Source organism: Globicephala melas, chromosome 9 (genome assembly GCF_963455315.2).
Source record: "Globicephala melas chromosome 9, mGloMel1.2, whole genome shotgun sequence".
In the NCBI taxonomy this organism is placed as follows: Eukaryota; Metazoa; Chordata; class Mammalia; order Artiodactyla; family Delphinidae; genus Globicephala; species Globicephala melas.
Window position 1 is genome coordinate 58,114,263 of NC_083322.1, and position 288,358 is coordinate 58,402,620.

The 288,358-nt window shown below is 38.9% G+C and overlaps 4 protein-coding genes, 1 long non-coding RNA gene and 1 pseudogene across 8 annotated transcripts; 2 read left to right on the plus strand and 4 right to left on the minus strand.

Moving 5' to 3' along the window:
- Positions 1-267: 267 nt before the first annotated feature.
- On the minus strand, positions 268-33,157 carry PON3 (paraoxonase 3). Its single transcript, XM_030857243.3, has 9 exons — positions 33,084-33,157; positions 31,217-31,287; positions 18,479-18,534; positions 14,158-14,323; positions 9,381-9,507; positions 4,375-4,575; positions 3,309-3,390; positions 2,936-3,064; positions 268-495 (listed from the first exon to the last, which is right to left on the minus strand). The coding sequence occupies exons 1-9, from the start codon at positions 33,155-33,157 to the stop codon at positions 337-339; spliced, it is 1,065 nt and encodes a 354-aa protein (XP_030713103.2). The 3' UTR covers positions 268-336.
- Positions 33,158-43,182: 10,025 nt separating this feature from the next.
- On the minus strand, positions 43,183-69,039 carry PON2 (paraoxonase 2). 2 transcript variants are annotated; one of them, XM_060304622.1, is made up of 9 exons: positions 68,879-69,039; positions 60,857-60,927; positions 53,992-54,047; positions 50,190-50,355; positions 49,527-49,617; positions 47,876-48,076; positions 45,219-45,300; positions 44,368-44,496; positions 43,183-43,795 (listed from the first exon to the last, which is right to left on the minus strand). In XM_060304622.1, the coding sequence occupies exons 1-9, from the start codon at positions 68,950-68,952 to the stop codon at positions 43,637-43,639; spliced, it is 1,029 nt and encodes a 342-aa protein (XP_060160605.1). In that variant the 5' UTR covers positions 68,953-69,039; the 3' UTR covers positions 43,183-43,636. The 2 variants fall into 2 exon arrangements, with proteins under 2 accessions (XP_060160605.1, XP_030713101.1); XM_030857241.2 differs by having other exon boundaries at positions 49,527-49,653; positions 68,879-69,038.
- A 26-nt stretch (positions 69,040-69,065) lies between these two features.
- Positions 69,066-190,861, plus strand: ASB4 (ankyrin repeat and SOCS box containing 4). 3 transcript variants are annotated; one of them, XM_060304619.1, is made up of 9 exons: positions 69,066-69,317; positions 73,256-73,401; positions 74,093-74,232; positions 106,840-106,883; positions 108,134-108,276; positions 136,267-136,566; positions 171,282-171,772; positions 187,680-187,793; positions 188,699-190,861. In XM_060304619.1, exons 3-9 carry the CDS (start codon positions 74,182-74,184, stop codon positions 188,885-188,887), a joined length of 1,332 nt encoding a protein of 443 aa, XP_060160602.1. In that variant the 5' UTR covers positions 69,066-69,317; positions 73,256-73,401; positions 74,093-74,181; the 3' UTR covers positions 188,888-190,861. The 3 variants fall into 3 exon arrangements, with proteins under 3 accessions (XP_060160602.1, XP_060160603.1, XP_060160604.1); XM_060304620.1 differs by lacking the exon at positions 74,093-74,232; XM_060304621.1 differs by lacking the exons at positions 69,066-69,317; positions 73,256-73,401; positions 74,093-74,232; positions 106,840-106,883; positions 108,134-108,276 and adding an exon at positions 125,650-125,836.
- On the minus strand, positions 117,246-155,390 carry LOC132597782 (uncharacterized). The gene is made up of 4 exons (XR_009565080.1): positions 155,058-155,390; positions 144,416-144,678; positions 143,607-143,644; positions 117,246-120,301 (listed from the first exon to the last, which is right to left on the minus strand). It is a non-coding gene; the product is annotated as an uncharacterized lncRNA (long non-coding RNA).
- A 43,653-nt stretch (positions 190,862-234,514) lies between the features above and the next one.
- Positions 234,515-246,797, minus strand: PDK4 (pyruvate dehydrogenase kinase 4). Its single transcript, XM_030857239.3, has 11 exons — positions 246,444-246,797; positions 245,278-245,419; positions 244,024-244,095; positions 243,090-243,274; positions 242,835-242,921; positions 242,305-242,382; positions 240,696-240,772; positions 238,585-238,683; positions 238,278-238,388; positions 237,978-238,091; positions 234,515-236,789 (listed from the first exon to the last, which is right to left on the minus strand). Exons 1-11 carry the CDS (start codon positions 246,556-246,558, stop codon positions 236,646-236,648), a joined length of 1,224 nt encoding a protein of 407 aa, XP_030713099.1. The 5' UTR covers positions 246,559-246,797; the 3' UTR covers positions 234,515-236,645.
- A 25,236-nt stretch (positions 246,798-272,033) lies between these two features.
- On the plus strand, positions 272,034-272,134 carry LOC115853968 (U6 spliceosomal RNA; annotated as a pseudogene).
- Positions 272,135-288,358: the final 16,224 nt, after the last annotated feature.

Below are 288,358 nucleotides of genomic sequence, written 5' to 3' on the forward strand. Positions count from 1 at the left end.
GTTACCAAGGAGTCGTAGGTGAGCTGGACACCTCACTTACCACAGCTCACTCATCTTATTGTAGAAAGAATATTGGGGGTGGTAGATAAAAAGAATTAAAGAGGTTTAGTTTCTTGTTGGACTGTCACTATCTTGACTTGCAATTAGGTGGATATTACATAATCTCTCTGCTTCTTTACTTCTATCCATGAGAAAAGTCGGACACATTTTTATTGGTGTGTCCAATAAAAATTTATTATTTAGTTATTTTTATTGTCATTTACTTACAGTTCCAGTCATTATATAATTAAGGGTTTACTTTTACCAAATATGTAGACTTTTTGGAATATCTGGACTCTAGAGCACACAGTACAGAGCTTTGTGAAATACGGTGCCTATGAGAAGCTTCCCCTGGTACACAGAAGCCACAGAGCTGCCCTGAAGCACTGAGCCATTGTTGGCATACTCAGTGCTTATCCTGGGCTTCTCAGACAAAGCATTCTGGATGCGAAGTACCTGTCAAGAAAGATCATTCATTAGTAGACTATGAACAAACAGCCATCAGAGATATTTTCCTTCCCAAATACTCCAGGAGTAATATGTTTCTCAGAAATCAATAAGCTAAAATCCATACATCTTCAATCTTTTCTTTTTCTTCTTCTGATGAAAGTATCAGTGTCCTAACGATATCTAGTCAGTCAAGTGGACTAGTGATCTCACATTAGCCAAATTCCTCAGCAGATGGTTTACACAATTTTGATAGTTCAGACTTCTCTATAGAGAGAGGTAAGAACTGTGAATGCTCTTATCTAATCTTCAGTGAACAGTGTTGCTCCCTCTGTGGAAAGGTTCTTGCCTTTGACTGGGCATTCAGGATGAGGAGGGAAACATGGGACAAGAAAATGAAGGGACAGCCAGTTAGCCAGCCAACCCAACCCAGAACCAGTAGATGGTAGTTTTCACAGCTGGACCCCTCCCTCAAGGAAGCATAAAGAATGCTTACTTTGGAATTCAATCTGACATATCACTGCCTAGTACTGTTATTGATCCACAGGATTTACACAGTTTAGTTTGCTAATCAGTAAATACATAAGTGCTCAGGTTTCCAAATAGCCTGGATGAAGTTCACTCAAATAGGGCATGACGTGAATTAAATTAGGATTTAATTGAGGATTAGGATTTCATGAGTCATGAGTCTATATCAACATCTCTTATTAAAATAGAATTTAGGGTTTTTTGTTTTTGTTTTATCTTGAGAAAGATCCTACAACTTTATCTCAGGTTTGTTACATGGAAATACTCAAGCTGGAACTCATGTAGAAAACATTAGCCTCCACCAAAAATAAAGGGTGTCAGTAATTATGAAGAAAGAAGTCTTATCTAAAATAAACAAATGATTAAACTTGAAAATGGAGACAAGAAAAAGAGTCTAAACAATTTTCTTATCATTCTGTGGATCGTATTTTCATTCTCTTAAAGCAGATGTTGTTGGGCATTTGTAGAAAAGTTATGTGTATCACTTTGGGGGGCATATATCTGAGGCCAGGGTAGCTTAGGGTAACAATTCTTCAGGTTCTAGTCTCAGGCTGGACTTTTGTTTCTTTTTATATTTTTTGATGTTTTGGGGTGTTTTGTTTGTTTGTTTTTGGTTGTTGTTGGTTTTTGTCAAGAAAATGTTGACTAGGGAATTCTCTGGCAGTCCAGTGGTTAGGACTCCGGGCTTTCACTGGCGAGGGCACGGGTTCAATCCCTGGTCAGGGAACTAAGATCCCACAAGCCATGTGGCAGAGCCAAAAACAAAACAAAAAAAGTTGTGACTAATATGTTAATAAAAGAAACAAATCTTTTTAAAACAATTTTTTTAGACTAAAGAATAGTAATATTGGAAGCAGAATAACTGTATGTTCTACTTTACCCACTGGGCCAATTACCAGGGTGGGATTTGAGTCTCAATTTCCCAACTCCCCAAACCTAGATTCAAACATTCTCCTCTTTGTTCAAACTTTACCTTCTCAATGAGTCATAGCCTAGTCTCCATATTTAATAAGACCTGCCATCCCTCTGTTCACAGTAATCCTGATCCCTTTTACTGTTATGCTTTTTCTTCCCATAGAACTTACCACTTGCAAACTTACTATCTAATTTACTTATTTCTTATGCTTATTGTTCATTGTCTTTCTCCCTCCCTAACAGCAGGGATCTTTGTATGTTTTGTTTTCTGATTATTTTCTAAGCATTAGAATAAAGACTAGTACATTATAAGTGCTCAGTAAATTTTTGTGAAAAAATCTCTCCTAGTATGTGTGCCAAGAATTTATATCTGTATTTAAATTCACTAGAGATTTTTTTATTCTTAAGCTCAATGCTATAGAAATTGCAATGCTTTATTTCTAATGCCATATAAAATTCAATGGCATATGATATTATTTTAGAAGAGATTTAAAAGAACATCTATAAAATGAGACATTCTTCAACACTATCATATATAATAGAACCTGCGGGCAAAATCTAATTTTGTTATGAGACTACAGTCGTTTAAACCCTTTCATGGGAGCTTCCTGTTGGGCAGTATGAAAGATGTTTCCATATATTACTCTCCCTTTGCCTAACTTTAGGGCCTGCTCAGAGCCTACATCCTGATTGGAACTACGATATGGGAATCTGGGTCAATTTGAATAATCAAGCTCATATTTTCCCATGATTCCCAATAGCAAGTACAGCCTTTGCAAGGATGGGATATGCTGTTTAGCACTGATGTTAAACAGTCACCAGGTGACTTGAAGGGGTTAATGGGCTGTATCTCCCCATCCTGCCCCAAATCTTTACTCTTCCCATATGCAGAATTTGTTCAGTTCTGGAACATCACATATGACCTGCTAAATTCTCCCAAGTCACCTCAACAAATTGATTGTTCTTGCCGCTTTTCCCATGAGCGTAGAGAAGTATAAGAACTTACTTCTGACCCTGGAGGATCCTCAGTATTATACATCAGCAGCTTGATGGCATTAGGATGGCATCCTGCCAAAATATCTCCCGTGTCAGGATCAACAGTTAAGTTATCCACTAAGGTGTCCAACTGGATTACCTTCCAACAAAGAGGAAGTAGTGAAGACATTGTTTTGACTTTCTTCCCTACCTCCTTCCTCCCACCAGCTCCTTCTGGCTCCTGAAATTAGATTTTTGCTACTGAATTTTAGAAGTGCAAGCATAATCTCACCAACATTCTTCTAAAACAGTCTCGTTTCCTTCATTCAGGGAGCGCATTCCCAGGTCAAGCTTGGGAACTAATGTAATAGAACACGTTGTGTGGGAAGACAGGGTACTTTTACCTTAAGTTGAGTTAAATCCCAGTTGTCATGTTTTTTCATTACATGAATGTTCTCATCCAGTACATCAGCTACATAGATATACCTTTGAAGTAAGTAACATTTACATTTAAGCAAGTAGTAATGAGAGATGATACTAACTTTTATTTTGGAGAAGAAGCATACAAATTCACAATAGCTCAAAGTGCCACTACAGTGCCGTTCTAAACTACAGTAAAATATAATGGACTGGTATTTTTAATACTCTTGAAGTGCTTTAAGTAAGCGTTGAATACGAGATATGACCATAAGGTAATGGAATTGTGTTTCTAGCTGACATATAGGCTCAGTCTCATCAGTTATGAATCACACTTTATTCTTTACATTGAATGGAGGTAAGTGGACCTCTCATAAGTCCAATAGAGCCTATACTTCCAGAAACTCGTGCTTGAAAAGAAGTAGCAGATGATCATGAAACTCAGTCACAATTATTTTTAAAAAGAGGAAGAATACTTAGTGTAGTTTTCCACAGGGATCATCTCTATTTATTATGTCACCTTTACATTTAATATTCATGGTACTCTTCTTTTTAAATAACCTTCCATTTTAAAAACACTTTAAAAGAGTTTCTCATAAAATTTTATGCTGCATAAAATAATGTCTTCTCATAGAAAATTCTGTTGTAGTATAACAGTAAGTCTGAAACTTATACAATCCCAATGCCCAATCTAAGTTGGGTCTCCCTCTCCAATAAGAACTTTTGGGTAACTGAACTTAGCATAAGTGATTAAAGACCTTCTAGCTTCATAAGGGGCAGAGGTATCCTGCATTTATACTCTTTTCTAGTCACATAAGAGTCTGGAACAAGGACCTCATATCCTTGAGTCAAAATCCCTCATTTTGTTGGGGGACCCTAAAGTGCAAGAGGGCATGGTTGGCTTAAGATCACACATTTATTGTGAACCCTGGCCACGCTGGATCCCTCCACACATGTATTGACTACTTAAGCCTCAGGAAGTAAGCACTTCTTCAGGGAAGGAATCCATGAAAATGTCAAGGGTAAAGGGTTGGAATTTATAAAAGAGCTTACTTCTTGTCTGGTGAGATGGTGATCCCATTGGCAGAAATAAATCCTTTGGCCACCACTTTAACCTCTCTTGGACTGTAGAAAAGAATGTAAGTCCAGCGAAGATCCATGACCATCTCTAATAGTACCAAGAAGAAGTTGGTAAAATAGTGGTCTCTGGTGGCATAGAACTGTTCTGCTCCGAGAACCACAATGTCGTTCACACTAAAATGAAAAAGAAAAAAAAAAAAGAAAGAGACAGAGAGAGGAAAAGAAAAAAAACCATGGGCTATTTAAAATCACTAAATCTCAAAGACCAATAAATTCATCAGTTTGAAAAAGTATACATGAACTAGTATGGATTAAAGGATTCCACAGAAAGTACATGACTTTTCATTGCCCTGATGGATTTTCTTTTAGCCATTTGTTATTTTCTCACTCCTCCCTTCCACAGAAATCAGCAAAAACAGACAAGTATACAAATAAACCTCAAATCTATATCTGTTGACTTGCGACTGTTTTTGTTTTTGTTTTTTACAGGTGAAAGAGGGATTCTATAATTCCCAACACACTCTGAACCTGATAGAACAAATCTAGGTTTTTTTTTAATTATTATTATTTTTCTTTAAACAATTGCCAAGACTGGAATCAAAGATAAATAGAAGGCACAACAGTTTTGCTCTGGTTTTATGTTATTCAGATTTTTAAAATATTTTTGTTTTCTTTTTTTTACAAATACAAATTAAACATGAAAAAACTCTACTTCAAAAAAAAGTCTAACAGTTCAAGAAAAGCTTATCAGTTGCATTCTAGACATTTAAAACCTATCTCACAATTTAAATTTCAGTGGCAAAAACAGTAGGTTTTGGAACTGTTTGGTGATCGCGTATCCAAAGAAAAACTCCAGTAACACCTTTTATTCAGTTTTTAACCATACCAGAGAGAATCTAAATTGTCAATTTTTCCAACGGCAATTTTTCTGCACCAGAAGGTAGTCCTGACTCTCAAAGAAGAGACAATTTGGGTTTTTCCTGCCTTCAAAATGTTTATCAAATCCTGTAATTCTCCCAGGATTTTGAAACATGTAGAAAATAAGTAAGAAAGATTCTAATGAATGAAACATACCAAATGTCAGTAATAAGGAAGAAACATTCCTTTGGGGAAACTGTTAAAAAAAAATCCAGTCTGTATATGCAAGTAAAGCAGGGAAATGCAGTCTTTTTTTTCTTCTTTAAAAATCCATTTTTCCTAAAATATCATTCCACAAAATTGGAAGTGAAGGACTAAAATGGGGGGGGGGCGCTAAGGAGCACACACCATTAACACAAAAAGTAAAATTTTACAAACTTAAGCAGTTTATGATAGACTAGGATCAGATTCCAAGATACCAAAGGTTGGCTGAAGAAATTTACCGTTTTGTGGGAGCTAGGGTTTGTACTGCTGCCTGAAGATCGGTGAAGAGCAATTCACTGCCTTGGAGCACTGCCCCTTCCCACTGCAAATCCTGGTTTCTGCACCATGCCTCCGCAGGGTGGGCCTCTCATCCCACCACCCAGCCCACCTCGAGGGCCTCCAGGTCCCTGCAGGTGGTTATCTCGGCGGTCCCCTTCCTGGGCAGCTTGAGTCTTCTTTTCTTCCACATTCAGATGGACCTCACCTCTGAACATGATGGGCCTGTTGCTAAGCACCTTCTCAACACAACGAACCCAAAATTGGGTAATTTCCCACTGTTGTTAATATGCAGCTCCACCATATTCCCCTAATTTTGAAAAAAATCTTTAAGCTCTGATCTGTCCACCTCATGATCAGGTTGCCGATAAAGAGCTGGTCAGGCAGATCAGCTCAGTGCTTTGTGTCCTCCTAGAGGGGTGGGAGGGAGACGCAAGAGAGAGGAGATATGGGGATATACGTATATGTATAGCTGATTCACTTTGTTATAAAGCAGAAACTAACACACCATTGTAAAGCAATTATACTCCAATGAAGATGTTAAAAAAAAAAGAGTTAAAAAAAAAATGAAGTAATGTATGTAGCTTCCGAGATGGGAGACTTTAAGAGGCAGTACAAGATCCATCATGCTTCACTCACTCTTCCACAGTAACCAGCAACTTTTCTGATAAATGAGAGTGTGGTCCTCTCTTAAGGTTCTAAATGAGGACACCATAAAACTGACTCCCTGAATCACCTACATTGGATATGTAGCATGCGTATGAAAACAAGACAAAACTTTGTGGGTTTGAGCCATTAAAGATGCTAGGGTTTTTCTTTTCTATTATTGTAGCAAGACCCAGTTCATCCTGACCTTTATATTTTCTCTGCATAGGTGGGATTATGAGTGTTATTCTTTCTTATTTATGTTCTTCAATACCATTGAAATTTTTAAATGAACCAAGTCTCATTCTCACAACAATTAAAACAAAATCATTTCTATTTTGGAAAAGAAAAAAAGAGATGATGACTAGAAAAAAATGTAAAAAAAAAAAAAAGATTGAACCTGTGTGTGTGTGTGTGTGTGTGTGTGTGTGTGTGAAGCTTCTTTACTCAGCAACTTTGTAAAATACACAATATTGGCAATAAAGTTAATGTGTCACCCTTTCTAATGGCATTTATGATTTAAAAAAATTTTTATTTTATATTGGAGTATAGTTAACAATGATGTGTTAGTTACAGGTGTACAGCAAAGTGATTCAGTTATATCCATACAAGTTTACATTAAATTTAGGAAAGAAAAATTTGGATGAATCAGGAAATACTTTGAGGTTTTGTTGTACAATGACTCTCCCAATGTTATTGGGCTACTTGTCTTTTAGGTCTCAGCTTACGCAGTCCTTCTTCCAAAAAGTATTATCACCATAGCTTAAGTTAAATTCCCGCATAATTTGTTCCATAGCACTTTGTTCTACCCTTTGAAATGCTTGGGTATGTGTTTATCAGGGTACCTCCCAAGGTCCTCTTTAGATCCTCAAAGCCACGCCTGCCCTATTCCAGCTGGCACTATTTCAACCAGCTCTGCATAGGATCTGACAGACTTTCCACAGTGTACCCTTATAGCGCCTTACCTCATGTCTGTTATAGGCCTCTTACTCCCATTTCCAGGCTTCCGTGTCAAATTCAAAGCACAGGATATCACCAGACTTGCCTTGCACATGGGTAAAAAGGTATGTGCAGGAATTAACACCCCTTGAGGCAAACCTCTGACTACTGAGAGATGGGGGGCGGGGGTGGATAAACTCCTCTTCCTTTCTTATCTTGGCCAGATTGTCTTGAAATGAGGTTTATGTTGCTTACTGGAGGGCAATCCCATGGTTTCAAGCAGTCAGTTGCACTTAGCAGTAGCTGGCTTAACAATGCATTTGCTATAGACTCTCTCCCATATGAGTTTCCTGGTGCTGCTGTAACAAAGTACCACAAACTGGGTGGCTTAAGACAACACACATTTACTGTCTCATAGTTCTGGAGGCCAGAAGTCTGCAACCAAATTGTTGACAGAGCCATGCTCCCTCTGAAGGTTCTACCGGTGGATCCTTCCTTGCCTCTTCTAGCTTCTGGTAGCCTCAGGCATTCCTTGGCTTGTAGACACATCACTCCAATCTCACTTTCCATCTTCACACGCATTCTCCCTGTGTGTCCGTCTGTCTTCTTATAAGGGCATCAATCATATTGGATTAAGGGCGCACTCAGCTCTAATACAGCCTCATCTTAACTAATTACATCTGTAAGGATCCTATTTCCACATAAGGTCAGGTTCTGGGGTATCAGGGGTTAAAATGTCAACTTATCATTTTGAGGAGACACAATTCAACCCCTAACACTCCGCTTTCCCTGCCTCAGGCTGGTCTCTGACTTCTGCATCCTGGGCTGGCACTCCCTAACGAAGGAGCTGTGTCTTGAGTTTTCCCTCAGGCTGTGCTTTCTGAGGCACTCTTCCCACAAGGGGATGTTATAGCATTTGACCCTCACAATCACCAGGTAGGTAAGTCAGGCCTTTGAGGGAAACCCCATTTTGCTGAAGCACAGGTGAAGTGACTTGTTCACAGTTTCTCAGTCACCCAGCAGTGGCAGTCCTGGTCCCCACTGAGCCTCAGAACCCAGCACAGTGCATCATGGGAAAAGTCAACAACTTCAAGTTCTCTTACTTCTTCTGCCTCTCCTTTTGTTGCCCCTAAATTCTATGGGGAGAAATTCAAATGTGTTGTTGAAAAAGAGAGCAAAGGAGAGAAGATGAACTTCCTTCCTTTTCTTTCCTTACTCTTCTACCTCATGGAAAGATTAACCTCTACTGTTTTAGAACCAGTCTTTCAGCGTTGAATCCATTTTATAAAAGATTCTTCACTGTTCGTTACAGGCTTGAAACAGGCAACCTAGCCAGTAAAAAACTTACAATTTTTCTCAAAGCTGTTTGCCACAGTGATTAAGAGCCCAGCTTTGAATTCAGATGGGTCAAGGTTTACACCCTAGTTCTACCACTTACAAGTTATGTAATTTGGGTAAGTAACTTAACCCAAACTGCTCTAAGTCTCTGTTTACTCATGCCTATTACTAAAGGCAGTTGTGAGAGTGAAAGGAAATTAGGGATTTTGGCACAGTGCCTGGCACATAGTCAATGCTTAATAAAAGGCCTACAGGCCTTTTTTCAAATGTTACTTTAAAACTTTGATTGAACAAAGGAATGGTCCTTCTGGAGGCTGGTTATAACACCCAATGGGTATGGCTTTCAGAATACAACCTACCAGGACAACTAAAGGGTGTGGGTGTTTAAAGAGCCCAATAGCAGGTTCTGCGCTGTTGTGTTATGGAGGATGGAATTAGAGCAACTTTATAGGGTTAAAATGCTTTCAGAAAGTTGGAGAATATAAAGATATTTAATACCGAATACAGCAATTTCTAGTGAGGTGCTGGGCAGTGTCACCATAAGAACCTCTAGAAAGCTTTAGAAGAAAAAGCTTCAAAACAAAAGTTTAACAAAGGCTGTGAACTAAAGAAAACAAAGCACACAGCAGAGGCGCAAATGAAATACTTTAATTCCATACCTTTTGAGAAGTTCGTGTTTTATAGTTTTCAGGTGTACCAAAGAACGTTGTTGTTCCTCAAATTTAAATATCTCCACAGTGGACTCCATGTGGGGATGGTTCACAACATAAAGATAAACAATTTGGTCTAAAGTGGAAAAAAGACATAATTTCCAAGAAGTTTGCTTCTGTTGCAACTATTATTACACCTAGTGTAGAACTTGGTCATGTCCAAGGATTTTTCTTATACATCTTGCATTTGATCCTTGCAACCCATCTGATAGGTAAGTCAAACAAATGCCAGAATCCTCATTTTATTGAAGAAACTGACACTCAGAAGGTTAATAACTCGTCAGCAATTTCATCACCACCCAGTGGCAAAGCCAAGCCCACATGTTTCTGCAATGCTCCCTTCAGCCTCACCTGCACACACCCTCTCTAACAGGAAGATGCAGAACTACAGTGGTGTATAAACACGGATGCGGTTTCCCAAGGTGGCCCCTCAACAAGAGAAGTGGGTACAGCAAGCAAAGCTTTGCCGAGAATTCTTTTCTGTGAGAACTGCCTACATTGCAACACACGTTCAAGAAGTGTCAGGCCTGTGTAAATATTTTAAAATGAACATTTCCCAGGTAGAGAATGAACTCCTGACACAAGTCACCTACCTGAGGTTGCAGTAACGATATTTAGTTATTCACGAACCCAGTAGACGTGGAATGTAAATACGAATGTAGAAGAAAATAGATTAGCCAATTTTAGGTATAACCAACCTCAGGAATGTTCACCTATCTGTTCTCATACTGGAATGTGAACTGCTGTGAACAGGATTGGGGGCAGTACTCTAGCTTCTCAGAGTACTGTTTTCTGACTTATCAAGAGTTCTAAGTCAGATGCACTCTGGAGTTTGAAAGAGCCTGGGCCCATGCTCCCATTCAGGATTTGATCTGCGTTCATCTCCCCAGTTCCTTTCTTGATGGGGTTTCCAATCATGCAGCGGGGCAAGCCAGAGCCCTGAGATGTGGGGCTTATACTCAGGGCCCCTGAACCACATGGGCACCTTTACCTGAATTAAGGAAAAGTGCTCCCTCGCAGATGAATCTTTCTTTTGGTCTGACCCAACTCTGTTCCAGGGCATGGCAACTCTGTTCCAGGGACTTGGCAAGCAGAACCTGAGTAGCATTTAGCCCTCACATGGCCCTTCGACAAGACATTCTTGCTGGACACAGCATGAAAAATACATTGCTGCCCTGGCTTTACCCCCCTTCTTAAGGCCTCTTTTCATATAAGAGATGCTTGGTGAGAAGACTTTTGTTTTCTGTCTTCTCATTCATGCCAATTTATGTGTAATGTTTTGGCCTTATGAATTAAATACATAATTAAGGGAGGTCACTAACAAATAAAATAAGTTGTCAATCATAACATACTTAACTTCTGAAAGCCTGATTATATGCCTGAGGATTAATCTGTAAACTGGTCCCATCTTAAAAAAAAAAAGAAAAAACAAACCAAAACCAACTCTCACCTCCCCTTCCCCACCCCCCTTACAAAAAACACAAAAAACCCAACTCTAACACTATCCCATGGAATAAAATAGCTCCAGCCTAATCTGATCACTCATGACACCTTCTCCAATGAAGCATCATATGTCTAGTCGGGTGTCAGGCAAAAAAGTGATGACTCTCAAATTATTTAAATAGAGCCAGGAGCCCAAATTTCACCTGAATTAAGGACATAGGATTAGAAGTAAGACCATCTGGGTTCTACTTCTGGCATTGCCATTTACTAATGACAGAAGTGAAGTCACACTTTACTGCATGTCTCTAAACTCCATTTCTCCATCTATAAAACTATCAGTATCTGCGCCCTGCCTGACTCATAGGGTTCATTCATTTATTCATTTAACACATGTTCACAGAGCACCTAACATGCTGCAGACACTGTTCTAGACTCTGGGAATCCAGCAATGAACAAGTCACGTATGCTTTTATGATGGTTACATTCTAGAGAAGAAAACAAGAAGGAAATAATTAGTAAATAAAAGAATATGGGAGTGGGGAGATACGCCTTCTTCATACAGTTGCACCCACTTGAAAAGTGACAGTTAAGCTTGGATCTAGAGATGAGAAGGAGCCCACTATAGAGCAATAGTGGGAGAGGGAAAGAATGTTGTTATCTTTTAACATTAATAAAAAGCATTAATTACCATTTTGATGAGTGCTAAAAGAGGAAGTTCATTGAGAAGAAATATAGCAAGGTTCACAGCCTGAAATAAGATGATGGGAAGGCTTCCCTGAGAAGGTGACATTTAAGCTGAGACCTGAATGATGAAAAAGAATAAGCCAGAAATAAATGGAAAGACATTCCAGGCAGAGGGAATTACAGATGCAAAGTCCCTGAGGCATGCAGCATTCTGCAGGACTAAAGGAAATCCAGTGTGACTAGTCCAGAGAGTCAGGGAGACAGTGGTGTCCACTGAGGCTGGAGAGAGCATCCAGATGCCAGAATATGTAGGTGTAGCACCTAGGAAACCATTCTGGAGATTTGGGGTTTATCTTCAGAGTGACAGGAACAATATGGTGAATTTTCAGAAGGGAGTGACATGATCAGATTTGTATAAAAAATAATGCTTGCTTATAAAAATGGCTTGAGTTGGCACAAGAGGGAAAGTGCAATCAGGGACCACTGCAGAATCTAGGATAGACATGTTGGGGACTTGGACTGGGATGGTGCAGTGAGGATGGGGAGAGGTCAGCAGCTTGGAGAGATATTTGAGGGTTAAATTGGACAGAACTTTGTAACTAGCTGACTGAATGCGACAGGGAGAGGGGAAGAGTCAAGGTTGGGCCCAGGGTTTTATTTTGAGGAATAAAATATATATAAAGTGCTTTATAAACTGTAAAGCAATATAAAATTGTTAGGTACAATTATCTTTTAAAGAAGGGCTTGCTAGGCAAGTAAACATCATATATTAGATTTCAGGGGAATATTTAACCTACTTAGTAAAATAGTATTTCAAGCATTTTAAAAGGTACCCATTTGTTTAAAAATGAACAAGTCTGTTGGTGCAGAGGAAAGAATGAAACATTGATCGGTGGGATAAGTGGATTGAGATAATTATTAGTCATTTTTTATTCATTTAAATCACTCTAGCAAATTTAACTTCACAATTAACAATGCCTTGTAACTTCAGTATGTATTTGGAAGAATTAAAACACCATTTATTTAAAAATTTTGATTTGCAACATTTCCATTTGTCCTTCCCTTCACGTATTAATAGTTACTACTAGTGAGGCTTCATTCTTATCTTCTACATGATCTGTGGACCCACAAATATCTAAAAATTAAGTTAGTCTGGAATTATAAACTATAAAGTAAAAACTAATATTGGAAATTATTGTTTTAAAGCATATACAGTGTATTCATAACTATGCTTTGTTTTCTACAATAGCTTTTTTGAGATATAATTCACTTGCCATTAAACTCACACTTTCAAAATGTATAGTTTAGTGGTTTTTAGTGTACTCACAGAGTTGTGCAACCATAACCACTATCTAGTTCCAGAATATTTTCATCACCCTAAAAAGAAACCCCATATCCATTGGCTGTCACTCCCCATTCCCCACCCCCCCCCAAGTCCCTGCCAACCACTAATCTACTTTTTGTCTCTATAAATTTGCCTATTCTGCACATTTAATATAAATGGAATCATACAATATGTGGCATTTAGTCATTGAATTCTTTCACTTAGGATAATGTTTACAAGGTTCATCCATGTTGTAGCATTCATCAATACTTCATTTCTTTTTATCGCCGAATAATATTCCATTGTATAACATACCACCTTTTGGTTATGCATTCAGCATTTCATGGGAATTTGGATTATTTTCACCTTTTGAGTATTAGGAGTAATGTTGCTATGAATATATGTGTGTAAGTTTTTGTATAGACCTATGTTTTCAGTTCTCTTAGGTATGTGCCAAGGAGTAGAGTTTCTGCATCATATGGTAGATCTACCTTTAACATTTTGGGGAACTGTCAAACTGCATTCAAAAATGACTGCACTCAATCCCACCAGCAAAGTGTGAGGATGCCAGTTTCCCTACATCCTTGCCAATGTTTGTTACTGTCTGTCATTTTAAATAATTATCACCCTATGGGTGTGAAGTGGTATCTCATCATGGTTTTGATTTGCATTTCCCTAATGACTAAGGATACTGAGTATCTTTTCATGTGTTTATTGGCCATTTGTGTATCTCTTTGGAAAGATATACTGAGATCCTTTGTCCATTTTTTGACTGGGTATTTGTCTTTTTGTTGTTGAGATGTAAAAATTATATATTCTGGATATAAGCCTCATCAGATATCTGATTTGCACATCTTTTTCTCTTATGCTTTAGGTTGTTTTTTCACTTCCTTGATGGTGTCTTTTGAAGTTTTTAATTTTAACAATGTCTAATTCATCCATTGTTTCCTTTTATGTTGCTTTATAAATGTCACGAGATTATTTTCAAAGGGCCTTTAGTTTATATGTTAGATTTCTGAGAACAATATCCCAACTGGTTTTGATGGTCAGATGAGAAGAAAAGGGAGTAGGAGAAAGAGGGTGTGACCACAGTCTAGTCTCCCCCTCTTTAACATGATGTTAAAAAATGTTTTGATACATATTTATTATCTTATAAATATACATCTTCATGGTAAAATAGCATCTTCCCTCCTTTCACATACATGTTGAAGAGTTGAGGATGAGTGGTTTGTATTTCCCTCATTTTCCCCTTATTCTTAAGCATTCAAGCTTTACCTTTGTCGATGAAAGTACTGATCCCATGTGGATTAAATGATGCTTTGTCAAAACCATCACTGATGTTTAGTGCCTGGACCCTTGGGTTTTGCTCATTTAAATCCATCAAGAAGATTTGTCCTGGCTCATCTGATGCAAAGTTTGGCATGCCTGGATATTTTAATCCCTTTAAAATATGGAGAATAAGTATGCAAATATACACATATCAAAGCAACGTTTTCACATGGAAGCGAAAATCTCAAGGCCTAACAAAAATGTTCAAAGCTCTAAATTTCTTTTAGATTTCTGGGATTTTTTACACTGTCAGGTATTGCCATTATCTGATCTGAGGAATTACCAATGTCATCTAAGCCACTGCAAATGGGAATATGGGAAGAACCTATGTTCAATTTTTAATATATAGAGAAGGAATGAGACCCAAAAGCATAATGCAAGAGACTAAGCTGTATTACTTTGTTTGAGTCCCTTGATCTGCCTGTACTACAGGTTTCTCATTTATAAAATGTGGAAATTAAAATATTTAATTGAGAAGGTTCTTTCTAGTCCTATTCTATATATGATGAACGCTCCTCAAAGCAGAGAGAGGGATGTATGGGTCTATTGCACTGCTCCCATCCTACATCCATTATATTACGTCATGACAAAGAGAATAATCAGCCAAGAATTAACAGAGGGTAACCAGTTTCATACAGTTCACTATTTCTGACCTATTTTGTTCCTACAGATATGTCCAAAGATTTGGATGTGAATCCTTTTCTCCAAATATTGTAAAAAGTTCATTCCAGTAACTTGAACAGTGGCTCTTTCTCCTGGAAGAACCAGGTGTTTATCAACCAATAATAGGCATCCTGAATGTATTGGGCCTTTGCTGCATCCCAGGTCATTGTGTCAAAACTTGGGGTTGGTTTATTCTATATCAATTACAAAACTCAGCCCACTTCCTCCCTGTATCCTTCCCCCATCACTCTGATGTATATCAACATCAACAATATTGTATCTATCTTTCCTTGTACCCTCATTTCCACTTATAATCAGTTTAAATTCTTTCCTTCTCTCTCTCTCTCCCTCCTTCTTCCTTCTTCCTACTCTACTTTCTCCTTTGCTCTCCCTCTCCCCTTCCTTTCTTACACACACACACACACACACACACACACACACACACACACTCTTACTTACAATTATACTATTCTTGGCCCTTCCACTGTCCCTCCCTTCCCTGCCCCCAACCCCTGGGGTAGTCAATCTTCAGTTTCAAACAACCCCACCTATATCTTCAAGCTTTTCTTAGAACAGTTCTTCTATGCTTAAATCTTATGGGAAATCTAGCTTTCCCCAGACAATACTGGCCACTGAAGCCCATCAGTGGAAGGTCTATTCCCTCTATCATTCCCTCTCCTTAAGTCACCACACCTAGAGGAGAGATCGGCATGTCCCTAGCCACAAACTTCTGCTTCCAGAGCTCGAATCTGCCATCGTCAGTCAAGAGCCCATCTCCTAAGGAAGACTCACTTTTTGCTTACTGCTTCCTTATCAAATTCTTTGCCAAGTCCCTTTGCCCTGTTCTAGCTCTTATACTGTATAGGGCTAGTCTAAATTCTTTTCCTGCCCTTTCCTCCTCTGTCCTCATCCATCCCTCTTTCCTTCTCATTCTACACTCTTCCCTTGTAGCTCTTATTTATAAGGTTACAGGTATTTCTTCTATACCAGTGATTTTCAAATATGCACATTTCCCTGGAACCCCTCTTTGGAGCCCTAGCTTGCATCCCAACTTCTTCCTAAGGGCAGCTCAAAATCAAATGGTCAAAACCAGAATCATCTCTCCTAGAATCCTTGATCTCATTTGTATCTATTCTCCTCTGTTAAGGGAATCACTGCTGTCCCCAACATCAGGCCAGAAAATTGAGTCTCCAAGTCTACCCTTCCCTCCATAGTCAATTTGTCACCAAGTCCAGTAACACTGGGGGAAAAAAGTCAGAGACATCTAATTCTTCCCTTTTTCACCTAAGGAAAATTAAGCCCAGAGAAGTGAATTGCCTAAATCACTCAGATCATTAGTTGTACAGCCTCTTTCTGCCACACCGTAAAGAAAGGTTTGACAGTAGAGAATATTGCTCAGGAAGGCAGCTCAAGGTGGAACACCACAGCAAGTACTGTGGGAGCTTGGGGGAATGTGAAGGCACTGACAGCTAGTAGAAGGACTGGGTGGTCTGGAAATGGAAATGATTTGATTGGGGAATAAGGATAGGGCATGGCAAACAAACTTGGCCTACATTAAGCATCATGATGAATGAAACTCTTCTAAGAAATGGCTTCACACTTGCCTTGTTTTCTGTTTAAGGCAGTTGGGTAAGAATCTGTGGCAAGTGATTGCAAGCAATTCTTTTGATACCATTCACTACTGAAAATGGTGAAAATCACCTGGATGTGCAGACATCTTATTTCCACCAACAGACTACAGGTACATGTGGACAGGCATGGAACTCCTCCACTGCCCTCATTCACCAGTACCTACATTCAGTAAGTAGTCAAGCACCTGTGTATGCCAGGTAGTATGTTAGGTGCTAGTGTTGCAATGTACATTCCAAAGTCCTGGTCTCAAAAGGATTGAAATCCAGGGAGGCAGCACCAAGCAAGTGTATCAGATATGGTGTGGCATCTAAGACCCTAACCACAGGGAACATGTAGGACCATCAAAGAGCCTCCTTGCCCAGAAAGAGAGTGTTAGGGATTTTCCTGAGGAATTAAAGTGCCACCACGATGAGCCCTCATAGAGAACTAGGAGTTAGTCAATAACATTGAAGAAGGGAGTAATCTTGCAGGCAAAGAGCATGCCAAGTTCCAAGGTAAGGAAGCAATAGCCTGCTTGGCACCTCTAAATACACTAAAGATATCTATCGCACAGAATTACTCTCTAAATCAGCATCTTCCAAACGTGTTCTAGGATGGCAAGAAAGGGCAGTAGGAGGTAACCAAGAACAAGGACTTCAATTTATTGCAGTACAGAAAGATTAAAAATAAGCAAAGAACATTATCCTTATCCTATAAGAATGAGTTGTTTGTTATTTTGCAAAAAGAGCTAACATTTCTCATGGAATTATTTGTGATGAAAATCTCTACTTTCTGAATAGCAAGAATTTAGTACACTTAGTTCTAGTGAAAATAGAAAAGAAACATATAGTAGGAACTACAAATATTATTTCCTAATAGCAAAGAAATCTCCTAGCTGTAAAGTAATTATTTTTAAAGGTCTATTTGGCATAACATTGAAAATCTAAATTGACAATAGGTAATTTAAGTCAACAAAGAAAAAGCTTTTCTAGACAGCTTTGTTTTATTTTTGGTTTTGGAGGAAAACTGAAGAAATAAAATCCCTCCCACCCACCCTCCCACCCTCACATGTACCACCAGCAGCAGCAATTTAAAATCCAAATGAGAGCCTGACTATACTTAAGAATTTAGAAATTGGGGCCATTAAGGAATATTATATTATATTATATGCCCTGTTTCTGGCCAAAAAGATATAAATTTAAAAATTTTATGTTATTTGGTAGTATTTTATCGGCCAAAATGGAATATTAGAGCATGCAATTCCAGCAATCAGAATTCACATTGGAAATGTAGTCAATCTACTTTTTTCAAAATCCTAGGTCCCGTTCCAAATGCAACTGATTTAATAAGTACATGATAATTTTCAACATCTTCACAACATATACATTTTAATTTATTGAAATTCAGCCCTTCACATAGCTTCCTCATCATCCCAAACCTGTGAAGGTTGTATTGAGAATAAAATGCAGGTTTTTCCCTACTCCTCTTTGAAAGAGCTTCTCTTTGAAAGGCAAGGTATCCAAGATGGAAAATGCTCAGGATTTTGAATTGAGTAACATGGTTAACGTTCAATCCACAAACATTTACTGAGCTCCAAACATAGGAAGGCATGATGAGAGGAATACTAATTAGTGAGAAGATGATTTCCAGAAGCTGAGGCCCAGCAAATAGGGTGATGATGAGGATGAACAACAGCTGAGCAAATCTGGTGCCTAGTCTAGGAATCTAATGGAATTCAATACACATTTATTGAGACACTACTGGGTATATAACTGCCCACAGGGAGCTGCCCACCAAGGGTTAGGCAAGCCTGGCATTTCCGTGGTATCTTAATTAGCCTTCTGGAATCCCATTTTGGCTTTTTTAGTTGACTAGTTTACCCGTGGGCAGGATGAATATGTAGGGATCTATCTGGCAGCTGTAGTCGGCAACATTAATGTACTGTCCATGCAGCTATTGACATGAGCATCTGAGGGACATGGAAAATACTCACACTGGAGATAAAAGCCAGCCCCCTAGGAAGTATGTCGATATCTTCAGAGCCATTTTCTGCAAAAGAAGCAGAGGATCAGAAAGATGCATGTACAAAGGCTTAAAAAGTAAATCTCACACATAGTCAAGACTTTGAACTTCTTCTGGAAACTACCTTAACTTTTTTAACTATTTACTTGGGAAACTATATTAACTTTCAGGACGGCCACAGGCATGATACACTCCACTAAAACCTGAGCCAGACTCTTGAAATACTAAATTCTTTTTTGTTTAGAAGTCCATTTTCAGGAGAAAAAAAGCAAATAACTATAAAATAAATTCATATCCTAGATTTATTCTTTAAATAAAAACTCTCAGGGTATGTCCTAAGAGATTCAGCTTTATTCCCCACAGAATACTTATCTACAGACCAAGTGATAACATTTGGAAAGTCCTCACTGCGAAGCTCTCTTAAAGGCCTGAAAAATCTATCCTTCTCCTATCATACTGGGAAATTACTGAGTAACTGTCCTCTGTTATAAAACCAATAGATCTTAGGGTGAACTATTGGAAATAATTGAATTTGAAAGATTTTAGTCAGATCTTTTTCTCACTGAGAGCTGGTCATGAGCATTTTTCTATGGAAAGAGGCATACAATAAGTAAGATATGACTAAGAACAGGATGAAAAAGGGGCTCTCGTAGCTTCTAGTAGAGAGATAGACCCACATATAATGTGAACCCAAGCAGGCAGCATTGAGTGTGAAATGAAGGCAATGGTTATTGAGTGTGGTAAACTGTAATTTACAAATATGGTAGAAACAGGATGTATCAAAGCCACATGCTCTTTTTTTTAATTTGAATTTTATTTTATTTATTTTTATACAGCAGGTTCTTATTAGATATCTATTTTATACATATTAGTGTATATATGTCAATCCCAATCTCCCAATTCATCCCACCACCACCACCCCCCCACCCCACTTTACCCCTGTGGTGTCCAAATGTTTGTTCTCTACATCTGTGTCTCTATTTCTGCCTTGCAAACCTGTTCATCTGTACCATTTTTCTAGATTCCACATATACACAATAATATACGATATATGACTTACTTCACTCTGTATGACAGTCTCTAGGTCCATCCACGTCTCTACAAATGACCCAATTTCATTCCTTTTTATGGCTGAGTAATATTCCTTTGTACATATGTACCATATCTTCTTTATCCATTCGTCTGTCGATGGGCGTTTAGGTTGCTTCCATGACCTGGCTACTGTAAACAGTGCTGCAATGAACATTGGGGTGCATGTGTCTTTTTGAATTATGGTTTTCTTTGGGTATATGCCCAATAGTGGGATTGCTGGGTCATAAGGTAATTCTATTTTTAGTTTTTTAAGGAACCTCCATACTGTTCTCCATAGTGGCTGTATCAATTTACATTCTCACTAATAGTGCAAGAGGGTTCCCTTTTCTCCACACCCTCTCCAGCATTTGTTGTTTGTAGATTTTCTGATGATGCCCATTCTAACCAGTGTGAGGTGATACCTCATCGTAGTTTTGATTTGCATTTCTCTAATAATTAGTGATGTTGAGTAGCTTTTCATGTGCCTCTTGGCCATCTGTATGTCTTCTTTGGAGAAATGTCTATTTAGGTCTTCTGCCCATTTTTAGATTGGGTTGCTTGTTTTTTTAATATTGAGTTGCATGAGCTGTTTATATATTTTGGAGAGTAATCCTTTGTCCATTGAATCGTTTGCAAATATTTTCTCCCATTCTGAGGGTTGTTTTTCCGTCTTGTTTATAGTTTCCTTTGCTGTGCAAAAGCTTTTATGTTTCATTAGGTCCCATTTGTTTGTTTTTGTTTTTATTTCCATTACTCTAGGAAGTGGGTCAAAAAAGATCTTGCTGTGATTTATGTCAAAGAGTGTTCTTCCTATGTTTTCCTCTAAGAGTTTTATAGTGTCTGGTCTTATATTTAGGTCTTTAATCCATTTTGAGTTTATTTTTGTGTATGGTGTTAGGTAGTGTTCTAATTTCATTCTTTTACATGTAGCTGTCCAGTTTTCCCAGCACTGCTTATTGAAGAGACTGTCTTTTCTCCATTGTATAACCTTGCCTCCTTTGTCATAGATTAGTTGACCATAGGTGTGTGGGTTTATCTCTGGGCTTCTATCCTGTTCCATTGATCTATATTTCTATTTTTGTGCCAGTACCGTATTGTCTTGATTACTTTAGCTTTGTAGTATAGTCTGAAGTCAGGGAGTCTGATTCCTCCAGCTCCATTTTTTTCCCTCAAGATTGCTTTGGCTATTAGGGGTCTTTTGTTTGTTGATACAAATTTTAAGATTTTTTGTTCTAATTCTGTAAAAATGCCATTGGTAATTTGATAGGGATTGCATTGAATCTGTAGATTGCTTTGGGTAGTATAGTCATTTTCACAATGTTGATTCTTCCAATCCAAGAACATGGTATATCTCTCCATCTGTTTGTGTCATCTTTTCCAATTTGTATTCCTTTTATTTCTTTTTCTTCTCTGCTTGCTGTGGCTAGGACTTCCAAAACTATGTTGAATAATAGTGGTGAGAGTGGACATTCTTGTCTTGTTCCTGATCTTAGAGGAAATGCTTTCAGTTTTTCACCATTGAGAATGATGTTTGCTGTGGGTTTGTCATATATGGCCTTGATTATGTTAAGGTAGGTTCCCTCTATGCTCACTTTCTGGAGAGCTTTTTTATCATAAATCGGTGTTGAATTTTTTCAAAAGCTTTTTCTGCATCTATTGAGATGATCATATGGTTTTTATTCTTTAATTTGTTAATATGGTGTGTCACACTGGTTGATTTGAGTATATTGAAGAATCCTTGCATCCCTGGGATAAATCCCACTTAATCATGGTGTATGATCATTTTAATGTGTTGTTTGATTCTGTTTGCTAGTATTTTGTTGAGGATTTTTGCATCTATATTCATCAGTGATATTGGTCTGTAATTTTCTTTTTTTGTAGTATCTTTGTCTGATTTTGGTATCAGGGTGATGGTGGCCTCATACAATGAGTTTGGGAGTGTTTCTGCCTCTGCAATTTTCTGGAAGATTTTGAGAAAGATGGGTGTTAGCTATTCTCTAAATGTCTGACAGAATTCACCTGTGAAGCCATCTGGTCCTGGAGTTTTGTTTGTTGGAAGACTTTTTTTTTTTTTTGTGGTACGTGGGTCTCTCACTGTTATGGCCTCTCCCGTTGCGGAGCACAGGCTCCGGACACTCAGGCTCAGCAGCCATGGCTCAGGGGCCCAGCCACTCCGTGGCATGTGGGATCTTCCTGGACCGGGGCACGAACCTGTGTCCCCTGCATCGGCAGGCGGACTGTCAACCACTGCGCCACCAGGGAAGCCCTGTTGGAAGATTTTTAATCACAGTTTCAATTTCACTACTTGTGACTGGTGTGTTCATATTTTCTATTTCTTCCTGGTTCAGTCTTGGAAGGTTATACCTTCTTAAGAATTTGTCCATTTCTTCCAGGTTGTCCATTTTATTGGCATAGTGTTGCTTGTAGTAGTCTCTTATGATGCTTTGTATTTCTGCGGTGTCTGTTGTAACTTCTCCTTTTTAATTTCTAATTTTATTGATTTGAGTCCTCTCCCTCTTTTTCTTGATGAGTCTGGCTAAAGGTTTATCAATTTTGTTTATCTTCTCAGAGAACCAGCTTTTAGTTTTATTGATCTTTGCTATTGTTTTGTTTGTTTCTATTTCATTTATTTCTGCTCTGATATTTATGATTTCTTTCCTTCTACTATTTGGGTTTTGCTTGTTCTTTCTCTAGTTCCTTTAGGTGTAAGTTTAGATTGTTTATTTGAGATTTTTCTTGTTTCTTGAGGTAGGATTGTATTGCTATAAACTTCCCTCTTAGAACTGATTTTGCTGCATCCCATGGGGTTTGGATTGTTGTGTTTTCATTGTCATTTGTCTGTAGGTATTTTTTGATTTCTTCTTTGATTTCTTCAGTGATCTCTTGGTTATTTAGTAATGTAGTGTTTAACCTCCATGTGTTTGTGTTTTTTACATTTTTTTCCCCTGTAATTGATTTCTAATCTTTCAAGCATTGTGGTTGGAAAAGATGCTTGATATGGTTTACATTTTCTTAAATTTACCGACTCTTGATTTGTGACCCAAGATGTGATCTATCCTGGAGAATGTTCCATGTGCACTTGAGAAGAAAGTGTAATCTGCTGTTTTCAGATGGAATGTCCTATAAATATCAATTAAATCTATCTGGTGTATTGTGTCATTTAAAGCTTGTGTTTCCTTAATTTTGTGTCTGTATGATCTGTCCATTAGTGTAACTGAGGTGTTAAAAGTCCCCCACTATTATTGTGTTACTGTCGATTTCCTCTTTTATAGCTGTTAGCATTTGCCTTATGTATTGTGGTGCTCCTATGTTGGGTGCATAAATATTTACAATTGTTATATTGTCTTCTTGGATTGATCCCTTGATCATTATGTAGTGCCCTTCTTTGTCTCCTGTAATAGTCTTTATTTTAAAGTCTATTTTTTCTGATACGAGAATTGCTACTCCAGCTTTCTTTTGGTTTCCATTTGCATGGAATATCTTTTTCCATCCCCTCACTTTCAGTCTGTATGTGTCCCTAGGTCTCAAGTGGGTCTCTTGTAGACAGCATATATATGGGTCTTGTTTTTTTACCCATTCAGCAAGCCTGTGCCTTTTGGTTGGAGCATTTAATCCATTCATGTTTAAGGTAATGATTGATATGTATGTTCCTATTACCATTCTCTTAATTGTTTTGGGTTTGTTTTTGTAGCTCCTTTTCTTCTCTTGTGTTTCCCACTTAGAGAAGTTCCTTTAGCATCTGCTATAGAGCTGGTTTGGTGGTGCTGAATTCTCTTAACTTTTGCTTGTCTGTAAAGCTTTTGATTTCTCCATTAAATCTGAATGAGATCCTTGCCAGGTAGAGTAATCCTGGTTGCAGTTTCTTCCCTTTCATCACTTTAAATATATCATGCCACTTCCTTCTGGTTTGTAAAGTTTCTGCTGAGAAATCAGCTGTTAACGTTATGGGCGTTCCATTGTATGTTGTCATTTTCCCCTTGTTGCTTTGAATAATTTTTCTTTGTCTTTAATTTTTGTCAATTTGATTACTATGTGTCTCAGTGTGTTTCTCCTTGGGTTTATCCTGCCTGGAACTCTCTGCACTTCCTGGACTTGGGTGGCTATTTCCTTTCCCATGTTAGGGACGTTTTGGACTATAATCTCTTCAAATATTTTCTGGGGTCCTTTCTGTCTCTCTTCTCCTTTGGGACCCCTATAATGTGAATGTTGGTGCATTTAATGCTGTTTCAGAGGTCTCTTAGGCTGTCTTCATTTCTTTTCATTCTTTTTTCTTTATTTTGTTTCATGGTAGTGATTTCCACCATTCTGTCTTCCAGGTCACTTCTCCGTTCTTCTGCCTCAGTTATTCTGCTATTGATTCCTTCTAGGGTATTTTTCATTTCAGTTATTGTATTGTTCATCTCTGTTTGTTTGTTCTTTAATTCTTCTAGGTCTTTGTTAAACATTTCTTGTATCTTCTTGACCTTTGCCTCCATTCTTTCCCGAGATCCTGGATAATGTTCACTATCATTATTCTGAATTCTTTTTCTGGAAGTTTGCCTATCTCTGCTTCATTTAGTTGTTTTTCTGGGGTTTTATCTTGTTCCTTCATGTGGTACATAGTCCTCTCCTTTTCATTTTTTCTATCTTTCTGTGAATGTGGTTTTTGTTCCACAGGTTGCAGGATTGTAGTTCTTGCTTCTGCTGTCTGCCCTCTGGTGGATTAGGCTATCTAAGAGGCTTGTGGAAGTTTCCTGATGGGAGGGACTGGTGGTGGGTAGAGCTGGGTGTTGCTCTGGTTGGCAGAGCTCAGTAAAACTTTAATCCGCTTGTCTGCTGATGGGTGGGGCTGAGTTCCCTCCCTGTTGGTTGTTTGGCCTCAGGCGACCCAGCAGTGGAGCCTACAGGCTCTTTGGTGGGGCTAATGGTGGACTCTGGGAGGCCTCACACCAAAGAGTACTTCCCAGAACTTCTGCTGCCAGGGTCCTTGTCCCCGTGGTGAGCCACAGCCACCCCAACCTCTGTAGGAGACCCTCCAACACTAGCAGGTAGGTCTGGTTCAGTCTCCTATGGGGTCACTATTCCTTCCTCCTGGGCGCTGATGCACACACTACTTTGTGTGTGCCTTCTAAGAGTGGAGTCTCTATTTCCCCCAGTCCTGTCAAAGTCCTTCAATCAAATCCTGCTAGCCTTCAAAGTCTGATTCTCTGGGAATTCCTCCTCCCATTGCCGGAGCTCCAGGTTGGGAAGCCTGATGTGGGGCTTAGAACCTTCACTCCAGTGGGTGGATTTCTGTGGTATAAGTGTTCTCCAGTTTGTGAGTCACCCACCCATCAGTTATGGGATTTGATTTTACTGTGATTGCGCCCCTCCTACCATCTCACTGTGGCTTCTCCTTTGTCTTTGGATGTGGGGTATCTTTTTTGGTGAGTTCCCATGTCTTCCTGTGGATGATTGCTCAGCAGTTAGTTGTGATTCCTGTGCTCTTGCAGGAGGGAGTGCGCACACGTCCTTCTACTCTGCCATCTTGAACCACTCCCCACATGCTCGTCTTAAAATGTGATGTTCATACTCTTCCATTAAGAGGCTACATCTGTATCCTCTCTGCTTGAACCTGGGTAGACCTTCCTAACTGCTTTGACAAACAGAATGAAGAGGAAGTGATGCCACCTGACATACAAGGTAAAGTCATAACCAAACCTGCCACTGCTTTCTCTCTCTCTCAAGGCATGTACTTTGGGACCCCTGAACCTAAAAATAAGAAGTCTGGTATTTTAAAGCTACAGAAGAGAGACTGTGGAGAGACCACACAGTGCAGAGAGAGGTCTGGAGGAGTCTCAGATGACTTCAGTTCCCAGCCTTTCAGTCACCGTAGCTGACGCAAATGGAACAGAGATGAGCTGTCTCCACTAAGCCCTGCCCAAACTGCAAACTCAGAAGCAAAATAACTATTGCCTTTTTATTTTTTAAAAAAACAGGGTATTTATTTATTTTGGCTGCGTTGGGTCTTGTCGCTGTGCATGGGCTTTCTCTAGTTGCAGCTAGCGGGGGCTACTCTTCGTTGTGGTGCATGGGCTTCTCATTGCAGAGGCTTCTCTTATTGCAGAGCACGGGCTCTAGGCGCGAGGGCTTCGGTACTTGCAGCACGTGGGCTCAGTAGTTGTGGCACGCTGGCTCTAGAGAGCAGGATCTGTAGTTGTGGTGCACAGGCTTAGTTGCTCTGCAGCATGTGGGATCTTCCCGGACCAGGGATCGAACCCATGTCCCCTGCAAGGAGATTCTTAACCACTGTGCCACCAGGGAAGTCCTATTGTCCTTTCAAGTCCCTAAGTTTTGGGGTAGTTTGTTGCACAGTAAATGGAATACATGGGAAAATGGTTACCTAAGGTAATGGGTTATTAGTGTGTCAAAAGGCAATTGAGAGAGGATAGAGGAGAACAGGGGAAAGAAAAGTGGAACAAAGCCAAAGAAAATGCACATTTGAATCAACAGAATAATAAACAATAGGCACTGAAAATTGGAGGACAGAGATTTAATTATATTGATTATGCTGAAGGTTGAAACTAATCCCCAACCAGTAACCTAATAATTACATTAATCAGAGCTTTCCATTTTCTAAGCAGTCCAGTTAATCAAGATTTACCTATATATGGTATTTTGATGGCCTGAAAGATTTAGTGCTTTTTCTACATGGAGTAAAATAGACTTTGGGAGAATCCAGCAAAATGAATAAAGCAATTTTAAAAATCATGTTGAATATGGGTGGGTTAGTTTTTGAACAAACTTTTTTCTCTCACTTTTTTTTTCTCTAAACAATCACTTCTTGGTTTCCTTTTGCCCGAGCTCCTTCCCACCTCCATCCTGGATGTGGATACTCCCCAGGCTCTACCTGCCCTTGGCTGTTTCTAGGGGCAGAGTACTCATCCTACCTGCATCATTGACTCTAGCCCCATGGCTTCAGCTTCCACTCACATGCTCTTGATTCTCCAATCTCTAAATCAAGCCCAATTTCCAGGCCTCTGTATTCACCTGTATATTAGACATTTCTACCTGGCCTTTTCATTTCTCATACTCAACATGTCTCAAACTGACCTGGAAATTTCCCTCTTGAATCTGCTCCATTTTCTACATTTCAATTTCCGTGGATGACACTTCTATCCCCCAAGTACACAAAGTAGGAACCTTGGGGTTATCTTTGATGCTTTCCTTTTCCTTACTCCCCCAATCTAACTAATCACAAGGCTTTCAAGCTCTAGAACTCCCTCCTGGATTTCTATAATAGCTTCCAAATGGGTCAGCTTTGCTCCCCTACAACCGTTCTCTGCACTGTTGACAGTCATCTTTTTAAATTGCAAAGTTGACCTTGTTATGCCCCTGCTTAAAACCCACCAATGGTCCACTAGGGCTGGCAGTATACATCCCCAATTCTCCACAGAATTGAGGCTCTGGTCTCAATTCTTGTGGCTCCCACTCTTCACTCTCCATTCCAGGTGTGCTGCAGTACTTCTGTCGGCAGTTCCTAAAATGTGCCAGACTTACTCACCTACATGCCTGAGCACATGCTGCTTCGTGCTTCTTGGCAACCCACACCTTTCCCACACCACCCTCACCTCCACTGGGCTGAGTATCACGGGCTCTTAAAGATGAGTTGGATGCTACCTTCTCGGGCTTTTCAACCTCTCTTGGCTTCAGCATCCATTTTATGTACTAATACAGTCACCTGTGACTGCATCCACCATGACAGTTTCCACACTTGGGCTGCGACCTCCTGCATGTGTTAATGTCCTACTAGAAAGTAAGCTTCCTGGAAACAAGGACCAGGTTTTATTCAGTACGGTATGCTTGCACCCAATATAATACCTGCCTTTTCACTGTAAAAGCTTTCAGTAAAAGCTGGTATGCTGACTAAAAATTATACACTGCTTTAGTTTCTTGAACTTTGTCTTGTCTTGAGGTTAAATTATTGACAAGTGTGTGTTAAGTTCTGAGTAGAAGATGTCCTGAGTTGTATACTCTCTGGTTTGGTCTTTTTATCTTCCATACACCATGTCGCATATCTCCCATGATAGCATTAACCACTTCAGTAACTCACCTGCAATAGGAGTGGGCATTTTCCAAAGGGACTATGCTTGTCTTTACTTGCTCTACCCAGAGGATAGGGAAGCTGGTGCTTTGCACTCAGATGTGGAAAAGAATTAGTAGCTGACTGTACTTTACTCCTGACCCTCCTTTGCCCTCCTCCCCCACCTACACTGCATCTGCATGATGGCCGAATGCATCTCAGAAACAGTGGCACCTGTGGGAGTAAGAGTCCCCAGGAACCCGCCCGAGTCCCCTCCACATACTCATTAACCTATGCACAACTAATCTTACTTAAAACCCCACTGCCAAGTCTAAAACAAGGCTTACAAATAGGCATCTACTGCCTTTTAATCTGTCAACCCTATTAGTTGGCATAACTTCATTTCTTTGGCCTCCAATAGTTCTCTACAGACATCCTGAAAGAATGTCACACCAAATTACTATCAAGTAATATTATCCTCATTTCACATCTTGGAGAGAAGGTTCTGAAAGCCAGCTAAGAAAACAAATGGAACCTACCGTGGAGTAGAAACATATCTTGGAGAAGCTGGAAGCTATAGGAGGGAAAAGAGATGAAGGGGAAGATAGGAAGACACCACATACAATGGCTGTCTGTCTACTTGATAATCCTGCCAAGGGCAAGCTGATAAAGCTATTCATATTTCAAGTGTAGCTTTGATTAACCAAAGGACTTCCTAGTTAGGACAATCCTTGAGCCTCAAAGCCTTGGAAAAAGGATGAACTTAACACAAAAAGATCTTTGAGGTATGGTTTTTGGAGGTTAGAATTATTTCACCTTTCAACCTTTCTTCCCAGAAAGAATACTGGGGAAGGAAAACAAAAAAAGGAAAAGTTTGTTCACCAATAAAATTAACCACAAAACTCTAGGTCTTGAAGAAAACACAAATCAGAATTTTTCCCCAGCTCTGTTACTGCCTACCTACCACACCCTGCCTTCAATCCTTTAGTGTTTTCCATTGTTTCATAAAGCTTTCACTCTGGAATAGTTGGGTCTTGCGAGTATTATCTTATTAGTGAGGTTTATTTCAATATCTAGCCTGCCTTGTCTCGGTCAGCTCTATTTATTAATATTTCACCTTTTTGCACCTCAGATTTTCTGTTTTCTGCTGCTATCATACTTCCCTGAACCTTCATAATAAAAATGTGCTGTCAGTAGATAAGAAAGGCAGTGTTACACAACAGAGAGTACAAAGGCATAGAAGAAAACTGCTCTGACTCATAATCTAGGCCTGTCACCCTCTAGTTCTGGACCACTGGGCAAGTAACTTCATTCTTCTGGGTGTCAGTTTCCTAATCTACAAAGACAGATGGCAGCACCCACCTTATAGGGTGGTTGTGAGGATGATGTAAACGTTTCCAAAGGACTCAGCAGAAAGCTCATAGACACTAGGCCTTTGATAAGGCAGTATTATTATTTTTAGATATAAAGCAATATTGTCCTACTGACAAATGACCGATGATCATTCTCACTTGTTTAGTTCTACAAATATAAAATGTACACATGCCAACAGACATGAGAAGTGAAATGACAGTTTTTTCTTCTGCTCTAGTTTTAACTTCTCAAGTCTGTTTGAATCATGCAATCTGAGAGTTGGACTAGATATTAGAAATGATCTAGTCTAATTACCCCTCTAAATTACTTGGCAGGGCTCTTATCTTTTGAGAGATATATGTGTAGTCAATATGAATATTACTCCACAAGACAGTGAACAAATGATTAAATGTTATATTTCCTTATTTTTTAAATAAAATTAAATCTGACCCTGAGCCCACGTTCCACTAAATTGTAGGGAAATTCAACCTGAGTCTCTCTGCCAGGGTTGTGCTGATACCATAGGTGGTGAATTTTAAAACGAAGCTGAATATTTGGGAAAGTCCATCTGGCCTTTATTCTACGCTAGTCACCACTGAATTACTCACTGCCAAGCCCATGTGGTCCCTTTAACTTAGACAATTTTGCCACTTCCACGTCCTGCGTGTGTGCGCATATAACCTTTGCTCGGGCTGTGACACACGGTATAAAGGATCCAGCCTCCCTAAAGATACTTTCTAACCATTCCTTCCTAGGTCTTGATCTTCCCCCAGAATGGGGCAAAGGTCCCTGTTATTCAGAAAACCCACATATTCTTCTCCCATCTCCATCAGAATCCCTTGAAGGAGCTCAGGTTTTTAAAAACCAAACTCAGGAAGTAGTTTGTCATCAGTTCATTCTGCTTTCTAGCTGGCAGCACAGACCTCATCTAAGACCAGTGAGCACAAGGACCAGGCTACTTCTCTTCCTTTTTTAGAATTTGAGAGGGAAAAAAGAAAACTAAAATCAAAAGGGCTCTTATTTTTTCTGATATATATATATGTATATCAGAAAAAATATATACATATATATATATTAGTAACATATCTTGGAGAGCTATATAATATATAATATATATATATATCTCTTATGTCACAATAAACTATGCTTTCATCCTGTCACATACTGAAATAAATCACAGTCCCTGACCCTAGGAGGTTTACAGTCTGATTGTGAGAGAAAGAAAGAACACTGCTGGCTCTAAAATAAAGCATTTAGTAGGTGTCACAAGTGAATCAGAGTTTCAGAGTGCTGTGAGAGTTCAGAGGTACGAGAGGAGTTTCCAGCTGATTTCAGCCAGCAGAGATGAAGAAATCATTGGGGGTAATTTCATGAGCAAAGGTGAGAAAATGAAAGAACACATTCCCAGAACGGTGAACAGAATCTAGCTAGAATTTTGTTTTTCTAGTAGTATTGTCAGGGACAGTGAAAGACTTGGAGCCAGAAGAAGCAGTTGAGGCAGTAAGGAGTAAATGAGATCAGCTCTGTGTGGCGGCCCAGGAGAGGCCAACATATCTCACGTGAAACAGTGAGCGATGAGGGGACAACAAATGGTTGCTAAATTTTGAACTGAGTCTCTTTGACAATGCGGGTACCATGCTTAGGAGAAGTCTAGAGAAGAGCTGGTTATAGGTGGGGGCATGAGGGAGGAAATGACAGAAAGGTAAAGTAGATTTCAGACGGGAAAAGAAGGCCTGCAGTTTGAGTGATTAGGGATCCAGCTATGGATTTTCAATCAATTAAAAAAAAACTCAGTCGGTTGTGAGGTTCTTGAGAATAAGGGCTAAGTCATATTCCTCTTAGTACTTGCAGATAAATTTTGAAGGAAGTGACACTTGAAGTTAGGAATATCATCAAGGAGAGGGGAGAAGAAAAAAAAGAAGTGAGAAAGGCAACAGAAGAAGACAGAGAAGGAAGTGAAATTTCACAGAAGGGACAGGAGCACAGTTCAGCGAGGGACCAACCAAAGAGTAGTCAATAACATTTTTCAAATGACTGAGAGATATCAGTAAGAAAGAGGACTGAGAAAAAGCCACAGATTTTGACATTTAGGAGACCTCTTGGAGATGTGGGATGAGGTAGCTTGGGTACAGCTGATGAGGCTGAAGGCTCAATAGGAGGGTTTAAGTAGTAGCAGCAAATTAAATTAGCTGGCAGCCTTTGTCAGGTGGATGGTACCAAGAAATTGTACTGTCACATACATACCAAGTCCCTCAATAAGGTGGCAGTTCTGGGGTTCTACTGGCTCCACTTCTCGATATGCATTAGTTCTTTCTCTGTAGAAGATAAAAACATTGGAGGTCAATGCACAACATCCAAAATCAATGTCTAAACATGGTCTTTAATCACCTTCATATGCATTAACTCTCTTTCTCATCATTTATGGATGATATCACAAATAAGTAAACATCTCCTTTTATTTATTTATATAATGTGGACATTATCTGGGTAATGTGCCTATATTACTTATTTAATAGTAAATAAATATTAATTTAAATGCACAAAATAATATTATTTAATGTGCTAAAGTATTGCCTATTATAAATCTGCACTTTGGTTCCCTTAACCCCCTATAGTTTTGCCTTTTGATCCCTGTGCCCCCTACTGTTTTCCCAAATTCAACAGGGTATTTTAATAGCTAAACCCTGTAACTTTTGCTTTAACTTTATTACTTTTAAATTTTTACGCTAATTTACTTTGCAAGTATTTAAATTCATTAAACTGACCACAGTTTAATGGTCAAACTATTTCTGAATAGTGTTTTTGTTTCCACAGGGAAACATTCTTCTAAACACCAGGAATAATTTTACATTTTTATTAAATTGTATTCAAGAAGACTCTACACTTAGACTTATCCTACTGTCACTTTAAAAAAAATACTCCTTAGATCAGCTTTATAATTTTTTTTTTTTTTATGATTCTGTCACTTGGGTGCATTGGGAGCAAATGTAACAATAAACTCTTTCAAGCTGAACTAGAAAGTATTATCAAAAGGCATTAGGCTCGGGAATTCCCTGGTGGCGCAGTGGTTAAGAATCCGCCTGCCAATGCAGGGCACGGGGGTTCGAGCCCTGGTCAGGGAAGATCCCACATGCCGCAGAGCAACTAAGACCCTGCGCCACAGCTACTGAGCCTGCGCTCTAGAGCCCGTGAGCCACAACTACTGAGCCTGCGTGCCATAACTACTGAAGCTGGCGTGCCTAGAGCCCGTTGCTCTGCAACAAGAGAAGCCACCACAAGGAGAAGCCTGCACACAGCAACAAACAGTAGTCCCTGCTCTCCGCAACTAGAGAAAGCCCGCGCAGCAGCGCGAAGACCCAACGCAGCCAAAAATAAATAAATAAATAAGTAAATTAAGAGGGGAAAAAAAAGGCATTAGGCTCCTCAGTAGATTCTAGACGTGAACCTCTGAGGAGACAACCAGTTTCTACTTAAAGAAATAAATAAAAACAACCCAAAGACAATTGAAGGCAAGTAGAGGCTAATAGATCCACTCAGAAATGCACATCATCACCTAACGTTTCTTCTTACCAGCCCAGTATTAACTTTTCCTGAGATATTTCTGGGATGGCTATCACCAGGAGATCTTCCAACTCAAAAGGTCAGATACCTACAAAATGCCAGGCTCCCCCTGCAGGTTTTGGCTCATTTCCCTGCCGTCCACCTAGCTCTTTTAGTCTGGGATGAGTTGGTAACCCAGTACTCCTCAGTGTGGAACTTGCCTTGGGCAACCTCTGAGTCAGCCAAAAAACATCCAGCTTATAGCCTGGCTCCCTACCCCAAGTTCAGCGCTTCCAAAAGAGTTAGTTTGTTCAGGAGCTGAATGCTAAAGGCGACCTGGGAAAGGGGCGGGTGCGGGGCGGCATTTCTGCCCCACCATCTTAGGAAAGGCAAGAAGTCAGCTCACTCTATGTGCGCTTCTCAAGGGACAGTTTGCTAGGTGGGATTGAGGAATGGGGTCCCAAACTGCTCATTCTTACCCGCTATAGGAAGGCGGCACCGGGCAGCCCTTAACCTAACTTGGAAGAAGAGAATAGGAGCCGAGGATGTTCCCACCAAGATGCCAACTCACCTAAGCGTCATTAACCTCTCCCCGATTAGGGCCAGGCCGGCGCCCAGCAGGGTAAGCGCCACCAGCTTCCCCATGGTCTTGGGGCGCGACGCGCGAGCGCAGGCGCTGCGGAGGCGCTGCGGGCTGGCGCCTGCCCCGCCCCTGGTGGTGCCCACCCCGCCCGTCGTTTACTCCCGGGCTGGTGCGCTGCCCGGGCGTTGGGCTAAGGTCACGTTGTCCCGCGCCGCCCCGCCGTGCCGCCCCTAAAGGTTCAAGGCCATCTTTATCCGCGTGAATCAAAGCTACCTTTATGCTCGAGGTTCAAGGAAACATTTACTCGCGGGATTCTTTTATTCTTCAAAGCTCAAAGTACAGAGACGGGAGCCGTAGCCCTGGGTTGAGGTCTGGTGTTCTCTTGGCAGCTTTGGCAAGATCCCACCGGTTGCTGGGACGATAGAGGAGGCGATTTGCTGCCCAAAGCTGCGGAGTTCTACCTTATCTCCTCGTGTGGCCTGAAGTGGAAACCGGAGGGGCGGGGGAGCGCGGGGAGCTAGAGTTCAGAGCTCGAAACTTTGCGTTTGTGGAAGGCAAGGAGTAATATGAGACGGCGAATTGACCCCTCGACACAGGGAGCAGTGATAAACGGAAGGATGACGACCAGGTTGGAGGGAGAGGGGCGGAAGGTGAGGAAGACTTGAGTTTGGGCAGAGCAAAGTAGCATCTTCAAGCATGATCTGTTTTTATTTACCAACAGAAAGAAATAGTACTAGATCTGTTGAGTTTAACTGAGTAAATGTGTTTGAGAGAATACAGAACTGGAGATATTAAGGAAAGAAAAGGAGGTTTCTGACCTGTGGGATACATGAATATAGTCTGAATACATAATTACTGTAGGATAATAAAGCCTTCCATTTATGCAGCACCCACTATGTGCCTGGGATTGTGCTTAGAACTTTGCCTACTTTTGATTCTCGGTACTTCTCTGAGGTAGGTAACATCCCAATTTTATAGGTGAGAAAACCAAGGCACAGGGTAGCTGTGTAACTTGCCCTAGGTCACACACCTGGAGAGTGGCAGAGTCAGGCAGTCCGGCTCCAGACCCTGTGCCCTTCCTTAACTGTGCTGTGGAAGAAGGGCTACTAGAGGAACACTGTAACATCTGGAGTTGTATTGATAAGATCATTATTTCTAAGATTAATTTTAAAAGAGTTCAAGCAGAGGAGGAATTGAATGCTGTTTTCATGAGGACATAGGAGGAGAGAGATGAAGAAGAGAGGAGTGCTCCCAAAGCTGAGGGGCCAGGAGGCGTGGTGCAGGCGTGCATCCAGAGTTTAAGGCTCAGGCTACCTGGGTTATATCCAGCTTGGATAAGGTGCTCAACTTTCCTGCCCCGCAGATTCCTATTTTGTAAAAGAATGTCTGCCTTATACGTGACTTAAAATCAAATGTTATGATGAGAGCAAAGTGCTCACCACTGTGCTTGGTACATTGTAAGAAGCCAGTAAGCATTAACCATCATTTAAATCTGAACCTCCTCCACCTGAGAGTGTAGGTTAATTGTAGGGAGAGACCCCCATCCCATTGATCACTGAGTCTTCCAGAGCCAGCCACAGGACTTTGCACTTAATAGTTAGCCTCTAAAAATTGATTAGATGGGTGGATGCAATATATGGACTTGGGAGAAGTAAATATTGGGAGAATAAAAAGAAAGGATGATGAAATAGTAGTAATTGTTCCTATGTACTAAGCATTTTGCATGCTTTATCATATTACTTCTTATTATCCTCATTTTACAGATAAGGAAAGTGAGGCTTAGAGAGGTTACATGATAACTTACATAAGGTTACATAACTAAGAAGTGTCAGAAATTCCATTTGGATTGAGACCTACTGACCCTAGAGTACTTGTTCCTATTTCGCTGTGTTTGCTTGCTCCCAGCATAGCATGAAGAAGAGGGTAAGAAAAGAGATATATTCTTGGGCAATTGATTGCAGGTGCTGTGTCATCTGTAATTTGTTTTAAATTTCTTCACGTTAGGCAGAGGAGTGTGTGTGTGTGTGTGTGTGTGTGTGTGTGTGTGTGTATTGACTTTAAACCTTAAACGTGGATAGTTATCTGAATACCATAATCAGTGATTCAAACCCCTAGCCTGGTTAGTTAGCATTAAAGAAGTCCAAACTTTGGAGATCACCATATCATGTATCACCATCAAAATCTGCACCTGGAGAGTTCACTCATTAACTCAAGAGATATTAGAGATAATTATTCAAGGTAAAGCTAGTTTTGTCCAAAATATGTGGATTAGCAAGACATATTGTGTCAATCTAAGCAGCTCCAGCTCTGCCTAGAGTAAGAACAAGAACAAGGAAACCAGCATACTCAAACCAGTGAAGTGGGTTCTTGGCTGTCTTAGTCCATTCAGGCTGCTATAACAAAAAACCTGTAAACTGAGTGGTTTAGAAACAAGAAACATTTATTTCTCACATTCTGGAGGCTGGGCAGTCCAAGATCAAGTTGCCGGCAGATTCAGTGTCAAGTGAGAAACTGCTTCCTAGACTGCTGTCTTTTTGCTGTGTCTTAACATAGTGGAAGAAACAAGGGAGTTCTGTAGGGTCTCTTAAAAGGGCACTAGTGGGCTTCCCTGGTGGCGCAGTGGTTGAGAATCTGCCTGCCAATGCAGGGGACACGGGTTCGAACCCTGGTCTGGGAGGATCCCACATGCCGCGGAGCAACTAGGCCTGTGAGCCACAGCTACTGAGCCTGCACGTCTGGAGCCTGTGCTCCACAATAAGAGAGGCCGCGATAGTGAGAGGCCCACCCACCGCGATGAAGAGTGGCCCCCGCTCGCTGCAACTAGAGAAAGCCCTCACACAGAAACGAAGACCCAACACAGCCAAAAATAATAAATAAATAAATTTTTTTAAAAAAAAGGCACTAGTGCCGCTCATGAGCGCTCCACCCTCATAAGCTAATCACCTCCGAAGGTCCCACCTCCTAATACCATCACCTTGGAGGTTAGGACTTCAACATATGAATCTGGGGTGGGACAAAATGTTCAGACCATAGCACCAGCTCTAGAACACTGTTGTATGCTGTGTCCACACTATTGACCAAGGAAGATTCTGCTTTCTGATCTGAAGTGAGCTGAATCCTCCCTTCAGAACTTAGTCTCAGACTGAAACTTTCTGTCATGTGCTTATTGAAATACACAGGACAGAGCTGGGACTTCACTGACTTTACAGAACAACGGATCACAGGATGATTTTCATGCCTCCTTGGTAATAAACATTTGTGTGTGACAGATTTGAGTTTGAGCTTTGTGTTTATTGAAACATACTGCCTGGCAGTGAGATTGTGGGGAAAGGGACCCATAGCCCCTCATCCGTATCTAATCTTTGAAGGCTAATCTTTGAGTGTAATGGTCACTCAAACCCTGTCAAGAGGCCAGATTGGCTTGGTGCAGAGACCACTGAGTACATCAGTGTCATAAAAAGGGACTTACTGTCATTGAAAGAGCAGGACAAATGAATTCAAAAGTCCTGAGGTCAAGTCCCAGTTCTGTGTGGAAGTGACTCTTTAGTCTTTAGAAATCACCTATTCCCTCTGGGCCTTTCTTACGTATACAGTGGGGCTCCTCAAAGAACTAATAGGACCGAATGGAAGCATGTATGTCTAAACAATAAGTGCAGTACATAAATCTAGTTAATCCAACACCATGGTCAATCAAAGTACCATTCAGGGGGATGCCGAATGTACATACATATCATCCTATGGTGGAAAAATTAGAGGAATTCTATGTTTTGCATGTGTACGATATGCATAGAAACAGTCTATGACACAAACTGAAGAGTCGATACATGAGATTGGGGTCATGGAGATTGGGGAGGTCAGTGATCATGGAAGGAGACTTTGCTTTTGTTTTGTAAGGCTTATGATGTCTGAACATTTTAAACCATGTATTTTCATCATGTTTATTATCATACAATTTTTAATTTAAAAAGATCATTCATATTAGTGAATCTTGACCAGGAGTGATAGAGGGAGAGAGCAACACATCACAAAAGAGAATGTGGTTATATCTCAATAAAGCTGTTTCAGAAAAAAGAGAATATGGATTTTAGAACATTTAAAAAAAAGAAATGTGCAGAACGGTGTATAGTCTGCTACCTTTTGTGAAGTAAAGGGGAAAAACAAGAATATGTATTTGTATCTGCCTGTATTTATATAAAAATATTTGAAAGATACACTTCATTTTGGAGTAATCCAAATTACTTTACATACAGGCGGTATGTAAACCCATTGGAATGAAAGGGAGAGAGGAAAGAGGAAAGCACCCAATTTTGGCCCTCAAGAACCATTACATTTCTATTTGGATGAGGTACAGGAAACAGCAAAGGAGTCAAAAAAGGGATAATGAGGGAAGAAAGAGGAGAATAGTATTGCAAAAGCCAAGGCAGAAGCGTGTTTCAAGAAGGAAGGAAGAGGAGAACATGCCAAATGCTGCTAAGAGCTCAAGTGAGATGAGAGTGGGGAGAGATGTGATTGGATTTGGCAACACAAAGATCTCTGATGATCTTGATGAGGGCAGTTTCTGTGTGGCAAGAACAGAAGCCAGACTGTAGTTGGTTGAGAAGTGAATGGGTAATGAGTAAGAGGAGACAGTGTGTATCTCGAATAATTTACTTATCATGGCTGTATTAATTATGTGTTATGATGCACTAAACTATCCCCAAACAAGGTAGCTTAAAATACATTATCTCAGCATTGTTGTAGGTCAGAAACTGGAAGCAGCTTAGTGAAGTGCTTCTGGCTCATGGTCACTCGTGAGGTTGCAGTCATCTGAAGGCATTTCCACCATGACTCACTTGCATGGCTGTTGGCAGGATTTAGTTCCTTGCCACGTGGACCTTGCCACAGGGCTGCCTGAGAAATGTCCTCACAATAAGGCAGCTGGCTTTCCCCAGTGAGTGAGTGTCCTGAGTGAGGGAGCAAGGAGGAAGCCTCTGCCTTTTATGACCGAGTCACATGTCACTTCTGTCTTATTCTGTTTATTAGAAGTCAGCCACTAAATCCAACCTACTCTTAAGGAGCAGTGCATTAGGCTCCTCTTTTGGGGGGGGAATGTCAAATTTGTCGATAAATATATATATATATATTTATTATTTTTTTATTTTATTTTATTTTATTTTTTTTGCGGTACGCGGGCCTCTCACTGTTGTGGCCTCTCCCGTTGCGGAGCCCAGGCTCCGGATGCGCAGGCTCAGCGGCCATGGCTCACGGGCCCAGCCGCTCCACGGCATGGGGGATCTTCCCAGACCGGGGCACGAAATTGCGTCCCCTGCTTCGGCAGGCGGACTCTCAACCACTGCGCCACCAGGGAAACCCCTGTGGACATATTTTAAGCCACCACAGTGGAGTTCAGAGAAATGATGTGGTGGTTAGAAATGTAGGGTCAAGGGAGTGTTGTTTTTAAAGTGGGAGATGCAATTAGTATGTCTTGGTGCTGATGAAATCAGTAGGGGAAGATGAATCAGTAGGGAAAGAGTTTGATGAAGCAGAAGAGAGAAGGGATAATAGAAGAAGTGAAATCCTAAGGACAGCTGGAAGACACCTTCTCCACTTTAACAGTAGAGATAGGAGGAGATGGATGTAGCTATAGTGAGAGGTGTAGATTTGGTGGGGAAACGTGAGGGGACTCGTGTCTGGTTGCTTCCATTTTCTCAATGAATTATAAGGCAAGGCCTTCAAACCGAAGTGTGAGTAGATGAGGGATGGTGGGAAGTTTGAGGAAAAGGAGGAGGTATAAAATTATTAACTTAAAAGGAGAAAAGCTAATCTGCTAAAGAAATTGAGGATTGCTTGACATTTTGAGTACCGAATATGAGTTTTGACATTCACGCAAGAGAAAGCATTCAGCTGTTTTGTGATTTTCCCAAATAACATATAGCTGCTCAGGTGCGTATGTGAAGTAAAGAAATGGTTTGAGTTTTGCCCCACAAGACATTAGAAGAGAAGTACAAAGGGGTTGAGAGTATATTCAAGGAAGTGATTAAAGGATGGGAGCTAGATTGGACAAGGAGAGATGTTACGCAGAGTGGGGACAGTTGGAAAGGGAGAAAGTTCTGAGGCAGGCGTTGTCAATGGATTTGAAGTTGGAACAATTTCAAAAATTTTAGAACAATAGCGCTACCCGAGCAAATGACTTGGAAATGCAGGAGGTGGTTGTTGGAGAGTCTGAGACTTGAAATAAAGGTTTTACAGTGAGAACGTTTCTGATACAGAATATGGCCATGGGAGTGGATAGCTGAGGTAGTGGAAGAAAAGGGTGTTGGGAGTGAAGAATCAAGGCACTAAGAAGGTATGAGTTGGAGGATTTATCCATGTAGAGTTTTAAATCACTGGGAAAGAAAATGGGATAGAGACTTTCTGTTTTATTAGATCATTGTACTAATTTCCTACAAAATAAATATTATCCTGATTTTGGAGATAGAAATTAAGGTAGAAATCTGTAAAAAGGTAAGGAATGGCTCTCTATAAACTGATAGAAAATAATTTCCAGAAAAAAAAAGAGAGAGAATGTAGAACAGGGAGATGGGGAGCTCAATAACAGAGAATTTTTTAAGAAATAGAATACTGCCTATCGATATTAATGCTAGAAATAGTAGAAGTAAAATCACCATTTGCAACTCCAATATAATGATAATTGGGCAAGAATCATCAATGGGTGCTAAAACCAAACAGACGAAAAGTTTTAGGGAGCAGAATATTCGCTTGGATCTATAAAAAGAAAGGACAAATTAACGCTGTTTATCTGGTGGTCACCAGCTTAATCAGTTACTCAGATTTGGCATCACAAAGAGTGGAACAACCTGTGTTTATATTCCGATGCAATGCAATGTGAAGTACATGTCACTTATTCGTATTCTTGTCAAAATTGTTTAACCTGAATCTAATCAAGCCTCAAGTAACTTCTAATTTACAGGAAAGTGCTACTGAATTAAGGACTCCAGGAAGAAATAAATTTAGAACGTAGGTTGCTTGCACTGAAAAAAAGTGTCATGAAAAACAAAAAAACAAGGATAGAAAGGCTGTTTTACATGAAGAAGGATTTTTTTGTAAGACATGAGTAAATGTGAATTCTGATTCTTGATTGGATCTTGGATTGGGGGTGGGGTGGGAGATGGGAGGGTTAGCAACTATTAAAGGAATCTGGAGACCACTGAGAACATTTGAATCTGGGTCAGGTATTAGATGGCACCACTGATGCTGGTGGGTGTTATGATAACATTGTGGTTATGTAGAAGAATGCCCTCATATTTAGAAGATGCAAGCTGAAGTATGCAGAGGTGAAGTTTTATGATATCTCCAACTTACTTTCAAATGGTGCAGAAAAATAAAAGCATCTTTACTTGGAAAGGTAAAGCAGAAGTGGCAAAATGGTAACTGGTGATTGGTGAATACAAGTGAAGGGTATATGGGCAGTCACTGAACTACCCTTTCAATTTTTCTCTGAGTTTAAACATGTCAAAAGTGGTACGGGTGGGGAAATTAGGTTTCTCTAAATTATTCTCTAATTTTTTAAAATTAATTAATTTTATTTATTTTATTTTTGGCTGTGTTGGGTCTTCGTTGCTGCACGGGCTTTCTCTCGTTGCGGCAAGCAGGGGCTACTCTTCATTGCGGTGCGCGGGCTTCTCACTGCGGTGGCTTCCCTTGTTGCGGAGCACGGGCTCTAGGAGCACAGGCTTCAGCAGTTGTGGCGCGCGGGCTTAGTTGCTCCGCGGCATGCGGGACCTTTCGGGACCAGGGCTTGAACCCGTGTCTCCTGCATTGGCAGGCGGATTCTTAACCACTGCGCCACCAGGGAAGCCCTAAATTATTCTCTAATTATATTTCTATGTTTAGTTCCTTTTAATCACCCTATCTGCCTATCTATCCATCTATCTATCGTCTATCATCTATTTTCTCATTTGTTGAATCTCCTACTAGAATATAGGCATTGTATCTGGTTCATTGTTGTATATTAATACCAAGCTCAGGGCTGGTTACAGAAAAGTCATTCAGTGTATTAAAAACTTTTTAAAATGAACTGAAAGTTATTCTTTGCAATTATAAAAATTAGACTAGGCTCTTTTTCCTTCTTCTCTGCCTTCTGCTTTATGGAATAAAAATCTCGAAAACCAGAAGCAGAAAGCTAATAGAGCACTACTGGGATTCTTCCAGCCCTCCTCTCACACCCAAAAATGTTTTGTAGAAAGCCGAGGGAGTAAGGAAAACTACAGGTGGCCAGAGAAAGGAGGATGCGGGTGGTGTGCTGGTAGCTGCTGTTAATTCTTCATTGTTTTGCCAAGTAAGTATTCATCAGCCTGGATAAGCTGTGTCTCTGAGAGAGCATTCAAACTGAGCAAATCTGGTCCAGAAAAAGGATCAGCCTTAGATTAGTTGTCAATAATAATTAATCCATACACAAAATGAGAAAAAGAAATAGTATAGCTTATATTTAATTTTCCTTGCTCCCCGTGTTAGGTATCCATGTTCACATTCAGCTGTTGTAAAAGAGCTGAGGTTTTGTTTAAAAAAAAAAAAAAGATACTTATTGTCACTTAACAGGATCTCAGATTTAAAAGAATTAAAATATACACACACACCCCCACCTGAGACCTAAATCCACCTAGTGGTGGCCTATCCCAATTGCAGTTTCAGTCCTTTTGAATGATTTGACCTCTTAATAACCAACCAAATTGTTAAACTCAGTGTATGATCCCAGTAAGATCACCATAAATAGGTGCACAATATACTTATGAATCCCTCATGGCCCATAGAGGCCAAAAACCAGAGTTTATTTTTTTTAAACTTTTTTAAAATTCTAAGATAAATAATACATGTGCCTATTAACTTTTATTTACTTTTGTCCAAATAAAGTTTCTAATAAATACAATGGAAAAAAGTCCATCTTATGCCTACTGTATTCTGGTACTTTTCATGAATGTAGCTTTTTAGATAGGCATTGCTCATAGTCTAAAATCTAAAACATATGCTTCTTGGTTTTGGATCCCTAATGAATAATATTTAATATTGCTTTATTCACCTGTGACTTAATGTTTTCTCCATGAATAATGCAAACAGAGAAAATGATGATTTTAGCATGAAATACATCCAATATACATTAGTAACAGACTAGTTAAAAATGTAAATAAGAACACAGGCCAAATGGACAGGGGCCAAGATTAAGAATACTTATGCAATTTACATTTAAGTCTTTAAATGATCCATCGAAAAGCAGGACTTAAGTTGATAACTATAAAAACAGAATAAACTATATATTAGGAAGAAGAGTAAATAACGAGATCCTCATTAGTTCCATGGCAGAAGCATCATGCAGCGGATAATGGTACAGCCTCTGACATCAGAAATAGATCAGAGCCACCCCTTACCAGGTGTGACCTGGAACATCTGTGAAATGTTAACAGTGATATAATATCAATGCGTACTCCCTCAGGGCTGTAATTAGGATTAAATGAGATAATGAATGTACCACTTTTAATGCGTTGTCTTTCACTTTATAAGTAAATGACAAATATTTTGATTATAATGATGCTAAAGATGGGGGAGCGTATGAGAAGTGAAGTGCTTTGATAAGTTACAATGGAAAGAGACATGTGAAAGTCTCTCTTCAGGGTTTAAGATGAATTTACAGGAGGTACAGTGAGTGGAAAGAACGCTTCTCTATGAGGCAGACCCTGATGCTGTCATTGCTGGGATTAACCATGTGGGCCTGGATAGCTGACTTCATCTCACCTGATGAAGTTCACGGCTGTGTTCAATAAGAAGGTGGCATGATTGACCTTCCAGCTCCAACCTGTTATCTCCTCTTTGTATGCAAGTTGGGCTCCCATTAAGAAATAGAGCTGATGGAATACTCCGTATTAATTGAGAATTCCAGTTGCCATATTTAGTTATTCTTTGTTTTATTTTATTCAAATAGTTTAGTTTTTCAACTGAGAAAAATTAGTATTGCCATGCCTGCACATCCCAAGGTAACCCCACAAAGAAGTGGCCACTTTCTCATTCCCCCGCTGAGGATATGCCTTGAGAATTAAGCACAGACAAAACATGGATTTTAGTTAGTCTTTAATATAACTCCAACTCTTTAATAGTAAACAAAGATGTAAGTACAAAACATCAAAACATGTTACCTATCAGTAGTTTTGAGTCACAGTGGTCACACTGGTGGAGCTGAGGTCACTTACATTTTAAGGAAATATAATCTACCCTGTTTCGGTGAAATTCATGCTCTGGCAGTTGGAAAGCAGGCTTATTTTATGCAAAGTGTATTCACTTTACTGAAAGCAGCTCTCTTCTCTCACCTTTACTTGGCAATTTTAAAAACTGTTCACTTTCCTTTTGCGTTAAAAGTGCTATGTGAACTGAAGGGGGGCTTTCATTACTGAAATAAATTTACTATACATGTCATACATTTCTGGGTCAACGTTGCTGGTTAAACTCCCCCAGAATTAGCAATTCATAGAAAATTGTTAAGAGAAGATAGCATGCCTGCATAGCAAAAGGACCATTTAGAGTTGACAATACAGGGCTCTGTGGTATAAAGTGCCTATAAGCAGCTTCCTATCATACACCGAGGCCACAGAACTTCCCTGGAGAACAGACCCGTTGTTGGCATAAACTGTAGTCACTGTAGGCTTCTCAGATAGAATATTCTGGATGCGGAGAACCTATTCAGGAGATACAAACGATTAATATAGAACCACCATCCACCCAGGCACTCAGTCACCAATAATCTTCCACAAAGACCCAATGATTAAGAGGACATGCTGTTGAAAATAGCAGTTACCAATTTTTTTAATGTTTAAATTACTTTGTTAAACCTTCTAAGAAAGTACTTTCTTAAACCATCTAGTTATTGCATGCCAACACAGGATTGAGTGTTATTATAGTAATTGAGCATTAATAGAAATACTTCCACACTAATGTGCCTACTTTCTCACTGCTTTAGCACGAACAAAAGTAGTGACATGTGGAGAGCTGACAGTAAGCCAGGTATTTAAAAAATTGCCAGTATACCACACAAGGAGGGCACATGTCTTTATAAAAAGGTCTTTTGACTAGTTTCCACCATAATTTAATACATCAAAAGACTACCTTTCTAAATGTATTTGAACAATGTGAAATTCTGCCAATTATTGGCTTAAAGCAATTACAAAACCAACCACCACATAAGTTTATTGTATTATTAGTTTAAAAGGACTTGAATAATTAAGGTTGAAAAACTAAAAAATATAAACACCTCTGATGAGGGAGGATTGTTCGGGTCATAAACGAAGAGCTTCTGGCCATTAGGATGACAGCCTACCAAGATGTCCCCCGAGGAAGGATCAATAGATAAATTATCCACCAGTGTATCCAACTTGAGTACCTTCCAAATGAAAAAATGTCAATATCTAAATGCCATGAGAAATTTGATTAAATAATTTAGGGCTAAACTTTCTTGCCCCTATGCATATGGGGAAGTTTCACCCATCTCCTGCTTCCACCCTTTAACACCAATATTGCTTAAAATAAATTTAATACACTGGTTTAGAGTCACTTTTCATTTTTCCTAAAATTAAGAAAGCTGGGGCAATAATCAATCTCTCTAAAAAATGAATTCCTTTCCCCTTAAAAGATGCACAGTGATCAGTTAGCTCAAGGAATTCATTCAAAGCAAAATAGGAAATTCTTAATCAATCTAAAATATGTGTTTTCAAGCAGGAAGAAAATAATAATGGTGTGGAACCCAATTTCTACCTTCATTTATTATTGAAAGAACTGACAACTTGTATAAATCTTCATTTCAGAATTCATCTATTAGTCTTTTCAATTGTGAAAATTCTTATTGGAATTCATCAGGTGCCGTCAGTACTTCATGGAATGGGCTCTAAATCTGATGCAAATATCCCTCCCAACACACTGCTGCATGTAATCAGTCAGTTCTTGTGATTGTGGGGAAACAAGAGACTTGGCCAGTTACAGAGAGGAAGCAGTGAAAAACCCAGAATAGTAACACTGGCTATTCTGTTCTAAGTGAGGAATTGTTACAGTATAAGTATGTAATTTCAAGATTAATGTCTACTTTAGATATAGAAAGAAATATTTTACCTTCAACTGAGTTAAATTCATATTAGGGTGTTTTTCCAAAACGTGAATTTCATGAGCCAATATATCAGCAACATAGATGTACCTTTGCAGGAAGGACATACTGGTTAGAGCCCCAGGCTAATATAAAGCTTCATTAACACAGTATGACGAATAAGTCTTAATAACCTGCCAAGAAGTTAATCAATGATGGGCTCTCAAGGAATGCTTGATAAAGGTCAATTTTTATTTAAAAAGTAAGCTTTCAAAATCAATTCAGTGTTACTACAACAATCATGGAACTGTTAAATTATTTTTCAAAAAGTTTGTAAGGAAAAATAATATAGGACATCATTTAAAATATAAAGTCTGTGATATTTGCCATTGAAAGGACAGTAAAACAAATATTTGGTTTCAAAAAAAGAGCTTTTACATTCTACAATATAATTTGATATTTCAAGGGATCATTTACATGTAGAAACATATGGTATAAAACAGAACACATTTTATTAGAATAGTAATACTTAATATTTAATAAATATTTATTAACATATCGAGAAATGTAAGAGTTAGAAATAAGTATCTATTCAGAACAGTCTGGCTATATCTAAGGAGGGTGAATTAATGGACTGCTTCACGGTAATTCTTCTCATTGAATTGCCTGTTCCATGGCAACTGTTCTATTGAGCAATTATAGTGTGTAAAGCCATGAACTCAGTATTGTGACAGATATAAACATGAAGAAGACACAGCCTTTTCTCCTGAAAAGTTTGTAGTGTGTTGGGGGTGATCAGATAGTTTAGACATATTAAACAAATAATACAGCATGATTGGTACCATAAGACATATTTCAGGTCTAGAAACTGAAGAAATCTCTAACTCCTAAAAAAACACAAGGGCTTACAAAGGAAGGGGGCATCTGCAGTGGACATGGAAAGAGAGACTGGATTTGAGGATATGAGGACAAAGCACCTTTTAGGCAAAAGAAAACGTGAACAAAGGCACAGGGGCAAGAATAAGAGAGGCAGTTTTGCAAAATAATGAGTTCTTGTCTAAAGCATAGTAAGTGTGGAAACAGTAGAAGAGGGAGGTTGGAACTAGCTTATTAAAGAAAGTCCAACCCATTAGCCTGCCTTGATTTGATAAGCAACTGGGGTCCACTGAATTTCTGGAATAACAGAGTGGCATGATAACAAATGGTCAGTTCAACAATTACTAACCATGTGCTTTGTGACTGGCTGTGCTCAGTATGAGGATTCAAAGATGAAGCAGACTGAGGTCCCTCTTTTGGAGATCTTGAAAGGGCAGGGGAATATAAAAGACAAAGTTGGCAACAGTGCGAAAAATGGAAGTGGACTGAAAACAAGTGGGAAGAAAGTGTAATACTCCAGCCAGAGAGGGTGAGAACCTGAACCAAGCAGGTGTCAATGGGAAGGAAGAGGGGGTGAGGGTCAGGGACGGAAGCACAGATAGAACCAGTGTGACCTGCTCAATGGCTGAATAGGAATGGTGAGAGAGATGGAGTTAAAGCTGGATGCCCTGTTGTTATTATTTTTAGCTTGGGTGACTGGAAAATTTGACTGTCATAACTGAAAGATGAGAGTTGAGGAGAAAAACAGATTTGGTGGGAGAAGTTGGATTGGGTCAGTTATAGACAATTTAAATTAAATGATTCTCTATTCATTTTTCTGTAATCAACAAGAAAGAAGAAATTGTCATGAAAATAGACATTTAGTTGTCACAGAATGCCAGATTTATTTCATGTTATATTTGTAGTAGTTTAAATTGTTCAGTGTGCTAAGGTAGTAAAAGGGAAAGTTAATAAAGACTTTAATATCCTTCCTATAGGTTACAGTTGGACATATAAAAATAGTGAGATAATTTGGGGGGCGCAATTTGGCAGTATCTATTAAAGTTAACATTTGAAAGGAGCACCCTTTAAGTGAGTAGTTCTATTTTGAGGGGTTTATTCTACAGAAACACTTGCACAAATGTGCAAAGAGGAGGCGCTCATAGCCCCACATTTAGCCAGTGCCCAGTGGGCATCTGAACCTAGGTCTATATGACTCCAAAATCTGAAGATTTAACCACTATGCTGTATGTAATTCTCCCTTGGGGGGGTTTTCCTTAAAAATATTTGGAAAAGTTTCAGTGGTAAATGAGAAATAAAAAATGGTTTTTATACAGAAAAAAAAAACCCCTACATATCCATTTATAGAGAATTGGTTAAATTAGTTTACAATCATCCTGAAAATGGAATAATATGCAGCCAATAAAACAATGATATATCTATTTAAAAGGAAAACACCTACCTAATACTTTAATATGTATATATAAATATGAACCCATTTTATAAAAATTTACATTTATAAAATTAAACTCTACAAGGATATATACCAAATTTATATACTGTATATAAATATATATTTATATATTACATGTAAATATATAGTACATATATATATTTTATATAAAACATTATTTAATAATATATTACATATATGTATTCTATATTGTAGTATTATAGTAATATTTGTAAATATTATATATAGTATATTTATCATAGACCAAAAATATCAAGTAAGCTATTTCTGCATTGAAAAAAAAAAAAAGCAAAGTAAAGAATTTGGCCCAGCACCTTGACTGAGAAGAAATGAATATACTTCTATAAGAGAGCATACTTTTTATCAGGTGAAATATTGATCCCATTTGCTGAATCAAATCCTTCCGCTACCACTTTAACTTCATCTGGACTGTAGTAAATGACATTTGTCCAGTGTAAGTTCAAATATGTTTCCAAATACTTTAAGAAAGGATCAGAGAAATAGTGGTCATTGGTAGCATAGAAATGTGCTGGTCCAACAGCTATGATATCATTCACACTGGAAGAGAAAAATAACATGTGAGAGAATGTAAAAAGCCAGTTGGTCTCAGTATTAAAGATTAAGTCTCCAGAAGGTTTACATAATATGTGCTTTAAATTTTTGGTGAGAGGTTTCCCAGGAAAAACTCAGCTAAAATCACATGGCTATAGTCATATGTAATCTACTATAATATCATTTGCCAGAGAACAATTTTTTATGGTACCAGGTAATTTGAAGACAGGTCATTTAGCAATTATGGCAGGTTATTATAAAACGAGAAAGAACTTGGTGCCAACAGAGTGTGTTTTTTGACAGCAAGAAATGTAGGGTTTAACAACAATACGAAAAGACAGAGCTGTCCAAGGGAGAGAGCTCGGTGGAGCCTCATTGGCTGGTGAGCTGATTGGGCTGTCAATAACATTTACGTAGCTTCCATATTCTCAGTTGCTGGATTTTCCTGAGTTCCTTTGCTTAGTTATTAGTCAAACTAAGGTTGACTGTTCAATTTCTACCTGACTCACAAAGGCGACCTGCCAAGAACGAACAGGCGCTCAATAAACACTTGCGGAGAGATGAATGATGAAATTGCCATAGTGAAATGCTTCAGGTGAGAGATTTATATGCGAAAAACAATTACATTTTTAAAACCAATTAGGTAAGGGTGTTATTAAATTTAAATTCCAATTACCCTATGCAAAAATGTCTGAAAGAGCGGCTTTCTCCTTTGTTAAAGGAAAAACGGAGCTACAGGGAAGGTGGGTCCCCTCTCTGAAACAGCGCCCTAACGCAAAGGCTGCCTGGATGGTACTCATGCTCCTGTTTATTATGAATTGAATTTTTGGGAGAATGGTTGGCAGTTACACACTGAAGTCCTAGATAGGGAAGTAACAGAAATTAAAAATATTCATCAAGTTCAAACTTAAAAGATGTAGCTGAGCCGGGGAGGGGCACATAATTCTTTTTTAGTCACATTATCAACGAGCTCTATGTTCTTGAAATAGCAGTGACCCACTTCCAATTCTGCAGGACCATTGGCCCACAGCTACCTTGTGAAAACAGTTCTTGTTAGTCCCATACTGAGCATACAAACTCCATATAAAGCAGACTACGCTTCCTTGGCAGGACAGGTGTTATTACTATTTGGATGATGAGTCATCTGAAATGGGAGGTGACAGAAGGAAAAATGGTGAGGTTTGTCTTCTACTCTCAAGATGTCCCTGAAGAGCAAATCCTCGGTAGTCCAGCATTTCCTTATTTCTCAAGGGAGCCCACATAGAACACTGATATCGACTTTCCCTGCTCTGCAAGGAAACTATGTATACACACATACACATATAAATACATGTACTTGTTTATGTGTATATATATATATGTGTATTTCAGCTCTTACAAAAGGTGAAAGGACCATCATAGGGAATATTTGAAAATGCTACAGATAAATCAGAGAATGAACAAAAGGACTAATTACCTTGGAAGAAGCTCATGTTTGATTGTTTTTAGATGCAAAAGAGAATTCTCTTCCTCCTCAAATTTAAAAATTTCTACTGTATTCTTGAATTCTGGGTGGTTTACAACAAAGAGATAAACTGTGTTATCTAAAGAATTGAAAGAACAGAGTTAATTTACAAGACATAACCATAGGACCTCTGGGCAGACACTGACATTTAAATACCACGAGCAAGGAAAGGTTGAATGTATAAGCTGTTAGACGACCTAACAGATCATTCTTCTTCCCCGTCTTTCCCATCACTGTCTGTCTGGTGTTATTTCTGATCATTGGTCCCCTGACCTTTAAGAAAGAGTGTTTCTCACTCCATATACAGAATTCATGAATAATCTGTTAATAGTTTAATTCACAAATATAGCTCTTTTTCAATGTAATGATAATAGATATTTGAAAAGGTTATGAAATCTAAACATTCTTCCAGGTGTTAACCGTTAGAAATTTCTAAATGTAGTATAACTTACTGCCAGCTGAAGAGGCAAATAATGGACTTATTTGTATGAAGAATACAGAAGTAATTCATGAGTTAATTGTTCTCTTACTACAGATATGATCCAAATCGATTTTCCACAGTCACTTGCAAACCATTGTAAGTTTTTTTAATGTTGGTAGCTCATCAGCTCTTACCATTGTCTATGAAAGTGCTGATACCATGTGGATTAAATGAAGCCAAATTAAATCCACGGCTGATTCTTAATTCCAGTGCCCTTGGGTTTTCTTCTTTTAGATCCATCATTAGTATTCCTCCAGGCTTATCTGGTGCAAAACTGTGGAGGCCTGGACATTTTAGACCCTTTTTAAAACAGAGGAAAAAGTTAAGTATAAAGGCTTAAGTATTTTTATAGACTAAAGTGGCAACTAAAAATAAATGATAGAGACTTTGGCTAAAGGTGGTGGCATAAACCTGCAAACACAAAGAGAGCAGAGAGGAAACAATATAAAAAAATAATAATTGGAAGCTGGGAGGCTGAAAGCTGAACAATAACTGATATTTCTGAGTTGAGGCAGAAGACTAAGGGTTTAGTCTCTTCAGAGGGTAACCAGAAGGTTGGTGGACTGGGAGATAACACAGAGTTGAGGGCGGGGATAAGCCACTATCTGACACACATTCATTCTCTCCCCATTGTAACATGAGGTGGGACTTTGTCTCATTTGTTCACTGCTAGACCCCAAGGCCTGGATCAGTGCTTGGCGTGTAGTCAGTCTGTCCTTTTCCTACTGTTTCCAAATGTTGCTTTTATCATGTACTAGATCCCTATTTACATTTTGGTCTGTTTGGACTCATGTCTAAATCCTGTGATAATATGCCACTTTTTAATTACTATAGCTTTATTTATAAGATACAATATGTATATATATATGGCAAGTCCTCACATCCCACACCACATTGCTTTACCTTTCCAAAATAGTCTTAAATATTTCTGCTCATTTATTTTTCTGTATAAATTTCGGAAATTAAGTTGCTGTTCAAATGGAACCTTATTAATTACTGGTAGTAGTAGTAGTAGTACATTTTCTGTTTGTTTTTTCCTAGTGCATGGGAAAGCCATTGAGTTTTATATGTTCATTTTGAATACAACCCTATCACTCAACTCTCCTATTAGGTTTAAGAGTATGTTAGGTGAATCTCTTAGACTGTTTAAAAAACAGGTAATCACACTATCTGAAAATAACGTCAGTTTTGTCTTTTTTTCTACCTCAAATTTCTTTTTCTTGTTTTCTTGGGTTATTAAGAACTCTAGTAGATTACTGATGGTTACAGTATTTTAGGGCATTTTCTTCCTTTTCTAAACATTAATGAGAAGGCAGTTAATGTTGCACCACTGAGAATGGTATTTGCTGTAGGTTTCTGGAAGGTTTCCTTCTACTTCTAGTTTTTTTGGAGCTTTTAATCAGGAATGAGAGTTGAATTTCATTTAATGCTTTTTCAGCCCTCACTAAAATAATCGAGGTCTTTTCTCTTTTAAATCTTTCAAGTCATACTTTATGCAAATTTAAAAGAGTACCCAAAAAATCTCACTTTATGCACAAATTGTATTTAATAGAAATTTTCTCCAATTAAAAAATATCTATCAAAATTACACAACTTCAAGGCCCAACAAGTAGAATAAACTGCAATTATGCTATTGCTACATGGCAGTGCCAATTCAGTGGTTAATAATCTCTATTCTTTATTAATGTCCCATAAATGATAGGGTTTCAATGCTCAGGAAGCTCTACCAGGGATGTAATAACTCTCCAGAGTTATTGTAATACTCCCTATCATTTTAATCTGTTTTTTCTCTTTTTCAAATTTTATTTTATTTCCACCTGTGGTAAAATATACATAACAGAGAATTTACCATTTTCACTATTTTTAAGTGTACAGTTCACTAGTGTTAAGTACATTCACACTGTCATTTAAATCTTTTTTCTATTCTATGTCATCTAATTCCTCATTAAGTGTGATGTTAGTTTTGAGATGCCCCTCAAGCCTGTAACTGTGGAATAGGATGGGCTAATTGGCTACAATGCTTGGAAGAATAAAATGCTATGATGTAGGAGGTATTCATTTAGAAAGGAGTGCATTCTGGGAAATATTAGAGACAAGGCTGAGTAAATTAAAAAAAAATCAGTAAAATGAGATTGTTTCTAAATTTGAAAAAAAGAAAAGTCATATAACCAAGGAAGGATAAGAGAAAAACAAGCAGAAGAAATTCTGTTGACTTGGCTACAAGATCACTGTGACTATATTAAGCCTCTCAGCTAAAATGGCTGTAGATGTCTTGTGCTTGGAGACCTCACCCCTCCTAATTCAGATTTATTCCTGTGGGGAGAAAATCTTGAAATAGGTGACTTCTGGATTACGCAAATCTCTGAAAACAGCTTCTTTGCAAAAACAAAAAAAGCAACTGCCTTCTACTCTACTCTGGATATTTGCATTTTAGTTATGAATAATGTTGACTAGGAGTCTCAGTGCTTTTTCCTAAGAATATAAGATATGTGTGCAAGCATGTGCTTCTACACAAACCCAGAGCCCTCCTAGAAATGTCATTTTACTCATTGTGTGTAGGTAATTAACTAAAACTTTTTTTTTTTTTTTTTTGCGTTATGCGGGCCTCTCACTGCTGTGGCCTCTCCCGCTGCGGAGCACAGGCTCCGGACGCGCAGGCTCAGCGGCCATGGCCCACGGGCCCAGACGCTCTGCGGCATGTGGGATCCTCCTGGACCGGGGCATGAACCTGTGCCCCCTGCATCGGCAGGCGGACTCTCAACCACTGTGCCACCAGGGAAGCCCCTTAACTAAAACTTTTAAAGCCATAGTTTTAAAATTTAATATTAGGCTGGCCAAAAAGTTCGTTCGGGTTTTCCCATAAGATGTGATAAAAACTCGAACAAACTTTTTGGCCAATCCATATAAATATCAATGTTTCTGCTAAAGTCTACAGTATTTCTTTTCTCCCTCTGTGGTAAATAACCAGCCACTCACAGCCTTTCATATAAAAACCATCAGGAACCTGAAGAGTGTTCTAACCCTCATTCTCATCTCAGCTGAGTTCTCTCACCTTTCTCATAAGTCTGACAACTATTTTATTAGTGTTGTGACTCTCTTCTGAAGCATCTCCAAGTTTTTCACATCTTTCCTGAGTCTCAGTGCCTGAAAATAATGGCTGCTGAGAGGGAACAGAATAACTACAGGCTGCCTTCAAAGCTGGATACTTCTTTCTCAAGAAAAACTGAATCCATGAAGATGCCAAGGTCCCTCACCTTGGCCCACGCCAGGGAGGAGAGAGAGGTGGTCAGAACTTCCTCCTTGGCCCACATATACAATTTTCTAATTAGAATGCATATTGGTGTAGCCTAGCATCACTCAGGCCAATCAATTTTAAAGTCTTTGTAATGTATGCCTGAAAAGGTTGTTATTTTTCAGCTTATAAAAATTAAGGCAAAAGTGAAGGGTATAAATAAGCTCAGTCAATGACATTCCACTTACGTTAGGCTATTTGGGGAAAAAGAAAGAAAGCAAAAGCATTGGCCTTTGTCTAGGAAAGTTGGTATATTGTTTGAAAATAAATAATAACAGCAAGAATACTAGTTTCAAATTGAATATCTAATGGAAAGGTAGATGCTGTATTTAAAATAGCATAATGTAGTATCAAATATCCACAATAATGCCCCAAATATCCTTTTTAATAACAAACTTTTAGAACACAGATTGCATTGGAATATTTTAGTGCAAGCCAGTGGGAACATAAAGAGCAATAAATCAATTGGCAAAGACTTTTTCATCCCTACATTCAGAGGAGCTGGAGGAAAATTTCCAAGATCCTGTTTGACCTGTCTTTTTGTTTTTGAGACTGAGGAACTTTAAAAACAAGTTACTGCTCTGAAGGCCTCATCAAACTCCCTTGTACCTCCTCCACTGAGACTGGGGAAGGAAGATACTTACCACGCTAAAGAAAGCCAGACCATTGGGAAGTATGTCAATATCTTCAGAGCCGGCTTCTGTTAAGTTCAAGAAATAGATAAATGTCATGTTCGAATTCTGTGACTTGTTAGGTAGAGCTTTGTTTACTTTATCAGTATCTGTATCTTTCGGAATGGTTCCGATTTTTACTTCCAAGGAACCACTCTCTTTAATAAACGTCAGTCTAAATCCTTTCCTGCAGTGAACTTCTGACTTTAAATGTTAGAGATTTTATGTCTACTCAAATCAAAGTCAAGTAATCACCACATTTCCAGCTATAATACCGAAAAAGTTGACATCTGTACACTCTTATGATAAACATCCAGATGTCTGTACAAAAGTAATTGACATCAGGGGAATATTACTTTCAGAATGAAGGGCTCATCTTCATTTAACCATGCAAATATTCTTGTCCCTTTCTCGGCTCACTCAATCGGAAGCAAACACAGACTTTCTCTCATTAACAGAGATAAAACACCTGGGATTATACAGTCCCTCTTTAAAAAACAATGCCTGCTTGTTCTCATAAGCAAAGAAAGCTTTCTGTTTAATCTTTAAATTTAGGCTTTAAATTACAGGAAAAAAACTAGCAAAAGACGATTAATGAAAAATACCATGCACCTAAGCCAGGTGAAACTTCTAACAGTGTCTCTGAAACAGGCTACAATTACTATTGATTGTTTATCGATTGTCTGCAGTACACTCCACACAGCACAGCAAATAATTAGACATGAGACCTTGCCAGTGGTCTCACTGTGTAAATTCCACAGACAGATAATAGACCCAAACACAAGAAAAGAGGAATAAAAATGGCTTAGATTAAGCCAAATCATGACACATGCTCTGAGTCCACAAAATCCAACCTTCCACTTTAAGCCCTCTCCAAAGGATTTCTCCACGATTATTTCTAGGTTGTCAAAAACAAACAGCATCTATCCAGCTATATGGACTTTGATTCCTGAGTTTGCATTTGGCTGGCCGCCTCCAGTGTTGCTGGCTCCATCATAGTGGAGAAAAGCAAAAAAAAAAAAAAAAAGCCCAAAACTTCACTTCATAAAGATGACCCATATGCTTGCTTCTCAGAAAGAAGAGAGATAAAAGTTTAAGTATTGTATGCTTGAGTTCTTAACCTGAGGTCTGTGGATCCCTAAGTAACCACACATGGGTTTCAAAGAGTTTATGAACCCTCTGAAATTCTATGCAATGCAAAGTGTCTTGTGTATGTACAGATAAGAACATTTTCTGTGAACAAGGTTCTTGGCTTTCAGCAGATTCAAAAAAAGGGTCTGTGATACTCCCCAAAGTTAAAAACCTCTAGATTCTAGTACCATGGTGTTTCTCAACTGATAAAGAGCAAGGACCAAGGAACGCTTCACCATGTATACATACACAAACACACGAACACACACACACACCTGCACACAGAATTCTAGTCTAAGTTCTGCCTTCTAGATCCATTGAGTAGGAGCTCAGTTAATTAAAATTTGTTGTTCCTGAAAAATCATTTAAGACAATTTAACTTCAACGTGCGCATGCTTACACACATAGACAAAGAAAAGATATGTAGAAAAAAAATAACAATGTTTTTTTGGGTGGTGGGATTATGAGTGATTTTCATTTTCTTCTTTATACTTTGTTTTAAAAATTTCTACAAATAATCATATTCTTTTAATAAGCAAGAAAAGAACAATGTTTTTTAAAAGATATATTCATGTCAACCACATTGCTGCTTCTTTCTGTTTAATCCCATTGCCTAATTCCAAGGAAAAAAAGTCATATCTGTAGCTTTCTTTAGAATATTTTCCAGATCTACTCCCCAATCTTTATTTCTATAGCCGTTATGACAGTAGGCTTTTATCATCTCATAACACCTAATTTTTTCTCCTCTAATTCAATAATAGAAATAGTAGTAGTGTGAGTAGTAACAGTAATAACTACTAACATATATTAAGTGTTTACCAAGAACCAGGCTCCTTATAAGTACTTTACATATGTTAATTCGTATAATTTTTGTAACTCTAAGAAGCAATATTATTATCTCTAATTTTAGACTAGAGAATATGGAGCCGTTGAAAGGTTAAGTAAATTGTTCAAGGTCACAAACTGGGAAGCTGGGATTCAAGTCTTTTGTTCTGACTTAAAAGTGCATAGAAAAAACACAACCTAGCATTTAATGAAATTTCTCTGTCAGAACCATCCCCTGGTTCCTCTCTGAAGACACTTTACTTTGTAAATCCAACTGTGGTCAGTTACATATGTTGGCTTCTCCCCCAAAATGTTTGCTTCCATGCCTTTCACCAAGATCTTCATCAATTCATATCCTGTACTTTTCTTTCAAACACTCTTTCTCTGGAAAGTCTTCTAACTTAGCATATCTGATTTTGATCCCTTCTTAATCCTTTAGCAATTATCTATCTGTGTCAGAGATGGCCAGCTGCTCCCCAATATCCATACTCCCCTTCTTTTTTTTTCAGCTACAGGTACACGGCAACATAGCTACAGACATTTTCTACCCCTTCTTGCTGATAGAGGTGGCCATTCATCTGAGTTCAGGTTAATGGACATGAGAGTACAAGGTAAACTACTTGCAACTACTGGGTAAAATAAAATAAAAATATCCATGTAAATTTTCTTTCTACCCCTTCCTGCTGGGAAATGGCAACAACTGGAGCTCTAGTCTTGTACCAAGATGGAAGCAGTATGTTGAAGATAGCTGTGTTGCTTCATCAGCCTTTGTTCCAGAATGACCACATGGAGTAGAATCATCTAATCACCCTAGGTCATTTGCTTATCTTTGGACTGTCACATAAAAGAGAACCAATTTCTCTCTTCTCTAAGTTACTTATTGTAACTTTATAACAGCAAATCAGCCGTTGCCATACCCAACAGAGTATCCAAAATGTAATGTAGCCTATTATTTTCCACGTTTTTGGTTCATTAATCAGATGTGTGTATTAATCACTCTGGGAGAAAATACTATATTGGGAAAAAAATTGCAAAAGTTATTTAACCTCTCTGAGCCTTAGGTCCTTATCTGCTATAAAAAGAAAAAATATGTCTATATCTCACATAGTGGGTTTTTCTGTTTTCCTTTTCATAGGTAGATTGTAAAGTACTTGACAACAAGGGCTATAAACTTTAATGCTTTTTAAAAAAAAAACTCTCAAGCATCAGTTATTATAAAGATCTTGACTGCCAAGTGTATAAAATCATTTATTAACTCAAGAGAAATAATCCATTCAAAATTTTGTTTTAGTCCAGACTCTGAATGCCAGCATTTTCAAAGACATTTTAAAATGTTTTAAACTTTTAAGCCTCAAATAGAGTTAAATAGCTCTTTAATTATAATTTTTATTATTTAGATGTCGATATTATACCAAATGTTAGTTTCTGTCTGTTAGATACATTGGAAAGGAATACAAAAAAATAGAATAAATAGTGAGCTTACTTTCTGACCCCCTGAAGGCAGACATCCTGTATGATATGTGGTAGTGATTATTACATATTAAAACAGAAAGACATGAGATGATATGATATTTATAAAGCACCTAAGAATTGCAAAGAGTTCATTTCTAGTCATGGTGAATGTAGCCTTATTTTATGTGTGTGTGTGTGTGTGTGTGTGTGTGTATGTTTGTCTTGATGGGGACTCGGGGGACAGGGGATGTACCTGTCCCCTTACCTCTTGGAGGGATTAGTTGGCCTCAACTGCATGGCTGCTACTGTTTCCAAAGTGGAAACTAAAAAAGAGAACCCCTCTACTCCTGCTGCCTACCAGGAGACACTGCTTTTGCCTATGGGAAAGTATGCCCTGTTTTCCTTTGTAGTCAAAGACCACTGAATAAGCAACTGTTGTTAAAAACATATAACCACAAGCTATTATTAACCATTATGCATCGCTGACATAGCATTCAACGAATGTTCATATAGTGTATGCTAACCACAGAGCAGAAGCAAAGAAGGGGGAGAGAAAAAGCACAGTTCTAATGAGATCTAAAAATGTATCCCAAATGTGCTTCTAATCACTCATCGTCTTCGCTCTGTTGCCTTTTGAAGTGCCTCAGAGGCATTAAACACTTCACAAGAGGGGCCATAGGTGACATATTTCCTCATTCTTCCCAATTCCAGACAGCAGCTCACACACATCACAACATAAAGGTCACAAACACAGACAGACGCCTGTTCAGAATACAAATGTTGTTGGACTTGTTTTTCTCTGAGGTGCCCTCCATTCCAGTGAGTTGTAGCAGCAATACACTTGGCAGTTTGTCCAGTAATGTGTCTGGCTGTGCCCTATTGTCTACTCTGAGACTTGAATTCGCAGAAGGTGGACTTCACAGGGCCAAGGGCTGTTTAATAATTTGACATTTATTAACTCAGTAGCAAAAGTAACCTGCGAGATCACTGACTCAGCCTCCCAACCTGTACAATGTCCCTCCCAGACGCCATCTGGCTTCTGCTTAGTGACCAGTTCCAAGGCGGCTCTTCGTGATTGCGGCCAGAAGGCAGGATGCAGTTGCTGGGTTTTTTTGGGACTCCAGACAACCTTAATTCTACGATGCTCTGCATTATCCAGCACAGACCTTTCCAATCTGGACAATCTGGTATTTGACACTGAGTTTGTATCCTCCTGCTAAGTGTTTGGGCAATAAACAAAGAGGGGAAACCCCAGGAGAAAGAAGTCAAGGAGTCTTGTGAAGGGAGATAGGACTGGGAAAAAGTACAGAAGTAGCAATGGGAAAAGGGGACAAGAGCACAGAGGAAACAGATGTGTACAGGAGGCGCAGTGCGCAGAAAGAAGCTCTGAAGTAGAAAAGGCTTCTCTGAAAACACATAGTTTCCATGAAATGGAAGCCTTCTTTGTGTGATCCAGAAAAGGCTCACTACTTTGTTTTTGATAAAAGAGCATAATGAATCCTGTCTGGAGTGAATGTGGTTATAAACATGGGGTATTGAGTTTATTAGCGTTGCCAACGCGAGAGCAATTTAGCAAAGACCATCAAAACTTTAAACATATGTGCTAACTGAACAATAATCCCGCTATTAAAGATTTATCCTTCAGATAAACAAACGGAAGAGCTATATGTACAATGAAGTTCACTGACTTGCTTGTAGTTGCAAAAAACTATACCCACTCAAATGTGCATTAAGGAACTAGGTAAATAATCATGGTACGTGCAAATATTAAAAAGAATGAGGTAGATCTACATGTGCTGATGTGGAAATCTGTTCACACTATGTTCAGAATAAAGCAAGTTACAGAATATAATCTTATACTAAGATGCCATTTGTGAAAACCATAGATATAAATGTATATGCATATATTTGTTTGCATTTGCACTGGAAATACCAGAAAGGATAAAACAGAAACTCTATCTCTGAGGTTATTTTTGTGGGAGGTAGAGATTTTTATTTATTTATTTATTTATTTATATTTTATTGAAGTATAGTTGACAATGTTGTGTTAGTTTCAGGTGTACAGCATAGTGATTCAGTTATATATGTGTTCTTTTCCAGATTCTTTTCCATTATAAGTTATTACAAAATATTGACTATAGTTCCCTGTGCTATACAGTAGGAACTTGTTGTTTATTTTTTAAAAGTTTATTTTAACTAATTAATTTATTTTGGGCTGTATTGGGTCTTCATTGCTGCGCACGGGCTTTCTCTAGATGTGGCGAGTTGGGGCTACTCTTCATTGTGGTGTGCAGGCTTCTCATTGTCATGGCTTCTCTTATTGCAGAGCACAGGCTCTAGATGTGCGGGCTTCAGTAGTTGTGGCTTGCAGGCTCAACTGTTGTGACGCATGGGCTTAGTTGTTCCGCGGCACGTGGGATCTTCCTGGACCAGGGCTCTAACCCGTGTACCCTGCATTGGCAGGCGTATTCTTAACCACTGCGCTACCAGGGAAGCCCCTATCTATTTTATATATAGTAGTGTGTATATGTTAATCCCAAACTCCTAATTTATTCCCTCCCTCCCTTTCCCCTTTGGTAACCATAAGTTTGTTTTCTATATCTGTGAGTCTATTTCTGTTTTGTACATAAGTTCACTTGTATAATTTTTTTAGATTCCACATAGAAGTGATATCATATGATATTTGTCTTTCTCTGTCTGGCTTACTTCACTTAGTATGATAATCTCTAGGTCCATCCATGTTGCTGTAAATGGCATTATTTCATTCTTTTTCATGGGTGGAGATTATGTTGGGAGATTTTTGTGTGTGTGTGTGGTACGCGGGCCTCTCACTGTTATAGCCTCTCCCGTTGCGGAGCACAGGCTCCGGACGTGCAGGCTCAGCGGCCGTGGCTCACGGACCCAGCCGCTCCACGGCATGTGGGATCTTCCCGGACCGGGGCACGAACCTGTGTCCCCTGCATCGGCAGGCGGACTCTCAACCACTGCGCCACCAGGGAAGCCCTGTTGGGAGATTTTTACTTTCTGTTTTATAACTTCTCTTCCTTCTGACTTACCTTCACCAGCTGATTCCTGGGCTAATGGTACACAGAATTCAGTGGCCACACATAATCCAGACCTGACAAAAATACAGACTTGACAAAATACAGAACACAGATGACAAAACGAGTTCAGCAAAGTCACTAAGCAAGCAAGAAGTCTAAAACATAGGATTGTACAAATAATTTTAATAAATCACAGTGAGAGTAAGAGAGAAGAAGAAATACAGGGTGCATGAGATCAAAAGAGATTGACTGAAAAGGTTTTTGCTGATTTAATGTGACTTTTCCTCTGATAAACAGTAATTATGTGCCAAAATACCGTTAATGAGTTTTCTAGTGTTGTGGGCCAAGGAATGTAAGCTGTGTAACAAGCATTTTCTCAGACTTACCGATTCCTTTAATCAGGTGGCAGTTTGGAAGGTCTACAGATTCTACTTCTCGGGAGGCTTTAAGTCGATTCCTGTTAAAAAAAAAATCTATCTGTTTACATATTCCCTGCTTTGTAGCAGAAAGGGTTTAAAGAGGCTTAGAGCAATACATAAAACACAGCATAAATCTAAAGCAGATAAAAGAGAAGACAGAAAACAAGGGTAGGAACATAAAATAGCACCAGAAATGAAGTTAAAATAAAAATGCAAATCACAAAGTTCTATATGTGAACATGGGTCGTAAAAGGAAGCCAATAATTCAACAAATACAACTTGGAATGCAAGTTCCTATGCAAATGTAAACACGGCACCAGGTCCCATTTCTCACAGCTCTTGTGTTGTGGGAAGAGCTTCAGATGTAGAACCAGAAGCCCTGTCTTCCTTCTGAGGACCCAGAGGGGCTATAAAATGCCCAGACCCTCTGCAAAATGACACAGTGACTGAAAGCAGGCCGAGAGAAAATGGCATTGTTCAGAGCCTGGCTCACAGAAGACACCTCATAAATAGTTATTAAGAAACAAGTGGAGAAAGTCCCATCCCCATGACTGTTTATTAGGGTGAGAAGGTTGAAGAGCACCAACTACTGTAGCCAAACTACTTGCTGTTGTAATTTCATAAAAACGGAAGTGAAGGAATAATGAGAAAATGTTGAATTCTAATAAAGCATCTTCCCTCTTCCTTCCCACCCTGGAGTACAGGGCCACCAAGCAGTGTGGGCAAACACATCTGGGCTCTATTGTTTGAAGGCTTTCCCTCCTCTCACTGGCTCACCTTCTCTTTCTGTTCTCCACATCCACAAAGAATGACAAGCGTGCCTGCAGAGTAGCTTACATGTTTCAAAGTGGTTCACAGGTACCACACGTTTAAGAGACATGACAATTTGCCAGTTGTCTCTCTCCTATTCATATCCTTGCCAGCTTCGGACTTCTAGACACCGAATATGGGGAAGGCTACTGGTTTCTTGGCGAGATGGAAGAAGCCGAGGCCTGGACAACCCAGAATTACCAACAGGTGGTGGCAACTATATATTTTGGCAATTCATATATATATATATATATATATCCATATACATATGAAAGTTTCCAATTAAACTGTTAATCAGTATGTATTTGGAATCATATAACTCAAATACTGTTAAACTTCTTGAAACAACATAGCAATAAAGCAATAAAATAAAAATAAATGAATAAAATAAAGATATAGGGCTTCCCTGGTGGCGCAGTGGTTGAGAGTCCACCTGCCGATGCAGGGAACACGGGTTCGTGCCCCGGTCCGGGAAGATCCCACATGTCGTGGAGCGGCTGGGCCCGTGAGCCATGGCCGCTGAGCCTGCGCGTCCGGAGCCTGTGCTCCGCAACGGGAGAGGCCACAACAGTCAGAGGCCCGCGTACCGCAAAAAAAAAAAAAAAAAAAAAGATATAAAATATATTAATGTAATAGAAAAAATAAAGCAAATAACATATAAAAAATTTAAATAAAGCAGTAAAAAAAAATACAAAAAAATCTCAAGTCTACGAGTCCCAGCAGTGATTTAAAGGCGAGAACAAGTACACTTAGCCTAACATAAGTTGTAGCAGTAACACTAGTGAGGAGGATGCTGCTGATAATCATGGGTGGTAAAAGGAAATAAATACTAAGAAGGGAGAACATGTATTGAGCCTACCACTGTTCTATGTGATTTACCTGAATGAATTCATTTAATTCTTAAAACAATCCGAAGAAGTAGGTACCATTATCCCTATTTTAGAGATGAGAAAAATGACTTCCCTGAAGTTCAGCACCCAGCCAGGAAGTTCCACCCAGAGGCTCTAATCTGCTGTTGTATTTTTCTCAGAAAGGGGAGAAGAGACCACGTTTCTGTCATAGCAGCAAGACTGCATGACCTTCGGCAGGTCAATTAATCTCTGCAGGCCTTAGTCTTCTTTATGTATAAAAATAAGGATGAGACTAAATGACCTCCAAGGTTTATTGACATTGTGTGATTCCAGAAACAGATGTAAATTTAAGCCAGTAGGTCACAGCTGAAGTTTCATCAAGTTTCTGTATCATGTGCTGGTTTGGGTGTCGATTTTATACAACTTACTTTTATGCCCATTTGACTAAACAAAGATGGGGTAATGTTGATTACCATCTAACTTTCTCAAAAAATTCTATGGATAAAATAAAATTCATATGTGTTTGGACACTTTGGTGTGGGGTATTTTTCAGAGTCAACTTAGGTTTGCATCAATGACTGATGATTACACTTTGTTAACAGGGCGATCTTCATCAGCTAGTTCAGTTGTACAATATCATCTCTAGATATGCAGACTGCCCGCTATTAAAACTGAAGAGTAACACAAGGACTGTTACTAGTTAATCAAGTCATTTTTTCTTGTGTTTCCTTTATGATTAAAGAGAGAGGATTTTGCTTCCATCCTTTGTGGCCCATCAAGACTTTCAAAGACTTTCAGTAGAAAACTGCTAGGCTTTTTGCCTGGCAGAACTATCAGTTCCCTACTCATTAGTGGACTTCTGTACTCCAGAGTGGCAGACCCTATTAGCTAACAAACCTAAAGCCATTCACACACCTTTCTTCCTTGCTCTTTCTCACTGCAGAAGCAGGCAAGCCAAATGTTTGCTTCCAGCCCCCTTTGTACTTTAGGGGTAATCATATGACCCAGCCTTTTGGGAAAGATAAATTTATTACTGGTAGAAAAGGCAGACATAGGAAGAGAGCTAACTGGCAACACTCCTCCATTCTTCATGATTTGACCATATATGTGGTACTTGGGACTACAGCAGTCATTCAGCATCCTTAACACAAGTATGAGGACACAAAGCCAACAGTGGAGGATCAAAGAACAAAAACATCAGAACCTAATTTCTTGATGTGATCACTGACTCAATGGACAAGCTCTAGGATGAATGACTCACGGAGTTTGTATCAAGTGAGAAAAGCAAGCTTCAATACGTATAAGCTACCATTAATTTGATGTATGCTACTTGCAGCTAAAAGCACTCCTAAATGAGAACAGATTTAAGAAGTTTGGAGAATATACAAATGAAAGCTATACAAACTCTTTGGACTAGCAGATCAATAAGCCTACATATATTAATGCCAAAAACAGATAAATAAATAAGAGATACAAACACAAATAAGTCATATTTTTGCAGCAGCCTATTTGCTCACTAACACTTTATGTCCACAGCATGCTTATGAACGTACTAGATCAGAGATGGTGTGGCAGTTGCCACTCTGTTGTCATGCAGACATTGCTAATCAATTACAGCACTCTTTCTCTTTAACTCAGCTCCAGCTTAGACACAATGTTCCAGGCCACCACTACTAGTCTATTAAAATGGACACTCTAGATGAAAGCTATTTGCTTTCTTTGTTCTAGGTTCCTTTTGTTTTTCTCACTTTCCTTTTCCTTTTCATTAGAACTTGGTTATTTTCCTTTTAGTTACGAGTATATGATAGGTATAATACAGGAAAGAATGCATACTGCCTTCCTTCAACTGAGCCAGTAATCATTCCTCCAATGACCCCCATCAGAAACAGGTACATCATGATTCTTAATCTGGGGTCCAGTGACCCTCAAAGAGTCCATGGGTAAAATTCAGGGGTTTCTGAATTCTGATGGGGGGGAAAAAACACATCTTTAGTTAAACCTCTGACTGAAACTGAGTATTTCTTTTGATGATGAGTGTAGGCAACAAACCACTGAGCTTTCTACTAGCAGTACCTGTGACTCTGTCACTAACAGAAATTACATTGTTTCATCACATTTTAGTTGTTGTAGAGATCTCAAAATACCATTTATACTCATCTCTGCTTCACAGTATCTACTGTTTGGTATTCAACTACTTCTAGATCTACTTAATGCTTTAATAAAGAAGGCCATGTTATTACATTAGTACATTAGATCTTTTAAATAGTTTGGCAATAGAATTTAAGTATTTAAATTAGTATTAACTTAGATAGTATTTCAGTTTGGTTTGTAATCCTATGTATTTTATTTTATGCATTTAGAAACATGATGCTTGCTGAGAAGGAGTCAAGGCTTCACCAGACTACCAAAGGGATCTATGGCACAAAAAAGTCTAAGAACCCCTGCTCCAACGTCATTGTCATCATAGGTAACTTTATTGAGCACTTACTACATGTCTGACATTGTTCTAGCACTTTACAAGAATGAACTCATTTATTTTTTACAGCTCCTATATGGAGCATATAGTACTATTATACCCATCCTACAGATTAGGACACTGAGGCACAGAAAGGTGAAATAAAAGCCAAGGTCTCATGTAAATAGTGGAGAATTCAGGCGACCTGGCTACAAAGCATGAACCCTTAACCAACAGTCATTACCATGAAATGAATCTCTATTTCCTTCACTCAGGAAAAGGCATTACCCATCCAAAGTGGAATGGGTCACGGGCGGTTACTGATTATCTTGCCTCATCGTGTGGTAGCAGTAAGGATGCACCAGTCTGGTGTGCCAATATACTTTGAGCAAACTGGGAACACAGTGTTACTACCAGGTCTGTTCCATATCTCACTGCCTTTGAACCTACAAACCACTGATGGGGCTTTATCTTTTACGTACAGACTTAAATTCAGACAAACTGGGGCTTTATCTTTCACAAAGAGACTTGTAAAACCCCTTGAAATTCACCCCTTGGTCCCCTGTAACGCTCTTACTTAATTAAGAATGTGTGCTTAGGCTTGTAAAGCTGGGGAAAGTTTGCTCCAATGGCAGAGAAGAGAGGAGGCCATGGTGGAGCTGGGACAAACTGTATTTGGAATCAGAAGACCTGGCTTAGAGCACAGGTTTGGCACTAACTTCTGAATTAACTAGGCAGCCTCTCCAAGCCTCAGTTAATATTATGTATAATATAGGAAGGAAGACATATATGAAAACTGGAAGAAGGCAGGAAGGTAAAAGGGCTTTCTTTCCAAATGTCAGTAAAGGTAAGTTTTAGTTTAATATAATGAACTGCTGACACTTTCAACACAAAGACCAGCACACAGTAGTCATACAATAAATAAGGAGGATGGTGGCTGGAAACAAGTCTGCCCCTTCAGAAGTGTTCAGAAGCTGACTGGATAGCTAGCTTCTTGGTGGAGCTGTCATAAAAGGTGTCAAGCAACAAGCAAAAAGTTCAGACGCTTGTATTTGGAGTTCCTGCTCAGGCATAGGTCTCTGATATACTCAAGTCTCATGATTCATTCAAGGGTGTGTGCTTTGCAACAGGGAGCACTGGCCTGGGGACATGTTTGTATTTCTACTTTTTCCTTTACTGCTCCATGAGGGAGGAGTGGAAAAGTTGGGTATGACATGCCATCCTCCCCTGGGAACCTTAGCCAGTTATAGTTCAGAAGGAAGGAGACAACCTTGATTCCATTTATCCATGCAGGACATACTTATACTAAAAATCATTCACTGTTTACCTGAAATCCAAGTTGAAATTTAAGTGGGCACCCTGGGGGAGAGAAATAACCTGAGTGCCAAAGTGCCATCTCTAAAAATAGAATAATGAAATAGAAGGCAGCAGATGAGAGAAAAAAACAAACCAAAAACCTGTTTTTGAAGAGCCTTTCTTTATGTGGAGGTGGGAACATGCTGCTTTTCAAAATACTCTAAGGGTCTGAAAGGAGAAATGTTATGCATTTAAGCACTCCACCGAACTTTGTAAGTAGCAGGCACTTGATGCTCTGCGCTCATAGGGTTGCCAGATAAAATGCAAGATGCCCAGTTAAATTTGAATTTCAGATAAATAACGAATAGTATTTTAGTCTAATTACATCCCAAATATTGCATGGGATAGGCATATACTAAAAAATGATTTGTTGTTTATCTGACATACAAATTTAACTGGGTGTCCTACATTTTTATTTGCTAGATCTAGCCACCCATCATTCACCCCAACATTCTCACATCAGCCACTATAAGGCCTCAACTGTCCAATGAGGTTACAACCCTATGAAGTCACTGCTCAATAAAGTTTATTATAGTCAAGTCTTTATAAAGAAAAGATACATTCAAATTTAAATCATCTAGCAGGTGCGTTCTATGTAAATTAAATAAGCTTTATTTACTTTTTCTTAGGTTTGCATCTACATTTATCATTTAAAGGGATTTAAATTTAAAACCTTAAGGTTAGTAAGAAGAAAAAGTTGACTAATTGAGAAAACTTCAACTTATGGAAACACTGGTAGTTTGAAGTTTAGGGATAATTTAATGAGCTTGAGAACTTTAGTGGTCCTGCCTTTGAAACCAAGAGCTGGACAGATCATACAAAATCACCCAACTCAATAACGTTCTGCAGAGCAGGATGGTCATTTATATAATGTGAAAATTAAGCTCAACATGTCCATTTCTTACCAGTAAATGTTCCTCCTCCAACTCTGATGCTTCCTGTTGCATAGACACTGTTCCTCCTCCTGGCATCCCTTTATGAGCAGATGAAGCTGCAGCTAAGACAGCAGAGCTGGAAACTGTAGTATCACCTTGGCCTTACCCCTCATCCCTGGGGTTCCAGAGTTTGGGCCAAACTACTGCAAGACTTTAACTAGTTTCCCCAGGTCTATTTGCTCTCTATTCTGGTACTTGTCAACTCTAACTGCATGTTAGAATTATCAGGAGAATTTTTTAAAATAAAAAATACTCATGCCTGGGCCCCACCCAGAGCAACAGAATTGGAACTGCTGGGGGTGCAGCCCAGACAGCAGGTCTCCAGTAGATCCCTAAGGCTCAGCCAGGACTGAGAACCACTGCTCTACTCCAATCCAGCCTCCCAGGTCATCTCTACACAGCCCAACTGGTTATGCTTTAGATGGTTTAAACAGGTTCCTGTTTAAAAAAATAAAACACATACAACAAACATTGCTAGTTCCCCTTGGCCTATCTATGCAGGCCCCAATTTTTCAACGTAGGTTTAACCATCTCAAAACCCTACTCCTACTGTTCTCATCCCTTAACTTTATGCTCCGCTCAAATCTAAACTTCCCCCGCCATTCCCTTTCTTCACGCGGCACTCTCCATCTGGGACTGCCTCCTTCATCCCCACTTGTGTTTCACCCATCCCTCAAGGCTAGTGTCAGATGTCTCTTCCTCCTGAACTCCACCTTCAGGCGTTGTAACTTCTCCTCCTTAAGCCAACAGGGGTTGGTTTGTACCTGTCCTGAACATCCTAATTTATCTATTTGATTTATTTCTCTCTTTCCCTTTAATAGGGTAAACTCTTTAAAGGTAAGGACGGTGCCTTACTCTATTACAGGAGGCTAAGAGTGCACAGCGTACAGAGAAGGTGCTCAACATTCTGGAATTCTTTCACGTGAGGCTTAACATAATTTGAGTTGATAATTTAGAGACTATGACGTCTGATCACCCACGTTTTTTCCTTATAACTAAAACATGAGATAGACTAGGCGTGTCCTGTTTGGCATTCTGGCTTCGGTGTTCCCAGACGAAGAGATAAATAAGGAAGTGATGTAAGAACAATAGCTGAATATCTCAAGTATCTTTGATCAACCGTGCCAAGATTAGAGAGCAGAGGAAGAGTTTCTCAAACTCTGCAGGGAAGAGACGGAAAACAACTTTATTAAAGACGGAGGCTGGTTCGGGCAACAAAGAGAAGCAGCACCAATGACCTGAAATAAATCTTTATAATTAAAGTTTCAGTGAATGAGTAATAGTTTTGTTTTCAAGTTAAAGCACTAGGTTCGCCCCTGGGTAAATCGCAAAGTACTCGCTTGTCAACTTAGGTAAGAAAGACCTGGGTGCGCAGCAAAAGCTTACAAACTCGCTATGAAGTCTCGCGATTCAGCCCAAACTGTGCCGGGTTTTGGTGGCGCCTGGGGGTTGGGGTGGAGGAGCTCCGCCGGCCGAGGAGCAGAGCGATGCAGAGGTCCTACGTGGCCGCTGGCTCCGGGGTCCCCGCTCGCGCGCAGCCCCTGCCACCCTGAGCCTGGGGACCCGAGAGGCCCCCACCTACCTGAGCGCCAGGAGCCTCTCGCCCAGGAGCGCCAGCGCTATCCCCAGCAAGCTCAGAGTCAGCAACCGTCCCATGGCGCGGAAGCCGCGCCGCCTAGCTCGGCCGGGCCCGGGAGCACTGTGGGCGGTGCCCGCGGTCCGGCTCTTGCGCGCGGGCCGCGCTCCGCCCCGAGGTCGGCGAGCCCGGTTCCTGCTCACAGGCCGCGGCGGCTCCGCCCTCGGCGCGGCCCTTGGCCTTTGTCACCGCAAACCTGCCTCTTGAGACACCTTCCCGGCAGTGGGAACCGTCCTATCCCGCCCCTGGTTAGGCCAAGGGAGTGACACTTTGAATTCCTTCACCTCCCTTCACTAACAGACAACCCCACGGGAATCTCAAGCAGGCTGCAGGCCTTTCTCAGTTCTCGATTAATCTTCGAAGACATTCCTTCCGTCCTAGTCCGGTAAGAAACTTCTGGAGGACAGTTTTAAATATATATATTTTTTAATTACAGTAAAAGATACTGGGCCATGTCTTGTAAATACGTCATGTTGGAATCACTACTTTTTATAACAGGATGTAGATGGGAGGAAGGAAACATTCTATTACGTAATGCTTCATCTAGACTAGAGACCTCAAAACCTGGACACTATTTTATTTATTTTATTTTATTATTATTTTTTTGTCACTGCCCTGCGGCACGCGGAATCCCGACCGGGGATTGAACCCGTGCCCCCTGCATTGGGAGCACCAGGGAAGTTCACCTGGACACTATTTTTGCTCCAAACTCAGTTTATGGGAATAAGACAAGAAAAAAAAAACCCACCAAAAGCAAACCCCATTTTAAAACTTAACAATCATAACGTGAATAAAGAAAGAAAAAAGTATAAAAGAGAACCTTCCCCATTAAGATTGAGACAGTTATAATATGAGTATGGCTGAAACAAGCTTCTCATGGTTGCCAGTACTTAATTGCCACCCTGTAGTATGTAGGCAGAAATGATCACAATTGCCAATTTTCAACAAACATCGGTTTTATTAACAACCAGTAAATAAAAGCAAATGCCAATTTCTCACCTGTTCTGCACCAAGAAAAAAAAGAGACCCCTCAGTTTCTGTATGTCTCTGATTCAGTCCTAAAGGATATTAGGTTATATTGCATGGTAGATAGCAACATAGTTGTACTTTGAAAGTCCTGGAGGCTTACCTTTTTTTATGTCATGAACCCCTCTGGCAGTAGTGAAATTATAGATGCCTTCGCAGAATAACATAAATGCATACAATAAAAGGTGTGGGGCTTCCCTAGTGGTGCAGTGGTTAAGAATCCGCCTGCCAGTGCAGGGGACACGGGTTTGAGCCCTAGTCCAGGAAGATCCCACATGCCGCGGAGCAACTAAGCCCCTGTGCCGCAATTACTGAGCCTGCACTCTAGAGCCCGCGAGCCGCAGCTACTGAAGCCCACGCGCCCTAGAGTCCGCGTTCTGCAGCAAGAGAAGCCACTGCAATGAGAAGCCCACGCACCACAACAGAGTAACCCCCCCTTGCCGCAACTAGAAAGAGCCCACATGCAGCAACGAAGACCCAATGCAGCCAAAAATAAATAAATAATTTAAAAAATTATTTTAAAAAGGTGCAGATTGCAAAGGAGACCAATTACATTCAAATGCAATTATCAAAGTAGTCTTTTAAAAGTTTGTGCTATAGTAATAATAGTGTAATGTGTGCTACATTATTAACACGTTAAATAACAAGATCTAGCAACATTCTTTCAAATAGCGATGAGCATAAATGTTTTTTCAAGATGTCTGCAGCACTATAATGAAATAATGAACATAACTCTTATTTACATTAGTAACAAAGTCACAAGTATTGCTAATGCTTCTGAGATTTGATTTGTTTTCTACTTTCATAATTGAAGGAAATGTTAAATTCCTTTAGAAATCAAGATTTTTTCCCCTTCATTCAAGGTCATGAAGCCCCCAGATTCTATCCGTGGACCATTTTGGTTAAGAATTTCACCATAGTTACCCTATGACTGGATACGTGTGGGTGGGATCTCTTCTCTAGGGACGTTTTTAATGTCAATCTTTGGGGACAGAGAAGAATCTCATATATGAAATCAGAATTTAGAATGAGGACCTAAAGAAGAAGGCCTGGGACTGTGGCCAGGGCTTCTGTATTAGTTCTGAGAGTCTTGTTCCAAGGTTTCTGGTTAGTGACTAGTATATAAAACTATTCCTCTTGGACTCTGGGTCAAGAGCTAGGCTCCTGTGTCTTCCAAATGTATCACAAAATGAGGAAACCATAAATTGTAAATAAGATTACCTTGTTGTGTGCTGTTCCCCTTTTGCTATTCCCAGGCTTTTAAAAAAGTCATGTGCTTAATAATTCATCCTGGTTTCAGCTGAAATTAAAGGGCCAAAGGTCTGTTTCTTTCAGGGTGTACTCAGGGTAGCGAAATACAGCTTTTATGCTTACTTTCCCTTCTTGCCCGTGGCACTAATTGATTCTACCAATGTTACTCACTAAGCCTAGACTTGTCCTCACATCTTTTCAAACAACGACAGAAGAAAAATTAAAATCTCTGAGGTAGCCGCTAACAGATTTCAATTCAGGATGAAGCCTACTCACCGTCCTGGGCCACCACAATGCCCTGGGGTTTAGGATAGAGGCATTTGTGGTAAAGAACCAGGCTTTCAAGTCCAGCAAAACCTGCCAAACCTCATTCTCAGAGAATCTTAGAGAATCCTCAGTTTAATTTTATTAACTCGACCAGTGAGTTCCCTCAAACTTGATCTCCTAATTCCTCCATTCTCTGTGTGAAGAGTACTATAGCTCCATTACTCTTCCTCTGAGTTGCTCTTGAAGCAACTTCTGCAAAAGTAACTCCATCCTTATCCCTATCCCTACCACCCTGCCAGAGCTAAGAATCACCTTTTCTCATGGCTGGGTGGGGAAGAGGGATGTTTTCTGATTTGGAAATCAGTAGCCTAATTTCTTCATCGTAAGAGGGTGGAGAAGCCTGGTCATTAAATTTTATAGTATAGGGTTTCCCTGGTGGCGCAGTGGTTGAGAGTCTGCCTGCCGATGCAGGGGACACGGGTTCGTGCCCCGGTCCGGGAAGATCCCACGTGCCGCAGAGTGGCTGGGCCCATGAGCCATGGCCGCTGGGCCTGTGCGTCCGGAGCCTGTTGCTCCGCAACGGGAGAGGCCACAACAGTGAGAGGCCCAAGTACCGCGAAAAAAAAAATTTACAGTATATATGGTTGATCACATTTTATTGTATAGCTTACCCATCTTTTGAGATAACTGGGATTGATAGGCTACACCAAGAACCTAACCCTCGGCTAATGTTATTTCATAGGAAAAATGGTGTCTGACTCCCAAATAACCATGTTATCCAATACAAAACAAACTTGTTTTGGAACTTGTTTGTATGCTGGCAACTCCTTACACTTGGTTTGAGAGGGTATTTCTCAAATAATGACATATAACTAGTTTGTAATTAGAAATTAATGGTTGTTAAGCAAAATTTCAGAAATAATAATAGCTTTTATCGATGCTTCTCAAACTATGTGTGGTGAAGGACAGGGTTTCTTTGCCTTTGTAAAGTAAAATGAAAGTGAATTACTAGAAAATGAAGTAAAAATTCAGACATACAAAATACAAGCCCAAATCTTTTATTATTTGATTCAACAGATGTAAAATGACTTTGTCAAATTCATATAACAGTTTCTAAATGCTTACTCTCAAATTTTCATACTTACGTCACCATGGACCAGAAATAAAGCATTCACAGACCAAAAATGTTTCTTCAAACACATAAGTGGACTGCCTTTCATGATTGTACTTTTAATTCTTTAAAGTTCTTCGCAGTATATTATCACGTGTAATATTCCCAGTAATTTGTGAAATAGGTTTCTTGTGATTATTGTCATTTTATATAATATATGATGGGGCGTTGGTCCCTCCACATCCTTTTTATTTCCTTCCTCTCCTTACCTCTTTTTTTTTTTTAAGGAGTCATATTTTTAGATCTTTTAACACAAAAATACATGGAAAAGGTGTTATAAAAGATAAGTATTATCAGTAAAAGAAAGATTTACTTTGTAGAGGCTTCACACTAGGGCTTCTTGGAGGGTAAAGGAGACTTCCCCACCACCAAGTCATTTTCTGAGAATTCCAATATACTAAAAAGTGAAGAAATGCCATAAGAGAAACTTGTTGTATATATTTTAAAATATTTATAGTCAAGAAATTAACATTCTTCAAATATTAGGTTGAACAATATGAACTTGCTGTTTCTAGAGGTCAAAAACACACAAACGTAAAATAAAATTTTATGTGCTAGTCACAAGATAATTATGCATTTTGTTAAAAAATATGCCTGGTTTATTACAGGAGGAGTGGCCCAGTAAAATGAATGAGTTTTTAAAATTCTGGATAAGAACAAGAAAGAGGAAGTGGAACCTGTGTTAAATCATCCTAATGTTCTTGTATGTGTGGGAAGAGAGCAGAGATACTGGATAACTTTAAACTTTCTTAAGGTAAGATGCTAAAAGGAAAAGAGCAGTGTGTAAGTTCAAAAGCAAAAAAAAAAAAAAAAAAAAAAGAATGAGTTTTTTCAATTGTGTCAATGTATCTCTAGAACAGATGAATAAACAATTTTGAGTTAAAGTTGAAAGTTAACCAGATGGTCCACTAGACCCAAGCCTCTTTTCTACAGAGGGCTGTCAGATTTGCTGCCTCTCTTCCAGGAGCAGTTGGACCCCAGATGGAGAGGTCAGAGGGTAGAAAATGTTGGGAGAGAGAAAAGCTGGGGAGACCAGAAACAAAAACTCCCAATCTCCTTCAGAGGCTGACTCAGTATGGCCTGAACTCTATGGAAAAAGTTAAGATATGTTCTGTTCATTCCAGGAAATACCTGCATGTTTCCCATTGTCTAATAGCAATAATGTTTCTAGTTATCTATAAATAAACCATATGTGCAACCTCTTTCAGAGTAACTACCACAGCTGTTACTTATTGAACATTTCCCATTCCAACAGGCTTTTCATATACTACCTCATTTAATTCCTATAACAACCATTTGGATTAGTTACTGTTATTATCTCCAATTTGTGAGTTATGAAACTGAGGCCAAGGGTTAAGTATCTTGCCCAGGGTTACCCACCTAGAAAATGGTGGAACCAGAATCCAGTATAAGAAAATACATATTAAAAATTCCTTCTTTCTCAGGGGACATCAGTCTTCGTTTTATTAAGGGCTTCAAACTAATAGGATGATGCCCACCCACATTATGGAGAGTAATCTTCTTCACAGAAATAATGCCATTTGCAGTGACATGGATGGACCTAGAGATTGTCATACTGAGTGAAGTAAGTCAGAGAAAGAGAAATATTGTTTGATATCACTTATGTGTGGAATCTAAAAAGAAATGAAAATGAACGTACTTACGAAACAGAAACAGACTCAGAAAATTTACTTATGGTTACCGGGGGCGGGGGGAAGGGTGGAGGGAAGGGATAGTTAGGGAGCTTGGGAATGACATATACACGCTGCTATATTTAAAAAGGATAACCACCTGTGGCGTTGCGGGTTTGAGGAGCTGGCTCGTGGGGGTGAGGTGTTTAGGAGCGTGGCCTCCCCACTCTAGTTGGGTGACATAACACAGACCTTGGGGCCAGATTTGCTGGGTTTGTGCCCCCACCCCAACATTTACACGCTCTGTGGCTTTGCGCAACTCAAGTAGCATGAATCTCACTAGCACAGAGAGAAAGCTTCACTGAAAACTCACTACAGGGTGAGTGGGGGGGAAGCCGGATTCCACGACAGCAGCAGCGGGGCTCGTGGCAAGAATGGCTTGCAGGCCACCCCGGGCAGTCTCGTCTTCCTGCAGCTTGTAGACCCTGAGGCTTAGGAGCTGTTGCAAGCACACAACCTTGAGAGAGTAAGGTGTTCTTCAGAGACCATCTGTACTGAATCCGAGACTGAACCCAGTGAAGACCTCTATATAAACGTTTAAGATTCTCGCAGCACATGCGGAGACCTACTCTTTCAGACACGAGCTGCTGGAGACAGCCTCATAGACAAATTGCTCCCAAGTCAGCCTGTTCTAGCTGAACAGCTATTGTAGACCCTCATAATCTGACTTCATAATGGAGACTGCCACATTCACTGCCGTGGGGCTGAAATGGTCTTGGTGCTCCAGCTGTGTGTCAGGCTTGAGTCTCGTAGGTGGGCGAGCCAAATTCAGGACATTGGTCTGCCAGAGACTTCCCAGCCCCACGTAATATCAATCATCGAGAGCTCTCCCAGAGATCTCCATCTCAACGCTAAGACCCAGCTCCACTCAACGACCAGCAAGCTCCAGGGTTGGACATCCTATGCCAAACAACTAGCAAGACAGGAACACAACCCCACCCATTAGCAGAGAGGCTGCCTAAAATCATACTAAGTTCACAGACACACTAAAACGCACCACCGGATGTGGTCCTGCCCACCAGAAAGACAAGATCCAGCCTCATCCACCAGAACACAGGCACCAGTCCACTCCACCAGGAAGCCTGCACAACCTACAGAACCAACCTTACCCACTGGAGGCAGACAGCAAAAAAAAACAGGATCTACGAACCTGCAGCCTGCAAAAAGGAGACCCCAAACACAATAAGTTAAGCAAAATGAGAAGACAAAGAAATACACAGCAGATGAAGGAACAAGGTAAAAACCCACCAGACGAAACAGATGAAGAGGAAATAGGCAGTCCACCTGAAAAACAATTCAGAGTAGTGATAGTAAAGATGATCCCAAATTGTGGAAATAGAATGGAGAAAATATAAGAAACGTTTAACAAGGACCCAGAAGAACTAAAGAGCAAGCAAACAATGATGAACAACACAATAAATGAAATTAAAAATTCTCTAGAAGGAATCAACAGCAGAATAACTGAAGCAGAAGAATGGATAAGTGACCTGGAAGATAAAATAGAGGAAATAACTACTGCAGAGCAGAATAAAGAAAAAAGAATGAAAAGAATTGAGGGCAGTCTCAGAGACCTCTGGGACAACATTAAATGCACCACCATTCGAACTATAGGGGTCCCAGAAGAAGAAGAGAAAAAGAGAGGGACTGAAAAACTATTTGAAGAGATTATAGTTGAAAACTTCCCTAATATGGGAAAGGAAATAGTCAATCAAGTCCAGGAAGCGCAGAGAGTCTCATAGAGGATAAATCCAAGGAGAAACACGCCAAGACACATATAACTCAAACTATCAAAAATTAAATACAAAGAAAAAATATTAAAAGTAGCAAAGGAAAAGCAAAAAATAACATACAAGGGAATCCCCATAAGGTTAACAGCAGATCTTTCAGCAGAAACTCTACAAACCAGAAGGGAATGGCAGGACATATTTAAAGTGATGAAAGGGAAAAACCTACAACCAACCAATGATCTCATTCAGATTTGATGGAGAAATTAAAACCTTTACAGACAAGCAAAAGCTAAGAAAATTCAGCACCACCAAACCAGCTTTACAACAAATGCTAAAGGAACTTCTCTAGGCAGGAAACACAAGAGAAGGAAAAGACCTACATTAACAAACCCAAAACAATTAAGAAAATGGTAATAGGAACATACATATCTATAATTACCTTAAATGTAAATGAATTAAATGCTCCAACCAAAAGACATAGCCTGGCTGAATGGATACAAAAACAAGACCCATATATATGCTGTCTACAAGAGACCCACTTCAGACCTAGGGACACATACAGACTGAAAGTGAGGGGATAGAAAAAGATATTCCATGCAAATGGAACTTATTCCATCCAAATAAATGAATTTGGTAAAGTAGCAGGATACAAAGTTAATGCACAGAAATCTCTTGCATTCCTATACGCTAATGATGGAAAATCTGAAAGAGGAATTAAGGGAACACTCCCATTTACCATTGCAAAAAGGATAAAATACCTAGGGATAAACTTACCTAAGGAGACAAAAGACCTGTATGCAGAAAACTGTAAGACCCTGAGGAAGAAATTGAAGATGATACAAACAGATGGAGAGATATACCATGTCCTTGGATTGGAAGAATTAACATTGTGAAAATGACTATACTCCCCAAAGCAATCTACAGATTCAATGCAATCCCTATCAAAATACCAATGGCATTTTTCACAGAACTAGAACAAAAAATGTCACAATTTGTATGGAAACACAAAAGACCCCAAATAGCCAAAGGAATCTTTTTTTTTTTTACCTCTTTATTGGAGTATAATTGCTTTACAATCGTGTGTTAGTTTCTGCTTTATAACGAAGTGAATCAGTTATACATATACATATGTTCCCATATCTCTTCCCTCTTGTATCTCCCTCCCTCCCACCCTCCTTATCCCACCACTCTAGGTGGTCACAAAGCACCAAGCTGATCTCCCTGTGCTATGTGGCTGCTTCCCATTAGCTATCTACTTTACGTTTGATAGTGTATGTGTGTCCATGCCACTCTCTTGCTTTGTCACAGCTTCCCCTTCCCCTTCCCCATATCCTCAAGTCCATTCTCTAGTAGGTCTGTGTCTTTATTCCTGTCTTACCCCTAGGTTCTTCATGACATTTTTTTTTCTTAAATTCCATATATATGTGTTAGCATACAGTAGTTGTCTTTTTCTTTCTGACTTACTTCACTGTATGACAGACTCTAGGTCCATCCACCTCATAACAAATAGCTGAATTTCGTTTATTTTTATGGCTGAGTAATATTCCATTGTATATATGTGCCACATCTTTATCCATTGATCTGTCAATGGACACTTAGGTTGCTTCCATGTCCTGGCTATTGTAAATAGAGCTGCAATGAACATTTTGGTACATGACTCTTTTTGAATTATGGTTTTCTCAGGGTATACGCCCAGTAGTGGGATTGCTGGGTCATATGGTAGTTCTATTTGTAGTTTTTTAAGGAACCTCCATACTGTTCTCCATAGTGGCTCTACCTATTCACATTCGCACCAGAAGTGCAAGAGTGTTCCCTTTTCTCCACACCCTCTCCAGCATTTATTGTTTCTAGATTTTTTGATGATGGCCATTCTGACCAGTGTGAGATGATATCTCATTGTAGTTTTGATTTGCATTTCTCTAATGATTAATGATATTGAGCATTCTTTTATGTGTTTGTTGGCAGTCTGTATATCTTCTCTGGAGAAATGTCTATTTAGGTCTTCTGTCCATTTCTGGATTGGGTTGTTTGTTTTTTTGTTATTGAGCTGCATGAGCTGCTTATAAATTTTGGAGATTAATCCTTTGTCAGTTGCTTCATTTGCAAATATTTTCTCCCATTCTGAGGGTTGTCTTTTGGTCTTGTTTATGGTTTCATTTGCTGTGCAAAAGCTTTGAACTTTCATTAGGTCCCATTTGTTTTTATTTCCATTTCTCTAGGAGGTGGGTCAAAAAGGATCTTGCTGTGATTTATGTCATAGAGTGTTCTGCCTATGTTTTCCTCTAAGAGTTTGATAGTTTCTGGCCTTACATTTAGGTCTTTAATCCATTTTGAGCTTACTTTTGTGTATGGTGTTAGGGAGTGCTCTAATCTCATACTTTTACATGTACCTGTCCAGCTTTCCCAGCACCACTTATTGAAGAGGCTGTCCTTTCTCCACTGTACATTCCTGCCTCCTTTAACAAAGATAAGGTGACCGTATGTGCGTGGGTTTATCTCTGGGCTTTCTATCCTGTTCCATTGATCTCTCTTTCTGTTTTTGTGCCAGTACCATACTGTCTTGATTACTGTAGCTTTGTAGTATAGTCTGAAGTCAGGGAGCCTGATTCCTCCAGCTCCGCTTTTAGTTCTCAAGATTGCTTTGGCTATTCGGGGTCTTTTGTGTTTCCATACAAATTGTGACATTTTTTGTTCTAGTTCTATGGAAAATGCCAGTGGTAGTTTGATAGGGATTGCATTGAATCTGTAGATTGCTTTGGGTAGTATAGTCATTTTCACAATGTTGATTCTTCCAATCCAAGAACATGGTATATCTCTCCATCTATTTGTATCATCTTTAATTTCTTTCATCAGTGTCTTCTAATTTTCTGCATACAGGTCTTTTGTCTCCTTAAGTAGGTTTATTCCTAGATATTTTATTCTTTTTATTGCAATGGTAAATGGCAGTGTTTTCTTGATTTCACTTTCAGATTTTTCGTCATTAGTGTATAGGAATGCCAGAGATTTCTGTGCATTAATTTTGTATCCTGCTACTTTACCAAATTCATTGATTAGCTCTAGTAGTTTTCTGGTAGCATCTTTAGGATTCTCTATGTATAGTATCATGTCATCTGCAAATAGTGACAGCTTTACTTCATCTTTTCCAATTTGGATTCCTTTTATTTCCTTTTCTTCTCTGGTTGCTGTGGCTAAAACTTCCAGAACTATGTTGAATAAGAGTGGTGAGGGCTTCCCTCGTGGTGCGGTGGTTGAGAGTCCGCCTGCCGATGCAGGGGACATGGGTTCGTGCCCCAGTCTGGGAGGATCCCATATGCCACGGATCAGCTGGTCCCGTGACACATGGCCGCTGAGCCTGCGCGTCTGGAGCCTGTGCTCCGCAGTGGAAGAGGCCACCACAGTGAGAGGCCCATGTACCAAAAAAAAAAAAAGAGTGGTGAGAGTGGGCAACCTTGTCTTGTTCCTGATCTTAGTGGAAATGCTGTCAGTTTGTCACCATTGAGGACGATGTTGGCTGTGGGTTTGTCATATATGGCCTTTATTATGTTGAGGAAAGTTCCCTCTATGCCTACTTTCTGCAGGGTTTTTATCATAAATGGGTGTTGAATTTTGTCAAAAGCTTTCTCTGCATCTATTGAGATGATCATATGGTATTCCTCCTTCAATTTGTTAATATGGTGTATCACGTTGATTGATTTGCATATATTGAAGAATCCTTGCATTCCTGGAATAAACCCCACTTGATCATGGTGTATGATCCTTTTAATGTGCTGTTGGATTCTGTTTGCTAGTATTTTGTTGAGGATTGTTGCATCTGTGTTCATCAGTGATATTGGCCTGTAGTTTTCTTTCTGTGTGACATCCTTGTCTGGTTTTGGTATCAGGGTGATGGTGGCCTTTTAGGAAGAGTTTGGGAGTGTTCCTCCCTCTGCTATATTTTGGAAGAGTTTGAGAAGGATAGGTATTAGCTCTTCTCTGAATGTTTGATAGAATTCGCCTGTGAAGCCATCTGGTCCTGGGCTTTTGTTTATTGGAAGATTTTTAATCACAGTTTCAATTTCAGTGCTTGTGATTGGTCTGTTCACATTTTCTATTTCTTCCTGATTCAGTCTTGGCAGGTTGTGCCTTTCTAAGAGTTTGTCCATTTCTTCCAGGTTGTCCATTTTATTGGCATAGAGTTGCTTGTAGTAATCTCTCATGATCTTTTGTATTTCTGCAGTGTCAGTTGTTACTTCTCCTTTTCATTTCTAATTCTATTGACTTGAGTCTTCTCCCTTTTTTTCTTGATGAGTCTGGCTAATGGTTTATCAATTTTGTTTATCTTCTCAAAGAACCAGCTTTTAGTCAAAGGAATCTTGAGAAATAAAAATGAAGCTGGAGGAATCAGGCTCCCTGACTTCAGACTATACTACAAAGCTACAGTAATCAAGACAGTGTAGTACTGGCACAAAAACAGAAATATAGGTAAATGGAACAGGATAGAAAGCCCAGAGATAAACCCATGTACATATGGTCACCTTATCTTTGATAAAGGAGGCAAGAATATACAATGGAGAAAAGACAGCCTCTTCAATAAGTGGTGCTGGAAAAAATGGACAGCTACATGCAAATGAATGAAATTAGAACACTCCCTAACACCATACACAAAAGTAAACTCAAAATGGATTAAAGACCTTAATATAAGACCAGACACTATAAAACTCTTAGAGGAAAACATAGGCAGACACTCTATGACATAAATCACAGCAAGATCCTTTTTGACCAACCTCCTAGAGAAATGGAAATAAAAAGAAAAGTAAACCAATGGGACCTAATGAAACTTAAAAGCTTTTGCACAGCAAAGAAAACCATAAACAAGATGAAAAAACAACCCTCAGAATGGGAGAAAATATTTGCAAACAAAGCTACTGACAAATGATTAATCTCCAAAATATACAAGCAGCTCATGCAGTTCAATATCAAAAACACAAACAACCCAATCCAAAAATGGGCAGAAGACCTAAATAGACATTTCTCCAAAGAAGATATACAGATTGCCAACAAACACATGAAAGGATGTTCAACATCACTAATCATTAGAGAAATGCAAATCAAAACTACAATGAGATATCACCTCATACCGGTCAGAATAGCCATCATCAAAAAATCTAGAAACAATAAATGCTGGAGAGGGTGTGGAGAAAAGGGAACCTTCTTGCACTGTTGGTGGGAATGTAAATTGATACAGCCACTATGGAGAACAGTATGGAGGTTCCTTAAAAAACTAAAAATAGAATTACCCTATGACCGAGCAGTCCCACTACTGGGCATATACCCTGAGTAAACCATAATTCAAAAAGAGTCATGTACGATGATGTTCATTGCAGCACTATTTACAATAGGCAGGACATGGAAGCAACCTAAGTGTCCATTGACAGATGAATGGATAAAGAAGATGTGGCACATATATACAATGGAATATTACTCAACCATGAAAATAAGCAAAATTGAGTTATTTGTAGTGAGGTGGATGGATCTAGAGTCTGTCATACAGAATGAAGTAAGTCAGAAAGAGGAAAACAAATACCATATGCTAACACATATATATGGAATCTAAAAAAAAAAAAAAATGTTTCTGAAGAAGCTAGGGGCAGGACAGGAATAAAAACATAGACGTAGAGAATGGAGTTGAGGGCCCCGGGGTGGAATGATAAGCTGAGACGAAGTGAGAGAGTGGCATTGACATATATACACTACCAAATGTAAAATAGATAGCTAGTGGGAAGCAGCCGCATAGCACAGGGAGATCAGCTCGGTGATTTGTGACCACCTAGAGGGGTGGGATAGGGAGATTGGGAGGGAGATGCAAGAGGGAGGGGATATGGGGATATATGTATATGTATAGCTGATTCACTTTTTTATTAGCAGCAACTAACACAGCAATGTAAAGCAATTATACTCTAGTAAAGATGTTTTAAAAAATAAAAACAATAATAAAAATTATAACCATCAAGGACTTGCTTTATAGCACAGGGAACTCTGCTCAATGTTATGCGGCAGGCTAGATGGGAGGGGAGTCTGCAGGAGAATGGATACGTGTATATGTATGGCTGAGTCACTTTGCTGTGCATCTGAAGCTGTCACAACATTGTTAATTGGCTATATTCCAATATAAAATAAAAAGTTAAACAAAAACAAATGAACAAAAAACACCTCATTTCCAAAACACAAAAGAAAAAAACCCCCTTATTTCCACCCTGTTATATTTTTTGTTAATTGTCAAATTAAAAGATTTTTCTTGCTTTGCTATTTATGGTAAGCAGAGGTGAATTAGCTATAGTGAGAGTTATAGAAAATGTGCTCGTGTCAACTCTCATGAAAGAGCATCTTTAAAATTGGGTTACTTTTTATACTTTTCCTCTGCCTGCTTGTACTACTTCACTTCACATTTATTGAGTATGTTCTGCATCTCTAAGCAGTTACTGGGAACTCAAAATAAAGGAGGCATACCTTCCTGCCTTGGTGGAGATCATAATCTAGTGGGAGAGGAGGCACCTGAACAAACATGTACAATGTTATCTGTCAAGAGCTAAGAACTTTGATTTTTATCCTGTATATGCTGCAAAGCCACTAAAGCTGTCATGGTTGGAGCGCAGGTTGGAAAAGAATTTCCAGACACAAGGCAGAATGTAAGGAAGACAGAGTTTATTAAAGAGAAGGGTCGCTGCAAGAATAGCGGGCCGACTTCCTGGTAGCCAGGGAAAGTCGACAATGAGCATGGGTTCCTTGTCTGTTTTTATAGCCAGGGAATGTGCAAGTCATTTGCTGACTGGGCAGAGTATGTATACATTCAGTGTGCTGAGAGGGAGAAAAACGGGGCAAATATCTTTCCTTATAATGGGATGGGAAAGGGAGCGGGCATGCTGCTTGCGAGGGCCCTGGGACACTGCAGTGGTCACATTGTGACAGAGTGGTAGGAGTCCTGTAACTCTTTGTTCTGGCAATATTGGCCCTTTGAGTTTATCTTCTTCTTTGTCTTTGGAGCACACTACAAAAGCCTTTTAAGGAAGGGAGAAACAGTGTTTCACAGAGGTCACTGTGATGGCTGTTGGAAGGTGAGTTGGGTAGAGTCTCCTTCCTAAGTCTCCTTGAGAGAAGATGTGAACAAGGCTGAGGCCATGGGGAGGGAGCACAAGGAGCAGATTTAAGGAATTTCAGAAATTGAAGGGGTGGAAATAGGTGACTGATAAGACGTGGGGGAGAAGGAGGAATTGAAGGTGACTTGGGTTGTTCAGATGTGTAAATGGGGATACACTAACTGGGATGGAAGAGGAACAGATTGGGGTGGCATGGACAGGGGAAGATTGATGAGCACCTTTGATGTGCTCCAAGCCCAGGAGAAGATTGCAGACAAGTTTTTAGTGCTTAGGAATGAGGTCTTGTCTGGATATGGAAACGTGGGGTTCGTTAGCAGAGAGCACAGCAAGTTGTGTAGAGGATCTTCAGGAAGGGTTGAGGTTGTAGCCTGAAGCAGAGTGACATATGTAAAAGTCCTAAGTGGCTAGGAGGCAGGTTGAAAAGTAGGAAGTAGGATGGAGAATTAGACACTGAACTGAGCTTTAGGGATCACCTTAAGCTAGGGAAGGCAGATACTGGCATAGAGGTGATCATTTTCCTTTTCTCCTGAATCTGAATGTGGCCTTGAAGTTCTTTATACCACAGTGCTCCAGGCAGTCCTTCCCTGACCATAGAGAATGCAACCTATTTGCTATCTGGCCCTTTATACGGACTGGGAACAATGTGGACGGTGGAGGTGATAGAGGATTGGAAAGAAATTTCCAGAGTTATCTGTGCTTGGCATAATACGGCCCCTCTCCTGGCCTCTGTACCTCCATGGACAAGAGTGACAAGAGAGCCCTGGAACAACTCACCTCCTCACCTCCAATATCTGTTTCATCTCATTAGGCCCTTTATCCCTATGTTATGTGGTCACGTGGAGAAGCCCAGGCTTCCTAGTCAGCCTTCGTCCTGCAGACTCTTCCCATATAGCAGGGTACTTTCTCTCATCTCCCTATCCTCCCCCACCCCCATCTTCCAAAACACTTTTGTTGTGTCCTCTGAAACCCATAGTCAGTCATTAACAAAATCCCCTATGTTCTGAAACATCGTCTCTAAATACCTTTTCAACTTTCTGTGTTATCTACTGATCCCCCAACCCCAGGATACTTCCTCATCTGTCCTCGATGGTTCTGCCCCCGCTCACAATCACTCCCTTTTATACTATACTGCCAAAATGCTCGATGATTTTAACATCCTTGTGTGTAACCTTTCCACACTTACATTTTCAGTTCCACAATTGCCTTTCCTCCAGTGACCTTGTCTCTACACTACTTCGCTGCCTACTTCTATGGTTATACTTTAAGATTTTGCTATTACCACTAATCACAACAATTCTAAAATCTTACTTTTAAGATCTCATTTTCCAGCTACCATCTTTTATCTTTTAGCTCATTCCTTCTGGTACTCCACTTTTTGAAAAATTCTTTGACCTTGTTTGATATCTGACTGTTTTTAAAAATGGTTGCCTTTCACCCCAAACACTCCACTTTGCATAGTGCTGATTCTCTGTAGTGTGCTTTTTCACTGAAATAGCTGTATATAAATCCAGTGTAGTAGACTGTAAGTATATATGTTTTTCCTAAGTTCTGAGGGCTACCATATACTTGTATCTAGTAAGAACTACTGAAAAACAATTTGGATAATTTCGTCAAGTTGGTAAGTTTTCTGAAAAATTCATGATTTCTTCCTTTGAGTACCTTTTCCTGCCATTTATTCTTTGTTCTGGTGAACAGCTTTGTCATGCAGGCTGACAAAAAGGGGTGCAAGTGATAGAACTGGGCCTGCCACAGGAAACAGGAAGAGCGTCACAGTTTTAGGCGAGAGACTCAAAGCCCATTCAAGGAGACATCTGAGGAACAGAAGTAAAGATTAGCAGATACTGAGATTCTGGGGCCAGCCCTTGACATTGTAGGGGACATCATGAACCTAACTGCAGCTTGGGAAGACAGGCCAGCATTTTAACAAGTGGAAGTTGAAAGCACCCATTTCTAGGGTCAGAGAAGGGACAGTGATGGGTGGTGGGAGAGGTCAAGAACTTTCTCCCTAGAGGCAACGCTAGAAAGACCAAGGCACTGCTCACTCGGTTGATGCTTCCATTTCCAGGGACCCCATCCCCTTTGCTAATGGACTATGTGTGTACAGCACAGGCAAGCAGGAGGAATTTAGATTTTATTTGGTATGTTTTATTTTAGGAGAATTGACACAAGAGTCTTAAGGAATTACTTTTGGAGACCTATTTCATTTTCTGCCTTTCATTTATTTTTCCTGCAAGCAGTGCTTTATTATTATCATCATTATTTTTTTTTAAGCCTGTGCATTTTCTTTTCATTATTTTATATTTCACAGAAGCTCTGGAGCTTGAATTTGCCTGGCTGCCTTGGGGGAAGATGAGCTCACTTCTGGTGTGGGAATTAGGGGCAGGGCTCTTTCTTATTTCAAACACAGATAGTGGTTATCATCCATGTTTACTTAATATTTTATGACTTGAAAACATAATGACTGTTTACATGAAATATGATTAAATTGCAAAGATGGAGGGGGGATGCTAAATTAAGTCCTCAGTATTCTTTGTAACCTTATATTTCATTTCAAGTAACCTCTCCTACATTCCAAAATTCAGAAAGTAAGTCGTGTGACTATTCTAAGTGAGAAGAAATTGAAGTTACTTGAATATCTTAAAAGTGGAAAATGAAGCCAATTCTAGCAACATGAGGCACTGCATAGAGGCCCATAGGTCATGAGAAATCACAGGAATTTGTCCAGGCCACTGGAATAATGGAAAATTCCTGGTGGAGGAAATTGGACAGAATTGAACAGTGAAGAGCACACAGGTGGAAGGGATGAAAGAGGACAGTGGGCTTGTGGGGCAGCAGCCTCTGCTAGACTCCAGGCTGGTGATCATCCCTGCGTGCTGACAGCTGAACTCCTCTAGTCCAAGGGCAGCTGTGGAGCTGACCTGGGACCGGAAGTTGTCCCCATCACCCCCACCCCCAGGGGGCTACAGAGAAACTCACTTAGTCCATCTCCTAAAGCTTTAGTAAGCAACCTCTTGCCATCAAAGAGGGAAATAGCAAGAAAAAGCACTTTTTTCTTTTTGTGTTTTTCTTTGTGTTTTGTTGGTTTTAGGTTGGGGTCACAGACTGCATCAGTGCTTGCTAATTCTACCCCTGTTATTAACTAGAAAAGAAATTCCCTTCAATACTGAAGAAACCATTCAAAGCTTAAAGGAAATAGTGATATTGAGGAAAACTGGGAGTGAACAACTTGATAGATAAAATCAGTGACAGATAAATGGGTGGATAGATGCATGGACAAAGAAGTAGATAATGAATCTCAGAGTCCACTGGAATACATAGAACCAGTCTTTGACCTCTTCATTTCTCCCTGTCTGGTGTCAGTGATGTGTAATACATGTGATAGCCTCCTGGATGGTCCTCACACCTCTAAACTTTGGAGTTATCTTTCTTTTTAATAGGTTTTTTAACTTGCTCAAACCCCATCTCAGGTAATGGGTTGCTCTAAGTCCCCCTAAAGATTCCTTGGCATGAAGTTCAGGGGCTTGGATCACCCTTCTTTCTTGTTTACTTGAAATTCTCCACCTTTGCTGTGTGTCTTATTTCCTGTGTCTCTTCTCTTCCCTCCACCCTGCAGTATGCAGCTACCTTCCCTTTCCTTTAATGATCTACAAAGAACCATTAAGACAATTAATACATTTGGCACTGAAGATTCAGGTAGCTGGGGGATGGAGAGCCACTTCACAGTACAGCCAAATAAACAGTATAAAAGTAATTATTAAGTAGCCTTATTCTACCTCTCCTTGTTCTAACTCCCAGTGACCTTCATCACTGGACATTTCTTTCTTGTCCTCATTTTTCCTTCCACCCAGTTGTCTCACCATTTTGCTGGGCCATCAGTCCATTTCTCCAGCATCTCTCTCCCTCTCAGGTTTCCAAGGGTAAAACCAGAATTCTCCTTGTGTTCTTATTGTTCCAGGAGAGCACTGAAGGATGTTTTTCTGTAATAATCCCAACTGGTCTTTTGATGATTAACATCCTGACTATGTGGGAATAGGAATGATCTTTATTGCCACCATTCCTAGACACTGTCCTCCAGCAGGGTGGCAGAGGAGAGCCACTGCTTACCTGGGGGTCCTGCAGAGTTCAGAGCTGAGTTCTGCCCAGGAGTCGTGCAGCTCACCTGGATATCTGGGGACTTTCCCTCTTCTAAGGCTTAACATGTAGGAGCAAAGGAAGGTTGGATCAGATCATTCAGCTCCTGGCTCTGGTTTCTAGGTCAGGGTGGAACTATCTCCTGTGCTGAGCAAATTTTTACACATAATTTCAGCAAGGAGTTTTATGGTCATGTCAGATATTACTAGAGCTTTAGCCAGGAAAGACAATATGCATTACTGACCTATTTCTTAAGAAAAATAATAATAAATAAAATTTAAAACCCTATAATTTTGCAACCTAATAAACTTTTCTAAGAACAAGTTTTTAATGGATAGCAGCAATTTTAATTAAATATCTCATCTTTCAAAAACCTTTGTATATAAGCTCCAGTAATGCCACTTTATTTTGCCTATTTGTTCTTCAAGAAAGGATCATACATGGTAATATTAAAAGGACACTCACCCAAGTACACTCTACTTCAATATTAGGGCCCTCCCAGTTTTGCTCTAGAATGAAATCTTTATGCCAAGGATTTTCACTTTCCCTCTGTTCTGCCTTCTCTTCCAGACCATGTCTCAAAGCCTGTCATTTCACATCCAGCCTGACTGCAGGCTCTTTTCTAGCAAACAAACAAGAGTCTTAGCACCTCAAGAGGAATTCTACCTTTAGTTCTTTGAAGATAACAAGTTTCTTCTCCAGGCTACACTTGGAAAATATGGTCTTGTATGTCAGGAGCTCCCCACCCCAGAGCCTTTTTACAAGCATGCCCTCCTACTTTCATTGATATTCCCTAAACTATTATGTTTCACCTCTTGCCATGGTGATACTGACAAATCCAACAAAACTCTCAACATTAGTACCAAAATTACATTCAGAATCTTATTTGTATTTTTTAGTTTTACCCATTATATAAAGCCCCTCAAATAGGAAGGTGGTTGGAAATGGTAGTGTTAGGTGAATGGCTTTGTGTTAGTATGGAAGGAGCACGGTTAACTCCTGACACAGACTCGTTTTGAGACAACATAGAGAGTCAGAAATATATCGACCCCTGATTATTGAACCCGGAATGGGTACACATGACCTGACAAAGGATTTTCTTTAATTTATTTTTTCTTACACAAGCAACACATGTATGCTTTCACACTGCAGAATATTCAGATGTTATTGATAAAATTAAAATCTCCCTACCCTTTGTCCATGGGAAAATACTTTTCTTAGTTTCATATGTATTCTTTTCTTTGTCTATTATTTTCTTATATATGTACCTATAGAAACATATGGTATTATTGCGTGAGTGTGTGTTCATGAAGCAATATTGTCAACTAGTTTTTCTGGTGCCTTGAGGATGACTTTTTTGGCACAGAAAACACTCTTCAGAGGTGATGTTTGTTTTTAAAAATTGATAATTTATTAGTTATAGATTATGAAACCTATATCTTATGCTTGAAGAAGAGATTACAAATCTTATTATTCTATTCATAGCAAATTTCAACAATCCCTTTAAGAGGTCTTTGATTAATATTAAGACCAATTTATAGAGTTAGGTATTTAAACTTCTTTATCCAAACTGTATTCATGAAACTAATATTCTGTTTCCTTTTAAAGTTCTACATTGTCTGATTTAACAAACAAAATTTTCCCGAGTAGTTAAATAGCTCGTATATGAAATAAATTAAACTTATAAATAGATGATTCTTAAATTCTCTTAATGTTCCATTAATATTTATGAAGCACAGACATTAAATTAAAATCACAAGCCTAAATAAATTATATAATACATTTTAAATTAGAACCACAAGATTGCTGTTCTAATAAAGCTATTATTCTATCAGACCAAATTTTGAATATTACAGGTATATGAAATATAAAATTATGCAAAATTCTGAACACTAAATTATTGAAAACAGATTTGTTTATCTTGACATTTATATATTTACCTTCAAATTTTCTTAGGGTTGAAAGATGCTTACTACTAAAGAAAAATTATGTTATTTCACATGATTTTGGGGGTTACTTTATTATGTAATTTTGGGGTTGTTTTCTTTGCTTGATAGAGTTTTGCAACAAACAGAGGTTATAGAGTTGCATAATTGGATCACTGTGGCAATGATGATATGCATTGGTCCTTACTTACATGAAAAATTGTAAAGCCAAGGACTCCAAAACTTCAAGAGTAAGCTGGCCACAGACATAGCTTACATGCCTGGATTCGAGTTCTGTCATTACTGGATTAGTCAGGGTTCTCCAGAGAAACAGAGCCAATAGGCCATACATAGTTACATAGAGAGAGATTTATTTTAAGGAAATGGCCCATGTGATTGTGGAGGCTTGGTAAGTCCAAAAATCTGCAGAGTGGGCCAGCAGGCTGGAGACCCAGGAAAGAGGGGCAGTTTGAGTCCAAAGGCAGTCTGCAGACAGAATTCCTTCTTGCTCAGGGGATGTCAGTCTTTGTTTTATTAAGGCCTCAAACTAATAGGATGAGGCCCACCTACATTATGGAGAGTAATCTTCTTTACTCAAAGTCCACCAAGTTAGTTTCATTTCAAAAACACCTTCACAGAAATAATGCCATTTGCAGTGACATGGTTGGACCTAGAGATTGTCATACTGAGTGAAGTTAAGTCAGACAGAGAAAGACAAATATCATATGATACCGTTTATATGTGGAATCTAAAAAATTAGTACAAATGAACCTATTTACAAAACAGAAATGGAGTCACAGATGTAGAAAACAAACTTACGGTTACCAAGGGGGAAAGGTGGAGAGGGATAAATTGAGAAATTGGGATTGACATATACATACTACTATATATAAAATAGATAACTAATAAGAACCTACTGTATAGCACAGGGAACTCTACTCAGTACTCCATAATGACCTATATGGGAACAGAATCTAAAAAAGAGTGGACATATGTATATGTTTAACTGATTCACTTTGCTGTACAGCAGAAACTAACACATTGTAAATCAACTATACTCCAATAAAAATTAACTAAAAAAAAGAAAAAAACCCACAAAAGCACCTTCACAGAAACATCCAGAATAATGTTTGACCAAACATTTGGGCACTGTGGGCCAGCCAAATTGACACAAAATTAACCTTTTAATTACTCACCATTTAAATCAGATTAGACTGTGAAATCCTACACAGGGGGCAACATCACTTGATTAAAGCTTGCATTCCTAAGGCTAAAATAAGTAAATGCAGTTCCATTTAACTCTAAAGATCTTTGAGCTTACATGAATCCTACCTGAATTCTTTTCATATGCTGTCTATCAATATTGCTTATCATTAGGCCCCTAAAACTCTTATAAATATTTAAATTATATCTCTGAACTTGAGGTCACCTACGTATATTTTCCATGTTACTAGTTCTCACAGGAGTACTTTATTCTTTGATACATAATATTCCTCTGTACGAATGTGCTTTAGTTTATTTAACTGACTCTAATTGATATTCAGATTTTTTGCTATCACAAATAATTATGCAATAAATAATCTTGCATGTGATTTCTTGTGCATAAGTATAAGTGTTTCTGTAGGGTAAATGCCTAGAAATAGATTTGCTGAGTCTTAGAGTATGCATCTATTCAGTTTTAATCCATTACGACACTGCCTAATTGTCCTCCAGAGTGGCTATACTAAGTTAACACAACAGCAATATGAAAATACCTTTCCCTCTAATCCTTACCAATCAATTGATGTTATTGGACATTTTATTTTTTGCCTGACTGTTGCATAAAAAAAAGTATTTCATTTTCCTTTTTATTTGTGTGCTTCTGAATCTTTGTGAGACCAAGTATCTTTTTGGATATTCATTTATCTTTGTAATTCTTCTGCAATTTGACTTTCTTATGTATTCGTGGGTCTGTTTCTAGAATTTTTATTCTTTAAAAAATTGATCTCTTTTTCTTATTGTGCCAATAATGCTATTTAAATCACTATAGGGGCTTCCCTGGTGGCACAGTGGTTAAGAATCCGCCTGCCAATGCAGGGGACACGGGTTTGAGCCCTGGTCCGGGAAGATCCCACGTGCTGCGGAGCAACTAAGCCCGTGCACCACAACTACTGAGCCTGCGCTCTAGAGCCCACAAGCCACAACTACTGAGCCCGTGTGCCACAACTACTAAAGCCTGCGCGCCTAGAGCCTGTGCTCTGCAACAGGAGAAGCCACCGCAATGAGAAGCCCACACACCGAAACAAAGAGTAGCCCCTGCTTGCCACAACTAGAGAAAGCCTGCGTGCAGCAACAAAGACCCAGTGCAGCCAAAAATAAATTAATTAATTTTTAAAAAATTTAATAAATCACTATATATTTATAATACAATTGCATATTAGATTGAATGAATTCTATTGCCCCAGCCCAGTTACCTTTTTAAAGCAAAAATAAAGATATAAATTTTATAATTAGCATGTAAAAGTTTATGAAAAATCCTGTTGACCTTAGATGTGGGATATACTGAATTTATAGATTCATTTTTGGAGAATTGACATCTTTAAAATGGCAAATCTTACCCTCCGTGAACTTGGTATTTATCCACTAATTTAGGTATACTGAGTAAAAGGAACAGTTGTAAGTAGGCCTTTAGTGATGTGGTGGTGAGGTGTGGGAAGAAAGGAGGTGTTCTATAGTCCTGTGATTAGGTCTCAGTCTTTTGGTGAGCCTCTGCCTCTGCACTGTGAACCTCACCAGTGCTTCTAAGTCCCCCCCCCCCCACTCCCCGCTCTTAGCTGGGAGAGGATGGCTACAGGAGTCTGGAGTTGAGTGTTTCCCTTCCCCAGGTTTCTCTCTGGTAAAATAGTTTATTCCAAGGGCAGCCTTTGTTAAGAAGAATAGAATGCAATGACACATTTCAAAAAGGTTGCTTTTCCCCTCTCGCTGCTAGAAGCACAAAGGGATTTTTCTCTGATATTCACTGTGAGGACCTATTGGAGCTCCTAGTGATAAAATTCACAAGTGTGGGACAGCCCCCCATGACTGGGTCCCCTTGGAGTTTTAACTTTCGTACTTGTCCATACTAATCCTCTAGCAAGTCTTTAATGATTACAGTTCAAATTTTCCTACCATGGCACTGGTTCCCAGAGAGGCTGGAAGGCATACTAAAAGGCAAAAACACAGTTTAAAGAGACTGAACAAGCATCAGAACCAGAGTCAGATATAGCAGGAGTATTGGAATTATCAGACCAGAAATTTAAAACAACTATGACTAATATATTAAAGAATCTAATGGAACAACTAGACAACAGATAATGTAAGCAGAAGGATGGCAATCCTAAGAAAGAATCAAAAAGAGTTGCTAGTGATCAAAATCACCATAACAGAAATGAAGAATGGCTTTGATGGGCTCATTAGTAGACTAGACACAGCTGAGGGAAGAATCTCTGAACTTGATATCTTAATGGAAACTTCTAAAACTGAGAAGCAAAGCAAAAAAAAGGAAAAAAAAGACTGAAGAAAACAGAACAGAATAACCAGAAACTGTGAGACATCTACAAGAGATCTAACATGCATAATGGGAATACCAGAAGGAGAAGAAAGAGAGAAAGGAACAAAAGCAATATTTGAAGTAATAATGACTGAAGATTTACCACAAATTAATGTCAGACACCAAACCGCAGTTGCAGGAAGTGCAGAGAATACCAAGCCCTCTTCCCCTGCTTCAAGGAAGGACATGGTCTAAGGAGTAATTTATGCTCCAGAGTTCCCCTTGGAATCAGGCTGGGACTTCACATGAAATCACATCCTTTTTTGGCTTCTTCCCTTTCCCTGTCCTTCTCCCATTCGCTTAATGTCTCTAGGAAGCCTTTCTTTAATAAATTTCTTGTAGCTGAAAAAATAAAAATTAAAGTTTAAATGAATGTTGAAATCTACCTAAAGTTTTACTTATGTCATTTGACATAATCATATTGCTTTAACTTTTAATGTGTTAACATAATAAATTACATATAGAGTTTTTTAAAAAACAGTGAACTCTACTTCATCATTTTTTAAAAATACACTGCCAGATTTGATTTGCTAATATTTATTTAGGACTCTACCTCTATGTTCTTAAGTGAAATTGACCTTTAATTTTATTCTTGGGCAGGATTTGCCTTGTTTACATTTAGAGATTGTAATAGTCTTATAAAATAACTGTCTTCTTCTTTTGTTGTGTAGTATATGGTCGTATTTTGTAATGATCCATGGATTTTTGATAAATATTTATGTCTTTATTAGGTGCAGAATTTGCTCTGTTTCATATAAATTGAAACTTCTTAATGGTATTATTTAAGCATATAATTTATATTTGTATTGCTCTGAACATTGTCTCTTCTCCATTTTTCCTAAAAGGACTTTTCTAATAGTATCTTCCAAAACTTCTATTAGATAAAATTTGGATCTTCTGGATGGATTGTTTGAGATTCTGTCTTCCTCTTCTTACTTTACATCTTTTTATTGTGTGTGTGTCCTGTATTCTGGAAAAAAAAATATTTGGGTTTTTCCTCCAGCTCACTAATTTGCTCTTTTTGTGTGTCCCATCTGCTATTCTACTCATCTATTGAATGATTCATTTCAAAGATGAAGCCTTTAATTTACACGATTGCTGGCTGATTCTTTTTAAAGAATTGCTGGTTAAAATACTCTTGGAATATACTGTATCAATTAAGCTTAGAATAAAATTACAAGTCCTTAAAATGGCCTAGATTGTTCTAGATGATCAGACTCCTGTGGATTCTCTGAACTCTCCCCCCCTTGCCCATTCTGCTCCAAACACTTTGGTTTCCCTGCTATTGTCAAAATTTCAAACCCTCCACACACACATACCTGTTCCCCTCCCCTGCTTGCCCTATTTCCACCCCGCCGGGCGTTATAAGACTTGCTCCCACCACTATTCAGATCTCCACTCAAAGGTTACCTCCCCATCAGAGAGATAATCCCTGACTACCTTATCCAAAGCAGCACCTAATACCTTCAAAGACATATTCTCTCTCCCCCCTACTCCTTTCTTACTCTGCTTTATTTTTTTAAATTAATTTATTAATTTATTTATTTTTGGCTGCGTTGGGTCTTCGTTGATGTGTGCAGCCTTTCTGTATTTGCAGTGAGTGGGGCTACTCTTCGTGCAGTGCACACAGGCTTCTCATTGCGGTGGCTTCTCTTGTTGCAGAGCACGGGCTCTAGGCGCACGGGCTTCAGTAGTTGTGGCACGCGGGCTCAGTAGTTGTGGTACGCAGGCTCTAGAGCACAGGCTCAGTAGTTGTGGTGCACAGGCTTAGTTGCTCTGTGGCATGCGGGATCTTCCCGGACCAGGGCTTGAACCCGTGTCCCCTGCATGGGCAGTCAGATTCTTAACAACTGCACCACCAGGGAAGGTCCACCCTGCTTTATTTTTGTCCAAAACACGTTTTGTGCTCTGATATTTTCTTTTGTTTATATTTTTTTTGTCTGTCTCGACCAGTAAAAATTGAAATGTCCATGATGGTAGCAACCTTGCCTGTTGTGTTTACTGTGGTATCTCCAGAAGTTAAAGTACCTGATACATAACAGGGAAGCTGAGGAAATACGTGTTAAATAAAGTAGTGATGGTGTCTAAAGTCCAGTGCTGCCAGCTCTAGTAACTATTTCTTCACGTGTGCATTCTTTCATGCATGGTACCTCTTTCTCATGATGCTGGCTAATCTCAACTGTTAAGTGGTCATGTGTGTATCTTTGTATTTGTGTTGCCCTGTTTGGCCATCCTGGGAAAGCTCCATCAATTTACTCCAGCCAACATATGGGGGAGGTTCATGAAATGATGCTGGGAGTGGACTGGCAGACTGCTTGCGGTCACTTGCGGGAGAGGCAGAATATTGATTGGGGTGTACCTATAGCTACAGGAGAGATGGACACTCTTCATTCCTCTTGTTTGTGACCATTATTCCAAGATCCTAGTCCTTCCTTTCCAATGGAGGCCTCTACATGTGTTGTTGCTGCCTGAAGGTGGGCACCACTCTTGCTTGTTTCTTTACACAGGGAGAACCATGGAGTGGTTGACATACTTGACTTCTCCCGCTGTAGTAACCCTGTCATCTTTCTGTCCATTGTCCCAGGGCTCCCTCCTACTTCAAAGGTCTTTCAACCAAGTGCACGAAGCAGCACACTTTCCTTAAAAATAATTTTTTAATTTTGAAATAATTTATGACTCACAAGAAGTTGCCAAATAGTACGGAGGATTCCCATGTACCCTTCACTCAGTACAATGTATGTTATACGTTGTCAAAGCCAAGAAACTCATTCTGGCACAATACCATTAGCTCAAGTGCAGGCCTCATTCAGATTTCATCAGTTTTGACATGCACTCCTTTTTTTTAAAAAACAGCTTTACTGAAATTATGATTCATATACCATATGCCATACAATTCATATCCCACAAATTCACCCATTTAAAGTGTACAATTCACTGATTTGTCGTAAATTCAGAGTTGTAAAACCATCAACATAATCTAATTTTAGACCATTTTCATTACATCCAAAAGGAAAACCCATACCCATTAGCAGTCACTCTTGATTCTCTATCCTCCAGTCCTAGGCAATCACTAATTTACCTTCTGTCTCTGTGTATTTGCCTAATGTTTTCATCCATTTTGTAGCATGTATCAGTACTTTATTCTTTTTTATTGCCAAAAACCATTTCATTATATTGCTGTACCACATTTTGTGTATCCATTCATCAGTTGTTGGAAATTTGGGTTGTTTCCACTTTTTGGCTTTTATGAATGATGCTGTTGTATACTGTGTTTATTTTTTGGGGGGGGGGTAGTTCTATAAAATTTTATGACATAGATTCAGATAACTATCTTCACAACCAGGATACAGCAATGTTCCATCATTGCAGATAAAGTCCTTCATTTTATCTCTTAATAGTCACACACTTTCCCCAACCCTAACCCCTGGCTACCACTGACCTGTTCTCCATCACTGTAGTTTGTCACTTTGAGAATGTTATGCAGATGGAATCATACAGTATTCAACTCCTTGAGACTGACTTTTTTTTTTCACTCAGATAATGCTCTTGAGATCCATCCAAGTTGTTGCATGTGTCTGTAGTTTGTTTCTATTTATCGCTGAGAATTATTTCATAGTATGGGTATATCACTGTTTGTTTATTGATTCATCCATTGCAGGACGTTTGGATTGTTTCCTGTTTGGGGCTATTACAAATAAAGCTTCTATGAACATTACTTTATAGGTTTTTGTGTAAACATTAGTTTTCATTTATCTAAGATAATGTCCAGAAGTACAATTTCTGGCTCATGTGATAGTTGCATGTTTAGGTTTTAAGGAAAATTCCAAACTGCTTCCCAGAGTAGCTGTATCATTTTACATTCCCACTAGCAATTTATGAGGATTCAGTTTCTCCACATCCTCTCCAGTGTTTGCTACTGTCAGTAATTTTTATTTTAGCTGTTTTAATGGGCATGTATTGGTATCTCATCATGGTTTTAATTTGCGTTTCTGTAATGACTGATTGTATTAGTTTTCTATTGCTGCCCTAACAACTTACCACCACTTTAGCAGTTTAAAACAGCACAAGTTTATTGTTTTATAGTTCTGTAGTTCAGAAGCCTGACACAGGTCCCATGAGGCTAAAATTGTGGTGTAGGCAGGGCTTCATTCCTTTTTGGAAGATTTATTTCCTTGACTTTTCTAGCTTCTAGAGGCTCCTGGCCCTCCTTGCATCTTCAAAGCCAGCAATATCACATATCTTTGACCCTTCTGTTGTTGTGTATCTCTGACCATAGCCAGAAAAGATTTTTACCTTTTAAGGACTCATATGATAAAACTGGGCCTACCTGGATAACCCAGGATAATCTCCCTATCTCAAGGTCCTTAACTTTTTTTTTTTTTTAGATTATTTTTTTTGACATGGACCATTTTTAAAGTCTTTATTGAGTTTGTTACAATGTTGTTTCTGTTTTATGCTTTAGTTTTTTTGGCCCCGAGGCATGTGGGATCTTACCTCCCCGACCAGGGATTGCACCTGAACCCCGTTCACTGGAAGGCAAAGTCTTAACCACTGGACTGCCAGGGCAGTCCCAAGGCCCTTAACTTTAATCACATCTGCAAAGTCCCTTCCACCAAGTAAGATCATATATTCACAGGTTCCAGAAATTAGAAGGTGGACACCATTTGGAGGCCATTATTCTGCCTACCACATTAATGGTATTGAAAATTTTTGAGTGTACATATTTTCTATTCCCTTTGGTAAAGTGTATGTTCAAATCTTTTACCCATTTCTAATTGGATTGTTTGCTTTACTGTTGAGGTAAAATACTCTTTACATGTTCTGGATATGAATGTTTCATTGAATACATGATTTGCAAATATTTTCTCCCAGTTTTTGTTTTGTGTTTTTATATTCTTAATAGGGTATTTTGCAGAGCAAGCATTTCAAATTTTGATGAGCTCCAATTCAGTGATTATTTCTTTTATGAATCATGCCTTTGGAGTCATATCTAAGAACTCTTTACCCAACTCTAGGTCACAAAGATTTTCTTCATGTTTTCTTCTAAAAGTTTTATAGTATTACATTTTACATTTAAATCTGTGATATATTTGTCCAGAAGCAACTAATATTTTCATCTTTCTGCATAATCAGGACTTTCTGAGCAAAAATTACTAGCAACATAGGCTAAAGTTTAAGCATTTTATTCCCATAAATTTCCCTGTATCACTGCTTGAGCTACATACCACAGATTTTTTAATTGAAATTTTTATTGAGATAATTATAGACTCACATGCAGTGGTAAGAGATAATACAGAGAGATCCCTCATACACCTTGCCCAGTTTCCCTCAATGGTAATATTTTGAAAAATTATAGTATAATATCACAACTAGGTTATTGACATTGATGAAACCCATTGATTTTATTCAGGTTTCCCCAGTTTTACTTGTACTCATTTGTATGTTTGTGTGTATTAAGTACTATACAATTTTATCACCTTTGTAGGTTCATGTATCCTCCACCACTGAGCAGTTCCATTACCACCACCACAAGGGTCCCTTATGTTGCCCTTTTACAGCCATACCTCTCTCCTTTTCATCCTTCCTTTCCCCACCTCCTCACAACCACTATTCTGTCTTCATTTTCTAAAATTTTGCAATTTCAAAAATGTCACATAAGTGGAATCATACAGTATGCCTTTTTGGGGGATTGGCTTTTTAGCATAATTCCCTGGAGATTCATCCAAATTGTTGTATATATCAATAGTTCATTTTAAATTAATTGCTGAGTAGTTTTCCATGGTCAGTGTAACTGTAACAGTGTAAAAGTTTGTTAAACCATTCACCTGTTGAAGAACATCTGGACTGATTACAGTTTCTGATTATAACAAAAAAGCTTCCATGAACATTCATCTATAGGTCTTTGTGTGAGCATAAGTTTTCATTTCTCTAAGATAAATGCCCAGGAATGCAATTGCTGGGTCACGTGACAGTTGCATGTTTAGTTTTTTGAGAAACTGCCAAACTGCTTCTTGAAGTAGCTGTACAATTTTACATCCCTACCCGAAATGTATGAAAAAATCCAGTTTCTTCACATCCTCTCCAGGATATGGTGTTGTCATTATTATTATTTTTTTTATTTTAGCCATTCTGGTAAATATGTAGTGATAGATATCTCATTGTGGTTTTCTACAGTTCTGATGTGCTGTATTTTCATTTTAATTCAGTTGATATAAAAAGTTTTTCCCTGGGACTACTTATTTGACACATGGATTATTTAGAAGTAGATTGTTTGATTTCTAAGTGTTTAGTGATTTTTTTCCTTTCTTTCTGTTATTGAATTCTAGTTTGACTCCATTATGATCAGAGAACATACTTTATGTGATCTTAATTCTTTTAATTTCTTAAGGTTCATTTTATGATCTAAGAAATAGTCTTTTGTGGATGTCCCAAGCACACTTAAAAAGAATGTGTGTTCTGCTGCTGTTGAGTAGAATGTTCTTATAAATATCAATTAGATTTCTTTGGCTGGGTATTGTTTAATTCTCTTAAATCCTTCCTAACATTTTTTTCTACTGTTTCTACTAACTTTTAACAAAGGGATATTGAAGTCCCCAACTGTGATTATGGATTTCTCTATTTCTTCTTTCATTTCTGTAAGTTTTTGCTTCATGTATTTTGCAGCTCCCTTTTTCATGTGTTTTAGGCTATTTATACTTAAGGTAATTATTGATATTTTAGAATTCATGTCTGCCATTTATTATGTGCTTTGTTTATTCTCTTTATTTTTCATTCTTCTGATTTTTCCTTTCTTGTCTTTCTCGGTGTTGCTTGAGCTTTTTCTTTTTTTTTTTGTATTCCATTTTGATTTATCTACAGTATTATCTCGAGTCTGTCTCTTCATTCAGTTTTTTTAAGTGGTTGTTCTAGGTGTTGCAATAAGTATATGCAGCTTATTGTAGTCTATTATCATCAGCATTTTACCACTTCAAGTGTAATGTGGATGCATCACCATTATTTAGGTCACTTTATTCTCCCTCTTTATAATATAGTTGCCTTAAAATATTACTTCTACATACACTGAGAACCATATCAGACACTGTTATAACTGTTAAACATGATTTTTTTTAATTGCAAGGAAAAATAAGCTATTGGACTTGCCCATATATTTTATCCTTTAAGTTGTTCTTTCTTCATTTTTGATGTTCTTTGTTTCCTTCTGTTATCATTTTCTTTCAGTATGAAGAATTTGCTTTAGCTATTCTGTCATTCTGCTGGGGATAATTTCTCTTAATTTTTTCTTTATCCTCTAATTCTTCTTATTCCTGAAGCATATTTTTACTGGATATATAATTCTGGGTTGACAGTTCTTTTCTTTCAGCACTTGAAAAATTTTGTATCACTTCTTCTGACCTTCATGATTTTTAATGAGTAACCAGCTGTTATTTGAATCATTGTTCCTCTGTAGGTAATGTGTTGATTTTTACCTAACTGCTTTCAAAAGTTTTTCTCTTGTCTGTGACTGTGATGTATTTAGGTATAGATTTTGGAGAGTTTATTCTGTTTGTGGTTTGCTCAGCTTCCTGAATCTGTAGGTTTATATCTTTCATCAAAGTTGTGAAGTTTTTAGCCATTGTTTCTTTGAATTGTTTTCAATACTGCATTTTTTTTTTCTTTCTTTCTGGGACTTTGATAACATTAATCTAAGATCTCTTGTTATTATCCTATAGGTCCCTAGGGCTCAGTTTATTCAAAAAAAATTTTCCCTATGTATTTTTGATTAAATAATTTCTATTAAACTACCTTAAAGTTCACTGATTCTTACCTTGTATCTCCATTCTGTTATTGAGACTGTCCAGTGAGGTTTTTATTTAGATTATTGTATTTTTCAGTTCTAGAATTTCCATTTAATTTTTCTTTACATCTTCTATTTCTTTGCAATATTTTCTGTTTTTTAAAATTTATTTCAAAATTGTTCACAATTGCTTGTTAAAGCATTTTAGACAGCTTTTTGCAAATCCTGCTCAGACAATTCCAACATCTGTGTTATGTAGATGTTGTCATCTATTGATTGTCTTTTCTCATTTGGTTTAGACTTTCCTGGTTCTTGGTATGACAATTGTGTACTGTACCCTGGACATTTTGAGTATTGTGTTATGAGACTTTGGTTCCTATTAAGTCATCTTCTTTAGCAAACTATTTAGGTTCAGAATGCGTATCCTGTTACTCTTTTGGTGTACTATAGTTCAAATATCAGTTTAGTTTATCAAGACTCTGCCATGCTATTCTGATCTGCTCTGCTTCGGTTACCCAGATGACTGTACTGCATCCCACAATCTCTCAGCACTGTCTGGGTTTATGGAAGGGTACCACCTCTTTGTTTCATGGCAAGTTTGGAAGACAGGGTTTCACCCTCTGACTCATGTGGTGAGGGTCATCTCCTTGTTACTACAGTGGGCAGAGTAGAAAACAGAGCTCTGCCCCCTTGGTCTGCCACTGCAGTGCCCAGTGTGGTAGGGGAGAGGAGTGGTGCTTTTCCTAATGTTCACCCCCACCCAGAACAGGCAGGTATGGTTAAGGAGTTTGTGTCTTGTTGGATCACCTTTTCCTGGTCCTCTGGCTAGAGAAAGCAGACTTTTCTTGGGGCTGTTTTCTGTCTGTGACTGTTGATGTTTCTAGGTTCTCTAGCATTCAGGCTGAGGTATTTATGAGGCAAGAAAAAACTCAGAGAATTTACTGCCAGATTGTTCCTCAAGTTCCAAGGTCCCTATCCACTCCACTTTATTTTCTCCTCCCTTTAGAGTCTTCTATAAGTGTCTTACATTTTTTTCCCAAGATTTTTGTGGTGGTTGTTGCTGTGATTAGTGGGAGAAATAAAATGGAATGTGTTTACACCATTTTGTCTGGAACCAGCAGTCTCCAGAGCAGCACCCTTTGGTTTTTTTCCTCATATTTAATTCCATTTTTAAAATTTTTCTAGGATTCCCCTGAAGTTACCCATTTATGTTTCCCTCTGTGGTAATGGATTTTAAAATCACACATCTTTTCTGTTATTTCTAGTTAATCACTATGGAAGGGAGAGCTTGCACATGGGATCAGGTTGTCCTCTAGAACAAGAGTATAAAGAACATTTGTTTCTGTGAATTTATTTTATGTAAAGGGCTTATAAAATATAAAATTTAAATTATTTAAAACTCTCTTAATAAATCCTGCTTATTGAGACTAACAGAATTACATGCAAAGAAATACTAATTTCAGCAAAAATATATGCATCAATTAATAAAGCATTTAAATGATTAAAACTGGGATTTTTTTTCTAGCTTTATATATATAAAGAAATACCACAGAGACAAAGTGAGCTATTGGATTGAGCTGCTTTTGAGAAATCAGACAGCTATTGATTGGTCAATCGTTGCTATGGTTGACTCCATGGCAACAGTTGAGATGAAAGGTGAATACAAAGAGGGAAGAGAAAGAACTTAGGTGAAAATCCCAAGTAAAACCCAGAGAAAAGAGAAAGAAGAAGGGTCTCAGGGGGACTTCTAAAAAGATTTGTCAGAGGTTTAAGAGGAAGACTGGAGGATCAGGGAGCTCTATATAACTACTGAGATGGAAAAAAAAAATAGTACCATTTTGAAAAGAACCATGGATTGATATTTGTCTTCAACTTAATCATCCATTATAATAATTACTATTACTTACAATTTTACCACAGAAATTAACATGGACTATTTGAGAAACAAAGGTAAACTATGACCGTTGTGGGCATGTAAGGATATTAATTAAAGTGGAAAGATGCCCTATTGCATTAAAGAGTTTATACAAATTATTTTATCTGATTAGTGTGAGTTTAAGACAGATTGATAAAAAGTTTGTAGCTTAGTTTAAAAAAAAAAACATTGACAGGTTTCACCATACTTGTAAGAATGTTTTATTTATTTACTTCTCCATAGCAGTTCAGTCCTTCACTATATAGTTGCAAGTATTAATTTAGAGGTTGTCTATTAAGTCTTTTTTAGTAAATTAAAAGCTAACACGTAACCTATACCAGAAAATGAAGTTTAATTACTTTAAAAATTCTGAATTATATTATTGGAACATAAATGCATTTATATAACTTTTAAGTAATTACAATAATATTAGTAATGAATAGTAAAACATTACCAAAGATTCTGTTGGATCTAAGTTAATAGATGAATTAAAATTATAATTAGTAGCTTGTGAGCAAATGGTGCTTGAAAACAACAAATGCAAATAGTGCTTGAAAACAATGCCTTAAATATCTCCCATATTTTGTAATTATTAATTAGCAAACTACTCTTTTACAGATTGGATCAAGGAAAGCTTCAGTGCAGCTAATGAAATTATCATAAATTTGAAATTAGTCTGGCCTGAATTAATACTCTATTCTAAAGCTAGAAACTTGATTTACATTTTAAATTTTAAATGCTTTTCATTTTCTTTCTTCAAAACCTTTCCTCAAGTCTAACTGTTTTGTTAATAGTCAACCTTTCCCTCCATGAGACACATCAGTAGTAAATCGAATGAAATCAGGATTCTTTTCAACTCTTTGAGAACTCATTTAAATGACTGGTACAGGAGTTCTGTGCACCAGCTTTAAAGATATTTTATGCTACCAATCTTGACTTAAAATGATCTCAATTTACACAAACTAGGGAAAGGTAAGAAGTCGTATATTTATTGTCAATGATAAGTTATTTTTTCCAGTATTAAATTCTAACTTAAATTCTATAAAGAACATCTAACAAAATCTTTAGTTCACTTGAAGGCTGGATGTGTGTTACCTTTAAAATATTGCTATATTCTATGTTTTCTGTTACAGTAAAAAAATTAAACAGTCCCTGAGAAGAATAAGAAAAATAGTAATATGTATGTGTCAATTATATATCTAATAAAGCTGGGGGAAAATGCTAATGGTAAAATATGTGAAACTATAGTACTTCATTCTTTTCTGTTCCATTTCAAATATTATTTCATACCTAGTATTCCTACATACAAAATCATTATTATTATAGATATATTTTATTCTGGCCATACCCAGGTCACAGCCAGGCACAACTGGGGTGGACTCCTGGAGTTCCTAGCCTAAGTGCTTGATCCTGTGCTAGATACTGAGATGTCAACAATCAATATGATGCTATCAGTCCAGTGATGGAAAACAGATATGTGAAAACATAATTTTTATGGAATCCAAAAAGCAACAATGAAGTATGTTCAAAATACTATGGTAGGGCTTCCCTGGTGGCACAGTGGTTGAGAGTCCGCCTGCCGATGCAGGGGACGCGGGTTCGTGCCCCGGTCCGGGAAGATCCCACATGCCGCGGAGCGGCTGGGCCCATGAGCCATGGCCGCTGAGCCTGCGCGTCCGGAGCCTGTGCTCTGCAATGGGAGAGGCCACAATGGTGAGAGGCCCGCGTACTGCAAAAAAAAAAAAAAAAAATACTATGATAGTGCAAAGGAAGAATTTATAAGCCTGAAGGAGTCACAGAAGACCTTCCAGATCCAAGGCCTTGTCTGCTTTCAAAGAAGTATCAACTGAGGGCAATTCTAAATGATTAGAATAATGCAGTTTAATTATAACAATGAGCTGCCGTTTATTGAACTCTTATGTACTAGGCCCTATCCTATGCCAAGTAATTAATGTGCCCTGCTTTTGATATAATTCACACAAGAATCTCATGTCATAGGTATTTTTATCATCCCCATTTCGTTGATAAGGAATCTGAAGTTTGGAGAGGTGAAATAGCCAGTCAAAGCCACAGAGTTCTTCTAAGATGTGGGGATGGCATAGTGGGGACCTGGGTCCAACAGGTAATGGCATATAGCAGGGGCCTCATTTAATATGTCAGAGTGTGAATGGTGACTGATCTCTGTATGGGGATTTGTTACATTATGACCAGGTTCAGGGGCGTGGATTACTAAAGGGTGTCTTTAGGAAACTAAGGAAGATAAAAGAAATAAAAGTCAGTCCTGAGGATAGCATCCTAGAGCAATGGCTTTTGTGCAACAGTATAGCTTACTACTACCCCATGTGTGTCTGGATTCAAATCCTGCCTCCATCAATACGGCTTGTGTGACCTTAAGAAAGTTATTTAACCTCTTAACCCTTACTCCTCTTCATTAAAAATACATGAATTATTCTGTGTTAAAGCTCAATAGTAACCGCTTAATAAACGTTAAAATTCTTATTATTGACCTCAGAGAGTGGGGTAGGATGAATTGGGGGATGGAGATCACAAACTCTCAGAAATATTGTGTAAAATTATGTGTGGGTACATAGAATTATAGAGAGGATGGGAACCTATATCTACACACAAGTGTGCAAAAACATCATATTATGCAATAAACTTTAAATCAAGTTAAACTTGACCCCAAGCCCCCATTCTGCCTTGGAGGGCAGGAAATCCGAGCTCAGTCATTACTGATACTCTCCCAGCCCCATCCTTGGACAATACAAAGCTTCCTGAACTTTCCGGGAGGCCTCCCATGAATGGATTGGCAGGTTGTGCTCTGTACAACCTCAGGGGGACAATTCGCATCTCAAGAGGCTTGACCACATTCCTGAAACAGGAGGGAGGAAAAAATAGAGCATGAAACAACCCACCAATTAACATTTCAATAAATTATCCAGCCACATGCATTTTTTTTTTGAGGGAAGAAGAAAGTCCATACCTTTCATTAGATTCTCAAAGCAAAGAGGGAGTCTGATTTGATCCAGTAAAAGAGATGGGTGTCAAACCTCTGTGCTCCACAAAGCAGGAAAACATCACATTTGCATTGATTATAGACCCTTTTCATAGTGCTGACACATCTATGAGCTTTGAGTGGCCTCATTATTTTTTTATTAAATTGGGTCAGGGTGGGGGCCCCCCATTCAACCTAAATGCAGATGGGGTCATTGTGACTGAACCGCAATATACACAATAGGTAATAAATTCTGGGAAATGAAATCTGTCATCAGACCCCTCTTTCACACAACAGAAAACAAGATGGGGTATAACATTGGAACTTGAGGCAAAAAACTCTCCAAGATAAAGAGCCAGAACTGCATTCATTGAGTTATAAAGCATTTGGGCGGGGGTGGGGGGGGCTCTTCTTTGGACAGAACAGGAAAGGGCCAGTATTGATTCAGTAAAAAGTATGTAAAACTACTGAACAGAAGACCATGTACGTAATGGAGGGAGTTTGTGAAATACACGATGATTTTGCAAATAAATGTGGACACCTGAATAGCCACTTCATTATCAGCCTCATCTTCAAATACAGGGGGAGAGAAAGTGCTTTCTGAGGAGTAGTAGAAAAAACACTCAAGTTAATGAAAGTCATATCTGTCATTTTAAGTGCTCATTACAATGGTTATTTTTACCAGCATTTAATTTTTATAAAATTCAATTCATCAGACATAGATCCATGATTAATCACCTAAGTATGACTAGACAAAAAGGGGTACTAATAAACAGTAAGAGAATATCTAAGTCCCATTTTTAGCATTGTTCTTGCACTAAGTAGTTTCCACTTCTTACATCCCATTGCCTTTGGAAGAATCTGCAAGTCCCTATTTCATGATAGTTCAGTTTAGTCTTTTGTCACATTGATTTCAGAGTTCTTTAATAATTAAAAAAAATCAATGCTTTCAGAGTTCTGACATGTTATACAATCGTACTTTACATTTTTTTATCATCACAAAAATATCATCCATCCATAGAGATAGCTGAAGATCCTTCACTAATGTGCATGGTGTAATACAAAGTACATGAAATTTGAGTTAGATTCAAATTATATACCCTGTTTCTTCATTTGTTAAGTGGGATTACAGTACCTACCTTGTAGTACCACAGGTAATATAAGTAAAATGTCAAACACGGTGTCAAGATACGGTCAGTATTGAATAAATAGTAGTTTTCTTCAAAGTAAAAGTACTAGACAACTGATAATGAAGACTATTTTATCTTGTGAGTTCTAGAACTGTGGAATTTTTGATCTGGAAAGGCCCTGAATACGAAATTTTATTTTACAGATGAGGAAACTGAAGACCCGAGGAGGTGAAAAGACTTGTTTAAGGTGAAATATCTAGCTTTCTCATTAAGTAACTGTTTGCTGAATGAAGGAATAACATTACATCATCATCAGAAACCAATTTCCTGTGTGCCAAGTAATGATCTATCTCTTACAATCATGGCCTATGACCACGTGTGACAATGTGGAATATAAAATATGAAAAAGATTGATAAGATTTGTATGTATCTTCTTCTTAAATATATTTTTCATTGAAATTATTGAAATCTATGTATTAATTGCACTTCACACTTAACTAATTTAACTTGTCTATTTAGGTTAAAAATGGCATTGATTTATTGTTCTAATCAATTACCTACTTTTATAATTATTATATATTACATATTTAAAAAAAAACTAAGTCACACGTGACATATTATGACAAACAGTAGGCCATTTAATTGCTGGTTCATTGTCCAGTCACAAAACAATAGAATTGTTGGAAATAAATTCATTAGTATAAAATACAGTTAATTTGGCATATTTCTGATGTTCAGAAGTTAGTAAATTTTATTTTCTACTCTATCAGTCTTATCAGATTTATATACAAAAAATACAAAATGGTAGATTTCCATATAAAAGAAGAAGGCATTATGATGTATGAATTTTAAAATAGTGGTTTCCTAGAAATTGCACTGAGGCAGTCCTGCCTTCCTGGGGTTATTCAGCAGCACTTCAGCTTATATAATTACCACACTAGCCTGTCTTACAGAGCCCACAAGGCACCCAGATTGGTCACCATGGCAACAGATTCTGAATCAGAGTAGCCCATCCTAATACAGCGCACAGAGCTTCTTCTCGGAAAAAGTTTTTGGTTTTTGTTTTTAATTTTAAACACATTCCCCCAAATTACAGGTATACAGTTTCTGAATTTTTGTTCTAGTTTCGTTATAAGTGTAATCTGACCATTAAATGTCTGGGCACACAGTTTCTTGAAAAGCGAAGAAAATATGATGCAGATATTTAAATACAGATCGCTTTTTCATTCTGGGCACCATTTTGAAAAGAAGAAGATAACATTTCAGAATAAAAAAAGCACCTGAAGAAATAGTTGTGGGAGGAAATTGACTCTCTTTGATCTTTATGTTGCAGTAAAAGCTCTTTTACGCTTATTTTTAAGACTCTTAAAATGCATAGATCTAAGCAAATAAAATACTGTTTTTCCATTAAAATTAAAAAAAATGAACAAACACATGTAGCAAGGGCCACATTTATAAACCTTGTGCAATAAAATTCTCTTTTTATCTATCAAGCAGAGAGTACACAGATTTGCTCAAGATTCCCTGTCTACCCCTGCACCGCCAGGAGGACAGTAAAGCCTTGCAGAGGCTGCATCAGCTGCTACTTTCTCATTTCTTGTTTGCTGTGTGGACAGGCATTGCAGCTGTGGTGACTGACGGTAAGAAGAAAGGCTGATGATAATTTTCGCACTTCCCCATCCATTAATTCATTTGAAACTAAAGGTAGGGTTTTCTTCCCTCTCCACCGCCCCCCCCCACCAATTAGGAAAGATATTTATGTTTTATTTAAAATTCCTTTCTAATCTATCACCAAACAAGAGAAAGAAATTCACACATAACTCATAGTATATGACCCTGTTTACAAAGTAAGCTCAACCTTTTGTTTGTTTTCTTCTAGAGCTTTAAATTCAACTCCTATTTTATGCCATATTTCCATTTTCAGCCATCATTGATACCAGAGTGACTTGGTTCTTGATGGCCTCTTTGAAATGTCTCCTTTTTTCCTTTCCCCTTTGGCTCCATTCTTACTGTGTTTTCTGAAGTATCTATCCTGCCCGAATGCCAGCAGCCCTGTGACTTAGGGAAGAAGGTACATTTAATCCATTCTACAGAGGAACAGATGCTCCCTTCAATGAACGTGGCTGGCCTCACAGAAAACGGGGCTGGAGTCTGAGTCAGTTTTGATCCCCAGAGCTCCTGCTTCAGGGCCCATGTTATTTTCCCTTCTCTTTCCTGTGGGCTTCCTCCTTTGCAGAACAATGTGGATTCCAGTTCCTGCTTTTCTAACTACTGGAAAGAGGAGGAAGGTCAGGAGTGGCCGTGTCAAGGACCCTTGACACGCTGAGGAGGCCCCCCCTATTTCCACAGCCTCCGGTATACTTAAAAATGAAGACATGCCAAAGTAGGGTTGTACTGAACTTAAAATATTTACACTTAGCAATTACTTTTGTAGGAGGAACAGAGGCCCTCCAATGCTGTTAGTGTATCTCTGTAAACATATGTATCTAACCTCATTTGGAAATATAAACAAATGTCTGAATTTTTGGCCTGTAATGAATTTGAAGTCCTGGCCCAGTACCCTCTTATCTCAGTGGAGGAATGCCCCAACCCCCAACATGAACTTCAGGGGTCCAGAGGACAGTGATGGTAGCAACAGAAGATTTCAATTGGGACAAAGGTGGCAGGTTAATAACAGCTAATACCGTAGAGCATTTACTGTGTACCCAGGACAATTCTAAGTATTTTATGTGTGCTAACATAGTTTGCTTTCTTAGACAGCTACTACTGTTATCCACATTTTTATACATGAAGAAACTGAGGCACAGAAAGATTAAATAACTTGCCCAAGGTTGCACAACTAGTCATGGTACAGAGTCTGTACTTTCAAGCACTGTGCTACTCGATCTCTTACTGAATGCAAAGCAGAAACCACAAGGACCAGAGGGGGAGTGTGAGTGTCCTCAGACTCACAGCAAAGGGTGGTGTGTGGTGTGTGGTGGTAGGAGCATGACACAATATCACTAGTAAAACTAGGCGGGGCTCAGCAATGCGGTCCGTTTTGATTCTACCCCCGTCAATCAAATGATGGGGTGGTTGTCCCCAGGGCTGCAGGAGGTGGGGAAACAAGGTTGACCCCTGCACTCATATTCTCTCCCCATAGGCCATATGATGTGTTTAAACCGTAAGTGCCACTTTTCAGTGACACCTGGAATCAGATCTAGCTTCATAGGCGTGTGACTTGGGCAGTTGCCCAGAGCCCTGTGCTCTGAAAGATCCAGCACTTGTGTTAATCCTCTGTTGTCACCATCTTGAAAGTCGTAGTAATTTCTAAACAGGAGATCCCATATTTTCACTTTGCACTGGGCCTTGCAAATTATGTAGCCATTCCTGCGTGGAGTCCTGAGCAATCTGGAGAAGTCTGTACCTCCGATTTACCAGGAGAGACAAGGTTCTATTTCCTGTGATTCCTCTGGAACTGCAGTGCTGTAAATCTGCAGTTGCCTGTTAGTGGATTTGCATTTTACTGCAATGTAATGCTTGTCTTCACAGGGGAAAGCAGTCAGCTCTCACTAATAGGGGCTTTAAGGATGTTCTGCCTAGGTCCACGTGCATAGCCTTGAGCAAAAAGGCTCAGGACAGACTCCAGATTCAACAGCGGGGCTAACTACAAGAGAGCCTCTTTGCAGAATGATAAAACATTAACACCTCAGCTAGATTTGCAGCCGGCCCCAAGCAGTGCTCCTGCAGACTCACACGGGTCCAACTGTACAATTTCAGCTCACGTCCTCCTGGAAATTTCTATTTCCCTCCTCACAGTGTTTGTAGAATTTAGCCATGCTATAGTTAAGTCAAGATTTGCCAGAACTTGTAGAGAAAATTCAAACTGCCTCAGTACAAGGAAGCTAATCTGATAAATCCTCCATTTCCTCTCTCAACCCTCCAGCAGTCTGGCACTAGAATAAATGATGGCTCACCAGTGGCGAGTTTCCATGGAATCAGTCGCTCCTGAGGCCTTTTCTGAAGTGAAGGGCAGTGAGCTGATTCTCTGTACCAGGGCAGTAATGATACCAGTGAGCAGAAACTATGTGGGGGGGGGTGGGGGAAGGCAACTTCTCACAGAAGACAAAAAGGGAATTTTGTGCCTGTATCTTTCAGAGGAGCCAGAACCCTCATATTCAAGGAGATATTGGGGAGGGGCTGAATTAATAGTGATGGCCAACATCTTCTAGCATTTACTATGCCCCAGATACCCTTGTAAGAGCTTTACATATGTCAACCCAGTTAATCCTCCCAACAAGCCAACGAGGTAGGTATTATGATGATGTCCATTTTAAAGGTGAAGGACCCGAGGCACAGAGAGGGTAAGCAGTTAAGTCAGGAGAGCAGCTGCGCGGCCTCGGCCGTAGGAGCTACAGGTTCATCCAGGACAATAACAGGCAGTGAGGAGTTCCTGGTGGGGCCGGCTGTGTGTGCAGCTGCTGAGTCTGCGTCCTGTTTGTCGTCACAATAAACCCCCATTAATGAGGAAAGCACGATTGGTCTCCATTGCTCTTGCAACCTGAAAGAGCCTATAGAATACAGATCCTATTGTGAATGCTTTTGTAATTTGGAGGTTTCTTCTTTTTTTTTTTTGTAATAAATGGAATAATCAGCGCCTTAATGTATCCATAGGGAATTCAGGAGAGGGATGAAGAAGCGGCTCCTGTTTTTGAGGCATTTGCAATCATTGTTGGAGAGACAGAGCCAACAGATGGGGAACAATAGTGAGAGACTCAAGGGCTGGTGGAAGCGAAGGGTGTGGGAAATCAGAGAAGGGAAGGTGTTTACTCACTGACTATCAGGTTAGATGGGATGGGGGATGGAAAGAAGAAACTGGGTGGCTTTGGACACATTTCCTCTTTATACTTCACCTTCAGCAACTGTAAAATAAAGCCATAAATTATCTCAAAGACTCTTCTAGGATTTTTCAATGAATCCTGACCTTTTCTGTAAAGCTGGCTTTTTATGTGTGGTATTTGCTAAAAGCAGAGGCACACCTATAACAGATAGGGCCCAGACTGTACATCACATGATCAGGTTGATACAGTTTCCTGACCTCACGTTAGCTCCCAAGAGCATACGTGTCCTGAACTGTAGCCCATTAGCTTTTCTTGGCTATTCAATTGAATGATTACCCCAGCCGTTTATATATATAAACGGCCATTTGTATTTTTCTCTGTTTTTTTGGCCAAAATATAAAAATAGGATATACATAGACTATAGCACTTAATAATATCTTATATGTTTTGATATTTTAAAGAAATAAAATTTATCACATGGGATAGTCAGTCATCTCACTCATTATCATTTAAATTTCTTTTCTTGGGTCTTTGGTTTTGTATATTTCTTTCAACATTCTAAGTTACTGTAGCCCCCAATAGCTGGTTATGATCACTTAACATACAGTTTCAAATCAATGAGGTCTGTGATGGAAATAAAACAGATTCTAAAAACTCATTTTTATATTATATGCATACCATGTTTTCAACAGCAATTTTTTTTTTTTTAAATTCAGAACAGGCATGTGGTTAAGATAAAAATTATCTGATGTTCCCAATCATTGAAATATAGAAACCATAATCAGGGAAGGGCTTAGGAGGTATTTTTGTGGTGTGATCCTTAGGACGAGGTAGCTTTCTCTAACCTGACAAATATTCTGTAGAGCCCATAAACTAATTGTTCTTTAAGTGTGGTCCCCAGACCAGCAGCATTGGCACTGAACAAATTCTCAGGTCTCACCCAAACTTAATCAGAACTTTGAGAGTTGGGGCCCAGCAGTCTGCAATGTAACAAGCTTTCCAGATGATTCTGAAGTACCTTAAAGTTTGAGAACCCTTATCATAATTCAGGCTGCCAATAGAATAGAATAAGTCATCAGTTATATTTAATGACTATCTTTACTTACATAGTTCTCCCTGTGCCCAGCTGGATACAGAATTTGGACATAAAATTACAACCCAGAGTATTGGCATTCCTCAGTGATTCCCATCATTGGTGGGGTTTAACATGAACTGCTCTATTTGCATTCAAGGCCTCCTATAGTTATAGACCCAAATCAGGTGTCCAGTGTTATCTTCTATTTCTCCGGTTGAGATTCTTTTTTTATAAATTTATCTATTTATTTATTTATTTTTGGCTGTGTTGGGTCTTCGTTTCTGTGCGAGAGCTTTCTCTAGTTGCAGCAAGCGGGGGCTACTCTTCATCGTGGTGCGCGGGCCTCTCACCATCTTGGTCTCTCTTGTTGTGGAGCGCAGGCTCAGTAGTTGTGGCTCACGGGCCTAGTTGCTCTGCGGCATGTGGGATCTTCCCAGACCAGGGCTCAAACCCGTGTCCCTTGCATTGGCAGGCAGATTCTCAACCATTGCACCACCAGGGAAGCCCCGAGATTCTTTTTATTTTAGTAAAATTGGATTACCATTCTCTCCCTATGCCCTCACTCCCTGCCATGAGGGATAGTTGACATAGGTTAAGACTGGGAAGGGCCTTCAGTGAGTGGAGATATAGGGGAGAGCGCATTCCTAGGTGGTGACACAGTGTAACCAAACACCTAATGTTTTTCGGTTTCTATCAAAATCCTATGTCAAATATCATTTCCTCTATGAAATCTTTCTTGAGCCTTCAATCAGAAGGTGTGAGGTCTTCCTTCCATAATACTCTCACAGTATATTCTGTTCTGCCCTGTTGTGTAGTCTGTATTTCTCATTTATTTGATTCTACTGTAAGTTCTTGAGATCAGGGGCTGCATCCTGCTACTCATCCTGCTGCCACTCCTACCACTGTCAGACACATAAATAATAACTCTGTCAATAGTTGTTGAATTGTGGTATGCGGTGGCAGGACTGCCAGGCAAGCCCAGAGAGTCCTCTGACAGCTTCCGGCCAAGTCTGTTCACTGTATGAGTTGGGTGTACGTTGCATGCCTGTCCCCAGATATTCCCTTGCAGGTAACTGACATTCATTCTTGTAAGATTTATAGAAAGTTCACAACCCGTGTTTCAAATACAAAATCCACCTAGGAAGGATCAAGAAATAAAGATCTAGAGGATAAGCCTAGCTCTTTTACCCCCTGGCGCTGTCAAGGGGCAGCCTAAGAGACACTAGAAAGGGCCGGGACTGGGAAACGGGAACAAATCTTTGATTTCACAGTCTTGCCTGCAGCCTTGACTGACAGTAGCTGCTGCTTTCACCTCCATCTGTGGCTTCACGCCTTTTTAGAAGAGACTCAGGAAATCTCCTTCTCGTCTTAGAGGGAATATTTTCAGCCTAAGAGGAAAATTCTGAGCATGAGAAGCAAGCTTGCCTTGCTTTCCCACACCCAAAGACAGAGACTCATAAGACAATAACGGTCTGGAAAGAATCTAAAGACACACGGTACAAAACATATTTAGTTTATTATTTTAAGTGCTCTTCTTAATACCATCACAGTGAAAACAAACAGTAGACCGACAACCACCCTCCCCCTCCAAACAACGTTTAACTTATATTTATGTATTTGCTAACCACTCACATCTTGAAATTCATTCTATAACATCATAGACCCATGGCAAATTCTGAACAGAGAAATTCATTGTAGGAAAATATGATCATAAAAGATATGGTTTAAGTGGATAAAACCCCAAAAATTTTAACCCATATTTATGATTTAATCTGGATCAAGTTTTATCTGCATTGGTGTAGGTTTTTTTTTTCCAGGGGATACTGCAGTTGTTTTTCCAGGTTCATTTACCGAGGAACACTGCCATCATGTGGCCTGGTGTGTTAAAGACAGCACATAAATGACAACTAACAGCATGGCTTTAATTCTCTCCAGAAAAATGTTCACAGCTTTTAAATGTGCTTTGTTGTTAGAAGCTGTATTTGTGGATTTCTTTCTAAGAGAGCATTCTTAAATATTTGCCGAAGGATGAACTCTGTGTGAGCTTTTGAATCCCCTGAATACATAGTAACCACAACAGAATATCACATATATAAAATAATAATTGAACACTGCTTGTTTTACGAATTTGTAAAGTTTTCATAAATTTATCCACTTTAAAGAGAGTAGGATGACTTTCTCGTGTGCACTAAAGTGGCTGCCTGTTTTTTCTTCACACTGCTAAGTCCACTGGGGAGAGGAGGTATAAAATGAGAACTGTAGGGAGGCAGCATCAAAAACTAAAGTATGAAGCTTGACCCTAAGTCTGAGCCCCCACTTTGCCACTGATTAACTGTGGAATCTTGAGTAAGTCACACAAGCTATCTGGTCTCAGTACTTTTTTTCCTTAAATAAGTAGGTTTGATACACTTAAGTCAAAACTGTTTTCTAGTTTAAAATTCTGTGATTCTACTTGACAAGTAAATAAGTTCTTGAAAAAGCAAGAATGCTGTTTTTCTTTAGGTAGATTATTTTCCTATGGTTTTCCTGTAACTGAAGCTTTGTCTGCATGACTCATCATGCAAAATTTTCTCTGTAAGAACCCAGAGATTATGTGTTATGTTCAGCAGTGCTCCAGAACAAACAGCTTTCACGCATTTTGTGGGCATTCACAGCTTAGTATCTCCACAAACATAAAGTAAAGTTGAGGAATCTTTCTAATTGGTAAAAAGCTTACTGGCTTCTGAGAGCTGTAGGGTTTTTTTTTTAATTTTTTTTATTTTTTTGTGGTAGGCGGGCCTCTCACTGTTGTGGCCTCTCCCGTTGCGGAGCACAGGCTCCGGACACACAGGCTCAGCGGCCATGGCCCACGGGCCCAGCCGCTCCACGGCATGTGGGATCTTCCCGGACCGGGGCATGAACCCGTGTCCCCTATATCGGCAGACAGACTCTCAACCACTGCGCCACCAGGGAAGCCCAGAGCTGTAGGTCTTAACAGACGTTCCAGAATGTTAGAAAAGACAACTCAGAACAGTCTGATGTCTTTAACACCTGAAAGGGAAGGGCAGTTTTCTTCCCTCTTGCTTTGTAAATTTGTCAAAATTAAAAAGCGGATGCAAATGCTGTGTATGTTCTGATGAGACAAAATTGTGGTAAATGATTCCCTCGAGTTGATTTTGTGATGTGTGTAACGGGGTGAGAGATGGAAATACAAGCTCTGCTGGGCGTTTGAACCATGCTGGAAGGGCATGTAAATGCAGGCCAGTTGCTAGGAGACCTGGAGCACAGAGTCAGTGCCCCCCTGTGTGCGCAGGGATGTTTTATCTCAAGAAACCTTGTCTTTCACAGTCAACGATGACATTAAATGTAGTCTGTCAAAATTCAGGTGGACCAGAGCTTGGTTATTGCTTGTGTCAATCCAGCCATTCTGTCATCCACCACTCATTAAGGGAACAAATGAAAGAGAACAATGTAACATGGTGCCGGCGACCAAGAAGCCCTAGAAAAGCTCCGAGTGATGCACTACAAATTCAGTCTAAATACTCTCACATGGAAGACAGCTGGTTTGTTCGCCGATATTAATTCCAAGTGTGTAGTAGTGGCTAAAGAATGGCTTCAGCATTCCAAAGAGAAGGATGCCAGGCCACAAATAGAGTTCTAAGTGAAGATGTGCTTGAGAAGGATTTTGAGCCCTATTGCTTACAAAGCAATCATTTCAGTCATTTGTGGGATTTTTAAAAACAGATTTTATGCTAAACACACGCTTCCAGTTTGTAATTCCACCAAGAACTTTAGAATTGAGACGGTATTAAGAGTTCTTCCAGCGCCCCCAACTGGTTGAAGACAGAAACTGACCCTCTCTGCGGGCAAGGGCAATGGGCAGCCCATTCAGAGAATGGGGCACGGACGTCTGCCCTTGTAAAACACTGTCAAGCTTTGCCAATATCCAGGAGACCCCGAATTCAATGAGAGAAAAAAAGAAAAACTAAAGGCTGAGGAGTGGGTCTAGTAGGTCTCATTTTGATTTAGAGGAAACTGAGTCATTGAGAGGTATTTTGAATTATTTGAAACACACACAGCTAATTATCACCAGAGCTGGCAACACAACCAGGTTTCCCAGTCCAGTGCTCTTTTACAGTAACACCAGGAGCTACTCAGGAGAGTTTTCTTTCTCAGGAGAGTTGTGATGTTCTGTTAGCTCTCACTGATATGAACGGCAGCAACAGTAATCCTGTAATGCTTCTGGAATGCTTTACAACGTACAAGTCACAATTATATACATTGTTTGGTTTGATTCTTTCAACCATGGAAATTGTTCTTATGAAATAGTATGCTTAGCACACAGACTTGATCTGCATTGTTACAAAAGTATAGCTATGATGGGACTAGTTTGCGAGGTCTCTGTTATAAATCGTCTGCCATGCCCCGACATGAAGGGTGATATAGGGACCTTGGAGAACAGGGAATTGAAACCCTAATATAGTTTGAGAAATTTTTGTGTTTGCTCCACTTCAATACTGAATATCCACAAATAAAATGAAGTGTGTACTTTTCTGCTTATTTATGGAACATATAAAACTATCATCAATGATAAGCCATTTTTGAGAACTTAACTACCAGGCCAGAGACACAGCAAATACAAAAATGCTGTTCTAAGTTTAACTTAGAGAATTGGACTTGGGTTCAAGAAGTATAAGAAATGAAATAAATGACATACATCAGTTCCACTGTTAAGCTTTATTGAGCTTCAAAAATACCTGAAAAGAGGTAGAGGTATCTGAATCAGGATGGCCTTTTAGGGTCACCTCCTTTTCCTTATCTCAGGGCACTAGCATCTCCTGCTTCCGTGACCTAGAAAGCTCTTCCCCTAGATATCAGCATGCCTTGCTCTCACACTTCTTTCAGGTTTTTGCTCAGGGAAAGTGAGGACTTCTCTGATTATATATTTGAAATTGCCGTGCTTTCCAAGGCCATAACACCTTCCCAGGGCTAGCCTGGAAGTGGAGGGTGCTTTTTTTCACTTATTGGCCCAAAGGAGCATACATTTTTCTGATCTATACATGGGTGACTTATGAGCTGGCTGGGATCCTAGACTTTCCCTAGTTTATTATTCTCTATGGCATGTATTACCACCTGACAAACTATGTTTTTTTACTGTTTTTTTAATTGTCTGATTCCCCTATGATCCCTTCACTAGTACACAAGCTCCATAAAGGTAGGGATTTTCTTCATGTGTTTACAGTGCTTAAGAAGAGCCCCAGCAGTGGCTAAGATGAACGAACCCCCAATGACTCTCATTTCCTGGTATTCATGCCTTTCTTTTTCTTTCTCTTTTCCTTTTTTTGGCCACACTGTGTGGCTTGTGGGATCTTCCCTGACCAGGGATATAACCTGGGCCCCTGAAGTGAAAGCCCGAATCCTAACCAGTAGGCCACCAGGGAAGTCCCCCATGCCTTTCTTTTATCTTCATCTCACATCAAATCAGGGCAGCTCAGTGTGGCCAAAAGAATATGGTGGAAGTGGTGGTGTATGACTTCCTAAGTCAGGTAAGAAAAGGCATTGCAGCTTCCAACTTTCTCTCACGGGTTCTTCATTCAGGGGGAAGCCAGCTGCCATGTCATGAGGACATTGAAGCAGCCCCGTGGAGTACATGGACAGGAACCAAACTGCGTGCACCAACTTGTTAGCTAAGTGACCAAACCGTTCTGAAAGGGGATCTTTTAACACCTAGCCTTTGAGTCTTCCAGCAGAGGACTCAAATATCATGTAGCAGAGACAAGCCTTTCCCTTTCCCATAGTGTCCTGTCTGAATTCTTGACCCACAGAAACCATGAGAGATAATAAGTGATTATTATTGCTTTAAGGTCATGCATTTTGGGGTTACTTATTATGTAGCAAAAGATGACTAATATAGTGCCTGGCCCATAGTAAGTTCCTAATCAATGTTTATTGAATGAAGAGGTAAATTAAGCAGATTTTTTCCTAGGTTACTTAGTGATCATAATACAATGCCTCACAAAACTCTGTAAGAAGCCTTTGCTCCAATAGCAACATTGGTTTGGAGTCTCAAGGAGTAGGCTTGAATCTTGGATCCGTCATTTATTTGTCGTTTAACCTTGTATAATTCACTTACAGTCTTTGCGTTCTTAGTTTTCCTAATCTGTAAACTAGAAATAATGATGACAATTGTAAATACACCACTGACAGTCCCAGCAACCTGAAAGTGCCCTGATGACTTTATAGATCCCTGGATTAGAGCTCTCCTGAAACCCATGCTTTAACTGGAATTGTCCATTCTCTAAACCGATAAATCTTTTTTATTATTTGTCAGTTTCAGTTGTTGGTGTTACCTATAACCAAAAGCAGTCTTTCTACAAAACATTAACACTCACATATATGACACAATAACAAACAAAACAAGATGACATGTAATCAGTAAGATGCTGCATGGTAGACTTAAGTATAGCAGCTAAGAAGAAAAAGATATCAGACCACCTTATCAACAATTTCTGTGGGCTGATGGCAAGGACGTCCTAATTCATCTGCCTAGGAAAGTCAGGGAGGCCCAAGGGGTTCTGTTTTCACAGAAGTTTTGGTTTCTGTAGGTATATCTTAGAAGCCTTGGCTTCTGATTTCTTCTCTGTGGTTGCCTTTGATAGGTAGTTGCTGGCTTAGTAGCATCAAATTCATGTTTAAATGCCTTCAGGGACCAAGGAGCTATTTGTGCTTCAGAGAAGATACTCCAAGTGGTCAGATTATGTTGTACACAGACATCCAGAAAACAAGCAGCCGGGCTTCTGTGCCTGCTGCCTCCCCTATAGGTCCTCAGAGAGTACAAGAGGGTCTTCCAGGCCCCTTGCACAATATCATCACCTTATTAGAAGGTTCTTCAATTTGCTCCGAGAGGAGAGGACACTGTCCTGAGCATGTTGTGAAACACTAATAAAAACTCTTCTTACAGGATGGGGAGTTTTTATTTTTAAGATCAGAGGAGACAGGAATTTCTGACGGGCCTGAACAGACAGAGTGAAATATAGTCTCTGTGTAATTTTGCCTCTAGAGAGACGGTGGCTTGAAGCAATTGTCTGGATAATGTGGAAAGCTCTCAAATGTGTTTTATTAGCATTGGTCACTTTACTTCCTATATATTAGAATGACCTTGGGGGCATTTTAATTAAGCTGCTATTTGTTTTCTAAGTGCAAATAATAATCTCTTAGTTTTATCCTCTGCCGCTCAGATAAATTGGTCAATAATTGATTTTTTAGCACAATAATCCAGGTGACTTTCTCAATTTTCTGCATTTCTTCATGGAAATTTGCTTTGTTTTCTCAAAATATTCTGCAGGATTTGCATTTATTTATTTTTATAGTTATGAGATGGGACCGAAATAGCTTTGGTGGGAAAACTTAAAGTCCTTTCTTTAGGTCAAAATTATAAATTTGTTTCCAAACATTAAATCAATGCTTTTAATTTTCATTCTTAAATCGTGTACTTTGTAGCCCTCAGCCTTCAGCGTCAAGTCTTGATGTTTATCAACCCAAGGAAAGAAAGTATGAGAACACCCTAGGATATATTGGCCTTTGATAAGGTTTAAATCTCAATGCTGACTTTTAGAAATGCAATAGTTGTGAAAATCAGGCTTTAAGAAAATGAGGATTTTTTTCTAAATAATTGTATCTCCTTCTTTAGTATATCAAGAACCATGCTCAAAGGATTCAGGATCCAAAATTTCTTCCACAATGCAATGACAGCTCTCCCACCTATGGAGGGAGGTCAACAAGCTTGCCGACCTAGGGAGACAAAGAAAAAGTTAAAGAGGAAGTAAGAAGTCTAAAGCTGGACCCTTTTAGTCAGGAAGCCTGGAAGTCTTGAGGGATTATGAGAAGAGATGTAGGTTGATTGAGGGGTTAGATGCCACGTTCTCATCCCTAGTCACACACTTGTTTCAGAGTTGAACGTTGGTAGAGCCATGGAGAGGGGAGGGGACTTGGTAACAAGATATGCCTGAGGAGGTCTGAAGATGCTGAGAGCAGTGACTCAGCATCAGGGAGAATGTAGACCCCCTGGAGAACCCCAGCCCTCAGCTTAGGTCCATGTCCATTCTGGCCCCAAAAAGATGGCAAGAAGGTGGCTATAGAAAGCTACTGGTTCTTCATGGTCTCTGTATGAAGTGTGAGAGAGTGACAGTGTGCCTGGAGAGAGGACACAGCGTTTCAGAGCATAGATTGGACTAACATAGCCAGAGGCTGTGGTATTTGAGGACATCAAGATTGGAGGCAAATGACTAGGATCACGTTCTCCAGTGGTGGATGCCAGAAACCTGAATACACCCAGACAAGACCAATTTAGAGGAGCCACTCTGCTATGAAGATCAGGGAGGGTCTAGAGGACAATGAGTTCATCTTAGGACTGCCTCTCCTCTCATGAGGTCATATAAGCTGCATTCCTACCCCTGACTGATCTTCACCGGGTGTACACTGGTCTAGTCATACTGGTTATTTATGGCTAAATTCTCTTCTAATTGATTCTGGATGCTAAGTATTAGTATTTTGAATTAGTATTGCTCCTATACATATCCCATATTTTCAGAGGGAAATCCATATTGGAAATGACCATATTAGAGGGAAATTCAAAATTCTCAAAGATAGAGACTTTTATCCAAAGAGACTGAGGATTCACCTAAAGAGACTGCTAAATATTTGGATCAGACTAAGCATATCCAGTTGGACTAAAATTAAGTTGTCCTTCCCTTTGCCACTAAGTTATGTAGAAAACCCATAAGGGGGACCAGATCAATTAATTGCATATAAACAAGCTATATTATTTCTGTATGAAATTCAGTGAATTACAACTTTGTGACAGTTTCTAGTGTACAGGAGATTGGAAAGATCTGGGGACTTCATTACTACTTAAATCCATTAGCTTAATTCCACATGGGCAGGGATTTTTGTTGTTGTTGTCCACTGCAGTGCTCTGAATAAGTGTCTGGCATATTGAAGGTCTGAGTAGGTATTTGTTGAAGGAATTACAACTGTAACACGAGACAAGCTTGCAAAGTGCCCTCTAAGAATCCCAATACAATTTCAACAAAAGCAGAGTGTCCCTGGTGTCATCCATCAGAATCCTTTGTTTTCAGCTCCCTCTAGGAATATTATGTTCCATGTTAGGCACCAAAATTTAAGAGGGGCATTTATCAATCAACTAAAGAGGATCCGGAAGAGAACAGGCAGGACAAGAGAATTCTGAAACTCACCCCAAAAAGAAACAGTTGACACTACCTGAGGAAAAAAGTGATTAATGAGAGAGAATGCTATTTTCAAATGTTAGAAAGAGTATAATTGTAAATGTATAATTGCATGTTCATAATTAGACTTAATGGGAAGAAATTATGAATAGGCAGATTTTGACTCAATATAACAAAGAAGCTCTGACTTTAACTTTCCAATAATGGAATGAATTGCTTTGTGAACCACAATGTGAGATTTAATTATGTATTATCTGATATTTCCTTTTCAGTATTCATTGGTATTTGCCTCCCTCCCTCTCAACTTATTGTTTATCCTTGAAAGCAGAAAATGTAAAATTTGGAATGGTAAGGTTAGATTAAAAACTTTATTACTGTTAAGAATTATGGAGCCTATTAACTGATCACCCATTATCTTAGTCCCTGGGGTCACAAGGTGGCAAACTCAAATATGAGAACATACCCTTGACTGTTGGGTCTATATCTCACTTGGGTTTTCTGATGTCCATCACAAAGTGAAATTGCAAATTTTGTAAATCAGCTAAGATTTCATGAGGTTGATGAAAACGTTGGAGAACTGCCCAAATCACATACAAAACCATTTACTAATGGCAATTTGTCAGTGTTATTTCTGTTAATAATTGCATAAGAAAAGTTTGAGAGCGTGAGAATTTGACTGGTGTTTTAGAGGGAACTCCAGCCATTGAGTTTGTATGTCATTGGAATATCAAAGGATGAAGAAAGGCCCTTGGCAAATCTGTTGAAGCTCTTGAGTACGTTTGTAAATATGATTCTTTTTATATATTAGTTTGACAAAAACCATTCAAAAGGTAAAGTATATTGCTTCATGTCATCATGAAATTGAATCAGAAAAATTAAATATCTTTCTCCGAAAATAGTAAACGTTGTATTTTGTGGTTCTATGAATTATACAAGTAACTGTCAGCCTACAAGTTAAATATTAGATGAAAATATGTTCCCTATAATTTTTGCTTTTCCTTTTCAAGATGAATTAAGAGAACCCCACCCCCACCCCCCAACTGTGAAATTCAGTCTTAATTTTAGGTAGTGTGAATTTTCGTTATCTTTTCCAGGACTAATTATCCTCCAATAAAGTAAAACTCTATGTCTCTGTTTCCTCTACCGGGAATGCTTTTCTTTCTCTTAGGTTTGTCAAAAAGGGCCAAAACATATCCATCAATAATTGCTATACTTGAGTCACGCATGTGGACATAAAAGGAACAGTATCTTATTCTCAACCAAGCATAGTGCTAAGGACGTTGTAAATAATCAATGAATAATTCTTTATTCATTCATTATTCATTTATTCGTTCATACTGAACACTGAGGGCAGGAGAATGATTTAGTTCCTTACTTTATGGAATCTACAATTCTGTGCTTATGCTGCGTTACCAAGTTATCGTTATTAATACGTTCAGTGCAGAAATACATTTTTATCACAAATGTAATTTGTGCTCATTGTAGATGACTTCAGAAAATAAGAAAGAGATAAAGAAGAAATCAGATGTAATCTTAGCATTAGGAGATAAAAGCTGATGATATTTGGGAATTGATGCATGCGTACAGAGTTTTCTTCCTACGTGTGCATTTAGTACACATATTTATACATTATATAGATAGAGACAAATTATGTAAATATATACATATATTTGTACATTATATAAGTATAGATTTTTGTTTGTTTGTTTGTTTAATTTATTTATTTATGGCTGTGTTGGGTCTTCGCTTCTGTGCGAGGGCTTTCTCTAGTTGCGGCGAGCGGGGGCCACTCTTCATCGCGTTGCGCGGGCCTCTCACTATCGCGGCCTCTCTTGTTGCGGAGCACAGGCTCCAGACGGGCAGGCTCAGTAGTTGTGGCACACGGGCCTAGTTGCTCCGCGGCATGTGGGATCTTCCCGGACCAGGGCTCGAACCCGTGTCCCCTGCATTGGCAGGCAGATTCTCAACCACTGCGCCACCAGGGAAGCCCAGTATAGATATTTTTAAAGAATATTTATACTACATATACTATTTTATACATTACTTATCTCATAGATATTTTAAAATCAGTATATATCTACCTAGTCATAATGACTGAAGGGTGTTTCATTACATGGATATGACATAATTTGTTTATCAAATTTTTTGCTGTCAGTCACTTAGATTGCTTCCATGTTTTTTACTATTGTTAACAATATAATCATCTATATATACATTTTTATTCATTTACCCATCCATTATTTCAGGACAAATACTTTACACTATGTTAAGCTTGAAATTTTATCTTCTTGAAGATTTAAAATTAAGAATATTAACAAAAATCTTAAACATTAAAAAAAGTTAATCTACCATATTAGAAGTCAAGATAGTCGTTGTCATTGGGGGTCAGGTGAGTGTTTGGATTGAAAAGTGACATAAAGGGAGTTTCAAGTGTACCTGAACGACTCTGTGGTTCGACCTGGGGGTTGGTTACAGGGGTGTGTTCATTTTGTAAAAATTGGACAAGCCATATACTTATGACTTGTCACTTTCTACTTTCTTGTATTTGTGTTACACATCAATGAAATAAGTTAAAATACTATGTTACAATTTGCATCAATGTCTATATGCTTATATAAATTCTAAGAATTGAATACTATTATCATTTTTAGTTTTTTTAAATTCATGTTGCTAATTATTCTGCAGAAAGTTTGCACCAGTTTTGACTCCCACAGAAAATATATAAAGTGTAATTTCTTTATGTTCAAATTAACATTTACTATCACAATTTTTCTAATTTGTAATGATTTGTACATTTAAAAATTGAGTATTTTTCTCTCTTGGAAAATTTCAAACTTACAGAAAAGCTGAAAAAATAATATCATGGTCATCCGTAAATCCCTCATTAGATTTGCCAATTTTAATTTTTTGCCACATTTGCTTTCTCTCTCTGTCTCTATTTACATACACACACACACTCACATATCTATACACGTATGTATGTATACATATATATACACATTTATTTTTGTATTTCTGAATTATTTGAAAAGAAGCTTTAGGCATCATGACAGTTTACCCCTTAAGAATAAGAATATTATTCTATATAACCACAATACTTTTACCACACCTTAAAAAATTAACAATAACTCTATATTATCAAGTAATATCTAGTCCATATTCATATTTCCACAACTGTACCAATATAGTCTTTTCTAACTGATTTTTTAAAATACAAGATTAAATAAAGTTTACTCAGTCATTGCATTTAGCTGTTTTGTCTCTTTAGGCTCTTTTTACCTAAAATAATCCCCTACCACCATCACCCTACCCTGCTTTCTTTCATGATGTTGAAATTTTTCAAGTCTAAGTCACTTGATAACCTTCTGTTTGTTTTCAAATGTGCATGACCATGCTTGATTTTGCAGGCTCTTATTACAGAATTTTATAGGTTTTCAGAAGCACATGTATCAGCCACTGTAACAAATTTTCATTTGTGGCTATTGGTTAATCAGAGCAAGACATTGGATCTCCAGTTGAGCACCAGATGTTTTTACTGAGGGGAAAAAAAAGAAAAGTTAAGAGCTTTTAAATCTTACATTATTACTTTGATTGTATAAGAAATAATAGTGACATTTCATTCTCTGAAATGTATTGTGAGGGTTTTCCTTCGTATTGATACACTATGTTATTCAATGAATTAGTTAGTATAGAACCAGTTTAAAAGACCTGAGAGTGCAGTGACAGCCAAGAAGGATATTTTGAAGTTTAAAATGGTCCCTATATAAATAGAACGGATCAGCATAACTTTGGGATAAAATTAGCTGCCAGTTTGTGGGCTCTCTAGCATGTGCCTGTTAGCTTGGTGCCGCTCTTCTGATAAATCACAATACAGCTTCCAGAGGGAGAGGAAGGATGGACAGCACGGCTGCCCCTATCACTAAATCTGCAGCTGCCAAGTTAGTTAAGAGAAATTTCCTTGAGGCTGTAAAGTCAAATGACTTCGGAAAATTGAAGGCCATTTTAATCCAAAGGCAAATAGATGTGGACACAGTTTTTGAAGTTGAAGATGAGAATATGGTTTTGGCATCTTATAAACAAGGTAAAAATTATAGGTGTAATTGTAAAATCGATAGAAAATGGATTTGTTTTTTTAATGCACAGCCTTAGTCACCCAATCTAAACCGGTAGCTCTTACTATTTCTTTAAATATATACTTAAAAAATATTTCTAATGTAATCATTTCTTTCTTTTTAAACTAGACAAAATCATGAGCTGGTATATATATAAATATATTTTTTCTTCTCTTTACTTTCCTTCTCTTTTCTTTCTGTATCCCTGTGCCTAGAATTTGAAATCCTGGATAATCATATTTAGTAATGCAATTTTCCTCTATTTCTAACATTATTTCTTCTTGTAAGTACATAGAATAAAGAAACCGTCTCTAGATTATGGCTAAACAGATTGCTGAGATCTAATCCAGACAGTATGACTGGCTTGGGAACAGGCTGCCAGCCCTCTGTTAACAGGGCTACTTAAAGATATATCATCTCTACATCCACCTGGAGGAAGAAGAGGATTTTTGCCCCTATTTGAAGGGTTAATAAATGGGAAAGGCTGTACCGTGATACACCTTTATGATCCTTGTCATTTTAATGAGTTTTCAGTTCAGGCAGAAAAGCTGAAACCAGAAAAGCCAAAAAGTTAACTTTTTTCAATGACTACAGTGATAGATCAAAATTGTAGATCTACCTAACATGGAGTATCTGCCTTATGAAGAACTAAGGATAGCAAAAATTAGAACTGAATTTTTTTTTAGTCACGGGATTTTCTGGAACCCATGCTTAATAAGTCAGAAATAAATTAGAAGTGAGCAGATTCTGATTTCCCAAATCAGCTAGTTAATGGGAAATTTGAGTAGCGAGGCCATCTGGTAAGCGGACTGCAAACCAACACCATGTTCAACATCACTTCTGTTTAAACAAAATAGGTGATAAGGTCTTGTGTACAGCATTGAGAAAGAGAGATCTTTTTTTATGTTTAAAATACTTTCCATTTGTATATAAATCATCAGCACCATCAATCTTCAGAAATGAACACTTAATGGTATATATTTCTACATTAATTTACTATCAGTTCTGAAGGAAGGATGGAATAGTTGAGGCCAGTTACTGTGTTTATGATTTTTACTTGAGGGTTTTATTATAAATTGGCATTGCTATCTTGATTGGAAAATAAAGAAGAGGTCTGTTTTTTAAAAAGTGGTTGATGGAGATTCTGTTAAGAAGAAAGAATGTATACTATATGATCAGATTACTTTCATCTTATGGATTTGTTCAGTGAAAGACTGCCTGAATGCTTAATACATTTTTAAGGTATTTTTTAAAACTTATATTCGTGCCTAGCTTAAAATACTTATGTCCAAGTCAGCAGGTAATTTATTTGACCCTGAGCTGTGAAGACTGCCTTTTCTCATCTGAGCATGCCAAATTGCATAGATCATGCGAAGGTTCAGAGGTTGTGAGAAAGGAAGTCTTAGTGGCAGTTTCTGGAGAAGGATGCTGTTTCTCTTGCTTCCAGTGGTGTTATCATCCCTGAACGAGAAAAAAATGCATTTTAAAATCTTTCTGTCAATATGAGCCGACTCCCTATGGTCTTCATAGAGCTAAATTTTCATTCATGCAAATGGGTGTTTTCACAGGACTGTGGGATGGGACTTTCAATTAGGGAGAAAGCAAATTACACTCTCTGGATTTGGGGGGGAAAAAAGAGAACAGTAACATTCTTATGCATGCCAGGTGGATGAATGGAAGAAATGTTAGGATTTGTGGCCATATCTTCAGGGTTTATGCAGGAAATCGTGTGTGTGTGTGTGTGTGTGCGTGTGTGTGTGTGCACGTACACGTGTGCGTATAGAAAGAAATACACTTACTCTCTGTTTAATATGAATATGGGTATAATAATCTGTCTCTTCAATCTTAATCCCAAGTTGAAGCCTCATTTTCTTCAGTTTCTTCAGATATTTTCACATGGCTTCCAGCCTCATTATCAGACTTTTAATTTTAGTCAGGAATGGAAGTGATGCATAGAATCCTAGTTGCTAGCCAAGCAGAGTAGACCTAAGTGGTTACATCAGTTTCTAAGTCACAGAGGAATTCCCAGGGACTAGTGTAGAGCTGAGCAGGCTACACTGGTCATTTGTTAGTTAGAATTAGTTCCTTTCTGAATAATTCTAAGGAATGAGACGCTTTGTGGCCTCGAAGGGTATGTGACTAGATTAAACTTTGTGAGACTTTTTTAAATCACAGCAGACTTTTTGGATGTTGAACGCTGTTGAATTGCTATGCATTCGTTTTTGATTTTTTTAAGCACTTTTCAAAATCTCTACCACAGAAAAGTGCACAATTCATAAGTGTGAAGCTTGGTTAATTTTCACAAAATAAACAAACATATGCAACCAGCATCCAGAAGAAGAAATAGAACATTACCTATTTACTTTTTATTTTTTAAATTTTTATTTATTTATTTATTTATGGCTGTGATGGGTCTTCGTTTCTGTGCAAGGGCTTTCTCTAGTTGTGGCAAGCGGGGGCCACTCTTCATCACACATGCAGGCTCAGCAATTGTGGCTCACGGGCCCAGTTGCTCCGCGGCATGTGGGATCTTCCCAGACCAGGGCTCGAACATGTCCCCTGCATTGAGCAGGCAGATTCTCAACCACTGCGCCACCAGGGAAGCCCTACCTATTTACTTTTAAAGTGTGGGAATCTTCAGGTTTTAGTAATTTGGGGCCTACTAAGCAAGACAATGTGTAAAATCTAGAACATACTATGCTACCTTTAAATTTGCTTGTGTAATTAGTAATGTAATCTGTATTCATCATTTGATTGTCCTGTGGAAGATCAACAGTGGTACGTTTAATCCCAAATAATTTTTGTTTCTTTTAGGACATAGGATTTTTAAAAGTGACCACATTTTCTCCCCTAATTATGGTATGTTTAAGTCAGTATGAATGCAAGTTTATACTTTTTGTAAAGGCAACTCAGAAGTCTGTTGGTGAAGAAATCAGCTTGGAATCTAAACATTGCAACCCCCAATCCACAATCTAAATGGTACACTAATAATCAAAAGTTGACCTCCTAAGCAAATATAAAATATGGACTTTGTGAGGAAGGTAGAACAAAGTGTCTGGAAATTCACTTCTGCTTCCCCGTCTCATTGAGTAACTTCTCTCACCTGTGAGACAGAGAACAGATTTAGAAGCCAGCATCCAGGTTCAGATGGCGAGCCCTGCCTAGCCCCAGCACCTAATAATGATTCTTAAAGTTTGAGACATCTCATTCTATTTTTTCAAGTTATTTTAAACTTCATAATCAAATCTTCAGATAAAATTATGTTTTATCAATTAAAAATATTTCTCTCACACTTTGTAAAGCAAACGTTAAAAACATTCTGGTTGGGACTTCCCTGGTGGTCCAGTGGTTAAGAATCCACCTTCCAATGCAGGGGACGCAGGTATGGTCCCTGGTGGGGGAACTAAGATCCCCCATGCCGTGGGGAACGAAACCAGCGCACTATAGAGCCCTCGAGCCACAACTAGAGAGAAGCCCACGTGCTGCAACTAAGACCCGACGCAGCCAAATAATAATAAAATAAAATTTTTAAGAAAAGCCATTCTTTAAAAAAAAGAAGCATTCTGGTTGGCATTTGCATTATCTCCTAGAGAATGGCAGATACATGGGTCTGAAAAGTAAAAAGTAAGCAAAATTACATCTACCAGCTGACCACTTTAAAATGGGAATGAAGTGAAGGAAAGTTAAATACACAAACAACTTTTAACTGCCAAATGCAATTAGCAGTTGAATAGTCAAGGGATGTCAATGATATAAAGTTTGTTATGAGCCAAGCGCACAGTATTTATAGTGAAAGTGGGTCTCTAAGAAAACGCAAAGCTATTCATATTGGTTCTCACTAGGCCATCTCCATACGGGAAACGTGAATATCCATAAAGCTGTTTCCAAAGGTTTTTCAACCACACATTTGATTCTCCTTCAGATGCATGAGCCTTGGCTCATTAATGTTACAGGCAGAATATCATACTTATCTCTTTGGTATGGAATTCCCTAGTCAGCAAGGTTAATCAGCGTAATGCACCTTAAGTACTTCGTTTATGGCCCAAAGCCTCAGGTTCTTTGGTTGATAGTCATATTTTTAATTAAAATAACCAATGAATGATTTCACTGGAAAACTTTCTGGCAGGTACTCTATCTACTTTACTAAGTAGCAACTGCCTTCCAAATATCTTGAAAGCTCTTATTTTCACTCTCTTAATGAGTCATCTTCTTATCACCTAATTTTCCTCTTTACCAGAAATTCACTCTCCTACTTTCCTATTGCCATCCCAGGGTTCTTTTCCTTTCCTAGATGTTCAGATTTTTTTCTTTTAAATTTTACATTTCAAGCTTTTTTTTTTTTTCTCTCCTGGGGAAACTCTGAGATTTATCCTGAAAATATTAGCTATTAAAAAATAGGTAAGAATTGTGCTCCAGCCTGTAATCCTTCAGGACTGTGTAAATACGTGGACACAGCAGAGCAAATGTCTGCTTATCCAGCCACGAGCAGTGTGTGTAAACTTTGGCTGTAATAACAGAGGCTTCTTGTGTGTGGGGTTCTTTGGACTCAGATAACATTACAGCTGATAACTGTGGCAGAGCCGAGCTTAGCTGAAGATTTACCAGAGATGTGTATATCCCCCCAAACACTGGAGCAGAATCAACCCTTCTTCCAAAAGGTGGCCCAAACACTTCGCTCCTTACTGTATTTCCTGAGCCGGGGGTTTTCTACTCAGTGACTCAGGCATATCTCTGGATTCAGATTTAAATTAAACACACACACACACACACACACAAAGGATTGGTGTGTGTATTTTTGTAGGGGCATAACTCCTAAATTCCTTTAGAACTTTGCCGAGAATTGATATTGGTTTGGAGGTGGACTGCGTGTAGCTTTCAGATTTGGGGGAGACTAGGTATACAAACATGGGCACTTCCTGCTACTTAATCTCTACAAGATATTTATCCTCATTTGTAAAGTGGAGGCTTTGTCAAGACCCCCTCTAGATCTCCTGCATGCTGATAATCTTCAATGTTTAGAAGGGGAAATTATATAAACAGATTAAGTTTCATGGTCTGGGGAAGGTAAAAAGTAATGGTAGATGCTATAAACCCACATGGGTGTGGCCTATATTTGAGAGTTCTCTCTGGGATGCTTTCCTAGGAGAAAGAATCTGTATTTTCTTCTCAGTTAAGCTCATTGCTCAAGCAGAGCTCAAGCAGAAGGTATCACTGCCCACGGACTGCAGACCCAGGGTGAGAACCAAGTAGTTTACATTAGGGGAAGCAGTGCCTTCCTCACCTCTGGCCCCATCAAGGGCTTTGTTCCTGGGTTTTACTCCCTCCTTACAGTCCTTTGGGCAATCTGAGCACACAGTCAAAGGGCATCCTGGACTCTGCAGAAGTGAGCAGAGGGGGGCCCTTTGAAAGACAAATGCGAAGAATAAATCACATTTTGAGTTCTGAAGCCCTGGGACAATATTGCTGTGGAAAGAAGGGAGAGTATACAAAATGAATCTGTCTGATTAGTTAACTGTATTTCTGTCATGCCGTGACCATTGGGGGTTACATTTTGTAGGACAAGTTTTGATCTCTTGACATACCAGCGTCGACACAAATGTGTTAATGGGTGCTGCATCACTGTGGTTTTTTGGCAATGGCATTACCTCAGGTTTGGTCCTCAGTGAGGGTAGGTGTGGTGGAAAGGACACTCCTGCTTGTTTCCACACTTGGTACACAGTGACCTGTGACCGTATCGTCATTTAAAGGTTGTGACTGGGGCTTTCCTGGTGGCGCAGTGGTTGAGAGTCTGCCTGCCGATGCAGGGGACTCAGGTTCGTGCCCTGGTCCGGGAAGATCCCACATGCCGCGGAGCGGCTAGGTCCGTGAGCCATGGCCGCTGAGCCTGCATGTCCGGAGCCTGTGCTCCGCAACAGGAGAGGCCACAATAGTGAGAGACACGCGTACAGCAAAAAAAAAAAAAAAAGGTGGTGACTGTATGTGTGTGGCCTGTTTGCTGTGGACTGCTTCTGTCTCTTCAGTGGGCTTTCCTGCTTTGCAAGGGCTTGAATTATCCAGAAACTCCTCCCCACTACCCCCCACCAAAGTTCTGCAATGTAGCTTCAAGATACATTGCGACAGACCCTGATCTGTATCCGACTATCTATTCTCTTCCTATCTCTCCACTCAGCTCCCTAGGGGCACCAGCTAAGGGGTCTTGCTGCCACCCACCCATCTACGTTCCTACCACCCACATTCCTTTCTAGGAGAGGTGAGTTGTAGGCACAATTTCATTTATGAGGTTAGCTGAATTCCAACACCTGGCCATCTCTGAGCCCAGTTTACTGGTTAATGATTATGATTATAGGACACGGAGATGAAACTGATTGAGAGGTCAAGGATGACCGATTCATGTAATAAACAGGCAGGATAGATTCTCTAAGTGCTACTGGGAATTTAGGAGGAAGAAAAAAAAATCAACAAATGTATCTCCATGTCAGAGATGTGACATATAGATGAATTCGGAATCTTCTTTCTTTCCTTATGATTTGTGAAGCAGGCTTGGCGCTAAACCTATTCTACTTCCACAAAGACAAAGACAGATGGAAACCCTGTATTGCAGATATTCTGAGTCCATTAGCTTGGACTGAGGCAGACGACTTATGGCTCCAGCAGGCTGAAAAAATGGCAGTTTTCTCATCTGGAAAATGAAAGGCTTGGACTGGATAATCTTCCCTCCAGCGCTAACATTCTGTGTTTCTTTGATTTTACATCAAAATGGTGTTTTCTTAATCAGCTCTCTGCTGCTTCCTTTCTGAGATCATTTTTCTTACCACTACAGAAGCAGACTTGAGTTTCCAATCAGTTGCTGCATAGAGCTGCCTAATCTTTGCCGTTAATTGGCAAGCAAAACACACTCCAGTTTTCAGATCTGGAACCAGCTTCTTTGCAAGAGAGTTAGAAGAGGCTGCCTTTGCAAATTGCTTGTAGAGGAAACTTGAGTATTAAGATGACTAAGTATTGGTGTTAAGTGATTCCTTCCTTATCAAAAGCAGGTTGCGTACCATATAGCTTAAAAACTATGCTTGGAACACAGATTCAATGTGCACAGCTAAATGGAAATGTATATATGGATATATACAAATGTATTGTGTGTGCATATCTATTTACACACACACACACACAGGCACAGGGTTGATCCTCCCCAGTCCAGACTGTCTGTGAAACTATTTGTCTCTACCAGGGAAAATCCATATCACCAAATACCTTTCAGTGTCTGAAATCTGGAATTAGTATCTTAGAACTTAATTCTGTTGTATGAATACAGATTCCTACATAAATTCAGATAATCCTAAGAGGGTCACACTTTAAACAATCCTCAGTCTATTAGACCTTAGTGTAAATTAACTTTGGATTTCTTTTTAAAGAACAACTTTGGATAAGGGGAGAGTTGGGAGGACGAGAAAGCAAAATGGCCCTAGAATTCTGAGTGAGATGAAAAGAGACTAAACTGTGTGTGTGTGTGTGTGTGTCTGTCTGTCTGTCTGTCTGTCTGTCTTTCTGTCTGTCTAGGTTGGAGGGTGGGCCATAGAAAAACAAAATTCTGGTTGGGAGCATTCATTCCCTCAGGATTAATCAGCATTGTGCATAACCCTATAAATAACCTCTTTTAAAAAATATAAATTTATTTATTTTTCGCTGCGTTTGGTCTTCATTGCTGTGCATGGGCTTTCTCTAATTGTGGCAAGCAGGGGCTACTTTTCGTTGGCAGTGCACGGGTTTCTCATTGCGGTGGTTTCCCTTGTTGCGGAGCACAGGCTCTAGACACGTGGGCTTCAGTAGTTGCGGCTTATGGGCTCTAGAGTGCAGGTTCAGTAGTTGTGGCTCACGGGCTTAGTTGCTCCACAGCGTGTGGCATCTTCCTGGACCAGGGCTTGAACCCGTGTCCCCTGCACTGGCAGACACATTCTCAACCACTGCACCACCAGGGTAGCCCTAAATGGCCTTTTTAAACTAAATTATTTTTCCTCCTGGCCAGAAGCACAACAGTTTATTTTATTTATTTTTATAAATAGTAATACACGCACAAGGTACTAAATTTAAAAGCTCAAGGGGAGCATTGAAGGATAAGTAAATCTATGTTCTTGTCCCTCAGTCCCCACCAGTGCAACCAGTTTCTTGTGTTAGGTGTTTATAAATATTTTCTTACCTGTTAGCCTTTATGCACACTCTTCGGCTCCCTGCTTCTCTCATTCAATAATATATCTTGAGATTTTTTCTATACCAGTATACACAGAACCGCCCCCTTCTTTGTAATGACTGTATAGTGTTCCACTGTACAGATGTACATACTTTATTTAAACAGTCTCCTATTGATGAAGATTGAGGTTGTTTCCAATCACTAACCATTAAGAACAATGCTGTAGTGTAGTGCATGTTGTTGTCCTGGGCCAGGTTGCCAGGATTTATAACTCCCAGGAACTTCATACTCTTCATAAAGAGTTCAATGCAAGTAGTGTTCCTGGGAGTTGTATAATACAGTGGCCCTTATATGGCATTTCACACATGAGTGAACGTACTTGTAGGATAAATACCCAGGAGTGATGCGTAGGTAGTTCTTTTCACTTAAATGAGAGACTTTTAATACCTAATCACCAGGCCCACCTTTAACGTGGTCATCATCCTCTGAGTGCCCTCCAGGTGCTCATTTTTGTTGCCCAGAAGTATTTACAATATTTTAGATTTTTCTGACCTCATCTAATCAGTGAAGAATACAACTTGTACTTCTCTTGTTCTGGGTGCTATACCCTATTAATGTAGCTAAAGATTGTATCTGCATTTGGGCAGCTTCATCTTACTGTTGGCTCATTTCTAGATTATTGTCAACTCAAATACTTAAGTTTTTCCTCAAATAAATTACCATTAGATCCTAATCTGCTGGGACTTCCCCGGTGGTTCAGTGGTTAAGACTCCGCACTTCCAATGCAGGGGACGTGTGTTCAATCCCTGGTTGGGGAATGAAGATCCCATATCCCACGCGGTGCAGCCAAAATATTAAATAAATAAGTAAAGACTATCTTTCCAAAAAAAATCTAAGAAAAATAAAGAAACTCATAATCTGCTTACTTTGTACTCGCATAGTGGAATTTTTACAACCTATTGTAAAAACAAACCTCTGATTTATCCATGTTAAAATTTATATTGTTGTTTCCACCCTAGAGTCTCTTCTAAGCTGTTGAACTATATCTACATCTTCATCTTGCCATTAAATATTTCATCTTTCTGTACCTATTTTCCATTCTCCACTCATAGTGAGCTTAATGCCGTGGCTCTGGGTATTGACATTGAAAAAAGGATTTATAAAGTTATCTTTGTTATAGCTTGTCAAAATGGCAATCATTGGACACTTGGGAAAAAGGGACTAGTTCAGTGTTCAGAAGTCAGAGGTAAGAGGGAAAAAGGAAAGAGAGAGAGGGTGAGAGGGAGGGAGGGTGGGAGAAGAGAGAGAGAGAGAGAGAGAGAGATTTTCAACAGCTAATGGGAAAATTTTATTTAAGATCTCAGTTCTAGGAACAACTATGCTTCTCCTGACCAATTAATCTGTGTATAGCTTGTGGGCATAGTTAATTGTGCAACACATCATGTTTTCCTGTTTATTTTGGCTGCTGGGAAGTTCAAAGGCAAATTTACAGTGTGGTTCTAGCATATATACAACACAGTTTATATTTTGGGTACCTATCTGACCCTGGACCTCTTTTTATTTTCCTTCCTTATTTTGCCTTCCTTATTTTTTCCTTTGCCCTTATTTTCTAGATCATTAAAAAAAAATCTTGTGTAAAATTTGTAAGCTGCTATAAATTCTTCTTAATTCTTCTTCGGAAAGAGGTGTTGTATAAACTGATAGACAGGCAAATAAAATCTTGGTGTGACAAATTTTGTAAAGACAGCAAATACATTCATACCTTAGCTTGACAATAGCAACAACTAGAGGGAAAAAGAACTGTGATGGAATGAAAATTATAAGCTTGTAAGTAACAGCTTTGGAATCATTCAAGGCAATGATTGGGAGTTTAAAAAAAATCTTTAATAAGAATGTCCTGTAAATCATCACGTAAAATAAAATGCAGTCACATAAATGAAGGTCTCAAACACAAATGCCTTGGACAGCCAGGAAGGTAAAGTAAATGAAGGACCAAGATAATAGGGGATAGTAGAAAGCCCCTGTCCCATTTAAGTAATCCAAATACACTACTAAGCTAAACATTTGCAGATTCATCAGCCACTAGTTTACAACTTCCAAATCATCCCCCAATCTTATAAATGTGACGAAAGTAAAATACTTTGTAAAAATCCTCACTAATTCTCACAGGGAGAAATCCTAGGCCAAGAAGTTAAACTTTCTCTCCCTTTCTTTTTTCAGGTTATTGGTTGCCTAGTTACAAATTAAAGTCTTCCTGGGCCACGGGCCTGCATCTCTCTGTCTTGTTTGGTCACGTGGAATGTCTTCTGGTGCTACTGGACCACAATGCTACAATCAACTGTAGACCTAATGGGAAAACCCCTCTTCATCTGGCTTGTGAAATGGCCAACTTGGATTGTGTTAAGATTCTCTGTGACCGTGGAGCAAAGCTCAATTGCTACTCCTTAAGTGGACACACAGCTTTACACTTCTGTACAACTCCAAGCTCCATCCTGTGTGCCAAGCAACTGGTTTGGAGAGGTAAGCCTTTCTGGGTGGCTGACATTCTCATCTACTTGCCCAGTCATGGTTTTGAAAATTGGTGACCCTTACTTACCTCCGGCAATGTAGTACATATCTCTATTCATTAAGCCTAATTCAGGGGGCCCTAAAAATATGTAGAGAGATAGTTATGTTGCCCCCAGTCATTCAGGGATGATCACATTGAATTCTTATTACTGTTTTAATTGTAGGAGTCTCGTTAATTAACACATTTATTTAACAAATATTTATTAGCTTCTATGATGTCAGGTAATGTGCTAAGAAAGTAAAAAGAGAAAATAGTTTCTGACTTCTAGGAGCTTATATTCTAGTAGGGGAGATGAATATTGATGAAATAAATTATAAATACATAACTGTAAATTGGGAAAGGAGCAAAATAAGGTGCTATGAAAGAGAACGTCAGGAATAAACTATTATAAAATGTGTAAAACTTCTCTAAAGATACAATATTTAAGCTGAAACTTTATAATGAGAAGGAGCTGGCCATTAAAAACAAGAGCAAAGAAGAAAAGTCTAGGGATAGGGAATAGCATGTGCAAAGTTGCTATGGGAGCAAAAAACTTGGAATATCCAACACATGGAAGAAGGCCAGTATGGCCAGAGTATCATGGCGGGGTGGGTGGGAGGGATAAGAGGGTAGAGGGTAGTGCCGCCAGATGACATTGGATGTGTCAGATCATATATGGCCTGATGGGTGCCGAGTGTGGGGTTTAGAAATGGAGCCACTGAAAAGTTTAAAGCAAGGCAATGACACGGTTTAATTTTCACTTAAGATCATCAATATGGGGTCATTCATAAGCTGGGTTGGAGAAGGCCAAGAATGGAAGCAGGGAGACCAGCAGGGAAACTCTTGCAATAGTGTAGGTGGGGGGGATGATGATTTTCACTAAGGGGAAAGCTTGGATAGGAAAATTAGAAAATGGGTTTGCAATGTTTTAGAAGCAGTATTGGTGGGACTTGGAGATGGATTTGATATAGGTGGGGGTGGGGCTGGGTGACAGAAAAGGAAGTTTCAAGAATCATTGCCAGGTTTCTGGCTTTAGAAAATGGCTGGATAGTGATGCCATTTTTTAAGATGGGAAAACTTGGGGAAGAAGCATGTATGTGGGGAAGATCGTTATACCATTTTTTTTAAGTTGGGTTTACAGAGGTATAATTTATATACCGTAAGTTCACTGTTTTTGAGTAATAGAGAGTCGTGAAACCATTCACCACAATTATCTCAAAAAATCCCCCGATGCCCTTGGGTAGTTAATTCCCTCACTCTCCCCCGACCCCTGGCAACTGTTGATCTGTTTTCTGTCCCTTTAGTTTCATCTTTTCAGAATGTCATATTAATTAAATTATACAATATGTAACCTTTTGAGGCTGGTTTCTCCAGTGTAGCATAATGCATTTGAGATTCATCAATGTGACTGCACTCACCAGTAAATCAGACCTTTTTATTGCTGAATAGTATTCCGTGTATAGATGTAACACAGTTTATTGACTCCCTAGTAGAGGGGCGTTTGGATTGCTTCTAGTTTTTGACAATTTTGAAAAAAGCTGCTCTAAACATTTGCATACACATTCTTGTATGGACATGTTTCATTTCTCTTGGGTAAACACCTAGGAATGGGAAGCTGGGTTGTATGGTAAGTTTATAAGAAACTGCCAAACTGTTTTCCAAAGTGCTTGTACCCTTTTGCATTTCCTCCAGCAGTGTGTAAGAGTTCCTGTTATCCTCCATCCTTGTCAGAACTTTGTAATGTCAGATTTTTAAAGATTGTTTTAGCCATTATAATAAGTATTAATAGCATCAATAGCATCTCATTATGCTTTTAATTTGAATTCCTCTAATGACCAAAGACATTGAGTATGTTTTCATGTATTTGTCTGCCAGCTGTGTGTTCACTTTGGTGAAATATCTGTTCATTTCTTTTGCTGCTTTTTTTTTTTTTTTTTTTTTTGCGGTATGCAGGCCTCTCACTGTTGTGGCCTCTCCCGTTGCGGAGCACAGGCTCCGGACGCGCAGGCTTAGCGGCCATGGCTCACGGGCCCAGCCGCTCTGCGGCATGTGGGATCTTCCCAGACCGGGGCACAAACCCGTGTCCCCTGCCTCAGCAGGCGGACTCTCAACCACTGCGCCACCAGGGAAGCCCGCTTTTTTTTTTTTTTTAAATGGTTGTTTTCTTGTTATTGATCTGTGAGAGTTCTTAATATACTTTGGATACTAGCCCTTTGTCAAATATGTATTTTGCAAATATTTTAATTCATTCTTTGGATTTTCATTTTTCTAATGGTGTTTTTAAAAGAGCAGAAGTATTTAATTTTGATAAATTCAGTTTATCAATTTTTACCTCTTAATGATTTGTGCTTTCTGTGTTCTAGCTAAGAAATGTTTGATTAACCCAAGTAACAAAGGTTTTCTCCTACGTTTTTCTTCTAGAAGTTTTATAATTTCAGGTTTTACTTTTATGTCTTTGATTGATTTTGAGTTATTTTTTGCATATGGTGTGAGGTATGGGTTGAAGTTCATCTTTTTCATGTATGGATGGCCAATTGTTTCAGCATCATTTGTTGAAAAGATTATTCTTTCACCATTGAATTGTTTTGATATTTTTCTCAAAAGTCAATTGGCCGGGACTTCCCTGGTGGTCCAGTGGTTGAGACTTCACCTTCTAAGGGTGCAGGTTCGATCCCTGGTTGGGGAGCTAAGATCCCACATGCCTCACAGCCAAATATCCAAAACATAAAACAGAAGCAGTATTGTAACAAATTCAATAAATACTTTAAAAATGGTCCACATAAAAAAAATCTTAAAAAAAAGTCAATTGGCCAAATATGTATGGGTCCATTGATCTATATATCTATTTTTTGCTAATCCTCCACTGACTTGGTTGCTTTATATCAAGTCTCAAAAGCACATAGAGTGAGTCCTTCTAGGTTAGTTTTAAACATGAGAGGTTTCAGACCTCTTTGAGACATCAAAGTGAATAAGTCAAGGATGCACTTGATATAAAAGTGTATATTTCAGAAAAGAGCTCTGAACTAAAGCAGTAAGTTTAGGAGCCATTGGCCTATAGATTGTATTTGAAGCCAAGGAAATCAATGAACTCACCTGGATAAACAGTGTAGAGAGATAAAAGAGAACTTAGGACCAAGCTCTGACAAATTCTTATGTTTCGAGGTTAGCAGGATGGAGAGGAGGCAATAAAAGAGAGTGAAATTATTCTAGGGTTTTGATTTCTCTTCCTTGTGATAACCACTTTCCTCTATAATTCTTTATTTCTAAGAATGTGTTAAAATATTCCACACTAAAAAAAAAAAAAAAGAGTGAAATGGATTGATAAATGAAGTTGGAGAAAATCCAAGAGCATTTTTGGCATCAGAGAAACTAAGAAAAAGGCAGGTTCAAGAATGGGGGAGTGGTCAGCTGTATTGATAGCTACTGAGAGGTTTAATCAGATGTTCATTAGATTAAGTGACAGAGTTATCACTGACAAAAATAGTTTTGATGAAATGGTAGGTGCAGAAGCCAGATCAGAAGATGTGAATGGGAGGTTAGAAACTAGAGATGGCATATGCTGACAACTGGTAAAAGAAATTTGGCTGCAAATGTGAGCATAAGAGTAGCATGATTGCTGAAGGGGGTTTGGGGGGGGGCGTTTGTCACAGGAGACTATTATCTACAGTTGAAGATAAAAGGAAATGTTTGGGGACTTCCCTGGTGGCGCAGTGGTTAAGAATCCACCTGCCAATGCAGGGAACATGGGTTCGAGCCCTGGTCCAGGAAGATCCCACATGCTGCGAAGCAACTAAGCCCATGCGCCACAACTACTGAGCCTGCGCTCTAGAGCCCGTGAGCCACAACTACTGAGCCCGTGTGCCACAACTACTGAAGCCCGCGCACCTAGAGCCTGTGCTCTGCAACAAGAGAAGCCACCGCAATGAGAAGCCTGCGCACCACGACGAAGAGTAGCCCCCACCTGCCGCAACTAGAGAAGTCCCCTGCGCAGCAACGAAGACCCAGTGCAACCAAAAAAAAAAAAAAAGGAAATGTTTGTACGCTGAAGGAAATGATTTATAGAAAGCAAACAGTTGAAGATGCATGAAACAGGATAACTGAAAGGTCCAAATCTTAGAGAAGTTGAGATGGGATGAAATCCAGAGACCTTGAGACACATCCTCCTTTTCAGCAGGTGAGCCAAAGTAAAAGATGGTTTTAATGCCAGAGCACTTGTAGATTTGGTTGTGGTAAGATGAGGGAGTCCCTATCTGGTACAAAGTCATCAGCCAAAATGAGAGCAGAAAGATTGGAAATTGGATGAGAGGGGAGGATATGGAAAGGTCATGGGGAAAGAATGGGAGGACATGCTTGAAGATGCTATGGTCTTCTCAACCTGTGAGAACTAAAGGGAAAAAAAAATCAACCCAGCTTATTCTCCTTCTTGCCTGCCCTGGGAGGAAGGGCCCAGTGCAGAGCTGCTTGGAGAAGGACAGGCATTGATTGGAGCTTATCCACTTTACCTTCCCACATGGGGCCATCACCACCTTTCACATTTACTTATACATTTATTTTTAGATTTAGTTTTTTAAATCTACATTTTAACTAATTAATTTAAACTTTTAAGCTGTTTATCTTCAAAATTTTTGGAAAGTTAAGAAATTATATATTTGTTTAGTTATTGATCTTTTATATCACTACCTTTTCATCAACCACGGAGTAACAGTGAGCTCCCGACCTCGTCTTTCCTCAGAGGTGTTACCACACAGCTTTCCCAGAGGACACAGTTATTCCCCATGTGCTTTATCCCTAACAACAGAGGGAGGCCTACCTAGAGAGGGAGGAGTAAAGAGGCAGGAGGAGACTGAGCAACACCCCCTGTAGGCTGACACAAGGAATTGGACTGATAACCCAAGAGGAAGAGTAGAAGGAAGTCTGTTAAAGATAACTGACCCTTTAGCACCACGTCATCAAAGGTTGAAGCCATAACAAGAAAGATAAATTAGAGAACACAAAAATGTTTGTTTCAACATCTGTGTGGCAAACAGATTATAAAATTAAAAAGCAGTCATAAAACTGGGAAAAATATTTGGGACTATATGACAAAGGGCTCATATCCTTACTATGTAAAGAAACTTTAAAAATTAAAGTTAGGAGGGTAACAACTAAGAGAAAAAAAAAAAAGCACAAAGGGACCAAGAACAGGAATAGGTATTTCAGAAAAAAAACAGGCAAGCATATAAACGACAAATAAAGGTAACATAATGATCACTTGTATTGTAATCAGTAAAATGTCAATTAAAAATAAGAATTAGATGTTTTGTTGTGTTTATTACATTAACGAAGATATCAAAGATGATAGTACATATGTTGACAAACACGTGGGGCAGTGCTCTCACACAGGCTTAATGGAGTGAAAATGCATATGATTGAGGGGAATATCAAAAGCTTAAAACCTTTTTAAACTCAGAAATTCTGCCTCTAGGATTAGGGACTAATTCAGCACCTTTTGACTCAGGGTTCTCATTGATGTAGGGCCTCAAATTCAGACTTTGGATATATCTCTAAACAAGGTTATACACTGAGTCAGAGATAACTGATGAGAAAGAAAGACATTTATCGTGTAACAGAATTTTGCTTGGTCACGTGATCTGTAGTACACTAGAAATTGAGACTTCTCCTAATTCTATGAGAATCTTCAAAATAGTGGAGTTATAGTGTGTTTTGTTTTATATTTTTGCAATAAAAGCTTTGATTGGTTAAGAAATACATTTAAAATGTACCACAATTTTAAAAGATATATATTGGCATTTTTTAATTTTTAATGTACTTAGAGTCTCAAAAAAGTTGCTTGATTTCTTTTTGCACTCAGAGAGTCATTTGTATTACTGAAATACTTAAAAAATATTTTTATATATAATAGAAAAATTTAAGCTGTTACCTCCATACCATACAGACGTTAAAAATGATATTGTAAAAGAATGTTTATTGACATAGAAAGATTTAAAAATAAGTTCATAGGAGTGTATGAACTGCATAAACTTATTTTTCTAAAAATTATATATGATTATGCATATCAGAAAATAATATATGAATTATGAGTCAGACTTGATAGCATAAGTAATATTTAGCTATAGCTAAGTAACTTCAAAAAAGCAAATTTGTTATGTCAGATCCTTACTCTTAGAATAAATTTTTTTTTAAGTGTGGTACCTGGAAAATTTTTCAAAACAAAATAAAACTGTAAATCAGGTAATTGGGTAAAATTTCACCCATTTTATGAATGGAGGAAAGGAGAAGAGAAGTGCTTGGAGGTAATCTTCTAGTCTGGAAATTCTAGAAGACTGTCAGCATCTTGCAGCCTTTCTTTTGCATTTTTATGTCTTCAGTTTCTTGGACAGTGCTTGGCACATAGGAAGTACTCAATAAATGATCTCTGACTGATCTGGGAATGGCTCCAGGAGCCCTGAGTGCATGGAAGGGAACTACTGCCATCTAGTAAATGGAAACTGTTATGTTCACAGTTAATTAAATGCTGCTGTTGGTCAGTTTTACTCCTTCAGTCTCTAGGGAGATAGCTGAGGGATGAATTTTCTCTCTCCAGGATTATGTGGTAGGCACTTTGAGAAGTCACATACATCACTTTGTAGCTGGACAGAGGGAATTGAGACAGCACACAGACAAGGAAAATAAGTCAGGCTAAACATTAAACTCAGGACCAGAGAAGTCCATTAGAGGAAAACCAATGCCATGGCAACTGAAAACCGATGTAATTTCATTTGCTATTTAATGGACTTTTTGTGGAAAAGTGCTCTTTGTGGAAAAGGCTAATTGAGGCCAAAAAATTGCATGCAATTTTCTCTTAAAGGATTTTCCCCTATTTTTTCAATGTTGCATAGCCTGCTTTGTCCTCAGGCTGGATTTTGTCTGCTATTTTTTTGTTTGTCTTTCTACTTAATGCCCCCCATCTTCTGGCCTTTGTTTCCTTTGGTATTAGTATAATAGTGTTCATCAGTTGAGAAGGCTTATTTACCTCAGTGAAAATGTCCTTTCTGTGAATCCTGCATTTCCCTACAAATAAAGAGAGTCAGGTCAGGTTTAGCTGGCTGAAAAGCAGCATATTATTTCTACCTATTCCCTTTCGTAAGAGGAAAATGAAGCTGCTTGCTTTTCTCTGCATGAAGCAAATCCTGACAGTTGGAGGAAAATTTGTTACTGCGGGAAAGCCATAAAAATTCAAATGTTTCCTAGCAGAATGTAGCATGAGAGCAATGTAAAGGAGACCATGCCTTTTAAAAGACTGTCCCCTGCTACTTAGTGTGACAGTGGCACGAGTTACCTGCACGTTAGGAAATTCCCTATTCAATGATGTGAACACAGTAAGGCAAGATGTCATTGGACTTCACTTTGGCCAAGAAATAGATATGCCTGCTTGACAGACACCTCTCTCACCAGTCCATCACCTTCTGTCTTTCCATCTCTTAGGTTATATATTGTAATAGCACAAATCTGACCCTCCTAGTCACTTGCAAATAACCTTGGGGATTTTTGTCCCATATGCTGTATGGGACATACACCTGTACAATAAGAATTTAATATTTTCTTTAAATTGACATTACTTATTTAATTTTAAAGGAACTTTTATATCACTATAAAAATTAATTTGTCACTATAAAAAATATGCCAAAATCCCTTGCTGTACATAGAAGGTAATAGTAACCGTAAATAATGGGCAATCAAATTCTTGACCTCTGTCAACCCAGAGACTTTCTTTTCTCAAATGGCAGAGAATGACTTTAAAAATCCTCGTCTTTTGGTTGCTATTTTTTCTAGAAGCATTACCTTCAATTCCTCTGCTCTGAATGAATGAACTTGAAATTTGTTTGCAGGTCATTTCTCACATCCAGGCAAGCAGCAGGTGTTCCAGCCCAGTGAAGAATGTACCATGTAAAATCATAGCACACTTGGGAAGGCATTGCCTTAAGCAGGGCTTTGTAAAGTTGATGGTCTATTTAGTAGTGAATTTTAGAAGCCTGCCCTTGAGAATCAGGAGTGGAATAAGTTTGCTGCTCTCACATCTCACACCTTTGTCCTGGAGGTCCTAGCTGACACAAAGAGAAAAGAAAAATAAATAAGATGTAAGAAGATTAGAAAGCAGGAAGCAAAACAGCCATTATTTCACACTATATGTTTGTCTAGATTAAAAAAAAAAAACAAGAAAATTTAAGGTCAAATGGTTAGAATTCATAACTGAATTCAGAAGAGGTACTGCATTTGAGATCAATATACAAAAATCAATTGTATTTTTATATACCAGAAAGAAGCAGTGAGAAATTATAATAAGAAAAGATGTATTTACCAAACCACAAGAAATTTAAGGGACTTAGAAAATGTATTCAGCAAAGGGTGGAAGAAATATAAAAATTGATTAAAAGACATTAAGAGGATACCACATTCAAGGTTTATTACAAAAAATGTGTTTCTTGATTACTTGCTCCTCAGAGGCAACCACTTTCATTTCTTTTAGCTGATTAGTTTGATATTTATCTCCATATTGCTAAATAAATACCATTTATTTATGCACAAAATTGAAAAGAATAAGTAGCAACATAAACAGTTTTCTGATAATCTATTGATTTATCATAATGGAAGATGAGGATCTGGCTCCTTTTCCTCCCTGCCCTCCCCATACTAGTATCTTTCCTATCCTCCATCCTCACAATATAAAGACATTATAACTGTGAGGCTTGTTCTAAACTAGGGTAACCGTTCCTTCTTTGTACAACATTTTGTGTTCCCTGGTGCTAATTGTCTTATTTTATTCATTTACTTATTTTTTTTAATGAATCACCACTCTCTTAACCCCAGAACTTTTGCCAATAGTTTTAATCTTTTCTGAAAATATTTCAACAGGTATCTAATCAGTTTTATTTTCTTGAAAAAAGTCCCTTCTGGAGACTTCAGATCTATTCCAACCACTGTCATCCTGAAATCTCCATTCTCTCATCATCCTGGAGTCCCTTTGCCTCTCCCTATGTTAGATTTCCTGTTCCTGGATCCTGGGTCTTTCTAGATCTCGGTTTGTTGCCTGTTTGGGCCTCCGTTAGTTGATTTCTGAGAAAGGGTGCAAGAAACTGCTCGTGCACTTATTTTACCCTGACTTGGCACAGAATTCTAGATTGATCATCATTTTCCTTTAGAATGATGAAGGCATTTCTCCATGGCCGTTTTATTTCCTCATGGTTTCTTTGTGACTTATTATCTTCCTCTCTGAGAGGTTTAGGATTTTCTTTTTGTTTTTTGACATTCTGAAATTCCATGATGATGTGCCTTGATGGGTTGATTTTCACCTGTAGTACTGGGTTCTTTCAACCCCCAAACGTGCATGTCTCTCAGTTTTGAGAAATCTTCCATAATTATTTCTTACCTGAATTCTTTTCTTTTGTTTCCTGTATGCTCTCTTCCTTGAGTTGCTATTATTTGGATATTGTACCATCTGGACTGTTCTTCTAATTGTCTTATATTATCTCTCCTGTTTTACATTGCTTTATCTTAATGCTCTACTTTCTAGGAGATTTACTCCCGATTATTTTTCTTAGTTTCTTGTTGTCTCTACCATCTTAAAGGTTTTCCTTAGATGTTTTATAATCTTTGGCTGTCTGCTGATATTTAAAATTGAGTGACTAAACACTGATTTGGAATCTACGTGTATGAGTGGGGTTAGTTGACTGTTGACTTCACTCTAGGGGATCTAATGGGACCTGTAATTTGAGGACTTGGTGACATATTATCTTTAGATATTTTTTCTTAGGCTGGTCAGATTCTCCAAAGAAATCTCTACCTGGCTTCTTTCTGGAGGGCCAAGGCCTGGTTGCCAGTATTCTAGGCTCCCAGGTGGGGAAGAGGACTTGGAATGCAAATGTGGTATACATGCATTCTAGAATGCTCTGCCTGGCTGAGCTAACTTCTACTCCTACTTAAGGCTTTAGTTCAGACATCAGTTCCAAAGATCATTCTTCCTGAATTCCCTTAAACTAAGTTAGGTCCCAATGTTATTCTGTATTCTCATAGCACATTGTAATTTTCCTTTGTGGCACCTATATTTTATTTGCTTAATCCTTTTAGTAGTGCTACACCCCTCACTAAACTCTGTTTCATAAGAACAGAGTTTTGCTCAGCATAGCCCATGCATAATACAGATTGGTTGTTGATTGTTTATTGAATGTTCAATAAAGAACAAGTACTAGAACTAGGGAGGACAAGTGTGTTTGAACCAGGGCAATTCCATGAGTGTTACTGTCAAAATAACTCTGCGTTATTCTTTGCCCATATAAAGAGAGCAAGCTGGGATGGAGGGAGAAGTCAGAAGTGTCAAATAGTACTGAGAAATCTAGTACATTGAGAGTTAAAAATTTTCCATTGGATTCAGTGACGTGGAAGGAGACTGTAGCAATCAATTGAGTGAAGATGCAGAAATCAGAACAGAGGGGACTGATAATGAAAAAGAGATAGTCTGAGTGTGAACAAGACTTTTAAAGAGTTTGTGAAGAGGAGGCAAGAAGGCAGATGAAGAGGGAAAGGTGCTGAGAAATGTTTTCTTCTTGATAACAGAAACCTGAGCATTTAAGAAACTGATGACAGAATTCACTAGTGACGCAGATATTGAGGACAGAGTGTAGAGGAGAGATAGTTTATGGTATGAGGATTCTGAGAAGTTTGGGAAATGAGATCTAGAACGAGGCAGAGGGATTGACTCTAGAGAGAAGAACACCTGTTCTATTGTAGCTGAAGGCAAAAAATGAGAGAGGATGGGAGTTGACACTGGGTAGTCAGACTTTAAGGAAGTTTCCCTCTGAAAGGTATTTTCTATGTAAAGTAGACGTGAAGAGATCTGAGAGTGAAAAGAGAGGGAAAAGGGTTAAAAGATTAAGGAAGTTAAAAAGGTTTTAAGTTATTATGGTGGAGAGTGGGGAAAAAAGTTGAGTAGAGAAACATTGGCTTGCTGAGCAGTCTCAAGGACCCAGTGGAGTTTTTATGTTTGACTTTATGGTGGTACTGATCTTGTACAGGTGGCACTGCATCTGTAGTGATTTTTGCCATATAGCTCGCAGCTGCTTGGGTGCAGGTGCTGAGACAGTAGAGAATTGGGTTCACTCAGGATTAAGTTCATTCATAGCACTAGGCAGGTGCTATGAAGAGTTGGAGGTAGTTTAAAGTTTTGGCAAAAGAGTGATTGAAATGATGGAGAATGGAACTCAGCTGGATAGGAAGGGGAGGGAAGGAGTATAAGGACCGTCTAATGGACAAAGAGATCACAGAGAGGGGTTCTAATGAAACCAAGGTACAAAGATAGGCAGTTTTGGTCAGAGAATTGGATTTGGGAATTCGTGATTTCTGGAGACTGATCAGTTTCAGGGTAATGACTCAGTCCAGGTATGTCTATAGGTGGGAGCGACCAGATCAGAAAGGAGGAGAAAGTCACAGGAGAGAATGAGATCGAGAAACTGAGAGACAGGGCAGTAAGTGGTCATCCGAGTGATTGTTAAAGCCACCCAGAATTTGTGTGGAGAGGGATCATGTGAGTCAGGTGCCAAAGTCTTCAGAAACTGATGGGGAGATAAATGTATTCAGGAAGGAAGGTAGGTGGTATCGATGAAAAAACAGAGCCCCAAAGAAGCAGTGATATTCTTTTTCTTTTTTTCAAGAGAATTAGGGAAAAATTGGAAGCATCAATGGGGAGTCAGAGATATAAAAAAGGACACCCAGCTATATACTGCAGGCCAGAGTTAAGCATCCCGCATCACTTCTTTCGGCTAGGAATAGGGCAAAGCTAGTTTGGTTGCCATGGTGACCAGCGCCCTGTCTCTGGGCTCATTAATCCTGTGTTTCAAACTAAGCACTTAGCAATAGCTTCTGAATAAACGCAACAAAGCTCTGCATACTGAAAAGGGCACATTCATGTTAAGCAGGGGAGAAAGGTTTTAAATTTCATTCATTAAACTTGAGTAAATAATTTAATATCTTTGTGCATCAGTCCTCCTAGCTAATGAATAAGGATAAATGCTTAATGGAAAATCTAGCCTAATAAAGTTAACAGCATTGGCTTTACATATAAAGGAAATTGATGTTGCTGGTATATATGCATATGAAGGGGAAAATGGAAAGGAAAGAAACATATAAGTGTCTGTGATGTGGAATGTCAGGTACTTCAAAATAAAATGTCTCATTTAATCCTCACAACCACCATGTGAGATTGTTCTTATTATTCATATTATTCTCTTCATTTTATAGATGAGGAATTGGAAGCTCAGAGTAGTTAAATAAGGCCCCAGCTAACACAATTGGTAGAATTTAACCAGGCTCCATTCTAACCAATTGGGCTCCAGGGTGGTCCTACAATGTCTTGCTGAAAATTGCATACTGCTTATTCTTCTGGGACTTTTGGCTAATTGAAAAATTAGGAGAAAAATTTGTGCTAAGGTGATACTACCTGTATAAAAGAGCAGTTTAAATGCTGTATTAGAATTCCATTAGCTTAAAAAAATTTCACCATCATAAGATGATTTTAAAGGTTCTTCTTGGAAAAAAAAAAAACCCGAGAAGATAGCTGGGCATATTAAACGTGTGTTTAATTGAAAGACGTGAAGAGGGCTTCCCTGGTGGCGCAGTGGTTGAGAGTCCACCTGCCGATGCAGGGGACACAGGTTCGTGCCCCGGTCCGGGAAGATCCCACATGCCGCGGAACGGCTGGGCCTGTGAGCCATGGCCGCTGAGCCTGCGCGTGCGGAGCCTGTGCTCCACAACGGGAGAGGCCACAACAGTGAGAGGCCTGCGTACCAAAAAAAAAAAAAAAAAAAAAAAAGACGTGAAGAAGAAAACTCGCTATTTGCAAGTATAGGTACATGTACATATACATGTTTCCATATATGCTAAAAAATAAATAAAGGTCTAGAGTTGCAAAGCAGATCCTTAACACAGAAGCTGATGTTTTTCTTCTAAGTATAATGCCTTTATTTGGGTTTTCTGGCTTTGCTCCAACAAAGGTGTAGATAAGTGATAGAAAAAGATATATTAAAAATCCATTAATTCATTTTCCTTAAAATTAAATTCTTTCATTAAAAAGATAAATTTCTAATTCCTGCTTCTAATACAGCAATTTGATCAATTTCTAATTTGATCAATTTCTAATTCCTGCTTCTAATATAGCAAGGTTTAAAATATATGGAAACAACTGGGTACAAGTTAAATATCCCTGTCACGAAACTTAGCTGTTAGCCATTTCTTTTAATTCAAATACTAATTGTTTTGGTCTCAACTATATGAATATCCTAAGTCTATTTTCTTAAATTTGGGCTGCTTACTGCTGCCCCAGACAATTCCCAAGTGTTTCTTCAGCAGGAAAGTGTTAATTCCAGCCCTCTCTCCCATTAGTATTATAGGTTTCCTTCTCCGACTGGCTCTCTCTACTTTAAATTCTTCTATCAAAGGCCATATGTGACCTGAGTTGTAAGTTTTCCGTCTGGATATTTTATCTTTGTTTTATAACTAGCAGCATCTGAAACCAGAAATTGAAGGATGAAATTTCCTTGGGCTTGCACTGCTTTATTTTTTTTCTATCATCACTTCTCTAATTTGTTCTTACTTAGAGGAGGCTGGATCTTATTATCTTCTGAACAGTTTAAACACCATTTAGCAAAAGATATCAGCTTTATAAACAGAAACGTAAGTGTTTTCTTTGTAATCTCCATAAGTAATAATTTATGGAAGATAATCTAAACAATTTTAATAGGAGACTCCCAAGGCCGATTTGGAGGTAAAATGGTTAAATCAAACAAGAGCCTGGGGCTTCCATCTCAGTTTTCTATTAAATTAACGAAGAAAACACCCAAATACAGGAAGTGGCAAAAGCATCAGAACTGGAGGCTAAGATTCTAGCATACGCCAGCTTCCTGAAAAAGTTTCTACTAATTAGAAAGCTAATGGGAAGAGAATAAAGTGGATCCCCTCTTTTCTGAGATAAAACATCTCCCTGGCAGTCAGAAGAGGTATTAGCCAACCCCCACTGAGAGCCACTGAGGGCTGAATACTTGTGGGGAGGCCCCTAGAGCATCCTTTGCCTTGGTTCCTTGTGCCTTAGAAGTACCGGCAGCCCTCTGAAACTCTCTTCAGTTAAGAGGGCCATGCCAAGCAAAGAACCAAGTGGTAAAGGCAGGAAGTAAATCCACTTCTTGCAAGCAGAGTTGAATTAACCTGGGTTGGGGCAGGAGGAAAAGACTGAATAAGAGCCCTGGGGAAAGGTCCGCTTGAGCTTAATAATAATAGTAACAACAACTGGATATGGCATTTCTGTTGCATGCCTGGCATTTTATCATATTCTCATTTAATCCTCACAACTGTCCTATGAGAGCAATACTGTTTTTTCCATTTTCAGGTTAAAGCACTGAGCTTTAGGCGAGTTGCTTAACAGTAAGACCAGGTTTTGAATGCAGGTTGACCTCAATGCAGAGCACCTGCTTTTTCCACTAGGTGGGGCTGCCTCTCCTTTGCTACTCAGAATCCTGCCAGTATGTAACTTAATCTTGAGACTGCCCAGTTGCCCTGTTCTGTGAATCTGTCTCTGCTGTAGGCTGGACATGTCAGTCAATGAACCAGCTGCTTCCTCAGCTCCTTCTAGAACTGCCTTGTTCACAGCCCCTGATGAAGGGAAGGCTTAAGCTGTTAAGTTCTGTAGCACTGGATCCTTCCCCACCACAGCCCATTAGACCAGAGGTGGTATTCAAGCCAAGGAGCTCAAATATGACTTGATATGAAAATATGAACTCAAGTATAGTCTTCAGAGTGTAGGTTCTTGCGTAAGATCACCTGGGTTCAAATTCTGACCCCCTTCCCCATTCACTACCTACGCGAGGGAGGGCAAGATTTAACCTCTTTGAATCTCAGCCCTCATTTACCGAATGGGGATATTGATAATAATCCAAGCTGATTCTAGGTCAAATAAGTTTGGGAAAATGCATGTTAAATTAGACAGATTTCCTCACCATAGGACTTTTCAGAATCCTTCATATGCTAATGTGAATTGTGACTACACCAAGGGACACAAATTTTACAAATTTATTTAACTACAGTGCTTTTATTTTTAATGAATATTACAGTTCTAATATGCCACAGCACAGGCTTTGGCAAATAATGGCTTAGAAGAATGAGATTGGGGTCTGTAGCTAGAAGGGGAACTCACATTTGGTGCATCAGGCATTGCACTTAACCTTGTGTACATCAGTCTTCCCTCTAGTTTCCCATCTGAGGGCAAATCCTATTTCACTACAGTAGGCAGAATAATGACCCTCCAAAGAGGTCCACATGCTAATCCCTGGAATCTATAAATATGTTACCTTATATGGCAAAAGGGATTTTGAAGATGTGATTAAATTAAAAACCTTGAGGTGGGGAGATGGTATTGGACTGTCTGAGTCAGCCCATCTCCTTAAAACTGGAGAATCTTCTTTGGCTGTGGTCTGAGGAAATGTGACTATGGTAGGAAGGTCAGAAAGATTTCATGTGAAAAAGATTATACCCACCATTGCTGGCATGTGGGTGGGCTCTAGAAGCTGGAAAACCCAAGAAAACAGATTCTCCTACAGAGTACCACAATGACTCCTGATCTTTGCACACTTTTATTGGTTTTCCAAAAAACTGAACCAACAGAGAGAGAGAGGGAGAGGAGAGATTTGTTTTAAGGAATTGGCTCATGAGATTGCAGAGGTACAGGAAAGTTGCAGTTTGAGACAAAGACAGTCTGGAGCAGAATTCCTTCTTCTTTAGGGATTGCAGTCCTTTCTCTTAAGCCTTCTGCTGATTGGATGAGGCCCACCTACATTGTGGAGAGTAACCTGCTTTACTCAAAGTCTACTGATCTACATGTTAATCTCACCCAAAAAACACCTTCACAGAAACATCCAGAATAATGTTTGATCAAATATCTGAGCACTGTGGCCCAACCAAGTTGCCACATAAAATTAACCATCATACCCACTAAGACCTACGTTAGATTTCTGACATACAGAGCCATAGATAATAAATTTGTGTTGTTTTAGGCCACTAAATTTGTGATAATTTGTTACTGTAGCAATCAGGAACTAATACATTCACCTTCTACCCATTATAAGGATTGCCATCAACTGTAATGCTAGTCATTTCCTATTGAGGACTTGGTCATCTGTCCCGCAGTTTTGGTGCATTTCCCTAGTTCCATCATCAGGGGTGGATTCCAATTCTGACATAGATTACCAACCCAAACTCAGCCACAGCTCCTGGACCTCCTCAACGCTAACAACCTTCATCCCATTCCGATTCAGCCATCCACTCACATTATCGCATCCTGGCTCTTGACATTGCTCCATTATTTTCACTTCCTATCTTTTCAGCCGTCACCCCCTCACTTACACCTTACCAGATCTTCATTGACATAGTGACTCCAGGTCCTTACACCTCTCTCAATCCAGATGTCCCAACCCCATCTCACTTCATTTTTTCCCCTCCTCACCCTGGGCATCCTGGTTGATGACTGGTACTACTGTATCACCAATGTTATTACTTGTTTGACACAGCAGGGTTCTTATGAGCTAACACACACCTGAGCTAATACACCTAATCCCTGCTTACTGGTGACTATCTACAAAAATATAAAGTTAAAAAAAAAAACAGAGAGTGGCATGGACATATATACACTACCAAATGTAAAATAGATAGCTAGTGGGAAGCAGCTGCATAGCACAGGGAAATCAGCTTGGTGCTTTGTGACCACCTAGAGGGGTGGGATAGAGGGGGTGGGAGGGAGACACAAGAGGGAGGAGATATTGGGATATATGTATATGTATAGCTGATTCACTTTGTTATAAAGAAGAAACTAACACCATTTTAAAGCAATTATACTCCAATAAAGATGTTAAAAAAAAAGTTCACCAATTACATCATTTTTTTTAAAGATTTCTTTTTGATGTGGACCATTTTTAAAGTCTCTACTGAATTTGTTACAATATTGCTTCTGTGTTTTTTTTTTTTTTTTTTTTTGCGGTATGCGGGCCTCTCACTGCTGTGGCCTCTCCCGTTGCGGAGCACAGGCTCCGGACGCGCAGGCTCAGTGGCCATAGCTCACGGGCCCAGCCGCTCCGCGGCATGTGGGATCTTCCCAGACCAGGGCACGAACCCGTGTCCCCTGCATCGGCAGGCGGACTCCCAACCACTGCGCCACCAGGGAAGCCCTGTTTTTTTTTTTTTTAATGTCTTGATTTTTTGGCCGTGAGCCATGTGGGAATCTTAGCTCCCCGACCAGGGATTGAACCCATACCCCCTGCATTGGAAGGTGAAGTCTTAACCACTGGACCACCAGAGAAGTCCCCACCAGTTACATCTTGATTTTTAACTACAATAGTTTATTGTTATATTATCCTTAATTTTGAGACAATGCTGCTTGCTTTACTTGTTTGCTTTGAGAAATTTTATTTCCTCATTGTTTGTTACAGGAAGTTCAATTTGAATTAACTCACCAAACTATAACTGATCTTATTGTAATTAATTCAACAAGTATAAAGGACTCTTCAGATTCTCTTGGAGTTAGGAAAAATACATCTATTGTCTTCCTTTCATGGGCTATGGTTGTAAAATAAATCGAGATTTTTATCAGAAAAACAAACAACAAAAAACCATTTAGCCACAGCTATGTAAATTAAATATATCAGCAAACTATAAACCAAAGAATGAATGAAATTTCTACTAATTACATCATCAGAGGGACTGGATTGGGATATACATTTTTGTGGAGATGCTACATAGTATACCTTCTTAAACAAAATAGGATAGGTGGCCCCCCAAGAGTTAGGGAAAGAAGTTGACTCTAAAGTTCACTATCTGGCTTCACAAATTCCTCCTCCCCTTAACTTCTTCATCAGTCTATATCCATTGAGAATACAACTCACAGCATGTAACATGTCAGGAATTAGAGAAGAGCTTGTATTCTCAGATGATTAGTCACTACCTGTCTTACAGAGCTCTCAAGTGTGAAGATGGTAACAAGAAGTCCAACTGGGGGTCTTTGAAAAATACACTGCCCCACAGGGAAGGAACGTTACCCTGACAACTCAGGAAGAGATAATTCTGCAACTGCTTTCCTGCAAGAAACAGAAAGATTGAAGCCCTCTGCTTAATTCCATCCAAAGTTTGAAGGGGACATGGCCTCTAAGAAACCTAAGCAGAGATAAAGGCAGAAATGCAAAGCGAGCTCGGGGCAATAATTTCCCCCATCCATCAACCCCAGGGGCTGTTCCAAACCTTTATGTAGTCGTACCTCTAGTTTCACCAGCTTGGATACAGACAATATCACACATATGTACTCCAGGGTAAAACAACTCTAATCCATTACAGACTGTATTAGCAGGAAGTCTCTCCCTTGAATACCCTCTCCTGGTACGACTCCCCAGCAGTGACTTACCTCTGTTCAAGCAATTGTTCTTTCTGTAAGCCACTGGATGTGGAAAGGTGTTCCCTCTGGACTAAGGGAATCCTCACTCATGGTCCAGTATGCTGGCTGCTCCAGAGAGGGCTTCATCACCAGTGCTTTGTTGCCCTGCAGCCACCGCAAAGGGAAGGCCCATTGTTCTTGACTAATTCTTTCTCATGCAGTTGGTTTCTGCTAACCTAACCCACCACTTGCTGCCCCCGCCCCCCCACCTTATTCTGCCTCGGGAGTGGGAGTACCACTCCCATCAATACATCACCATCTCCCTTTCTCATTCCAGTCCTGCCTCCATGTAGCCAGGGCCATTCACCTCCACCCCTGAGGCTGATCCAGGCCTCCCCTTGTTCTGAGGCCAGAGCAAACAGAATTTTGTCCTTGGACAGAGGAAGAAGTCATTGTTCACTTTCTCCTTTTAAAAAAAAAAAAGAAACCCGCAAAAGCTCAACAGTCTTCCCCAAGATTAACCTCTTTGTCAGTTGAATGACAATAGCAGCATTCATTTCCTTCGGTGAAAACACTATCCCAGTCTCAAGATATGGTCTGATTTCATGAGCACAACAAGATGAGAGCAAAATAATATAATAGTATGTTTTCCAAATTCTGAGTTATTCAGTCTTATCTATGGTTACTTTGCTAAATTTTAATCAATGTTTTTCTTGGAATCAAAAAGGTAAAAAACAAAATAAAAATAAGGTGACTGAGCTCAGTGCCTGCATGTGGATTGTTCACGTCTAGAAAGGTGTCTTTTCCTTAAGGCTGAGTAAATTAAAAATAAACAGAAGAATAAATAAACATGGGCTCTATGAAAAGAAGTCTGCATCCCAAGGGATGAGAAGCAGTAATCGGAGGAGTTGGCTGCTAAGCTTTGATATGAAAACGATTCGCTTCAGGAGATAGAGGGAAATAGTTTGTGATATTTGCTTCCTGTTTTCAGTATGTTTTAAAAAATATACAGGTAGCTGTTAAAGAAGAAGAAACTGGTTATGAGAATAGACTCTGTGATAAATAGCTTGGTTTAATGGCCATTTATAAAGTCAGGCTGTTTTTCTACTCCTTCATTGCCCTTTCTTCAGTCTTGTTTCCTGGATTTGTTTCTCCTTTCCACGTTTAAAAAGCTGGGGGGGCCCAGGGCTCAGTCAGACACGCTTTTCCCATCAAAACTCGCCCTGGTGATCTTATCTAGTCTCACAACTTCAAATATCCTCAAACGGTGCTCACTCCCAAGTTTGTATCTCCCAGCCTGACCCGCTCCTCTGAACGTCAGCTCACCTATCTGACTATATATAATCCATCTCCACTGGATATTGAATAAGCATCTCAAGCTGACCATGTCCAGACTGTAACTGTGTTTCCAGTCCACCTTAATGCTCTCTGTCTTAATAAATGGCAACTCTGTTCTGCCAGTTACTCAAGCCAAAAGCCTAGAAGGGATCTGTGTTGCCTCACTTTCCCTCACACCTCACATCCCGGAAGACCTGTTGATGCTATCAAAATGTATCTCTGGTCTGACCACTGGAAGTGGTATCTCCACTTCAAACCACCCACGATGGGACCACCTTAACCCAAGGCACCTTATTTCTTCTTGGCTACAATAACAGACTTCCAGTAATTTTCCTGCTTTTACATTTTCCTTTTTTATAGTCTACCCTCTGCACAGCCTGCTTGAGTAAGTAATCTTTACAAAAGGTGAATCAGATCATTTCACCCCCCCCCAGTGCTTCCTCCCACATTTAGAATGTAAGTTAAAGTCTTTCCTGTGACCTTCTGTGCCTGCTTGCCTCACCAATGCTAGTTCCTACCACTCCCTCTGTTACTCACCTCTTTTGATGCTGGTCTTTGCATTTTCTGAACAAATCAAGGTTGTTCTTACCTACCTCAGAGCCTTTTCCCTTGCTGTTTTCCCTTTGCCGGGAAAGCTTTTCTTCATGATCTTCAGGTGGCTTACTTCTTTGCTGCACGAAAGTCAGAGCCTTTCCGTGAAAAGCTTCACCTTCTTCCCTCATCATTCTCCATCACTTTACCCAGCTTTATTTTTCTTCACAACATATCACTACCTATGATTTTATCATATATATATATATACACATAAATATATAAGTTAATTTTTTGTCTATCTTCTTCGCTAGCATGTAAAGTACATGAAGTCAGGGACACTGTCTTATTTACTATGGTCTTCCCAGAGCCTCTAACAGAAGCTGGTACATAGTAGTGTCTCAACAAATATTTGCTGAATGAATGAACGTACCAAGCTCTAGGAACACAAAGACAAATAAAAATTGCATCAGTTCTCAAGGATCTTAAATCGAGGAACAAGACACCCAAACCTGTTCTTCCTTAGCACTCTAGATAAAATTTTTTACAGAGGAGGGACAAGTAGCACGGCCGGGGGGTAAGGGAAGGTTTTCTAGAAGACATGGCACAGGACCTTGAAGGAGGAGTAAAGTTAATTAGTCAAAGAAGAAATTCAAGTCATTTCAGGTCAAGGAAACAACATAAGCAAAGGCACGTAGGCGTTTACACAGAACTACAGGATGCTCAGTAATTAAAGCAAAGTGTGAGACAAAGGACAGCAGGATAGAAGGCTGGAGAGGTAGGAGCTGGATTTTGAATGGCTTTATCTCTCATGGCAAAAAGCTTAGACTGTATCATATAGAAAATGGAAAGCCATTACAGGATTTTAAGAGATAGAGCAATATGGTCAGGTATGCATTTTAAATACATTACTGTCAAAATAAATAAATAAATAAATTACTTTCAGAATTATGGAAGATGAATCTGAGCACATGGTAGCCTATGGGGGAAATGCAAATGTACAAACTAGGCAGTAGTAATAGGATAGGAATTTATGGTGTCAACACTTGGTGACTGATGAAAAGGGGCAGGGGAGTGAGAAAGGAGGAGGAATGGAAGGTGAATTTCTGACTTTCAGTTTGATTTGCTGGAGCCATAGCATTGCTATTTATTGAAATATAGCTTACACGAGTAACAGGAATAAGAAGGGAAAGAGTTTAGTTTAAGACATGGTAAGTTTTAGCGCTCAATGGACTTCCAACTGAATTTGTTCAGAATGCAGTTGTAGATATAGATCTGAAACTCTGGGGTCAGCCCAAGACTGGTCATATATTTTTTAGCAGCTTTATTGTGGTATAATCGCTTACGTAAAATTTATCCATTTTAAAGTGTGCAATTCAGTGGCTTTTAGTATTTTCACAGAATTATGCAACCACCACCACAGTTTTAGAACATTTCATCACCCAACAGGAAAACTGTACCTTAGCAATCACCCTCCATTTTCCTTCAACTCGCATTCCCCGCCACCTCAGTCCTAGGCAACCACTAATTTACTTTCTGTTTCTATGAACTTGCCTATTCTAGACTTTTCATATAAATGGAATCATGCAATATGTGGTCTTCTATATCTGGCTTCTTTCACTTAGCGTAGTGTTTTCAGTGATTTTTGAAGTGATGAAATGAAACAATGTATTAGTACTTTGTTCCTTTTTATTGCTGAATGATATTACATTGTATTTATATACCACATTTTGTTCATCCATTTACCAGTTGCTGGACATGTGGATTGTTTCCATGTTTTGGTTATTATGAATAATGCTGCTATGAACAGTTACATACAAATGTTTGTGTGGACATTTGTTTTCATTTCCTTTGAGTAAATACCCAGGAATGCAATTGCAGTGTCATGTGGTAACTCTGTGTTTAACTTTTTGAGGAACTGCCATACTGTTTTCCAAAGTGGCTGTACCGTTTTACATTCCTACCATCAGTGTATGAGAATTCCCATTTCTCCACATCCTGGCGAACACTTGGTACTATCTTTTTTGCTTGTTTCATTGACGTATAGTTGATATACAATATTATATGTTACAGGTGTATAATACAGTGATTCACAGTTTATTAAAGTTATACTTCTTTTATAGTTATTATAAAATATTGGCGATATTCCCTATACTGTACAATATATCCTTGTAGCTTATTTTATACCTAATAGTTTGTACCTCTTACTCCCCTACTCTTATATTGCCCCTCCCCCTTATACTATCTGTTTTTTTGATCATAGCCATCCTGGTGGGCATAAGGTGGTATCAAACTATGTTTTTTTGTTTTTTTGTTTAAACAGAGAACAGGAGTATTTATTTATTTATTTATTTTTAAATTTATTTATTTATTTTGGGCTGTGTTGGGTCTTCGTTTCTGTGCGAGGGCTTTCTCTAGTTGTGGCAAGCGGGGGCCACTCTTCATCGCGGTGCGTGGGCCTCTCACTATCGCGGCCTCTCTTATTGAGGAGCACAGGCTCCAGACGTGCAGGCTCAGTAGTTGTGGCTCATGGGCCTAGTTGCTCCGCGGCATGTGGGATCCTCCCAGACCAGAGCTCGAACCCGTGTCCCCTGCATTAGCAGGTAGATTCTCAACCACTGCGCCACCAGGGAAGCCCCCAAGCTATGGTTATGATTTGCATTTCCCTGATGGCTAATGACACTGAGCATGTTTTCATGTGGTTATTGACCATTTATATATCTTCTGTGTACAGATGACTGTGTATATACTTTGCCCATTTTTAAATTGGGTTACTTCTCTTTTTACTATTGAGATGTAAGTTATATATTCCAGATACAAGTCCGTTATATATATGATTGTTCGTATAATTTTGAGAGCCATCTGTTCATAAATAAAGTGAAAAGAGTATTATGACTGCTCAAGGAAGTTACATACAGTAAGAAGTGCAGAAACTGAATGATACCCAAGTGAAACAACACAATTTAGGAATTGAGGAGAAGAGAAATCATAGAAATATAGTGAAGGAATAGCCAGAGAGGGAGGAGAAAGCATCCCAGGGAAGTTGAAAAAATAGAATTTAAGAAGTGAGTTGTCAACACCATTGGATGCAGCAAAGGAGTGTAGTAAGATGAAGATTGAAAACTGTAGATAGGAATGATCAATTGGAAGCCACTGGTGACCTTTGTCAGAGCAGTGTAGTGGTGAGGACAGAAGGCAGATTGTGTTGGACCAAGGGGATCATAGGTAGTAAGGAAGTGGGTGCAGGAAGCAGAGACCACACTTTCAAGAAGTCTGGCTAAAAAGAGATCAAAAGAAATTGGAAGGTGGTTAAACAGGAGAAAAGGATTGGGAGAAACTTAAGTATGCTTATAAGAGGAGGACAAAAAGTTGATGGAGAGAGAGCTGTTTGATATGGAGTAAAGAGATATTATTTGTGGAGCAACATTTGACTGTTGGGAAGATGGTCAGTCGCAAAGATGGAGTTATTTGTCTTGAACTGGAGGAGAGACCCCTCTTCCCTAACGTGAAAGGGAGAAGGTAAACGTCGCTGTTGACTCAGTCAGAACTGTTGTTTGTTTGTCTTACTGTTACTCACGGAAACTCAAGTCAGCTGCGGTAGAAATAAGTAGTGCTCATCAATATCTAGTTTTCTTCCCCTCCAGGCTCATGGAAGACTTTCTAGTCTAGTCCCGTTGCAGTTCAGCAGGATCATATATCCTTTCTGCCTAATGTAGTGTGAACAGAAGAAATGAGCCACTTCCAGGTTTAGGCAATGTAAAGCCCCCATAGGATATTTAAAACCTGTTTCTCCCCATGATGTTGTGATACTGGAGGAAACCTCAGGTAGAGATGGTGAAGCCAGAAGATCAAAGTAGCTTGGATTCTGAGAGGTCAAATAGAGGACATTGGTTCTGGAACAACAGTAGACAGTGTGAGAGTGAGAGATAAACTTTTATTGCATTCAGCCACTGAGATCTGAGTGTTGTTACAACACCATAATTTAGTCTATCCTGATTAAATCCTAGCCTAAGGAAAATTTAGAATATATTGGCAATCAAGAAAGAGTTGAAAAACTTCACTAAGGGAAGGATAGAGATGAAACTGGGCAACAAGAACCCATATTTCAAACTGAGTTCAACAGGGTAGAGGTGTATGAACCTTCAACAGGGAAGCCACTGCAAGAAGGACCAATGAGATATTTGGTAACGGTAATGCAATCTGCCCCAGAAGATTTAGGAATTGTGAGTGCAAATGTGTTGAATGCATCATCTGCAACGGTATTGCAGGGTGATGTCAGGACAGAGATAAAATAAAGACTGAGGCAGATACCTATGTCTTTGTTGAAAATGGAAGAGTGACTGGGAATTTGTGAGATCGCAGATGAAAAGGGATAAAGAGTAACTTCATTGGGTGACATAAACCTTAACTGATGAGGAGTTGTACACAAGGCTGAGAGAGTAATGGTTCAGAAGCACCGCTGTTGATCTAGAAGAAGGTAGTCCTCAACTCCAGACCTTGGAGAATGTGATTATATAGGGATGGGGCCTTAGGGGAAATGGTGTTTCCTTTAAGATTTCATTTAAGATAAGACTGTGAAAGATACAGGAAAATATATTTGCCAAAGATTGTAGATTGAAAGGGCAAAATTGAAACTAGGACAAAGCAGGCTACTTTGGTGACAGTTAATAACAAACTTGACACTGCACAAAATTGCATCCTTGACAAAGAAGCAGAAGAGAAACAATCGCAGAACTTGCAGGAAAAAAAAGTCCTGAATATGAAAAAAGAAGTATAATCTTTGAATAACAGATGTTTCTAAAGAATGCTTACTGTTAATCATAAGTGAGACGTATGTAAAACTCCTAGTGAGTGCTTGAAAAATAGCAGGCATTATTAATATTTTCATAAAAGAACGCTGAACAACTGTGATTTTACTGCACAAAAGCCTGTGCAAACATGATTTTGAACTGAGGCAGGTGAGGTTCAAGCTGATGGAGATGACGGAATTTCAGACAAAACAAGTAGCTACTGAGGATTCTAAATTTCTACCTGAAGTTAATAAACTGAAGAAAATTCCTTCTCAGATCCTTACTATTATAACCCATGATAATGTTTTCTCCAAGTTTCCTTCTGTTCTCATGCATATTGCAGGCCACTATAATCAGTGAGACTAACTACTGTTCGCCCTGTTTTAGCACGTTTTCTAAGAAAAGTGTAATTTTTTTTTTTTTTTTTTTTTTTTTTTTTGCGGTACGCGGGCCTCTCACTGTTGTGGCCTCTCCCGTTGCGGAGCACAGGCTCCGGATGCGCAGGTTCAGCGGCCATGGCTCACGGGCCCAGCCGCTCCGCGGCATGTGGGATCTTCCCGGACCAGGGCACGAACCCGTGTCCCCCTGCGTCGGCAGGCGGACTCCCAACCACAGCGCCACCAGGGAAGCCTGAGAAGTGTAATTTTTAAAGGCAATGTTAAAAAGAATGCCATGAGTAATTTACCACTTTTTCACTCATGCATTTGAGGATTGGGGTTTAAAAAATTGTGAGGGGGGGACTTTCTTATCAATGACTGTAACTTGATAGTTAGTGGGTGATGAAAATTTTAAGCAAAAAAATATTTTATAGCTTTCAATACATAAAGAAATGTTTCCTTTTTGAATATGACCAAAACTTAAAAACAGGATAAAGAAAAAAATTCCTGTATGAAAACAGATAATTATGTGGAGATGAAATGGGTAGGTTTGGTTCCTGGTAAAATCAATTAAAAAAAAATGAGCCTAGATATATCTTTGATAAGACATCAACTTTCAACAATAAAAATAGTAAAAGTATACAAATAGGTGAATAAATATAAAGTAGTGTTTTACTAAGCATAATACCTTCCAGGTCCATTCATGTTTTCACAAATGGCAAGATTTCATTATTTTTTATGGCAGACTAGTATTCTATTGTGTGTGTGTTTGTGTGTGTGTGTGTGTATGTGAGAGAGAGAGAGAGAGAGAGAGAGAGAGAGATGCTTAGTGAAATAAGTCAGACAGAGAAGGACAAATACTGTATGCTTTCACTTACATGTGGAATCTAAAAAACAAAACAAACAAATATAACAAAATAGAAACAGACTCACAGATACAGAGAACCTCCCTTGGTTACCACAGGGGAGGGAGGGGAGAAGGGGTGAAATAGGTGAAGGGAATTAAGAGGTGCAAGCTAGCGGTTATAAAATAAATAAGTCACAGAGATGTAATGTTTACCAAAGGGAATATAGTCAATATTTTATAATAACTTAGTATGGTGTGTAATGTATGGAAATATCGAATCACTGTTGTATACCTGAAACTAATATAGTAAATCAATTATACCTCAATAAATAAAGGAAGGAAGGAAACTTAACACTATCACTTAACACTATAACAAAAACAAACAAAAAGTAGATTGCTTATAAAGGAACAAAAAACTTGGTGGGCTCCCATTTCTCCATGATGTTCAGTATTAGAAAAAGAGTAGAATGGACTTATGGAATATTTTGGAGAAAATTACCCAAGAATATTATTTTTAATGTGTGATGACAATTAAAAATAGTATCCAATATTTGAGTTCTTAGAAAATATGCTAAAAGGTGCCCTGTCTAAAAAATTTACTAGACACATGACTATTAACTGGATCATGGGATGTATTCATAAAACAATGTTATTTTTGTTTTCCAGTGTCTTTTTAAATTATTCAGAGGGTCTAGTTTCTCCCCTACTGTGGGAGGAAAACTCAGGTGGGTCTGTGTCTTCTCTGGTAACTCTTAGGTACAAAAAAGTTACATAGTCACTTTAAGTCTCACAAGTCAGTCTCAATTCAAAAGTTGAACATTCAGGGATAATAATTCAAACTTTTTTTTTATTGGAGTATAATTGCTTTAAAATGTTGTGTTAGTTTCTGCTGTACAGTGAAGTCAATCAGCTGTCTGTATACCTGTATCCTCTCCCTCTTGGACCTCCCTCCCCCACCCCATCCCACCCATCTAGGTCATCACAGAGCACCAACCTAAGCTTCCTGTGCTTTATAGCAGGTTCCCACTAGCTATCTATTTTACACATGGTAGTGTATATATGTCAATCCTAATCTCCCAATTCATCCCACCCTCCCTTTCCCCCTCCCTGTGTCCACATGTCCATTCTCTACGTCTACGTCTCTATTCCTGCCCTGCAAATAGGTTCATCTGTACCATTTTTCTAGATTCCACATATATGCATTAATATACGATATTTGTTTTTCTCTTTCTGGCTTACTTCACTCTGTATGACAGATGCTGGGTCTATCCACATCTCTACAAATGACCCAATTTTGTTCCTTTTTTTGGCTGAGTAATATTCCATTGTATATATGTACCATGTCGTCTTTATCCATTCATCTGTTGTTGGACATTTAGGTTGTTTCCATGTCTTGGCTATTGTAAATAGTGCTGCTATGAATATTGGAGCACATTATCTTTTCAAATTAGTGTTTTCATTTTCATTAGTTTCTTCATTTTCATATATACCCAGGAGTGGAATTACTGGATCATATGGTAGTTCTATTTTTACTTTTTTGAGGAAACTCCATACTGTTTTCCATAAAGTCTGAACCAATTTACATTCCTGCCAATGGTGTTAATTATAGTTTGCTTGGATATCGGGTAAGATAAGTACACCTTCTTCATCATTCTTCTTTCCTTCTCATTCTTTTACTTTTCTTTTTACAAAATTGATTTGTTCTTTACTCTTTGAAAATTATGTAAAAAATGTTTGAATTACATTGAATTTATAGGTTAATTCAGGAAGAATTTCCATCCTTATACTATTGAATCTTTCTATCCACAAACATAGCAGAACTTTCCATTTAAGTTCTTTGCCTTCAGTAAAGGCATTTTCTCCACAAAGATCTTGTTTATATCCTAAAAAATAAATATGGAAAACACAAACAATTCAATGAAAAATGGGCAGAGGCTATGAATAGGCAATTCATACAAGTGGAAATCTTGTTGACCCCATAGACATATGAGAAAACACTACTGATAACCAGGGGAATGCAGATTAAATCAAAATATCACTTCGTACCATCTAATTGGCAAACATTAAACATTGTGACAATACAAAGTGTTGGAAATGATGCTGAACCTTTAAACTGTACCGATTGACATTTGAATTGACACAACCACTGATGAGTATAATTTAATGTAATTGAAAATGTTTGTATACTACTACCCACTAATTCGGTTTCTCTCTCTAAAGAAACTCCTGCATGATTTGAAAGGTATTTGTTATTATGAAAAAGCTAAAACAACTTAACTGTCTTTAGTAGATGAATGGCTAAACTGTAGTTTAATTATGCAATGTAATACTGTTCAGCAGTTGAAATGAAAAAATCATCTCTCTGCTCAAAAACATAATGTGGCTGGTAAAAACAGGTTGCAAAAGTGAGTACAACTTACATGGTTTTTAAGAACACAAAATAATGGTATATAAGTTACTTATGGATGCATATGTGAGTAATAAAAGAACAAAAATTTAAAGGGAATGACAAAGTCAACTTTAGAATAATAATTATCTCTGAGGAGAAAGAAAGGGAGGGAATAAAAGAGAAATGGGCTGGTTTTTTCCTGTAAAATTTTATCTTGGAAAACCAAAGAGAATATGTCAAAGATTAATATCTGTCAAATATGGGTATATAGATGTCTGTTATATTTTCTGAGATTTTCTGTATTTTTTTAATTCTTTCATAATTTGTAAAAAATCTTAGATTTAGTGCTGATGTAATAACAGATATTTAGGTTTAGTAACACAGTAGATTTCTAACCTAACTGCATTTTACATATAAACGCAAAATACTTTTGAATTGTAAATAAATACGGAAATTTCCAGAAATGCAACTATGCTGCAAATCAAGGCAAAACCAGACCAAAATTTATTTCCTCATTTTGGAATACCATTCATTACCGCAATGACATCTGTGGTATTTGAATTACAATACAAAACACCTGTGTCAGTTCAGTGATGTAGCTGCTAGGAGTCTACATATGGATTCAAGCAAATAAGCATTTCATTGTGTCATCTAGTGTAGTCAATAACACATTAAAATTTACACTATATCATTGCAATTTATATTATTTGTGGCAATCATAACTATGTAGCTAAAATTATTAGAAACTACTTTCATTCTGCCTTTACATGTTAGCTAGGCATTGGGTTTATTTTTAAAAGATTATGTATGAAGGTAGATGATATTATTTCTCGACTTCATCGCAGAATAGGAAAGCCATGCCTGAAAGGGTTGAGAGCACTGGTCTGGGCTCATCCTCCATCTCCCACTGACCTCCCCACTTATACACAGGCTCTGTGAGAAATCAAGTTCATTAGGACAAGGAGGGAGACAGGGCGGGCTTAGGGATGAAGTAAAGATGTGGATTCTCTGAGTCTGGGAAGATGGAGAGGTGACAGTTTCTACAGAGACCTGCCTCCACTCTCACGTAGCTTTTGACGTGACAGAACTGTGAGGGAATGTGGATACTTTGAAGAGGATGCCTCTGAGGGCCAACTCTTAGGATGTAGGGAGTAGCAAAGCCCAGCAGTGAGCCACATGATGACTGATCTCGGAAGATCAGCCAAGCCAACAAATGGGCACTTGGAAGCAGTTTCATTTTATTGGGGAAGAGAAGTAAGGAAATGTGAGGTCTCATAACTAGGATTCATGAAATTGATTCTCTCTGTTGGAGGGTAATGAATGGATACTATCATACAGTACAGAAGAACAGAAAAAATTGAATGTTGACTGGCACTGTGTCCCTATATTCCTGGCTTCAGGAGTATCACAGTACCATTTCTGTGGCCAGCATCCACTCTTTCTGTGCAATTCTTATCCTATGTCCCCTTTTCATCATATTCTCAGTGCAACCAAATCTCTGTCTCCTTTGCCCACAGATTAAATCTGAAAAGTTCTTGTTCTTTATCAGGCAATGAAAATGAAAATTTTTCTCCATCTAATTTGCAACCATTTCAGACTAGTTCTGGAGTCCATCTTGCATAAATTAGAAGGTTCATGAAGGGCCTTCTCTCACTAAAATTTACTTTACCCCAGAAATAATTTACCCATCTTCCCTAAAATGAAAATTGCTACAAATTTTGTGGGGGCATAATTTACAGAAATGTAAAGAATACTTTTTAGAGAAACAGACCATGTTCCTACATGAAAAGACTCTATGCTATAGGAATATCAATTCTTCCTAAATCGGTAAGTACACCACAATAAGTTCCACATGAATTAAATGTTAAACATTTTTTAAAATCTATTAAAAATCCAATTATAATTAATCTGGATAAGTTATGAAACCTCTGAGAGGAGTAGGACATTCTAATACCAAAAACAAAAGCAAAAACAAAAAAACAAAGGGAGAATTTGACCATATAAAGTTTACATTATTGTATTAAAGAAAAATCAAAATAAACTGGATAAAAAATGTATACCAATTATGAGAGCATAGGCTTAAATATTATTTTAATGAATGACACATATAAATGTAAACAAAGCAGAAAGGCTTCAGAGTATAAAAGGACAAAAATTTGGACAATAACTAAAGAAGAAATGCTACTAGTTAATAATTACAAAGTGTTCAAACTCTAATAAACAAATCAATTCAAATGAAAAGAAAAAGACCATTTTTTACTTCCAAATAGCAAACATATTTTTTAAATTGTGTAACTACATACTGGTGAGTAAAATAGCACTCATGCATCAATGAGAGATGTATATAAATATAGAGAGATATAGATAAATATAACTTTCCTCAATTATTCATAAAGACCCTTAAAATAACTCAGATATTTCAGCTTAATGACTCTATTTTGGGGGAATTTACGCTAAGGAAATAATCCAAAGATTTACACAAAAACGTATCAATTGTAGCATTAGTCATAAGATCAAAACTTTGGAAAAAAGTCTTCACATTCATCAGGACGGTAAACTCACTATGGAATATTATGTCATTATTTTAAAATGATATTTTAAATGATAATATAAAAATATGGAAATGCTTTATAATAGTAAATAAAAAGCAATATTTGTTTAATAAAAATATTAAAATATGTCTAACCTAATTGTTAATTAGGGAAATAAATATTCAAACAATGAGATATCACTATGCACCCATCTGACTGACTAAAATTAAATAGAATGAAAATACCAAATGTTGATAAGAACCCTCACACATGGCTTATGGGAGTGTAGACTGGTACAACACCTATTTGATACCATCTAATGACGCTGAAGATAAGCACACCCGATGACCCAGCAATTCCACTCATAGGTATAGCACCCCGTGAACCCTGCCCATGAGCACCAGGGTACAAGAATGTACAAGAATACTCATGGCAGCAGTGTTTGGAATAGTCTGAAACTGTAAATGTCTGTCAGTAGTAGTATTACTTGTACTGTGAGATAGAACACAATAAAATGAACAAACAAGAGCTAGACATCGCAACATAGATCATTTTCACATAGTGTTGAGTGAAAGAAGCAAGTCATGAAAGAATATGTGTTGATTATTACATTTATATAAAGTTGGAAAATAAGTGAAACTAAACTATCTTGTTTAGAGGTATATACAAGGGTGGTTAAACTATAAAGAAATTCAAGGACATGATTATCATAAAAGTCAGAATAATATTACCTCCAGCAGGATGGTGGAGTTGTGAGGTGGAAGGATAGATTGGACAGTAGAGGGCTTTTCCGGGTCAGGGAGTGTTTGATTTCTGGACCTGGGATGTGGTTACATCAGTGATAGCTTTACAATATTTTTTAAACTGCACATATATATTTTTATATATTATGTAATGCATGTTATATATTATGGGTTGAATTGTATCACCTCCCTTCCCCCCAAAAGAAGATATGTTGAAGGCCTAATCCCCTGCAACTCAGCATGTGACCTTGTTTGGTTATAGGGTTGTTGCAGCTGTAATTAGTTAAGATGAGTAGAGCAGGATGGGTCCCTAATGCAGTATGATTGGTGTCATAAGAAGGCAGCCATGTGAAGACACAGAGACACAGAGAGAACCATGTGAAGACAGAGGCAGTCCTTGGACTGATGCATCTACAAGCCAAGGAACACCAAGGATTGATGGACATCACCAGAAGCTAGGAGGCAGGCATGAGCCAGATTCTCCTTTAAAACGCTCGGAAGTAGCCACTCTCATCAACACTGTAATTTCACTACCAATCTCTAGAACCGTGAACAAATTTCTGTTGTTTGCGGTACTACTTTGCGGTACTTTGTTACGGCAGCTCTAGGAAACTAATACATTGCATTTTCACATTAAAAAAAATATTTTAAGTTCCCAAGCATTTATGTTTATGGTCTCTAATTTCTTGAATGAATCACAAAATCTAAAATAGAAAAGTAGTCAAATCATCCTACTTTATGTAGTCCCTGGAAAAGTTACACTCAAAGCCACAATTCAAATATAAAAATAAGGCTCTCCTATTCAGAAAAGGAAACTACGCAGTATATCTAGTTGTAGCAAGAGGTCAGGGATCCATTGTAAATGTCCAAGTACATTAAAAAATAAAGGACATGGTTACTTCCAAGTTGGCCTATAAAATTTTCATCCTGACCCTTTGATTCCCTTTCTTACTGGAAATTCTCCAGCATCTGAAGTGACCCTGCATTAGCTTCTGGGAAGACATTCTTATTCACCGCATTTCACTCCAGAGCAAAGAAGTGCTGACCTGAAGGGAGATGTGACCCAGAACTTCTCCAGGGCGGAATACTGATGAACACAGAGGGCAGATTGTTGTGAGGGATGAGTTTTACTTATAATTCTGCTTCCTGAAAGTTAGGAGCAGAGATAAGCTCTGAGTTTACAGAGCAATGTGCTTTCAGAAACCTCACTGAGGGGTGGCTTTTTTCTGACACCGAGTAAGCTTGTAGGAGTATTGCCTTTCTTAAATGTGTTCCATATGATCACAGGGTGCCATAAAAAAGGGCATAAAGGAGCAACACACAGAGAACAGATTTTTTAAATTAACAAAATGCAACATTATTTCTCTGTTACTTTCAAGTTTTCAAATATCCAAAGAGAGCAAAGTACAGAAAAAAATTTTTTAGGAAAATAATGACGTAGAATAGCACAGTGGTGAGAGATTTTGAAGCCAGGCTGTCTGCTTTCAAACCTCTGTTCTATTGCTTCTTAGCTTGGTATGGTTATTAGTCTAAAAACAAATTTCTTCATCTGTAAAATCAGGGAAAAAATGCACCTCCTGCAAAGGGTTGCTAGGAAGATTCCATGAGGCAATATGTGAAAAGCATGTAGCTCAGAATGTTGTACATGGCAAGTGCTTAATAAATATTAGTTGCTGGCATAATAATAATAATGATACTAATAAAAGTATTTCCAGATTTATACTTGAAGTAACTATAAAAATTTCCAGTAGATTTGATCACAAAATAGGCCCCCTGGGGTCATTTACCTCACCCCAATTAAACTAGGCTGAGAAGGAAAATTTCAGCTTCTCAAGTTGACCATTCTAGTACTTCCTATCAAACTTCCCTAACTTCCCTATCAAAAAATAAAATTCACTAAGTTTCCTGGTCTGTTAGATAAGTGGGTTGGATTAAATAATTTCTAAGGAGATTTCCAAGCACTAATAATCTGTATTTCTAAACAGCATTTGTCAACCATAAATTGGACGTGTTACATACAGTCTTTAATTGTCTTTCTTTTAATGAGTATTTTATTTTACTAGCTTCTATCCCTTTCCTTTCAAAATATGACCCTTAGTCTAGTTTGGTGTTCAAAGTGTTTTGTGTTTTGTGTTTTTGCCCCAGTTGTATTCCAAAGGAGCCTCACAGACTTCGGCAGCTTAATATTGTCAGTTTTCAGTCAGAGGGCTGAGCAATTTCCATACCACTGAAGTTCCCTTGGGCCAAACATTTAGGTTTAGTTCCCTTGAAAGAAAAGAAAAAGATGATTTTGAAGAAATCTCATCAAGAGACTGAAGACTTTTAAAGCTGCATGTATGAACCTCCAAGATTGTGATATAACCTTCATTTTTAATGATATTTGCTTGGTTATCGGAATCACTTTGTATTTCCAAATCCACCTAGGGGTAGGAACTATAACTCTAGACAGTGCTCCAGCCTCCCAGCCGAAATCGTTTGCTCTCAGGTCCACTCTCCCATCACCTCAGTACATTTGCTGGTTGTCCAGGAGGTGGCGCTGTTGTTTCAAAGCAGTGGCTTCCATGGGGTCTAGAAATGGAACTTGGAAAAATGGGTGGTATACCGGGGGAGGTTCAAAGGGAAGCAGCGAGAAAAGGCCTGTTTAATGAACCTTGTGGAAAATGACAAAATATGTTTAAATAATTGTCTTCCTCATTCTCCCTTTCTAGGGGCGAACGTGAACATGAAGACCAACAACCAGGATGAGGAGACGCCTTTGCACACGGCTGCCCACTTCGGCCTCCCGGAGCTGGTGGCCTTCTACGTGGAGCACGGGGCCATAGTGGACAGTGTGAACGCCCACATGGAGACCCCACTGGCTATCGCAACCTACTGGGCCCTCCGCTTTAAAGAGCAGGAGTTCAGCAGGGAGCATCACCTCATCTGCCGCATGCTGTTGGACTACAAGGCCGAGGTCAACGCCCGGGATGACGACTTTAAAACTCCGCTCCACAAGGCAGCCTGGAACTGTGACCACGTGCTCATGCACATGATGCTGGAAGCTGGCGCAGAAGCCAATCTCATGGATATCAATGGCTGTGCTGCCATCCAGTATGTGCTGAAGGTCACCTCCGTGCGACCTGCCGCCCAGCCTGAGATCTGCTACCAGCTGCTGTTGAACCATGGGGCGGCTCGAATATACCCTCCACAATTCCACAAGGTGAGGCTGTGTCCTAGGTCACCAAGTGAAGAACTGGGTCGTCAGCAGGGTAATGGGGACGCAAAGGGTGGCTTGGTCTGAAATCTCCAAGTAACTCAAGCTTGTCTGAGGCTTGAGTCTTTGGGCTGCCTCTGATCCACAATCTGACATTCCATTTACACATATAACCCTAGCTATCTCGTCCTAGTCCAAGTTTGTTTGAAATCTGGGGCTAAGAGCAAAGAAGGAGAGCAAGGTAGTAGATAATTTTCCATGTCTTGTGTGAACACCAGTGAACTGGTAGTGGCTTCCTCGGGGACTGAGTGAAAAAGATCAGAAGGCCACTTTAGATCTGCAGGAGAGGTGAATGGTGTGGACACAGGCACCCTCTTGCTGTCTCTTAAGCAGAATGTCTGCTCTAAAGATGATTGAGCCTGCTCTGGAATTAGTTTGTAGACATGAAAGGGCCACTCGGTTTTCTAGTTTAATGAAAGCTAACATTTATTAAGAACTAATAGTCATATTTATTATAATGAATTCTATTTATTAAGCACACTGTTATAAGCATTTTACACTTCTTAATTTAATTTATTTAATTCTGTAACAATCTGATAAGGTAAATAATATCATCACCCCTATTCTATAGAGGAGGAAACTGAGGCACAGAGTAGTTAAGTAATTTGTCTGACCTCAAACAGAGGCAGTGCCAGTATTCAACCTTCGTTCATTTGGTGCTAGTGTTTAGCTTTATACTATAACACTGCACAGCCTTTATTTTAAACAGTATTTAATGATAATCTCTAATGGGCTAGCAGGGACCAGATATTACCAATACTGGCGTGACTAAGACATGGTAACTATCCTCAATTAGCTTAGGAGCTAGTGAGAGAGACAAACATACAAAGAGATAACTTTAATATTCCGTGGTAAATGACAAGGTAGAGGAATAAAGGGTTCTCTAGGCACATGGAAGAGAGAGAGTCTTGCATTAGGTTGATGACGGTCATTAATTTGGAAACCAAAATGCATTTCACCTTAAAGAAATCAAATGATAATTTACCTAGGATCTCACTCATTTAAAAAAAATTAATTAACACGCAGTAGAGGAGTTTTATGTATAAACCAGCTAACTAACGTAGGGTCACAGAAAGCTAATTGATAGAAGTTTTACTAAATTCACAGCCAAGTTCTACCTCCTACCTTGGTAAAATGTCAGAGACTTGTCTGAAGTCCTGCAGTGTGAAGTTTAGTTGAAAGAAAAGTTCCACTAAAGAATTTAAGGGGAGAGCACTCAGAAAATTCCAGATAGACAACCCACAGAAAGTTCCAATGTAGACATGATGAGTTCAATGATTTATGTGATCTCAGTAAGGAATTTTCTCTTGGTTGTCAGTGTTTTAATGAAAGATTAAGTAATTTTTTTCCTTAAAATTGTATGTAATACTCATAATATCCTGGAACTTCAATTTTATAGAAAATTTCAAAAGATTATATTGATTAGGAATAGGATAACAAATAATAGTGTTACAATAATGTCCTTTGTTGAGCTCTAAATAGGCTGATACATATTATTTAATTTTATTTTATAATAATCTCTGAGGCAGGGGCTGGCATTATCCTCATTTAAAAGGTGATAGAATTCAGATATTTTCCTAAAGTCACACAGAGTAAGTGGTCAAGTTCATTCACTCATTTATTTAACAAGTATTCACTGAGCACTACTTTGTGCCAGGAACTGTTCTAGGAGTTGGAGATAGAGCAATGAACCAAACAAAGGCCTTCATGGAAGACACTTTCTAGTGGGAGACAGTGGGAAAAACAAAACAACAAACTAATAAATATACTCTGATATGTTAAGTGCTCTGGAGACAAGTAAAGCAAGGTAAAGATAATAATAGAATGTGGGCTTTCTTTGGTGTTTATATATGTGCTGTTTTACAAAGGCTAATTAGAGAAAACGAGCATATGAAGGAGCAAGTCATGTGAATAGCTGGGGGTGGGCAGGGGTGGTGGTGGGGGGAGCATTCTAGATATAAGGAAAACCAGGTGCAGAGGTCCTGAGGTAGGAGAGGACTAAACATGTCTGAGGAAGCCAGAGTGCCTGAAGTGGGGTGAGAAAGGAGGAGGAGAAGTCAGAGAAGCATGAGGGTGATTTGCAGACCATATATATGACCCTGTAGACTGTGCTGATATCCTTGGTTTTTTATTCTGAATGAGAGAGTAAGTCACTGAAGGATTTTGAGTGAGGGAAAAAAAAGTCTGATTTATGTTCCAAAAAGTTCCTTTTGACTGCCTTTTGGAGAATAACTCTACAAGGGAGAGGGGCAAAGGCAGTACAGTTATCTAGATAAGAGATAAGGGTGGCTTAGACCCACAGTGGAAGTGGGGTAGAGAGAGAGGAGAAGTGACCAGAGGACTGGGCTATGGGGCACTCCAACTAGAGTTTGGGTAGATGAAAAGGAATCAGTGAAGGAAACTGTAGAAAGTCCTTGAGCTAGGAGGAGAATCAAGATGGAATGTTTTCCTGGAATCCAAGATAGAACATGAGGAAGGAAGATATGGAATCAGCTGGGTTGAATATAGGTGGCATTTCAAATAAGATGAGGGCTAAGAAGTTGCCATTGGACTAGACAACATGGATTTTATTGGGAACCTCAGCAAGAGTGATTTTGGTGGATCACTGGTGAGAAAAGGTTAATTAAAGTGGATTCAAAGGAAAAAGGGATAAAAGGAAGTGAAAACAGTGAGCGGTTTGAGGCATTTTCTTGTAATGCAAGAGTAGCTAGAAGGGAATGATGGCTGATATGTTTGTTGGCTGATGGGAGTGTTCTAGGAAGGGGAGAAAATTTGCTGCAGGTAATTATTGGAGCGCCATCTTGAAGATGGGATCTAGTGCACAAATGGAGGTGTTGGTCTTAGTAACAGACAGTTCATGCATCATAGCAGGAGGGAAGGCAGCGCCTGTGTGCCCAGATGCAGGGCTGTTGGTAGATATGTTAATGAGAGTTTATACAAGTACTCTTATGATTGCTTCTATTTTCTCAGTAAAGAATGAGAAGTGGTTGGAGAAGAGGTTTGAAGACTTAAGGGCAAAGGTGAAGGTGTGAGATGTTTACCTTGGGGAGCAAATGGACTTGGGAAGTGTAATAGGATTGCTGGGTGGCTCAAGCCCATTAAAAGTTAATAGTCATATGTTTGATTCAGAATGTGGTCTGTCTGACTCCTGAACCTAAGCCCTTAGATTTAGCAGCTTCTGCTGTGTTTTATGACATTGCCCAGGAAATGTATTTAAACCTAAAGGATCACAACACAAGAAGAGACCTAAAGAGGTCATTTTGTTTAATTCTCAAGGCTCTAGGCAGAAATAGTGCTCTTGTTGTATTTGCAAATCTCCATGAAGGCAGATTCTACAGCACTCCCTTCCTTGGGTGTCTCTTTGATTTTGGAACACCGCCCCCTCCCACCCCTGAGTCCCTCCTGAGTCCCTCCCACTTTTTTTTCTTTTTGGTAAATATTCGAAACTAATCCTCTGCTGCTTATTCCTGACCTGGAATAACTCATATGCATCCTATTAAATCCTTAAATCTCCGTATCAGTTTGTACCTAAGGCTTCTCTTTTTTCCCAAACCAAATTTTATATTTCTCCCAAGTTTTTAAGCTGTTACTTGTTTTTGCCTCTGGATCTTGGTCAAGGTATGTCTGAAAAGGTCGAGAATTAGGACAACGCTTAACCCTTATATTTTCTCTATAAATTTTGAGGAAAGACTGCTACCTAAATGGCTTGAAAATATATTCATGAAATCTACTGTTGAAGGTAGTTGTTTGACCTCAGTTGTTAATTCTCACCTTCCTTGCAATTTTCTCATTGATCAGTAGGCTTTGGAATTTTAAAATACTTTTTCATGCTAAGGTTGGATCGAAGGAATATTTTCTTACTTGAACTGTTATACATATTTCAGCCTTAGAAATAAAATCAAATGGTTATATTCTATGAAAAATTCAGCAACTTTTATTTAAAGTACAGTGATCCATAGCTTTTAGCTATGAATATCTACTGCTTAGTTTGCATCCATTTTCTGGATCATACACACTGGTATCTAGATTTGGCTGAAACAATAGATATTAACAATCTCTAGAGTGAGTATACAACCCAGCATTTTAAATTACACGTGAAGGGCTTCCCTGGTGGCGCAGTGGTTGGCAGTCCGCCTGCCGATGCTAGGGGACGCGGGTTCGTGCCCCGGTCTGGGGGGATCCCACATGCCGCGGAGCGGCTGGGCCCATGAGCCATGGCCACTGGGCCTGCGCATCCGGAGCCTGTGCTCCGCAACAGGAGAGGCCACGGCAGTGAGAGGCCTGCGTACCGCGAAAAAAATAAAATAATAAAAAATAAATTACATATGAAATGGTTCCTATTTAAAAATTTTACCTCTGCTTTATCACTCATAACTCATTCATTCTAGACTTGCCATGCTATGCATGTCAAGAATAAAGAAGCATGGAATTTGGAGGGGGATGTCAAACAAATTTGGGTCCTGCCACTCACCTAAGAGTGTGATTTTGAATAAATTACTTGCTTCTTGAGCCTAAATTTCCTTCCCTGTGAAATGGATATACTCTTATGCCTTGGCAATAGTATGCAGACCAGGTCCTTCACTAGAAAGAAATTAATGTTACTCATAGCACACCACAGATATACTCAGAGCCCAGAGGATGGTGCCAAACATTTTCTTACTCTTTCTGGAGTCACTGTCAGTCCTCACAAAGTCTCCCCCCCAATTCCTCACCTCAGCCTTTATCCTGCATCTATAAATATCTCTTCTTTGGACTACCTCCCCTTTTTTCTCTACCCACATCTCTCTAGAGTGGTCATTCTTCATAGTGGGACTTCTAGAAGACAAACAATCGATCTCTTTCTAATACAGCTCACTTCATAATGCATAATTTTGTGTATATTTATGCTGTAAGGCTACCTTCCTTCCAGGGAAGAGGGTAGAGAAGGACAGAGGGCATGGATAATAATATCCTTCTCCTAAGGTTGTTCTGAGAATGAAACAAGATAATATTTAAGAAGTGTTTACCATGACTTCCCTGGCTGTCCAGTTGTTAAGACTTCACCTTTCAATACAGGGGGTGCAGATTCAATCCCTGGTTGGGGAGCTAAGATCCCACATGCCTCACGGCCAAAAAAGCAAAACATAAAACAGAAGCAATATTGTAACAAATTCAATGAAGACTTTAAAAATGGTCCACATCAAAAAAATCTTTCTTAAAAAAAAGGAAGTGTTTATCATTTCTGGTCATGGCAACCTTTAAACAAAAGATGACTATAACTGTTATCATTACATATCTGTTGAGCAGTAGAATCCGTGCTCCTGGGCCTGGTTTACCCGCAGGGGCCTTTCCAACCCGGAGAGACAATGTGTGAGAATGCCCAGAGATTAAATGTTGAGTTTTACTCTGAAGCCCCCTGGTGGTTGACTATGGATGAAACAGGTCTCTGCAAAAGTAAGTAAAATACCCTCTCCCCATTCCCCTGTAAGAGCCACTTAAGGGTTTGGGCTGCTGCTGTCCTCCCCAGGAGCGTGGTGCTGGTGGGGTGGAGCCACAGGTGACTCTGGACTGTGGAGGGTGAGGCTGGTCCTGGAGGCTTGCTTCCTCCTGGCTCACAGGTGAAGGGAAGCGGCTCCTGCAAGGCTCCGCATGGGGCTGCTGATCTGGAGAGCAGCAGTGGTCAAGCTAGGAGCGCACCTGCCTCCCCTTCCGAAGACGTTCCCAAGGGTGTTCATCGTTTCTCCCTCATCAGTTTTAGAGTCAACGTGGTCTTCACCAATCAGGAAGGATCTTTAAAGTTCCCAACCTCAAACAATTGCTTCTTCAAAGACATGCCCTCTGCCTGATTCCTAAAGATTTCTTTCACTTCCTTGCCAAACTTACTTGGCTAGACCTCTGGTATAATAGAATGAAAGCACTTCCTTCTGGGATTGGAGAGCACAAGCATTTGAAAACTTTACTTTTAGAAAGAAATCCTATCACAATGTTATCTGTGGAGCTGGGGAGTGTAACTATATTAAAAGCACTGAACTAGAGACATTGCCTTCGTGAACCCCTGCAGCTTATTGTGCACAAAGGATTGGTAGCTATTCTGGCCTCCCTGTGGCTCTGGGCAGCAGAACACCCCTCCCCTGGAGATGCAAGTTCTTGAGGTTTGTGGGACAATTATGATGAAAAACTGCATTGAAAGTGAAGTTAGTGCTCTTTAAAGACATGCCAGACTAGGGGCAATAGGCCTTTAAATGGATTTTCTGTTCCTGCAAGAAGTCTTGCAAATGTGAGGAAGGCCCCGGGTCCTGTTCACAAAGGCAGTTCTCTGAGAGATAACGGCGAGGAGGGGTAGGAACAGGGGCTTAGTAACCATGGATATGAATTCTAGCTTGGCCATTTACTTGCTGTGTGATTTTGAAGTCCCTTAATCTCTCAGATCCAAGAGAAAATGAAGAGAAAAATATCAACTTTTCAGGATTGTCTGAGGAGTGAGTAAGACATGTAAATCACTGAGACTAGTAGGTGCTCAACAAGATCATTTCCTTTCCTCCTCCTCCCAAAATGTACTCTTGGTCCATTGTAGGAGTCTTTCCTACCAGCCTTACTTTGGTGGCTCTACTCTCCTGTAGAATAGTATACAATTATGTGTTCCAGGGAACACTCTATCCACAGTTACCATCTTCTCATTCAGTTCTGTTTTGCTCCTCTGAGCTCCTCTAGGTTGGCTGTATGCTAAAGAGATTTAAGATTCAGTTGGCTACTGGTGGATGGTTGGTACTTTAAACATTTGTTGCTACCCAATAGACTATATAACAGAACTGGCCCCCTTCCAAAGGAAAACTAAAGAAAAACTATTCAATTTACTATGCAGATGCTATAAAGTGATTTAGAACAACTACTTCACAACCCAACTTTCCAATGAGAAAGTCATCTTTACGCAAGTAAATGACTGACTCATTTATCCAGAAGATAAAGTGATTTGTTCTCTTGTGGATGGGGAATTCAGTTTCCTTATTTACAAGGAACAAGGTCAGAGCTGAAGATGCTGTCTTCCACATACAAAGCAAATTTGTAGAGGGTGTATTTCACTGAAAGCTGATGTATAAATTACATAAGGGAAAAAAAAGAATTATAGGGTCTGCAATTGCTTTTCAAGGTACAAAAGGACATTTGATTTTCTTTTCTCTCAGCATAATTCAGAAGGAAGTGACACCCCAGGAACCAAGATTGGGTTTTCTTGTAGAGCAAGAAAGACGTTTTTCTAGGGGAGGGAAAGGTATGTGAAAATTTCGGGGAGGTAAAGATGATTTCTGCCGTTGAACAGTTCTGTATATGAAGCCCAGGGTATAAGCAGTCTCTTTGATCATAAAGTACCTTTCTGCACACAAATATATCAATATAAAAGGGCAGAGGTAGCTTTAGATTTTCTCTGGTGAAGTGGCTTACAGGTGGCACTTGCACTGGAAGGGTGGCAGGGAGATTTATCTTGAATCTGTTTTCTAATTTATGCTTTTAGGGGTCAGATGATGAGGGGAAGGGTCTTAAGGGCTCTCCAGTTGCCACCACTACCTTTTGTCCAATTGTTCTTCTAGGAGGGGAGAATAGAGACCCCAGAGATGCACAGAAGGCGAAGGTCATTGAGCCTTTTCTGTTTCCCAGGTTTACAAAGAAGCAGCAGAAGCTTCTGCCTTCTGAGTCCACCAGTCCTTCCTCATTTGATAGTCAATGTTCCTGGGAGTCATCATAGAGTGATTATTTAGAGTTTGCTGTCTCTTAAGGGTCTCTTTTTGTTGTTGCCTGGTGAAATAATTGCTGAGGCCTGAAGAAGGCATGATCAGCTGTCTTCCTTCTGGAAGCTAGGCATGTCGGTTAAGAGAGCTGGGAGTGTCAGGCTAAAAGGAGCCTTTCCTGCTGTGAGAACCGTCTTCTGTCAGCAGAAAATTTGCTAGTCAGTGTCAGCAAAACCTAATGTGGCAGTGGGAGCTTTGGACTTTGTGCATCTGAAGACTGAAGGTTAAGAACTACTCAATTTTTTTTATCCTAATGAAAGGTTATCTCCAGGTGATATATGGGAGTGTGCCAGGTGCAAATTGAAGCACCATATGTGTGAAGTTGGGCTCCTGAACTATGAATGAATTATATTCCTGTATACATAACTTGGTTTGAACTGTTTCTGAATAGGGGCTGGGAATAGGGTTGCCAAACAAAATACAGGATGCTCTATTAAATTTGAAATTCATCACTAATAAGTAATTTTTAGTATAAATATGTCCCATGCAATATTGGGGCCATATTTATACTAAAAATTATTTGTTGTCTGTCTGAAATTCGAATTTACCTGGTAACCTACATTATTATTTGCTAAACCTGGAAACCCTAGTTGGGAAGTAAATAATGTGTTACAGGAGGAGAGTAACTTTTAGCCACACCTCCTCTGTGTACAAGGTTTTGGCAGGAAGGGGGAGGTAAGGAATACCTAGGGACAGATTACCTGTATTGGGTAGGTGGGCAATGTGTCTTTAAACATAACCAGTGTGGTTTCCATGAAGAGTGAGTGTAGCCCGGGAATTAATGCAGAGCACAGGTCAGTTTTCTGAGTGGACACTTAAACCATGTGCAGAGCCTCATTACAAGCTTCTGACTTTCCCATGCTCTCTGTTTTCAAAATTCCAGTACAAGTATATTCTTGATTCAGGCCTTGGATTAATTTCAGCTGTCATCTCTGTCCTGGTAACTCTTAAATTTAAATCTTCATTTTGGATTACTCATCTGATTTCCAGCATACTTTTCAACATGGCTCATCCTTCTAGAAAGAATATATCTGGAGGTCTTTAGAGAAGGATGTGTATAGAGGTCTGATGGATGCTATTTTCATATAATAAGCAACATCTTTGCATTAGAAAGGGAATTATTTCGAACTTTCAACAAAATCCAGCCTATAATTACTATAATGATAATAGTAAAGAGTGGGATTTTTTTAACATCTTTATTGGAGTATAATTGCTTTACAATGGTGTGTTAGTTTCTGCTTTATAACAAAGTGAATCAGTTATACATATACATATGTTCCCATATCTCTTCCCTCTTGTGTCTCCCTCCCTACCACCCTCCCTATCCCACCCCTCTAGGTGGTCACAAACCACTTAGCTGATCTCCTTGTGCTATGCGGCTACTTCCCACTAGCTATCTATTTTACGTTTGGTAGTGTATATATGTCCATGCTACTCTCTCACTTTGTCACAGCTTACCCTTCCCCCTCCCCATATCCTCAAGTCCATGCTCTAGTAGATCTGAGTCTTTATTCCTGTCTTACCCCTAGGTTCTTCATGACCTTTTTTTTTTTCTTCTTAGATTCCATATATATGTGTTAGCATACGGTATTTGTCTTTCTCTTTCTGACTTACTTCACTCTGTATGACAGACTCTAGGTCCATCCATCTCACTACAAATAACTCAATTTCGTTTCTTTTTATGGCTGAGTAATATTCCATTGTATATATGTACCACATCTTCTTTATCCATTCATCTGTTGATGGACAGTTAGGTTGCTTCCATGTCCTGGCTATTGTAAATAGAGCTGCAATGAACATTTTGGTACATGACTCTTTTTGAATTATGGTTTTCTCAGGGTATATGCCCAGTAGTGGGATTGCTGGGTCATATGGTAGTTCTATTTGTAGTTTTTTAAGGAACCTCCATACTGTTCTCCACAGTGGCTGTATCAATTTATATTCCCACCAACAGTGCAAGAGTGTTCCCTTTTCTCCACACCCTCTCCAGCATTTATTGTTTCTAGATTTTTTTTTTTTTTTTGGTACAAGGGCCTCTCACTGTTGTGGCCTCTCCCGTTGCGGAGCACAGGCTCCGGACGCGCAGGCTCAGCGGCCATGGCTCACGGGCCCAGCTGCTCTGCGGCACGTGGGATCTTCCCGGACCGGGGCACGAACCCGCGTCCCCTGCATCAGCAGGTGGACTCTCAACCACTGTGCCACCAGGGAAGCCCCTGTTTCTAGATTTTTTGATGATGGCCATTCTGACCAGTGTGAGATGATATCTCATTGTAGTTTTGATTTGCATTTCTCTAATGATTAATGATGTTGAGCATTCTTTCATGTGTTTGTTGGCAATCTGTATATCTTTGTAAAGAGTGTTTCTTGTTCTAAATACCTGTACAATAGGATCTGTGTCTTTAAACCATTCATTTCACTGGTCCTTACTTAAGGATTAAAATAAGATCATCAGAATATATTTGAAAGAGCACTAAACTCAGATGAAGACCTAAAACCATGCTTTCTCTTACTGTGTGCCTCTCTGGGTTTCAATTTCCTCATCTCCAAGTTAGGGGGATTAGATAATTCCTAGGCTCCTTTGCAACTCTAACAGTCTATGATGCTCTTATGGTAGTTTATAAACTAGTGTTCAGAGCAATTAGTCAGCCTCAGGTTTTGTCTGTCTCTTTTGCATAGAGCTACATATCTGCCATCCTCATCCCAACTGCAGAGAAAAGAGCAGCCCCATTTGCCTCAATTTCCCAAGACCAAGGTTCTGGAAAAATTACCTGCCCACCTTGACCATCTTGTACCCATGGAGAAATCCTTCTAGTTATACTTTCCATATACTCAGAAATGCTGACTCTAACTCTTCAGAGGTCCCACAGCAATGGATGTCTAACTCCAGCCCACCTGCTTATCCCCTTAGGGATTACTCTTTATTTAAGTAGACCTGGCTGAAAAAGCCATTGTCAGCAGGTCAGCTTTGTGCACTGTACCCAGACCATGTATGTGAATGGATCGTCTCATTAAACAAGTATTTATGTTGTGCCCATTTGTACCTAGCCACTGGGCAGGATGGTTCTGATGCCTTCACTGGTTTGGAGCTTCAATATACACATTTAGTCTGCAATGGCTTATGACTGCACTTTTTAAATTCGGGGACAATTAAAAGGAGTTGTGTGCTAGAGTTTGGCTAACAGTAGCTCACGAGAGCTGATTGTTAAATTATCAGGAATTTTGTAAGCTGATTGTTAAATGCAACGATTTTTAAAAATTAAGTCATATAAACCTACAACATGGGGCTTCCCTGATGGCGCAGTGGTTGAGAGTCCGCCTGCCGATGCAGGGGACACGGGTTGGTGCCCCGGTCTGGGAAGATCCCACATGCCGCGGAGCCGCTGGGCCCGTGAGCCATGGCCGCTGAGCCTGCGCGTCCGGAACCTGTGCTCCGCAACGGGAGAGGCCACAACAGTGAGAGGCCCGAGTACCACACACACACAAAAAAAGACCTGCAACAAAGTATACTAAAAACAAAGGTAATAAATATTCAAAACACACTACCTGCCAATTATTTTACTCTACATATCTATGCTCCTGATATTATTTGCATATATTGGATCTATATGGTGGAAACACTATATAATGATGTTACTATACATATCTTCCCCACCATACATTCAGGGACCTCAAATAGGCCATGATGCAACTGTTTACACCACAGAAATCAGCAAATGCTACCAATCAGACTTTAACTTATTGCTTTGTTGATGTCTAGACTTCAGAAATTGATGGAGAGAATGTTACTAATGTAGATTAAACTTAAAAATTTGTAGTGTGTGGTGTCTGTAGCTATTACATTGTGAATAGTACAAAAAATTGAGAAATATCCTTCCAATATTCAAAAAACTATTAAGCGCTTCCACATAGAAGTTACTTATGTCATTGATGAGTGCGTGAGTTTCCAATATATGTCTTCATTGTTTCACATTTGTGAAACAGTTACTCCTTAATGTAATAAAAATGTCAACCAATGTAAACATAGGAACTACATGCATGCTTCAGTTGTAGACACAGGTTGGCTATGAATACAACTCATATCGATACAAAATTGATAAAAAAAATCAGTGATAGCATTCTTAGAGTACCAACTGGCTATATGGAATAGGAAATAAATTATATTGGGTATTTTATTATTTGTAAATTGAGGGCTTCACATTCTTTATATTAGCAAAACTTATAATATACTTATAAACATATATACATACAGTCTTTTTTTTTTTTTTTTTTTTTTTTAACAAAATGCCTGTTGTTGAACATTTTCTAGTACACCATTGACTCAAACCTCTATTCGGTAGAGCCCCTTCTGGTTGCTCTATTAGTTGGGGCTGACACAGTCCTCAGGTGAGGCCATGCCTCCTGAGGCCAGGCCATATGATCATCTCAATAGATGCAGGAAAAGCCTTTGATAAAATTCAACATCCATTTATGGTAAAAACTCTCCAGAAAGAGGGCATAGCGGGAACATACCACAACATAATAAAGGCCATATACAGCAAACCCACAGCTAATATCATACTCAACAGTGAAAAGCTGAAAGCATTTCCTATAAGATCAGGAACAAGAGAAGGATGCCCACTCTCACCATTTTATTTTATTTTATTTATTTATTTTTGGCTGTGTTGGGTCTTCATTGCTGTGAGCGGGCTTTCTCTAGCTGTGGCGAGCGGGGGCTACTCTTTGTTGCGGTGCGCGGGCTTCTCATTGTGGTGGCTTCTCTTGTTGCGGAGCATGGGCGCTAGGCACACGGGCTTCAGTAGTTGTGGCTGGTGGGCTCTAGAGCACAGGCTCAGTAGTTGTAGCGCATGGGCTTAGTTGCTCCACAGCATGTGGGATCTTCCCGGACCAGGGCTCGAACCCATGTCCCCTGCATTGGCAGGTGGCTTCTTAACCACTGCGCCACCAGGAAAGCCCCTCACCATTTTTATTCAACATGTTTTTGACTTTTGGAGTCACACAGACCTGAGTTTGAATCCTATCTCTGTCATTTACTAGCTAAATACCCTTGTTTAAATTCTCTCACCCTTTGATTTTAAATCTGTAAAGTGGAGATAATTATACGACTAACCTCATAGGTTGTCTGAAGATTTAGCAAGCTAAACATGCAAAGATTTAACGCAGGCCCTGGCACATGATAAGTCCTCAAAAAATGGTAGCTGTAATTTTTTTCCTTCATCCTCTCTCCTGCCTATTAGGATGCATCAAGCTTCAGACCATGGTTCTCTACCTTTTCCGTTTATATCCATTTAGCGTATGATTGACCTAACCAGCACATTCCTTGATGATGCACAGATCTCCCTCTCCATCTTGACCTTCTCATTAGAGCATCCATCATGCACATTTTTAACTGACATTAGGACATAACATAGGAAATATCCTCCTGCTCATTATCTGACCGTCCTCAAATTAGTATGCCCTTCCTATTTCCTCATTTCCATCGGTGGTACCCCTATTTGTACTTGATCTTAGGCTTCAGAGTTGCAGTCTTTACTCCCTATATCTGATTAGTCATTAAACCCTACTTATTCTTTCTCACAGCTTCGGTTCTCGTGACTAATGGTGAAGCTAGCTGAGAAGCCGTTTGGTGCACTCCCATTCAGCCTCCTCAGGGCTCCCTGCCCTTGATATCCTTGTTTTTCCCTTTGTGCTTTTGCTCATGGTACTCAATGGACACTGATGATCTTTAAGTTAGCCTCTTATTATTTACTGAATTATATTGCTCTGAACTCTGAAATACCTATGTCTTTTATCTTCAACTGGGTTGTAAATTCCTTGAAGACAGAAGCAGGGCATAAACTCAGAATTACTGTCACAGTGCTAAACACAGTGCTCAATAAAGGTTTCCCAATGGAATGAATTGATTGAATATAACCCTGTCTTATTAAGAATACATAATAGCTTCCTATTGCCTATTAAGTCAATCCCAAGCTCTTCAGACTGGCCTTCCAGGTGTACTGTCAGCTGACTCCATCTTACCTGCTCTTAACTTTAGTTCTTTCCTGACATGGGCCCTTCATTCAGGTGACCTTGGTACACACACACACATACACACAACTGGGTATTAAAATACTCATCCTTCTGTCTCAGTTTTACCTGAAGTCCCAAGACATTGGGTACTTACCACCTCACATCGAAAAATGCAATGCTAGACCACCCTGGATGTTGGAGTTTGAGTTCAGTCAAACTCTTTCCCTGGAGGTAGGAGACAAGGTGTGTAAACGTTCCAATCCTCTAATGAAGGATTTGTCTTTCCAGTAACCAGTCCACCTAATGAAGCTCTCTAGGAGCCCCATTAAGACTCACTTCATTAGCATAATTGAAATGGTGGAAAGGAGCTCTTTGTCAAGAACCAGAGGCAAAGACCAAACATGTATTTCTTATTATACCACACCCACAAATACCTCCTTTCCAACTGCAGCTTGAAACAAGCCTAGGCTATGGGAGAGGAGAAACTTTTAAATAAAATTTGGAGTTTCAATTATTCAACTAAAATGGACATTTTTATTACTGAAATGACATTTTTCTCCTATCTAGAGTGACTGGAGTACTTTTTATTATTAAAAATTAAGTAGAGGGCTTCCTTGGTGGCGCAGTGGTTGAGAGTCCGCCTGCCGATGCAGGGGACACGGGTTCGTGCCCCGGTCCGGGAAGATCCCACATGCCGCAGAGCGGCTGGGCCCGTGAGCCATGGCCGGAGCCTGGGCTCCACAACGGGAGAGGCCACAACAGTGAGAGGCCCGCGTACAGCAAAAAAGAAAAGAAAAAGAAAGAAGAAAAATTAAGTAGAAACAGGTGTGAGTCCTGCCTGAGGTATCATGCCAGGAGTGGAGAAGGGTTCCAGGCAGTGGGTTTGTGTGAGCAGGAGAAAGCGATAATGAAGCTGTGTTTTTGTTTTACCCTTTGAAGTACCTCTCTTTTAACACAACTGTTACATTTGCTGATGCTGCACATGTAGACAGGCCTGTAAGTGTATGCAGGCAGGCACATAACACACACACACACACACGCACGCACCTTTCTACCATTTAGGATCTACAGCTGAACTCATCTCCTCCAAGAAATCATTCCTGGTTAGCGCAATTCACTCAGCTCTCTCTCTTGGAGTTTCTATAATTCCTCTTTTTCAAACCCTATAATCTAACACTTATGTATGTGAACCAACCATACATCTCCATTGATCTTCTCTTCTTTCATTTACGTGTTTTTGCTTCTCATTCTTACAGTAAGCCTCTCACCAGAAACCAGTGTGTTTTACTTTGGGGTATGTCTCATATATTCCTCCATTGTCACTTAATAAAGGCTGCATGATTGATTAATCAGATATGTCCGGATTTCATGGTAACATCAAAGGTTGGCTAAATATCCAGTTTAGTCTAAAACCTAAAGCTAAATCTTCCTGCCTCCTGATGGAAATGCTGGCCACCTCGACTCGGCTTTCCAGTTTTATTTGGTTAGTCAATGAACTGTTGAACAGAGTGTGCTAATGAAATAACTAATCTTCATGTGATCTTTTATTGCTGATGAAGGTTAAAATACCAGTGAGGGTGATTTGGTACGTGACATTAGTCCTCTTCAAGCACTGCACTGGGAAGACAGCTTTGGTTAACTTCCATGTTACTCTATAGTTTGTTTTACCTCATAGTCACCAGTAGGCTTGAGTTCTTGGATTACTAACATTCAGCTTTTTGCTAATAAAATTTTCTGTAGAACTAGGAGAATTTCCCAGACAGCTGGAAGTGTATTTTGAGACGGGCCTCTCTCAAAATTGCTTTTACGAGCAGGGGATGCATTTCGTCAGGCCCCCACCCTCTTTGTTAGCACCTCTTTTTCACTTGCTCCTGGATGATGAAGGAAATTAGTCTTATGTTATTAATCCTCCCATCCACCATGGGGGCTGACAGTGTGTTTGAATACTCAAAGGCATGAGACTTCTCAAAAGCATTTCAGGGCTCCAAAGAGGCTTATCGGTCCATGAAGTCTTGATGTCTCTGTGCGTGGAAAAGATGAATCATATATGGGCATTGAACAGATGAAACTCTATGGTGTCTCTGCAGGTGATACAGGCTTGCCATTCTTGTCCCAAAGCAATCGAAGTTGTCGTCAATGCCTATGAACATATCAGGTGGAACGTAAAGTGGAAAAGAGCTATCCCTGATGATGACTTGGAGGTAAAGCATCAATTCACTTCCTGTGGGTTTTGCTCTAAGGTACTTCCACAGTGCAATGGAAGTGCAGGAAATTCTAATTCAAAAAATGGGTTTTGAGAATGCTTTTAAGAATTTGAAGATGCTACACAAATACAACAAGACAAAGGGTTATAAAATGCAGGTGTGAGAATAAATAAATAAATAAGTAGGTAGTGCTTAGGAGCATCTTGGGAGTTTCTCCATCTAAGGGCAAGTTGAACAGTTATATAAAGGTAACAGTTTTACTTTCTTCCCGTCAATTTAGATGAATTTAATAATAATAAGAAGAAGAATATTTGGGATTGTTCATATAGCATTTTTATCAGAAGTTTAAATTGTGTAGATTATGTCACTCACTTTAAAAAATTGCTCTATTATTTATATAGATTAATTAATATTAATAATTATATAGATTAATTAATTATATAGATTATTTCATTCACTTTTAAATAACCTGAAGTCTGTAATAGGCAGGTAACAGAGTATCAACAACTTTGTGATGAGTCATGCAGAAAGCCGTTGGCAAAGCTGAGTCCTCATGCTGCGTGTGGACTTTGCTGCCTTTGTGAACCAGCCCTTCCACCTAGCCTCATGTTCTTGGTTTTAGCTGTCACAGGCTGTCCCCAGCACGGGAGAGACGTTGGGCACAGAGTACAAAGCTCACTGGGCCTAGAGGCTAATTGCTTAGGTGCAGTCTTATTCTGCTACTTATTAGCTATCTTAGCTTTAAAAAGTTACTTAACCTGCCTTAGCTTCATTATTCATGTTTAATTTTGCCTCCCCATCAGAGACCGTGGAAAGTAGGGACTAAACACATCACTATTGATTTCTATTGACGTAAACTCTGAGGCTTTTCTGACTTTAACATGTGTTGCCTTCCTTTTCAGAGATACTGGGATTTTTACCACTCTCTCTTCACTGTGTGCAGTAACTCTCCAAGGACTCTCATGCATTTATCAAGATGTGCCATTCGAAGAACGTTGCACAGCAGATGTCACAGAGTAATTCCTTTGCTTTCCCTCCCATTGTCATTGAAAAAGTACTTGCTTTTAGAGCCAGAGGGAATCATTTATTAAGCCTTATGAGACAGGAGATCCCAATTCTAGATGTTTAAGTGGACTCGCTGAGTAGACACAGTTTGCATAAATAAAATGGTACTTGGGTTGATTATAACACTTCAGGGATTTAAAAACACTTTACAAACACTATGTCATTAATCCTAGAATATCACGGTGAGGGGAAATAAACGAGATAAAGTTAAGGTAGTCTCAAAAACAAGAGCGTATCCAGAAGGTCCTGACATAACAATAATAATTAATATGTATAGTGCTCTTACTTGGTGCCTGCTATAATTTTATAAGATTTTTCATATGTTATCTCATTTGAAATGGGACCCAGGTTTTCTTACAACCAATTTCATCCTCTCCCTTATCAGTAATAAGTTTACATTACCGTTCAGTTGGCAAAATGCTAGGCATTAGGATGGGCCTCTTAATCTTGGTGTCCTCCACCCACTCCCACTTAGCAGAAATTACTATGGCTAGTTTTGCAAACTCCTTTCCATATACTAAGCTCCTCAACTTACTTTTAGTGGAGAAAGCACGAGCATACTCAAAACAAAGAAATCTTTGAGTCAAATTAGAAATGAAAAACAAAGATCAGTCCACTTGAAAGTCAAAATGGACATTTGAACACTCTCATTGAACCAAAGACTGGAGATGCAAAGATGAGTCCGAAGCGAGGACTCCTGCCCTCCAGGATCTCACCATTTCGCAGAGGATCCGGACATATAAGCAGGGAACTGCAGTGTCAGATGTCAGAGGCAAGAGTAGAGGTGCAGATTCATTCTTAATGCTTGCCTTTCAAAGTCGTGTTTCTGACATGAAGTGCGGTTTTCTTTGAAGCATGATGATAAAGAGTGAAGGGATCGTGTGTAGTAGAGAGATCTCCGGCTGCTATGAGTGTAAATGTAAATGTATTCACTTTAAGTTTCCAGGCACATGTACTTATTTTTATTTTAGAATGATTTCGTGCGTAGTGCTTTCCCAGACTCCCTGGGGAAAAATTGCACACTCAGTGGCTCCCATGTGTGTGTGACAAGGAAGTTTAGGAAAATGTGTGCAAGGAAACGTGCGAAGGGAAAGACTTAGGTTGATTACTTTGGTCTTTTTATGTAACAGACTGACATTTCAGAGCATTTTGGCTAGAAGATAAGGGGCACTTTGCTGGTGATGGCCAGCTGCAGAAAGCACATGGAAAGACTTTTTGAAAATGGTAAAAGTTTGAGAAACTTGGAAAGACTAGTGTGTTAATCAGGTTTGTTAGCAGTTTGCAGAAAGAGAAACGTAGATAATTAACCTCTGGACCTCATGGTTTATGAGGCCAACTTCGCTTCACTTTTTGTTCTTGCTAATCACTTTTAGATAAGCTCATTGACTCTTAGCATTGCCTTTTAGAGGTTACAGCAGAAGTAATTAAGCACAAACAAATCTATTTGCCAGTTATGAGCAGGGGTTTTTTTTTGGTGGTTGTTGTTGTTGTTTTTGTGGTGTGTGTGTGGTTCTCCATCTTGTTTAACCTTAGATGCTTGAGTTTGCAGTAGAGATGATGTCAAATATTCCACTAGCCTGACACGTAGACTCTGCTTCACATACTGGGATTTGCATATTCCTGGTGCCATGTAGGAAAAATCATAAGTGGATACAATAATCTTTCTGAAGTATCAGTTCTACTCAGATATTTTGGGAGAAATATTTTATACTAAAATAAGATCTGTATTATGGAATAGAATACTGTATTTGTATGAACCATTCATATAAAATATGATCCTTCAAAAAACTGTTTGCTTACAGCAAGTGGTGTTAGAACACATTCTAGAATGCCAGTCAGAGGTGCTGGGAGAGGATGTTCCTTGCATGGGGAAGTAACATATCTCAGTTGGCCTGCTGTGCTTAAACATTCTGTGCTAATCTAGCATGTGGTACAGGACTACTTGCTTTGAATGGTTTATTTGTGGATTTAAAGTTATTTCTCCTCATCTTTGAACTTTCATTTAGGGGACTTAAATAAAGCTCTTCTCTTTCCTTTCATCTTTGTGAGTTATTTGCCGATAAGACTTTTTCCTGGCTGACTTTTCAGCAGTTAGACTGAAGAACTCTACATGATCCATTGCTTTATTCAACATTGGGAAAGAAAAAGAGAATGAGGAAATGTGCCTGTAAATAAATAATACTTTCAAAGGAAAGTAAAGGGTAAACACAAATAAAACACAGGCTATTGCTATAGGAACAAGAGTATTTTAATAATAATAAATTGTACTGAATCATACTCTTCCATCTGTCACTATCTCTGTCCTCCTGGGTTTCTAATTTCTTTTCATTCTCACCATTCAAGCAACCATGGGCAGGAGAAACAGAGGAAATTATATCCTGATGATACCATTGTTACTTTTTGTAAATAGTCACTTAATGACTGTAGATTACATGGGAAGAAGAATCTTTGATATGAGGGAAAGATCACCCATCCAGTTTTCTCCCTTTTCAGGAGGTAGACACACTTGAGTTCTATTTTTTAATCACCTAGTGTTACATTGTCACTTTTTCCTTCCATCGTGAACCCAGCGGCTTCTAATAAAAAACACAGCAGTAAAAAGCTGATTGTAAGGATGAGAAAAGTAACAAACCATTTGCAGTGGATCATCAATGTTGGAAAAATCAGCTGAGCCTTATGTTTTTGTTACACATCTGATTGTTTATGAAGAACTCTTGAAGTTTTGAACGGCACACTTTCAAAACTTTTTTGAAAAATCCAGTTATTCACTTATTTTCTTTGAAACACAGACACCATAGCTAATCTATGGAAGGAATTCATTGTCACTTCCTTTGGAGTATAAACAGATTCATTACAGTTAGATGTTAAGAATTTTGGCTCCGGTGCCTGTCTATCCGGGTTTGTATCCTGACTCTCATCCTTATTTGACCCATTATCTAGAGAAAATGACATGCTTGCTGCATGCCTCAATTACCTCATTTTGGGAATGATAATGGTACCTACTTCATAAAACTTCTATATGATTGTTTTGAGGTGCAGGGGAGGAAAAAGTTTTACCTGACTCTTTTAGGGTCCTTGGCTGGGTCAAAGACAGATTAACAGGAGGGAAGCATACAAATTTACTTAATATAAGTTTCACATGACATGGGAGCCTTCATAAGGAAATGAAGACCCTGGAGAAACAGACTTGAGTATTTTTATGCGAGGTTTGATGATGAGTGGACAGTTGTGTAGCAATATGATAGGTTAAGGAGCATGAGGTCAGTGTGGTAAACTGGGGGAAACCGGGACCTGTTCGTTAGGATTCCTCTTGGTGTCCCTTTGTCTTAGAAGATAAGGACGCTCCTTTCCTCCAGATTTAGGGAGGGTGCCTCCCACAGGAGGGTTTTATGATTTGTTTCAGGGAAGAAGGGGAGGGGATTGTCAGAGTGATCTTCCTGCTTCTGCTGTTTTCTTAAACTCCTTCAGCTTAAATGAGACACTACGCCAAGGTGCTGTCTATGGGAACAGTGTGTCTGGAGCCCCATCAGAGGGTTAAATTGTTAGTACATTAAAGCACACAGAACAGAGCATGACATTCACTTAGCGTTTGAATATTATTATTGTCTTTGTTATTGTCATAATCGTTATTATTTAGGGAGAGCTTTCTACCAGTGAGTAATATTTTCTTAGAGTGAAGCTACAGCTAAAGGTGATGTGTGGTAGATTTCTGTTCACTTTGGGAAATACTTTTTGAGCTTCTTCTATGTGCCAGGCGCTTTGTTGGCTGCTGGGAATCAAAGGGGGAACAAGGCAAACCAGGTCCCTGACCTTCCTGGGCTTTTTTGAGGTGGAGGATGGAGATGGAAATAACATTGATGTGGAGGATTAGCAAAGAGGCAAATTGATTAATTTGTGAAACTTTGCCCTTTTGTAAGTGGGTTTATCAAGGATGCAATCACTCCTTTTACTATTTAATGAAGGCTGTGGAGTCACTTGAAAATGTATCCTGTGGATAAAGAGGGTTGATCAGCTGTTTCCATCTTCATGGAGGGAAGAGTAGGTGAAGGTTAACTTTGTAGCAGGAGGAGTATAGATTGGCAATGAGATTCCCAGCAGTGAGGGTTACTGCATATCAGAATGAATGAACAGGGAGGATTGGCGGATTTCATTTAATTATTCTTTCACTTTCAAGAATTTATTCAGTACTAATATGTGTGTGGTTCTGTGCGAAATGTGGAAGGAAGAGGGGAGTGTTGGTACCAATTCACTGCAAGATTCACTTGCAGTAGCTCAAAGTTTTTGTTCGCCTGTTTGTTTTTTACTATGTAGTAAGAATAAAAGGTATACAGTGGAAAACACAGGAAGAACACTCTTTGACATAAGTTACAGCAAGATCCTTTTTGACCCACCTCCTAGAGAAATGGAAATAAAAACAAAAATAAACAAATGGGACCTAATGAAACGTAAAAGCTTTTGCACAGCAAAGGAAACCATAAACAAGACGAAAAGACAACCTTCAGAATGGGAGAAAATATTTGCAAACGAAGCAACTGACAAAGGATTAATCTCCAAAATTTACAAGCAGCTCATGCAGCTCAATATCAAAAACACAAACAACCCAACCCAAAAATGGGCAGAAGAGCTAAATAGACATTTCTCCAAAGAAGATATATAGATTGCCAACAAACACATGAAAGGATGCTCAACATCACTAATCATTAGAGAAATGCAAATCAAAACTACAATGAGGTATCACCTCACACCTGTCAGAATGGCCATCATCAAAACAATCTAGAAACAATAAATGCTGGAGAGGGTGTGGAGAGAAGGGAACCCTCTTGCACTGTTGGTGGGAATGTAAATTGATACAGCTACTATGGAGAACAGTATGGAGGTTCCTTAGAAAACTACAAATAGAACTACCATATGACCCAGCAATCCCACTACTGGGCATATACCCTGAGAAAACCATAATTCAAAAAGAGTCATGTACCAAAATGTTCATTGCAGCTCTATTTACAATAGCCAGGACATGGAAGCAACCTAAGTGTCCATCGACAGAGGAATGGATAAAGAAGATGTGGCACATATATACAATGGAATATTACTCAGCCATAAAAAGAAACAAAATTGAGTTATTTGTAGTGAGGTGGATGGACCTGGAGTCTGTCATACAGAGTGAAGTAAGTCAGAAAGAGAAAAACAAATACCGTATGCTAACACATATATATGGAATCTAAAAAAAAAAAAAAATGGTTCTGAAGAACCTAGGGGCAAGACAGGAATAAAGACGTAGAGAATGGACTTGAGGACACAGGGAGAAGGAAGCGTAAGCTGGGACGAAGTGAGAGAGTGGCGTGGACATATATACACTATGAAATGTAAAATAGATAGCTAGTGGGAAGCAGCTGCATAGCACAGGGAGATCAATTTGGTGCTTTGTGACCACCTAGAGGGGTGGGTTAGGGAGGGTGGGAGGGAGACACAAGAGGGAGGGGATATGGGGATATATGTATACGTATAGCTGATTCACTTTGTTATACAGCAGAAACTAACACAACATTGTAAAGCAGTCATACTCCAATAAAGATGTTAAAAAAAAGGTATACAGTGGGTTTTTAAAATTAGATGCTATCTAACTGAGCTATTTTTCTGTCAGCCTGCCATCAAATGGTTGATTGGAAATGATTTTCAAAATTTATATTTCATTGATAAATTTCCTTCTTCCTATGTTTGGTCACACTTGTCACTGATGAGAATCAATGCATGAAATATGCAAAAACATCCTTCAAGAGGCAGTTGATTATTTTTTCTTTTCTTATTTTTTCCTTTTTCTTTCTTTCTTTTAAATTTTAGTGACACTAAGTAGATTAGGTGTGCTGAAATTTCTTCTTTAGTAATTGGTTTTCTCAGATAGAGGTATGCCTCAATGATATTGTATAACAACTATGCAAATATATGCTAATCCAGCCAAGGAAATGTAATAATGATGCTACCTTGTACTTTTTAAATTAAAGACACCAGGGGATTCGTTCTTAGTGCTTAATCAAGCACAGAAGAATTGACAAAACAGAACTATCATCGTGGGGCGTTTAAGGTGATTTTGAAGTAGAAGTTAGGTACCAGGGGTCTTCCTAAGGTCCAGGAGCCCAGACATTGCCCAGAGTCACAAGGGAAGACGTTTATTCACTGCCCCATATCAGATTTCAGGCAACCTGAACCTGTTTAATTGAGAAGAGGTGGGAACCAATGGAGATTATAATCAATTTAATTCAGGAAGAAAGACAAAAACACATAGCTGCCTTTCAAAATACAAACTCTCTCTCTCCCCTGTTCAGGGTCCTGGCAGGATGACTTTCAGGGGCTGCATGAGCCGAACTCCTAACCCCTGGCTTCTTGGTGGGTTCAGTGGGAAAACCAGCCGGAGACTGAAGAGCAGGAGGAGACAGAGATGGGGACACTTCCAGGCTCCTTCCCTGCTGAGCCTTCTCTTGATGGTGGCTGAATTCCTTCCTCAAGGCCACAGCTCCTGTTACGAGCCCTTCTCCTAAGCTACCGTTCTCCACTTTTTTCCTTCAGACCTAGGGTAGTCAAGGCTTCCTCTTGTTGCCTCTGTCCCAGGTGCTTCATCATTCCTTGCTGTCTACATTTCTATAAATATTCCTTGGTGAAATTCTCTTCAATCACCCCTATTGAGTACGCAGTTTATTTCCTATAGGGATCTTGACAAATGCACAAACACATATAAGACTGTGATAAGTCAGTGAGAGCTCAGTTGGTGGTCATAGTAAGTGCTGTCAGTGTTGAGGGAAGAGAGGGGTCACTGTGGACCAGTGGTCAGGCAGATGGACTTGAGCTGTGAACTGAAGAAGGGTGGGGTTGGGCAATAATTTGAGTAAAAGTAGCACAGCAGAAGGGGTGGAGTTTAAGGTGAGTAGCCTCAGTGAAGGGTTAACGCTGTAACATACAATGAGCATTCACTGTCACCGAGTAGACAAGTTGGACACAAGTAGAAGATGAACATTTGTTGTAGAGAGTAGAGAATAAGGTTGGCAGGACTGGGTGGGATCAAATTATGAAACATCTTGAGCCATGGGGAAGCAGCATGGAAAACCAATGGAATATTATTATTACCATAATTGTTCTTTTGCAACCCTATAACTTTCATAGTAATAATAATTATGATACAACTACATAACATTTATGATATGATTTTCAGAGCATCTTATGAGGCTTAATGCAGATAACTGCCTTTACCATTAACCTCCACTCTCCTTCCATGGCAAAATATATATATACAATTCTGAAGATTTAGGTGCGAAAAAAATCTAAACAAAAGATGAATAATCCCTTTTCTTACCATGTAAAACACTCCAATCAAATGGAATAATTTACTTGAGCAAAAAGGAATGATAGCCTTGCATTTTTTAATATCAAAAAGCTAAAGAATTTTTTTAATTGAATGAAAGAAAAAAGAGGAAACCTTTCTTCCAGGGCAAAAGAGGATGAAGGGACAGAGGCAACATTTGGAGTTCGAGCGCCATTTATAATTCTCGCCACAGCAATGTTCAAGTGATAAATTGTTTACAGAAGCATTGACATAATTACAGTCCTTCAGGAGCCCCAGAGCTCCCAGGATTGCTGAAGTCAGAGGGACAATGAAAGGCCTCTTCTTAGGATGATCCATCAGAGAAAAGCTTAGGCAGCAGCGTTGTTTCTAAGTAACTTTGGCTGGTTCTGTGATAAAGATACATACAAAGAAACTGCAAAGTTTTGCTCCTGTGCATTAGCAATACAGTGTGACACAGGGGGGGGATAATATGAATTTTGGAATTCAGTAGTTGGGTTTTAATCTTGATTGTGCCACTTAATAACTGTGTGAACTTGGGCCAGTTTCTTAACCCACGTGTCAATTTCTTTATTTGGATAGTAGTGATTAACTACCTGATTTGGGAACTAAATGAAATGATGCATGTAGAGCATCTAAAGTGTCTTGTGTATAGTTGAACCTTAATAAATGCTCAGATGGTACATGCATCTTCTGGGTGGGACACATTGTGTGGAATACATCTGAGGACATATAGAGTTTCTAAGACATGCATGGCACGGACCACAGGCTTTTTATTGCATTTTAACTGCAATGATTTTTTCCTGTGGTACCAACTCTCTGAGGCAAACTGTTCCAGGCTGACTTCGTTAATGGTCCTCTGCTCTTGGCAGTTTGGCCTGAAGGAGGCAGTGTAGGAGAGTTTTCTCCCTGCCATGAATCAGAGCAGTGGAACTACCAGCAGCTCTCAATTCTAAAAATAAATTCAAAATGACTTGAAGACTTAAATACAAGACATGACACCATAAAACTTCTAGGGGAGAACATAGGCAAAATATTCTCTGACGTAAATTGTAGCAATGTGTTCTTAGGTCAGTCTCACAAAATGAAAGAAAGAAAAGCAAAAATAAACAAATGGGACCTAATCAAACTTATAAACTTTTGTACAGCAAAGGAAACCATAAACAAAACAAAAAGACAACGTACAGACTGGGAGAAAATATTTATAAATGATGCAACCAACAAGGGATTAGTTTCCAAAATATACAAACAGCTCGATATCAAAAAAAAAATCAAAAAATGGACAGAAGACCTAAATAGACATTTCTCCAAAGAAGACATACAGATGGCCAGCAGGCACATGAAAAGATGCTCAGGGTCACTAATTATTAGAGAAATGCAAATCAAAACTATGATGAGGTATCACTTCACACCAGTCAGAATGGCCATCATCAAAAAGACTACAAATAATAAATGCTGGAGCGGATGTGGAGAAAAGGGAACCTTCCTACACTGTTGGTGGGAATGTAAATTGGTGCAGCCACTATGGAGAACAGTGTGGAGTTTCCTTAAAAAACTAAAAATGGACTTAACATTCTATCCAACAATCCTACTCCTGGGCATATATCCAGAGAAAACTCTATTTTGAAAAGATACATGCACAACAATGTTCAGAGCAGCACTATTTACAGTAGCCAAGATATGGAAGCAACCTAGGTGTCCGTCAACAGACAAATGGATAAAGAAGATGTGGTACACACACACACACACACACACACACACACACACACACACAGGAATACTACTCAGCCATGAAAAAGAATGAAATAATGCCATTTGCAGCAACATGGATGGACCTAGAGATTACCATACTAAGTGAAGTAAATCAGACAGAAAAAGACAAATACCACATGATATCACTTATATGTGGAATCTTGAAAAATGCTACAAATGAACATATTTACAAAACAGAAATGGACTCACAGACATAGAAAACGAACTTATGGTTACTAAAGTGGAAAGGTAAGGAGGGATAAATTAGGAGTTTGGAATTAGCAGATACACACTACTATATATAAAATATATAAACAACAAGGTCCTACTGTATAGCACAGGGAACTATATTCAATATCTTGCAATAAACTATAATGTAAAAGAATCTGAAAAAGAATATATTTATATGAATAACTGAATCACTTTCCTCTATACCAGAAACTAACACAACATTATAAATCAACTGTACTTCAATTTTAAAAAAGTAAAATTTTAAAAAAATGCAGCTCTGAAGAAAACTAAACCGGAAAGCTTAAGGAAGACAAAAAGGTCTGTGGCAACTTTCATTAATCTCCTGGTTACAGTTTCAAACAAACCTACTCTGCCCTTCATAGGAGAGAGATCTGGGAATCAGGAAAAGGTCTTAGAACCACAGTTTCTATCCTGTGTTTACATAATCTGGAAGAAAAATAAAATTGCATTTAGTTTCTCTCTGTGTAGCAAGGAAACGGACAGTTTCATTAGTAATTCCATTCATTTGATTTCATTTCTTTCTGTCCTACTTCCCTTTCTCTCTTTCTCCCTTCCCTTCTTATCTCTCTTCCTCATATTTTTTATTTTCTTTTTTGTGGTACGCGGGCCTCTCACTGTTGTGGCCTCTCCCGTTGCGGAGCACAGGCTCCGGACGTGCAGGCTCAGCGGCCATGGCTCACGGGCCCAGCCGCTCCGCGGCATGTGTGATCTTCCCGGACCGGGGCACGAACCCGTGTCCCCTGCATCAACAGGCGGACTCTCAACCACTGCGCCACCAGGGAAGCCCTCTTCCTCATTTTTGAGTGTATTTTTTGCCTCTGCTTGGCCAGGATCTCAGTGTGAGCCATGCAGAGGCCATGCTAGTGTATTCCTAGGGACTGTCAACCACTGATGAGACCAGTGTCTTCTGTAACTTTGTTTTGGATGCATGAAAGTGACACATAAGTCATCCAGAAACGGACAATTTGTACTTCTTTCTCACTCTCTAATTCTTTGATTTTTTGTGCCCAGTCTGAAAGCCACAATTATGGAAGAATTTGTTTTCTTTTTAACAATAGATTACAGGTTAGAGATCAGGGTCAAGCTAGAAGCAAAAACTACCAGAGAGGTAATGAGAAAATTTCTAAAACAAGACCTGCGTAATTCTGGTCCGTCTGCCCTGGCAATGCCAGGGAGGGGGACTGATCACCCAATCTGGGTTCCTAGCATCCCATGTATTGCTGCACTATCAGACAACTCTACCAGTGAGGTCTCAAGATACTCTCTTTTGGAAAAGCACAAGAGTTGCTTCTGGAGATCATGTAGCCGAGTTGCTGGCCACACAGACTAACAAACCAAGTCATCCACACTGGATTAGAATTCCTCTCTGCCACCCACTCCCTCTGAGACAATTTCTCTCTTTGCAAGTAGGGGCAGTAATTACCTCGTAGAGTTGATGGGAAAGTAAATAAAATGAGCATGTTTAGTACAACGCCAGGCACATGGTTAACTTTTTTTTTTTTTTTTTTTTGGCTGTGTTGGGTCTTCATTGCTGCGCGCAGGCTTTCTCTAGTTGCAGTGAGCGGGGGCTACTCTTTGTTGCAGTGCGCAGGCTTCTCATTGCAGTGGCTTCTCTTGTTTCGGAGCATGGGCTCTAGGCACGCGGGCTTCAGTAGTTCCAGCATGCAGGCTCAGTAGTTGTGGCTCACGGGCTCTAGAGTGCAGACTCAGTAGTTGTTGCTCCGTGGAATGTGGGATCTTCCCGCACCAGAGCTTGAACCTGTGTCCCCAGCATTGGCAGGCGGATTCTTAACCACTGTGCCACCAGGGAAGCCCACATGGTTAACTTTTAAGAAATGGTGATTATTATTATAATCATACCCTACTTGCCTTTTCCAGCTGAATTCCATATGTTTATAAGTAACTCGCAGACCCCACACATGCTGGAAAAGTTTAGACACACACACACACACACACACACACATCTAGCAAACAGAAATGAATAGAACGTATGAATATATCTATTCAAGAATATGCCATCAGTATGGGTTGCAGCCCACAGGAGGAAATCTGCCCATTTCTAAACACAGGACACAACTTAATAAATCAAGATAGGCCCTCCTGCAATGTGTTGATATTTGAGTTGGTTTTCAATAGTCCTTACATTTTTTTTCTGCCTTGGGACAGGGCTGACTAACTCACTGAACATGTTCTTCCTCTATATGTATAGTTTACCTTTCTTATTTAGATATTACATGGTGCTTAAGTCTGAGCTCTCTTGAGATGGCAAAAGTGTGGCATATCACTTTTCACATCTGTGGCAGGCAATTCTAACCAATCAAGTTATTCTCTCCTGTTTAACCCAGACTCAGCCTCTGAATCCTCCTCAACATGGTGTGTAGACTGCCACTGCCAAGTGCTTAGAGTTGATAGACAAGGGGAAACTTTTTGTCATCTCTGGGTTCTATTCTCAAGGTTCTCACAGATTCATGGTCATACATTATGTAAATAAAACCTGGAAGAAGTAGAAAGCAGGTGATAATTACTGCCACAGGTTTTTTTTTTTTTTCATTTGTGTGTGTGTGTTTGTGTGTGTGTGTAAGTATAGAATTTATTCAACAGGTATTTGTTGAGCTGGATCCTGTACCAGGTGCTGGGGATTCAAAGGTGAATAATGGTAGTCCAAGTCCCAGACCTCATGGGGCACTTTATTTTTTTATTATTATTATTTTTTTAACTTATTTATTTATTTATTTTTGGCTGCGTTGGGTCTTTGTCGCTGCTCGCAGGCTTTCTCTAGTTGTGGCGAGTGGGGGCTACTCTTCATTGCTGTGCACGGGCTTCTCATTATGGTAGCTTCTCTTGTTGCGGAGCATGGGGCTCTAGGCACGCGGGCTTCAGTAGTTGTGGCGTGCAGGTTCTAGAGTGCAGGCTGAGTAGTTGTGGTGTGTGGGCTTCAGTAGTTGTGGCTCGTGGGCTCTAGAGCGCAGGCTCACTAGTTGTGGCGCACGGACTTAGTTGCTCCGCGGCATGTGGGGTCTTCCCGGACCAGGGCTCGAACCCGGGTCCCCTGCATTGGCAGGTGGTTTCTTAACCACTGTGCCGCCAGGGAAGCCCTCATGGGGCACTTTAAGAAATACTTGTGCTCACTCCCCACTGACTCTTTTGAAAACCTTAGTAAGCTAATTAGGTTAAGTGCCTCATTCATCATGCCATGTTGTATCATCAGTCTGCCTACTGTCTCCCCAACTAGGCTATAACCTTCTTAAAGGAAAGAACTGTAATCTCTTCAGTTTTTCAAAAGATTAAGGTAAAATTTACATATAGCAAAATGCACAATCTTTAAATATATAATTGGATGAATTTTTATAAACATATCTACCTGTGTAATCAATACTCTAATCAAGATAAAGAGCACATGTATTACCCCAGAATGTTCCTTTCTGCTTCTTTTCAGTAAATCCTCACCTCCCAAAAGCAACACTATGCTGTTTCTAACACCAGAGGTTAGATTTATGTGCTCTTGAACTTCATAGAAATAGAATTATATAGTATATGCTCTTTGTGGTCTGGCTTCTTTCTCTCAACATAATATTTTGGAGATTCATCCATGTTTTTCCATGTATCAATAGTTTGTACCTCTTTATTAGTACAGAAGTACTTTATTGCTTAGTAATAATTCCATTGTATGAACGTACCACAATGTTTATCCATTCTCCGGTTGACAGACATTTGGGTTATTTCCAGTTTGGGGTAATGATGGATGATGGTTAATTATATGCGTCAACTTGGTTAGACTATGGTACCCAGATATTTAGTCAAACACCAATCTAGATGGTGCTGTGAAGGTGTTTTTTTAGAAGTGATTAACATTTAAATCAGACTTTGAGTGTACTCAAACTCATTTTACTCCATATTATGGAGGCAGATTACCCTCCATAATATGTGTGGACCTCATCCAGTCAGTTGAAGGCCTACAAGAAAAAGACCGAGGTCCTCAGAGGAAGAAGGGATCCTGCTTCCAGACTGCCTTCAGATTCAGGACTGAAACATTAACTCTTCTCTGGGTCTCCAGCCTGCCCTGCAGATTTCAGACTCGAGAGTCCCTATAGTCACATGAGCCAATTCCTTAAAATAAATCTTTCTCTCTCTGTATATATACACACAGCCTAGTGGTTCTGTGTCTCTGGGGAACCTTGACTAACTCAATAGACAAACTTACTATAAACATTCTTGCTCAAGTCTTTTTGTGGACATGTTTCCATTTCCCTTGGGTAAATATCTAGGAGTGGAATCGAAAGGTCAGTCAGTGGGCATATATTTAACTTTATAAGAAAGTGCCAAACCGTTTTCCAAAGTGATGGACACTTTTTCACTCCCATCAGCAATATATGAGAGTTCTAGTTGCTGCACATTCTTGTCAACCTTTAGTGGTGTCAGCCTTTTTAATTTTAGCTATTTCAATGGGTGTGCAGTGATATGTATTTGCAGTTTTAATTTGCATTTCTCTGAGAGCTAATCATGTTAAACAGCTTCTCACGTGCTTACTGGCTGTTTATCTTCTTTGGTGGACTGCCTGTTCAAATATTTTGCAATTTGTTCCTTTTGAATCTCAACTCCTAGCGTTTAGTAGGAGTTAACATAACTATTGAATGAATGAAGAGAAGAATGTTACATTCTCTATCATCAGTGATTATTCTGAAATGATTATTAAATCTTTGTCTAGTTATTTATAATGCTTCTAAAGTGCTTCAGTAATGCCTGACACATAGTCAGCAGCCAGCATTTGTCAGCTGCTAGTACCATCCCTATTTTATATGTGTGGAATTGGAGATCAGAAAAGTTATGTGACTTAACCAAGGTTACCTGGTTACTAACTGTCAAAATCGCTGCTCCACTCTGGGCTTCTCAAATTCTGTAATTTCACTTTTTGACTTTTTTTGTTATTAATAGCTTGAGCATTTAAATATTGGATTCACCATTGAATGTGTTACTTCATTGATTCTTTTAACTATTACTTACGGCAAATCTAATATGGCAAAGTTAATGGTGCTAATCATTTTACTTGTTTTAACTTATTTAATTCTCACTACAACCCTGTGACGAAAGTACTGCTGTGTTTATTTTAGACAGTTAAACTGCAGTACAGAGAGGTTATGCAGTTACCTAAGATCACATAGTTAATTAAGAGGTATAGGCAGGATTTGAGCTCAGTTGGTCCCATGCCAATACCTATATGATTTGTTTTGCTTCCTAACCACTATACTATACTGTTTCTTATGACAAGAATAATTTTGGACAAGTTGAATTTGAGGGGCTAATGAAACAGCAGGATGGAGAAGTCCAATAGAGTCATGACACTTAGGAGAGAGTTCCTGGTGGAGGTGGGGGTCAGGAGAAGGGGGAGAGGGGAGTGTGGTAAGACTGGATGTTCAGTAAACTGCAGTGCAAGACCATACTAGGAAAGATGTGTTAGGAGTAGTTAAAGAAAGTGCTGGCTATATTCAAAGATGAAGAAATTCCAGCAGTTGATTTCAGAAAGTTCTATGGTGGCCCCCATTTTTTTATAGACCTACCTTGTTTACAAGAATAGGTCTATAGGGCTTCCCTGGTGGCGCAGTGGTTGAGAGTCCGCCTGCCGATGCAGGGGACACGGGTTCGTGCCCCAGTCCGGGAGGATCCCACATGCCGCAGAACGGCTAGGCCCGTGAACCATGGCCGCTGAGCATAAGCGTCCGGAGCCTGTGTTCCGCAGTGGGAGAGGCCACAGCAGTGAGAGGCCTGCGTACCCCAAAAAGAAAAAAAAAAAAAAAAGAATAGGTCTATAATGATGATGTCTTTTGATCTGCAATAGTTTGTCCCTAAGATATTCCACAATATTTTGGCTGCTGTTTGCTGTTAAGAGTCCAAGACAAGTGGACCTGTGTTGCCTGCCCACAGGGCCCAGGAGCCCAATGCCATTCTGATAACCCCTTTTCTGTTTACTGGAAACCCCAAACACCCCCTCAGGGGTCCCTTAGGTCAGGCTGACTAATCCTTTCTTCTGCTCAGATTTCACTCACCTGAAAAGGCCATGTGAGGAGCAGGGAATGAGTCAGTCCCTTCAGGCTGGCAGTACCCAGGGATGGAGCTAATCTGCATTATTTTAGCCTCCACAGGGTGAGTAATCATGCCGAGCGGGAAGATCTAACCCTGGAAAACAGGTGCAGGTATCCAAAGGAGGCCTTTGTGACCATAATAGGACGTTAGCTGAAACTCAGTCTATATTTACTCCTTGCAACAGAATATTTATTAGACCATGGTCTACAGGAACTTTCAGGTTCCCTAAAAATTGATCTCTGCACCGATTATTTGGGCATCTCAGAAACACCAGGACTTGCACAGCAGGTCTGAGCCCAAGTCTTCCTCCTGACAGTCCAGAGAGGCAGTAGTTGGCAAGGAGTGACTAAGCCAGGCCCTGCCTACTGGTCTGCACACACAAACATGTTTTTGAAGTGCTGTACACGCTCAGCAGGGAACACGCTGTTCTCTCTGGGAGGTTGCCAGAAACTTACGAGAGAGTCAGATCAATGCCAAGAACAGACACCAAGGCTTCTCTCCCCTCTCAGAAGGGGATCCTGTGTGGTGCTGGGTGGCCACCACCCCTCCCTGATCCTCTAGCCTTCCAAACCAAGCCTACAAACTGTTTCCCTGCACTTCTCAACACCTTGGTTAGGTTTTTTAATCTTTTTTAACGTCTTTTTTGGAGTATAATTTCTTTACAATGTTGTGTTAGTTTCTGCTGTTTTTTAAATGATTGTTAGAGACCACTACATATCTTTGGGCCACGGTAATCATGCTATTCAAAGCCAAATGCAAATACATTCCTTGTACTTTCGTTCATTTTGCATCTCATAGCCTTGGGCCCTGGACCTTAGAAGCAGTGCCCCGAGGAGAATAACCACCAACCTGTCCCATTTCATACAGGTACAGGCAGGGTTTGAGTTGCTGCCCTCCCAAGCTAGCCCTCTGCTGTAGCTTTGGCAAGGAACACAAAGGTTACTTGAAATTCAACCAGTGCTGGTAAAGTGATAAGAAAACGTTTATCTTCTCTCAGAGGTACTCTTCCCAAATCCTCAGTGTCTCCATTTGGCTCAGCTCTATAAACAAATATTTTAAACTATGTTTTCCTCTATAACTGGCAAGTGTCAATTTTTAAGTAAGTATTTTAAAGTGAGTTTTTCATATATTTCCTATATTTGTATAGGGTATAGCTTCTTGTTGGAGCACTGTTTGCATAGTTCTCTAAGTTTCTAAGATTCAGCTGCTTTTTGGTTTACAGAATGCCGATTAATCCAGATACATTTACGTGGTGTCAACTACCTGAAATGTAGGCATTCACCCAATTCATCCATCCATCCATCCATTCACTCATTCACCCACCCAATACTTTTTCAGTTTAAAGTCCCTATAAGTAACTCACCAGCCTTATAAAGATACTGAAGTTGAGAACCTACAGTAATTAAGAGATGATAAATATCACACAGATCCTTATTGCTTTTTTTTTTTAACATCTTTATTGGGGTATAATTGCTTTACAATGGTGTGTTCTTATTGCGTATTAAGCAACTGAAACAGAAAAGCTCAGGGGAGAATGATCTGTGTGAAAGTTAAAGATTCTGCCATGGAGTGATTTCACCAACCATATGCAACTGCAAAATGTAGAAAGCCAAGCTCAGGCTGGGTAAGCTCATTCTGTTCTTAGGACCGGCTAATTGGTTTCACATGTATGTAGATGGAACCCTCCTGGGGCTAGATTCCAATATGGGGAGAGAAATGAGATAATTTCTCTGAAAGATACATCTGAGTCAGACAGAGGAGATGTTATAACACTGGGCTGTGGTTATGATCAGTGTTGGTGTGAGGATGACACTTTATTTAGGGAGATGTTGATAGTCAAAAAGAACTGAGTTTGAATGTCATTTCTCCACTTCCTAAGCATGACCTTGGCTATTCAGTCACATTATTTATTTATTCAATAAGTATTTATTGAGCCCTAGTGCCAAGCATGGTATGAGATGATGGAAATTCTCTTCCCCTCACAGCATAACACTGATTATTTTTTGAGTTTCACTCTAAGTCATAATAATACCTATCATTCAGAATTGTGTGGAGTTCGTATACATTGCATTTGTGATAAGGTACTGAGTGGGACTTTTCTTATTGTCTCAGAACTGGCATCTTGGCTCCAAACTTGGGGAAAAATATATGATAATTAGTGGACAAAGAGATGATTGAGATTTATTAAGAGGCAAATTCATTCTGCTGCCTCAGTTATCACTCTCTACTCACTAATCTAATCTTGAGGGAACTACTGAATTGTAATCTCCAGCTTCAGAAAGAGTTCCATGTCTTTTCCTTCCACCCTTGGAGGGTGCTCCTTCTAAAATAAACCAACGGGTTTCCCCAGGAGAATGATTTGTAGAGATTGGGGACAGGGGTGCTGGCAAGAAGTTGAGCCTGGAATCTCATTTTTCAGTTGGATACCTACTTATGCATGAATGGATTTGCTAAACTGCACTTTGTGCCTACGTAAGCAACGGGAAAGAGAATTAGGGAAAAAACTCAGGGTAGAGAAAATGAGCAGTAGGGGAATAGGGCATATTTCCATTATCTGGCAGGAAAAAGATGCATGAGACTTCTCTAGGTCAAGTGGATACCATGGAAATCTTGAATTACTGGTACCCCACCGTAACGTGCGACTAAGAAGAGACCCCAGCAGCAAAAGCTTGTAGAATGGATTATATAGGGATGGGAGCTGGGGGAGATTGGAAAAGGTCCACTGGAGCTAATTTCCCATGAGAGGTGGCAACTCAGTGAAGAGGCTGCAGAAGAGCCTTCCAGAGAATCATCAGGTGTCTCCCAAGAGGTACAGATTTGGATGGTTGCCCTGGGAGAGAGCAGAGATCACAGCAGCAACCGGTAAGTAAAAACATTTCCGCTCCCTTTGAGAATTCTGTCTCCCTGTCTTCAACACAGCAAAGGGCTCAGAAGATGTGTGGGGTGGGGAAGTGGGGAGATCATCAAGAGATGCCCCCTCTCCTTGGAAGTGGATGGCACTGGAGTATATCTTTTACAACCTGAAAAGTTCAGAAAACTGGCATCTGCCGGAGACGCCATAAAGTCTTGGGAAGGGGAGATTCGATGGAGCATGTTTTAAAGCAGTGATTGAAGAAAAATAAAACCCTATGGAGTTTGAATCCTGCTGAGTTCACAATGTTCAGTAAACTGCTGACAAATTTGAAGTGGTTAGCAAACAGTCAGTGCTTCACAAATGGAAGATGTCATTAATCCTAATCACCTAAAGAAAATAAATATTCAGAAAACCTCTACATGTTTCAATATCGAAGAGCAAGTAAGATGCTCAATTTGTATTTTTGCTTTAGGAGAAAGCATAATATGTTCATTGTGTCTTCAAGTTTCTGTTTTCCTCATGAAGGCCCTCTCAGGATGTTTTCTGGATTGTTTCACCACATTCCTTTTGCTATTTTAGGCATTTGCCTTCTTTGTCATTTCATAGACCCCCTCAGGGAATGAGAAGACCACAAAGGCCATCTATTCCCACCTCCAACGTAGTTGAAGATAAAATACTTTTAATTATTGAAAAAGTACTTCAAGTTTTTAAAAACAAAGTGTCTTGTGTAGGTGTGCAATAAAGCAATTTCTGCAGACTTAGTACACAAAGCGGAGACCGAGAGTCCTGATGTAGTGAAGCAAAAGGAAGAGGACACTGGGCTCAGCACAGAGGAGCCAGACAACTTCTCAGAAATGTGACAGCTCATGTGCTATTCAACACCACTTAGCGTCCATTTCCTCAGCTATAAAATGGAGATTTTGACAAGGACCACACTGAGTTAATTGTGATGATTAAATGAGATGATTATGGAAAGCATGGAACACAGTGCTAGGCACAGAGTTGATGCTCAAGAAATAGCTGTTTTCCCCTTTCCGAGTTTGCAGGGTCAGAAGACACCCCTGGGAAGAAGAAATAATGAGTTGTTCAGAGGAGAGAGAGAGAGGCATTGGGGAGAGGGGTATCAGAAAAAATACACTGAACATTCACTTGCACATTCAGCCGACTAGAACTGGTGGTCATTTAAGTGGCATTATTAAGAAGAGCCACAGAAAATCATGATGACACTACTGGAGCAGAATGACATACTGATATTTCATATTTATTTCATAATGTATTTTTTTAAGATTTTTTTTGATGTGGACAATTTTTAAAGCTTTTATTGAATTTGTTACAATATTGCTTCTGTTTTATGTTTTGGGTTTTTTTTTTTGCCCGCAAGGCATGTGGGATCTTAGCTCCCTGACCAGGGATCAAACCTGCAGCCCCTGCATTGGCAGGCAAAGTCTTCACCACTGTACCACCAGGGAAGTCTCTTTCATAATGTATTGATAACCTGGTATTAATACCTGTTGTTTATTTAAAAACTGTTCAGAATTCAGAAAATTTTTTAAAAATCATTGAAACTAAATATTTGGCAGATGTCACCTATAAAATGTATAAACATATAACATTAAATGAAACTTAAATTTCAAAAATATAAACATTAAACATACATTACCATTCTAATTTGAATTAATAGCAGGGGAAATGCAATAAAAAAGTACTTATACCAAATAAACTAACATTACAAAAAGTGAAAAAATAAATCCTGAAAATTGAAAATGAATTAAATTATTTGATTTTTTTTGCAGGTCTGATCTTAAGAACCATGTGTATCTATGGTGACATCTTTGATGGTGAGCCTATTTTGGGGCAAATTATTCTAGCCCCTAGGAATTATTTTTCATATTTTATACTAGCTGGAGGAATAGTTAAGAGACTAAATATAAACTAAATCCAAATTTCTTTCTCTCATCTTTTACCTACAACTAATCTTATCTTTATGTGCTAATATAGTTTAGAAATTTTTATTTTTTATTAAAGACTTTAATATTTTTATTGACAGCTGTAGTTTTTGTTACTAAGGCCCAGCGGTCGATTTGCAAGTTGCCTGGTTCTTAATTTCTGCTATGAAACAGCCTTTGTTCAAGCAAACAAAACAAATCAATCAAACAGATAAGGAGTTTCCACCACTGAACACTGATTGTTTTTGCTATCAACCTGACCCCATTCGAAGTGCAGATATTTTGAGGGTAAGACTGAGTCTTTGTTCTTTATAATTCTCTTTTAGGGAGACTCTCCTTTATATACTCAGGTTAATGCTAAAAAATAATTTTTAAAAATACTTCTTTCAAGAAGTAGAACTAGAAAGAATTTGATCTGGGAAAATCTGTGTTAAGACTTCCAATCTTTTTCACTCACTAGCCCAGACACCTTGAGAAATCGTAAAGCCTCCCTTTCAATGCTGGGTTTAACTCTCTAGGTACTTCTCAAGACGTAAATAATTCAGATTTCAGATTTTTTAAATACTAAAATAATGGCATCACCAACTAAAAGAGTGGTTCTTAATCAATAGAATGATATACTGGAGTTTTAGAATATTGCAATTCAACACTGCAGTCACTTAATTTAAATCATCTTGCTCAGAAAATTTTCCTTCATTAAGCTACTTTAGTGTCTAAATTTCATTTTTAGAGTAAGTCTACATCGATTTAAAGCAGCTGTTTACAGTATATCCGTAAAGACATGAATTCACCTCAGGTGTCCTCCCTTTAGTCATTAGTGACTTGGCATAAATTGTGTATCAGCCGACTAGTCAAGAATGGGACCCAGACCAAGTCTGTTGTTTTTCAAGGCTGAGCAGTGGACAGAGAACTACATGCAGGAGGAAGATAATTCCTATTGGAGGGTCGGACCCCGCGGGGAGGTGCAGCAGATTGGCCCTGGAAAGCCTGGGGCTGCCTTAGGAAGACAAAGTGGGCTTAGAAGAAATGCTGATGCAGGCAGGGAAGCACCCGAGGGTGGACGGACACCTCCACTCTAAACCTCAAACCACGTTTACACTGGGCACACTTAGTGGCAGAGCCCTTGTATTAAGCATTACTGAGAAAATGTATCTTAAGAAAGTGACAGTCTATGCTCTTAGCTTGAGGAAAAGAGAAAATCAGACCTAATACTATTATTGACCCTCCCAAGTCTGCCTCCAACAGGCGTCCTCCTGCTCTGTGTCATTGGGGCCAACAGAACGAGACCCGATTTGGATCAGGAGCAAAGAAAAGCTTTTTACTCTTTGATCAAAGAAAGAAGAGGTGCAAGCTTGCCCCTAGAACACATGCCCCCCGGGACAGGCCACGGTGGGTGGGTCTGCTTTACAGGGATCTTGTCAGCGGGGGAGGGGGCGGAGTTCTCAGAGGCGGGCGCAGCTGTGCTCGCTGCGCGAGATCACAAGTGCTGGGCGCAGCTTCTCTGCACGCGGCCTGCCGCCGCCATCTTAAATTGCAGTGAGCTGCACAGCGCTTCCGCACAGGACCCAGGAGGTGAGGTGTCCGCTGGCCGTTTCTCGTGAGAAACTCTGGTAGGAAGCGCCGAGTTTGAGGCCTCTGTACGTGAAACTAGACGAAGCGTGAAAGAGGAGGTTAGACCTTACCACCGAGATTCTGTCTTATTTTTTTCTGGGACCCCAGTGGGCTTTGCCGGTGACCGTATGTACAAATGAAGTGAAGAAATGCACAAATTAATATAATCATAGGAAACATTCAGGAAAAAATTAAGAGTAAATGAGGTTGGATAAGGAGTAATGAATTGGGGCTTCCCTGGTGGCGCAGGGGTTGAGAGTCCGCCTGCCGATGCAGGGGACGCGGGTTCGTGCCCCGGTCCGGGAAAATCCCACATGCCGCGGAGCGGCTGGGCCCGTGAGCCATGGCCGCTGAGCCTGCACGTCCGGAGCCTGTGCTCCGCAACGGGAGAGGCCACAACAGTGAGAGGCCCGCGTACGGCAAAAAAAAAAAAAAAAAAAAAAAAAGAGGATGTGATGAAATGATTAGTGAAGTATGGGTTTCTCTAGAGGGGAATATTTTGAGCCAGATTTTAAGAAGTTGGATGTGGTTAGCAAAAAGAAAATGTCTTTCTATACTGAGAGACTGCTATATGCAAAGGTGTTATCTTAGCCTGGGTTCCTGAGAAAAGAGTCTGAGGTTAATCTCATGAGCACATGTTTTCTTGTGGAGTGCAGTCCTAGGGGAGCAAGAATGAGGCAAAAAGGCAGGCTAGAAATAAATTTTAAAAATCATGTTAGGGAGATCTAGGACATTCAAATGGTTGCTAAGTTATGCAGAACACCTCCAGAGAGAACTCATGAATTCCCAGCATCTCAGAACAGGCCTCCATGGAAAGAAGGGTGAACAGGCTATCTACAGACTTCTTTCTGTATCCTGTTTCTCACCTCTGGTTTGCCAGTGTTAACTTTCCCATCTTCCCTCCGGACAGCTGGTGGGACTGGACCACCAGCTACTGGAGCATCTGTGGTTTCTGCCATGATAAAAGTGATGGAGGCCATATCAGAGCCTGGCCTTTTCTCCCCAGAATTTGCAGTGGAGGCTGAGTTAACCAGTGTTAAATGGTGAATCTTCACGGTTTTATAACTACTGGAATGGGGTGAGCCAGTCAGCCATTGCTGGCCTGCTCTTAATCAGGAATCAGGGCAAGCAGCACTCAGGTGGGGAACAGATGAGGCCACGAGGATGTGAGGAGACTTAGGAGGTAGGTCTGGTACAGGGATGAAAACAGATGGTGAAAAACCAAGCCTGTTTAGAGGGAATGGGTCCTAGGCAAATGGGTAATTTAGTGTGTCATTAGGGTGACATTCCCTGAAGGGCCAAAAGCTAGAATTTCATAAGTTGATTTAAGTGAGTTTGAGACTTTTACCCATTTTGTTTTGTTTATTATGGCTGATACTATGGTTTTAACTATTTAATAATCTTTTCAACCTCCTTCCTAAACTGCAGAGGCTGGAAAGCTAAAAGTAACACTTTTCAGACTCCAAAGCAGCTAGAGTTCTGGCTATGATTCAGGTTGTGCCAAAAAGACGCACTCGTGAAAAACTTGAATTCAGGACTGGAGGAAATGGGGCGGGAGGCATAAGACGCAGTTGTAGCAGGTGCTGGGTGTGTAGTCAGCAGCCATAATCGGACTTCCTATCGTGGCCCTGCTCCCAGGTGGCCCAGTTGTGTGGTGTGGCTTTGGAAATTTCTCAACCTCAAGACTGTTTCTCAATCTGTAAGCCTTTTACTGCTCTATTAAAACAAAGCAAAAACCTCTTTTGCTTAAACCAGCTAGAGGGCATACTATTCTGAGGAAACAACCATTGCCACACTTATAATATTTTTTTAAAGCTTTGCCAGAGAAGTCTTGCCTCTCCTTATAAGGCCACTAGTCCCATCATGAAGACTCTACCCTCATGACCTCAATTAACTCTAATTACCTCTCAAAGGCCCCATCTCCAAATACCACCACATTGATGGTTAGAGCTTCACCATATGTATTTGGGAGCGGGGACACAAATATTCCATCCATTACACACAGACAGAAAACGAGGGAGATCAATTCTGGCTCTTAGATACAGTGCCATTCAGGGCCCACAGTCATTAAATCTGATAGTCACTTTTAGCACATATTCTTATAGCTAATACCCATGAAGAAACACAGAACCCTGAATGTACCTAAATGAATTTGACTTCTTGGGCATCGTCAAACATTAAGAGAACCTTAAAATGTGTACCATGTTAAGGAATTTATTGTTCAAAGATAAGGAAAGATGCAGTGTCTGTAGAGTTGTAATGCAAGGAGGAATTCCTGTCTTCCCTGCACACTCGGGAGGGGTAAACATTAGGTCACTGCCTCAGCCTGTGTGCTCTGCATAACCTCTGATGTCCTTCTAGTAGACCTCGATCCCTTACTTTGTTTTATTGTGACCTCCTCTCCCCAACCCTGGTCCTGCCTAGCCGGGGACTGAAAGGTCATTTTCAAGCAACTGCACACAAATGAGTAAAAACCTTGACCCTAATTTCATACTTTATCTAGAAGGTGTGCTGAAGGTAATAAACCCAGAAGCATTAAATAATTGGTCTGCATTTAAACGGCTTCTGGCTAAAACCTCAAAGCCAAACCTATCAAAATGCTCACAGAACAAAGGGGGTTTCTGAGTCCATTTCTAAGGATTCTCTATCCTTAGAAGGCATTTGGGTTTATAATAAAAATGGGGACTTCCTTGGCGGTCCAGTGGTTAAAACTCTGCGCTTTTACTGCAGGAGACCCAGGTTCGATCCCTGGTTGGGGAACTAAGATCCCACATGCCACGTGGCATGACGGAAAAAAAAAATGGTTTTTTTCCCAATAATATTAAGAGGAAAAATCACTTGTGACTAGTACTTGATTGAGAGTGAAGCTATGTGAAAGAAGCAAAAGTGACGTCTGTAGTAACTAATTATTCAAAATGTTTTTATTAACATTCCAGGGAATGTTTTCCTCACAAAAACATTCTCACCCAAAGCAAGAATGATTTTTTGCAAAAATCTCAACCAAAGATAAACTTCATATCATGCTGAAATTATTTATTTTAGACCTCTTTGATTTCTTTTTTTTACTTATTTATTTATGGCTGTGTTGGGTCTTCATTGCTGAGTGCAGGCTTTCTCTAGTTGTGGCAAGTGGAGGCGTCTCATTGTCGTGGCTTCTCTTGTTGCGGAGCACAGGCTCTAGGCATGCAGGCTTCACTAGTTGTGGCATGTGGACTCAGTAGTTGTGGCTTGCGGGCTCTAGAGCTCAGGCTCAGTAGTTGTGGCGCACGGGCTTAGTTGCTCTGCGGCATGTGGGATCTTCCCGGGCCAGGGATCGAACCGGTGTCCCTTGCATTGGTGGGACCAGGGAAGCCCCTTTGCTGAAATAATTTAAAAGATACGAATTGTTTTCTAGATCCTTACTAATCAAAGTATCGCCTATGGACCAGAACCATTAGCACCATCTGGGAAATTGTTAGAAATTCAGTCTCTGGCCCTACCCAGACCTACTGAATTAGAATCTACATTTTAACAATATTCCCATGTGATTTGTAAGCACATTAGAGTTTTCAAAGCCCCATTCTTGATATTGTAAAATTTTTCATAAGGCCACTTGTTGAAATGATTCCATTTAGCATTTAAATATGTTATGGCAAATGTCCATTAAGGATCAGCAAATACTTATTTGTGTCCCTATCAATGCTGTTGCTATGTGGATTATTAATTTAGTCAATTTTTGTTGTTATCATAAGGAACTCTGCTTTTATCCAGTGGTATTTCTTGAGCTTCCCAAAGTAAGAAATAGTCCCTATTTTTTCTTATTTGTTCTTGTAGCTAATTGTTTTAATCATCTTTTTTGTTGTTCCTTCAGACTCCAGTGATGGGTTATTGTTTAAGGATTCTCAAAAGCCTTCTGAAATACCCCCAAAGTTGTTTTGGCATACCCAGAGGCATTTTCTCTGTTCTTCCTTGCTTACAGAACCATGATTTGGTTCAGTGTCATGATGTTTTTAGCCTTAGTCTAAGCAAATCATGATGATCTTATGTCCCTTTACCGTGTACTGAACTTCCCATCCTCATTTTAACTAAGGGTGACTGAGATCTGACCAAAAAGGGGTAAGTTGGAGGTTTATGGGAAAGCCTTTATTTCCTAAAAAAACAACAGAAATGAAAATGTAGCTCACTGGTCCCTGGTGTTGCTTCTTTTAACCTAAAAGACAGGATGCCTGGTGCTGTGAGAGTCATTTGAAACCATGAAGTGATAAAAATAAGGACAAAAAGTCAATTTGCTGAGAATGGTGGAAAGGAAGCGTAGAAAGAGCCCAATTCCTAAGGACAAGATTGGATCAACACTCATGTCCTGGACTCTACTTCAGAGTGTGGGTTATGGAAAAACAAAACAAAGCAAAAAGCAAAACAAAAACCACTCCTGCCTCCAAACCCTATCTACTTAAGATTTTGTTAGTCTACTGTGTTGCTATTTGCTACTGAAAGTATTCCTAACTGGTACAAATAAGGAGGGCTTACTATAGTCAGGGAATTGCTCTGTAAGTGCAAAAGGTTTTGGAATATATGGCTCATGGCACTATGTAGTGAGGCAACACAGAGGATTACAAGAGCTGGATTCTGATATTGGCCTCTACACCTCTTAGCTGTGAGAAACTGCAGCCTTGCTTTACAGAAACTTTGGCTTTGCTGTTTACAAGGTCAGTGTCAACTCCCAGTGCTTTCCTTTTCTGGCAAAAAAAAAAAAAAAAGAAAAGAAAAGGAAAGAAAAAGAAAATGGGTTAGGTTCTGTAGATTTTTCTTTATGTAAGTATATGAGTTTTCATAAAACTTTCCAGAGAGTCAGATATTTTCCTTGTTGTTCGTTGTTTCCTATAAGTTAGGCTTAATTACAGGATCTTCCCAGTCATATTTTTGATGAATATAGTGATTTTCTTTCTCTTTGGGGGATGAAAGAGAAAAGTAAAGCTTTAAAAAGATTTTCTTTTAAAGTAACAGCCTTCTTTTCCAAGGTAAACAAAATTTTATGGTGAATCGTGACCAATCTCATATATTTTAAATAAAGGATTTTAAAAAGTCACATCTAGGTCTTGCAAGGAAAACAGGAACATTAAAAGAAAAGTATCAAATTAGCATTCCAAGTATTTTATGTCTGGTAGATTTTAGGTAAAATTTGCTGCTGACTTTTCAAACTGATAGGCTTGGAGAGTCCCTAGATAGCCACCAAATGGTTTTAATCCACCTAATGTTTTAAAAAATTTGTATTTGTTGCGAGCAATTCCTCTGTTTCTGTTCTACCTTACACTTCTCCCACACTTGCATTTGTTCCTCCTCAGAAGTACTAGCACTCTCTTGGTGCCAAAGCTGCATTAGGGTGAGTGGTGAGGTCAGTGATGGTGGGTATTATGGATTGAATTGTGTCCCCACAAAAGACATTGATGTCCTAACCCCCATGATCTGTGAGTGCCCCCTTATTTGGAAATAAGGTCTTTGTCAATGATCAATTTAATATAAGGTAATTAGGGTGGGTCTTGATCCAATATGACTGTGTCCTTATACAAAGGGGAAATGTGAACATAGAGACAGAGGGAAGATAATGTGAAGATACAGAGATCATGCCATCTACAAGCCAAGAAACTCCCAAGGCTGCCAGAAGCTAGGATTGAGGCATGGAACAAATTTCCCCTCGCATCCCTCAGAAAGAACCAACTTCTCTGACACCTTGATTTTTGACTTCAAGCTTTCAGGTCTGTGAGACGATCACTTTGTATTGCTTAAGCCACCCAGATTGTTGTACTGTCTTATAGCAGTCCCTGGAAACTCATACAGTGGGGGAGGACCTTCACCATTGTGATAGAGGAGTTCCAGAGCAGTGCAGCGTGGAACCCAATGCTTAAAAAAGTTAAAGTCAAGGCATTTGTAGTATTTTTTAACATTTATCTTTTAAAAATATATTTGGTGGGAACTGAGCTAGAAAACAAATATGAGTGACAGAAAACATCCTATACTCAAAATTTCAAAATCGTATCTTTCTTTTACTGAGTTTCCTTACTCCTTAACTGGTTTATTGCCATATCACCCTGCAGAATATGTTTTTATGATATCCACCTCATTAGACCACCAGTCATTCCCTGAAATTGGAGTCTCTTTTAAAGGTAAAAGTCACAGGGTATTTATCTTAATATTTCTTTAACCCTAATTTCCCTAGACCTCTTCCACTTCTGCCTTTAACACTTTCGAGTCTTGTCTAAACTCAAATTGGACCTCCACAACCTTAGCAAAACTCTTCTAGGAAAATCTATAACATTCCTTACTACCTGCTCCAGTGTATAACTTACTGTAAGAAAATTCTTTCTGGGCTCTCCTTGAAAACATATTTCAAAACAAATGTGTTTGTTCTTGCATTATCTTTAGTAAGAGATTAAAAACTATGTAATAAGATAAATCTATGTCCACTGGGGGGAAAAGTTTTAAGTTTTCCCTAGTCTTCACTAAATAACCATAGTTCCTCTAACCCTAAAGGTTTTCGCTTTCAACCTTTAGTCATTTGAATTTTTAGACAGGGAGCCCTCATCAATTTCTCCATGTTAACATAAAAATCACCAAACTGGAAATGAATTATTAAGGCATCAAGTAAAAATAAGTACTGTGCATGTTGAGAGGAAATCTTCCCACAGGAAAACTTCTAGATAGACGTTAAAGTCCCTGTATATGGAGCTCCTCAGATTAAAAGAGTATAGCAATTCTTTAATATTCCTTTTAGAAAGAAAGTACAAAGACACGATGAAACTATTTAGCATGCTACGTCAGCATTCCTTTGAGAAGAAAGAAAGAAAATATTATGTTTTGGGGAGTTCTTCAATTTACAAAGATTTTAAAATGGTTTGACTTTAAAAGACACCTTTTCAGAACTATAAAACTGCCTGTCTCCTCCCCAGACTATCCTGTACACAAATGCAGTGCTAATTTTTATAAAGTGTTACTTTGATCATACAGCTCCTTGGTCAGATTGATTATGGCTTCCTACAGTTTTTCAGATCATGTGTACACTTTTCAAGATCCTTGATAATCTGTACCCAACTTATCTATCCCAAATTTTATTTGACATTACCCCATCATAAAATTTATTTCCCTTGTTTTATTGGCTTTCTCTCCCTCTGTCAACTCTAACACATATGGGTTTATGCACAAAATGCTCACACACACTCTCTGTATATATTCTGGCCTGGGACTTTTACTTACACTTTTCCTCTTTTCTGCTGTCTGCTTATATCTTTTCCTCCTAGCTATATCCTAAACTTCTTGAAAAGCTTCATTTCCTTCTAGGAAGCTCCTCTGATGAACTTTACCTACATTGTCCATCCATTTTCTTATTCCTGCTGCTTATTTAAATTTATGCTCTCTGGTGCTTGGTTAAATACCACTTCATAGTGCTTTCTAATTTTTGTTATGAACATACAGGCTGCTATAATTTTTTAAGCTTCCTTTGCATCTTTCACAGTCCTGGACACATGATGGAGCATAATAAACATCAATTTCAACAGCTCCCTTTCCATCTCTCTGTAGAGAGCTGTAATGACTCAATGCAAGTCACCCATATATGAGGAATCTTACCTGGCAAAATGCCCACCAACTCCCTTCTCCTGGGTAGATGAAGGCAATCTGGCCCACTGGCAGCCACTGTAGCCATCACCATCCCTGTGGATCAAGAAGAAAAGAATCCCTATTGTTCTTTGTCATTCTTTGAGGCAAGACCCTCAATTTATCATCTTCTGTGTTCTGACCTTTATAGTATTCACCTCCTTTGACAATATCATTTCTTTTCCAAACTCTTTTGTTGTGTCTTCTGGAACTCAGCCCTACACACTGGCTAACTGAACATTTCTTTACTTTGTTACGTTCATACAAACTTGACCTCTTCCAAATCACTTCTCCTGAAGGTCTCCTGACACAGGTACAAGGGGGATAGAATGCAGGGGTACATGGTTCATGCCTTTCTTATGTCCCCTTGGCACAGCTCCCCCAAGCTTTCATGAAAAAGCCCTAAAACTTTGCAGCTTATATACCGCTGTCCCCCTATCTTACTCTCTCCCATCAGTCTCTGGGAAACCTCCCTCTGTCCCTGTCATACTGGAACGTGCTCCTTGTATTCCTCTCCACCATAAATCTAACATCATGCTATACACAAGACTCATAATCTTCATTCCCATTCCTAGAACTTCCAGTGGTGCTATTCTGTTCCTTCTTATCTCAGAAATAGTGCCATCATTCAGTTGGGTGTATAAGCCAGAAGCCTGGGAATCAGTCTCGATACTTTCTCTTCTCCAAGCATATTCAGTCTATTGGCCTGGCCAAAAAGTGCATTCGGGTTTTTCCGTTAATATTATCGTCTTAAAAAATTTTTGGAGGAGAACATACACTTTAAAAAAATTGAGATATAATAAGTTGTACATATTTAGAGTGTACAATTTGATCTGTAAAATATACATATATACTGTCATTACAATCAAGATGTTGAATATTACCATCATCCTCAACTATCCCTCATACTCTTCTGTCATCTCCTCCCTTCTGCCCCTTCTCACACATCATCCCATCAACCACTGATCTGCTTTCACTAAAGATTAGTTTGCATTTTCTAGAGTTTTATATTAATGGCATCATAAAGTATATACTTTCTCTTTTTTGGGGGGGGAACTATCTTCTTCACTCAGAATAATTATTTTGCGATTTATTCTCGTTGTGCGTATCATTTCTTCATTTCTCTTTGTTGTTGAGTAGCATTCCATTGTATGGATGTACTAAAATTTGTTCCATCCACTAGTTGACTGGCATTTCTGTTTGGATAGGACTGCTGTTTGGGGAGATTATGGGAGAAAAACTTGCTGTAAATATTCACATACAATCTTTACATAAATTCATTGCTTTTTTTCTCTTGGATAGATAGGAGTGGGAAGGCTGGAACATGGGGTGGTTGTATGTTTAACATTTTCCTAAATGCTTATGCATTTCCACCAGAGTCCCAGTTGTTTTCCATTCTTGCCAACAAGTAGTATAGTTAGACTCTGCAATTTTAGTCATTCTGATATGTATATAGCTGTGTCTTATGTTGTTAATTTGCACTTCCTAATGACTAATGATGTTGAGCATCTTTTCCTGAGAATATTTGCTACCACAAATGTTCTTTGATGAAGTGTCTGATCAAAATCGCCCCCCTTTTTACTGGATTATATATTTTGTTATTATTGAGCTTTGAAAGCTTTTAATACATTTTGAATATAAGTCCTTCATCAGATATATAATATACAAATATTTTCTTCCAGTTTGTGGCTTATCTCTTTATTCTTTCAATAGTGTGTTTCAAAGAGCAGAAGTTTGTCACTTTGATCATGTCCAATCTTTCATTTTTAAAACGAGTCATGCTTCTGTGGCATCTCTAAGAAATCTGTTCTAACCTAAAGACACAAGGATTTTTCTCCTAGATATTTTGTAGTTTTAGGTTTACATTTAAGTCAGTATCGATTTGGAGTTAATTTGGGATATGTTGTGGTTGAAATTTAACTTTTTGCATATGGATATTCAGTCGCACCAGCTCATTTGTTAAAAGACTACCCTCCCTCCATTAAATTGCCTTTGCACTTTTGTCAAAAATCAGTTGTCTAGATATGTGTGGGTTTATTTCTAAACTCCCTGTCTCATCAGCTTTGTCTATTTTTATGCCAAAACCGCACGGTCTTGATTACTATAGCTTTATAATAAGTTTTAAAGTCAGATACTGGTTAGTCCTTCAACTGTGTTCTCCTTTTTCAAATTTGTTTTGGCTATGCTAGGACCCTTGCATTTCTGTATGAATTATACTTGTCAATTTTCATTGAAAAGCCTACTGGGATTTTGGTTATGATTGCATTGAATCTACATGTATATATCAATTTGGGGAGAATTAAATTTTTAAAATACTGAATCTTTTGATCTATAAACATGATATATATTTCCATTTATTTGGGTAATCTTTATTTTATCTCAGCAATGTTTTGTAGTTTTTCAGTGTGCAGATCCTGTACATCTTTTATCAAATTTATTCTGAAGTAGTTTGTGTTTTTTTGATGCTGTTGAAATGGTATTTTTTAAAATCTTAATTTCTGAGTGTTCATTTCTAGAATATAGAAATACTACTGATTTTTATATGTTGATTTTATACCCTGCAACATTGTTAAATTCACTTTTTCTAGTAGAATTTTTTTTTTTGCAGATTCCATAGGGTTTTCTATATTGATGATCGTATCATCTGTGAATAAAGACAGTTTGATTTCCTCCTTTCCAATTTGTATGTCCTTTATATCTTTTTGTGATTCATTGCACTGGCTAGGAACATACAGCACAATATTAAATAGTAGTGGTAAGAGTAGAAATCCTAGCCTTCCTCCTGACCTAAGTCCTTTCAATTTTAACTCCTCAATAGCCATTAAATCTTTCATTTTCCTCCATATTTATTACTACTACCCTATTTCAAGTCACTATATTCCATCATCAGGAACAGTATAAGCTAATCTCTTAACGCTTATTCTGCCTCAACTCTGGCCCAGCTCCGATTCCTTCTTTGTGGTGCAGCCAGAGAGCTACCTTCAAAGCTTAAATTTGATCATGTCCTTCTCCCTCCTAAAAACTCATCGGTAGAGTCCTGCTGCATCTCTGATAAAGACCGTTGCTGTTAATTTGGTCAACAGGGCCACATGTGATGGGCCTATGCTTACAATTTCTCAGGCTTCCATCTTGTCCCACTCTGCATTTTGGCCACACTGGTCATCATTGACGGACCATGAGTCTTCTTAATTCTACCTCAGGTGTATGTTGTTCCTTTAATCAGGAACGCTTTCCCCAGTCTCTACTTTACTTATAACTTCTGTTCATCCTTTCTTAGGGAAGGCTTTCCTAGCTGACAATGACCAGATTAGGTACTCTTTTATGTAAGATTAAAGTGTACTTTTTGTTTTATAGCCTTTTTTGCAGAAAAAAATACTGAAAAAATAATTTTTGTGTGCTCTTATGTCTATAGGGAATTCTCACCCTGTCCCAACGAAACATATGGTCAAGGTTTAGGATTTTTTTTGCTCAAGGACTTTTATGTTGCTGAATTAAAAGAAGTGCTACTAGGCTAGAGAACTTAAGCTTCTTCTTGTCTTATTTTATTTTTTAAAATAGGCTTTATTTTTGTTTTTTTAATTTTTTAGGTTCCACATATAAGCTATATCATCTGATATTTCACTTTCTCTGACTTACTTCGCTCAGTATGAGGAATCTAAAAAAGAAGAATGATATAAAAATGATACAAATGAACTTATTTACAAAACAGAAATGGACTCACAGACTTAGAGAAGGAATTTATGGTTACTGGGGGGAAAGGGTGGTGGGAAGGGATAGTTAGGGAGTTTGGGATTACATGTACGCACTCTATACTTAAAATGGATAACCAGCAAGGACCTACTGTGCTACTGGACCTACTGCATAGCACAGGGAACTCTGCTCAGTATTATGTAACAACCTAAATAGGAAAAGAATTTTAAAAAGAATAGATACATGTATATATATATAACTGACTCTCTTTGCTGTACACCTGAAACTAACACAACATTGTTAATCAACTATACTCCAATATAAAATAAAAAGTTAAAAAAATAGGCTTTTTTTTTTTTTTTTTTTTTTTGATGGTATGCGGGCTTCTCACTGTTGTGGCCTCTTCCATTGCGGAGCACAGGCTCCGGACGCACAGGCCCAGGCCATGGCTCACGGGCCCAGCCGCTCCGCGGCACGTGGGATCCTCCCGGACCGGGGCACGAACCCGTGTCCCCTGCATCAGCAGGCGGACGCTCAACCACTGCGCCACCAGGGAAGCCCCAGGCTTTATTTTTTTTAGAGCAGTTTTATGTTTACAGCAAAATCAAGAGGAAAGTACAGAGATTTCCCATATTTTATTTTTTAAATAACCATTTTATTTTAGAATGTTTTAAGTCTGGAGAAAAGTTTTGAAGGTAGTACATAGTCTCCATATACCCCACACTCAGTTTCCCAGTTATTAATATGCTACATTTTTGTGGCACATTTGTCACCACTGAACCAATATTGATACATTATTGTTATGTTTGTACATTATTATTAACTGAAGGCCAATTAGAAACTAAGATCTGGGTGCTAGGTGTGCTCATTGCTATTGGGGTGTCATTACTTCTAGGCTCTCATAGCAGACAGAGAAAAGAAATATATGTGTGTATACTCACATGTATATATATATGAATATTTCCAATATGTATCCCTCTGTATCACACTAATCAGGAGTTTATGTTTATATCTCTAACTCTAATCCTAATTTTCTTCCCTTGCTTATCTGTAACTTCTCACTCCAACAGTGAGAAATCTGCCTCCCACCATCATCTGTCATCCCTGTACTCAGTTGTTGATACATGTACAGTGGTTTCAGAATTTAAACCTTTATCAACTAGAGTACAGTTCTTATGTACTATTCCTTTTGCCTTTAGTCTTACAGACTCTATTTCCAAAGTCACTTAGAGCAGACCTTAGCCTCTACCCTCTTCAGTGAGGTTGTTTCATTACTAACATTAGTAATACAGTTAGATTTCTGCATCATATTCTGCACTCCATCCTGGAATTCCTCTGACCTTCTAAATGTTTTTTAAAAATTTGCATACATTAAGATTCACTCTGTGTGCTGTAAAGTTCTGTGGTCTTTGACAGAGGCATTCTGTCATGTAGGCACCATTACATACAAAGTAGTTTCATACAAAGAAGTTTCACTGCTCTAAAAAATCCTGTGCTTTACTTTTTCAACTCTCCCAGCCCCAACCTCCAAATCCCTGGCAATCATTGATCTGTTTACTGTTTCTAAGGTTTTGCCTTTTCCAGATGTCATATAAATAGAATCAGATAGTACGCTGACTTTTCAAACTGACTTCTTTCACTTAGTGATATGTATTTGAGTCATCCATGTCTTTTCGTTCATGTCTTAAGAGCTCATTCCATTTTATTGCTGAATAGTATTTCATCTTATGAATGCACCAGAGTTTGTTTATCTATTCACCTGTTGAAGGACATTTTGTCTGCTTCCAGTTTTTGGCAGTCATCAGTAAAGCTGCTATAAACATTTGCAAGCAGGTTTGTGTGTAAACATAGCTTTCAAATCAGTTGGTTTATTACCTAGGAGCACGACTGCTGGACACATGGTAAGTCTATGTTTATCATTGTAAGAAATTGCCATCTGTCTTCCAAATTCCATAAGTGTTCCTATTACTCTACATCTTTGCCAGCATACAGTATTGTCAGTATTCTGGATTTTAGCCATTTTAATAGGTTTACAGTGGTATCTTGTTTAAAATTGCATTCTCCTAAAGACAAATAATGTTGTGTCTTTTCATATGCTTGTTTGCCATTTGTCTTTGATGAAGTGTCTATTCAGATTTTTTCCCCATTTTAAAATGTGTTTATTTTCTAATTATTGAGTTTTAAGGGTTTCTTGTATATTTTGAATAAAAGTCCTTTATCAAATATGTGTTTTGCAAACATATTCTCCCAGTCTGTGGCTTGTCTTTTTATTCTTTTAACAATATCTTGTACAGAGCTGAGGTTTTAATTTTAACGAAGTTCCATTTTTCAATTTTTTTTTCTTTCATGGATTATGCTTTGGTATATTTTAAAACTCTACGAAACCCAAGGCCACCTAGATTTTCTTTTATGTTTTCTTTTAGAAGGTTTACAGTTTTGTGTTTTACATTTAGTTCTGTGATCCACTTTGAATTAATTTTTGTACAAGATGTAAGATATATCTTAATTTTTTTCTTTTTTTTTTTCATTAGAATGAATTCTAATCGTTCCAGCATTAATTGTTGAAAAGACTTTCCTTTCTCCATGGAATTGCTTTTGCACATTTGCAAAAATCAGTTAACTGTATTTGTTTGGGACTATTTTGGGGGCTCTCTCGTCTGATCCATTGATACATGTGTCTGTGCTTTTGCCAATACCACACTATATTGTTTATATTGTAGGTTTAGAGTCCTTAAAGTCTTGAAATCCAGTAATATAAGTCCTTCAACTTTGTTCTTCTTTAATCAATTAATGTGATGATATGATTTTTCTTCTTTAGCCTATTGGTAGGGTGGATTATATTGATTGATTTTTCAAATGTTATACCAGCTTTGCATACCTGGAGTGTGTCTCACTTGGCTGTGGTATATAATTCTTTTTATTTATGATAGAATTCATGTGGTAATATTTTATTGATAATTTTTACACTTATGTTCATGAGAGATATTGATCTGTTTTCTTTTCTTACACTGTCTTTATCTGGTTTTGGTTATAGGGCAATATTGCTCTCATAGAATGAATTAGATAGTATTCCCTCTGCTTCTATCTGCTGGAAGAGGTTGTTTGACAGTTGATGTTATTTCCTCCTTAAACATTTGGTGGAATGCACTAGTAAAATCATATACACTGGTGCATTCTTTTTTTGGTATGTTATTAATTAGCAATTCAATTTCTTTAATGAATGTAGGGATGGATATCTATTCCTCCTTGTCTGAGTTTTGGTAATTTCTGTCTTTCAAGGAATTGGTCAGTTTCATCTAAGTTAATAAAATTTGTGGGCATGTGTTGTCCCACCTTTTTTTTTTATTTAAGAAATATTTGACTAGTCATTGGACTTACGTGGCACTGTACCAGAGTTGGGGAGGCTGGAAACAAGACACTGAATTTTGTGAGGTAGAAATAGCTGACTCCTTGGACAGATACAGTCCAGGTGGCAATTGAGTGACCTAGGCGTTTGTACACAGGAAATTGCCGGGAGATCGCTCGTAAAGATTTCCAGGTTCAAGCTTTGCACTGCAGGCGCAGATCTCCTCCATCTCCTCTCTTTCCTTTACAGTCATCAGTCAGGTTTGGAAAGCAGATAAAACAGCAGTTATCTGCATAATCCCAAGGCCAAAGGGCCATAGTTGACTGTTTTGGACTGACTCCTGAATCATTATACAACCCTGAAGGGAGAGAAACTCATATAATGATTTGGGATGGGGGTATGACATAGTATAGGGACTCAAAGCAAGTCAAATTTGACTTGGAAGAATAGAAGAATGTTATATTTCTTGAATTTTTTATGCTGCAAAATTTGTATATACTATACACTGATCCAGGTATAATTACACATTTTTATTTGTTATTTTAAAATGAATCTGTCTTTGCCCACTAGGCTCTAAACCCCATGAAGGTAGAGATCATGACTGTGTTGCTTACCATTGTATCCCTAGAACATAGCTTTGTGGCTGGCACATGACAGACGCCTAAGCAATGTTAATTGAATTTATCTATAAATAATGAGTGATTGGTGACTTCAGTGTCTAGTGGACTCGGTTTCATTCACTCGTTCACAAATACTCTAAACTTTATTGTCTCTTTATTTTCGTTTTACTTGTTGGACGAATTCACAACCATAGATGTACGTAACCCTCCATGTTTTCCCTGCCTGCATGGAAACCAGAAAACTACAGCCCAGTCAAGGAGTTAAGAAAAGTTTTTTCATTTCTGAAGATTTGTTAAAAGGCCAAGAAAAATATGTGAAAGAGAACATATGTGGTGCACAAAGCCTAAAATATTTGCTATCTGACCCTTGACAGGAAAAACAAACAAACAGTTTCCTGACCCCTAATCCAGACTCTTGAGTAGGTTATGGGAGAAATCACACAACTGACCAGGTTAATCAACAACCTCTCTCCTCTCCCCACAGTACCTAACTATATGTTCTCTCATAGCTTATCCTCCTACTCTCTGCAATTATTTTAAAGCTATTTTCTGTCCTCAAACCTCTGATCACTTCATCTTTCCCTTCTCTACAGATAAGCTTTAACAACCAAAACGTGATCTAACCCACATGATTTCCTCTTATTATAATGGAGGACACGTTTTTCCCCCTACCTAGTGAAAATCTCCCCACCTGTGCTCTGACTCATACTTTCCTTCTGTAGTGGACATATGCTTTTGGTTTGCTACCATCCTTCCCTTCGGGGAAACATCTCTACTCATTTTGTGTTATCCTTCTCAGTCTATATGGTTTAAATTGGACCAATTATCACCACAACCCCGTTCCTCTAGCCCTGTGGGTAGGCACATGATTAAGCCTTGGACACTTAGAACATTTCACCCCCATGTTTACATGGGTTGATTCTGAAAACGGCACCTGACCAAAGCTGAGCCTGGAGACATTCCAAGTGTTGTCTTGGAATAAGACCCTTACGCAGGGTTCTTTCCAGAGAAACTTCCCCAGTGATGGTCCTGCTGCCTGGTGTCATCCGAACTAATAGAACAAGACTGAATTCTGTTCGTAAGCAGAGGAAAGCTTTATTGTTTGATCAAAGAAAAGAGAGGTGCAAGCTCTCGCTCTAGAGCACACACTTTCCCGGACAGGTTGTAGGAGGAGCTGCGTTATAGGGTTCTTCACAGCAGGGGGAGGGGTGGAGTTCTGGCAGGTTGGACGTGGCTCCACATTGCAGTGCCGGGTGCAGTGTCTTTGCACACAGCCCTTGGCTGCCATCTTGAACTGAAGTGTTGTGTGCAACCTCAGGTGCAAGGCCTCTGCATGCGGCCCCATGTGAACAAGTGAAACTGGATAAAGCACAAAGGAAAAGAAAAAAAGGTCAGACTTTATTTTATTATCCAGATTCTATTTTTATTTCCCAGGAATTGTTAGTGGGCTTTGCCAGGACAAAACTTGTCATATGGCCCCCTGGAAATATTTATTTACATTCCAAAGGGTATTCTCCTTCTTTCCTGAAGGAGGATTTGTGTACATTAGGGAGCAAAGTTTTTTCTCACTGTCTCACAAAGGGAGGGAGTGGGAGACAGCTGTTCCTCTTCCAGATAAACGCTCATATTTTGGGGGGGTTCTTCACCTATAGTACAGATCCCAGTAAGTGTAATGTGACGTCTGGCTCTCACTGAATCACCTTAGAAGGGGGAAAGATTGGGGCCAGGGGAACTGATGTAGTTTTTACTGTAAGTAAGTATAAATAGTTTGTCCCTGTCCCAGAAATCTTGTATCTAACTCTCAGGATAATATGAATAAATAAAGATATTAAAACATATCAATATTTAGAAACCTAATTTCTGTGTTCACAAATAGACTATAATGTCCTTGGGCACAGGAATCGTTGTGATTCATTATGGTATTCCTAGTGCGTGGCAGCATGTGGTGCTTGAGAAATCTTTGCTGATTACTTGTTGAATAAGTAAGTGAATTGCCTCAATGCCTGAAGAATGGTTAAGTGTCATTCAGTTGAAAGCGTGAGCTGGTCTAACAACCCAAGCTTCTGATGGCTCTGCAAGTAGGTAGGGACTTCTGAAAATACTGTCTGAAGAAATACAGGGACCTGCAGCTGGTTGGTTAGGCTGCTTGCGATGAGGTCAGTGACCTTGGCCCTCTGCCTTGTAGACTAGCTATGGGTTACACATTTGCATGACCTCAGGCATCACTCTGACTTGTTGCTATCCTCCCTGAATTTCTCAAAGAAGGACTGTTTCTTCAGAGCAAAGGCTCTGAAGTATAGAGTGCCTTGAATCAAATCCCAGCTTTGTCCCTTGATAGGGACAACTTACTGGACTGCTTTGTGGCTCAGTTTTCTATCTGTAAAATGGGTAGGATAATACAGATGTTGTGAGGATAAAAGTCCATTTATGCAAAAGAGTTAATATAAGGGTTGTTGGGAGGGAAAAATGAATTAATTAATGTAAAATCCTTAGAAAAATATCTCACATAATTCTGTAGAATTTTCTTTTTTGCCTACTTAATGTTCAATTTAAAAGGGGTCAGAGAGAGAAGAAAGAAGTATAGTGAAACCAATTTGTATTCTAATACATGAAATAAATATTTTCTGCCAATGGAAATAATAGCTTAAAAAGATCAAGTCAATATTATAACCAATAGATTATCTGTGGTTAAAAAATTGTTTCTTCAAGTTAGTGGCAAGTTTTATCCCTAAAATAATTTCCCCCAAATTAGTGCATGGTAAGTAAAATCCTGTGTGGAACTACCTGGACTAGGTGAAGATAAGAATCACATCTGACTCTAAACAGAATGCAGGATATATTTTCAGTTACAAAGAACTGTAACTGTAACTGTAACATATTCTACTTTCCAATATGCCAGGGAACTGTTTTCAAAGGCTTTTTAAAAATCGTGTTTTGTGCTTGCTTTTGTTATCATTTGGAGCTCTGCTTTCACAAGATGAAATATGATATTTAGAAGGGGCAAGAGGCTGCCTGGGGAACAACTGAAGCCTAATTGTTATTTTTATGGTTTAAGTCTCTTTTCATCCATTCGACAAACAATTATTGAGAGTGTACTTTGGGCAAAGTGCTATATGTTTGTTTATAATGTGCAGTGAGCTAGCTTCTTCTCCGTGTTCTGGGAGGTGCAGCCTTGTGCAGTGCTCTCAAAGGGACCTAAAAGAGTTAATGGATCTCATTAGCTAACACATGACATCACCATCCACCCAGTTTCTGGTTAGACAGCATTACCAAAGAGGTCAAGGTCTGCATTTGATCCCTTCCTGAACAGGTTTTAGCCTTACTCAGCACTTTCAGGTCAATAGACCATACTTTGACCTAAAAATCTAATCCCAGCGTCATAATCGGGCAGTAGGGCATATTGGAGCAAATTTGTTACTATCATTGATATTTCATGCTCACGCTGTATGACTTCATGTCTGAAGAACAGTACTTTATTTTTATTGCTATCCACTTATTTGTATAGGAACTTAATAGAAGTTCCTTAATAGAAGGATCCAGTATCTAATACTTAAATAACATTATTGATAAAATAGCAAATATCTATATAAATTTTATTATGTGCCAAAGAATGTTATAAATGCTTTACATATATTAACTCATTTGAATTTTCACAGCATTCCTATAAGGAAGGTGCTATAGTATTATCCCCATTTCACAGATCAGAAAACTTAAGCAGAGAAAAGTTATGTAACTTCCCATGGCTATTAAGTGGCAGAGCTGGCATGGAAATATAGGCAGCCTGGCTCCAGAGTCCTACATGTCTGACCAGTATGACACTTGTGTGAAAACCCACTGTTTTCACTCATCAGCCAACATACCACAGATTCTCTCTTTAATTATTCAAATATTAAATTAATCTCTCATTTAAGAAGATTGTGCTGATTGCTGCACTGTATTTTGTAAATAAACTGACAGTGAGACATACGATCTTAAGATTTTAGTCCACAGAAATGTTTTGATCCTTTTACTATCCTAGTAAATGGCTCTTTGATGCCCCAGATACCACATCTAGACATTAGACTATATTTATTTGAGCTCCAATATACCTTTCCCACCTTCTCCCTGGATAGTTTCTTCGTGGTCTTTTCCCCACTTCCCCTAAATTGTCCTCTTTCTACCTAGTCACTTTAGCTTGAAATCACCTTTCCTTCTTTAAATTTCTATAGCAGTTAATGTTAGTGAATATGCCTGGCTATGTATATTAGGAATTATGGCATCTCCTCTACTGTTGACTTGAACTGTTAGTAAAATCTTTGGTCATGATTTAACTTCTCACACGTTTGTGTCTCTTTAACTCTTCAACAGGACTCTAAGCTCCTTGGGGACACAGACCTAGTTTTAAGCCTGAAATAAAAGGTTTAAGTTAGTTTGTATGTATATATTATAGGCATGATCCATCTGGAAATAAACATGGATCCTTCCCAGACGGAGAAGAAGTGCTGAGGGCCCTTGATGTTATGATGGGTGACGTTGGTTTTAGATCAGTAGAATAATCTTCTCAATCAGGAATTATTTCATTGCTTTTCTCTGTTTTCCCAACTCATCAAAAATATATTAATCAAGAAATATTTTTGATGTCTACTATACATGAGACAGGCTTAATTAACATCATGGTTTTCATATAGGTATGTGTAATTCATGGTCCTGGATTGCAGGGAAAACACAATCTAATTGGGTTTCTGGATTTTATACCTCTCTATAACATTTAACTAGCAACCTTAAGAATTACGTGCTAAATACTAAAATGGTCCTGACCACGTGAGAGCTTAGAGGAAGAAGTTGGGAGAGAAGGCACTTTGGACTGGGATGCTCAGTCCATGGAGGGGGGAATTTGAGTTGGGTTTAGAAGGTTGAGCAGCTTTTAGGAAAAAGGCAGAGAAGAGAAGAAGGGCATTTCAGGCAGGCATATTTACAATGATCAAAAGGAAAATGTTGGTTGCATATTTAGAAGACAATATACTAAACAGTTCAGTAACAGAAGGTATAGGTTGTAAGGTTGATTGTGTAGGTTGAATTGTAGAAAACTATAAATATCAGATTCTTAGGCACTGGGAAGGCAGCAAAAGATTCTGAGCTTGACAGTGATATTATGCAAAGCCTAGTTTGGACTGCAGAGAAATTGGAGGCAGGGTATTCAGTAAAGAATTATTAGAAAATATAGATTCAAAAACTTCATTCATTCATTCATTCATAGATGGACCTAGAGATTATCATACTAAGTGAAGTAAATCAAAGACAAATATCATATGGTATCACTTATATGTGGAATTTTAAAAATTATACAAATGAACTTATTTACAAAACAGAAACAGACTCACAGACTTAGGAAACAAACTTATTGTTACCAAAGGGGAAGGGGGTAGGGATAAATTAGGTTGGGATTAACATATACATACTACTATATATAAAATAGATAATCAACAAGGACCTACTGTATAGCACAGGGAACTCTACTTAATGCTTGGTAATAACCTATATGGGGAAAGAACCTGAAAAAGAATAGATGTATGTATATGTATAACTGAATCACTTTGCTGTACACCTGAAACTAACACAACATTGCAAATCAACTATACTCCAATATAAAATTAAAATTTAAAAAATAAAGTGCATCACTGTTAATGTATTTAAAAAACTTTTATTCATTCATTCGTTCATTTAGTTATGTGAGAGTTCATTTTTTCCCTTACAGTTTTATTGAGATATAATTGACATACAGTACTGCATAAGTTTAAGGTGTACAGCATAATGATTTGACCTATATACATCATGAAATAATTACCACAGTAAGTTTAGTAAACATCCATCATTTCATATAAATGTAAAATTAAAGAAATAATGTTTTTGCTTGTTATGAGAATAGATTCAGAGAATTTAGAATTAAAAGTGTCTTCCTTAAGCACTAGAATTCATTTAGTTATTTCACGTAGGTAGAAGAGAAAACTGGGACTCAAATAGGTAAAGAGAATTGCCTAAGAATATGGTATAAGTTTTTCATTTTTGTTTTCAAATTTTTATTTCATTTTCAGGTCACAGAGCTATAATTTCAAACATATTTTGTTATTCTTAAAAGTGAATTTAAAAGAAAAATACTGAGTTAAGGGCAATTCTGCCAAATACCGAAGTGTATTTTGGGGGCTAGAAACACATTAAAGGGCATAGTTTTAATGGAATTGATAAAATAAACTCAAGACTTTGCCATTTAATAGGCTATTTGTCTTATATGTTAAAGCATCCTTTTACATTTATGGAAAATAATATGCTCATAAATAATTCCTAGCAACCAGTTTGTGTTATTTTCATTACATTGAATAATAGCAGTAAACATGAGAATGATGTCTTTTAATCTGCTGATAAACTTTATTATTTCATTGCTGTATTTATCACTAAGACAGTTCACATCATTTTCACATCATTTAATAGATTCAACATGTTTTCAAGGCTACTGACATTTCTGTTGATTTTGAGTGGCTTTTTATGTTTATTTGCACTTTAGTAGGAACTGAAAAATCTCATTAAAAGACAGTTGCTCATTTCCATTAAGAGGCCATGAAATATGAATGGTGATATTTTTTTCATCTGAGTCCAAGGTGAACAAGAAGGAATAATACTAATAAAATCTGAAATACCAACCCATTTGCTCAAGAAATTTCATTAGTTAGTTATAACTTTTATCCATTATTTAATTTCTTTTGAAATATGTGATAATTTTTAATGGCCAAAGGCCACCAATGTAGAGCTACTTTAAACAAGATCAGCTGCAATTTTTCTGGCTTGGAAAAATATTCCAGAGTTTCTGCAATGTTGTAAAACTTTTTGAATACCATTTAAAGCATAAAATCTTATAAAATTTGATGTATGTTTGTTTAACACAGAGTTCCCATCTGCTTTTAAACGCAGGGATGCTGTTCTAAAGGCAGAGGTTTATTTATGTGTTTATTCATGTATCCATCCAGGAGATGTTTATTGAGTGCCTAAGTAACTGTGATGCAAGGTAAAAAGTGAAAAAATCCCCTAAAAGATGTATGGATAGCATGTTAATGGAGATAGAAGCCTACTGCTCTAAGTGTTCATGGTGGAGGGTTGGGGACCTCTTACATAAGCTCCTGTGAAATTATGAAAATTCCTCAATACTTTGATCAAGACAGACCAAAGTGACCTGGAGATTTCATATACATTTGCAGTGTTATTACACATCTAAGTGTAAGTACTGTACCTAAAAAGCATAGTAGTAGAATAAAGAAATTATAAGGCCAATGCTTAAACTACTAGGTCACAATAATCTCTCTTTGCACATGTTATTGTAGTTAAGATCAAATGCTCTTACCATTTCGAGCCAAATTTGAAATTTGGGAGAAATTGTGTAAAGACAGTTTTAATGAAAATTCAGCCAACTTTGTTGAACTTGAAAATTTGTATCCTTCGGGGGTATACACATTGAGTCGAAAAGATGTACATGTCCATAAATGGAGAATTGTGGGACTTGAAGTCTTGCAGTTTTTGTGGAAATGGGGATGAAGGTTCTGAGCCCGGGGCACATGCTAACCCCCTACCTCCCAAATTGCTTAATTCAAGGGAACTGTATAGCTAATCCCGTGTGTGTAGGTATGTGTGTGCTCTTGGGCTTCCTTTAGACAGTGCAGTACTTCCTTGACAGAAGAAGAAATGAAGGTAGTCAAGTGAACAAGCATCTCATTGCTGAAGGGCTGAAGGGCTTCAGTATAGGTTCTTTAGGGTCTAATGCCATAGTTGATGGCATTTTTTATTTACATATGATTATTCTGACAAGATTTTAGAATTTAGTTATGACAAACTTATTCCACTAATTTTATTTTATTCTAATTGCTTTTCTTTCTTCCCTCCCTCCCTCCTTCCCTTCCTTTCTTCCTTCCTCCCTCCATTCCTTTTATATTTGTTTTTTTGCAAAACTTTGCAATAAGGGCATTATGGAGGTAGGCAGAGAATGTTGTCTAATGATAAAGTAGGATTAAATTAGTAAAGAAAGACAGTGTGAAGATAGCAAAGATAAAACATGTCACCACTTAATTTAGTACTTCCTATCCTATTTCTACCCTATTATTATTCAGATATTTAATCTAGAAATTGTTTGGGAACCTAAATTATCTAGGTAATTATTTTGATACTCCACTGTATTTGCTATGTAAATACAGTCACTAAGTGAGACTCTTAAGTAAATTTACCAAAAAAAAATGTAGAGAGTGCATGCATTGGAAAAACAATTCTTGAATTTATTCATGTAGATAAACACACATTGTACTATGTGTTATTGGAGCATAACCAAGAGAGCAAAGGAGAACCAGAAATTTCTGGAATGCTATAAAGTATCTTTTGTTTAAAAATTAAGATTTTAAGGTTTTGTTTTTTAAAGGCTATACCCCATATGTAGCTAAATTAGACTTGGTGTAAAGTGAGGAAAAACTTTACCTCAAATTCTTCTTAGTACTTTCCATTAATTTGAGAAAAGAACTTTAAAAAAGATTACATCTACCATTATAATAAAAAATATTTATTATAAAAATTGTCACATTTCTCTGTACATAACCTAGACACAAAAACACAATTTATACATTAATAATTTAAGTGGGCCTGAACATTCAGTTTCCATCCACTAGGATCCTAAAGTTCTTCCACAGATTTCACAAATACCAATGTGGACTATTTCTATTTTATAGAACTCCATTTACACAGTTGATGTTATTGAGATACCAACATTTCTTTTTCTCTTGTGTTTTAAAGGTAGTTCACAGTGTTTGAGTTAACTATTAATCAACTGCTTTAATCTTTGGTAAATACAAGAATTTACGTGCAAAAATGTTTAAATTTTTGAAAAGTCAAATAACCTATTGCAAATAGTTCTGTGTAATCAATAAATGCATGAGCCAGAGTCTCACCATCAAGAAAAGTCACTTCCAGGACTTGTGATGATAACACCTGAAATCCACAGCAAATAGTTTGAGGCTTTTATGGCCACTACCAGAAGCACCACACCACTAGGCCATGAGAAAATTAAACACAAATGTTAAATTCAACATACAGACAGTGCTGATTATTTTACAAAACAGGAAGTGCTAGTTTTTTTGATATCCCGGTTTAAAACATCAGTTTGACACAGAAGAGTTTATTATCTCATAAAAGCCTATTATCTTGCAAGAGTGAGAGAACCATTTAAAGAAGCCATACTGTTTTGAAAGACACCAATTCATTCTCTCGCAAATAATTTATCCATGATAATATGGGTCATTTCTTGAAATAATTTGTGGCGAATATAGCAAGATGCTTGCCTTCTGCTTCCCTCTCTCCTTCCTTCCCATCTTTCTTCCCTCCCTTCCTTCCTTCCTACTTTCCTTTGTTTTTTTCATTTCTTCTCTAAGAGGAATGTGCTAGACTGCCCCATCAACCTGCATATTATACTTGAACTCCCCCAAAGTTCCATATGCATTCCAGCTTTCATGCATTAGCTGTCATTCACAATGATTCACAAATGAAAGCATCAGCATCGATAGCATGAAAACCTCTTACTTGCAGGCTATTTGTTAAAAATACTCTAAGAAGTATTTAAATTCTAATGTTCTTGAGCTGTTTGTTAATTACAAATTTTTATCAGACATGTTAATGGTGAAGTGTACAGAATATAATTAAATATATAAAAAATACATCTTTTTAAGCCTAGAAAATAGATGCCTTTGGATTACCACCACTGCAGTGTGGAGAACAGCCCTTCCTACTGAGTTAGGTTCTGAATGCATGATTTCTTTCCCTAACACTGGTTTTTCCAATCTACTTCTGTTTCATTTATAAACAAAGCAAGGTGAGATTTTGCTATCACTTTGGTAATTCTTCTCTCCCTCCAACCGCCAACGTCCTGAAATCAGTGCGTATTTTAAAATTCAACCAAGACAAGGCACCTGGCAATAAGTGTTCACTTCTTATTTGAGGTGTGAACAGGAAAAGCAGCATAATAAAGGCACTGTATTTATCAGAAGGGGCTTTCTTCTGAGTTTTTACATAGGCCCATGCCTTGGCTGCAACTCAGAATAAAATGTGTTGGCTCATTCCTCCTCATTCAAAGTAAGTGTTATTTCAGTCACTGGCTTTTCATCTCTAGAGTGCATAGATATATATGAAATGTATGTTTACATACATTTCTAATCATATAGTATAAAATAAGCCCTAGTCCTTTGAGTGATAGGAAAGTACTGGTACACTGACACTTGATAATCCATAAATACCAGTATCTTATAACATCAACCAGTGGCCTAAAATATCAGTCATTGAAACTGCTAGCCTACATCTTCACTTCTCACTCTTTCCCATTCTTGCTGATAAACAGATGGAAAACTGAGGCTTATTTCTTCTCCAGGATTTGATATAAACTCATACATTATTCTAAGTTAAGAGAATAAAGAGCTGGCCAGCCGTGAACTCCTGTAGTCCTGCACTGTGCTCGCCTGGGTCACAGAAAGGAGCTTTCTTCCTCTTCACATCAGTGTTCTGACCAAGGAGTTTTTGTTGCTGTTGTTTGTTTTTGAGAAAACAAGAGTTCACACGCAAACATTCAGGAAGCCGCACTGGCATAGACCCACTTTGATCCCTTAAAGCGTCCTGAGAGTCCCTCCTCACACAGCCACGTTTTCCTTTGCCAGGTTCTTTGGTTCCTTGCTTGGGATACACCAGTCACCAGCCTCGCTGCTCGTCTGATAATGTTTGAAGGCTGATTTGTTAAAGACTGGGAGTGTCTCTATAGACTCAGAAGATAAAGCCTGAAAGAAAGGGGAGAAAAAAATCAAGCCAAAGAAATTATTCATCACATAATTTGTACCTGAAGTGATTATTCAAAATAAATTCAGAGGTAAGTATTCAAACATTCAAATACATTCTTTTAATTGATTTACTAATAAGAGCACACCAGAGTCCATGGTATGCTAGGCACTGTATAAAAGAAAACTGAAAAATAAATATTATCTGCACCCCATAGGGGCTGAAATAATATATATACAGTTATAAATCAGGTAATAGTATTTGGGTTCAATAGTTACACATGTCCCTTGTTTGGATATTGCTGATGCCATAGAATTGAATAGCAACAGGCAAATAGGTTTTCCAGGCAAAACCTTTGTATGTGTGATAAAGTGAGAGTCCTAACCTGATACTATTGATCTATTAAAATCTGATACTATAAATCTATAATATGTTAACCTTTTCCAATACTTGGAAGACATTTTTACTATTTAAGAAATGTGAATAACTATTTCAGGTGTTCTAAGACCATGCGGCAAATGGTCCCATTTTCCCTTGCACAAAAATGGGAGCCTAGAAGCTTAATGTTTTAGTTGTTAATAACTGTGAATATATTTTCATTTGAAATAGTTGGCAAATGATTAACAGCATCAGGACAGTGACCTTAAATAAATTGAGGCTTTATCAGAAATGGAAAAAACATGTACCGAATTTTAAAGTTTAAACAGGAAATGCCAGGCACCCCACTGATAGCTTCTGAGCAGTCAGCTTTCCTCTCCCTGGATTTCTAACAAGGTCAGCTTAAGGTCTTGAGTATCTTGATATCAGTTGTTTTCTAGGCTGAAATATTAGCGTATATGTATTTCCCACAAGTCCAAGTAAAACAAAAGTATGGCTATTCTTAAAGATGCCAATAGGATTTGCCTTAAAAAATTCAAATGAGCATCTCCTCACTCAGAAACTAATGCACTTCTTGGGAAACAACTTTGGTTCACTGAGGCAAGTAGCCTGGCCCACTTCCTTTTTGATACGTTACCATATTAAATATTAAATAATATATCTACACATACCAAATAGAAAATATAATGACTTGTGGTCATTATTTGCACTAACTCAGTTTGGGTATTCACTGTGGACCGTAGCACTCAGGGCTGTAAAAGAAGCAGTCTTTTCAGAAATATGATTTTTTTTTTATTGGATTTAAAGGATACCTTTAAGTAGATGACAGCATCAGTTCCATATCCTGGCAAAGAGTAGAGATTTAGATCTCCTTGAAAGTACTTGGCATAGAGACGAGAAATCGGCAAGCCATAACCAAAACCAGCCTAGAAGGGAAAGATCAGTTATTGACAAAGTGGTGAACATGATCATAGGAATACAAAATGCTTTCTCACAACCCCCATGCCCGATTTAACTAAATTGATTAACTTGCCTAAATACTTCCTTGTAATCCTTGCTCTACATTTAGAAGTAGGTGGCTGGGATGAATTTAGCCATATAATTGGTCTTACCAAAGGAGCATTCCGGGAATTATCCATCACAGGCGTTGGTGCAGTGGAGTACGTGTAACTAAAGAGACGGTCAATGATCCTCAGGGGAACACCACCTCCTCTATCTGAAATCTTAAACAAACCAGTCATCAGAGCTACACATTAAAAACAATACGCATTTGTTTATATAAAAATATCTTTCCTTCATTTAAAAGTCACCTGGTGTACATGACTTTGATCTACTGTTCAAAGCAGAGAGCTTTATTATTATTGACTCTTTTAAAAGTTCTCTTAAGAAAGACTCAAAAGAAAAACAGAGAATGGTTACCTTAATTGTAAGATCTTCTTTTCCCAAGACAACGATCACCTCAATTGGTGTCAGGGAAGGCCAATTTTCCTGGTGTTCAACTGTGGCCCTCATTGCATTCTAAAGAAAACAAAACCGTAAGGAATTCAATGGCAGGAGGATGAGGGACAGTAAATAACTGTTTTTTATGTTTAAAATGAAAGCAGCACAGAGGGTAATTCAAAGTTCTTATTTTATTTTTTTAAGTTAGTAGTAAAATAGCTCTGTAAATAGCCATTTATGATTGTGTCATGCAGGAGGTATAATGAAAAATATTCATTTACCATGTAATATAGCTACTGGGAGTAATGTCTAATGGGAAAACAATTCTGCTAGCTGTCAAGTTCTTATTTGTAAGCTTAATTTAAATGTAGAAATTGGTTTTTATAGTCCATTTCCTGGCTTTCTCTTTTCTGACTTTCCATTACATTTTACATCTAAGCACCAAAGACTATTACATAACAAATAACAGTGAATCATTGAACCAATTTATTGGCTTTTATAAAATTTGCTGGGAAAAGGTTGTTACTATTTAAAAGGATAGTAAATAATTCTAAATTAAATTTCAATTTGCGTTTGATTATCATCTTAACTTTTACCAATGATGGCAAAATAACTATGAGTTGGACCATTCAATTTAAAAGTAAATCAACAAAAAAGCATCTTTTGTCCTTTAACAGAGAAGAAGCTCAAACAAGTTTTCAGATAAGTAGATGAATCTCATACAGATAAAGTTTTGGTTTATTTTACCCATTTTCCTCTCTACCCTTCTTCTGATAGGTTATCTGCTTTCTGGTTTCTATATAATAATGTTAAGCTCTAAGCATTAGCTGAAGAGAAATAAAATAGATCAGATGTTTGTAGTACAATCACTACCTCGTTGCATTAACGTTAGAATAAGTTAGGAAACAGTAGGTTCTGGGAAGAGTTACATCAGAATTAGAAGAGGATTTCACTTTTTTTTTTTTTTTTTTTTTGCGGTACGCGGGCCTCTCACTGTTGTGGCCTCTACCGCTGCAGAGCACAGGCTCCGGATGCGCAGGCCCAGCAGCCATGGCTCACGGGCCCAGCCAATCCGCCGTACGTGGGATCCTCCCAGACCGGGGCACGAACCCGCGTCCCCTGCATCGGCAGGCGGACTCTCAACCACTGCGCCACCAGGGAAGCCCGATTTCACTTTTTTTGACGACTTCCTCCTCTCCAGTCCAGGGGACTCTTAGGAACCATCACAAAGCTTCAAGTGTTTTTCTGCCTTTTGGTGCAAGTACAGCATTTCAGTTTGGGCTTAGAACCTGGGACAGGATTTGATTCTTAGTACCTGGCTGTCCCAGACCAGTAACATCCACGTCCTCTAGGAGCTTGTTAGAAATGCACATTCTCAGGTCAAGAGTATCAAAATCTCTGGGACAGCCTTAAGAATCTGTGTTGTAAAAGCTCTCTAGGTGATCCTAATGCACACTAGCGTCTGAGAAGCCCTACCCTACTGTTTTGCTATGGAAGGTGTGGACCATGGATCAGCAGCATCGCCTGTTAGCTTATGAGAAGTTACTAATCTCAGGCCCAATTCCAGACCTACTGAATCAGAATGTGAATTTTAACAAAACCCCCAGGTGATTCATATGCACATTAAAGTAGATCACTGAAGAAACTGACTGTCCTTTGAGTATATTCTAGTCATAGGTTGGGACCCTGCCACCTCCAGTAATTCTGGACCTGAACCTCTGGATTTAGAGTTGGACCGGCCTATGGGGATGGAGATAACAAGGCCTCAGTCACTGAAGCATTCACCCCACGACCTCCCTTAATGAATGCATGAATGACTAGTGCTTTGTTGGACACCTGAAAAAATAATGGGAACAGGGAGCATTGAGATATAGTGACTCATATTGTGCATTCTCAAATACATGTTGATGCTACAGGAACTGCATGTACCCTTTCAAACATTAACTGTAGCTTCTTTTTGTTAGGACACAGAAGCATGCCTGGGAGAAGATAGTGAGGCTCCTGTTTAGTAGGGAATGATAAAGGGAATAAAAATGTAACCAGTTAACATTTAAAAAAAACAAAATTGCAATTATTGTGAAGTGTGTTACCTTGAATAGTTCAAAGAGCATATGATGAAGGTGAGACGAAACATACACAATATGAATTGGTTGGCCTGGAAATTTTCCTAGAAAAAATTAAGCTAATTTAGAACTGCTGAACAAATATTTCATTAAAATAAACTTTCATATCTATTTAATTAATATTTTAGATTTAAACAGAATTGGAATACTCCCCATCCTCCTCACTCTAAAGTCCTACCTTAGAAGCTTCCCTTTAAACAGTAAACACAACTGATTATTCTTGATTATTAATGATTATTCTTGATTTTTATCAGCTAAACATAAAATCCCATAGGCTAAATATGCTTAAATTTCACCAAGAGGCTAAAGAAAATAGAAACAAAAACCTCATAATACTCTGAAAAGAAAAATAAAAGTATTATTCTTTGGTGTTCCAGGCCTTGGCAAAGTTTGAATCAGAAAACAAGGTCTGGCACAGTTCCCTCTTTATTTCATCAAACAGTTCAAGCAGTTTATCTACAAGTATTATGCAACAATGCTGTTAATGCTTAAAAATATTTTTCAGTCTTTATTTGTACTCCTACTTCTGGTTTAGCAATCCATTACATTTCCCTATCCCCAATCCATGAGTTAAGTTACTCTTAATTTGAGCAACTTGATTTTAATTCTCACCACCAACAAACATTGTTCCTGTATAACTATTACTTGAAAAAGATGTTTACTTTGAGTTGAAAGGAAGCTATTCCAATTTCAGTGTACTGTCTTGCTTTGAGAAGCAGCTATGGGATAAGATAAAAATAGTGCCTTGCATTCATCCTGTAATTACTTCATTCAGTGTGGGAAGACCTTATCCTTTTAGGTACCCTAGAGTTGAAGCTATTGAAGTATGCTCTGCTTCCAAAACAGTGATATATACTTATAGTGAAAATTTAAAAAAACAAATTGGTAAGAACATATAACATGACATCTACCTTCTTAAATATTTAAGTGTACAATATAGTATTGTTAACTGTAGGAATGGTGTTATACAGCAGATCTCTAGAACTTACTCATCTTGCATAACTGAAATTTTATACCCACTGAACAGCAACTCCCCATCTCCCTGCTTCCTTCAGCCTCTGGCAACCACCATTCTACTCTCCGCTTCTATGAGCTTGACTATTTTTGATACCTCATATAAATGCAATCACAAGTATTTGTCCTTCTATGACTGGCTTCTTTCTTATAGTGCAATTTAAAGTGTTTTTGTTTTCAGATCTGATAAGTAACCTCTTTAGGAGCATACCTCCACTACCAAGTGGTTCCTCCAAATCTGACCTCCTTATTCCTGTATTCTGTAGTAAGCAGTTGTTCTTTGATCAAAGATATTGAAACTTAGCTGCTACTCTAAATCCTAAATTATCTGTTCAAACCATTCTTCTTTATGAATTTTCATTAGCAACAGAATATACTCAATTGGAACTTTCCAGTTGAGATAAAGAGAACCTTGGCTTCAAAAAACAAATGTGTACAAATTCTAGGCAAGTTCAGAAGGCAGAAAAGGAACACAGACATTGCTTTGTATTTACAAGAAGTAATCATTCTGGGAGAACACTGAATTTTCCATAGATAAAAATATATTTAATTTATAGCTTACCATTCACTTGTGTGAGCTTTAATTCTGGAGATGTTAAATAATACTGATTACAAAGCATCTTGGAACACTCAAAGGCATCTGGAATGGAAGGGTTTTTTTCCATAATGATTAAGTGAATTTATGCCAAGTAAAATTTTCAAGTGATCTTCAGTGTATACACTACCCTTAATCCAAAATATTCATTAGAGTACAAGTTTATGTGTATGGAAAAATTAATTTTTAATATTTTATTGAAGAAAAAATGAACACAGTGCTTAAGTTATAGCTGTTGCTATAGGAATATGTGCACTTCAGATGTCAACTATAATCTATGAGAATATGGCACATTAGCTATTGACGTTTAGATTTTTTATAATAAGTGAATATTTAAGCACTTGACTCTCAAAAACAAAGGACCTTCATTACAGTATTTATAAAGACATAAACGGAGCACTCTGAATAGTAATTCATTCAGAGTTACCTCAACAGTAGATGTGTCAATCAGATAATGTACATTTTCAATAAGGGAAATGCAGAAACCTAGAAATTACCTTGGACCACTGCTGCCACATCACAGTTTGGATCAATGCTTCCAATGTGGCTTGGGTTTCCTGTCTGTAAGTCACTAAATATAAGGACTGTTGAAAAATAAAAACAAAGAATATTGTTATAAAAATCAGGATAATAATGATTAGAACTACCTCTGAGAAAGAATGTGATCCACCAAGTAGTGAAATATCTGCTTAGAGTATGGCTTGTATTCTACACCCGTCTCTATATATCATGACCATGATGAACTAACTTACTGTGCTGGTTCATCAGCATCCGGGTAGAAATACGGTTCATGTAAAATCGATCCAAGAAATACTGAAGATTTTGATTGGTGGCTGGGTCAACTGTACAGGCATCTTTATACTCTAGGATTCCCTGTGCCATTGTAGGAACTACATTATGGTGTCTATTTCGAACTTCGATGAGAGTATCTACAAAACTAAGCCAAAACACATTCATGGTTAGTAGAAGTTCAAATAAGTTTCATTAATTTATATTTCTTAGATTACTTCAAAGAAGGTAAAGCCTTTCTCAAGTACCCATCCAAACAAATCAAATCATACAACGTTTGGATGAAGCTTTATTAAGACTCTCACTACAGATTCTTTGACTACAGTAGAGGAGATAGCTTCACAAACAGATTTATTTTGCTTCTAGCTTACATGTAAAATATCAGCTCTGTGAGTGATAGGTTCACTCCAGTTGTTCACTAAGCTTTCTCTTTCAAAAAATAAGTACTATTTAAGATGGCTCTAGAATGCCACTGTGAAAAAAACTTCAAATTTCTTGTAAGATTTAGAAAAGAGTCTTATTTCTCATTCTTATAGCTAGAGACTGTCAATTACTCTGAAAGAAAATGTGTACTCTACAATGACACCAACGTGTATTGATATTATGTAACAGTAAACCCTTCTACAAATCTAATCATCATACTAAATTTAGAGTAAAAATAGATTTCCTTCTTTTAAAAAGTCCTCTACACTTTTCATCCTCAGCATCATTTCCAATGCCATAATTCTCTATTGCTTTTAAAAAAACCCAACAAGCCAAAACTTGTCATTTGTAAGGGGGTAGTTATTTATTATTCAGGATACTATTATAAATTATCCTTTAAGTGAGGTCTGAAAAAAATCTGATGTTTAGAAATAGTCAAAGTTTTAGACACTTATTCTAATGCATAAAACTTACTCTGATAATGTTTTCTGGTCCTTTGGGCTTTTCTCGTGGAATTCCACCAACTCCATCAGGCTCTGGATATACCTGTAAAGCGACAGGTGGGCTTTAAGTTTTAAAATTGAATAGTCACTTACAAGTGGCTGAAAACAGATTGCTTTTTTCCAAATGATTTGAAGAGAGAACGTATTATGTTTAAAATTAAAACTTTCCTCCAAGACATTTGGAAAACATATGTCTTAGAAAAAAGAAAGCTACAAATTCAACCCTCAATTTGCTAACTTAAAATTTGTTTAACTATCCTAGATCACTATTCAGTTTTCTGTTTTGTTTGTCAAATGTCTTTATTTTTATAGCAAAAGCATTTAGAAATTACTTTTACAGAAAGGCTTCATATTTTTTTCCTCCTGTATTCATTCATAGGTGAATAGAAGTCTTGAAAGCAGCAGTAAATACTATGGATTGAATATGTTTCAGATTGCAATTGTTTAATGGGCGCATAATACATATATTTCTTAAATCAACAAACAAAAAGTTGTACAGTCAGTAGGTTAGGGTGAAGGTCTGGTGCATATCTGCCTCAGTGCATAACCTGGCTCTGTTCTCTGAAAATCTGCTCCTTTGGTTTACCTACCCTAAGTCAGTATCCTTATTTGCAAAAGGAGATAATTACTGACACTGAGTGCTGGCTGTGTGCCTGGTACTGTTCTAAGTGCTTTTAAAATGGATTACCTCATTTAATTACACTCAGATATCCCTTTGAGACATATACTTTATTCTCCTCAATAATAGATGGGGGAATTGAGGCCTAGAGATAAGACACTAAGCAAGGATTCCACAACTAGGAAAAGAGGAAGGCATGATTTGATCCTGGGCCTGCTTTCTTAATTGGTTTGTAAGTAACAAAGATTAGGCCCTCTATAAGTAATAGTCATTTGTATCTATTTCTAGGACAGAATTCTTTTTGCAATATCAAACTGTCTTTTATTATTTTAAACACAAACTAATATTGTAACTGTCAGTTATTTTTCATATTGCCTTCTAAAATTATATTGTGAAAGTATCTACTCTTTCAGGGTAAAAATGTCTGTTATAGCTTTATAACTGCCCTTATGATAACTTACCCTAAATTAATAGAAAATACATCTTTCAAAGTATTTAAGCTTCAGACCACCTGTTTCCCAATTACGATGTTAATATATTGTAAGAATTCATACTCAGATAACTATCTTAAAACTAGAGATTGTTTCAGAATGGTTCACCACTTACCAGCTTTTAACTAGTTGCACTGAAGAGGTATTTACTAATCCTTCAGGGAGGATATAAATTTCCTTCAGGATATTGGCTAGCCTCACAGGCAACTCTTGTCTCAAAAACACAAAAGAGGTTCTTTCACATGCGTTTTCTGAACCTGTAATAAACAGCATCTATTTAGTTTTTGGAAAAAAGTATATCTAAATTATATATTTGAGTAGCATTAACTCTCCAATATTGAACACACATATATATATTACAAAATGATATTTAACTCTCAGTTGGGTAACTGCTTGTAGATAATTCAGGAGTAAGCATCTTCTTCTTTATTGTCTTTTTCTTTCTTTCTTTTTTAAAAAGTGACCAAATATGAGAATTATTGTTTTCTCTTTTTGATGAGGATTCACTTCCAAGAAGTCATAATATCCCAAGGCTCTTAGTATTCATAAAAGAATGCAGGATTTAGTCAAATCACAATGTCAGGGAGACAACATCCTTTGCAGAGTTCTAGATATGAAACTGTAGTGAAGGGAAAAGGGGAGGAGTGGGAGTCCTAATGTTTCCAGACTAGTGATAAATAATACCACATTTAAATCCTTGAAATTTTCTTTATAAGATTTGTGCAGAAAGTTTGTAAATATTTTCAGCAGTAATGCAAATATATAGATAACGTTAAAGCTAAAGAGACAAATCTTTGTTAGGAAATGTTAGGAATGCAGAGAGATGAACCCTGTGGAGGGGTGGAGGGTGGCTAAAGGATAAAATCTCGGTTAATTCAAAGCTACTTTATAATATTAGGAATCTTCTCCAAGAAGTACTATGCAGTGAAGGAGAGGATGAAGTTTCCAGTTCATTGTTAAATGGTGACTGAAAGCAAAAACTATTTTGACTGAAAACTTTGGAATAGAAAGGAAATAGAAATAGAAACAGAAACAGAATAGGAAAGATGAGCTCAAACCAACCAGCATCAGCGGGGCGGCAAGTGGCCTTGACCTGCAGGCACAAACTGTCAGAGAGAAGGCAAATCTAAGAAAGGCAAGGTGTGCTGGCTTCGAGGTTCCACGGTTCAGCAGGAAAGCGCACCCCAGGTGTTTTAAGTAATGAGTCCAGCCCTCCCTACACCGGGTCTGAAAGTTAAGGCAGCTCCCCAGTCCCCGCCCGGGCCCTACGTCCCCGCTCACCGAAGTCCAGCAGCTGCTTCATGGACAGGGGGGACGGGCTGTAGCGCGAGAAATGCTCGACCTCGCGGGGTACCAGGGAGCCGGCGCTGCGCATCACGAAGCGTGCCGCCTTCATCTTGATGACCACCGTCCTGGCACGAGCTGGGGCTGGTGTGTGGGGTGAAGGCTGCGGGGAGCAGGACCTGGGGCCTTAGAAGGGGCGGGGCGCGTTCGGACGGGGAGAGCAGGTGGCTGGCAGGCTCGTGCTCCCCGGCCTGGGCTGAGGTTCGGGGGTGCTTCGCGGTGGAGGAATCGGGCAGTGAGTCGATGGAGCAGTAGGTAGCTTGAGACTCAAGTTCGTATCCTGTCACCACCCGCCGCCTCCCGAGGTTTTATTTGTTTCCCTGCACCCCCCCCCCCCCCGTCCCCCGCCGCATCCCCCGCCCTCGAAGCTCCAACCGGGAGGAGCCACTGGAACTTGGAGAGCTTCCTGAGCTTGGAGCCGCGCCCGTCAGCTCAGATAAAGAACTTTGGGCCCCGCCTCCAGGACGCGGAGGCCTGGCACCCGAAGCTGTGAGGGGTAAGGGGACACCAGGAAGCCAAAGCGGCCGTCAGGAGGTACGTGGGCTCAAGATTAGCCATTTGTGACAGGACCCCGGACAGCGTGGGCTGGGGCCAGCCCAGACTCGACCTTGTTTACAAGCAAGAGGCTGTCTCAATGTCACGCATTCCAAGCCAGAAGCTGTTTCCAAGAATCTTGGCTCGGAGATGTCATTGGTTCGTGCTCGGAGCGGGGCTTTTACAGTAGCTAATCAGCTGCGTGCAGAAGTATGGGCTTCTCTGCCATTGGACAGCGAAAAGAATAAACAGCCTAGAGTCCTTACAGCGTTTTCTCCATCGATGAATAGCGCAAGTCGAACTTCTGCGGGGACTTGAGCAGCCCAAAGTACGTTTACTTTTTCTTGTGGCGATAAAAAGCCATCAGTTTGTTTCCTTCCAGTAATACATTCCCTCCATTAGGCTTAACTCTTTTAATTAAAAACAAGATTTAAAAGGGACTAATTTGTCAGTTTGACTTTTTTTCTCCAGAGAATTTGCTCACTCTGTCCTCCTGTATGAAACGTGCTTTATCCAAATCTTTGCTTAAGACATTATTTTATACCAGTAAATGTCCACCAGAAACTATGTGCTGCAAGATATCTTTCCTGATTGCCTCTCCCTGTGCCTTCTTACAAATATGGATTTTGTCATTTATGACATTATATTGTAGCTATTTATGTTCTTGTTTTGTCCCTTTCTGAACCTCTCCCCTGAAAGAGATCAGGTTTGGGACCATGTCTGATGCATCTTTCTGATTCCTACCCTGCTTTGTTGCTACTCAAGCTTAGTTGTGGAAACATGGGGAAAGTTCCAAATTGCATCTCCACTTGGAGATAGGTTTTGATACCACTATGATTTATATCTTTGTATTCTGAATCCTTTTTTACATATGTGCATAGCTTCATGAAACCAAAACAAAAATGTTCAAGAAGTCAAAAGACTAAATAAAACTCTCTGATGAAGCAATTTAAGGTAAAAAATCCCTTCCTTTTTCTTTAATATATCCTAAGAACAGAAGTAAAAGAAAAGCATTCATTTGCTTTTCTTACCCTGCGTGTGGGATCTGGAATAGGCAAAAATATATATTACAAAGAATTCTACTCTTTAATCTGCAGAGGAAAGGCAATGGAAATGATGCATTATAAGCAGGTTTAATTTAGGAAAGCCCCATTGATCACTTGACCTGACTTCCCCCCCCGCAGTGCTCCCGTATGTGTGGTGGGGTGATTAAAGATCAGGTGAAGCCATATGACGTTCATAGAGATGGCTAAGGGCTAAATGTGAACCGAGGTCACCAAACTTGTATGCATGTCATCCCATCCAACAATATTTACCAGGTTATTCTCACAGTACGTTACATTCTTCTCTGTCATATCTCTATGACAGGAACTGGCAACAGTTACGGTAACTGGGCTGGGATAGACAGATCAGGTTGTGTACCCAGTTGGCTAAGGTGCTGTGTATTACCGTGATTAGAATGTGACCTGGAAAGAGAGTTTCATTTCTATTCTCAGGCTGACCTCAGAACTTGGAGGTGATCCAGTTGCTATAAAAGTAAAGGAAAGGGAATTACTTAGGAGCAATGGATATGGACAAATCTGCACATTCATTTGAGTAAAGGGTAGAGCTTCAAGAGTGCAAGTCACACTTTTGCCAAAGGACTGGGCATATGTCCAATGGAACAAAATGCATCAAGACCTAAGGAGAAGCCCATTCAACTTTTCCACCTCTAGGAGCATATTCCAAGGAAGCAACTAAAAATATACATAACGGGGGGCTTCCCTGGTGGCACAGTGGTTGAGAGTCCGCCTGCTGATGCGGGGTACACGGGTTCGTGCCCCGGTCCCGGAGGACCCCACATGCTGTGGAGCGGCTGGGCCCGTGAGCCATGGCCGCTGAGCCTGCGTATCCGGAGCCTGTGCTCCGCAATGGGAGAGGCCACAGCAGTGAGAGGCCCACGTACTGCAAAAGAAAAAAAATATATATATATATATGTATGTATGTATGTGTGTATATATATATATATATATACACACACACACACACACACACAACAGGAACTTCAGAAGCCATGATGGAAAGATGAACAGATTTGACTACAGAATATTTAAAGTTAAAAAAAATGAACAGCATACTTGGAGAAAATACTTTCAAAGTATATAACAGACAAATGATTTTTTAAGAAATGGCTATTTCAACACAGAACAAAATAGACATGATCTGTTCCCTCATGGAAGTTTTAGACTTGTGGGGGAAACAGGCATTACAAAAGCAAATGGACAATGAGGGTTATGAAGAAAATTCATATGAAGAATATAATTGGATGTCACTACCTTAGATTTGTGGGCAAGGAATGTCTCTCTGAGAAAGTAACAATTATAAGAGGTGGAGCAGCCTTCCATTGGGGCATGAGAAGGGAATATTGGTGAAAGCATGTTGGTGAAGAGATTGAGGAAAGCAAGGCCTCAATCAGTATTTGGTCTCTGATGTTTCTTATAACTGGTGCTTTTAGAGGATACTAGGTATCAGGAGTTGGACTGGATGCCTTGGTGGGTGCAAAACCATTTTCTCTCAAGTATCGCATACTAATAGTGGGTGATAGAAAACAATGGTCAATTTTTTTTTAATTTATGGGACTTCTGTTTAATCCCCAAAGCAAAAAAATTACAATCAATGCACTAGAAAACAGTTCATAAAAGAGATTTGATCAGTGTGTCAAGCTGGTGGTGATGCTAACAGGGCTCAGGCGTGTTTGGAGGAAGAGCTATGTTGGAGGTCAGGGAATGCTTTCTCTGAGGGTTGGCTTTTGAGACAACCTTAGAAAGATGAGGAAGTTTTTGGCAAATTACTGGTAGACAATGTGGAAGGATGTCTAAGCCAGAGAAAAAGCACAGATGTACAAGCTAAGGATATAGTAGAGAAATAATGACTAGTTTACCAAAGTGGGGAGGAAATGCAACATTGGGTTATATCATGAAAGCCTTAAATGCTGGTGTGAGGACTTTGCTATTCCTGGAGTAGGCAACATGGAACTTTTGAAGTCTTTTAGGCAACAAGCAATGAGCTCCCTGCACAAATTTGTTAGCAGCTAAACAATTCAATGCAACTAAACTTCACTGACCACCTATTATGTACCAGGCACTATGATAAGTGCTGGGGACATAAAAATGAAAATGGCGTAGTTCCTTTCTTCAAGGATTAGAGAAAGACATGTAAATACAGTAAGTCCCCTACATACGAACGAGTACCGTTCTAAGAGCATGTTCGTAAGTCCAGTTTGTTGGTAAGTCCAAAAAAGTTACCTAGGTACCCAACTAACACAGTCATCTATATAGTACTGTACTGTAATAGGTTTATAATACTTTTCACACAAATAACATAAACCCAAAAAATAAAACAGTTTCAATCTTACAGTACAGTACCTTGAAAAGTACAGTAGTACAGTACAGCAGCTGGCATACAGGGGCTGGCATCGAGTGAACAGGGAAGAAGAGTTACTGACTGGAAGAGGGAAAGGACGTGGGAGATGGTAGAGCTGAAGGATTGTCAGCAACAGGAGACAGAGGGCAAGCTGCAGTTTCACTCACACCTGACGTGATTGGACATGCGAACGCACATTTGCATCTTTGAAAGTTTGCAACTTGAAGATTCATATCTAGGGGACTTACTGAATCTAAAGAAAAAAATAGCCTGATGCATATAAAGTGTGTGTTGGAGTTGGGGGAAGAGCAAGCAGTCAGCAAAGACTTTCCTAGAAGAGGTGACACATCTGAGTTATAAAGGTAAAATAGAAGTCCACAGGTAAAGAGGAAAGATATTGGGGCAATGGAGAAAGGAAATGAAAAGGGCCATTTGTTGGTAAAATCTCTAGGCTCTGTCAAATCTGAGAAGGAAGAATGAAAACACCGTTCTCTGATGTTCTAAGCCTGTGCTACTGGGAGGGGGTGATTTCAGCAATAGAAGCAAGAAGTCAGAAGGGTCAGGAGGAAAGGATAGGTTGACTGAGGAGGGAGGAACACAAATGATGAATTTGGGAACACTTTAACGGGAAACCACAGGCGCGGCTGTAATTACTGGTGAAGGGAAGATGAGAACTCAAAGGCTATTAAGCCACTGCAGAGAAGTGAAGGTAGGTGAGTAAGAGCCTCTCCCCACTTTCTTTACACAGGGCTCCCCTCTACTATTAGCCTACAGCCATGTCTCACTTTTTTCTGTGCACAGTATTTCCTTCTGGAGCAGCCCTTGGTTTCATTCTTGGCCTCCCTACACTTATCAAGGTCAAAATCCCTCCCTTAACTAAAGCAACACCGAAGCAAAAGTGTTCTTCTTATTACTCTTTTTTTTTTCTTTCCATCTGTAGCTCCAATGTTATCAGAAAAAAAAGCAAGTGAATCCTGAAGCTAACACATCTTGACTTTACACTGGAAAACAAGAATTTTGCCTCAGCTCCAAATACAGGCTTAGAGTTCATTTCCCCCCAGAAACTTTTCAGTTGTGTTTAATGTTTGCATTTACAAAAAAATAAGAGGTGAGCAAAGGAAATAAAAAATTAACTAAAGAAAAAAAAACAGACATGTGGAAACATTCTGAGACTAATGAATGAGTAGGAAAATAAAAAGTCATAAGATAGGGCTTCCCTGGTGGCGCAGTGGTTGAGAGTCCGCCTGCCAATGCAGGGGACACGGGTTTGTGCCCCGGTCCGGGAAGATCCCACATGCCGCGGAGCAGCTGGGCCCGTGAGCCATGGCCACTGAGCCTGCGCGTCCGGAGCCTGCGCGTCCGGAGCCTGCGCGTCCGGAGCCTGTGCCCCGCAACGACAGAAGCCACAACAGTGAGAGGCCTGCGTACCAAAAAAAAAAAAAGTAATAAGATGAGACATCATTGTTCTACCGTCAGGCTGGCAAATAAAAAATGCTGATAACATCTGATGTTGGCAAGTCCTGGGGAAATGAACGCTCTCCTGTGCTATTTGTGGAAGTGTAAAGTTGGCAATATTTTTTGGAAGGCAATTGGCAGAATCTATAAAAATTTTAAGGAGAGTTACCTCTGTTTCAGCCATTCCACTTCTAGAAACTTATCCTACAGTTTTACTAACAGAGAGCATAAAGATTAATGTACAAGATTGTTCATTGCAGTTTACCTGTAAGAACAAAAATTTGAAAACAAATCAACTTGTCTACTCATGGGGGAATGGATAAATAAATAACACCCATGAACTAAAATACTTGCTATTAGTTGCAAGGTGTGCAGTTAGCTGACAGCATTCAGCTGCAGCACCTTTGGGATCCACATAGTATAGGAATCAGTGCTACACTTTTCCCCTGTAAGCCCCTGTGACGGATAAGCACCTAGGGCTGGCCATTTCTTCTCAATGTGGGACTTTGCTAATGGGAATCCTTTGCTCTGAGGACCTCTCAGGGTTGGCCGTGGTTTTGTCAGACTTGCATCATGGTCTGAGTCTGTCCCTGCTCAGTTCTGCTTCCCATGTCCCCTTTTCTTTCACAAGTGCCATATATGCACCACAATCTAAAAACTTTCCCTACCCAGTACTGCTTCCTCCCCCTTAGCCTTTCAGGCTACCCATCAGCCAGCCCAGTTGGGGGTGCTGGAGCAAACATTTCCCATTAGGAGAGTCCTAGGGATAGAATAATTTCTCTGGTCCTTGAGTGTATAACTGGGATTTACATACTTGGCAGTTGGCATCTGGAAAATTCCACAGTAAGTCCTTGGCCTATGGGGTTAGAACTGTCAAAGTGGGGGAAAGCCAAGTATAAGCTTCTGAAACAAATACGAAACAACATGGTATCCTGGTGGGATTGACAGAGATTACTTCCATTCTTATAAGTATCTTAAGGGTGGTGGTTCCATCATATCTCCACTGAATTCATCTGTGGAAACTGGATGGTTCTTTGAGAATGGTTATGGACTACTGTAAACCAATGGAGTAGCATCCCTGATGGAAACTGCTGTGCTGGATGTGGTACTTTTTCTAGAGCAGATTAATATGGTCCCAGGCACATGTTATATAGTCACAGATTTGGTGAGTGTATGTTTTTGTTTCTACAAAAACAAACAGACAAAAATACCCAAAACCTCTTGCACTCTTGTCCCAGAGGACCTATACTGACATTGTCTATATATTGGAAAATTGTCCTCTATATTTGGCTAATTGTAAAAAGCATGTCTCAGACTAATATGTATATAGTATGGTCCAATTTTTATTTAAGAAAGAAAGAAAAAATAATAAAAACTGAATATTTGAATATGGCTTCTTATATGCATGTAAAGGGTCTGGGAGGGAATAACACCAAACAGTCATGGTATTGGGGGTGTGTGGAAGGAGAAACTCTCACTTCTTCCTTTATACTCCATATTATGTTCTCCACGATGCATGGCTTTGTGCTTTATACACTAAAGTGATAGTTCTTGGCCAAATGAACAGTGTATAAAATAACACCACTCTGGGAAAGATTGTTCCCTGTCACTTGTTAGCCCTTACATTTTTCTTCTCCTACGGGATTTGGGGATGAAGCAACAGTGGATTGAAGCAGCTGGGAACTAGACCACTGCTATTTCTAACTATGCTACTGCCAATTCCAGTGGTCCTGTGTAACTGTGTTTTGCCTGAGCGCAACAAATTGGGAGGGTGAGGTGGAGAGAGCATTTATAGAAATAAATGCTGTGCAGTGGGTGGTGATGCTCCAGCCCTGAGTATATTGGTCTACTGCAACTGATTTGAAAGGTAGAACTGGGGCTCTGGAAAGCAGTGTAATCCTAGGCAACGTCAAAAGTCATGTGGATGAATTATCTAATTCTCTGTCCTCATAGTTCCTTGAATTCTTTAATCCCAGTGACCTTCACACCTACTCTATTTCTGTTACTTATTCCCGTGACCACTTCACATATCTGATTTTTGGTCAGGACTACCTTGCCTCTGAAAATATGAATGGCCCTGATCCCAACCCACTGTCTCCTCTTTTTCCATTTGGCTTATTCCCTTGCTGTCTCTAATCCTGTCATGGCATTCATGAAGATATTCAGGTTTTCACCTTCCCTTTTGCTAACAGTATGTCATTCATCTTCTGTTTTCCATTTCTTCCCTATACACCCTAGATGCCCTGCATCATTACTTGATTCATTCTCACCTTTATCCCTTTCTTGTTCTTCTGTTGCTTCTGTCTTACTATCTCTTTACTGAGGAAAAGTCATCTTTATTTTATCTGTGAGATTTTCCCCTGTCTACCATACCATAGCACTGTAGGAGATAGTAAGCCCCCAGGCCTTCCCTAAGTCTTGTGTTCCAGGTTATATCCTACCCCCTGTCATAACACATCTCAGTGCAGGAGTGAGCCGTGGCCATCTGGTTCCACATGGTTTAGGCTAAATGATTCCCTGGACTCTGTGTTGTACTGTTGGACCTCAGAGCCTACCTGCACCAGTTCTGCCATGCCTCAAGTCGTGATTTAACTCAGGTACCACCTGACATTTCTTCCCCTCAGTTCATCCATCTTTGCCTAGTTTCTTCTCCAGATTGTTTTTTTTGTACCTCCCCGTCTGACCTAGTCTGTCACACTCTTTGCCCTTCTTCCAAATACTTCCCTTTTGCCTTCTAGAACTCAGCATTTGTCTACAAACTTCCTATGTCACCAATTTCTTCTCTAAATATTTTTATATTCTTGCCACAACCTGAGGACATCATGTCTTATGCAACCTCTTAAGTGTAGGTGGCTTTTTTCCTTAACTCAAAGTATATTGACCTGAAGGTGAGATGAGTGTCCTCCTCTTTCCACACCTTGTTTGTTACCTCTCTGCATTCAAAACATTACTCCTCTACTCTCCTTTAAAATCACAGGACTTTTGAAGACCAGGCATCGGATAATACCACCTACTACTTTTTTATCACTGCCTTTTATGGAGTAAGTGGCTACTTCCTTGCCAGTATGATTCCTGTTATCATTCTTGTTGATTTCAACACTACTGTGAATGATCCATTTATCCTTTTACTGAAAGGATTCAGTATTCATCAGTCTGAATTCATCAGTCTCTTTGCCTTGTCAGTATCTATCTATATCCCACCTCAGCTACCCATTCCCATGAATACACCCTAGAACTTATCCTCACAAGTAATACTACCACATGTAAAATATCAAAAACTCCCTGTATACCACTTCCCATAGTCCTAGAGTATTTGACTCAGCCATCTTCTCACGTACATTACCTCAAACTCACTGAGACTCCAGTTTTGCCTTCCTTCCTTCCTCTTACGTCATCTCTCCTCCTCTTATCCAGTATGTACTCCATGGTCCAACACCATAATTATGCACTTGGGAAAACTCTTCTCTCTCTGTCTCTCTCTCTCTTACTAGGTGAACCAACCCTAGTTAAGCCATTTAAAATATATAGAGTGGGTACAAATTTCAGTCCACAAACGTCAGATGTGCCAGTGTTGAAATTTTCTGTAAGTCAGCTTAATGTCAATTACAAAGCTGTTTGGGTTTTTTGTTGTTTTGTTTTTAATTTTTATTGGTTGGTTTGGTTTTTGGTTGGTTTGGTTGGTTTAATTTTTATTGGTTGGTTTGGTTTTTTTTATTGGTATGGTTGCTTTACAATGTTATGTTAGCCTCAACTGCACAACAAAATGAATCAGCCATACACATACAGATATCCCCTCCCTTTTGGACTTCGCTCCCATTTAGGTTACCACAGTGCATTAGGTAGAGTTCCCTGTGCTATACAGTGTGTTCCCATCAGTTGTCTATTTTATACATAGTATCAATAAGTCTGTTTGGTTAATGGGAGATTTCACCATTCTTTCCCTCAGGGCTGCATCTATGTTCTCAGGAGCTCATATAGGCCGAGGTCTCAGGGCAGGTAGAGATCTAGTGCCTGGTGTCATCTAACCATGCTAGCTTCCAGTGAGATGTTTCTCATTATATGTGGTTCTAGATTGTTGGTTCATGTAAACTGCTACAATATCATCCCTCATTCCCATCTAAAAGACCTATTTGAGTCTGTTTCTCTCTCTCTCTTTCTCTCTCTCTCTGGCCTGTCTCTGCTCTTGGCTACATGGGCAACATTTTATCCTGCTGTTCCTGAAACATACTGGACCCTAGTCTCATACCCCATCTACCTCAGTGCCCCTCTGTTGTGACTGTACCATTTGGGGCTACAGGAAACTGTAGAAGGCTGATTCTTGCCTGGCTGCCTAATATTCCATGCAGCCATTTCTACTCCTGCTGTGTTCCTAGGGTCTTGGTGCAGAAAATGAGTTTCAAAGGCCCAGGCCTTGAAGGGATCTAAAGTATAGTGAATATGCAATAAATCACATCAAGTTTCCCACTGTTACCTCTCAAACTAGAAGAGATTCTCTGGTTTGGGGAGTACTGAAGGAAATAAAAGTTGAAGGAAACTTGACAACAGCCCAAATGAACCTTAAGAAGGAATTAGTAGATGGATCATAAAAACCACACATAGGTTTTTAGGAAAAAAGAAAACATATATCTCAATTTCTCGGATCTCCCAAACTTGTATTAAGTATTTTGGGCTTCTTCTGTGAGTCATGGTTGAGCTGTCCAAATGAGGGAGGGGGTCATGGGGTAATAAGAAATGTACGTGGAAAACATAGATGGTTAATATTTTGAATATTATATGCACAAACATATACATAAACATATGTATAAAGAAAATAGCCCAGAAGGTCCATAATGGTTATTTTTGGGTGGTAAAATTATCAGTATTTATGTTTGCTTTTTTTGTGCTTTTCCAAATGTTAAACAATGAAACATGTGTTACTTCTTAATTATGTTATTTCGAAAGTTGAAATAAAAACATATGTAGCAAAAGAACAGGCAGAAGAATTTGGCAGAGATCTGTTAAAATAGGCTTTCGACGAAATTGGAAGGCAGGATCATGACAGGGAATTGGGTTAATCGCTCTCCTGCCTTCTACTAACCCCTTGGGCATACCAAGAGGCTTGGAGGCTCCACACCTGAGAAGCCCGAATTCAGCTCTTTCTCTCCCTTATCCTTCCTGCCCTTTGTCACCTGTAGACTGGTATCGAGCCACTGTCAGCTGAAACTTTGCTTCTGGTTCTGTGACTTGTTCCTTTTCTCTGATTGCTGATCATTGCCTACATTTCCTGAGATTATCACCAAACAGGATATTTCTTTTCCCCTCCCCCTACCCCTAACAGAGTCCAAATAGAAAGAAATCTCTTACTTGGAAAACTCCAAGTTTTGCCAAGGTCCAGCCTTGGTTTGTGTAGCACTGCCTGGCTGCCTTAGACAACCTTTTAGTGGTGTTCCAGATAATAAAAGGACACAATCAGGCATCAGGTCATCTGGAAGACAAATTTTAGAGGTCACTTCCTTTTGTCATTTCTTTGCTTATCCCAGTGTAGGGGATGGTCAACACTGTATAAACACCCCACTGGATATCCACTTAAAAATGGGAAAATTTTGTCATTTACACGATAATTCCATACTACCTGATTAATTCAATCAATTCATGTGTACTGGCCTATTAGTATACGCAATGCATTAATATAGCATTGCAATGCTATGTGCTTAGCAGTAAAAAGACATACCCAGATGTTATACTAAAATTTTCTGTTTGTTTGAAAATGCCAATTTAAGCAAGTACATATTGTGCAAGTGGTTAGTCCCTCCCTCTCCAACTGTAGCTGACACCACCAATTGTAGATCATAACATTCTTTCCTATTTGGTCTGGTTTGGCTTCAGGATTCTTTCCGACACAGCACTCCAGAGATCAGAGAAGCAGTGAATCAGGTTTGAGAGATACAACCCCTTGTTATTCCTGGGCTAGGGATCCAAGCGGCCTCCACGTTTCAGCCTCCCTGCCTCTACCCTTCCATTTCCATTTGGAAGGACTGTCCTTTAGTTAGACTGTCAAAGACAAATACAAAAAGCATTCATTTAATCCAGCACTTTCACTTGCAGAGGAAAAACTGAGGCAGAGGGGACATTAAGTCACCTAAGTCACATAGATAGTAGGAAATACGAGTTTTCTAAATCTCAGTTTAAACGGAAATCTTTGCCATGCTATTCTGGGGCTTGGCAATTTTAAGATTTTTTTTCACAAGAGCCTTTCTGACCTTTTAGAACTAAGAATGCCTGTTTGCTCTCTTGATCCAAACCAGACACCTGTGTGAAACTGAATTTGAGGGGAAAGAAAACCCCAAACATGCTGGAAACTCAACAGCTTGTTTCTTCGAGGACACTGATTTTTTTTCTGGTGTCCTCTTATATGTAGGGTATAGGTTAGACTTTGCCAGAGAGGAAATTAGACCATGTTTAGCTTTAACAGTAATCACACAGACACATACTCCTTTCCCCTTTCAGTCCTTCCCTTTTGAAAATAAACTTGAGGATTTGACAATGCTGAGTTTGAGCAACCTGGTTATGTTATGTTCTTGGTTGATGAAGGGCCTTGCCGTGTTTCAGTAGTCAGTGCTGAATCCAAAAAGGACACTTTGCTCTTTCTTTCACCCCTTCCACAGTAGGGTTCTCCCACCTCTGCTTTCAACAGATGGGTACCTCAAAATGTACTGTGTATTGGAGCAAAGGGATCATTTTCCTTTGCTAGGGTATGAATTCATAAATTCATTTCTTGTTTAAAAATAAAGTTACTCTGCCATGCACAGTTTTCATCAGCATCGTGTTTGGAGGAAAGCACCTAGGCCATCCTAGAGAAGCTAAGCCGATGCTGGGCCTCTTGCTGGCAGGCTAACTGGGTGAAAGGTCGGTCCCACACTCACAGCCTGAGCTGCCCTCGCCTGGCAGTGGAATCAACAAAGGAAGTTTAGTAGGTGAAGGGTCACCGCTGTGGACTGCAGTCACTTTCCATGCGTCATTCTCAGGCATCTAGTTTCTGTTCAGGGAAATAAAGCTCAGTAGGGAAAAGGTCAACAGACCAGAGGCGGCTCTGTAATAACCCACTCCTGCTGTGATGCTGTGTCCAAGGCAAGAGGCCAAGTGCTCAGGCCTCCTGGCCTTTAGGAATTCTGCTGCTCAAGTGGAAAAATAGAGATTGTAAAGTGCTTTAAAGACCATCCTGTACCAAATGTGGCAAACTGATACACAGCCTACTGACTGGCTAATTCATATTATGTAAAATAACTTTATAAGAAGAGATTCTTTTAAAAAGTATACTGCAATAAAGGAACTTACGGTTTTCTTATTAGCTGCTCTAGACCACAGCAATGGGTCCTGATCCTGGCCACACATTAAAATCACCCGGAGAGCTTTTACAAATGACTGATGCTCAGTACCAGTTGAATCAGAATCTCTAGCTGGGGTGCCCAGCCATCTTAATTTTTATAGAGTATATCTAATGTGCAGCATCGCTTTAGAATCTTAAAAACATGGCCATTTGAAATGACTCCAGATAAGGAGAGAAGTTCTCCACGTTCTAGAGCAGTGCTTTTTAGATTGTGGGTCATGACCAATCAGTGGGTCATGAAATCAGTTTAGTGGGTCATAACCAGCATTAAAATGAAATCGAATAAAGAAAAACAGCATGCTTGTGATAAGAGAAATAGTGGGGGGACGAAACTTTTGTTTCCGATCTATCTGGGTCATGATATGAGAAGACCAGTATTCTAGAGTCTAGGAATAAAAGCTTTGCTGCCTTGAGCCTCCGCAGAATTGTTCTGATTCGAAGCAGTTGTTGTTTTAAGTAGTTTTGTTGATTCCACAGGGTATTGTGGCTGTGAGTTGGGAAGCCTGCCATGATATTATTTTGAAAAGCGCTGTGCAGTGTTCCTCCCACATGGTTCCCAGAGTTAGTTCAGTATGAACATTTACTCTTGAAACATTACAAATGTAAAGGGAGGTCATGACCAAGATCTCAAGGTGAATTAATGATAAATTTGAATGAGAAAGAAATTGGTTGCTTACAAGTCTGGATGGAACCTTGCCAGTGTGAGCTCCACTCTAAGAAAACCAATCTGGGTAAGACACAGCCATGATAGTCTTTCTGACCTGTGGTATTATGGGGTGGTCACAGGCTGTCACTGACCATGTCTAGAATCAGCCAAATCGTAGGATTCATACTCTGAGAGGAAGGGGTGTCTCCACTGGAGACGATGAGTAACACAATAGAGGATGGTTAAGTTGCTATTAGAGAGCAAACCCAGAAATTGTATGGAGAAAATAGGAATAGTGATGAGGGGTTCGTTCCAGTTTTGGGGCCTCTTTCCCTGTTAATGTCCTTTTTTCTTCTTTCTGATTTTTCTTTTGAGTTTCTTTTAAGTAGGTGCTTCTGGTTATGCTACTTCCTTGTCTGCTAGTGGACACTATGTTTCAGGATGGTAGCAGTTAGAGAATCTATACCCTACATCAATTTGAAAGGAAGTGGGAGGCCACAGTGTTACTAGATGTATACATGAAATCTCTGAATGACTGAGATGTCCACTTTTTATCTTGATATTTTGACACAGTATTTCAGGAAACTCTTTTCTTCTGCTTCTGTATTGAGGAGGAAGAATTAATATAATATACTCTGTCCTTCAGAGAAACCTAAATGTTTGATTCACTAGTTTCAATATTTTGATTTATGAAAGAATTGCTGAAAACCAATGACTAGTAGTGTTTACCCTTCTTTCTTAAGAACAGAGGATTTGCTATGTTCCTGCAACCAAAGGAATAATTAAAGCTAATTTCTCCGTGGACCTTGGAAAAATTGGCAACAAATAATGGATTTGTCCATCAAAAAATGTTTAAAGCAAACATCTTATCAGTCAGTGATCAGCTACAAATCCATTTAAGGCAGAACCAGACCAGCGATTTTTCTCATTAAAGTAGTGTTTAAACTGTTGTTTCCAGATGACATAGGAGACACAACAGACAAACAACACCTGCAAGAAGAATTGGTGAAGTACTGACTTCTCATCAGTCAAAAAGTTTACTAAGCAGATGAAAAGTAACTTGCCTTCACAGTGGCATTTTCCTAGTCTTGTTTGTAGTCAAAGGCATTGTTCTTCCTTAAACAGTCAAACTTTAATTACTGGAAAAGGTTAGCATCAAAACCAAGAACATGTTGGTAAATTAGAGGTCACATCAGAAAAATAAATTCAGTTAGGTTTGAATGAATTTTTCATCTTGTCCCCACCTCCCTCCTTAACCTCCTCTCCCTTACCCACATGATCACACTTTCCTGTGTTCACATTAATTCTGTTAACACCAATGAGTGGATATTTCAACACAACAATATTTTGATCTCAGTAAATTTTACAATTCTGTCACTAACTGAGATGGTTCAGTTGAAAAAGGAGGCAGTATTTTATAACAAAGAACGGTGGGTTGAAGTCACGGGGATCCTGTGTTCATTTCTTTTGATACTCACTGAGAGCCCCTCAAAAAAATCATTTGATCTCTCTAGATGAGTTTCCATGTTGGTAAAGGTCAAGAGTTGTTGTAGATGACCTCTAACGTTCATTGCACTCTTGTTTGCCCATTATCACTTTTAAAATTCTCACTGAATGAGTCTGAGTAATTGCTGCCTTTCCCACATTGAGAAAAAAATCTTTGGCAAGTATTCAATTAGTATAAACTCCTTTTCTAAGCAGAGGCATTCTGACATTGTCTGGGACCAACAACCATCTCATTGCTGCTAGTTCTGTTCTCTGGAATATCTCAAAATAAATCCAGCCAGGGCTAGGCACAGGATTTTGGTCCGGCTCATTGAATGTTCTGTAATGGGGTTTTGAATCTTGAGCGAGGCTGCATCTGCAAGGACACAGGGGCAGGTCCTGCTCATCCATCATTACTGCTAGGGGCACAGGTGTGAGGACCGGATTTCTTCTGGGTGTAACCCCGGTGGGGCTTCTGGCTGCCCCATCCCAGAGCTCCCTCCATCTTTTCTGAACCTGATCCTCCCATGTCCTGTGGATTTTGTGGACACATTTCCATTCTGATTAAGACAGTCCTGGTTAGGTACAATCAGAGCTTTTAAAAATAGGTCTAGAAGCTGGCAATCAAGATGCTTGAGTGACTTACCATGAAATTTCTCCCCATATTTGGAGGCAAATACCATTCTGCCTGTGTTTTCTTTTCCCCAGAATTTGGGCACTCTTTCTTTGACATTCCTGGTTCTTTCACCATCTTGTAGATCGACAGTGGTACTCACCTACAATGGTTCTCTTATTCTAAACACCATTCTCTTAATTGTGTAGACTAAGGTTGAATTAGCATTTGATGCCACAACATTATACTTTTGGTTGAGTTTATTGCCAACTAAAACTCCAAAATTTGCTTCCCTCTGTCCCCCACAAAACATGTATACACTTAATTGATTTTTCAAACTCGACAGTTTTTTTAAAAAATTTCATCAATCTTGCCTGTCCAGATCTCAGTGAATTCAAATTCCGTAGTATTGACTATCTTTTTTTTTTTTTTTTTTTGCGATACGCGGACCTCTCACTGTTGTGGCCTCTCCCATTGCGGAGCACAGGCTCCGGACACGCAGGCTCAGCGGCCATGGTCACGGTCCCAGCCGCTCCGCGGCATGTGGGATCCTCCAGGACGGGGGCACGAACCCGTGTCCCCTGCATTGGCAGGCGGACTCTCAACCACTGCGCCACCAGGGAAGCCCAGTATTGACTATCTTTAAAAAGAAAACTAGTTTGTGTTATCTGAAAATTTGACAATCCTGTATTTGCCATTTGGCTAAGTTGCTTATGAGGAAGATAGAGGCAAGGACCAAGCTCTTTGGAAGAACCCTAGAAAACTGTTTTTGGAAGAAAATAGAATACCAATTTTGCAAGATGCAGCTGAAAATAGAGTACCACGCTCAAATACATGTGGAAAATGCTACATACTAAAATGCTCTTTTGAGACTTAAAATACATATTGGTGATTAAAATCTCCAAGAAACGTCCCTCCAGATTGACATTGATCAATGGATTTAGCATTTCCCAAACTGTGTTCCAGTAGATCTTCCTTGATAAAATAAGAAGGGCTGGCATAAATAAATACTTATTTACTCTAGGACTTTCAGAACCATATTTATGGTATTGTTATAATGTGAATCTATAGAATATTCAGTCTTTCTGCAATTTACTGGACTACAGAGACTTCTTCACAGAGCATCTTTCAAGACTGGTAAGGTAGGAATTCCCTGGTGGCACAGTGGTTAAGAATCTGTCTGCCAATGCGGGGGACACGGGTTCGATCCCTGGTTGGGGAAGATCCCACATGCTGCGGAGCAACTAAGCCTGTGTGCCACAACTACTGAGCCTGTGCTCTAGAGCCCACGAGCCACAACTACTGAGGCCGTGTGCCACAGCTACTGAAGCCCAGGCGCCTAGAGTCCATGCTCCTCAACAAGAGAAGCCACCGCAATGAGAAGCCCGCGCACTGCAATGAAGACCCAATGCAGCCATAAATAAATAAATAAATTTATTTTAAAAAAGACTGCTATGGTAAATTTGGTAAAACCATGTCAGTGGATATTTTGGGGCTATGGTGCTTATATTGGCTCCATATCTGCCTAGATTTCCAACCTCAAACTTTGTGAATTGATATAATGCATGACGTGCCTCCACCAGTGCTATGAGCTAAGATCACTTTTTGAAAGAACCCATTTTAAAAATCAACTTTATTGAGTCAAAGTCAACTTTATTGTTATTCACATACAATAAAATGTGATCCTTTTAAGGGTACATTCTTAGAGTTTTTACCACAACCACGATTAAGATATAGAACATTTCCATCACCCCCAAAATTTCCCTCATGCTCTTTTACAGTCAGTCTGCTCTGACCCCTGGCCCCAGGCAACCACTAATCTGCTCTTTATTGCTATAGATTAAATTTCCTTTTTTCTAGAATCTCATATAAATGGTATCATACCGCGTGTACTTCTCTGCCTGACTTATTTTACTCAGCATGTTTTTCAGAGTCATCCATGTTATTGTATGTATTAGTAGTTCATTTTATTGCTGAGTAGTATTCCACTGTATGGATACAACACAGTTCGTTTATCCATTCATCTGTGATGGGCAGTAGGACTGTCCCTAGTTATTAGCTATTTGAAATAAAGCTTTTATGAACATCATATACAAGTTTGTGTGTACTCCAGCAGTGTATGAATTCATTTTTCCACATCGTCACCAACACTTGATATGGTTGCTCTTTTTCATCTTAGCTATTCCAGTGGGTGAGAAGGAGTATCACATGTGGTTTTATTTTATTTATTTATTTTTGGCTGCGTTGGGTCTTTGTTGCTGCATGCGGGCTTTCTCTAGTTGCAGCAAGCGGTGGGCAGGCTTCTTATTTCGGTGGCTTCTCTTGTTGCGGAGCACGGGCTCTAGAGCACAGGCTCGGTAGTTGTGGTGCACAGGCTTAGTTGCTCTGTGGCATGTGGGATCTTCCTGGACCAGGGATCGAACCCATGTCCCCTGCATTGGCAGGCAGATTCTTAATCACTGCACCACCAGGGAAGTCCCTTTCATTGTGGTTTTAGTTTGTACTTCTCTGATGACTAATGGTGTTGAATATCTTTTTGAGTCCTGTTGGCTCAAAATGAAGTCCCTTTCATTGTACTTCTCTGATGACTAATGGTGTTGAATATCTTTTTGAGTCCTGTTGGCCATTTGCATATCCTCTTTCGCAAAGTTCCTGTTTAAATCTTTTGTCCATTTAAAATCTGGGTTGTTTGTCTTATTATTGATATTTAAGAGTTCATTATATGTTCTATATGACATATGATACACACATGTGCCCTATATGTTACATTTATATATGCATGCACAATGTGTTTACACACATATATATTGGATATACAAACTCATAATATTTTTGATATATATTAGATATTTTCTCCCAGTTTGTGGCCTGCTTCTTAATTTCTTAAACGGTGTCTTTCTAAGAACAAAAGCTTCAAATTTTGAAAATAATCCAACTTTTCAATATTTTCTTTAATATCCTTGCTTTTTTAGCCATTCTAAGGAATTTTTTGCCTTCCCCATGGTCGTCAAGGAAGAAGTGAGTTTTCCCCTTGTATTCTTGTATTGGCTAATTCCAGCCATTGGGTTAAGACATTCCCCCGTTCCCTTCCTTTCCACGGACTCATCATGAGTTGTCTGGAAAAGACAGTAAGCTTCCAGTTCTTGGGAGTCTACATCAGCTAATGTGACAGGAGCATGGTTAGGCCCTATTAAAAAGAACACAGAGAACATTTGTAATATGTAAAGCTCTTAGAAGAATGCTCTGAAAGGCCTTTCTTAACCACCTTATTAAATAAGTCTTCTCAAGTTACTCGCTATCACATCACCTTGGAAGTATTCTTCAGGGCACAATTATGTTTGGCAATCTTGTTTGTTTGTGTACCTATTTCTCATCTGACTTCCACATTAGACTCTAAGCTTCTCTGTCTTGTTCACATGTGTTGAATGAATGGATGAACCAGTAGAGACTAGGCTGCAATGTAGCTGACAGTATTGACATCAACTTGAGTTTTGTGGCTCCCAGGACTTAAGCCTCCAGAGCCTTCCCTCTGTCACTTTCACCCATTACATTTGTAAATACTCTATGGGGGTAAGGCCTTTGCATAGAGTTGCTAAACCCATTTCTTCAGGAGGGCAATCTCTCTAATCCTCACTTTAATGAGAATGAGATTCTCTGAAAATACTTACTATATTCACCCTTTCATGGGTAAGAGATGATTCAGGATGGGGTAATGGGGGAATTACTATGAAGATTGCTTCTTTCTGTAATTTCCTCTTTAGCCTTTTAGATGGGTAATTTACAACAGAATATTGGTTTTCTTAGATTGTTGCCTAGTAGCAAAGCAGTCCTGCTGGCATTGTAGGGAAGGGTTTCTTTTACTGGTGTTTATCATTCAGCTCCTGAAATTCACACTGGGTGAAACTTGGCATGACAGCTCTCAGCTCAGTTGCAACTTAGAAGAAAACAGATTCTGCTTTGCTTAAATTGTTTTCGATTGACTGAGTAAGAATAAATTAAAGGTTCTCATAGGTAATAGCTTTTGAATTCAATTAAAAATATCATCAGGCAGCTGCTTTCTTTTTTTCTGAAAGTACAGAAATGATTTTGAGCTAGTTAATTGATTTTCTTATGAAGTTTTTTGACTGACAGATTTAGTTTAATTCTTCCTCAACATTTTTCACTTGTAGCAATATAGGAATAGAAAATCGGAATCAGAAAAAAATTATAATTATCCTGCTATAGTAAGAATCTCAGAGTAATAACATCTTAAAGGTCAGTCAATTCATCTCTTCATTTGTTCATTCATTCGAGCATTGATTCATTGATCAAATATTTATCTCTTAATTTGGGCCAGGTTCACTGCACAAGTGTTTAATACTTATCACACTTGGGATTTTTTTTTTTTGTTTACAAATGACCCTAGTTTGCTAGTCTGTAAATTTCAAGCAAGCTGGGACCATGTGTGTTTTATTTCCTGCTGGATCATAAGTACCAAGAAGGATGGTGTATAGTAGACTTTCATTAAGCATTTGGTGGAAGAAAGAAGAAAGAAAGGAGAGAGGGAGGGAAGGAAGGAAGGACAGGAAGTTAGCAAGGGTAGGAGATTGTGAGATGTTCTATATACTGCACTCCTTGGGCAGGAGGAGGCTAGGAACATACTCACCCAGAGGCTAAGGTTAGCCAAACTCTTCTCTTCTTTGTTCAGTACAGATCAAGGAAGATTTCACAAGATGTTTTCCCCCTTAGCCATGTCGGAAAATCATGTTTTCTAAATTAAAAGGGGAATTTGTTGGGTGTCACAGTATTCCTTAGAGAATTAGGCTGTATTCTTCTCTAGCTGTTGTAAGGGGTTTATAGTCAGAGGTAGGAGCCTCTATCTCCACCCACAATTTGCTGTGAGACTATAGGCAACTTACCTCATCTCTATTTTCTCACCTCAAAAAATGAGGATAATGATGACAGGAATACTTGTTTAGATTCACTGAAATGTGTATCTATGTGAATGCTTGACAAAAAGTAAAGTTATTTGAAAGTAATTTGTGCCAATATTATGGAAAAGAATTGTGACAATTCTGCTGGCTTCAACCCACAAAAGACTAGTTGACAAAAAGAGGCACTGGGAAAGAGGCTAAACCCCAGGCTGTACATATTATATGACCATTTATCTCACTATCAAAGCCAGTTAAAATTAAACTTTAATGCAGCAAGTCAAGGTATAAGGGATGGAATGAGGGGGCATGAGGGGTTTTTGGGGTGCTAGCAGGTTTTATTACTTTACCTGGTTGATGATTAGAGTGGTAGTTATATGTGATAATTAGTTGACCTATACATTTATGTTTTACACTGTTTCTTTATGCATGTTATGCTTCAATAAAAAGTTTAAAATATGATACTGAAGATGATTTTTAAAAATCACCCAAAATTCAACCACTCAGGTGTAACTGCTATTAACATTTTGGTCTCTGCTCTTCTATTTTTTTTCTTTTTATATACAAGTAAATCTACATAGATGCCAATCTTCTCCCACCTACAAAAAAAAAGCCTACAAAAAACATTTATAAATGTAGAAACACACAGTTATACACATTCTATATTTTTATGTAAAGTGGGATTTTGCTACATATAGTATTGTTTTATAACTCATTTTTTAAATGAATATGAAAAAAACTTTGATGTTTTTCCTGATTACTAAAAAAATGCTCAATAAAAATGTAAATGATATAGAATATATGTAAAGAAGAAAGTACAATTCACTTTTGGCCTCATCACTCAGAAAAAAACGATGTCTTATAAATTTCCTAACGGGTATGACATCACAAGTTTTTTTCCAAAGTACCTTAACAAAATAGAGTATCTGATTCTGTCCTTCAGATCCAATCTTGCAACTTAGTATAGTACAAATGTTATTTTAAAGTAATAGGAGGCTTTTCTCTTAGGCCTAATGGGGTGTCTGCATCTGAGTCAAGTCACTGACACATGCCTGAAGGTGGCTCTTGGCTTTGTAAGTTCACAAAGTTAATATTATAATTAACTGTTATCTGAGAGTCAAATTCAAAAGACTAAAACTTACAAGATGCAAACTCCTATCTAGAATGCCATACATGCTCTTGCCTTTACAGCTGCTGGAACCCTCTGCCTGGAACTCTCTCCAGTTACTTATATGGCTCTCTCTTCATTCAGATCTCTACTTAAATGTTCTCATATCCAAGGCCTTTCCTGACTATCCTTTTCAAAATAGCATACCTCACTCACTGACACCGTGAATCCCCTCTTTTATGTTTCTTCTCGGCACTTACCATTATCTGATATTATATTAAGCATTTAGATTTTAGAATATTAGTCAGGGTTTCTTTGTTTTGTTCACTCATGTCTGGCACACAGTATATGCCACAGTGTATGCTCAATCAATTTTTGTAGAATAAATGAAGTGTTCCCAAACGTGTCACAAGTTAATCGCACCTTTTGCTCCTTCTCTACCTCTAGAAAAATATCTTTGGGAAATGTGATCAAGAGCAGGAGGTATTATATCACCATAAGGGTATCACCATGGAGCATGTACTTACCAATAAAATACGGTTTTATTCTATTGGTGTGATTTTAGAGACACCTTCATCAATCAGTTACCAATTTGAGGCTCATGAGGTTAGAAATGTTCTTGGAGCTCTTTTTAATATTTCAGAAAGTTTAATAAAACCCATGCGGTTATCCTTAATAAGACTATGGGGGAAAAATGAAAATAGATAATCCAGAGGTTACAAAACTTTCTCAGGTCACACTGATTTAGTAATTTTTGTGATTTTATAATACTATCATATTACTGCTAATAAATCATTTGAAAAATGGATTAACATTGACCAAAAAACAGTAATAATATAGGCAGAACAAACTGTTTATTGTTTAATGTATATGAAGCTTATTTGGTAGACAAAATCTTTTAAAGACTCCACTGACACTGGGTAGGAGCAGATGAAATAAATTTAGCCTGATTAGTGAAGCATTTACAAACTTACTTTAGAGAGAGAGGAAGGGTGGAGGTCCTACCTCTGCAGAAGACTGCCTTATTGTATTATGTGACGATTTTGATGAGGAGCACTGTCAAAGGGTGACATTTTTTTTCTCCTCCTCCTAGTTTTTGGATTTCAGACTCCTATACACATAAACCAACCTCTGCAGCGGGTGCTTGAAGGTCTACAGATGGTTTGAAGCAATAATTAGTTTCCTGTAGTGCAAGTTCGGGGCTTTGCTTATTTTCATTAATAAGACTGGATTACAAAAAAGATAGCTTGTCACGTCAATCGCAAACTCCCTAAAATGGATAACCAACAAGGACCTACTGTATAGCACAGGGAACTCTGTTCAATATTATGTAACAACCTAAATGGGAAAAGAATTTGAAAAAGAATAGATACGTGTATATGTATAACTGAATAATTTTGCTGTATACCTGAAACTAACACAACATTGTTAATCACCTATGCTCCAATATAAAATAAAAAGTTAAAAAAAGAAGATAGCTTATGTTTTCCTTTTCATTTGGTGATAAAGATTATAGCAGAAATTAATGAAATAGAGAATAGGAAAACAATAGAGAAAAATCAATGAAATAAAAAATTGGTTCTTTGATAAATTAACAAAATTGGCAAAAATTAGCCTTGATTGACCAAGGGAAAAAGAGGACTCAACTTATTAAAATCAGAAATGAAAATGGGGACATCACTACCAACTTTACAGAAACAAAAAAGGATTAAAAGGAAATAATATGGACAATTATATGCCAATAAATTAGATAAGTTAGATTAAATGGACCAATTCCTACAAAGGCACAAACTACCAAAACTGACTCAGTAAGAAATATAAAATTTTAATAGACCTGTAACAAAAGATAAATAAATAAATAAATTTAGTTGGTAACCAAAAAAACTATACACAAAGAAAAGTCCAGGCCTAGACAGTTTTACTGGTGAATTTAACCAAACATTTAAAGAATTAATGCCAATTCTTTATAAACTCTTCCAAAAAATAGAAGAGGAGTGAACAAGTTCAACTCATTTTATGAGACCACTTTTATGCTGATACCAAATCCAGAAAAAGACATCAGAAGAAAGGAAAACTATGGACTAATATCTCTTTTGAATATAGATGCAAGTCCTCAACAAGATACAGCAAACCAAATCTGACAACATATTAAAAGGATTATATACCTTGACCAAGTGGGATTAATGCAAAGTTGGTTTTTACATCTGAAAATTAATTAATGTAATATGTAATATTAATAAAGAACAAAGTACCACATGATCATCTTAATAGATGAAGCAAACCCATTTGACATAATCCAATACCCTTTCATGATAAAGGCACTTTAAAAATTAGAAATAGAAGGGAACTTTCTCAATCCAATAAAGGGCATCAGAGAAAAGTCCACAGCTAATATCACACTTGTTGATGAAAGACTGAAGACTTTTCCCCTGAAGTCAGGAACAAGACAAAGATGTCTGCTCTCATCACTTCTAGTATACATTGTGCTGGGGATTCTAGCCAGTGCATTTAACCAAGAAAATGAAATAAAAGGCTTCAGGATTGGAAAGGAAGAAGTAAAACTGTTTCTATTCACAGATGACATCATCTTGTATTTGGAAAATCCTAAGCAATCCACTAAAAACTATTAGAAGTGATAAATTCAGAAAGCTTACAGGTTATAATATTAATATACAAAAATCAATTGTAGATAGGGGTAGGGGATTAATAGGTACAAACTACTATGTATAAAACAAACTATAAAGATATATTGTACAGCAGAGGGAATATAGCCAATATTTTATAATAACTTTAAATGGAGTATAATCTATGAAAATTTTAAATCACCATGTTGTACACCTGAAACTAATATAACATTATAAATCAACTATACCTCATTTAAAAGCATTAATTGTAATTCTATACACAAGCAATGAATAATCTTAAAATGAAATGAAGAAATTTATTTACAATAGCTTAAAAAAGAATAAAATATGATAAATTTTACAAAAGAACTGTAAAACTTATACTCTGCTATCTGTAAAGCATTGTTAAAAATAATTAATGAAGATGAAAATAAATGGAAAGACATTTTATGTGCATGTGTCAGAAGACAATGTTGGTAAAATGGCAATACTCCCCCAATTGATCTACAGATTTGATGTAATCCTTATCAAACTTACACTTGGTTTCTTTGCAAAAATTGACAAGCTGATCATAAAATTCATATGGAGATTTGAGAAAACTAGAAGAGTCAAAATAATCTTGGAAAAGAAGAACAAAGTTGTAAGTTGAAGGACTTACACTTCCCAATTTCAAAACTTACTGTAAAGCTACAATAATCAAGACAGTGTGGCAGTGGCATAAGGACAGACATATAGATCAATAGAGTAGAATTAAGGGTCCAGAAATAAACCCTCCATTTATAGTCAATCGACTTTTGACAAAGGTACCAAAAAAAATTAAGTGGGGGAAAGAATAGTCTTTTCAATAAATGATACTGGGGCAACTGAATATCTGCATGCAAAAAAAAAAAAAAAAAAAAAGAAGTTGGACCTATACTTCACATCATATACAAAAATTAAGTAAAAGTGCATCATAGACCTAAATGTAAGAGCTAAAAATATAACACTCTTAGAAGAAAATGTGGGCATAGATCTGTTGGATTTGGATTTGGCAATGGTTTTTGAAATATAAAAACAGAAGTACAAGGAACAAAAGAAAAAAATAGACTAATTGGACTTTATCAAAACTAAAACTTTTGTGCTGCAAGAAACATAATCAAAAAAGTGAAAAGACATCCCACTGAATGGGAGAAAATATTTACAAATCATAAATCTAATAAGGGACTTGCATCTAGAATACATAAAGGACTCTTACAACTCAAAAATAAAAAGACAAATAATCTAATTTTAAAAATTACAAAGGGTCTGAATAGACATGTCTCTAAAAAAGATATACAAATGGTAAATCAAAACCATACATAATGGGATACCACTTCATATATATATATAATAAAAATATGGGTAAGTTCTTGCTTGGGAGGCACATATACTAAAGTTGGAATGACACAGAGAAGATTAGCATTGCCCCTGTGCAAGGATGACACAAATTTATGAAGAGTAAGTATTGGAGAGAATATGGAGAAATTAGAACCCCCATATGCTGCTGTTAGGAATGTAAAATTGTACGCTTTGGAAAACAACCTGGAAATTCCTCAAAAGGTAAACATATAGTCACCCTATGACCCAGCAACTCCATTCCTACACCCAAGAAAACATATGTCCACCAAAAAATGTTGTCCATGAAAGATCAGAGCAGCATTCTTTTTTTTTTTTTTTTTTAGCATTCTTCATAATATCCAAAGAATAGAAATAACCCAAATGCCCATCAGCTGATGAATGGATAAATAATAAGTGGTATAGCCACACAATGGAATATTATTTGGCAATAAAAAGGAATAAAGTACTGACACATGCTACAAAAGAGATGAATCTTGAAAATATATTAAACGAAAGAGGCAATAAACAAAAGACCACATATTGTTTGATTGATATGAAATGTCCAGAAAAAATCCATACAGACAGAAGTAAATCAGTGGTTATCTAGGGCTGGGAGTGTTTGGGAAGTGATACCTAAAGAGAACATGGATTCTTTTGGAGTGATGAAAATGTTCTAAAATTTGATACCTAAAGAGAACATGGTTTCTTTTGGAGTGATGAAAATGTTCTAAAATTTATTGTGCTGTTGTTCACACAGCTCTGAGAATATACTAAAAACCATTGAATTGTACACTTTAAATGAGTGAATTGTGTGGTATGTGAATTATATTTTGATAAACCTGCTAAAAAAAGTTAATAATATATTAACTGTAGACTACACTCATTGAAGAAGAAATTAATGAATTGAAAGACAGACCTGAGAAAATCACTCTGAATGCAACACAGAAACAGAGAACATGAAAGAGATACATTGTTTGAGAATCTCTGTCATATATCTTAGTGGAGTGCCAGAAAGAGAATATAAAGAATAAAGGAAAAGAAGATACTAAAAAAAATTGATCATGGCTAAGTAGTTTCCATTACTTAAGATAGATCAAAAGCCCGAGTCTGAAGGAGCTCATGGAGAAGGAGCAGTTGCAGAATAGGCAAAAAGAAAACCTTAAATGCTGATCAACAGAAAAATCATATTGCTTATAAAGGAATGATATTTAGACTGACAAAACAATTCTGTTCAGTATCAGTGGGTGCCACAAAACAAAGAAACGTCTTTCAAGTGCTGAGAAAAAAATTAGCTTTTACCTAAAACTCTAACTATTTAGCCTACCATTGAAGAATTAAAATAGAAACATCCCAGACATCTAAAAAGTAATTTTTACTACACATAGCTCTTTGCTTTTGAACTACTGATTGATCTAATTCAGCAAGAAGGAAATTAAACCTGGAAGAAATCTATGGAGTCAAGAAGCAATAGTAAACAACAAAATTGTACATGTGCTGAATAAAATAAGAATGTCACCGAGCCCCATCCAACCATCTTATATTTCATATCAAGGTATCAGACAATATGAGCAAACTTGATATTGAACAGATTTGGGGTCTTAGGCTATATTGAGAATCTTTTTTTCTGGCTTGAAAAGATTGAATTTTTTAAGATGGAACTGAGATATATTTAACATGTTCCTCAGGGGGGGGGTGGGTGTGTGTGTGTGTGTGTGTGTGTGTGTGTGTGTGTGTGTGTGTGTGTGTGTGTGTGTGTTTCAGGGAGACGCATGTCCAGTTTGCTAACAAGTCTTCCCTGCCTCCACTCAGGGAATTTATGGTCACAGAAGACCAAATTATTGAAATGCAGGGATCAGAGCTGCCCCCATGGTTCTTCACCCACTCTCTCCCTTCTCCAGGTCTTACACTTCACTCTTCTCACTCCCATTCCCTGTTCTCTATCCCTATTGGCAGTGACCCCTTCACTGATTGCTAGACACTGGGTGAGGAGCAAAAAAGCTGTTTAGTATATCCATGTGGTGAGACCATTTTGGCGATTATTTACATCTAATCTAGAGTCACTGACAACGATTCAACCTGAATTTTTGCCTCTTTATACACAGCTTGAATATGAGATGAACCGGCCACTGTTGGCCAGACTTTGGAGAAGCAAGTCTCCTGTAAATTACACAATGTACCTTGCTCAAAGTCTTGGAGAATACATGGATCATTGCTCTTCTAAAATGAATGTGATGCTGCTAAGTGCTTCTTCGGACCATCCACCAATTCCCTTTTGGGAAAACCCACTCTATCAGAGTCCAAGCAGGGCCTCACTGGATGGTAACTGTTGGTACAGTGAAGTATTATTCCTGCCTCAGTGACCTGACGTATTGCCTCAAGCTTCGTTCTCTTCTTCAGGTCATATTATTTACTTTTCCCTTTTATGTTGTGAGGGACTACTGCTTTCACAGCACACCGCGTTCTGAGCACTGACGTCAGTGACCCAGTGGCTTCCATGCAGTGGCAGAGATCAGCACACAGTCCTATCGCTCATCCACTTGCACAATCACAAACAAAGTCAAGCAGACCCCTTTCCGCACTTGTGCTGTATTTATTCTTAGCACTCCACTGGGACTTGGCAACAACCAATGCAACTAGGAGATATTTTGTTTGTATTAGGTCAACAGTCATCTGAGATTTTCATCTATCCTGTTTGTTATGGAGCAGTGGTCCCTGTTCCAACATTCCATCCAAATCACAAATGGCTTGGATAAATCCATCTTGATAAATGACATGGAGAGCTGAATCACTGGTATTTATTTACTTTTGAAATTCACATTTAAATCAATATTAATAAAATGACATTGATGTGTGCCTACCAGTGCTATATTCTTTGTTAAGAAAATATGAATGCAAACTCTCAGAGAATCCCAGTTTCCCTGAACTATCCAGAGATGTGTAAATATGTAGCTGCTTAGAAAGGCCATTCTCACTGCTCTTATAATTTCCATTATTCTGAAGAAGGTGTTATTATTTTTTCAAATATATATTAAGTTTAGTAGCTTTCTCTTTAAAGGAAGAGAATAGTTAGTGAAATTAGGTATACTCTGTAGCATGAAGTTAGGCTCTTCTTATTAAAGTTCCTGTGTAGATCTCTAACCATGCTTCGTATTTTGACTCTCACCAGTGTCTTCTCTTTAAAAATATAGGTTTCCCATATCAGATATCCAGCCTCCTTCATAAGTTCTAGTGTCTTTGTTGTGTAACACTTACTTTGTTGTGTAACCTCACTTTGTTGTGTGACACTTAATAATTTTCAACCTCTGGTATCTACTTTGGTCTTCACAACAATCTTGTGAGGCAGGGACACCAGATATTGTGTGCCTTTCCATTTTACCTCTGGTGTGAAATGTTTTTCTTCTTATAATTAGTGTAATTACAGTAAAATTAATTATGCTTTAAGAATTTTGCAATGCCCAGTGAAAACCAGGAGAAATGTTAAGGTGTTGTAAAAACAGACTCAGGAATTTCTAACTTAACAGTCAGAGCCATCCTACCTGTACAGTGAAATACACCTAATTGAAATAAACCAAGCTAATGGGAAAAAGGGTAGCATCTAGTAAATGCCAAAAAAGCCTGGAGCTACACATAAAACAATGCCCTATTTAGCTTCTTGGCCTCTTCATGTTTTTCATGCATGCCTCTCAGGCCACATGTTGATCTTTAATTACATTCACTTTCTTCTCCCCGCCACTCCACCCCCTCCCCAGGAATAGTATGCCTTATTTTTAAAAAGTTTTACCTACATAACAATTTTAAGATATAGGTTGTGGAGGCCTTTGAGTACTATATAAGTCAGGGCAAGTACCTGCTAGCTGCTTTAACAGTCAAACTTTAAAATCTCATTTACTTAACACAACAAAGAATTATTTCTTACTCTTGTCACAGTCAAGTGCAGGCCAGGCAAATTTTCTTTAGTGGTATCTCAGAGATCCAGCTGCTTCCATATTGCAACAACAGGAATGCAAGAATTCACACATGCTCATAACTGCCTTGGACCCAGAGAAGCCTTGGGCATCATTTATGCTCATATTTCCATTGGCCAGAACTGGTTATGAGGTCTCAACTCAAGTACAATGCTGAGAAATGTAGAGGAACATGTTGAGTATTTGGTGAGTGCTAACTATATTTCCTATGAATGTGCAGAATGATTTCGACTCATAGGAAATTAGAGCAGAAAAAGATTTTAGAAGATATCTAGTTTAATCTATTTCCTTATAGCATCAGAGGTTAGAGAGGTTGAATGACTTGGCCAAATTTGCACAAAGTGGCAGAGAGAGGAGTGATTATAATAAGTAATGTTTACTAGGCTCTTATTATGTGCCAGGCACTATGTTAACACAACTATGTGCCTTAACTCCCTGAACCTTCACACTGACCCTATGAGACAGACACTGTTCTTATCTTCATTTTAAAGATGAAAAATTAAAGCTTAGAGAAGACAGGTAAAACATCTCAGGTCACACAGTTAATAAACGGCAGAAGGCAGGTTCAAACCCAGTCTGCCTATCATCAAAATGCCAACATGTAGTCTATCACTTGATGGCCAGTATTTTTGTTCTGATTTCCAAATCCTTCTTCTGATCATACCAACAGACTACATGGTTTCGGGGTTAGATATAGAAGTCCTCATTAAAGAATTATGCTACAGGAACTTTAAGACTGAAACTGCTCCAGTATCTCTACTTGTCTAGAAGACAGGTTGAAGTTATTTGTGAGAGCAGGGAGAAAGCAATGCCATAAACACAGGCAAATTACACTAGAGTATCATGGTGAAACTTGCTCCTGGCTTTGAATGAGGTTTTTCCATAAAATATATGAGTATTTTCTGTCATGTGAGAAATACCCAATACGTAAGAAACATTAACTTACACCTGCAGGGTAGATGAACGGCGAAAACAGATGTTGCAGCATCTGTTTAAGAAGCAAATACTAAATCAGATATCGTGGTCATTTCTTGTGGTTCTTGTTCTTCTATATGACAGCAATATTGGAAGTTTTACTCATAATTGTTCACATCTACCTATTTGATCAGGGAGTAGGCATCAAAGCCTAAAGTTTTCTTGGAAATGTTAGCTATTGTATCATCAATGCAAAATTCTTCATTTCTAGTGAAAAAGACAAAAATAGATTTATAAAATTTTTTTCTTATTAAGATTAAATTACAATGTGTTTTGCACAGTACCTGGAATAAAGTAAGCACTCAATAAATGGAATCTCTTGCTATTCTTCTCACTATTATTACTATTATACATCTTAGCCTGTAAATCACTACAGAACCAGTTTTTCCTCACTTTCAACTTTGATGTTATTGCAAAATTCTTTATACCAGTACGGAATGAAAATTTCACTGGGGGGGTGGTTCTGACATAGAATTACCCATTCTATTTATTTAACTGAAATGACTGCTTGTTTGATTGACTTCACCATATTGCCACATTGCTTTAGACCCAGCTTGCAATTGGATGCCACCAATAGGAAGGCATGGACCCACAAAGTTTCTAAAACATATGGACACAGGCCAGGTGAAATATGAGATAATTAACTGAGTATCATTCCAAACGAGTGTTTTGGAGGAAAAATAATTTTCTGTTATCTGGTCTTGATGAAGTCTCCTGGGGAACGAAGCATGCTGTCCAGGAAGAATTAGTCTAGTTGCCATCAGAAGAACTGGTAGGAGTCCCAACTCTTGTTACCAATTTATTAAGTCCCTTACTTTCTTCAGAAGTGTCTGCTGTTTTTTTTTTTTCCTTTTCTACTGTTAAGTGGGGTAGTTATTTTGAGAGTTTAATAAGATATATAAGGCCTAAAAAATTCCATATTCATATAAAACCCCACCATAATATGATAAGTGAGGTCTAAAAATTCAGTTGTGTAAAATATAAAGTCATCTTATTGCATGATTAATGAAATGCAGGAGGTTCCATGGTCCAAGTGTGCAATCCACACTACCCAGGGCCTGCTGAAGTTTGGTGTTTTAAAGTTTCCTATTTAACTGGCCAGTTTGGGCCAAGAGAATATTTGGGATTCAGAGGTCTATTTTCCTTTCCCGGCTTTCCCCAAATGGTTTGAGATTGTTTACTATTTCCTCTTCTGGTGTCACTCATTTTTTTCTTCCCACCCAAATAAACTTTAGCTTTTCCTGATTAAGAAAGGGCTGATCAGAGGATGGAAGTCAGTGCCAGTCATGTGCCAAATTCATCTTATGGGGCAATTTTCACGGTATTCCGTTAGATTTAGAGAGGTTAAGTAAGTTACCCATGGTCAATGTGTAATGGAGTAGAGAAAAGTTTGTTCTGCTGTTTGTTCTTAGGGAAAGCACTGTGTTTACTTGAGGTAATAATTCGATATGCTGTAATTCATGCTGTGCATAAACTGAGAGGAGGAATTGGCGTTTTTAATGAAGGGATGGTGTGGCTTGGGGATGGGGGTGGGGGAGGGTGGAGAAAACATAAAAATGAGAAAGCCAGAAAAGAGAGTAGGAGGAAAGGGACTGGCAGAATGCTGTGCTCAGAGCTCCTGGTAATCCCTGGATCTTCAATGTGTGTACAATATCCAAATATATATTTGAAGTCATTGGTATTCCTGTGGAAATCTGGGAAGGGGTTGAATTCCAAATCTGGGTTTCCACTAGGTTGATATGGGAAGAGCATAGATGAACACAGGCATTTAGGCCCCCTTCTGACATCTGAGCTGTTTGTGAAAGGTCCCAATACTACTTAATAAGATAATTACTCATGTCCACGTCATTAAAAATGTACACTAGAATCTCTGTGAAATGGTCTTAATTAACATCAGCTTTTGAATCTGGCTCCATATAATCTATAGAAAATCTTAATTTGTCTTCTGTTTGATCTAATTCTAGAATATGGTTAAGTTTTAAGCCTTAGAGCTGAAAACACCACTTTTCCTTAAATCCTTTTAGATTGGAAACTAAGCCAGAATTCACAACTGTTTCCTTCACTGCACATCAAATAAGCAGGGATCTGTTGAGTAGCATTTTAAACCCTTAGAATTCTTTGCATGAAATTGAAACTGCAGAGAATGCCATTTTATGGAAATAAATGCATCCCATGGCCATTGCATGTAAATTTTCCACTTTGTTCTGAAGCCATAAAAGGAAAATTAGGGCTTCCCTGGTGGCGCAGTGGTTGGGAGTCTGCCTGCCGATGCAGGGGACGCGGGTTCGTGCCCCGGTCTGGGAGGATCCTGCATGCCGCGAAGCGGCTGGGCCCGTGAGCCATGGCCGCTGAGCCTGCGCGTCCGGAGCCTGGCAACGGGAGAGGCCACAGCAGTGAGAGGCCCACGTACCGCAAAAAAAAAAAAAAAAAGGAAAATTATTTTCAGCTTTTCATCTACATGTAGTTGATATACAGAAAAAAATCTTATTTTAATAGCATATTAAATATTTATTGTCTAGGTTATTAAAACATTCCCCAAGACCAGTGGTTCCTGCTTTGCCCAAATACCCCCTGAAAGATATCACACATTTTCACTGGTAACCATGATTTCCCAAGCCAGGATACTCCCTTAGGGATTGGGGCAGGCAGGGGAAGAAATGTGTCCATTTTAAAGAAATATGTGAAGAGCAGATCAGAATTTTCAGGGCTCTGTGTACAATTAGGAAGAGCTCCTTCTACCCATCTTGAGAATCTGACTGTTAACGGGTTGAATTTTGTCCTCCTAAATTCATCTGTGGAAGTCCTGACATCCCCATTACTTCAGAATGTGACCTTATTTGAAGATACGGCCTGTTTTTTCTTGGTTTTTTTTTGCGGTACACGGGCCTCTCACTGTTGTGGCCTCTCCCGTTGCCAGGCTCCGGACGCGCAGGCTCAGCGGCCATGGCTCACGGGCCCAGCTGCTCCGCGGCATGTGGGATCCTCCCGGACCGGGGCACAAACCCGCGTCCCCTGCATCGGCAGGCGGGCTCTCAACCACTGCGCCACCAGGGAAACCCACTATTGACTTTTTAAAAGAGAAAAAAAGAAATTTGTGTGTTATACATAATTCATAGATCTCTCATAGAGTCTTCCAGTATTCTGGGTACATGTCTTATTTCAGCTACATACCCTTGCCATGTAGCTTTGGGAAGTTCAGCACCTTCTTTAATACTCGTGAGGCTCCCGGGGTGGGAGAAGTGTATATTCTTCTGGCTGCTGGTTGTCATCTGTCCCTCAGAATTCCTTCTTCTGGCCTTGCCTTAGCCACCCATGCATGTTTTGTCACCACTCTTGCTGCCTGATCTCTCCCTTCTTCATCTTTGCTCCAAATGTGCATAAGCCACCTTCTCCTTCATTCCTTAAAGCAGCTCTACAACACAGCTGCTATTATCACAGGATTTTAATAAAGATTTGGGGATAATAGAAGGATCCCAGCACAGATGAAGAAGCTAACTGAATGGCTGACTTCACTATTCCTAAAGAACTCGGCCAATCCCTACACAGGGGAGTCTATCAGGGCCATTTTCTCTTTAGCCGCAAATGCCTCAGGTTGCTGGGGTCTGCAATTTTCCATCTTCCCACTTCCTCATGTTTCCTGGGGTTCCTAATACTTCCTTCCCCTCTAGTTGCCAAGGGCAAGTCAAGAATCCCTGTAATGTTATAATGCAACACAGTTTAGCTCCTGCTTTTTCTGAGTTTCTTTCTTCCAGACTAGCCCACAAGCAGTTTTTGTTTGTTTGTTTGTTTTTTGCGGTACGCGGGCCTCTCACTGTTTTGGCCTCTCCCGTTGCGGAGCACAGGCTCCGGATGCGCAGGCTCAGGGGCCATGGCTTACGGGACCAGCCGCTTCACGGCACGTGGGATCTTCCCGGACCGGGGCACGAACCCATGTTCCCTGCATCGGCAGGCGGACTCTCAACCACTGCGCCACCAGGGAAGCCCCACAAGCAGTTTTTTAACAGAATGACAGTAAGACCCAGAAACAAGTCTTCCCAAATAAAAGCGGTAAATCCTGCAACTCATTCAGAACACAGCTCCAGTGTGTTTAATTTTTTTAAAAAAGGCAATTTCGTTTTCCTCATAAACAAAAGTCCAATTCTTTAAATTCGGCTTGGAGCTAGTTTAAGTTTGAAACCCAAGGAGTATTCCAGAGAAATGTCAGGACTTTGGATGGCCATAGAGGCTGAGCCTGGTGCAGATAGATTTTTTAATGGAAGAGTTTAAGTTTAAACTTTAAGTTTAAACTTAGATTTTTTAGATAGGTTTTTTATAGATAGGTAGATTTTTTTATTTTTTATAGATAGATTTTTTAATGGAAGAGTTTAAGTTTAACATAAGTTTAATATTTAAACTTATGTCCAAGCCAGACCAAAGGAAGGACATAAGAATTTTCCCCCCAAGGTACTAGAGAGAAACAAACACCAGAATTTACAATTATGATAACTTTACTTACAAATCTTATGGCTTAGGGGCTTCCCTGGCACAGTGGTTAAGAATCCGCCTGCCAATGCAGGGGACATGGGTTCGAGCCCTGGTCCGGGAAGATCCCACATGCTGCGGAGCAACTAAGCCCGTGCACCACAACTGCTGAGCCTGCACTCTAGAGCCCGTGAGCCACAACTACTGAGCCCGCATGCCACAACTACTGAAGCCCATGCACTTAGAGCCCATGCTCCACAACAAGAGAAGCCACCACAATGAGAAGCCTGTGCACCACAACCAAGAGTATCCACCGCTCACCACAACTAGAGAAAGCCCTCATGCAGCAACAAAGACCCAATGCAGCCATAAATAAATAAATAAATAGATTAATTAATTTTTTTAAAATCTTGCAGCTTAGAGATGTCGTATTTGGTGAAATAAATAGACATTTTAGAATGAATTGAATATTTAGTCAGGTAAAAGAAAGGGTAAATAGAAGAATCACAAAGCAGTATTATTAATTAAAAGTCTTGAGTTGTACACTAAGACATTAAACTTTTCACACTGGGATTAGAAAATCTAGTTATTTCCCCAAGAGTTTGCACCCCACTCTAACTGGAGATGGAATAAATCCCCTGGTGTGGGAGGTAGAATTTGAGGGGATTTATTTCAAGTTCGAGGGCATTTGGAAAAAGCAGACCTTTGTTATTAATGCTCAAAAGCATCCAAGTGATATTTGGGGGGGCGGGGTGTGGGCGATGCTGATGATTAAGTAAAGCGATTACAAATGGTAGAGGAAAGAACTACCGGTCCTACCAAACGTGAAATCAAAGCACTCTTTGGTGCCCTGAGTAGGGAATCACGTTTAAGCCAATAAGTAAACTGCAACTCAAACCGCGATGAATGTGTTGAAATTAAAGCTCTAGAGTAAACCTAAGCAGCTGAAAGCAAATCGTTACCATGTTAGAACGTTTCTAAGGTCCTCAGTGAGAGGAAAGTAGGGAAGAAAAACGATCTTGAAAGTTGTTCTGAAATTGGATTAATTTCCCATTCAAGAAATACAATTATATTCCCTTCAAAATGATTTTCCAAGTCAACAATACTTATAGAACTTTTCACAGTACCTAGAAATGATACACTCTTTCGTACACAGTTCTTTCAGGAAATTGATCTTTATTCTTTAAAGACCAAACTTGCATCCAGCATAGCCAGGAACTCAGGGGCGGACATCTTTGTGAATAACATTTTGCTCTGTCTTTTCTGAGAACTAGCAGAGAACTAAAGCTAAAGAGTGTGGGTTTGGGACTGGGGCATGCCATGGGCCTCAATTCCACTGTGGACCCTTACTGCCAATTCCTGCCATTCTGAAAATGAGGTGTGCTTGGCTCCTTGCAGATAAAACCCCCTCATCTTTATAACTAGGACTTGTAGACATTTGCACAGTGGCATCAAACAAATTCTGTGACTTTGATTGTTCCCATACACATGTTGTTTCTCAAGCCCCCACATCCTATAAAATGTCATTTGTAGAAACCTTTACCAGCACAGTTTTTGAAACCAGCTTTCCATCCTAATGCCTAAGACTCTGCCTGGATGGTGTTCTGGCATTCTGGATGGTGTGGCTGGCCAGCATCTAGGTTTTGTCCAGTATGCTGCCACACAGAACTTTTCCCTTTGCTCTACGTACTGTAGCCCCAGGTTAAGCAGTGCTCCATCCCCTTGCCAGCATGAATTCCCCAGATATTGTACCCCAGGTCAGCCCAGAGCTCCTGAGCATTCCTTTCGCAGAGGAGAAAATGATTACTTTAGCCTGGTTGGAACATTTATGAAGCCAAAGCCAGCTCTGCATCTATCAGCCTTACGCTGATCTTGTGGCCTCTAGCTTTGGAATATGTGATTAATGCTTTGACTTATGCCACAGTTTTTTGACTTATGCTACCATCTAAGTCCCCATATTATATGACTCTGAGCTACATCTGGATCAGAGTTTTTATTTTGATTACCCATCTGCTACTCAATTTTCTCTGGGACTGACTGGCAGTACTGCTTCTTCCCACCCTTCTTTCCAGTGAATCGACATTTGTCCTTGGGTAGAAGTCTCCATGTCTGAGTCACTAATGCTCACTTCCTCCTTACGCTACCATAGCCAGCCCCATGTCGCTATCTCAGCTCATGGCAATGGCCTATCACTGTAGTAACTACACCTCCTCCTTGCGCCCAGAGTCCCTCTGGCTCTCTCTCTGTTCTAGACATCTCTGATTTTGCTTTTTAAAAAAGCACATCCACATCCAGTAACAATAATATTATGTAAGCTATGTTGAACACTTCTGAAGTGTCAATACTGGGCTTATTATCTCTAGGTCTCACGATATCCCCAAGGTAGGTCTCATTACCCTATTTTATCCATGAGAAAAATGAGTCTTGGAAAGCATACAACCAGAAGGTGGCGAAGCTGGAAGCAGGCTGGGTGGGGTCTGGGATCAAAACCAGAGCACCTCCATTTTACCAAGCTGCCTTCCTTTGAGAAGAGCAGTATATTATCTTTAATCATCACCAATATTATTAACTCTGTTTACAGGTGAATATATAGAGGCTTAGGCACACCATGAGTGAGGAATCCAATATGTGAGTCACATTTGACTCTCAAAACTTTGCTTTTTCCACTACAAGATGCTGTCTTTCGTAATAGCACTTACTACCTTGTAAGTTATATACTGGCTTTGTAAACACTCAAATTTCAGCCTGCAACCAGTTTAAGTGCCCCTATAATAAAGTCTCTTGTTATTGCATCTGAAACATGGCTTAGACGACCACCTTCTTCCCTTCTGTTTCTCTGCCTCCTTCTCAGCTTCCCCCTCCACTTGTCCTTGGAATGATTCATTTTTCCATCTTTTCGACAGGCATAGATTGTCCCTGAGGATGTTTACAGAACTTGAAATATCAGCCAGAATGCCAGCTTTAAATTACAGTGAGGAATGGAGCTATCAAGCTCTCTGGTGACTCATATTTGTTGATCAGTACCCTCTCTCCTGTGGGCAAATCTATGTGGGATGTTAAATTTGTAATTGGGATATGGATTAACAAAATAAGAATTGGAACAAGAGAAATTAGCTGAGGTGACTGGGTGTGACAGCCTACAATGGTTCAATGCATCCATTTCTGCATTTGAAACTTTGCTGTCACTGGCCTGGGCTGGTTGAATCCTTGGACCAGGGCACTGACTCTCTTGGACAGTGCTACTGTAGAGTGTTGAACAGTTGTTATTGTGCTTGATATACTAAACAATTTTTAAGAATTTTAAAACTGAGATGTTCCGTAAATACAAAAATATTTATGGAATATGTGTAAAGTGTAAAGAACAAATACAGTGAAAATCCACTTATCCACTGTCCAGGCAAGAAACAGAACATGACCAAGAATGTTGAAGTTTCTGTGTGTTCCTTTCTCTTCTGTGTCCCATTTCCTTTCTCAAATAACGATGACCCAGCATTTTATGTTTATAATTTGATTTCTTTTCATAATAGCGTTACCTTTTCCTTGAATTTCTAAACAACAGATTGGCTTTAAATGAATGGAATCATGCAATATTTATTTTTTATCAAACTTTTAAAAAATTCATGTTGTTTTATATAGCAGAAATCCATTAAATTTCTAGTCCATAGTAATTCATTGCAGTAACACACAACTTATTTATCTATTCTATTGTTGATAGGCATTTGGGTTGCTCAGAGTTTGTTGAAATAATAAATAGTACTACCAGGTACATTTTAGGGTATTTCTCTTGGCACGTATGTGCATGGATTTCCAGGAGTGGAATTCCTGGGTCATGGGGTATGCACATTTTCAATTTTATTAGAATATAAATTGTGTTCAAAAGTGGATGTAGCAGCTATTGGCACTTCTATCAGCTGTATAAAATCCATCTTTTTCCCACATCCTCACAAGTGTGTAATGTTGCTAGACTTTAATTTCCATTGTGGGTGTGATATTTTATCTCACTGTAGTTTGAATTTACACTTCGTCATTTCTAATAAAGTTGAGCATCTTTTCGCATGTTTATTTCCATTTATGATTATTAATCTGTGAGTTCTTGTTCAAAATGTTGCCCTTTTTTTTGAATTGTTCTCTTTCTTGTTAATTGATTTGTAAGAGAGGATTTTTGGTTTACATTTTTTAAAAAAAACATATTTTGGTGATTAATGTTTTGTGGGTTTTGTGTGTCAAAAAATCATTTTTCCCAGTTTGCGTATTTTCTTTTAATTATTTTTATATCTTTTGAATAAAACAATAGAATTTAAGTTTTCCTTTATCGTTTGTGTGTTTTAAGAAATCCTTCCCCATTTGGAGGTCATAAAAACACTCTCCTCTGTTGTTAGCTTTGCCTTTCTCATCTAAGATTAGTTTAATGGAACTGGTTTTTGAATATAGTGTGCGAGAGGGATAGAATTTTATTTTTCCACGTGTGGATACCCAAGTGTGCCAAGATAATTTATTGAAAAGTACATTCTTTCTCTAATGACCTGCTACACACCTTCTGTCATATATTAAAGATCCATATACTAGTAGACCTGTTTAAAACTTTCTATTCTGTTTCATTTGACTGTTCCATAATCAGACCCTCTGTCTTAATTATCATGGCTTTATAATAACTCTAAGTATGTGATAAAATAAGTACCTTTTCTTCTTCTTTTTCTTCTTGGCCCTTTGCTCTTCCCTATAAATTTTAAAATTGACTTGTCAAGTACCGCAAAATGCCTGTTGGGATTTTAATAGGAATATCATCAAAATCACCAACCAGTTTGAGAATAATTAGTGTTTCTATGGCATCAAGTCTTTTCATCCATGTACATGATGTATATATCTATGTTTACTTAGGTTTTCTTTGTCTTTCAGTAGAGTTTTATAATTTTCTTCATAAAGTTCTTGAACAATTTTGTTATATTTATTACTAGATATTTTATAATTTTGATGTAGATATATTTAAAAATTTTCATTTACGCTTGTTGAAATTTATTTTTGCATATTGAGTTTTAAATTTTGTAACTGTGCTAAATTATCGTATTAATTTTAGTAATTTATCTGTAGTTTCTTTTGGGTTTCTAACACACAGATTATATCCACAAATTAAAAATGACAGTTTCATTTCTTTCTTTCCAATTCTCATACCTTTTATTACTCTTTCTTGTCTGATTACTGGCTAAGCACTCCAGTACAATATCATACAAATAATGTTAGCAGATACCCTTGTCTTTTTCTTAAGCTCAAAGGGAATTCTTTAAATATTTCATAATTAAATACAATGCTAGCTGTAGGTTTTCTGTAGCTACCATTTGTCAGTTTAAGGATGTTCTCTTTTATTTCTAATTTATTTTCTTTTAATTTAGAAAAGGATGTGGAATTGTATCAGCTGCTTTTTCGATTTCTATTGAGATGATTGTATTATTTCTCCTCTCGTTAGTTAATATGGTGATATACATTAATTTATTTCTTATGTAAAATCAAACTTGCGCTCCTGGGATTAACCAACTCATGCATTATCTTAATACTCACACACATACACACACACACTTCTGGATTGTGTTATTAATATTCTGATTTTTGTATCTGTGCTCATGAGCTGCAATTTTGTTCTCATGCTTCACTGGATTTTGTATCAAAGTTATAGTAACCTAATAAAGTGAGCTAGGGATATCCCCAATTTTCTATACACTGAGATAGTTTGTGTGAGATTGAAATTTTTTTCCTTGAATGTTTGCAGACTTATTTCTTCTTTGACTGTTTACTGGAAATTGCTGGCCCCACTGACTAGACAACGTTTTTATGTAGGAAGATTTTTAACTTCTGATTCAATTTTCTTTGTGGTTATGACTGTTTACATTTCCTATTTCTTCCTAAGTAAATTTTGGTAAGTCATACTTTTTCTAGCGGTCTATCCATTTTATCTGAGTTTTTAAATGCATCACATAGAGTAGGCTCTTAGCCTATTTACTATTTTTTTAATCTTTGAAGGATCATAGATTATTTTATTCCTAATATTGTTTATTAGTGTCTTTTCACCTTTTCAAAAATTTATCTTCAGATATCTTTGCCCATTTTATTTGTTATGTTAAAGAATATTGATATATTTTTTACCCTTATATTTTTCCAGGCAATTTTTCTAGTCTCTTATAAAATTATTCCCTCTGTCAAGCAATGGCATTCAGGATTTGATATTATACTGGACACTTGAAAAATCACTTTTTCTCTCACAAGTACTTTAAATGCTTCTTAAGTATAAATTTGGATAGAACTCCACTTGGAAAAGGAATTAAGAAACCAGTTTAATTGAGGATTTAGGATATTAAATGTTCCCTTGTACAGTCTTAAGTAGGAGACAAATTGGGTGCTCATACAAACCTTTTACTTCTTTACCTCCATAAGCTTTTGCAGACAGGTCTGAACAGGTTGGTTTTCAAATCCTCTAAGCAATCTACCAGTACAAAACACAGCAACCATCAGAAAAGGACAAACAGAACCCTGGCTCCTTCAAACAGGGGGCAAAGATGAGGAGTGGCATTAGGTCTGAAGGTCAGAGAATTTATGTTTCCAAACTTATTTTACACTGCATTCCCTCACTTTCTCCCTGCTGACTAATCAGAGCCATGTATTGGTATCCAGACAGGACCTGCACTTGTTTGCTCTGCTTCAATCCTCTCCTCTACCTATTCTCATATCTCTTTTGCCCAAAACATATCTATCCTAAAAATATATGATGTTCACCTGTTAGGGTTTCTGCCTAGCCTATCCCCCTCCTTCTTAGAGTTCCTTTCATCCTCTGACCTCAGCAGTAGCTCCTGCCGCTTTGCTTGTTGTACACGATGCTTCTACTCTTACCATTGCTAATACGACCAGGACTGACACCTGACCAAAGCTGAGACACTCAATCCCCTCTTATGGAGTTTGGAACTGG

Bases quoted from the DNA above. Each gene is read 5' to 3' on its own strand.
- PON2 (XM_030857241.2), bottom strand. From the start codon at position 68,952: ATGGGACGGTTGCTGACTCTGAGCTTGCTGGGGATAGCGCTGGCGCTC. The intron at 50,356-53,991 runs GTAAGTATCTTC...TGTTTTAAAAAG, and splicing joins GTCTGGCTTTCTTTAGCGTG to GGTCTAAAATGTCCAGGCCT. The intron at 49,654-50,189 runs GTAAGAGCTGAT...TCAATTCTTTAG, and splicing joins CAGCACTTTCATAGACAATG to ATAACACAGTTTATCTCTTT.
- ASB4 (XM_060304619.1), top strand. From the start codon at position 74,182: ATGCCATTTGCAGTGACATGGATGGACCTAGAGATTGTCATACTGAGT. The intron at 171,773-187,679 runs GTGAGGCTGTGT...GTGTCTCTGCAG, and splicing joins ACCCTCCACAATTCCACAAG to GTGATACAGGCTTGCCATTC. The intron at 187,794-188,698 runs GTAAAGCATCAA...CTTCCTTTTCAG, and splicing joins TCCCTGATGATGACTTGGAG to AGATACTGGGATTTTTACCA.
- PON3 (XM_030857243.3), bottom strand. From the start codon at position 33,157: ATGGGGAAGCTGGTGGCGCTTACCCTGCTGGGCGCCGGCCTGGCCCTA. The intron at 18,535-31,216 runs GTATGTATGTGA...CTTCTTTTGCAG, and splicing joins CCACCTTATTGAGGGACTTG to AAAATGGCTCTGAAGATATC. The intron at 3,065-3,308 runs GTAAAAGTACCC...CTTTGTTGGAAG, and splicing joins GGGATTTAACTCAACTTAAG to GTAATCCAGTTGGACACCTT.
- PDK4 (XM_030857239.3), bottom strand. From the start codon at position 246,558: ATGAAGGCGGCACGCTTCGTGATGCGCAGCGCCGGCTCCCTGGTACCC. The intron at 243,275-244,023 runs GTAAGTTTTATG...GTTTTGGCTTAG, and splicing joins GACCAGAAAACATTATCAGA to TTTTGTAGATACTCTCATCG. The intron at 242,383-242,834 runs GTAATTTCTAGG...CTTCCATTCCAG, and splicing joins TGTGGCAGCAGTGGTCCAAG to ATGCCTTTGAGTGTTCCAAG.